The sequence below is a fragment of the Crotalus tigris genome, unplaced genomic scaffold, assembly GCF_016545835.1.
Source record: "Crotalus tigris isolate CLP2741 ecotype Arizona unplaced genomic scaffold, ASM1654583v1 scf7180000018163.671504, whole genome shotgun sequence".
Classification (NCBI taxonomy): Eukaryota; Metazoa; Chordata; class Lepidosauria; order Squamata; family Viperidae; genus Crotalus; species Crotalus tigris.
This window is the reverse complement of record NW_024096857.1, coordinates 82,958-355,731: the sequence shown is the minus strand read 5'-3', so window position 1 is coordinate 355,731 and position 272,774 is coordinate 82,958. Positions and strand designations below refer to the sequence as shown.

Sequence of the window (272,774 nt, the reverse complement as noted above, 5' to 3'; positions counted from 1 at the left end):
TAGCTAAATTTAAGTTTAATCACCCTTCATTGAAAGGCACAATGACAATTAATCAATTTTTTTAATAAAAGATGCATTAAAAAACATTTTTATATAACAAAACAGATTGAAAACCTAGAACTTCATTATAATTTGTAATCTTATTATAACATAGGTTCAGGTTGTTTACAGGTAAGATTGTATGGAAAAATTCCCATTGCCTAGAGATGTGACTGTGCTTGATGACCATTGGACAGACTCTTAAACATCACTAGGGCCTTAAGAGGCTCAATGGCTGTGTTTTTTCCAGTAATACTCCTGTGACTTAAAGGAACTGAAGTCAATGCTCCAATCAGGAAGGAGCCTTCTCCCCGGTTTTTCTGTTTTCTGGCTGACAGCTGCAAATTTATTAGCCCCAGCCTGATCTTGAGGCTCCATGAAGATCAACTGCCCAGCCGGTATAGGTAGTCCTCAAATTACAACCATTCGTTTAATAAGCATTTGAAGTTACAATAGTACTGAAAAAATACTTTATAACCAGCTCTCACCCTTATGTATTTATAACAGTTGCAACATCGTAGGGTCATATGACTGCCGTTTGAAATCTTTCCAGTCAGCTTTCAATAAGCAATCAGTGGGAGAACTGCACGACTCACTTAACAACTGCAGTGATTTGCTTAAGAACCATGTCAAAAAAAGAGGAAAATTTGGTATGACTCATGTAACAAACGCCTTGCATAGCAATGAACGTTCTAATCTGAATTGAGGGCATTAGTCAAGGGCTAACTATGTAGGGCAGGAACAAATCCCAGATACTGAGATACTGCAGCAGCACTGTAGTCTTTCCAGTAGCATCTGGTCTTTTCAATCTCATGAAAACAAAATATAACCATTGCCCCAACCCATCTCCAAATACAGCTAACATTTTATAACTATCTGGCAATGGTTGAATACATCAAATTGTAAATATTGTTGGAATTTAGAAGGCTATGTAAGTCATTTAGAATAGAATAGAGCTGGAAGAGACCTTAGAGGTCTTCTAGTCCAGCCCCCTGTTCAAGCAGGAGAACCTATACCGTCTCAGACAGGTGAATGTCTAGTCTCTTCTTAGAAATCTCCAGTGATGGAGCGCCCACGATTTCAAGGGGTAAGCTGTTCCATTAGTTAATTGCTTCGCTATCAGGAAGTTTCTCCTTAATTCCAGGTTGTTTCTCTCTTTGGTCAGTTTCCAACCATTGTTTCTCACTTTCCCTCTGGTGCTTTGGTGAACAACCTGGCCCCCTCTGCCTTGTGGCAGCCCCTCAGATACTGGAACACTGCTATCATGTCTCCCCTATTTCTATTTGTAATATCACTTTATATCTCAGTGCTGCTGACTGCCTGTTCAAAGTTAACAAGACTGAGAAAGAAAAAAGATTTGACGTGATCCCTTTTTAAAATAACCATAAAAGGTATAAACCAAAAGAGGACTTTTTTGTTTTGTTTTAACCTCCTGTCTTTGTGCAGCCATTGTAAAAGGACACAAAGCTGACAGGTTTTTATAAATAGAAGTGTGGAATATCTGCAGTCCTAAGAGAAAAGGGCATAGCCGCGTTTACTTATGTTGTTGCCTGTGTCTGTGGCTTTCTTAAATAATAAACCAAATTTTGCTGCTGTACTTTTCCACAAGAGCTGCTTGTCCCTCAGAATCTGAAGTGGCAGGTTTCTAAGAAATAAATACTTCCTCTGGTTTGCAATTCAATCTGGCTAATGCAGTCAGCAGGTTCTTATAATTTTTTAATTTGGGCATATCATCTTCACCCTATTTATGCCAAACCCATTTATTCTCAAGTAAAAGCAGCACATGAGAAAAACTGCATTTCTAGACATGGAGCAAAAGTGTTTATGCATCATAAATACCACAGATTCTGTTTTGCATCTGCCTGGTTGCCATCTTTAAATCAAGTCTTTTGGAAATTATTGCAAAAATGATCAGGAAAGCCCAAGGCCTCCAGTAAACATCTAATATCCTGGTCCTGGAGTATCCTCAGGAGGATGGCATTTTTTAAAAAAGGTCAAAATGGCTGCCACAAGCATAAAATTGAAGTTCTGTCCCTTTGTGTATATTTATAAACACAATACACATTTTAAAAAGGAAGGGTTTCAATCACACAACCATAAACAGGAGTTTTGGGACTCCACTACCCATTTCCTTCAAGTACTGATGAGATTCCATAGTTGGGTAATTAAATATCTGCAAGAAAGCAACCAAGCTCAGAGATTATCAAGGACTTAGTTTTGGGATTCTTGTTAAGGTCTTGGTCCTGTTCTTAGAGTTGCAGAAAGAACTTGCAGATCTTCTAGTCCAGTGGTTCTTAACCTTTTTGAACGAATCGCCCCCTTGAGCCAATGAGGAAGTTGTCATCGCCCCCTCCCCCAACATAACCTCTCAATCACAACATAGGAAATAATTCTTCAATTTATGCAAACACTTTTTTTGTTTTCTTTAAAATTGTCATCAGGACATATGATGCAAATAATTTATTTCCAGTCTTTTTCCCATATCTCAACTGTGTGAAAAACTTCGTGATACATGCATTTCATTATTATCTTATTTATTTAAGACACTTAAATGTAATGACCATTGAAAACAAAATTCAATTGCAAGAAAGTGAAATGCCCGAAAAGAAAAACATTAACATTTAATGATTGAATTACAAGTGAAATTTATGATGCAAAAAGAAATATAAAAAGGAACAAACCACAATGCAGGAACTAAGAATTTCAAGACAAAAACTCTGAAACTAAATTAAGATTCGAGGAAAGTATATATAGTCACGCACACTGTAAAAAGGATTAAAAAGACACAAAGAAAATATATCGAACTGGAATGCACGCTAAAAAAGTACAATACAAAGAGACACACAAAACAGCATGCGATGTTTCGAAAGAAGCACTCCCCCCCATCACTGCCCATTCTGGCCAATGCCGCGCCACTGTATGGGTAGAGCATGATTAGAGCAGGGGTAGGCAACCCAAAACACTCAAAGAGCCACTTGGACCCATTTCCCACCGAAAACAAAACACTGGGAGCCGCAAAACCCTTTTGACATCTAAAATGAAGATAACACTGCATATATCCTTTTTTATCTTTAATATATATATATATATTTAAAATGAAGATAACACTGCATATATCCTTTTTTACCTTTATTATATATATATCTCTCTTCGGTGTTATCTTCATTTTAGATGTCAAAAGGGTCTCTCTCTCTCTCTTCCTCCCTCCCTCCCTCTTTCTGCCCTTGGTCTGCCAATCCTCTTCCCCCACTCTGTGTGTGTGTGAGAGGGGGGGGAGAGAGGCACCTGCTTTTCCTCTTTCCTCTCTCTTTCTCTCTTTTTCCTCTCTTTCCTCTCCCTCCCTCCCCCTTCTTTCTCCAGGTGAGGAGAGAGAGGGGGAGAGAGAGGCACTTACGCTTCCTCTCTCTTTCTCTTTCCCCTCTCCCTCTCTCTGTCTTTCCTCTCCCTGCCTCCCCCCTTCTTTCTCCAGGTGAGGGGGGAAGATAGAGGCACTTGCACTTCCTCTCTTTCCTCTCTTTTTCTCTTTCCCCCCTCTCTCTTTCCTCTCCCTCCCTCCCCCTTCTTTCTCCAGGTGAGGAGAGAGAGGGGGGAGAGAGAGGCACTTGTGCTTCCTCTTTTTCTCTTTCCCCTCTCCCTCTCTCTTTCTCTATTTCCCTCCCCTTCTTTCTCCAGATGAAGAAAGAGAGAGAGAAAATGAAAGGCAGAGGGCACCAAAGGGGCGGGGGGCAGGAGGCAGCAGAAGACCCCATCGCCGCTGGAGGCACCCAGCTCCACTGCCCGCCGGGCCTGCAGGGATGCCCCAGCTCACGGTCACGTTGGCAGGCCGTCCCACATGCCGCTGGCGTCCCTAAGCTCAAGTCGGGGCCACAGGACATCTGTGGAATGCCCTGCCTGTCGGCTGCATCGCTAAGCCTCTCACGCCGCCAGCGTCCCCGGCCTTAACTTGCAGGGCATCTGCAGAACACCACCATCAGCTGCTGGAGGAGCTGGGGCCGCTCCACAACGCTCCCGGCCATCTGCGACCCACCAGTGTTGCTCAGGGAGCGATGCCCCCACTGGCCGCCACCCCAGCCAGGACTGCCACCCAGGGGTCAACAGGAGGAAGAATGGGAGGAGGAGGAGGGCAAGGAAGTCGGCGCCGGATCTCAGGAGGAGGCACTCCTGCGGGTCTGGTTGGAAAATGCCTCCCTCTCCCTTTCACTCCCCCCCCATCTTCTACTCACCTCTCAAAGCAGCCAGGATTCCGGCACGCCTTCCCGGCCAGCTGGACCAACAGTCCCACGGCTGGGGATTGCAGGGGCAGCTATCCCTCAGGGCCACGGCTTGCAGGAAGGCTGGCCCGCTAGGCTGAGACTCTGGTGGGCTGCTCCCAGCGGGGATCCCGGAGCTCCCCTGTGCGGTTCCTTGGCCACGTGCACCTGGGATGGGGCCAGCCAGGGAAATGGACTTCCTGGCTGTGCTTGTCCCAGGAGGCGGGGTGCCCGGGCGCAGGGCCAACCAGGAGCCCTGTGAGGGGGAAAATCCGCATCAGAGAGAGAGAAACAGAGAGAAGCACAAGTGCCCCTCTTTATCTGTCTCTCTCCAAATGGCGGAGGAGGCTCAGAGCCGCAGGGGCAGGCTCAAAAATGTCCCCAAAACTTCTTGCTCCATCGCCCCCATATTACCCCCTTTTCGTTCCTTCGCCCTCATGTTGCCCCTTTTCATTCCATCGCCCCCCTGAAAAACAAAATCACCCCCTGGGGGGCGATATCGCCCAGGTTAAGAACCACTGTTCTAGTCAGTGTGTCCTTCTCCCTCCCCCAAATCAAGCCTTATATTTAGTTAAATACTAGGGAATCAATTCCCATTAGAGATGTAAAATTTCTGGAAATTTTGAAGCCATGAGTAAAAACGTTTTTTCCCATTTTTTCAGGAAAAAATAAAAATTTTGGAAAAATTGAAAAAAAAGTTCAGTTTTACAAACTACATGAAATGCAGTGTACATAAAAGTATTATGCTTGCAATAAAGCAGGTAACCACCCCTCTTTCCCTCAAAAGCAACAATCTATCTTAGAGAACGGAGTGAAGGGTGTTAATCTGAAAAGATTGAGATGGAAAGATTCGCACTCCTTCTGCCTTCTAGTTGTGATTCTATTCCAACCTAACCCATGGATTTCCTACTTCCTTTAAAAACAATTGTAATTTCAAAAAAATTTTATTAGATAAAAGTCTAATGCTGTTGTAGCATGTAAACAGATGCTCAGCTTTATTTTCCAGTCAAGGGTTCCCCTTTACCATGAACGACATGAGGGGGAAAAAAGAGCTGAATCCAGAATATAAAACTACTTAATCCATTTACTGCCTACATATTTAATCTTTTTTTTCCCTGTCAATGTTGAAAATTGCAAATTGATAGGAACCAAAGTTATGCACTTCTGAAACAGAAAAATCTGGAATTCATAAAATTGAAAACTAAATGCATTCCGTTGCACTGTTTGAATTCACATAGAATTGACTACTCTAATATTTCAGGTTGCAAAAGAAGCCATAGGTGAAAGATTTCATTTGTTATTTATTTGATATACGGTTCAGAATGCAAGGTTGTAAATTCAAGGCTTACATTAGCCTTCACAACTTGGCGCCCTCAAGGTGGGTTGGATTTCAATTTCCTGGTTTCTTAGCCAATACATTTGGAAGGAATCCCAGAATCAGGAAGCCTGGTTTAGGTGTAAGATCAGGGTTTTATTTGACCAAACAAATAATCAGCCCATTTTGTTCAAATATTTCTGTATATCCTTTCTACCTCTCTGGCATTTAGCACAGACATCATGCCAATTATTGTACTATGACAATATAAATATTTGTATTTGAATTATTATAGTAACTATCTTTTAAAAATCATGACTATAATTATCTTTGTGAATGTATACATTAGAAATACAGAAAAAAAGCCATTCTATACAAATTATAGTCATGATTTACATAAACGGTATACACATTTATCTTTGTGACTGCATATACTACAATTAGTCCCAGTTTTGTTTGAAGCATCAAGCTAGAAACAGGAGACCCTGAGTTATCCCACCATGGGCACAAAACCAGCTGGGCGACCTTGGGCCAGTCATTCTCTCTCAGCCCTAGGAAGGAAGCAGTGGCAAACCACTTTTGAAAAACCTTTCCATAAAACTACAGGGACTTGTCCAGGTAGTTTCCCAAAATCGGATGTAATTGAATGGAAGAAAAAACTACAAATGATATCTCCAAGATTTTTAGTAAATGTCATGTAAATGAATTGTTTTCTTTTTTATAAGATGTACAGATTTATGAAATATGGGTAAACAAATATACATAGAGCGGCCTTTTGTATGTTCATTTGAGTCTTGTTATGCACTTTAAGCTATAAAGTATTTGATAAAATATGTAGCAGCAGTCATTATGAATTGTTCTGTGCAATGTTAGAAAGTGCTTGTAAACCTGCTGCGCTGAACATAAAATAACAAACACATTCCAGTTCACATTTTAAAAAATGCATTCAGGCAATTCAGCAAGGGCCAATGAACATGGTATAGTAGTGGGGCTTCCAGAGATATGGCAAACACAGGACAACTCTGCAAAAGCAGATCTCACAACAGGAATTGTTCAGTAGACTGGTTCTTTGAAACCTCTCCAGATAGGGAGAGGATGGAAGATCGTGTGCTCCAGATGGCTGCTTCTCACAAGCAGACAGCAGGATATAGATAATTTTCTATCTATGGGTTTGAAGTGGTAGATCATGAAATTAACTATCTTACCTGCAACTGCAGTAGAAACTTACAAACCTCATTTTCTAATCACTTTTGGAAATTACTCATTTACTTCTATTGAAAACTTTTAGATAAACAAGTCTGAAAATGTAGGTTGAGTCTGCCTTCAATTCTGAATGAAAGAAATTTTTAATCAAAAGTTTAAGAAATTAAAGAATCTGAAATAAGCAAAATGCTTACATTGATTCTGTATGATCACAGTAATCTTGGTTGTTTCAGAGATGTTTTTGATATAAGGCAGTGTTACTCTCTTTGTAGCTTGCTTTGGTTGTACTCTAGTGGGTTGAGTGGCCAGGCACTTTTTGATAAAAGTGCATTTGTAGTGATCTGAATAATGTACAGCTCTTGTGGGAAGTTGGATTGTTACTTTACTAAAGGAGCATTTTGTTAGTGTGGTTGTTTTTCAGTTAGACTTGCATTTCTAATTTGCCGATGTTTCCTCTGCTGATAAGGATATTCAGGTAGGATAGTATATTGTTTTCTTCTTCCTTTGTGAATTTTATTCTTTGATGATGATGTTTCTTTTTTATTAGAATGAAGGAGTCATCACATACTAGATTTATATTTTCAATTGATAATGTAGGAGTGCTATAGTTTTAGATATTGCATTATGGTCTCCACAATGAGTCTTGAGAGGGCAATCCTATGGATATTCCTCTAATTTATTATTATATTTGTCTATCAAACAGAAAATAGGTAGTGAGGCAGAGGTTGATGAGATCCACAATTCTGGGTGTTTCGATCTTAGTGTATTTGGCTAGTTGCGTGGCTTGTAAGTTACTGCTGCTATGGCTTTTTTTGTTTTTGTTTTTTGCTAGTTCCATATCTATAGAAGTAAAGAGTACACTGATATCAAATGAAATTATAATCTCATCTTCATTCTTTGCACTTTGTCTTTCTGGAGGCACTGTAGTTGATAGAATATTAATTCTCCTCTGTGAGCTGTCCCAAGTTTTTTGTAAATTCTTTCATTGTATTATATTTTGAGTAACAATACAATCGGACAAATAATACATTGGTCTTGTGAATTTTGGGGCATCCATAGAAGCGTGAGAGAATGGTCTTTTCATTCGCCTCTATTCTTTTGTGATTTGCTCTTTCTTAATTTGATTGTTGATCAGATTGTCTAGTTTTTGTATTGGGTTAGTGCAGGGGAAGGCAACCTCGGCTCTTTTATGACTCATGGACTTCAACTCCCAGAATTCCTGAGTCAGCTATGCTGACTCAGGAATTCTGGGAGTTGAAGTCCATGAATCATAAAAGAGCCGAGCCTACCCCTGGGTTAGTGGGATGTTTCTTTGTCCTCCAATAAATCTTTGGGTTTTTGTATGTATTCTGTCTATGTTAACTGTTGTTCAGCCTTTATTGGAAGGATGGTAATGGTTTGGTCCTTCTTTAGATTTTTGAGGCTACTGTCTTCTACTTGCACATGTTCTGATTCTGTGTTCATCTGATCTGTGGTATGATTATTTGCCTTCTGATTTCTTAGGTTTCAGGCAAGATGTTCTGTAATTTTAAATGCTGCTTCTAAAGCTGTAAAAATTATGACTGATTAGTGCCATCTGTATTACAGCCTTTTGGGGGCATATTGTGGTTTGCAGTGGATAGTGAGATGCTGGACACATTGACTATCTGTTTGGATTGATGTTATCTCTCTGCTTCTGGAGTTTAGCTTGAGTAATTTGTTTGGAATTTTGTTTTCCTTTTTTAGCTTGTCTTAGAAATGTAATCTTGATTGTGGTTGTCAGAATTTTTGTGTTTATTGAGGCTATGGTTGGTTCCAGTTGCTCCTTGACACTATTTATAGTGTATCAGATGGCATCACCATGAAACACAAACCAATTAATTACTGTAATTTAAGAGGAAAAAACAGGAGTAATCCACAACATAGTATAAGGAGTATAACATATAACAGACAGGCAGAAGAATACAGAGTGCATCCATGGACACCAACAGCAGTCAGAAGACACAATGAAAACTCCTTAATCTCACAACACTTGGACAGACTCAACTCTAAAACTGGGAAACTGAGACCATCCTAGTTCAAGCCGGATCCAAAGATTGGCTTGAAGATTGGCATTGACAAGTCAGCCATCAATGGACACATAGAGATAAACCACATTTTAAAAAGAGTATGAAAAAGTTAAGAAGGAAGCAAAAAGACCAGGACACATCCTCTCCAATAGCCTGCATCCAGATAAGCAAGAATTAGCATCAAACAGAAAATAATACCCTAATCAAGATACTACTAAGGAGAAAACCATACCCAACACAGGCAGGGCAAACTACTGTATACAAATAAGGAACAAACTCCTCACATACTGGTCCTGGGAAAGGTCTGCAAGCGAAAAACCAAGCTCAGAGGGCACCAAGGATTCCACAGTGCAATCCTGAGCTAGGAGATTATCTTCTATTGGATTGCATCTTGAAAATACAGAAATGAAGAAATTGTATTTTCTACTGTTTCCTTTGTGGCATGTTTATTGTGTTCTTTCAGTTTTTTCAATAACTGTAATGATTAAATATTGATTTAATCTGAATTCTTGGTCTAAAGTCAGAGGTGGTTATAGTTTTCCCAGGATTGCCTTGGTATAGAGGTGTCTCTTGTTTCTGCTGTTTCTAGCTCAGCAAATAAACTGGAAACATACCAGCAAGTGTTTTCTGTTGTGATTTTCCTGAACTTCTTGTGTTATTTTGGAATGAGTGATATATTGCTCTCCTACTGGAAGATGTGCTTTCTGACCAATGAACACTTGCCATTAGCAATGGTGATTATCTAGATGCAACCTTAGGTTTGTAGGAATGGGAAAGAAAAAGAGGGAAGGAGAGATAGGGAGGACAAAAAGAAACCCGGACGGAGGGAAGGCCCAAACAAGAATGATTTATCCCAAAATGCCATCTATGGCATGTAGACAAAGGCTGGATAGGTCCAAGAGTGGATGTGACACACATGTTGTCCCTATAATAGACTAGAGAACACAACTCATTAGGAACAAAGAGATGCTGGTCATCCAGGAATTATGCTAATGAGATGTGACTGAGTAAGTGCAAGAAGATAATCGTCAAAGTTAAATAGTTGTCAATGTTAGTCCATCAAGAAATCTCAAACCAAATGAGACGTTAGCAAAGATAATCTGTGGGCCTTTAATAGTATAATTAGGGTGCAAGCAAAATGTATGAGATAAGTATCAACCATCTATTTGGTAAATGCAGCAAAAGAAACTTCTGGCACATTATTTTACCAAGAGTATAACTTTACCGATAATCCCACATAGGCATATTAGTAGAATAGCCAATTCTAAAGTTTTTGCACGAAAACCAGCAGAGGTAATAATTTCCCTTTTCCCCTGGATTTCCCCACTGACTGTTCACTGTCCATCAATCAGATTCATTTTGTTTTGGGAAGGATCTGAGCCTTGGCTTTCCCAGCGTTTGACCTTGGGGTGTTGGGATTGTCCCAGGCTACAGTTGGCTGACTTGCATCCCTCAATTCCCTCCCAAGCCTCCTTGATTCCAATACTCTCCCTACCCCTCCCTGTTTCTGTTGTCTGGTTGCGAGCAGGGGTGCATAGCAAGTCAGGCATGACAATCAATCCTTGCTGCATCCATGGAACAGCAAATGTCCAGTTAAGACTTGAGATAGGAATGTATTCCAGATTAGGTCTTGGAAGAGGAGTAGGATAAACTAGTGGCTGGAAATCCAACTCTTATCTGTTCAGATGTGATGGCAATGTGGAAGACTATTGTATGTCATTGAGTTTAGTGATATACTTTTGATTTCTCTATTATATTAAGAAAAAGACCAAAAGTTTAGAGTTCATTCTGAGCTAACCTGCTTTTTTTCAATTTGCTGAATATCTTCATACAACTGCAGAAGTTTTATTTGTGAAAGCCACGGCCTGATACATGGCAATACAGACATGTGGGTATACAGACATATTCACAACAGATTTATCGTGTCAGATTTATTTACTCTGCACAAGCAAAGTAAATTTACCACCAAGCAAAGAAATCATCCAAACAAAGGTACTATTGGAAGTAATTTTGCCAAGGCAAAAGAAAATGCCTGTTGCCATCAGCAAATCAGGCTTTTATTGTCATGCCCATCAGAAACCTGTTGTACTTATAAGATATTGGGGGGGGGGAACCACCAGAATGGATCTTGCCTTGCATAGATAGCCTAAACCACACTGCTGTATCAAGAACAGCCAACCCATAATACTGCTGAACTCTGTGGCCACCCCTTACCAGAACTACTTCTCACTTTTGACCCTTTCTGTGTTCAACAATAAATCTGAAAATATTAACTTTCAGTAAAATATCAAGACTGAACATTAATCTTTTTACTTTTCTTTTACTTGAATCATCATAACGTATTAAAAATTAAAAATACTTTTACTTTTGATTGTTATACATATCCATGTATTTTAATTAGTTCAATTTTGCTAAATTAATTGACACCAATTCTGTAATAATTTATTGACTCCTTTAGAAATATTCAGTAAAATTGATGTATCAATAAATATTCCAAACAATATGCTCAGCCCAATGCAGCAACATATCTTGAAAGACCTAAAGCAAAATCAGGACATTATTATTTTGCTGGCAAATAAAGGCCACTCAACGGTGATGATGAACCATACAGATTATGAAATAATCTCAGCACACAGGACATTAAAGACATCAGAGATGAGAACAATGGTCTCACAATTGAAGAGAAAGACAAGAGACACAAAATAGGAGTCCCCCTCAAACCTACTGTAGTGTTATGAGATACTCCTACCTACAACATGGCTAAATGGCTGGCACAATGCTTAAGCTTCCTGACCCGCCCCCCAAACAGCATGGTCACATCATCCACATAATTTCTGACAAAATTACAAGGCTTAAATATGGTTCCTGACTAGATCAGAGTCTCCTATGTCCCTATTTATATCCATCCCTCCTCACTTAGCATACCAAGTAATAGATAAAAAACTAGAAGAGTATAACACAGATCAGAACAACCTAACCAGAATCATGAAGCTACTCCAGTATTGCCAATATACCTACTTCACATTCAAAATGGAAATGTATGAGCAAATAAATGGGACACCCATGGGATTTCCAGTATCGGGCGTCATTGCAGAAACTCCTGCATGAATTAGAACATTGTGCATTTCAAAACTACACACCTAAATTTTGGTGCCCCTATATGGATGACATGTTTGCCATCAAGAAAAGAAATGCACTTAAAGACACTCACACCTTACTGAACTTCCTCTTCCCAGACATACAATTCACAGTGGAGGAAGAAATGGCTAGTCAATTACTATTTTCAGATGTGCTTGTAAATAGCCAGGAAGATGGAAGTCTAGAAACCACAGTTTATCACAAGGCCACCAACTCCACACATTCTTAGTTTCAACAGTATCTGTCCATTGTCACACAAAAAGAGTTGCAACAGAACACTATATGGCAGGGTGAGAACCCACTGGAGAACCCAGCAAGCTAAACAACTGGAGAGGAGGTTTCTACATGAACAATTCAGGCAGAATGGGTACCCACAAGCATTTATTACAAGATGCCTGCATAATACACAAAGAAGAGAAAGGAAGGAAAGAAGGTAGAAGACCAACTATATGGCACACCCTGCCATGCATCAAAAACATTTCGGAAGCAATAGAATGCAGCTTCTGAGATTTGCAAGTGGGCATCGCACACCACCCAGAGGCTATCATACGAGGACAAATCATGCATTGCAAAGATCGCTTGGAGGTAGCAGATACTTCTAATGTAATCTATTGGATCCCCTTCATGGATTGCCCCTGTCACTATGTAGTACAGACCGAGAGGAAACTAACCACCAGACTGCAAGAACAAGTGAGTGGTCAGACTAGGAGACACCAACTCATTGGTAGCCTCACATTGCAATGAACAAAGACACACATTAAATTTTGCAGCTAAGATCATTGGCCATGCAGATACAAAGATAGCCAGGGAAATGATTGAAGCCTGAGAAACAAGCTCTTTGTCAGTCAACAGGAGTGCTGATTTGCCCTCAGCTTATCAGGTATTTAGATACTGAGGACTTGGCAGCACAAGGAAACAACAGCCAATCGTCGGCCATCAACACACCATCAACCAATAGGAAGGCACCAGATAAATAGGCTGCATAGAACAGCCCAAAGCACACATTCCAGTGGAGAGAAGTTCCCTGAGGGTGGGGGCTCCTGCATGAGTCCAAAAGCTTGGAAGACTAAACCTCTGATCCCAATGACTGACCTAGATTGGATTCAAGCTATAGCTCCATTATATTCTTTAATGGGTTTGATTAGTGGGGGCCTTCCTTGGTTCAGAGAGCTTGAGCTATTGCATTATGAGGGCTTTGTCCTCACATTATTCCTAGAATGACTGCAGCAGGAGGGAAGACAGTGGGTAATCCCTCCCACCAGATCAGTCTGGCAGGGGTGGGGTGGAATGGAAAACTAAATGGCACTGAAAGTAGTGCTCAGAGCCCCCAGAACCTGCAGGGATCTGTGTGCGCCCTTCGCAGTCAACCTGCCCAACATTGCAACAGGTTTATGCATGCATGCATCGGTGGGTGCTTAGGCACATTTGAAGTGTGGCATTGAAGTTTTGAATGCTGGGTGGGACCTCTCCCAAATTTCTTCCCCACTTCCCTTCTAGAGCAAATTGCCTTTGCATAATCAAGCCTTGGAAGATTGTGGGAAGGGCGTGCTTAGAAGCAATGTGCAGCCTCTCCTTGTAACGAGAATTGCAGGCAATGCTGTTTGTAAGGGATCAATGAGACTTTCTCACAACAGCAATATTGATGATGAGGTTTCCAAAACCTTCCTCCCTCACCAAGTGGAACCTGAGTTGCCTCCCAGACTGGGATGTCTCAGGATGCCCAGTTTTCTTCCCACTCTACCACAGAGGAAGAGAAAGCCAGCAAAGCTTGTGGGGCAATGCAGACCACCTCCCGAGGCTGTTGTAGGGTGAGGGTGAGAGAGAGAAGCTGATGGTCAAGGCCCTGGCCAATCCCCACTTCCACCCGCCCGATTTCTCAATCCAGAGCATGGATAGAAAAGAGGCAGCCTCTGCTTGCCTCAGGCCTCAGTTCTCTTAACATTCAGGCCATCTTGCAGCAGTGGCACCAGAAGCAGGTGGAGGCATGGAGAGGCACACAATCTAGCCTGCCAAAAAACAGATGGTGAGACAGAGTGGGCAGGCTCTTAACTAGAGCTTATTTTGAGGATAGGGCTTATATTAGGCCCATTCCCAAAAAATCAGGCTAGGGCTTATTTTCTCTTATTTTCAGAGAAACACAGATAGGGGGCTAACAGATCTGGAGCCTTTAAAAGGCAGGTGACTTTAAGTGTTTAACTTAAGGAGACATTTTTAGCAGAAACATAATACTCTCTTTTGGAAAGTTTCCTAGCTGCCCCCCCCCCTTCTTAATCAGCCAAGAGCATTCTAAATTGCGCAAGGGCACCATATATCCATACTGATCTGAGATTGCTCAATATGACTTAAAGGGACTTCCAGTTTTGCCTGGTAGCGCATGGTCGTGGGATTGTGAAAGGTCCACTTCCTGCAGCTCTTTTCGCCCTGCCAGGGAACACTAAATGGGTCTAAAGCCTCTCCGAAGAGGCGGCGAAGAAAGAGAGGCACCCCAGAGATTCGGGAACAATGGCGGTTATCCCGTTCGATCAAGAAATTCCCTCTAACCCGACAGGAGAAGGGCTGGCTCCATCTTGGTAACCAGCCCAAGCTACTTGCAGCAGAAGTCCACAAGTACTCATCAGAACATCAGTGAACAGCGTGCTGAAACTGGGTGAGAAATTTGATTTTCTCTCTCCTACTCTATATCCTGAACTTTTGGAAAAGATACCCCAAGAAGTGAAAAAAGCCTCCAAAAATGAAAAGGAGGTAGGGTGCTTTGCCCCATCCTCCCACAGAAGAAGCGGCAAATTAAACTATTAAGGGGGACAAAAACATACTGTTCCACTGTGGTGGAAGAGAATATATAACTTTAGCTGTTTTCTTATAATTATTGGCAGGACACCCAGAATGAGATAACCTATTTCTTTGATCTTTAAAAAGAGCTAAACAAAAAATGTGGGTCAGCCATAATAAACAAAGATTATAATTGAAAAAACATAACTGACCTTTCTAGATGATAAACACCGATTAACTGTGACTTTAAAGCTGTTTGCAGAGACAGATTTTTTTTTAATTCTAGCTATCATGGAATCTCAAGATCTTGCAAAAAAAACTTGTCAAGAAAAAATAAATACTTTCCAGGAGGAAATGCTTGCTATGTTGCAACTAATCCAAACAACAATGGCTCTAAACCAGGGCTTTTCAACCAATGGTACGGATACCAACTGTGGTACATTGGCACCTGGCAAGTGGTACGCGACCATCCTAGAAAAGTGGTAGTGGGGGAGGGGAATGAGCTGAACCGGTGGCAGCACCACACAAGCCTGAGCGAGAGATGGCTGGAGTTGCAGGGCTGTCAGAGCTCAACGAAAGCACCAGAATCAGTGCCGCTTTCCAGCTAATCGGTGCTTCTTTGGGGCTGTCAGGGCTCAGTGGAAGTGCCAGGATCAGCGCCAGGGTCCAGCTGGAGCTTGGCGCTGATCCTGGTGCTTCTGCTGAAGCCTGAAGAAGTACCAAACCAATCAGCTGGAAAGCAGCACTGATCCTGGCACTTCTGCTGAGCCCAGAAGAAGCGCTGATCAGCTGGAATGTTGCAACATCTCCAGGATCTTGTGATTTACATTCAGATGCTTGGCAACTGATTCATATTTATGACAGTCACAGTGTCCCCAAATCATGTGAAGAGACCAAAACCAGCTGCAACTACCCAGCAGATGGGGGAAATAAAAACCAACCCCCCCATCCCACCCCCACTGCCAATTCTCAACAGAAATGCTCACAACAATGAAAACCTCGGACAAGAGGAAGAGCACCGCCAGGTGGGCAGGCAGGTGTCTCGCTCGGTTGTGGCTTGGGGGGCACTTTTTCAGTGCCATTGTAACTTCAAACAGTCACTAAGCAAACTATTGTAAGTTGAGGACTACCTGTACTTTATCACTTTTTTCCTTTTTTTTTTTTTGGTCATCAGGTTTTTGACACCTTGCTAGGCGACTGGTGGTACTCAGATGTTGCCATATCCTAAAAGTGGTACAATGGATGAAAAGGTTGAAAAGCCCTGCTCTAAACCACAATAAAATTAAAAACAACTTTGATGACATAAATGGACATATCTTTATGTTAACCTCACAACATAAGAATTTTCAGAAAATGATTGTGATTTAACGCAGATGGAGGAAAACACACAAGAGGTGACTGAAGCACCGGAACTGGAAGAGATAGTCCGCACCCCAGAATCACAAAACAAAGTCGAAGCTAAGAAGAAAAGCCTGACAAAATGGATTACAGATATACCAAAAAATCTATGACTTAAGAGACAAAAAAAGATAAAAGAAATCAACATCTTACCTGATTTGTCTCTCCCATCCCTAACAACAGCCACAAGAAAATGGCAACACTTTTAAACTAAGTGGAATAGTTGGATGAGAAAAGCTGTTTGGCAAAAGAAAAAGACTAAAATCAGATTCAAGGGATTAGAAGATTGGACCTATTAGAAGCAATTTTTAAAGATTATGTATTTGTTTGAATATGGTTAAAATATAACATGGATTATTTAATTAGTAAATATCGAATGGAAATAGAGTTTAAAAAATGAAAAAATTGGGGATATAAATGAATGAGATATGTTTTTCTTTCTCTTTTCTTTTTCTTCTTTCTTATTCTGAGTAGTATTGTATTTTTTATGATATAAAAATGTAATTGTTGGGAGGATTATTGTGAGAGAAACAGCTTAGATATTTAACTGTAAATCAACTTCGAGAAAATCTTAACAGATAAAAATGATTTCAATTTTGTGGGGAAAATGTCTAAATGAGAATGTTAAAAACAGAACATATAATGCATCCAAGAGGACTGACTAGAAAAGAAGTGCTATATTGATGTTATTACTAATTGGATAAATATTAGAAAAATGTTTATATTTAACCTCTTTGTTACTAAAATACTAAGAACTGTATTAATCTTGTTCTGTATCCTGAACTAAGAAGCTTTGTAATTCAAGACCAGACAGGGACAACTCAACGAAGATGGTTATAAAACAAATATTTATTCCAGGAATACTTGGCAGAACTCACGATTCTGTAGTTTCATCTGGATGCTGTACATTTGTCCATTTTCACAGGTAAAATCAGTAATTCCTCCATATTCACTTTAGCCTAGTTACAGATGATGTCCATACATGCAGCATGGTTGGTTTTGCACAAAGACAATTAAACATGAGCTGGCACGTAGCCAGGATATGCTATGATGAACTTAGTAGCCCCTTCCACTGACTTGTTAACATAGGATTCACTGAACACCTAAAACTACATTACCCATAAGCCATCTCTTAAGGAGATAGCGCTTAACCCTTTAAATGCCAAACATTTTAACATACAGTTCTCATCTAAATGGCCGGTCCAGAACACTCCCCACTTGGAAATATAATTTCCACTACTAACTAACTGAAATAAGCAAAAAAACATAGCATTAAAGCATGCAATTCTCATTGCCAACTGACTATTAACTATAGGCAAAACATGGTATCAAAACATGCATAACTATAAGGTAAATATAAAACATGCACAACTATAACAGAGATAAACAAGGTGTTACATCAAACAATGCAATCATGAGGTAAACACAAATACATAGTTTGAGGTTCAATCTTCCAGTTTGGTCTTCTTCAGCAACGGGACCAAATCGGTGATCAATCTGGTACAAGAGTCTTTGAGTCATGATCTGATTCACGTGGCTTTACAATCTCAACTTGGCAAACTAGTCCCTCAGAACTGGGTGGGGCCCGGTGCACGAGTCCCATGGGCCAATAGTTCTGGTATGCGTCCTTGTTTCTCAGCAAGACAAGATCTTCTTCCTGTAGGAAAAACTGGAACAAAAGGAACTTCTGGATCAGAAAAACTGGAACCCAAAAATTTTCAGGAACAAAGGATCCACAAGATACTCAGGAATAGAGGAGATGGAACCACAGGAAACTCAGGAACAGCAGGAGCTGGAACCACAGGAAATCAGGAATAGAAGGAGCTAGAACCACCGAAGGAGCATTGATGATGGCTGCTACCTTTGTCATGAGGGTACCGAGGATCTCATGTGTGGGCGTGGGTGTCTTTCTCAACATAGAGTCTATGATTTTGTGGGGTATGCCAATCATGCACTCCCACACTTCGCTCATGTGAGATGCCTGGGAAGGGTAATTTTTTGCCTTCAGACATTTGTCAATCACTGGGTCATGACAAATACCTTCAATAGTCTGTAGGTTCTTGCAAAGAAATAGTTCTTGGGATGCTAAGACAAGTGATCAAGTGATCAATACTATGTCCAATCTCAGTGTCTCTACTTAGAGGAGGGGTTGAAGCTGACTGGTTCTAGGAATTGGCTAGAAGGTGGTTTCTCTGTCTCTTTGCCCATTGAGAACAAGCAGATGGTCTGGACGGTTGTTTTCTCGTCCTGTCTGAGAAATTTACTGGGTGCCTGAGGTTGAACATTGGCATGTTGATCTGGAGCTAGAAGCATATAGCATTTTGGTGTCTGTGGCATCAGGCTGTCTGAACAAGCCAAGAACTCAGGATCTTTTAGCCAGATCAATTCTGTCAACTGTGTGGCAAGGGTGGGCCACTTAGCTTGGACCACAAGATTATTATCTGTTGGCACATGTTGCCATTGTTTGGGGCTTAAAGATGTTTCAATCTTTTCTGTTCTATTGTCTATATAGACATAGAAGCATCTGCTTTGGTTACAGATGTAACTTGACATCATCTTGCTGTCTGCATAGAACAGTGGTTCTCAACCTGTGGGTCGGGACCCCATTTGGGGTCGAAGGACCATTTCACAGGGGTCGCCAAACAATGCAGTCCAACATTTTTTCCCCTTTTCCTTAGCTGTGCTACTCCCTTTTATTCTATTGGCTTTAAAAAAGTTGAGAACCACTGGCGTAGAAGGTGGTGGACTGTAGCTCAAGGCCTATCATTTTGGTTGTCAGGTTGGTGAGTTTTGCGGCCAATATGGTACCATAGAGTTCTAATCTTGGTACGGTGTGGCCTTGTTGTATTGTTAGTTTCGCCTTTCCCATGACAAAACTGACACTGCAGCTCTCCCCGCTGTAGACTCTGATGTATCATATGGCTGCATTCACCTTCTTGACACATCTGAGAAAGCGTACAATTCTTTCTTTTGTACAGTGACGGGTGAGCTGGAGACATACGTGCACTGCACTTGCCTGCTTTGGAGACAACTTAGGAGTGTACTCCATGATTCCCAGTCTTGTTTCTGTTCTGGCAGACATGGCCTGTCCCAGTGTGTGGTGCTCTAGGAGAACTTGCATAGTAATTCTTACTGGCCTGGAACACTGTTGCTTCCAAAATGGGTTTGGTTGTCACAAGCGTGAAGTGTTCTTGGCGTGCTTTTAGGTGAGGTGCTCCTCCATTACTGAGAATGGAGGTTGTTGAGCTAGTCACCTGGGTTGACGTTTGCAGTTGGTCAACATAGACCGTTCCTGAAATGATCCATTCAGGTTCCATATTAAAGGCAGTTGAGGAGCTTGTTGGGCCTCTGACCAATCTGTGGTAGGCAAAGGTGACAGGGGCGTTTTCTCTCAATGGAGCCAAGCTTTCAACTTCAGGAGTTAGGAACCGTAAGGCAATTGGGGGGAGCTTGTTGACACAGAACTTTCCTGGGATGACCAATCCAGGATTTATGAACTGTGAGCTCCCATCTAGTGGCTGGATGTGGAATCCAGTGGCTTTCCTCCCCACTGTGCTCTGTGACACAGACCACATTTCTTTGCTTGGAGGTTCGCTGGGGAATGATGGGTCGGTACACACTAATGTGCAGTTGATCTTGGCAGATGCTTCTGGGTGCTCTTTGGAGCCATGTTGGGGCTCCTTGGTTGAAGGACGAGTAGAAGCTGCTTGTTGTGGCTGTCCAGAGTCTGGATGCAGGGCTTCCGGGTGCTTGTCACTCTTGTTTGGATGACACTTCTCCTTAGCTTCGCCAGCGTTGGCTGTGTCTTCCGGAGATTCACAGCATTTAAAGCCTACCTTGTACTCTCAAAGTCCAACTTTCTTCCCCAGGGTGTTCGAGGTTCTGATGGTGCTATGCAGGGTTTGCTGTCAGGCTGGGTTGGTACATCTGATCGTTGAGATTCTTCTTCTTACCTACCTGGTGTTGGGGGGCTTGTGGATAACCGCAGTGTTCTTGCCTGTTCCCGTCGAAATGTGCTCTGGTTGTCAACGTAGGCCTGCACGTGGTTATGCTGATTCTCAATCTCCATTTGTTTCAAATTGCGTGAGAAAGTGCTGCTTTAGAGTGTTTTCTGAAGGGCTCTCGCTCTTGCTATTTTAATTTGCTACTTCTTGTTGGCTTTGTATGAGCTCAAGCTCATCTTGAGTAGCCTTTAGTTTTGCCTCCTTTTGAGCTGCTTCAGCCTCCCATTGCGCTGCTTCCGCCTTTCGTTTGGCCTCCATTTCAGCTGCTTCAGCCTCTATCACCGCCAATTCTTTCTTTTTCCACTGTTCCGCTTCTAACATGTGAAAGACTGCATTGGCAGCTTCAGCTCTGATGGTTGCTTGAATGACAGAGCTCTCTGCTTTCAAAGTTCAGGATGCTTGGCTATGACGAGAAGACGCTTTTGAATGGTGGGAGGTGCCTGTAACATGAGATTGTTGTGACATGCTGGAATACGCCTGGGATCATGGTGAGATATGGCGAAAGGGTGAAGCTTTTCCAGAGGCATGAGAGGGGGCAACATGTGATCGCTGGGATGGTGCATGCGAATGGCAGGAAACTTCGGGCTTGGCCCTCTCGACTGGTCTGTCTTTCGTGTAAGGCTCGATCTCCAGGAGGTGATCTATACTTTCCGAAAGCCTTTTACGTTCCTTGTTTAGTAGCTTAAGGCTTTGCATCATGTTATTGTGTGTTGGATCTCCTAGTTGCGACTAGATCCTTTTGAGATGGCATTCGTGATGTATCCATTGCCAGAGAGCCTCTTCCCTATCATCTTCCAATGAACATGCACTTTTGATGGAGAGCTCCTCCTTAGGCACTTGGTAGAGTTTGTGTAATTTCTGCCAGTGCCTTTCATGGTATTCATAACTCGACTCCCATCTTTCCAGATGTGAGCGCATGGCTTCTGTAGGCTTTCTTTCTTGCCTCAGGTCATAGGACACCTGGCATGTCTTTGGCCTCACTAAGGCTTGAGCATCAGTCTCTGTGTACAGGTCAAGGTTAGCTGGTTGCAGCATTTCTCCTTGGCTGGCTGGTTGGGTTATCTCATCTAGGCTGGTTGGTTAAACCCCTTCCTCTAAATCAAGGAGACACTCCACCATGGCTAGGACAGGTTCAGTAAACTTTCTAGCTATTTTGAAGTGAATTCAAATGAACTTCGCTCGTTGACCACTAGGGGTCGCTATCTGGGTAGCCATTTCAGGGAAATTCCTTCATTGGCCATCAGGGTACACTGTTCACGTGAGTGCTTAAGCAAAGTTCACTCTTTGACCACTAGGGGTCACTCTATCTGGATGGGCACTTCAGGGAAATTCCCTCTTTGGCCACCAGGGTACGCTGTTTGCGAGAGTGAATGCTTCAGCAAAGTTCACTCTTTGTCCACTAGGGGCTCTCTTTGTGCGTGTTTAAAAGATTGTGTGGACTTCCTTCTTTAATCACTAGGGGGTGTTTGGAGAAAGGCCAGCTAAATTCTGTCTTCTTAGAACCATGTTGCATGTTGGTGGCCACCTGAAGATTACTGAGCTCCCACTAGCTCCCATAAATTTCCACCTGATCGTTACATTGCAAGCTGTTGACCATCTGGAGAATACTGAGCTCCGACTAGCTCCCGTAAATATCCACCTGGTCGTTATGGCTTTTCTCCTTAATTTGCCCTCAGCAAAGACAACATTAGAGGTGACTGCTTGCATGAGTAATTACTTTGGATGTAATTCACTCTGTGCCCACTAGGGGGTGCTGGTTACTTTGGATGAATTCAGGGAACTTTGCTCTTTGACCATCAGAGACACACTCTGCATAGTTAGAAATTTCAGTGAAGTTTGTTCTTTCACTTCCAAGGGATGCTATTAACTTGGGTTGCTGCAAGCCTGCTATTTGCAGATCAGCTACCAAGGTGGGGGTGCTGTTCTTCCAGCAGGGCTGGTGCTTTGCAAATGTGGATTGGTTGTTTGCAGGTTGCCACTAGAGGGGGTTACTGCATTGCCTATGCTTGAGAGGGGTTTGTCCTGAAACACAATCCTTTAATTCCAAGGGAGGGGGAGGGGAGTCAGTTTGTTCCACCAGATGCTCGGTTACTATGGCAATAGATTAGTTCACCTTTGCTTGGCACTTGGGGCCAGCCGGGACAAATGCTTGTTTTCAAGCAATGCTGAGCTTGCAAGCAGGGGGGGGGCTTGGGCTCATTTGCTCTAAAGATCTTTTAAAACAAATCAATGCAGGTTTCAAATGAGAGATTTCGTAGCCATTCAAAGTTTCTCTCCTTTCAGTTAACCTTGCAAACAAACAACTTCTCTTTCTCTTGCTTTCAAACAAACGATGGTATGAAACACAGATGTTTGCAACAATTCTCTCATCAATGCTAGTTTTGCACAAAGACAATTAAACACGAGCTGGCACATAGCCAGGATATCCTGTGATGAACTTAGTAGCCCCTCCAAGTGACTTGTTAACATAGGATTCACTGAACAGCTAAAACTACATTACCCATAAGCCATCTCTTAAGGAGATAGCACTTAATCCTTTAAATGCCAAACATTCTAACATACAGTTATCATCTAACTGGCCGGTCCAGAACAAACCTAATGTTGCAAAAGAGAAAAATATGGGAAGAAGAGAAAATCAAGGAAAGCTGTTATGTAGAGTACGATAAGATAGAAATTGACTATCATTGATTGTTGTGAAATCTGAACCCAGACAACATGCTGTTTACTAAGCACCAGGTTGTTAGATTTAAGAATATCAATAAAATATATATATTAAAAAATATGATTGACTTAAACTGAGACAGATAAATGAGGTGCTTCTGAAGTTACAGTACAATGTCCCTTGGAAGTTATGGACAAATACAAATAAAAGATTAGGCATTCCAGACCATAGATATATGAGGGTATGGAGTTTAAACTACCCTGTTATCAGGTGGAAATTATACAGCTCCTCTACCCAGACCCAGAAAAGCCTCAACTGAGCATCACAATAGGAGAATGGCATATTTGATTCTGCAGAAAACCATCTCCCCTTGTGGTACACAAGGTAAAGGAAAGGGAGGAAAACAGTTTGGAGCTTCTTTACTTTTTTGTAGGATTAGGAAGTAATAACCTATCATTCAAATTTGATTGTATGTATCTATGGGTTAACCCATGATGCTTAAGAAGCTCATTCCTGCTCTTAATGCTGCTATTTTCTGCAAAAAAGTGAACAAGTACAAGAAGGCTTTTTTCTTTATGATTTTTTTTCCTTGCTGAAGAAAAGGGTGTAATGATTCCTATTTCCTCTTACAAAATCCAATACCAAATCCACAATAAAAATTGGTTTACTGACCAGCATATTAGATTAATATTAGATTTATATCAGGACATGCATAAATTTTACAAGTATTGAGAAATGGCTGTGTTGTGGAATTCACCAAGGAAACTGGATCCTTTTCCATATTGACTAAAGTATGTTTGATTGGTAACTTGATTAGGTGATCTGATATTGCTTAATATTGCCTAATTCTTCTATTTTACCTAGATTTTATTAAAATGGATGGATGAAAACAACTTAATGGCCAGGGTTGCCCAATTGGTATTTTGAAAGAGACAGATCCATCTGAAGTTCACATCCTTGAAGACATAAATTGTAATATTCAGTGACTTAATAGATCAGGGGGTTTCCTTGCTGGCAAAAGCCAATTTCTAAATAGGCTGCTAACCACCTAAGAGCTTTACCAAGCTTCTTTTTTTCCTTAGCTGTCCAAAAACAGTTCCTGAAATGACCAATGTGTTCTTGCTAGGCAGCTGTTAAATCTGCCATTGTCTTACAAAGATCTAACAAAAGTGGGACTTTGCAATCACCTTTAGAGCAGATGGTGTTAGAGTTCTAGAGCAGAACATGGAAATTTGTGTTGTACTCCCAATTTAAGCACAAAATCTAGATGGGGAACTTTGGCCCAGTCCCTCTCCCTCAGTCCCAGGAAAGAGATGGCTTGGCGAACCTAGCAAGCCCTTTCTGAAAAGCTATCAGGAGTCAAGATTGACTCCAAGGCATTAAACAAACAAGATAAGGAATGTATTATAATAGAAAGAAACCTCTAACTCAGGGGTGTCAAACTGCTGGCCCGCAGGCCAGTTTCATCATACCGGAGCCACACCCTCCCCATTGCCGGCAATGACGAAAAACCTCCAATACGTCGCGCAACATCATGTGACGTCGTGAGTTTGACATGCCTGCTCTAACTACATAGATCCAGGAGTGCGGGAAAGGCTCAACAATTCAGAAAGAGAAAAAAGGTGAGAAATCAACCACCTCCCCAAAATCTGCCCAGTCAAGATACTGAAATGAGCGAGATGAATCCTGAGGGGAAATATCTCTCTACCTCCAAGATTTCCCCAACTCTTCCTGTGATTGGGTGACTACCAGTGGCCTGATTACAAACTTTGCTCTGATTGAGCATCAAGCCTGTCACTCATAGAAATCCAGACTCCTCTTCCCACCTCACAGAAATGATCCTAAAAATGTCAAGTCATAAATTCACTCAAAATGGCTCCTTATTAAAATACATTAAGTTGCTTATTTAGCTCTGATCACTATATTTAAGTAAAGCTTGTGCAGTCCTTCTTATGGAGGGAAGTAAAGCAAATTGAAGGAAGAAGATAGTTTCAAATACTTTTAACTCCCCCCTTGCTATGATGATTTGCATAAAAGAGCTTTTCTTTATCTGTCTCACATAATTGACTAAAAGAGAGGAAGAAGGAAGGCGTAAATATATCTGAGAAGTTTTATATACAAATATATTTTATTCTTTATGCTGTTTCCATCTTCTTTTAAAATATTACCAGAATCCACAATGGTCTGAGAATCAGTTTCTCCGCTAGATAATTGACAATAAACAGAAACTAAGTTAATCAACTAAAATTAGCAACCTTCCTCAAACTCTCAAATCAATTTTGAGCAACAAAGATGATTAGAAATCTGGAGGCTAAAACATATAAGGACCGATTGTGGAATTGGGTATGTCTAGTTTAATGAAGAGAAGGACCAGGGGGGACATGATAGCAGTGTTCCAATATCTCAGGGGCTGCCACAAAGAAGAGAGAGTCAAGCACCTGAAGGCAGGACAAGAAGCAATCTAGAACTAAGGAGAAACTTCCTGATAGTTAGAACATTTAACTAGTGGAACAAGTTAATTGCCTCCAGAAGCAGTGAATGCTCCAACGCTGGAGGTTTTTAAGAAGAGATTGGACAGCCATTTGTCTGAAATGGTATAGGGCAGTGATGGCGAACCTATGGCACGTGTGCCAGAGGCGGCACTCAGAGCTCTCTCTGTGGGCACGCGTGCTGTGCCCTGGAGATGGCAAAGGACTGGCCCCGCCACCCTGGCCCTGCCCACCCAGTCTGCCATGACACCAATGGCCACACCCACCCAACACGCGGTGATAAATAAGTGGGTTTGGGGTTGCAGTTTGGGCACCGGGTCTCTAAAAGGTTCGCCATCACTGATATAGGATTTCCTGCCTGAGCAGGGGGTTGGAGTAGATGATCTCCAAAGTCCCTTCCAACATTATTATTATTATTATTATTATTATTATTATTATTATTATTACTCAGACCTAATCCACTACCCAAATTACTCTCTCTCTGCTTTTTCTCATCCTTGCTTTTGATGCTTTAGAGCATTGTTTTTTGAAATTCCAGATGCTTTTGATAGATGCTTCAAGCTATTCCTGAGTATCTAGATAAGGTAATTCCAAGGTTATTTATAGATATTTCAATCCATTTTTGGCATCTTGTTTAGATGCTTTAGGACTTTCCTCCAGGTTTTAACAAGGTTTGTAAAACCAGTTTTCTAGAAGTGAAGTGGGTGCTTCAGAAGAAGAGAGACTTTCTAGAGATCATTGAAGCCATTATAATATATTCTTCACAGGTCTTTCAAAACACTGCTTTCAGAGGTCTTCTATTGATTTTTTTTAAGCCATCCATTACTCTAGAGTTCTGTAGACCCTGAGTGCCTTTAATAGATGGTTCAAACATTCCTGAGTACCTAAATAGGGTGCTTCAGATCCTTCCTCTACAATGTTATTTATAGGTATTTCATACTATTTTTTGTTTAGATGCTTCATGATCATCTTCTTCTAAGTTGCTCAAGGATTTTCGAAGCCATTTTTCCAGGACTGATCTTGGTGCTTCAGAAAATAAGGTTTTCTAGTGATCATTGAAGCCATTGTGATGTATTCTCCACAGGTCCTTCAGAACATTGCTAGTTCAGATTCGCTATTGATTTTTCAAGCTGTAGGGGTCAGCAGCTATCCAAAGAACTTGAGGTTCCAAGGGGGCAAATCAGGAGACTCACGCGGAGGTTTCCAAGTCATACAGAACTTTATTTGGCCAATTGAAGTTGCTAGGTGGAACACTGTCTGAAACACTGGCAACTGTGTTCAGAAGTGCCACATAGTGGTCAGTTAGGCAATTCTATTTATATACAGATAACAACCAATCACATGGTGGCACTTGTTGGCACACAGAATGTTAACCAATCATCTTTCATTACTTTCCTGCTCTTTCCCCTGTCTCTGGGTCTGTGTACATGATCTTCCTACCTTCACAAAATGGCATCCCTAACACAAGCACAGTGTACAGAAGCAAAATGGAAGTCGTTATGCTAATAACAAGAATAACCTTTTATATAATTCCCTTTCTTAGGCTACCTCGAGATTGCCTCAGATTTCTATAGAACTTGAATGCTGTTAATTAGATGCTTGAAGCCATTCCTGCACATTTAGATGTGATGTTTCTGGCCTTTCCTCTTGGAGATGATTTATGGTTACATCCAGCCACTCACTCACATCCTCCCTAGATGCTTCAGGACATTCCTTCTGAAGATTTATCAGAGATGCTTTAAGCTATTCGTCAGGGTGTGTTTTGATGTTTAGAAGAATCCTCCTTCAGGCTTTTCAGAGATTTTTGGAGATATTGCCTAGATTCTTTGGATTTTTGATTTTGAGATTGCCTGCAGAAGCTTTACACCATTTCTTCTTCAGTTTATTTTCTAGCATTAGAAGTACCATCTTTTCAAGATTTTCTTTCTTATCTTCTGGTTTTTTAATATCTGCACTTGTTTGTCAAACACTCTCCTTCTATTCCCTACCTGTCAGAACTAAAGAAGCTTCTTAGATGAGAAGCAAAATGTTTTCAAAGGAAAAAAAATCAAGAAAATTCAGTTGCCTTTTGAAAAACATCTTTGGGATGATTACAACTGTACAAGACATAATTCATTAACCTCTTTCTCTCTTTTATATTTTAGTGTTTGTGGGATATTAATTTCAATATTTGGTCAGTTATTGAAAAGTATTTTATATAACATTTAACTAACAATAAGTGACATTGTCCTAAAACATCCGTTGTAATTTATGTATTGACAAGATGATATTTGTACTTAGTAATACTGATAGGTTTGTGTGCAGAAGCAAGAATAGTAACAGTATGATAGAAACTAAGATTAATTTTATTATTTTGGAATTTTTTTACAGAATTATGAATACTTATTTATTTTTAAAATTTATTGTCCATGGTAATTCATGGCAGCTTACAGTTACATCTTAGTTAAAACAAAAATGTTAAAATCAAACCTTAAGACCAAAGACACATGGGGAGAGTGGGGGTAGAGGTGGGATCTGTTATTACTCAATCAACCACCTCCATTGCGCTGATCTCGCACTGGGGTCCCAAGCTGACTGGCACAGAATGTCTCTAGGCTTTTATGAAAAAATATGGGGGTTGGGGTTGGGGTCCCCTCACATTGGGGACCAAGTTGTTCCAGAGGGCAGGGAAGGCTTTCCTCCTGGATCTCACAAGCCAAGACACTCGGGCTGACTGGACCCACAGCCAGGGCTGTTTTTGTCATAGAATGCCCAGAAGGGAGTTCCGGCACCTTTTTGGGATGGAACCTTGTAGGGTAGGCAAGGCGGGTTGTATGACGTATCTGAGTTCCGGCACCTTTTTTTTTTTTTTTAGAAAAAAAAAGCACTGCCCGCAGTGGCCTCCTCTAATGGCCAATCCCAGTGGGATGAGATGATCCTTCAAGTGACCTGGACCCATGCCACTAAGGGCTATTCATTATACAGTAATATTTAATATAGCTGTTCAGATGTGGCCTCTAGAAGTGATGAATTTTCCGGCTCCAGCTTATGAGAAGTAATGTTTACTCTACTCCTATAATCAATGTTGGGATGATGATTAATGCGCAGTAAAATGAGAAATAATAAACAGAAATTTGTCTATTAGGTAACTGCTTATTATGCTATGAATATCAAGTTTCACTTTTATTTATTTGCTTATATTTATATCCTGATTTTTCTGTGATGCAGTCAAAACTTGGGACAAACACTCAGACCTCAAATTATTTAAACCCTTTTTAAAAATGATATGAGAATTAAGATTATTGTAAGAATAGTCTTATAAACCCAATAATAGAGGCTAAGTTAGCAGAAGGAAACCAATAATGATATAAGTTCTTTTCAATTTTTATTTATTGTATACAATTGCCTTCATTTACTATGTATGACCAGAAGAGGGAGTTAGGGGGAATTTAATATGAAATTCTGGAAGAGAAAGTCAGGGTTACTTTCTAAAAATATCTCACCTATTCAGCTTTTCCTCAAAATATTCACAGAGTTCCTGTTTCTTTCTAAGTTGGCAGCTAATGATTTTAATAAGTTTCTTTTTTTTTTTTACATCAGAGCTCTTCCATGTCCACCAACAGATCAGAATTTATTACTGTCATTCTGTAAAATATCAAGATGAGAATGAAAAGAGCCCAATTTTACCTGAATCATTAAAACTTCTTAAATTAAAAAAATATTTAAAAATACTTTGATTGTGATGGTTAAATGTATCCATGAGTTTTAATTAATTGCTTTGCTATTTTTTATTTTAACAGCCAGCAATCTCTCCTAATAGAAATCAATGCTTTAATGATTTATTGGGTACGTTAGAAATGCTCAGTAAACGTGACAAATCAATAAATTTTCCCAAACTGTAGCTATTTTGCCACTATACTTAAAGTTTTTGATTAATTACTTCAGCATTCATCATTATATTTATAAGAGTTTGATTATTTAAATACATTAATGATTTTTACTTCAGTATTTAGCATAGATTTTCTTAATCTATTCATAGATGCAGGGAGTCTTTAGATCTTAACACTCTTTTAACTTACATTCCAAAAAAGATGCAAAATAATCCAAAATGATTTCCAAAAACTAAGAAAAATTATGGATGTAGAGTATAGGAAAAATCATGGCAGTTGCAAAGAACAACTTATATGATCTCACAAGAATAATTACTTTCCAGACTTGCACAGAGGTGCTACAGATGTGCTCCTGCAATTTCTGAAACAATTTTTTAGAATCACATGCAAAGCACTACACAGTCCTGCTAAAAAGAGCTTTGGATTATATGAAAGTAGACAGTGTTTCAACTGTAATGAAACTGCAATTATTTATACGTGCAAAGTCTGAATGGAATACAAGTAGTCCTCAACATACGACTATAATGGAGCCCTGAATTACAGTTGCAAATGGTTGCAGTCGACTATAATGGAGCCCTGAATTACAGTTGCAAATGGTTGCAGATACCTATGTGATTGGAAGTAATTTTCCATCCTTTTTTTGCAAGTTGTCATTAAGCAAATTCATTCATTTAAATAGATGGGAGTTGTTGTTTTTTTACCAAAAAACATGATGTACCATGACTGTAGAATGCTACAATGACCTGCTTGATATGTGGTCACATCATCACAGGGGTAAGCAGCATGACTGTTTACAATGGCCTGGAGTGCTTTATGATTGGTTGTTTAAGTGGGGACTAGGGAAAGGTAAATTGCTTTAAGAATATTAGTGTGGGCATATTAATCATCCTTGCTACCATCCCTGACCTTTGCTGAGTTGAATAAAAAGACTGATGGAGAGGTCCACAGTCTACTTGAGTTTCATCAAATCCAAGCACAATTCTTCTTCACACTTCACATCCCAACCTAGCTTGGTGGAGGAGGGATGGGTTAAGGCTATTTAACCTAAACATGTCATTTAAAAGATTTTATAGATCCTTTTGATCTTAAGAAATTGGGGTTTGTTTGTGCAATTTGAACCTTAGAGTCTATAAGATTCAGAGATTTTCTTTGCAAGACTGAACAGAAGAAATTATGTCAGATCACACCATCAATGAGTACAATTAGCACGTTTAATGGATTGATAAGGTATATGCTCGCGTCTGTTTCTTTAGTTCAATGGCCTTAAAAGTGATGAGCTAGCAGTATCTCCATTTTATCTTGATGAGAACATTTATATTGTATTGCTCAAAATTTTTGGATTCCCCCATTATACCACAAAACCCATTAAGAAAATGATGGAAGCCAGTCTTTGATGAAAATAGTGGTCCAAAATAAAAATAGATTTAACTTTATTAATTGCTAGGATTAGTTACAAGAAATCTGGCCCAAAGTTTGTTCTGTCAATTTTAAGTAGCCCTGATGTTCATTTTTTTTTAAAAAAAAATAACTGAACTAGAGCTATAGAAAACTGTATTAATTTAAATATGAGTAGAATTGGCTTTTTGTAGATCTATCCATGCCCCACTTTGGACAATCTCCAGATTGTTTAGAACTGTCTAGAACAGACATGTCAAACTCACAACATCACGGGACATCGCGCTTTTTTCCCCATTGCCAGCAATAGGGTGGGTGCAGTTTCCTCTTGACATGTCCGGCCTGTGGGCCGGCAGTTTGACATTCCTGGTCTAGAAGGATATTGTAGAATTACTTTCCTGCCATCCACTAACTAACCTATGAATGATCCTAAATACTGTCTTAACTGTTGCTTAACCTTGCAAACTGTCCAGTAATCCTGACAAACCCCAAGAAATTACAACTAATTTAAAGTCCAAGCATTATCCAACAATGAAATCCTTGAGCTTTTTCCAAGTGAGAATCCACAGAGCTCCTCAACCTAAACATCAGAAAGTTATATTAGGAAGCTAGATTTTTGGCAATGGTTTGTTCTCCAAGCTTGTTTCAATATAGTTTCTAAATGTTTGGTTACCAAACATCCTCAGCAGGATTTTCTTGTCCTGTTCTCCTTAGCTTAAACGTGTCTTGCTTGCCAGTGTGGACAGTTGGTAAATTCTAAGGAGCTATATTTAAATTCTGAGCAGCTGATTGGTTCTCTTGTTGATTGGTATTAATCAACAACAGAACCAATCAGCTGCTCAGAATTTAAATATAGCTCCAAACAAACAATCGCATGACTTACTGACCACACTGACACACAAGACATTTATAAGCTAAGGAGAACAGGACAAGAAAATCTTGCTTATGTTACCTAATTGGGTAATGAAACATTCAGAAACTATGTTGAAACAAGCTTGGAGAACAAACCACTTCCAAAATCTAAAACCGGAGCTACAAGTATTTTCTATTACTTCAAAGCTAGATTTTTCTTTATGGCTTGCAATTGTTTCCTTAAGAAAAGACACCTTGGCAGTGATGTAACAGCTAATTATAGAAGAGATGCATCTCATGATGTATAAAAAACATTCGCACATCTTCAAAGCTTGTTTAATTGGTAGAATGTCTATTCTAGTTTTAAGCTAGAACAGTCTGGAAGAAGGCAATGGCAAAGCATGGGTTTGTCATAGGTTGACCTTGATTTGAGGTCTTTATTTCCTAAATCTGTGAGCACATTTCCATTATTTCAGTTCAGTGGTGTCTCTGTTGCACTAGAGAGAATTAGAAAAGTTAAGATATAGCTGTCCTATTCAATTAATCACTTGAACTCCTTAAGGTTGGGACATCCTTGCAAAATGCTAAGCTTCTCTCACCCTATGCCTTTTTTGAGGGCTAAGTCATTCCTACTGCTTATTCCTCTTCTCTTGTTCTGCTTGGGATCTCATTCCATTTACTGTGATATTAAAACTGAGACTCCTGTGTCAGAGACAATACAACATTAACATATGTAGGCTGAACTCTTCCTAATACTACCTCACTGTGCTACCGTTCCTTCAAACAAATCCAGGTGTTGTTTTTGTATCTTTTAAGTGTGCAGTTTGCTTTTTGTATGTAGGATCACTACCCAAAAGAATAATAATAATCCCTTACAATGTAATTTGAATTGCTAAGAGATCAACTATCTTGAGATCAGCAAGAGAACTTCTCAAAACCTTTAGAAAAAAGATTTCCTGAGGTCATCAAAATAAATTTCAAGATCCTTCCAAGATCATTAAGAGAAGAACTGTCTGAGATCAGTTCTAATAACTAGACTTTATTCTATTTCTAAATAGACTAATAACAACTTTAAATCTAATGGCTGTTCTGGCAGGAAATTATGAGAGTTGTAGGTCAGGCATTCCTAGAGACAAATCATTTGCAAAGTTGTACCTTAGCAGTGAAGTGCTAACAAACCATAATGGAAGAAAAGTTAGAGCTATATTCCAACATTTGGAAATTATGCTGATGAAAATGGTGATGACTCAGGAATCCAGTAACTGGAAAAAATTCTTGTTGATGTATTTGCATTTTTATATATTTTTAATTATTGTTGTTACATGGCCGGGAGCAGCCAGAAAAGTGGTCTCTAAAATGTGAACAGATTGATATGATTTGATAAAAATTCCCCACTGAAGAGAGAATTGTAACAATGTCATAGCATCACATGAAGTTTATTCCATCAGAGAAGGGAATGTTTCTTCAATTCATTCATCTGTGAGCAAGTACAAAAAAGCTATGAGTAAGATGAAAGTAACATGAATACAGTATGTTAGCCTGAGATGCAATTTATAGTTACAATGTGCCTTCAGTCAAGGAAAAAAGAAAACAAAAGTTCTTTGTGGTATTAAATTCCTGAGAGAGAACACCATTGGTCCTCAGAAAATAAACATAGCGGCACCTCCTAAGAACACAAGAATTTTAGAAAAAATATAAAGAGCTTTTCATGGGATGCTAACGTTAAGTTGTGTCAGAATACTTTATGGTGAAATCTTGTACAAAAAAAGGTAGATATTGTACATTCTTTCATCTTTCGAGGCAACCAGGGATTTTTAAAAATAATTTGCAGAGATTTGGACTATGCCTGATAACCGATTTTCTAATTTGAACTGGGATAATACTAGCCCTCAAATTAAAATTTACTTTCTGTCTGAGTGGATCTTATTTACTTTGCTCCCAAACATTTTGCATTGAAAAATAAAAACAAAATGCCTAATAATATATCTTGTAAAATATTTCTGTAATGTATAACCTGAATTTCTTATCACAGGAAAGATTATTTTTTTTAAAGAATTTATAATCAAGATCTGAATGAGGGTGCAGTTCCTCACCAAGAGCTGTGGTGGTGCAGTGGTTAGAGTACAGTATTGCAGGCTATTTCTGTTGACTCCTGGCTGCCAGCAGTTTGGTAGTTCAATTCTCACCGGCTCATCTTCCTGAAGTTGGTAAAATGAGGACCCAGATTGTTGGGGGCAATATGATGACTCTGTAAACTCTTAGAGAGGGCTTTGAAGCGGTATATATGTCTAAGTGCTATTGCTATCTCTTAAGAAGGTCTTGGTTTTCTCTCTCCTCAAGAAGCCCTTGTTGGACCCTACGATTTCTGTCCACTATCCAACCTCCCCTTTGGGGGGAAGGTGGTTGAAAACCAGCCAATCTACAACATCAAAGAACTTTCTTTTTGCAACTTTCTTTCCAGTTAGATCATTTCAGGAAATAAATCCAACTTTATTCTAACAGAAGTTCATTGCTGCAACCTCTAAATTGGATAGAGCATTGAGCCTATGGGACTGTCAGAGTTAAGTCCATAATACTGTTGGTGAAAGAAATTCTCCCTTTGGATAAGATTCATATCTGTCTACCCTAAAAATAACAGGATTTGCAAATCATTTACAAGTAGTTCTCACTACTAACAGTACTTGGCACTGGGAACCATTGAAAAGCAGCAAGGTCATAAAGCTCAATGTCATATGTCCATGCTGATTTATGATGGCATTTCTGGTAGTTCCCATTGCTGTGATTAGGCAAATCTTATATGGTTGCATGGATCATGTGATTGCCAGTGCTTTTTTTCTAAAAAATAAGGTGCCGGAACTCACACATGTCATACAACCCACCTTGCCTACCTTACAATGTTCCATCCAAAAAAGGTGTCGGAACTCCGTTCTGGGTGTTCTGTGAGAAAAAAAGCCCTGATGGTTGCTATTGTAACACTGTAACATGGTAATCATGTGACCATGGGATCTAATTGCCAAGTTCCAGAATCACAATCATGCGACCATAGGAGATGATGTAACAACAACTAGGACCTATCATGTCCCCCTTATTCAGCACCTTCATAACTTCAAACAGTTGCTGAAAGAGTGGTCATTAAATGAGGATTACCCGTATTAGTTTCAGAAAAGATAACACAACCTAAAAATAATATATAAATAGAATAGTTGCAGAAGATATGCCCTTCCCAGATATAAAAAATAGTCCAATCAGTATTAATGGAAGTAATCTGTTTTTTTCCACTTCAAATTGGCTTACATAAAGAAATCTTGATGAAAAGATAACATTATGAAAACTTGGCTTTCACTCCATAATACGCCCTTCAAAAAAATTCATTAAACATTCAACAGGATCTGAAAACAACATAAAGGCCTTCACTGCCAATTTCACACCTCCTTTCATGGCGTAATCTTTATCCAAAGTCAATTTTTCATCTTTGTGGGAAAACAAAACAGGAAAATCCCAGAATTTCTGAAGGTGAACCATTCCTCCTTTAATAATTTCTTCACCTTTGGAATTGGATCACTGTAAAACCCCAAAGGTGAGAGAATTACTCGTTTGTGTGGAGAAAGGACAGAATAAAACACATAGCTGAAAGGTCGTTCTGTAGCTGACATTTATTAAAAACTGCGATATATTTTTTATGTTTCCTGTGTTGTTATTTTTATTTTTAAAATATTATTGAGTTGCTGGACCATTGAAACTAAAAAGAAGCCCTGGCAGTCAATAATGATAACAATAATGTTCAACTTCAAGCATTTAAAACATAACAGGAATTCTAACAATAATGATTGTTATTACTGACCACTACCAAAATGCCATCGCCAGAGAGCAAATCTTACTCCCAGCACTGATGATGTTACCTAGTTGGGTAATGAAACATATGCAGGGAAACAACCAAAGCTCAGAAAACATCAAGGACCCATAATTCAATTCTGAACTACAAATACAGATAGTCCTTAACTTACAACCATTCATTTAGTGACCATTTGATGTTACAACAGCATTAAAAAAAGAGACTTATGACTGTTTTTCACACTTATGACTATTGCAGCATCCCCATGTCACATGATCAGAATTCAGATGTTTGGCAACTGACTCATGTTTATCATGGTTGCAGTGTCCCGGGGTCATGTGTCACCTTTTGCAACCATCTGACAAGCAAAGTCAATGGAGAAGCCATACTCACTTAACTGTCTAACTAAACAACTGAAGTGATTCACTTAAGAACTGTGACAAGATAGGTCATAAAATGGGGCAAAACTCACTTAATAACTATCATCTTAGCAACAGAAATATTGGGTTCATTTGTGGTTGTAAGACAAGGACTACCTGTATTCTGTTCAGTATATAAATAATAAATAAATCAGTATTTATTATTGATTTTATGCCCTGGTTTCCTGTTACGGTGTTCAGGCTGACTTCTGCAGCACTGGGACTCATAAACCAAGTTTATGAACCACAATAGCTGATTCTTATATATGAAACAAAAACAAAACAAACTAGTTGCAATATAATGTAATATGTAAAGTAGTTATTCCTTACCAGTGTTGTTTTAGTAAAACTACTGAGGTTGGGTGACCTCAAAGGTACAGACATGGCAACCACTTTGCTTCTTTCTAATGATTGTTTAGTGCTTTGCAGATATAATGGTAGATAGATAGATAGATAGATAGATAGATAGATAGATAGATAGATAGATAGATAGATCGATAGACAGACAGACAGACAGACAGATAAATAATATATGGATAATGATAGATCAATAGATACAGTAGGTAAGTGGATAGAGAGATAAATAAATAGAAAGATAATGTAATTCTCTCCCTCTTTTTGCCTAGCTATTTTTCCCATTCTTGAGTTAGCTGGAAGTTTGCTGATCTTTAATAAAAAAATATCAGCATATAGTAATTGACTACTTTAGTGAAAGTGTACAAACTAATGTGGGAAATTATCCACATTTTCCAACATTTCCAGTGGTAACCATATTTCTTACCATTCATTCTCCTTAAGATTAAATGAAAATGTAAAGTACCCATTGAAAACTGATCACAAAAATCTCTGACGTTAGGCTGGCTGAACCAGTGTCTGATTCACTTCTGCTTAATTCAGAAGAATCAACGACTCTTTGAGAGCTCCCTTGGGTTTAATAATCTGGTTTACACATAAAGCTGAACCAAAGTTGACTAAATATTCTACATTGATTGTATTTGTTCTAAGAATTAAAATGTAGCTCTTTGTAAATCATCTTGATAAATCATGAACTAACAAGCCATATTATGGCTTAATTAAAGGTGTAATATGTTAGAAACTACTTAAATTAGCCCACAGTTTTGTGTTGATATTCTAGGATCTTGGTGGTCTTGGTGGGATTTTAATACAATAGTCTTAAAATAAAAGGGCACGTGAATATGTAGAATAGTGTTTCTCAATCTTTCTAAATCACATTTTTAAGTTGTGTGAACTTCAACTCCCAGAATTCTCCAGCAGCTTCTGGGAATTGAAGTCCACACAATTTATAATTGCCAAAGTTGAGAAATACTGCCATAAAATATTCATACTCATATAAATGCAAAAATATTAATATGGCATTTCTGTTTTTAAAAGAAAATAATCTCCCTTGAGCGGATTTCCTGGGCACCTTCACACTGTATTCTAGAGACGATTGGAAAATTATTTTTATTTGCAATTTGCAATGTAGCCTAAAGTGCTTGGATGTCCTGAGTTTGTTCCATTCAAGAACTAACTGGATCTGACCTAGTGTGGTTTTTCAAGGTCAATTAGATCTGCCACCTAGCTGAACATTTCTAATAAATGCAAAACAGAACCATGTTACATAAGCAATTAACTTTTTTTTTTTTTTTTTGCTCTTCTGGCCTTTTTTTAGATTGAGTAGAGCATAGTTCTGAATTATGGATGTATTCAGTGACAGGGCACTGACTTTTCTCCATAAAATGAATAATCTTGCAAAAATCTTTGTTCTACTTCTTCTGCCCCATTCAGTCTGTTTCTGAAGCCAGACAGTCAGATATAGGCATGACTCCTACATACCAGATATCTTTTCAATGTATGAAACAAGTCACACAAAACCCCCTTTTAATCTTTTCCAACCCAACATGTTAGAAATAAATTATGTAAAGTGAATCAGTTCTCTTCCTATATGTCTATCCATCAATGCAGTAATTATCTTAAAATGGAACAAAACAGGACCAAATTTGGTATGAAGAGAGAAGAGAGAAGGAGTCAAAAAAGAATTCCATAAGCTGTGATCTCTCAATTTTTTAAATTTGTATTGTTTGAGGACCAATCTATGTAATACTAACCTAGTTTGTGCAATGCAGTAAACTAAAACCATGTTGTTTATCTTGGCATTTCAGTTATCAGTCCACCCATTGAGCTTCATAACCCATTGTTTACCGATGAATGTACTATACAAACCCCTATCAATTATTGTTAATTTTAACAAAGCACAGTTAAAAAATGGGACTTAATGTTACTTATGAATCCAGTATCCAGATTTTGATAGCTGAGATCACTTATTGTTTGTCATGGGAAGAAGGCTTTTCAACTAACAGGTCTGAAAGAAGAAGAAAAAGAATTAAAATGACTCCTGACAGCCAGACCTCCTAAGCTACTATCAAATTCACCAGCATAATTCATTACACAGTTTTAAGTAATTTCTTTCTGAAAAGGATATTACTTGAAAATCCAATGTGTTCTTATTATTCTAAAGAATTTATGGTAGCTGAACTAATGTCTATCAGCTTAGATTCTTCCAAACAGAAAGCATCATTTTAGGGGAATCTAGCCAATGTTTTACTCTCCATTTTTGAGGGACCAAGGAGGGAGCACAGGTCCGTTTTTCAGTGCCGTTGTAACTTTGAGTGGTCACTAAATTAATGGTAAATTGAGGAGTACCTGTAATAGGGTTGGAGGTCTTGTAGTCCAATCTCCTGCTCAGGCAGGAGACTACCATTCTTGACAAATCATTGTCCAACCTCTTTTTGAAAACCTCCAGTGAAGAAAAACTCACAATTTCTGGAAGTAAGCCATTCCATTGATTGTTATCACTGTCAGGAAATTTCTCCTTAATTTTAGGTTGGCTGGCTCTTTAATAACCTTCCCTCCATTGCTTCTTGTCTTGCCTTCAGGTGCTTTAAAGAATAGGTTGATTCCCTCTTCTCTGTGACAGCCCCTCAAGTATTAGAAGATTGATATCATGTCATTTCTAGTCCTACTCTTTATTAGAATCTACATACCTAGTTCCCATTCATCATACCATTTAGTCTCCACTCTTCTAATCATCTTTGCTGCTCTTCTCTTTCTAGAATCTCAGCATCTTTTTTGTATTGTGGTGACTGGAACTGTATGCAGTATTCCAAATGTGGCCTCACTAGTGCAGTACGGATAGTACTCGATTTATGACCCAAAATTTATGTGGCTAAGCAACATAGTTCTTAAGCATGTTTTGCCCCGTTTTATGACCTTTCTTGCCACAGTTGTTAAATGAATCCCTGCAGTTGTTAAGTTAGTAACATAGTTGTTAAGTGAATATAGCTTCTCTTTTAATTTTGCTTGTCAGAAAGTCGCAAAAGGTGATCGATCACTTGACCCCAGGACACTGAATCCATCATGAATATGAGTCAGTTGTCAAGCATCTGTATTTTGATCATATGACCATGGGGATGCTGCAAGAGTGAGAAACGGTCATAAGTCACTTTTTTCATTACTATTGTATGAACTGTTGTATGTTGAGGACTACCTGTACTATCACTTCACAAGATCTTGGTACTATCTCTTTATTGATACAGTCTAGGATTGCATTGGCTTTTTGAACAGTACACTGCTGTTTCATACTTCAGTGGTTGCCTACTAGGATACCTAGATTCCTCTCATAGTCACTACTCTTGGGCCAAGTATCACTTATTCTATACCTGTACATTTGGTTTTTCCTTTCTTTACTTTTCTCACCACTGATAGCACCCAATGTTCAAATCTGTCAGAGTCCTCCTGGATCTTGAATCTTCCTTCTAAAATGTTGGCTATTCTCCCTAGCTTGTTGTCATCTGCAACTTTGATGAATTCCTCTTCTATCATTTATGAAAATGTTGAAGAATATTAGGCCTAAGGCAGAACCTTGGGGTACCCCAATGCACGCTTCCTTCCAGGTAGATGTAGTTCCACTACACACTGAATGCAGTTGATCAGCCAGTTGAAAATCTATCTGGAGGTGGTACTGTCTATCCCACATTTTTGTATCTTTCCAAGGAGTAGCTTGTGGTTTACTTTGTCAAATGCTTTACTGAAATCTACATAAACCATGTCCACAGCATTTCCCTGATCACTAATTTATTCACTTTGTCAAAGAAGAGGATAGGTTTGTCTGGCATGATTTGTTTTTAATAAATCCATGCTGGCTTCTAGTAACAGCTTTGGTATTTCTAGGTGTTCACAAATCTTCTACTTGATTATCTTTTTTCCAGGATTTTCCCAGATATTCATTTAGACCAGTGGTTCTCCACCTGTGGGTCGCGACCCCATTTGGGGTCGAATGACCATTTCACGGGGGTCGCCAAACAACACAGTCCGCCATTTTTTCCCCTTTTCCTTAGCTGTGCTACTCCCTTTTATTCTATTGGCTTTTGAAAGCCAATAGAATAGACTCTCTTGAATAGAGTCTAATTCTATTGGCTTTCAAAAGCCAATAGGAATTGTCCAGGCTGTCTCTGCCCTGCTGAGCCCGCCAAAAGTCCCATTCTGCAAACGGTGCTGCAAGTTGTCTGAAGAGAAAGCGAGCTGTCTGGAAGTTTCCACCCCTCCCTGCTGAGCAACTACTAAAAATGTAAGTAAAAGAGGGCCAGGGATGGGAGGTGGGAGGCCGGCGGGCGCAGGGAGGGTTGCTGGCACGCGTAGGGCCCAGCGGGTGCCTTACCTCCCTTGGGCTTGGCCAGTTGGTGGCCCAGCCGGTGGTCGCCCTGCGCCATCGCTGCCCCTTGCCAGCTATGCCTCGGCCAGCGCAGGGGGCGGCACCATGCATGTGTGGTGCTCCCGGGCAGGGAAATTCCTCGACTTATGACCGGTTGGGTAGTCCTCGACTTATGACAGGTTGGGTAATCCTCAACTTACGACAAGTTGGGGTCGCAGCATTAAAAAGGTTGAGAACCACTGATTTAGATTGATTGGTCTATAGTTTCCCTAATTCATTTTTCCCCTTTTAGAAGATTGGAACCACATCAGCTCTTTTCCAATGTTCTGATAGTTCCCCGGTACACCAGTCTCTTTGAAAGATTATGTTCATTCATTTTGAGATGCTATCTGCTAACTCCTTCAGAATGCTGGAATGTAATCCATCTGATCCTCAAAAAAAAAAAAATTGGAAAAATCACATATAAAGAGAAAAGTTTTGACTATTTTGATACCTATCCATCTCATTGATTTGAATTGTAAGTAAAAAAAAAAAGTATACCTATTTGAAGCAGGCAACTAAGTGAAGTCAGTCCTGAAAGAGGCAAGATGGATTAATAGTGAATGAGAGGGGGAAAAAGGGAGGAAAAATCCCCAAACTGGAGAAGAAAATTGAAAATCTGAGTTTTGTCTATTATAGAGGCACTTGGCTTTCTTATCCGTTCTGTTGCATTGTTTTTATCTTCTCCAAATGTAGTGGGCCAAGTATTTTAGTGTATGTAAAAAGAATGGAGCAAGCCCATATAAGGCACGTATTATGGCATATAAAACAAGTACATAAACTTTAAACAATATGGCAAAGCCAAGGAGAGAAAAGCCATTTTTTAATAAATCCTGAAATTTACCCCATCATGTCTACAGCCTGAATGCCATTCAGAACACATGGAAAACCTTTACTTCAAAATTAAAAAAAAACTCACTGTCAAATTTTGTTTCTGGAGCAGTGCCCATTGTGTCATCCATTTCCAAAAGCTTCTTTTAAAAAAAGGCTCATCTCAAGAGCCAGGACACAATTTCCCTCTCTCTTACAGCCTCCTTTGGCAATCTCCTTTTTCAATCTGGTTCTTTTGCAGAAATGAAAAACTAGTTCCCAGGATTGATAGGGTGCCTTTCCAGTAATTTCCAATAACTTGACAATCTCCCTCTAGTTCTTTTTTTCACTGAATAGAATTCTTGCTTCATCAAATTCTGCTTCTTGTATAACCATGTAATTAGAACTTCTTAAGAAAGCCAATGTAATCATGGCCAATCAAATCATGATTTGAAGGGAAAATGGACAGAAGATTTGCCATCTGTGGTTGCATAACACCAATCAAATTTACATTTATCTTTTTTTTTCACCCACACCAGTGACACTGAGCTATTTGTAGCCTGGTCAGCTCAGAACAAATTCCTTGGTTAATTTTACCTATTTTTCTTGAACTTCAAAATATAATAGTATGTACTGCCTGCAAGGGTTTCTGCAGAGGGAAAGGGTGTTAAAGAATTCAAAATATGATGACAACCATTCAGTCAAAGCCTCATCCTTTTTTAATGTAAGACCATAAGCTGTGCCCTGGTGAATCAGACCCTTAACTCATCTAGTCCAGCAGGCTGTTCTTCCAATGGCCAACTAATTGCACAAAGCCCACCAGTTCAGAGGCAGCCCGGCTATCAGGGCTAACAGCCACTAATTCCCATGACTTCTATAAAATAGGACAGTGATGGTGAACTTTTAGAGACCGAGTGCCCAAAAACTGGCCCCGCCCCTGCTCCACCTCCTGCTCCGCCCCCCCATCCCATCCCGCCTGCCCGCAGGGCCACTCACCGACTCCAGGGCCCACTGCAGATCACCCAGGCAGCCCAGCGCTATGGTGGTCACGCCCTCTGCCTGCCCCTGCAGCATCAGCTGTGCACAATGGGATGTGAAGGCAGAGTCTTGTCTACGCTGCCTGGCTGCCATGTCCTTGGCTGCGCTGCTCCATGTGGGCCACATTCAGGGGTGACTCTCCTTCAGGGGGGCTGCTGCAGAGGAGGGGATCGTGGGGGAGGCGAGGCTGAGGCAACGGCACATGTGCCACAGAGAGGGCTCTGTGCCATAGGTTCGCCACCACTGAAATAGGACCAACCCTTTTGAAGCCAGTAAACTGATAGCCAGCATGGTGTCTCATGGTAGTGAATTCCAAAGTTGAATGATGCATCGTGTAAGAATACATTTCCTCTTTCTGTCCTGTTTTTTGACTGGCCCCAAAGCTCTTCATATCTTTCCATAAAGGACCTTTCCCTTTTCTGCCACTCACCTTTATGTCCTGCTGTTGGTAAATCTGTTGCAACTCCACCATGTATTCTTTTAATTTGCCAAATAAAATGTGGAAAATACATTTTCTCCTGAGATGAAAGGCCTTACAATATTTGTTTTGGCACAAAACAACATAAAAGATGAATTTATTGTTTGGCCCAAAGATTGTAGGGATTAAGCTTGTGTTCCTGAAATAGGAGCCTGCTGAAGCACAAGTCACAGAGATCTGGCTAGTTTCCATTTGGAGAAGTCTTTTTGCAATTTTCTTGTCTTCCATTTTCTTGACTTAAGGAAAAGCAGTGAGATCCACATAGGAACAGATAAATCAATGACTTAAAAGTCTTTACTCATCCAGAAGAATTTCTGTTGCTCTAATTTCTAGCTCTTGAACAAAATGTCCTACACAGGAGCCTACGGCCTTCCCTATATTTGCTGAACCACACTCTTAGCAGCCTGGCAAGTATGATTAATGGTTAGGAATGCTCGAATCATAGGTCAGCAACAAGGGGGGAATTACAGGGTCCTACATGGGCCTAGTGCTCAGGTGGCCTCTTGAAGTGCTTTCACAGAAGTTGGCAGGCCACTCTTCTGAAATGGTTTAGCAGATCCTGTACAGAAAGGATGGTTGCACTAGATTACCCCAGAGATTTCTTCCAATTTATAATTTGGGGCAGCTAGTTCCTAAGAACTGGACTTCAAGAAGGTAGCAGATGGAAAGTGGGGAATTATATACAGAGCTGGAATAGTGGACTGGACTCAAGTAGAACTAAAAGCAATGGATAGGAAGACCAGAAAAATAATGAAAATGAATCATGCCCTTCATCCTCACAGCAACATTGACAGGCTCTATCTACCAAGGCAAATAAGTGGGCATGGAATGCTGCACTTATCTAAGAATGTATCTAAGAATGTCTGGCTTAGTACAGTGCAACACTTGCTTTGCAGCTGTTTTTCGCAGTGCCCTCTTCAAACTTGGAAACTGTCCTATCTGTAAACAAATCACTAGTCTGCAAGGACAGATTATCTATCTAGCGTCTGTAATCTGTGCTCTTCAGGCAGAAATTAGGTGTCCAGTTCAGCCCTTCTACTCTATTGAGCCTCCGCGCTATCAGCCCCCTCTACCACAAAGATCCTGCAGGAGAAGGGCAGTGTGGAAACTGTGGGATCTGGCAGGGTGAGAGCTGTGAACCATAAAGCTTTTAAACACAAAGCTTTCGCTGTGTCCCTGCACAACAGATACAACGCCCTTGCTGACCTTAATAGGGAAATTAAGGAGACAGGTAAAGGTATTTGTGATGATAACTCAAATAAGCAGGGGATCGTGGACCGAGATGAAGAACTTGTTTCCGACAGGGAGAAGTGCGAATCAGGTATTATACACCAGTCATGCAAGAACAGAAAGGCATCCAAAAAGAGACGCCACCTTCTGGTTGGTGATTCAGTTATAAGGGTTGTAAATTTAGGAAAGGACACAGAGGTTTCAAAAAAGGTCAGATGTCTCCCAGGTGCTACTGCCAGTAGGGATAAGAAGTGTATTTCTAAAATAATTAAGAATACCAGCAAGGACTGTGATGTGGAGATGGTTTGCATCCATCAAAGAAAGGGACTGAATTATTCGGCTATAAATTCACAGATTTTCTGGAGGAATATTTAAATTAAACAACAGGGACAGTGAATTAATCAATACAGAGCATTCCTGTCCCTGGCAATCTAAAAACAATAGGGCTATCAGTGCATGTAACACAGATATGTGTGTGGACAAAAATACCAACCATGCTGTCAAGCAAAAATCAAGCTTTTAATAACGAGTGCCACACAAAGTGCACTAACCAATAGGTGGTAAGACAATAGGGGAACTCAGGCACCACTCAGGTTATGTAGAAAGTAAACAAAGGGTCGTTCATAAAGGACTCAAATGTCTATACACTAATGCATAGAGTATGAACAGCAAACAAGGTGAACTAGAAATTCAGGTCAATGAGGGCAGATATGATATTGTTGCCATTACAGAAACATGGTGGGATGAAACCCACAAATGGAACACACAGCTAGAGGGATTTAAATTATTTAAAAGAAACAGATCAAATAAAAGAGGAGGTGGAGTTGCTCTCTATATAAGAAATAACTACATCTTCACAGAAATAGAGCATAATAATGACGAAAACTGCCTTGAATGGATTTGGGTCAATATAAAAGGGAGAAAAAATGACATTGCCATAGGTGCATACTATAGGCACCCAACCAAACAGAGGAAATAGATGAACTTTTTGCTAGTCAGCTAAGGTATGTAGGAAGCACATCACCATAGTAATGGGGGACTTTAATTACCCTGACATCAACTGGGAGACAAACTCTGCACCAAGTGGAAGATCAGACAGATTCCTGACAAACCTAGCAGACAACTTTGTCTCCCAAAAAGTAGAAAAGGGAACTAGGGGATTAGCCATTTTGGATCTAATTCTCACTAACAGAGATGAAATGATAGAAGGTGTTGAAACCACAGGAACCTTGGGAGGTAGTGATCATGCAATATTGGAATTCAACATTATGGAAGCACAAGCAATAGAACACAGTCAAATTAGAGTCTTGGACTTCAAGAGAGCTAATTTCAATAAACTTAGAGAGGGCTTGGGAAGGATTCCATGGATGAGAATCCTCCAGGGGAAAACAACGCAAGAAGCTTGGGAAATTTTGAAAAGCAAGATAATAGAAAGCCAGTCTAGCACAATACCAACAAAGAGGAAAAACAACAGCTCTCAAAAGAAACCAGCATGGCTGCATAAAGAATTCTCTGACAAATTGAAAGATTAAAAAGGACAAATATAGAAAGTGGAAAGAGGGGCACATAACTAAATCAGAATATCAACAAATAGCCCGAGCCTGCAAAGATGAAGTGAGGAAAGCCAAGACTCAAAATGAACTAAGGCTTGCGACCAAAGTCAAAAATAACAAAATAAGCTTCTTTCAACATGTAAAAAACAAGAAAAAAGCGAAGGAAACGATTGGTCCATTAGTGGGTGAAAGTAATAAGAAGGTGACTAGCAGTAGGGAGAAAGCAGAACTATTTAACCCGTTTTTTGCATCTGTCTTTACACAAAGGGAAACAACAGACCAACCTATCAAAAATAGTGCCATAAAAAACAATATAAAAACACAAGTTAAGATAGGCAAGAAAATGATAAGTGAGCACCTGTCCAGCCTAGACAAGTTCAGATCACTAGGACCAGATGGACTACACCCCAAGGTTCTCAAGGTACTGGCAGATGTGATCTCAGAACCACTATTTTTCAAAGATCTTGGAGCACTGGGGAACTACCAGAGGACTGGAAAAGAGCTGATGTAGGTCCCATCTTCAAAAAAGGGGAAAAAAAATGGATCCAGAAAATTACAGACCTATCAGCCTGACCTCAATACCTGGGAAGATTCTGGAAAAGATAATCAAACAACGAATCAGCGAACACCTAGAGGCAAACAAAGTCATTACTAAAAGCCAACATGGGTTTGTCAAAAACAGATCATGTCAGACATATCTTATGACAAGTGACAAAATTAATGGATCAGAGGAATGCTGTGGATATAATTTACTTGGATTTCAGTAAGGCATTTGATAAAGTAGATCAAAACCTATTACTCGATAAGATAGAAAAATGTGGGTTAGACAGCTTCGTAGCTGGCTGACTGACCGTACTGAAGAGTGTGGCCCTCAATGGAACTGCATTTACATGGAGGGAAGTATGCGGTGGGGTACCCTAAGGCTCTGTTCTGGGCCCAGTACTCTTCAACATCTTCATCAATGATTTGGACGAGGGGATAGATGGGGAACTCATCAAATTTGCAGATGACACCAAGCTGCAGCAATAGCCAACACTCCAGAAGATAGGCTTAAGATACAGAAGGATCTTGACAGGCTTCAGCACTGGGCACTATCTAACAACATGAAATTCAATGGTGAAAAAAGTAAGGTTCTACATTTAGGCAAGAAAAACCAGATGTACAGGTATAGTTTAAGAGGTACCTTGCTCAATAGTAGTAACTGTGACAAGGATCTCGGAGTCCTAGTGAACAATCACTTAAATTTGAGCCAGCAGTGTGCTACAGCTGTCAAAAAAGCCAACACAGTGCTAGTCTGCTTTAACAGAGGGATAGAATCAAGATAATGTGAAATGTTAATACCACTTTATTATGCCTTCGTAAGATCACACTTGGAATTCTGGATCCAGTTTTGGTCACTACGATGTAAAAAAAATGTTGAAATTCTAGAAGGAGCATAGAGAAGAGCAACAAAAATGATCAGGGGACTGGAGGCTAAAACATATAAGGAACGGCTGCTGGAACTGGTATGTCTAGTTTAATGAAGAGAAGGACTGGGGTGTCATGGCAGCAGTTTTCTAATATCTCAAGGATTGTCACAAAAAAAGGGAGTCAAGCTATTCTCCAAAGCATCTGAGGATAGGACAAGAAGCAGCAGATGGAAACTAATCGAGGAGAGAAGCAACCTAGAACTAAGAAGAAAAAAATTGTTCCTGAAGAATTAATCAGTGGAACAATTTGCCTCCAGAAATAGTGAATGCTTCAACAGTGGAAGTTTTTAAGAAGAAATTGAACAACCATTTGTCTGGAATGGTATAGAGTTTCCTCTCTGAGCAGGGGGTTGGACTCGATGACCTCCAAGGTCCCTTCCAACTTTATTATTATTATTATAATACATCAGATGGTTGAAGAACAACAAAAGACCTTTGAAAGAATATCTGAAGGCCAATGAAGATGCACTGAAGTTAGTATACCAGGAAGGCTTCCTGACTACTGGAGAGAACCAAACTGGCCTACAAGAAAGACCAATTAAACGACAGAATGGAGGCATGGGAAGATAAAGCACTACATTGCCAGTACATTAAAAAAATAGCAGGGAAAGCACATAATTATAAGACCTTGCAATGGCTTTGAGAGCATGAAATTGAAGAAAGAGACCAAGGGATTAATTCTGGTTGTACAAGACCAAGCTTTAAGAACAAATGCATACAAAGACAGAATTGAGAAGACAGCAACAAACAGTAGGTGCCGCCTATGCAAAGAAGCTGAAGAAACTGGACCATCTGGAAAGCTGCTGCAAGATCGTGCAGACTGACTACAAGCAAAGGCATGACAAAGTAGCAACAATGGTACACTGGAAAATCTGCAAGAAATATCAATTGCCTGCAAGAAAGAACTAGTGGGATCATAAAATAGAGAAAGTCTTAGAAAATAAAGAAGCTAAATTGCTCTGGGACTTTGGAATTCAAAACAGATAGGCACCTACTATATAACACCCTGGACTTAACAATTGTCAATAAGAAAGACAAAAAAGTTTGGATAATGGATGTGGCAATGCCCGGAGACAGCAGAATAGAAGAGAAAGAACTGGAAATGATAACAAAGACTTACACATCGAAATAGAGTGATTGTGGCAAAACCAAGCAAAGGCAGTATCAATAGTAATAGGGATCTTGGGTGCAATCCCAAAACAACTAGAGCACCACCTGAATTGACATTCACCGCATTGACAAATTTGCCATCAGTCAATTGCAAAAGGCGGCCTTACCAGAACAGCTTCCATCCTGCAACAATATCTGTAACAGCAACAGATCCCACACTATATTATCATGACACCAAAAGCATATTTAAAAAATGGAGCCCAGTAGTACCTTGGAAGAAAAAGGCTGTAGACCAGATCTGATTTTAACATCCTTGCAAAAATATTACATCAAAGCCCTTATCTGTAAATTCCTCTTATTTTAAATAGCATGGCATGGTTTATATTGTAACCTGAACACTCTGAAAAGTGGTTTTGAACTTTTTACCTTTTTTCAAAGATACCTCAGCAAGTATTTTTGTTTTTTATGTAAAAGGTTGAAAACTGCATGTGTGCAACATTTAAATGTAACAATGAGCTATTTTTGGTCTTGTAAATGCCAAGATTTACTAAGAAGGATTTGGGGGCCCCTTGTGGACAAGCGTATTTTGGATTATGTCACATCTGGACCTATGCAAAGTAAGTTGAATTTGCCTAATTCTGCAAAAGCTAGCAAAGGATCTTCTAATTTCACACGGAAAACAAACCAGTCATTTTCAATTAGAAAATTAAAAACCAAATATTTAAAGCTCACGGGACTATATGTTCAGTTTTATTCCAAAAATAAGTATAAAGATTTATAGTGCATAGCATATTTGAAGCAAATATATTTCTCTTTTAAATATTTATTCTGAGTTTCATAAAAATGTTCCTCTAGCTCAAGTCCAAATACTGTGTTGATACATCTTAAAACATATAAATACTATTTACAAATAGGAATTTAAAAAATATTTCAGCCATGCAATCTTCTGCTAAATCCCACATATTAACAAATTCATCTAAAACCATCACGCCATATTTGTGCATTCGGATACAGGCCTCTGCATTTTATAAGGCCTGCTGCAAAAGCAGGTTTAATTTTTCTGCCTCTTCTGGCTGAGGCAGGGCCCATATCTTCTTGACGTATTTAATGTCTATGGTTCCAGATTCTTTGGCAAGCGCGATGCCCAGAACGCCACTTGGTTTCTCAGGTTCACCCAGTACAGCCATTGTTATAATCCTGAAGACAAAGCAAATTAATAACTTTTTATTTAATAAGGAGAGGAAAAGAGAGCAAAGAGCTTCCCTGGGATCAACTGGCATTTGCTTTCTTCCTTGCTTTGCAGAATGGATTAAAATTCCTTCTCACTCGATAGGACCATGACACTGCTCGGCTTAGACTAACTCCATGTGGATCCTCCTCCTCCTCTTGATTCTCATCTTGTATGGCATTTAAGAAGAGGGTGGGCAACTGTCTTTCATAGTGGAATTGATTTTTCTATTGAGGAGGATTGAACTAAATTAGTGATTTTCAACTTTGGCAACTTTAATATGTGCGGAGTCCAACTCCCAGAATTCCTCAGCCTGCTTGCTGGGGAATTCTTAAAGTCGCCAAGGTTGACAAACACTGGACTACAAGATCCCACACTTCCATATTCTATCGCCATATCTGAGGAGACAATTCCTTGACAGAGGAGAACAAACCCTTTCCACTTGTCTGACTGGGGCCAAATTTAGATGGGGAGAATGACTGAGGTCATAATTGAGACCATTGTCTAGGGCTACCAGATTTACACCTGAGTCTCCCAAATGTTATGTCTGTCTTATTTTCATTCTCAGCTCCTTGTTTAAGAACGTTTGAAGACTAACCAGAATCAAGTGAAAAACAATTAGAAATCAAAATGGTACATTGTCATGATATTCACTTCAACTCGTTGGTGAGAATAATCTGAACCATGGTCTCTCAATCTTGGCAACTTTAAGGTGAATAGACTTCAACACACCCCTTAAGTTGCTAAGACAGAGAAACACTGTCTAAGCCACATAATCAAGCAAGAAGAGAAAACTGTGAAAAATTTCCTTTCTTGCTCCAATTGGGAGAATTACCTACACAAAGATATATGATCCTGGATTAAGGAAACAGGATTTTCTCTCGGACAAATGCTCCAATATGAATAAAAAATAGGGCACAAGTGATGGTTCTACTTGCTTGCCTCTTGCTTTCCGAAGCCTGAAAAATAATTGCCTGGCTTTTGCTTAAGCTCAAGTGGATTTCTATGGGATCAGGACCTTAAAATATCAGGACCCCAAACAGCAGCAACTAAACCAGGAGAGAAAAATCAGCAACATGGCAAATGGGGCATCATGATATAAGCTCACTGCTTAAGATAGGAGTGTCAAACTCGCAACGTCACGTGATGTGTTGCAACATATTGCAACTTTTTTTCCATTGCCGGCAATGGGGTAGGAGCGGTTTCGGCATGATGCATCCGGCCCACAGGCCTGCAGTTTGATACCCCTGCCTTAAGACATCAATGCAAGTTCAAAAGGAGGAAGGTTTGCTTTGTGAACCTCTGCCCACCCTGTTGGTCCCAAGCAATCATATTCCTGTTCCTACAAATGCAAATTCAGTTTTACTTCTCATCTTCTCATGATTGGAGCATAGGGAGAGAGAAAAGCAAGGCCTGCATTCAAACCTCATTCTTTACCATTTTAAGTTCTTCATCCATATAACTGAATACCTGAATGGAGGCTGGTATTTATGAAGATTACAGTCCAACAAGCCTGCTTGTTTTCATTTCTACCCAATTTGTACAATTGCAAACCAAAGAGCATCCTGTAAACTTACTTATCAGACCAGACTGGCTGTTTGGCTACAGGTGACAAATCATTTTCCAAAAGATCCCAAATATAAACTACAGATGTGGCATCCAAAACAAAAAACACAGCTGGCCTGGTCAGAGCCCACTGGAGGGTGATTACTGCTTGCCCTGCTGTGCTGTTGTTCCACTGCATAAGTGGAAGCTCTGAAGCCATTTGGTGCAGTCTAATGCTCCCATCTGAACAGCCCACCTGAAAACATAAAAACACACAAAACATATTTTTTTAAAAAATAAAACACCACACCATATTTTCTGATTAATGTATTCTTTTAAGACCAGGTTTCCCAACTTGTTAACTGATGACTTCTGGTGGTCCAAAGGTATAGAGTCAAAAGTATGGACATCAAATTAAAAAAAAAAATGCATGACATAAATGGCTGATCTCTAAAGAAATCACAAAATTATGCAGGATTTTAGCTTTCTTCATCTGAGAAGAACCTCTTCCTGTGAATTTTAGTGATTACTACTGGATTATTATTGGAACTGGATTATTGCTATTATTATTTGAGATCCTAAGGAGGAATGCTGAGTAAGCCTTGATGGCCACAGACACCATTTGACTTGATGGCCACAGACACCCTGGCCTTCAAAAAGTGTCAGCAACAAAGCCGTGGCACAGAGAAATAAAATAAGACACAAACTCTTTTGCTTTGCTGGTTCCTTATGTGATGCATATTGCAAGAATGCCACCACCTCTCAACACAAGGGCCTGGGGTATGAAGAAGAGTGCAGAACGAATGCACTTTGATCAGCCATTTAATGTCCAAGATGTGAAGTTGCTCCTACGGAAGAAGCTTCCAAGTGAACATCATCAGGGCTCCTTCTATTTAAGAAGAGCAACAAACTCAAGCCTTTCCATTGATGACAACTGCCTGTTAATCCCTATCCCACATACTTTAACTCCTGATTTATGAATCTCACAACTTTGACTCTGTAACTGGACCGGCTGATGAATCTTCTATAAAGTTTTGACCCTCAAACTTTGCCTGACCACTCCAGTTTTGGACTGGAATTCTTTTAAAGCAAACTTATAAAACGTGGCCAAGGAGGACATTTGTCTCTCTACTACATGTGCATATGTTCGCACTTGCTCGTTTACTTACTTGTAATTTATTTATTTAAGTGTGCCATTATCTCTCTGTGTGCTTGTGTATGTTTGACCTGAGACATGACAGCTATTTTCACTTGACGATTTTGATGAGTTGTTCAGGCTGCATGGTACAGATTTCCTGCAGAAGCCTTATGGAAGTAGAGCAGTGTTTCTCAAAATGGCAACTTTATAAAATTTGTGGACTTCAAGTCCCAGAATTTCCCAGTCAATGGGGGGAATTAGGAACTCCAAGAAGAGATTAATATCTGAGCCTAACTGTTAATGTTGCTCTATCTGACATGAATAAAATTTGCAAAACCTAGTCCAGAACTGTAATGGCTACTGCTCTACAGATAAATTATCCATAGTATGTTTAATTTTAAATCTAACTTTCAGACCTTCACTGACACGACACAACCTGAATGATTCCAATCAAGAATGTAGAAGAGCATCCATACCAAAAAGATTGGCTTTCCAAAAGGTGAAAAATCAATTGCATTAACTTGAGTTGCTCTTGGTCCCCCTTGCTGGGGTTTGAACCACTTGGGAGGGACTTTCAGCTCGTGCCTTGTGCCATGGCTCACCAAACCCTGTGGAAGTTTTGAAAAGGGGGGAAAAAAAGAGGCAATATTACATTTGGTGAAATAGTGCAAAGAATCTGGGCTTTGTCCAGATTCTGACAATGCAGCCATTTGTAATAGCAACCCCAGGCTCACAATACCACTCTTAAAAATCTACTAGGAAAAGTTGGCAAGAATGAAATTAGATTAAGAATATTACTCACAGCATCTGTTCCAACAACAAAATGATTAGGATTTGAAGGCAGAAATTTAATATTCAGTGTCTGGGGCACCCCCAAAAATGTGTAATCTTTTGGAGAAATGCTGAATATAAAAGAAACATGTATATTAACAAGTAAAATTGCAACAAATATTGAAGTACAGAGTGAATCTCTTAGATTTATTAAGCAGCCAATCTAAGCCTGGATATTCCATTCAATTCCCCATCTTGTTTCCCTATTTTTCTAGTGATTTTAGATATAATAATCTTATTCAAAATGAGGTTTATTTTTTAGACAGAGTGGTGAGTGGACATTCTTCTCTCAAAGCATATTTATTATTCCTTCAACAATATAAAACTTGATCAGAAGTTATTCAGGTAGAGATTCCAGTTTGGACAAGCATTCATATGTACATATTTGTTAGATGTATATCCCACCATCTTTGGGGAGGCCCCCCTTTCTCCTATTTCTTCCCACAATAACCTTATGAGGTAGGTTGGGTTCAGAAAGGTTGGTTCTCACGTCACTCACGGAGATTCTGTTGCTGATAGTAAATCTGAACTTTCTCCAGTGCCATCCAACTACTACAAATCTAGTGTTTCTTAAGATGTGTAGACTTCAATTCCCAGAATTCCTTTTTTTTGGCTGGAGAATTCTGGGAGTTGAAGTGGCCAAGGTTGAGAAACACTGACTCAATCAATCACATGGCTTGGCTTGCACTGATGACCAAGCAAACTTTTTGTCAAGATAGGATTTGGAAGATAGGGCTGTGCATCTGAAGCACCATTATTCAAGCTTTCTTCCATACTGATGTGATCTGCTACTAAGGAACTACTATTCCCCCCATTGGAAATCTGCCAGAATTGATATATGTGCTTTCAAAAAACAACCCATTAAGAAGATATGTTCTACATATTTTACCTGCAATTCAGCTGAACAGTAGAGCTATGAACCAATTTAATTTTCCCCCCAGGAATTAATCCTGAAAGTAATAAAATGCATTGTGGTAATTATAATAGCAACAATTTATTAGTACTGATAGAATTAAACAGCAGGGCAATTTTAAATCCAAGTATAACTTGTCAATTTATGTTTACAAGTTTTGTTCACAAATTTAACTAGGCAGAAAAATAAATATATAAATATATTCAATATGGCATACATGTCTCCTGTTAATTGGCCAATACGGCTCCAATCTTTAATGACTGCCAGCAATGCTCTTCCAGCAGTGAAATTTGCTCTCAGCTTGTGAATAGCTAGTTTCTAAATGAGACTCTCTTGATGTTTTTCATAGCTTTTGTCTCTCTGTTGAAAGGTCCCTTTGCTTGCACTGTGCCTCAAGTCAAATAAATCTTTAGTAGGTCATAGTCCAGTAGATAAAACACAAGTCAGAATTAATTAAATAAAAAACAAAAGTATAACTGTTCTAAAATATCTAAAAAGGATTAGGGTTAATACTACAGCATACTATTCAACTATAGCATAGTACTTGACAAGAAATAAGACAGATGCAATAAAAGCATCCTGAGATAAAACATATCTGAATGACCAAAGTATTTAGTAAAAAGTGGTAATAATGTGGTTTTCTAGTTCACATGGCTAAGCCACCAAAACATGATGAACAAGATTTTTGTTCTTCAATTGGCTTGTTAACAAGCCTGATTTCAAGCTGGCAGAGCAACTGATTCAGCCTAACTGAGGACTATAACCTACCTTAGACTAGATTAGTCTGGCCCCAAACTAAAGACCTGATTTTGAGACCTAAACATGGAAAGACCCATCACTTGGGTGCAGTTACAATTAATGCTTGTTAAATATAACCTGTGTGTCTTTGCGCCTAGTCCAGCACTTTAATCATGACACCCAACTGCAGAGTTTCTGAAATTGTGAAGTGTACCTCCCTTGGGAAAGTGCAGAAAGAGTCCAGGGGAGGTGTGAGGAACCTTTCAGTTGTACACTGTTACAGTAAATCCATGTTTCCCAAAGTTTCACTGTATTGTTTTCATTGTTCATTTGAGTTCATTTTGGCGCTTGGATTCTTAGAAGAGATGGGTATGTTAAGATTATACTAAAGGGAGGTATAATGGCAAAACGTGTAGGAACCCTTGCCCAGCTGGCTCTTTCTAATTAAATTTACTTACCCAAATCATTTTGTGAGCCAGACAAATCTCCTTTCTGAAGTTCAACAACCACCTAGAAAATGTCAAAAATTAACGTCAAAGAAGAGAAAGTGACACAAATGTCCGGTAGATATAGATAGTCCTCAAGTTACAATCGTAACTGAGCCTGCCCATCATGGTCATAATTCACAATGGCTGTAAAACCATCATGTGATGACCTGATTTTACAGCCTTTTTTGCAGCAGCCATTAACGTCACAGTTGTTAAGTGAATGTTGTGGTTGATAAGTGAACCAGTGGTTCATTTTGGGTGCAGTTTTGCAGAAAAGTGGAAGTGAATGCTGTTTTTTTTTTTTGTGCAAAGCCATTAGAAAACATGGTCATGTGACCACAGGATGCTGCAACCTATCATAAATGTGGCCTGGTAGCTGAGCATTTTGAATATGTCACATGATTGGGAGGGTGGCAAAAGTCAGAACTTCAAATCCTGGTTGTTTAAGTGCCCCCCCCCAAAAGAATAGTTTGTCGGAACTTTGAACGGTCACTAAATAACCACTTCTAGTAAAGTTAGAAGTATGCCAATAAAACAGATGTTGAGAAATATACATGCACTCTTGGCTGTAATGATATAATGGAAAAAGCTCAACTTTTCTTGGGAATAAATCTGTTCAAATAGCAGAGGCATGATGCTAGCAATGACAAGAAAGCAAGGCAGGCATGAAGATGCATTATGAAGTTTTTGCTTGAAAATTAAGATTTACAAATTAAGATTCAGAAACAGAGTAATTAAGAATTATATTCATGACCTTTAAGAACATGCTTTCAATTGCAATGGATGCCTTAACTGGTTGAAAAACAAAACAACATATCCCAGGTGAAAACCAAACCTTTAAGCATAATCTGGAAAGCTGTCCTTAAAAAGAGCAAGGGATCAGGTTGCAGGAAAATAGAACTTGCCCTGCAACAAAACCCTGCCTGAGTATTATGATGCCTTAACTGAAGATTGAGCATGCAACAGATCCTATTAGAGTGTTGGCTGGTTGAGACCAGAAAAATTTGTCTTTCCTGCTGCCTTTTCTGCAATAGCCCCTGCTCTGTGGAAAATTCTTCTTTTGGAGATTAGAACTGCCCCAACCCTGTTGGTCTTTTGTAAGTCTTTAAAAGCCTGGCTGTGTTAAGGGCCCTATTTCCTGGCTTTACTGTTAAATGTCTCAGCTGCTGCCTATATTTATTTGGATGATGATGATGATGATAATAATAATAATAATAATAATAATAATAATAATAATAATAATAGGAGGAGGAGGAGGAGGAGGAAGAAGAAGAAGAAGAAGAAGAAGAAGAAGAAGAAGAAGAAGAAGAAGAAGAAGAAGAAGAAGAAGAAGAAGAAGAAGAAGAAGAAGAAGAAGAAGAAGAAGAGAAGAAGAAGAAGAAGAAGAAGAAGAAGAAGAAGAAGAAGAAGAAGAAGAAGAAGAAGAAGAAGAAGAAGAAGAAGAAGAAGAAGAAGAAGTTGGAAGGGACCTTGGAGGTCATCAAGTCCAACCCCCTGCTCAGGCAGGTAATCCTATACCATTTTGGACAAATGGCTGTCCAGTCTCTTCTTTAAAACTTCCAGTGTTGGAGTATTCACAGCTTCTGGAGGCTGGTTGTTCTAACTGTCAGGAAGTTTCTCCTTAGTTCTAGATTGCTTCTCTCTTTGGTTAGTTTTTATCCGTTGCCCCTTGTCCTGCCTTCAGGTGCCTTGGAGAATAGCTTGACTCTCTCTTCTTTGTGGCAGCCCCTGAGATATTGGAACACTGCTATCATGTCCCCCGTCGTCCTTCTCTTAGTTAAACTAGACATACCCAATTCCAGCAACCGTTCCTTATATGTTTTAGCCTCCAGTCCCCTAATCATCTTTCTTGCTCTTCTCTGTACTCTTTCTAGAGTCTCAGCATCTTTTTTACATTGTGGTGATCATACTTTTTATTGTTTTTAAATGCTTTATTGTTTTAATTGTTTTTATATCTTTGGAATTGTAAACTTTTCAGAAACTGATTGAGATGGGAGGCTATAGAAATTGAATAAACAAATAAATAAACTAAAAATATATCTCAATTTACCCATAGATTAAGAATCCCATTTTCATCCATTGAAGCAATCTGAAACGAAAGTCCAAGCATTTCTGTTGGGGAAAAACAGTACATAAGTAAATATATTTACAGGAATTCACAGATAAACTTTTAAATCTTTCCACCTACATCTAACTTCTGAAAGTTAGGGGCATTTCTGTGCAGCACTATTGGTACTCCCCAATTTCTCTAAAATTTTGAAGTCAGAGATGCTCTTGCCTAGCATATTTTCTTTCAGGGGTCTTCAAACTTGGCCCTTTTATGACTTGTGGACTTCAACTCCCAGAATTCCTCAGCCAGGCACGCTGACTGAGGAATTCTGGGAGTTGAAGTCCACAAGTCATAAAAGGGCCAAGTTTGGAAGACTCCTGCTCTTGTTGATCCAAAACCACTAGGAAGAGGCAAGGAATACTAGCATGAACCATTCTGCAGAAAAAGGTCAACCACATGCTGCTATCCCCTACCAGTATTGCCAAGAAAAGCTTCCAGCATTTGGCCATTTCCCTCTAAATCTGAACCACTGGAGCAAGGAGAAAGCTACCTGGTCATAGAAACAGCATTTCTCCTTCCTATAAATTCCAAATGAAAGTAGCTGCAATGCTCTGATTTGAATTCAGCAGTCAGGTCCTTTTTCCTAACAGCTGCAGCAGGATTGCAGTCAGAAGATTCTTTATGGAAGAATGAATAATGAAGAGAAGGAGCTTTTACAGAGATTGTTACACTGTTGAGCAACTGACTGGAAGGATTAAGACTGTATTGGCTGATAAAGGCTGCTTATATAAGAGGAAAATTAAGCCTTCCACTGGGAATTTGCAACTGACTAGGAGAATTAAGATCCAGTGGCTGATAAGGTCTCTGCAAAATGTATCAGAGGGCAGGAAGTCCTGCATCAGTTCCAGTAAATAAATCGCTTCAATGCTCCACTAAATTACAACGCTGTATTGTATCTAAGTGGGTCATTTGGGATTTATGGGGTTTATGGGATGGTGCACTAAACCAAAGTACAATGCTGATCATCTATTAGATGGTTAAATTTATATGACACCTTCCCTAATCGAGTATCCTCAAGCCAAAGCAACTGAACATATCATAAGACATCTCTCCATAAAACATCAGAATCACATGTAAGTTAACGAACTGCAGCAACAGTTTGCCCTTTCTCCAAGAGTTCAAGGCCTTTCTCCAACAGAGTAACTGAATTTGGATTGGAATTCCAGATTGGGATTTTTGTATGATTCAGAATGGAGCAACTAATCTTTTGAAAGAATATTAGCAGATTTGTATTCAGTACTTTACATACCTTCCTGAACAGAGAGGTAGGAGAACCCACAGTTCTGCTCTTTGAAGACAGAGGTGGAAACAGGTTCAATGGTCAATACAGTACAAGTGTGATTTATTGTGGCAAACACTCCATCTGTGTTTAAGGAAGAAGCAAAGGTACAATACAGTAGTTATTAATTAAGACCACTTCCTTCAATTCCAAGCTCAGTGATTTTCAATATTATACCAAACTGTGGTATCCTTGTGTTATTCTGGCAGGGCAGGATTAGTGTGTGTGTGTGTGTGTGTCAATTAATCAGGGTATTGCATTCAGCCCTTTTGGAGGGATGTGCTCAAAAGACAATTTTGAAGGATTCTTGTTCTAACCAACAAAAGATCTTCCCCCCAGATCTTACTGTTTCTAACAGAAATCCAATTTCTGTTAGAAACAGAAAGATCTGGGGGGGGGGGGAAACTGGCCAGTCTGGATCCTCTTAAAGAATCAACTGCAAAAATGAAGAGTTCACCTGGAGTTGATTGTCCCAATGGTGCTGTAGCTGGCATGAACCATCAGGTAGGTGTTTTAGTCTGTTTCAGCTGATTTACCACTGTATTCCTTTAAAAAAGTTGACAGCCACTGGCTGTGTACGTATCAGTACTTTCTCCCATTCACTTGAATGAGACTCTTAGGTAAATAGTGCAAGTAGTTCTCAACTTACAATCATTCGTTTAGTGACTGTTCAAAGTTACAACAGCACTAAAAATGACTTATGACCTGTCCTCACACTTACAACCATTGCAGCAACCCCAAGGTAATAATCCAAATTTGGGATCTTTGCAACTGGCATGTATTTATGATGGCTGCAGTGTCTCAGATTACACAATCACTTATTTGTCACCGTCCCAGCTTGACAAGAAATGTCAATGGGGGAATCCGGATTTGCTTAACACCCACATGATTCATTTAACAACTGCAGTGAGTTACTTAACAACTACGGCAAAAAGGTAACATAACTGGATGCAACTCACTTAACCAATGAAATTCTTAACACTTAACAACAGACATTCTGGTTCCAACTATGGTCATAAGTTGAGGACTGCTTATAACAGGATTGCTACCTTAATGAACTTAGTTTTCCTCCTCTGGCTCATCCTTTGGCTTAGCTTTTTATTATTTATAATGCATTTCTTTTATAATGGAAGAAAGAATTAAGAAACAGAGGTGGAAAACTCGTTCTACAAACCGACACTGCCCACTCAAGGCTGAGATAGGTGGGATTATTCAAGGCACACTAACTAACCAGTAGAAAATGTAGGAGATCTAAATGTCCAGTCAGTTTCATTAACTTTCACACACTGGTGCATCCTTGAGTCCTCTCTGAGATCCCACACTAGGATTGAACCATCAACTGTTCCAGCAAACACCAAAGTAGCTTTACAAGGACTAAAGCAGCAACATGTCACCTACAGGGCAGAAGAACATATCTCAGAACAGAATAATAATGCCCCATTTTTCTCTCTCCAGGTTTAAACCCAACCCTTTTGTAACCATTTATTCTTAACCCATAATCTAATATGTTTATGTTCCAAAAAAATGTGTGTGCTTTATCCAATATTTGATTCACGATTGATTTGATTCCCTGTGGGTTCCATTTTCAGCAGCATGACATCTAACAAGATTTCTCAATGGCTACCTTTCTTCTTGTTTGCAAAGTCTCTTGCCCCATCTGACTTATTCATAACACATTTGGTGGCCAAAGTATTTGAGTTTCTGCTCCAATTTTATGGGTAAGCAATCTTCTTCCCCCAAGGTCAACATTTTAGGCGTGTCTAGAACAAACTCCCCAAATCTCCATACCTGTGATTCACAAAGCAATAATTTCTGAGGACTAGAAGGCTGCCAAACATTCCACACACTAATGATGTATTTGCTATCCAGTGATAAGTCATTTGATGTTTCGGGAAGTTCATGAACTGAAAGCAAAGCCTGTCTCTGAGCCTGTGAGATATGCAGACAGGATATCCTCCGACCTAAAGGGAAGAGTGAGATGAAGATGTATTATTTGCATTGTTGGGAGGGAAAAAAAAAAAAAGCTTAAGTCCAAATGCAGGAAATAGACGAGATGAGAATTTGGCTAACTCAATCCTTTTCTTTTCAGTATAGATCAGTGGTACTCAACCTTTTTAATGCCGCGACCCCCAACCAGTCGTAAGTCGAGGACTACTCAACCGGTCGTAAGTCGAGGACTACTCAACTGGTGCAGCACCGTTTGCAGAATGGGACTTTTGGCGGGCTCAGCAGGGCAGAGACAGCCTGGACAATTCCTATTGGCTTTTGAAAGCCAATAGAATTAGACTCTATTCAAGAGAGTCTATTCTATTGGCTTTCAAAAGCCAATAGAATAAAAGGGAGTAGCACAGCTAAAGAAAAGGGGGAAAAAATGGCAGACTGCGTTGTTTGGCGACCCCCGTGAAATGGTTGTTTGACCCCAAATGGGGTCCCGACCCACAGGTTGAGAACCACTGGTATAGATTATTAATGTTTGAAGAATGAAAAAAAATCCTTTTAAAACATTCATCCTCCTCCAAAGCTGATCCTCTAAAGATATTTTGGAACCTTATGTGCAAAAACTTCCTACAAATATGTACGAGGAAGAAAAAAAGAAGAAGAATGCCTGAAAACCGAACATCAGAATGTGGTGAAGGCCCCAAGATGTAAACTATGAGACTGTGAGTTCTAGTCTCGCCTTAGCCATGAAAACCAACTGGGTAGCTGTGAGCCAATCACCAGGAGACTTTGAGTTCTACTCCAACCTTAGCCATGAAGGCTACTTGGTTGATCCTCTCTCAGTCCAACCCCAAAACATCAAAATAACATTTATTTTCACACAGCTAAATTCTGGTGGAAACCAAAATGAATTACTGTACAAAGGAGCTGAAAAAGAAGATAAAGAAGATAAGAGCTGAAATGAGAAATATTATTTTACTTATTTATTTGCTTCTTTATTTTTACTATTAGATTGAAAACCTGCTTGTGGGCTTCCCAGAGTCATCTGGTTGGCTGTGAAAAACTACATGTTGGACTATCTAAGGTCATATATTCTTACATCACATGATGGAAATAAAAATATTCTTACCATTCAGGAAGGGAAGATTTGTATTTAACTGGAAGCACTTATCGCTAATAGATAGGCTGGATGGTCGTGATCTTAGATTTCGCCTGGGCTGGGTTGCTACTTGATCTTCCTCAAGTAAAACTTCAATCACCTTCCAAAAATATTAAACAGTTGGGAACGTTCTATCAGTGTTGACTACACAACTTCCAAGCTAATTATGGCATGTAATTGATACAGCCACCCAGTTTCCCAGATGCTTTTAAGGATTGCAAGAAAACAGAATCTGTGGCATATCCAAAGTGGTTTCTTTTAGCCTCCATCCTTGCCTAACAACAGAAAACTATCCTACACAATAGAACCCAAAGGAGAAAAATAAACATAAGAAAATTGTTTCAAATTATCATTGGGTCACTGTATATGTGATAATATGTTAAATCAGTGGTTCTCAACCTGTGGGTCGGGACCCCATTTGGGGTCGAACGACCATTTCATGGGGGTCGTCAAACAACACAGTCCGCCATTTTTTCCGCCATTTTTCCCCTTTTCCTTAGCTGTGCTACTCCCTTTTATTCTATTGGCTTTTGAAAGCCAATGGAATAGACTCTCTTGAATAGAGTCTAATTCTATTGGCTTTCAAAAGCCAATAGGAATTGTCCAGACTGTCTCTGCCCTGCTGAGCCCACCTAAAGTCCCATTCTGCAAATGGTGCTGCACCAGTTGAGTAGTCCTTGACTTACGACCGGTTGAGTAATCCTCGACTTACGACTGGTTGGGGGTCGCGGCATTAAAAAGGTTGAGAACCACTGTGTTAAATCAAGCTAAGTTCAATATTACCATTTTTTAAAATTACCAAAGCCAGGAGATCTGGTGTAGTAGTTAAGCTGCTGGTTTAGAAATCAGGATACTGTGAGTTCTAGCCCCACCTTAGGCATGAAAGCCAGTTGGATAACTTTAGGCCAATCACTAGGAGACTCTGAATTCTAATCCTGTCTTAGGCATAAAAGCCAACTGGGTGACTTTGGGTCAACCGCTGGAAGACTAAAAGTACTAGTTGGTTGAATGTCTCTGAGTCAATCACCAGGAGATTGTGAGTTCTAGTCTTGCCTGAGGCATGAAAGCCAGCTGGGTGACTTTGATCCAGCCACTTTCTCTTTCGGCCCAACCCACCCATACGATTGTTGTTGTGGGGCAAATAGGAGGAAGGAGTATTAGATATGTCCACAGTCTTAAGTTACTTTTAAAAGTAATAAAGATAGGTTAAAAAAAATCTAATAAATAAATAAAATTACCATCATTATATATGTACTATTATTAGCTAATATTATTGATGACTCATAATAATTTGAGTAACAGATCATATACATATAAATTATACCTGACAAGCAGATCGTAGGAAGTTTGCTAGTCTCTGGGAATCAATTTTTGGTGTAATGGCAGTTACATCATGGCTGCTTTTGGGACCTAAAATGAGACATGAGGTCGTAAGAAGGAAATAAAGAACCATTTTGCCCATGCTGCAGAAAACAGTGACATATAAAATTTCCAATCCTTGAAGATTCTCTAAGAGTTTCAACAGAGTTCTCATCTGCCTGCCTGCTTACTCATGTCTTAAACTAACCAATATTAAGAGAAAGAACTGGCTAGCTTAAGACTCTTTTTTTTTAAAAAAAATAAAAATAATAATGGGCCCATTCTCTGGTATGAGCTTCCACCAGAGATTCATCATGCCCACTAGCTGCAATGTTAAACAAACCTCTTGTTTTCATATGTTTCTCAGTTTGGGGGTTATGTTCCAGCTCTGTTTTAAACATATTTTTTTCTCCTCTTTAACTGCCCTGGAAAGGTTTTGCTACAAATGTGGGCCACAAATAATGTTGGCTAAAATAAATCAAGGAAAAAAAAAGAGATTTAAACATCATTATTTTTTAATCACCTCCAGATACAAGGGCGGTTTCTCCAGGATGCTGTGTCCATTTTTCTTGAGTTTCTATTTCATCTGTCTGAATATCTCTGTCCAGGTTATCTTCATTCCATTGCACATAAGCCTAAAACAGAAAATGAAATTATCAGCCAAAAATAATCTCTCATATCTGATTATCTGTATTTATTACCATATTCCAGGATATTTTACTTAACAGACAAACATTTGGTTACCATACTGTGTTATTATACACAGATAAGTTGGCAAGGCTGGAATGAATGGCTATTTATTATTTCTGAATTCTATTTTTATACTGCCTTTTTGTATATACTCAAAGCAGAACTCATTTTCCCTAGGAAAGCTAAATAGAAGTTGCTGACTAATAAGGGCTATCATATGAGAATTATTTTGTAACATCTAAAGAAATATTTACATGAATGTTTTTTGTACTTTATTATATTAGAGCATAGCAGAAAGTGGCAAAATGGATGATATTTCACTTTTACACACACACACACACACACACACACACACACACAAGCATTGAAATCTTGCAGATTTCTTTTTGTCAGACACTCTCTATACAATAGAAAATGGGTGTTTACACTGCATCATGGCTGCACCACTCTGACTTTTCTTTTTTATAATATTTTATTAATTTTCCAATTTTACATTTAAGTATTTAAAAAGCAATGTGATGGCTGGGTTAATCAATAGTTCGATAACAAAATCTTTAGTACAAATCTCAAGTTACAACATCAAATATTTCCTCTCTTTTTCCCTTAACGTTTACTGTCTCGTATTTAAGCTAATAAAGTTCTTATTATATCAACTCAGTAGAAAAATCATTGTTACATTTATCAATAAATTTTAGCTTATACGTATCTTAATTATTTTTTACATTTAATCTTCATAAACAATCCATATCCTGTTATTAATTTTTTCCCAATTTTTAGTTTCCCATCAATATTCCAATTTAACCTTTCATATTTATAGTTTTCAGGCTTTAGGTAACCAAAATTTCCCTTATCTCAATTCATAACAGAATCTAATATCCAAAATACACATTTTATCTATTTGAATATAATCTTGTTCTTTTTTGTAAACGTTATCTATTTCCCACCATATTATATCATCTACTTAATAATACCATATCCCCTATAATAAATCAAAACCATTATATATATATTACCTGGGTTAATCAATAAATCAAACATATTCATAATTTTTTTCTTTTAGGTCTAATTTTTAAATATTAAACAAATAAAATCCTTCCTCCGCCAGTTTGGAGGGATGCCCCGCAATCAAGTGGGGGTCCCCTCCTTGCTCGTTGCCCCTACAGGGTGACTTTCAACCTTTCCAGGGTCCCCCAGCAGAGCAAAACTGAACGCGGAAGACGGAGCTCGCCTTCCAGCATCTGGGCAGCCGCGATGGCACACTGGAAGTCACCACTTTGACTTTTCTGACCCCACCGTGTTTACTAGTTGTCAGACTTATCTCCAGCTGTGAACTACAACTCTTGAATTGTACTATTTTTCTCTTATTTTGTCATCTTACAACTTTCACTGTCTGTTCCCTTAATTCAGCTTAAAAATCTGTTGATACAAGCATCTTTTAATAAAATAAAATGGAATAAATGTGAATAATTGGGGTAATATTTATTTATTTCATACCTGTTTGGTGTTTATTTTCCCAAAGTTTCGAATGTACATATCATATTCATTTACTGGAGGCAAATCCAACAAACAGAAGCTGACTGAAAAATCCAGGTCAATGAGACGAAGAAGTTCAAAGCTACGTTTCCTTGAAAAATATGTCACAAGACAGCAAAATGTCTATTAAACAGAAATAAACTTTCATTGGTTAGAAATATTCTCTCTCTGAAAGTAAGAAGCATACAACATCAAGGCATCGATTCCCAAAATATTTTATGCTGGTTATTACAATACACTATACAAATGAAAATGTTGAGTTGATTAAATGCCTTTTTAGATATAAAATGTTCTCTTTCTAAGTGCTTTCTGTGTTTTTCAGAGTGATACTCAGTACTCAGTACTCTCATAATTATGCCATTTCACACACTGCACATAGAGCAATTTGGGCTTGCATATCTGCCTAGAAGATATTTGCAAAGTTTGTTACATTCATGCTTAACATTTCAAGGTATGTGTGTGTTTATATGCAGATGTATGTATAAGCAATCTTTTTTAAATATGATATATAAAGTGGTTCTATAGTACTTTTGCAATAAAAAGTCATAGCTAATATTCCTGAATATTAAAAACCACAATGGACTAATAATAGATACATGTTGTAGAAGGGAAACTGTTTATATGGGCAACAAAAGATAGTCAAAAAAGCTAAAATTAGAAAAGAAAAAACTAAAGTATTTTTCACTTCTAAAATTGGTTTTGAAATGACAGAATAAAAGAATAATAGAGTTGGAAGGGACCTTGGAGGTCTTCTAGTCCAATCCCCCACTCAGGTAGGAAACCCTACACCACAGATATCTGCCACAATTGCAAGCCTATACCACAGCCCAATATAGCCCTAGAAATGATTGTGAAATGAAAATGTACAAGAATCGCTAGATACAATTAAGAAAAATACAGCTTTGTCTCTTAATGGGGATAACCAAAGCAAATAAGGGAAGGAAACAGCAACATAAATTCACTGAACTAGGAAACAATACAATTTTCTCTATAAACACTGTGGCTTGGAAAAAATATTATATCATTAAGTTCCAGACCCATGAACGCATTCCTTTATTTTGACCCATTTAGATATGCTACATGCAATCAATTTGGATACAGTATACATGACAAAATACTTTATTGAACTTTGTTCTATATACAGCAATTGTAATGTTACAAAAACAAATTAAAATGTCACACACAACCCAACTTCCAATAGTGTTTTTATATTAATGCCACCTACTTCTGTTGATTGGCAATTTTTCTGATACTTTGCCGTTGTTGGGCCATTTGGAAATCAATGAATTTTCCAGATGTGGGACACTGAGCCAGTGACACTTGCCTTTCTGTAACATAACAACATATATGAATATACTATGTACTGTTGTGTATTACACTACTTTACTATTGCACATTATCTCCAGTAAATTCCCTATGCCTTTTCTTGGGAGGGAAACTGATATGCCACATAAACTCACAAATAAGATGCCAAAATGTAGCTAAAAATTGGATTTGGCTTCTCTGCAGAGGCTTCTCCAAGACTATATAAAGCAGTGGTTCTCAACCTGTGGGTTGGCACCCCATTTGGGGTTGAACGACCATTTCACGGGGGTCGCCAAACAAAGCAATCTGCCATTTTTCCCCCCTTTTCCTTAGCTGTGCTACTCCTTTTTATTCTACTGGCTTTTGAAAGCCAATAGAATAGACCAGGGGTAGGCAACCCAAAACACTCAAAGAGCCACTTGGACCCGTTTCCCACCAAAAACAAAACACCGGGAGCCGCAAAATCCTTTTGATATCTAAAATGAAGATAACACTGCATATATCCTTTTTTACCTTTATTATAGGTGTGTGTGTTTGTGTGTGTGTGTTTGTGTGTGTGTATGTGTGTGTGTGTGTATGTATGTATGTATACACACACACACACACACATATATACACACATACACATACAGGTAAAAAAAGGATATATGCAGTGTTATCTTCATTTTAGATGTCAAAAGGGTCTCTCTCTCTCTCTCTCTCTCTCTCTCTCTCTCTCTCTCTCTCTCTCTCTCTCTCTCTCTGTCTCTCTCTCTCCCTCTCTATCTGCCCTTGGTCTGCCTGCCACTCCTCTTCCCCCCTCTTTTCTTCTCTCTCTCTCTCTTTCTCTCTCTCTCTCTCCCTCCCTCTCTCTCTCTCTTTCTCTCTCTCTCTCCTATCTGCTGCTCACCTGGCAAGCTTCAAGCTGTTGTCCAACAAGCTCAGGGTAAGCAACCGCGTCTCTTTTATGACTCATGGACTTCAATTCCCAGAATTCCTGAGTCAGCCTAGCTGGGCTAGCTAGCTCTCTCCTGCCCTTCCTGCTTCCTGCAGAGGCGCAGCAAAGGGAGGAGCTCCGTCTAGAAAGCTTTTCAGCTCCTCGGAGAACACTGTGAGTGCAATCTTTTACACACACACACACACACACAGAGAGAGAGAGAGAGAGAGAGAGAGAGAGAGAGAGAGAGAGGGAGGGAGGGAAGGAAGCAGGGAAGCGCAATTGCCTCTCTCTGTCTCTGTCTCTCTCTGCAAAGGCAGAGGAGACTGGGAGCCACCGGGGAAGACTCAAAGAGCCGCATGCGGCTCTGGAGCCTCAGGCTGCCGACCTGTAGAATAGACTCTCTTGAATAGAGTCTAATTCTATTGGCTTTCAAAAGCCAATAGGAATTGTCCAGGCTGTCTCTGCCCTGCTGAGCCCGCCAAAAGTCCCATTCTGCAAACGGTGCTGCACCAGTTGAGTAGTCCTCGACTTACGACCGGTTGGAGGTCGCGGCATTAAAAAGGTTGAGAACCACTGATATAAAGTAATAATTTTTAAAAATTCACATACAGGCTTATATACATCTACAGATAGTAAATCAAAATAAATAAATCATTAAATTAGGTTGAATAAATCTAGCATGGGATTGCTAAATTTATTATATGAAAAAAACCCAATGATATTTTGTTCAATTAGGATCAATTCATATCTATAAAGCAGGGATTGTTACAGCCCAACTGGTCTGAATAGCCACAATTTGGTAAATGTGGCATCTTTCCACCCATATTCTTTTAGCCTAATCTGATCCATGTTATGCTATTTTCCCTGTGCTGGACATTACTGAATATAAAATATGTAATGCTATGTCTCTAGTGCAATGTTTCTCAACCTTGGCAATTTGAAGCTGTGCATACTTCACCTCTCAGAAATCCCCAGCCAACAGGGCTGGCTATGGAATTTTTGGAACTGAAGTCCATGTTTTCAAATTGCCAGGACTGAGAAACACTGCTCTAATTTAAATAAAGGTAAGACCCAATGATGCTATGAAAGACAAAGGAAAAAAAAAACCAGATAATGCCTGAGAGATTTATCAAGAGAACACAATGGGAAGAGCCAGGATATAGAACAGCCTAAGTAAAGAACCATGGCAGCATTTTTATCTGCTTATTCTTATCAGTGAGCTAATTTAGGAAACTATTTGGGTATTAAATATAATAAGAGAAACCAGAATTCATAAGTAATCAAGGCTTTGATACATATTCCCCACATCAGAGGTCCCCAACCTTTTGGGCACCAGAGACCAGTTCCGTGGAGAAAAGTTTTTCCGTGGACCAGAGGGTGCGTGGTTTTGTGTGCTGCCTGCATCTTGCGCATGGGGCTTTGCTTGTTTGTGCAGACCGGTTGCTGGCATGCTGTGGCCCGGTACTGGTCCACGGACCGGCAGTTGGGGACCTCTGCCCTACATCTTAATTTCTTTAATAGGTCCAGAATCCTTCCTCTAAAAGCTTTCTTGCTAAGAATGTACAAGAGTCCTGATATTCGCATGAGCCTGTACTACAGAAAGTGAGATATATGGTAATAGGGCTTATGTGTCTTGGAAACCAATATAGAATATGTCTCATCAAAATGAAATAGCTAACTAACTAATATTGAGATTGGTGTTGAGATCTGTTTATTGTTCATCTCATTTACAAGGAAAGGACATAGCATTATTATCAGCCTTCCCAAAATTGGAATCAACTGTTGCAAATCCAAAATATTCTGAATTCATTCCGTATGAAAAAGTGATCCCAGAACCAATGAAACACATTAGAAGATGCCAGATTAAATCTTGGATGTGTGGTAAGCATGCATCCTACCACGGTCTTGAATGCTACCCACAAAACACCAAGCTCTTGCTGAATTTTAATTTTCAATGGGATGGCCAAAGATATTTAAAGTACTTGGGAAATGATGACATTAACTTTATTCAGTCAATGGAAAAGGGATTTTAAGCTTTTGTTGTGTCCTTGGCTCTCTTTTGGTCTACCCCACAAATACCAGCATGGTTCTTGGAAACTGAGAACTTCCGTTTTAAACAGTGTGGTCTTTAGTTCCTCTTTGTTGAGAATGTTTCATTGCTGTCCAATCTTCAGTAAAACAGCAGCAATAAATACATAGAAGTAAAGAAATAGTAAACTGTTACCTAATCACATACCTGTTTTGGAGTATTTTTCATGATCTTTCAGAAGATGTTCATTCTTTCTTGAGTTGGGAAGGAAGGCCTTAATCTTTTCGTTTTCCGCATTAATTGCTTTCTGAATTTCTTCTACTTCTGAGCTCTTCGTTATAGTAACTTTCTGTAATTCCGCTTCTATTTCTTCTTTTTCATTTTTTGCATTCTGGCTACTTTCATCGTCTTCATCATCAAAATCATCAAAATCATCTTCATAGTCCTTCAGAAAGATAATGATGATCACTTTTTTAAAGAGTACAAACAAGTTACCAATTTTAATAGAGTTTTTCTATTAAAAAAATAATCCACAATATACAATTGAGCCCAAAATTTATGTTATTAAATGAGAAATTTATTAAGTGCATTTTGCCCCATTTTATGACTTTTCTCGACACATTTATTAAATGAGTCACTGCAGTTCTTAAATTAGTAACATGGTTATTGAATCTGGCTTCTCCATTGACTTTGCTTGTCAAAAACTCAGAAAAAGGATCACGTGACTCCGGGACACTGCAACTGCCATAAATGTGGGTCAGTTGTCAAACATTGAAATGTAAATCATGTGACTTCAGGGATGCTGCAACGGTCATAAATGTGAACCATGTGTCATGGTTCCGACAGAGACAAATAAAGCAGAACTCTGAGGCTTGGAAATTCCTCAAAGAACATGTTTATTAGTTACAAAGTATTGGCACAATCAAAAGTGAAACCAAGCCTGAAATTCCCACTAAAAAAATCCCAGTTACAAAGTATAATGTCCCACCCACAAAACTATGCCATCACTACGTTTCCCAACACGTTCATTTGGCTGGCTTTCTTATACAACGTCCAGTCCCTAATCCTGGGAGTAGATGACTTTGGTTCCCATGGGACAGAAGATTATTTTGATTAGTGAAGCACCTGGGCAAGCCCCCCTTCCCTCCGTTCTATGTGGCAATCTAGAATGAAGAGAAAGATGGCTGCAGCCAGGCTAGGCTCATTGAAGTGTTGACACTATGGACGTAAGTCACTTTTTTCAGTCAAGGACTACCTGTATGTTTTCAACAGTAGCAGTCCTATTGTTTTCTTTATGTTGATTAGTATATTAATGTTAAAAGTTTTTGAGGATCGCTATATAATCACATGCAATCTTAACATAAATAACTCTAATAGAAATCAACAGGTATTTCCTGCAATTTTGGAGTTTCTGTAGAAATCTTGCAAAATTTAGGGAGCAAAAAAATGTCAAAATCTTGTGAGATTTCAAGCAATGATAAACTCATGTTTGGATAAGGTGCTGTTTTAAAGACATTGATGCCCAAACCAGGGAATTTTTACAATATTATGTGAACCATCATTTCTTTTGGATTTAAGTTAGGGCCAGTAGTCCATAGTGCCATGCCTTCCAAGTTTTCTCTTTGTCTCACAATGGGATTTAAAAGGATGGCTATTCATTATTCATCACCAATAACAATTATGAAACTCTTCTAAAAGTATTTCTGCGGTATACTTTCAAATATGCTGGATTTTAACAAAGAATCCCATTTTGAACAGCAAAATATTTTTAAGTACAGAGCATTCTCAGAAAATTTCACTATCAACAAGTAATCTAATATGGAAATCTGTATAAAGAATTATATAGGCTGGCTTTGTCCTGAAGGCAGAGTTAGAATTCACAGTCACCTAGTTTCTAGAATGCTGCCTCAGGCATTCATAAATTACTGAAGCCAGAAATGTTGTCATCTGGAATGGAAATTATCCTTCTCTTATAACATTTGGGTGATCTGTTTTTAACCTCTTCAAATGCTGATGTTCACACTCACCTCAAAATCATCTTCATAATTTACAGAATCATTATAATCTTCACACGAGGTTTCCTTTTTCAGTTCCTTAAAGTAATAAGAATAAAAAAGAGCAGAATTAACTCCTGAAGTAGCAGGGGAACAGAAAAATATGAATAGAATTTATTTCATAAGAATTTTTTGGAACATTTGCATTAAAAAAAAAAGCAATAGAATGGCATGCAACACTTACATTTTCTCCACCTTCTTCATTTCCTTGCCTTTTGAGACGTGATGCTGAGGAATCATCAGTCTTGTGGTGCTAATGTATCAATATATAAAACAACTGATAAGAGAAAAGCATTGAAATATGACAGTGAACTTGAATAATGTTAGATCTTTGTACTTATATTTTTATCTCTAATATATTCTAATATTCAATATTTAAACATTCCTATCTGAAAGTCGTTTACTTGAAATTAAGGAAACTAGATTCAGTAAAATTATTTTGTTCTCAGGGTATTTATATCCCAATTTATTTGGCAACAAAATCAGAAGGAATACAGTAAATTTAATTTTATTATTTATCTACAGCAAAATTTTGGCTCTCCAATTATAAGCCTTAAAATTTCAGAACACTATTTTTTAAAAATTAAATTAATCAAAGCCCGAAGACAAAATCACACATCAGCAAAAGAAATAAACAGAATTCAACTTCCATTAGAACTTAAATGAAATTATTTGGATTTTTAAAATGTGTAACTTTTGCTGTGCTTTCTTTTGATTTGTAATTATATTCTCTTTTCCTAATTCTTTTTCTTCTGTTTCTTCTTTGTACTGTAGCATTATCTCTTCCAATAATATTCCTTCATTTCAAATGCCAAATAAAACTTTCTTACCTCTCGTTTTCCAACCTCCCTTTCATTTTTGCCATGTTTCTTCATTTTGTCTTTTGTATTCCTAAAGAAAAAAGAGAATTATATTGAATTAACCATCAAGCAAGTATGGTTCTTATAGAAAATATATGTGCTTTATATATTTAAAAAGAAAAATAGGATTGGAAAATAGATAAAGGATTTATCAATTGTTATAATACAAAACCTGTTATTTATGACTCTTTCATATCGTGAGAAACACCATTGTCAGAATAACATCAAACTAATTTTCAGCACAAATATGTGGTTCACATTTCAGTACTAATAAGAGACCATTCTTTTTCATGTTCAAACATTTCAAAGAGAATTATACAACTTTATTATTTAGCAGCATAAATAAAGGAAAATTAAGATCTATACTTTTTGACAGTTTCCAGTAGGTATGACAGCTCAATCTTTACAATCACTTTAAAAAATTAACAAGCTTAAGTATTTTTATTTCATTTTTAGTTAATATCTTTTCAACAAGGTTTATTTTTTAAGATTAAAAATATGCTCAGTGTTTGTGACCAGAAGCCATTCATAATTTTACTGCAAGATTTATATCAGGCAGATTATCTCACAATTAAAAACATTATTCAAAATATCCTTACAGTCTAGTCTGCAAAAAAAAAAGGGAAATGGATAAAAGAGCAGCACTATGTAATTGTGAGTAAAATTTCATTTCTTTTAAACAGAGAATCTGGTGAAGCAAATATTTTATAACTTCAAATTCTAAAAAAAGACAACTATGATATAATAATCAAAATATTTAAATAAAAGATGCTGTTGTCTGGAAGCAAATATACAGTATTTATATTATGTATGTATTTATATACAATATTTATATATTATGTATGTACATATATACTGTATATAAATATATAGTGTTTATATTATTATGATGCGGACCAACTCTGTGAGATACGGAGTAATACAATCAACGGGCTGATGATGCGCTCAAGACGCCGGGCGCAGAGACAGGAGGCTATATGAGCTGCCTTCCCGATCTCCTTTTATTCTAACTCTGATGATGCCGGCAGTTTTTGGCCAGACAAAAGCTTAATGACTCTTCTTAACCACAGGCTTGTTTATATTAAACAGTCTGGTTTATTATATCCTGGTGTTTGTTTTTTCTTTTATTTGGTTAACATAATGCCCAAGATTCACATTTTTAGTATTTTAAAAGACAATTATGTATGTATGTATGTATTTTTTGTTTGTTTATTTATGTATTTTATTTTATCTTTGGTATTTTTATAAATAAGGCAGCAAAAATACTTAAAACTGCTTCCTCCTATCACCTAGCTGGCTTTCATGTCCAAGATGGGACTAGAACTCACTGTCTCCTGTTTTCTAGGCAAAACCTTAACTGTTAGATCAAACTGGCTTTGTATCAATTTATACAAAATTTATTCGAAATATATAAGCTCTTTCCAAAGCAAGGATTTTAGCTACAGTGGTTAAGGTGATGGCTGAAAAACCATAAGCTCTAGTCCTACTTTAGGCATGAAAGCCAGCTGGGTGATTTTGGGCTAGTCACCCTCTCTTAGTCCATCCCATATCATGTTGTTTATGGGCAAAATGGAAGGCAGGAGTATTAGATGTGCTTGCTGCCTTCAATTTATATTTTAAAAGGTGGAATGATAACAATAGTAATTTATGACGATAATTTGAATCTTATTAAATTGCAATATCTTCCTATCTCAAGTAAAAAATACCAAACCCAGTCTAAACATCTGGGCAACTGTGCAAACAATCATAATCATTTTTTAAAAATCTCTCACTTTCTGGATTACCAACCAAAATAAGACAGAACCCACTAAAATGCTCGTATTGTATTGAAAGGCCTGCCTTTGAATATTCTTGGGGAGACTATGAAAAGCAAAGGAAATTGGGAAATTCAAGTTGCACAATTCTAAGGGGATTTAATGGGAAGTAGGTTTTGCTGTTCAGAGGGGTTTACTTCATAGGAATGGCAGACCATTTTCAGCCAGAGCACCCTTGATATTTAAACAGCATACATGCCTTTCATGTGAATGGCGTAAGTCCTCTTCATCCCTTTTCCTTTCATTCCTGTGTTCTCTGTGCTGAAAATAAGCAAACAGTACAAAATGGCATTATAGAATTCCGTATCATGGGGTATTTCTTCCCTTATTATTTTTATACTCTGATGTTATTTTTAAAACTCCATTCAGTAAAAACTAGCAAGTAATAATCAGTAAACCTTGTGGTCTCTCTTCTTTTTTTCACCTTCCTCTTCCTCTCTCTTTTTTCTGTTGTCCTTGTGATATCTGTCCTCATGGTGGTGGGAACGCTCTTTATGTCTCCTAGATGTATGATCTTCTTCCCCCTCCGTGGAAGACATGGAATTTCTTGATTTCAAAGCCTTCTCTTTTTCTTCCACTGCAGAGGATTTGTGCTCTTTCCTCTCCCTGTGTCGCCTTTTCTTTTCCTTATCTGACTCTTCACCCTTGGGTGATTTGTGTCTCTGCTCATGTGCTTCATCTCTGTTCGCTGAAACCTCCCCTGAACTAGTTTCTTTCTGAAGAGGGGGGGGGGGGAAAGGAAATTACAAAATGTTCAAAAGCATTTTAACAGAAAGGATTGAAATACATTTTTATTTATTTATTAAACTTATATATTGCCCATCTCACCTAGGGGTAACTCTAAGCGACTTACAGCCAATAAAAGCAAAAGGATAAAACATTAAAACAATAAATGTTAACACTAAATTAACCAAAATTAACAAAAATAGCAAGAAAGAGAGCAAGATGTAGAGGAGGATGAGGTGGAGTCTTATCTCAATCCATTAACTACCTCCAGTAGGACATGCCCTCATTGCCCCCATTTATCATAATAAAATATAAGCCCCATTTATTTCAATGTTTTTTCTTTTGGTTCAATTCTTGGGCACTACCTGGACAAATCCCTCCAATTTTTTGTTCTTTTGGAGTGATTTGCCCTTATCTCCTTCCTAGGGCCGAGACAGAGTGATTGGCCTAAAGTCACAGCTAGCTTTCTGCGTAAAGCAGGACTGAAACCCTCCCAGTTTCTAACCTAACCCTTAACCACTTCACCAAATTGGCTCTATTTATTTCAATAGAACTACTCAAATTATGAATCAGTCTATTAAGTCTACCATGCTAGCACTAGGAAAATAGAATTGTAACAAAACATCCAATGAGAGAAAATTGATTTTCCATAATTTCTTAGAGCTAGGACCAATTCCTTCAAATGCCTCACTTTGCTTTTTAGTTGTTCTGAAAATTTTCTTTCATTTCCAGTGATATGTTATGCCAAGCCAAATGGATGTTAAGTCTACACTAAAGAAAATCAAAAATATGTTGTGTCCAATGTGATTTCTGGGACTGTGTCTATAAACATTGTTTCAGTTTTATCTTATGGTACAGTACATTGCTTATTGTTTTTATTTGTCTTACCTTTCTCTCTGAATGTCGCTTTCTTTCTCTTTCTTCACCTTTTAGTTTTGAATGATCTAAAAATAACACCTCCAAAATTTAGAAGATTGCCTTGAACCTTACACACTCTACTGTATTTGATAGACAAAATGTACATTATAACTTCCCAAGAAGTACCTGAAGTTTGTTCAAAAAAGAGATACCAAAAAATATCTAACTTTTTGGCAACTTTCTCTATTTTAGGACTGGCAACATGAAGTCCTTCAAATGCATTTTTACACACCTCCTCCCCCCTCATATTAATCCCAAGCAGCATAGTCAATTGTAAGAGATGCTGGATTTTGTAGTGTAAACATCTGGAAAGCATCAGGTTACTAACTCTTCATCTTTTTAGTCTACTACTGAAAAACAACTTTTGATGACAGGAAAATAGATAACTGACTGAAAGGGGCCCCAATTCATTTTCATTTACAAAACAGGAAGAGTCAGATCATTGTAAAATAAGCACATAAGCAAACCAACTCACCAGCGTAATCCCTGCTTCTCCTCCGCCTCCTCTCATGCTCTTTATCCCTTTCCCTATAAGTCTCTACACTATTTCGTGGTAATGTTTGGTTGGGTTCATCTTTCTTAGGTTTCCTGTCCCTCTCTTTACCACTGTGCCTTTCACCACTTCTTCCAGAGGTATATTTTTCTTCTTTGGCATCTTTTTCATGATTTACTTTAATTTCTCTCGCTTGTTCTCTAGGTTGATCTTTCTCTCTTCTTTCCTCTCTGTGCCTTTCACTTGATTTAAATCTTGTTCTTTCTCCTACTTTTTCTTTTAATTTAACTCTGTCCTTCTCTGAATCCTTCTGTGAAGCCACTTTGTGGCCGTCATGATCATCATCATCGTTTCTGCCTCTGTCTCGTGGTTTTCTCTGATGATGCCTTTTGTCTTCAGACTGACTATTGGATTGAGTTGCCTGAAAAAGGCAAATATTTTTATGCAACAGTTTTAGTCAATGAAGTTGTATATTTTCTCTATTCTGAAAGACATCTGCAAACAAGAAAACTCTATAATCATTGTATTAAAAATGGCAATCATTATCTATATGGCAATTGTGATAGGAAATAGCATAGATATCCTATAATTTTCCTCTTCTTACACAAGTTCTTAAGTAGATATAACAAAGACTGATTTATTGGGCACTATTTTTTCAGATGCTGTAGATCAGGGGTGTCAAACTGCTGGCCTGGGCACGTCACGCGGAAGCCGTGCCCACCCCATTGCCGGCAATGGCAAAACAGTCCCCTTACGTCGTGCAACATCACGTGACCTCACGAGTTTGACATGTCTGCTGTAGACAATTAGGAATATATAATACTAGTAAAGATAGTCCTTGATGTACAACTAAAATGCAACCCAGAATTTCAGTTGTAATTTATTGTGATCATGAAGCTATTGCAGTCATAAGTTGAGGCACTATGTGACCAAACTTGATTTTACCACCATTTTTACAAGTTATAAAGTGAGTCACAGCAATAGTTAAGCGAGGCACATGGTCATTATGCGAACCCATTCTCCTGATGGGTATTTTTTTCCAGAAATTTGCAAAAAAATGTTGGATATCGTGTCCATGTAACCAGAGAATGCTGCAACCATTGTAAATGTAGCCAGTTGCCAAGCACCTGAAATAGGATCATGTGACTAAGGGGGTATACCAGTCATAATTTTGAGGATGGATTATAAGTAGTTTCTAGTTAAGTCCATCATAACTTTGAACAGTTAAATGACTGGTCCTATGTGGAGAAGCTCCTGTACCTTCGAGTGAAGATCAATACGGTAAAAGGTTTGGTTTGGCATAACTATAGAAATGCACAAAGATAATGAAAAACACTTTTATTTTTTCAGGGCCAAGAAACACACTTGGTTTTCTCTGGCCTGAAAGTGAAAAAAGAAGTAGATCAAGTCAGGATAATGAAATTAAGCCTCATTTTAATTTATTTAGATTTAAAAGCAATTAAAATTTAAATATATTTAATAAGTTTTCTTGTCCATAATATATTTAATACTCTTCCTTTTTATTATGTTAAAATATATCATTTAAAACAACTTTTAGATATTTCCTGGGATCTGGGGAGCAGAGTCAGGTTCTGCACATCAACTGTAAAATAATGACAAGGAATAATGATGATGACATTTTCCGAAATACTGTAACCTCTCAATAAGCAATTTAATACAATATTAATATTTATGTTTCCAGCATACATGTGAGAAAGTAATGACTGATATACTTACAGACAGAATTTTGAGATATAATATACTAAGTTATGGATTGCTCTTAAGAACTAAGCTCTGAGAAGACTAGGATTTTGTATTCATCCTTCCTTTCACTTCTCACACAGCAATTAGTATAATGATTAATAGTTGAAAAGTTCACAGCTCTTTGGAATCACACAAACTGGGTGGGACATAACTCATATATACATTCACTCAAATGTACACTAGCTGAGTTCACATAAATCACTAAAGCATATATTTACTTAACAAACCATGGTCAAGCAAATCATGATTTGGTATATATGTTGACCTCAGGATTGCTCAAAGTGAGGACAGGCCTTCTCTCTCATTCCTAGCACTCTTGTTATATTCTAAATATATTTATTCTCAAATAAATAATATTGAATATCATTTTCAATTCAGATTTTTTCAGAAAGTCAAAATAAACTGTTTTTAAAATTTTTAGCTATTAACATCATACTCATATTGTTAATTTATTACTCTTTTAGTTTTGCTGCCCTCAAAGTAGTCTTGACTCCTGAAGATATAAGGAAGCATTAAATAGCAAATATACGCTAATAATATATTAATTTCAAATAGATTTACATGCTCACGATCTTTCAAAAGAAATTTGTAATCTGACACAAAAATCTGATATTCAGAGAAACAAGGAAGTAAATCCTCTTATGACATCCAAGCTCTTGGGCATGCCTCAATTTTTTAATTTCTATCAAGTACTTAATAAAAAGTTAAGGTAGAATTATTGTTCACCTTAAGATGCTTTTTGAGTTCATCTGATTTCCAAGTGTCATCTTTAGTTCTTTTCTAAAAAGGAAAAAAAAAGAAAAGAAAATATGTACCTCACTTGGAGAGTAGATTAACAGTACCCGAAACTATAACAACAGTTCAATTTCCTTTTAATTTTTGCTATCAGCACCCAAGTGACAGAAACCTGGAAAAGCCAAGGAATTCACTTAGGCTGAAGAGAATAAGACCTCAATACAATTGTTATAGAACCATTTTATTAAATAGTTTATAGCATGGGTACAACATTTTCTATTCATTCTCCAAAAGATGCTTCAGAACATGCAATTTTTGAATTTTGAAGGACTGGGAAGTTAGAAACAAAGTTCACTCTCAGAAAAATTTGATGGAAGGCCCCATGGCAAAAAAGACTCTCTTCAGGGGCTAACCGCCAGCACTCCTTGGCTGATGGTATTGCATGGGTAGAAACAGGAAACCACTACTGTATACTATTAAGAAGAAGTATCTTAGAATGCTTTAGAAGAGTCTAGCTGGAATCAAAAATTGGCATCTTATCATTATCATATTATCACCTATCTAGGAAAGCCGTCTCAGTGAAATCTACTTTTGAATCTATGATACTGAACTGCACTTAACACTAAATTATGAACTTTTGAACAGATCACAATTGATTGGGTATGGTGGACATACTATAAATCAGTGTTTACAGTATATATAAATCACTTGGCAGCTATAAGCTGTGTGGACTTAAAACTTCCAGAATTCCCAAATCAGCACATGCTGGGGAATTATGGAAGTCTACACATCTTAGTTGCCAAGTTTGAGAACACTACTGTAAACAAATACTGTAGGTTTGCTTACATGATGAAAAAGGAAGGTAGACTTTCTTAAGCAAAACACAGCCTTCTAGACTTCCTAAATTCATTTATCATATTAAGCCCAAACTACAGGTAGTCCTCAATTTATGACTACAATTAAGCTCAAAATTTTCTTATCACAGTTGTTAATTGAATCACAGCAATTATTAAGTTGGTAACATAGTAGTTAAGTGAATCTGGTTTCTACATTGACTTTGCTTGTCAGGTCATAAATGTGATCACATGACCCCAGGACAATGCAATTGTCATAAATACAAAACAATTGCCAAACTTCTGAATTTTGATCACAACCGTGGGTAATGCTCCAATTGTCCTAAGTGTGAAAAATGGTCATAAATCACTTTTTTCAGTGCCATTGTAAATTTGAGCGGTCATTAAATAAATGGTGTAAGCCAACTACCTGTAAATTTGGCAGTGATGTGAACAAATTACATGCAGCCATATCCCATTCATACTTGCTCAGAAATAAATTCTGCTACATCTATCTGGCTTAATTCCAGATATGTCTATGCATCTTGACAGAAATCTAGTCCACGCATTATGCTAAGCCACGGTATGCTTAACTATATTTTATCAAAGAAACCAAGAGAGGCTGAATTCACCGGCTATAGATTAGGCTTGACGGTTCAGCAGGGGTCTTAGGACAGATTCAGACGGTACTCCCACCTGGTAACAAGTGAATCACGGTGGGAGCGATGCGTGGACCCAGCTAGTATTACGTGCAAGAGATGCGCCGCGGGACAGCAATGTCGATTTTGGTTTAGCCTTGCTCAGCCTGCGGACAAAAGTCGGCCAGCTTCCTCTCTCCAGGCCAGGCACCGCAAATGGAGCCCTTCCCGAGCAAGCTGCAAAGAACAGGCCCTCCCTCTCCTCCGCCGCCTCCTTTACCGTCTTTGCATAAGAATTGCCGCTCACCTTATCGCCTTCCATCGCAGCCCTTCACGGTCGCAGGTCGCAGCATAGCCGATGCCTACGAGGCTTCGGACTCGGAAAACTGCAGGCCGCCGCTGCGTTAGGAAACCTAGACAACTCTGTTGCTGTTTCGCCTGGCAACAAGTAGGTCAAAGCAAGATCATAGCCGATAGGTCGAGTCGAAACCGGGAGCCAATGGAATGAGCAAGAGGGGGACAAACGAGGTCGTCGACCGCAAAGGATTCGGGGAAATGAAGTAGTGACTCTTTCTAGGATGGTTTTTGGAACTTGAAGAGAAAAGGTGGAGAAATAAATTGCTAAAAATCCGAAAAGGAATGCTCAGATAGTTATTCGGTGGGGAGGGGGGGAAATGGATCCTTCTGGTGCTTATAGCAATAAGGCTTTTTTCATATATATTTTTGGACAAAATAACCATATCAAATACACAATTTGAACATAGTGTTATTCTTAATTGTAGGACTCTTATCACTGTCCGTTAATGTCTACAAAAAGAGCTTCTTTCAAAGTCTCTTGGGTGTAATTTCCCAGCTTCCGAAGTTTGGCTCCAACTCCAAATTTAGTATATTACTGTTATAAACACTGAAATCAATTCAATTGGAACTTGCTTAAGTGCTAACCCGTTGATTTAATGGATCTTGCATCATTAAAATCTAGTCCAGAGAACAAATAATTATCTTGAAAAGAACCCCAAAAGTCCAAAAATAACAAACCACTTTTTAACCTACTGTATGGTACAGAAGCAACCTTATTATCAGTTCACGTTTGAATAATTTTGTGTATAATAATTCCATAACTTTAACTAGGACAACTAATACAGGTTTTATTTTATTTATTGATGTATCAATAAACGGTGGAAACAGTGCACCTTACTCACAAAGTGACTTCATAAAACAAATCAGTTCAGAATTCTCACTTAAGATGGAAATTATTAGACTGAAATTTTGGACACATTACATGGTCCCAAATCTATATTGATGGAAAAGATGGAAGGAAAGACAATACCAGCAGCAAGGAAGATGGATGGACAGTGGTCTTGGGTATGCTAAGAATGTGGAAGAAGAGAACTATGAGAACACAAAGAGTCAAAAGCAACTTGAAGGCACATAATCAGTCCATCATTGTGAGCCCCAGATTTTACATTTCATAAAACAAGGGGTTGGGGAGGGGCTGCAGTCTGATACATTCCTTACATCTGATTCCCTGCCAGTTTTTTTTGCTGAAAATATTCTATTTACATTTTGTGCACAAAAACATTGTTAATCACAATCGCAAGGATAAAAGATGGAGACATCCTGTAGCAAGTACTTATGAGATAGTGGATTCAAATACAGCTGTCTGAACTGATACAGGAGGATTAAAAATTCCATTATAATGGGAACAATGGATTGTCATATTGCAAAGGAAAGAAATATTTGGTTTTACAAGTCATGATATTTAACTTTTTTTAAAAAGTCGTGTGGTGAATGCTAAAATTAGTAGCCATTGTGGCGCAGTGGTTTGAATGCTGTCTTGCAGGCAGACTCTACTCACTGCCAGGAGTTTGATCCTGACTGGCTGAAGGTTAATTCAGGCTTCCATCCTTCTGAGGTCAGTAAAATGAGGACACAGATTGTTGGGCACAATATGTTGACACAATATGTTTACAAACTGCTTAGAGAAGGCTGTAAAGCACCATGGAGCAGTATATAAGTCTAAGTGCTATGCCAGTGATGGCGAACCTTTTAGAGACCGAGTGCCCAAAATGCAATCTAAAACCCACTTATTTACTGCAAAGTGCTAGGGCCGCATCAGCATTGTGGTGCTCTCAGGGACAGCGGGGGGTGTGTGGCCACTGGGTGGGCATAGCTGTGGTGGTCACAGCTGTGGTGGTCACGTCAGATTGGGTGGGCATGGCTGGTGTGGGTGGGCTAGGACCAGGTTGGCGGGGACCAGTCCCTCGCCATCTCTGGGGCATCCCCAGGGGGCCAATGCTGCTTGCTCGATCACTTCCTGCCCCGTCACTTTCAAATGCCACATGGTCGTTATTCTGGTGAACTCTGCTGGGGCAACGGTGTGCGTGCCCACAGAGAGGGCTCTGAGTGCCACCTCTGGCACACGTGCCATAAGTTCGCCACCACTGTGCTATGCTATTGCTAGTGATGAAAAAAATATTGATTCAATAATCTGAGTTTTAATTTCTTCACTTGGAGCAAATTAAATGCCTAGGTTAGTTCTAAAAACATAATCCCATTTTCACTATTTTTATTTACTTGCAGTTATTACTTTGTTTTACAATGCATTTGTATAGATTTTGTTTTCTGAGAATCCTGCCAACAGTTAAATAAAACTTGACAGTGTGTTCAATAAAGCAATTGCTAACTAAGAGCATTTTTATTTTGCTTTATGAATACATGTGCTTTTTTATCTGTTTTTAAATTAATGTTAACACAGCTACTAAGAGATTATTTAAATCTAGATAGTAGTATTGAAAACAGTGTAATACACTATAAACTTCATACATCCATTATGTGACTTTCTTGCCATATAAATTACAAATTAATTAGTTTGTAAATTTATTTCCCTGCATCAAATTAATTATTTAGTATTATAAACCTCCAGGGAAGAGAATTGTTCTAAGTAAAGTCCAAGGATTAACATGAATAAAAATAAGTTGAAAAATGTAATTTGTATGCAGATCAACAATGGAATAAAGGATACATTAATTAATTAGATAACCATTTATCTGGGGATTCATTAAGCCTTTATAAATATTTTGAGTCCAATTTTCCTCAGCTGGTCCCCTCCAAATATGTGGAAAATATTTGCTTGCTGGCAGATCTGGGAATAGAAGTCTTAAGATATCAGGGTGGGTGGGTGTTCAAATAATGTGTGAATTTGCTTTCTTTTAAGTCACAGTTTATTTATCATAGTTTGTGATATAAATCAGAATAGCTGGAAAAGAACAAATTTAATAGTGTAAATTAAATTGATTGGCTTTGTACCCCAAACTAATTAAAAAAAACCACTGCTTACAGCCAATAATGATTGGCTCATGCAACCCTTCAAGAATAAAATATTCCTCAAATTGAATTGACTTTCTTGTAATCATATTTCTTGGAAATAACATTGAACTGATTTGCCAAAGCCTTATTTCCCATGCAACCAGTTATTGCTTATCTTTCTGAGATTAAGCAAAAATTGATAATTCTGCCACTTGTTGCAGGTTCACACTGTGTTGTGAAGCACATACCAATTAGTTATATTTTAGCCTATCATATTGTGTGGATTTTTTTACTGCATCCCCTGAAAGCAGAAAATCAGCTTAATTAATAAATTTATTGTGCAATTATAGCTAGGAAATCCCCATATTGGACAGAAATATTAGCAAGCCAAGAGGTTATGACAGGGAATAATAAGAACCACCAGGAGACGCACTTACTAGTTGCATTCATAAAAGCTCAATGATTTGGGGCCAGTTGTTCCTTCTCAAGTTAATCCTTTAAACGTTCATTTTTCACTTTTAATTTGTAAATTTTAACAATGTTCTGTTTTTAAGTGTGCATTTAATTATGTTTTATATTGTTTTATTTTGTTTATAAACTACCCATAGTCACTTATGTGAGATGGGCGGTGCAAAACTTTTGAGAGATAGATAAATATAATGAAGATAGGTATAATAAACAATCTCCTTTATAAGGCAGTTGTTCTGAGAGAAAAATAGATCTTGCATTACTTTTAGACATTCCAATTAAAATGATAATCCCCAAACGAATTACATTATATTTTAAACAAATATGTGGTGGATGAGAATCTACTTTTTTTAAACTTCACAATGGATGCCTATGCTCCCGCAATGGTGGATAAAATATAGGCAAGGGCTGGGCCAATGAGTTTCAAACCTGGAAAATTTAAGGTGTGTGGACTTCAACTCCCAGAATTCACCAGTCAAACCTACACCTCTTAAAAGTTGCCAAGTTTGAAAAACACTGGGCTGACCCAAGAGAATGGCCGTGTTGAGCAACAATCTAATCCCAATGCAAATAAACTTACATAACGCACAGGCTGCTTAGGGAAAGGCGGGAGGAAACTGTCCCAGGGAGGAATGCCTACCGTCCCGATCGTCCTAGAGATAAATTCTACGTGTCAGTTCCCCCCCTCTATCCTTGGTAGCCCCAGCCTCCCCTCTCCCTCATGAATGGTTCGCTCCGAGCCCGTCAACTCCGCCTCCCTCAGAACCCGGAAGCTCGTACCCGAAGGAGGGGCGAGATTCGGCCGTGGTTGTCCCTCAGCAACTGCGAGGCGGGAGCTGGGAGGAAAGGAGGGAGATGCGTGGAGACGCCTCCGCCAGCCCTGTCCGCGCCCTCCCTCGCTTCTCGTCCTTCGCCTGCGCTTCAGCGGCAGCCGCTCCACGGGAAGAGGCCGTAGCCGCGCGGAGAGTATGAGTGGCGCAGGGGCTCAGCCGCCCCCGGCCCCTGGGGCCAGCCCGGGAGGGTCCGGGGGCGATTCGGAGCTGCCTCCGTCTCCACCGTCGATGCTCAGCGTCGATTTGCCGGGGCTGTTGTCGCAATTCGCGCGGAGTTTCGCGCTGGTCTTTCCCATCTACCTGCTGGGCTATCTGGGGTTGAGCTTCAGCTGGGTTCTGGCCGCCTTGTTATGCTTCTTCTGGGTGCAGCGGCACCGGGGCGGAAAGAACTCCCGCCTGGGCCGGGCTCTCGCCTTCCTGCAAGACGAGGAGCGGGCGGTGCGACTCACCGTCTCCACGGGAGACCTTCCCGCCTGGGTGAGTGAAGGGGGGCTGCTGCTCCAGCGGCTGGCTTTCTCCGGTTCCCTGCGGCTTGTCTGTGGGGAGTGACCGGCTTCCCCGAGAGAAAGTGGATCCGGGTTTGAGCGATCCTGGAGGGCTACCCCGGCGTCTGCTCCCCCTAGCCACTTCGGGGATGGTTGGGGTCAGTCTTTCGGCAACGGTTGGGCCGGGCCATAGAAAAGCCAGCCCAGTTTGAGCCTCAAACCCAGAAAGTTGGGTTGATTGGCTAAAACGTGGTTCGGCTGACCCAGCAGAACAGCCCCGGTGCAGATACAGCCACGCTTTTCCTTCGGCTGGCTTCAACAGGCTGGTGGGGTTGCTGGGTAGTCATGCAAAGAGGGTGAAAGTTGCAGTCTTTCCCCACCTGTTGAATTCCTACATGTGTTGGAACTTATTTCCTGGGGGTTGAAAATTATGGCAGTCAAAGTTCAAGTGTCTGGAGGGTTTGCAATTAGGAAAAGCTGGTTGGAGTTAAGCTGATCCACCGCCCTGCTTTTATGGAAATGAATCTGTCTCTCTGAAAAAGTCTTTGCTGTCACCAACTGTTTCAAACCCCTGTGGATAGAAACCAGATTGGGTTGGGTGGTTTGGAGTTTTCTGGAGAAATAGCTAGGTGCTGTCTGGAGTTTCATTATTTTATGAGGTGTAAGGGGAAATGGATTTATGTATTCTTTTTCTCTTATGTCTATTAAAACAATCATTTAGATGATTGAAATAGTGCAGGGACCTGACCCACTATGATATATTTGATTGCATTTAGAAATGAGAGTCCCACCATGTGCTGTTACTCATGCTTTTTTTTTGGCAGTATCTATTTCCTTCCTGATAAATAATATTTCCTCTGGTTATCTTATTGTTTACAGATCAAATACAAAATGTTATTTCTTTTGAGTCCCTTAAGAGCACCAAGGCGCCCTTGAACTATTGCCTGATATGTCTCATAGGATGTGAAATTTGTCTTGGGGTCTTGAGATTTGTTTACACCCTATATAGTATACATTTGTAAGCCATCAAGAATCAGTTGGCTGAGATGGGCTACATAAATTGAATAAATAAATGCATGAATAATGTGTAAACGTTGCCCTGTTAGCCAACCATGCCAAAGAGATGTTGACTCTGAAGTTGTGGAGAAAGGAAATGGAAGTTATTTTTAAATGCACCACATTCTTCGGATGGCATCTGTTTGATCTCAGCTACCTGGCTGTTTATCTGCATATTAGCACGAGAGCGTAAGTTTTTGAATAACTGTTTTTATTCCAGATGAGAGGACTCTTCCTTTCTTCCTTCTTTTAGTATCTGCATGAAATGTGAGTAATTAGTGGGTGTGTCTTCCCTAACAGTCACTAGGAATTTTATTGTGTAAGAAAAAGTTCAAGAACTGCTTTTGTTTTTTTTAATATTAAAAGATTATAAAAGATTAATACAACTTCAGTATGACAAATGGGTTTGTTCATGCTATCTCTCATTAAAGGGTTGGGAATTGTTTAAGCAGTGTTTCTCAACCTTGACAATTTTAAGGCATGCGGACTTCAACTCACAGAATTCCATCTGCTGGCTGTGGAATTCTGGGAGTTGAAGTCCACATGCCTTAAAATTGTCAAGGTTGAGAAACACTGGTTTACAGTTAGGGGCAGCATGTTTTTTTTTAAAAAAAAAATGTTCAGTCATAGTGAACTAATGAAAGTCTCTAAGTGAAGCCCAATGAGACAAAATTCTAATGTTAAGAGCAGCTACTTTCTCTTTGAAACACATCTTGTCAAAAAAAGATATGAAGAAGATAGATTCAAAATGTGATAAGCAGCAGCAGATTATCTCTGTAAAGAAGGAGTGTCTGGCTGGCTTTGGATAGATATTCATGTTTTATATTTTACATGTGTATAAAGAGAGGGAAATAAAAATATTTGGTTAGCAGTTCTGGTTGAGAACAATAGTGATCATAGCCCCTCCATAAGAGGTCCTTGTGTCACTTCAAAATTGGTTCCAGAGCTCTGATTGGATGAGGTTGTTTTAAGAGCTGAGTCATTTTTTTGCTTTCATTGTGTTGATTGATTTGGAAGTAGAACAAAGCTAGTCTTTTTTCTTTTTCAATATTAGAATTTTATGAGTGGTACATATTCTCCTTGAATTGAGGTCTGGTCTCTATACCTATACCTCACAAAAAGCTTTCTAAGAAAAATCAAACATAAACCATAGATTTTATTTATTATTTATTTATTAGACTTATATACCACCCTTACTCCAGAGACTATCTAGATGGCTTACAGGCAATTAAAATTAAAACATTAAAGCAATAAGGATCATAAATTTAAAATTCATTTAAAATAAAACTAGACAGGATGGCGAGGGAGGGAGCAAAGGGCAGATAGGAAGGAGGCAAGGTGTTACTTACAGGTAGTTCTCGATTTATGACCACAGTTGAGCCCAACATTTCTTTTGGTAAATGAGACATTTGTTAAGTGAATTTAATCCCATTTGACAACCTTTCTTGCCACAGTTAAGTGTATCTGGCTTTCCCACTGATTTTGCTTGTTAGAAGGTTGCCTAAGGTGATCACATGACCTGCAACCATCATAAATACAAACTAGTTGCAAGCATCCGAATTTTGACCACATGACCATGACGATGCTGCAGTGGTTGTAAGTGTAGAAAAATAGTCATAAATCACTTTGTTCAGTGTCATTGTAAGTTTTAATGGATACTAAATGAACTGAATGAATAAGTCGAGGACTACCTGTATTTCATTAACCATTTCCAAAGTGCCATATCCCCATTGGGGCCCTAGGCTAGTTGGCACAGCTATGTTTTCAGGGCCTTTTGGAAGATCAAAAGGGTGGGTGCAGATCTCATCTCTGAGGACATGATATTTCAGAGGGTGGGGCCCACAGAAGACAAGGCTCTTCTTCTGGACCCCACCAGCTGAAATGCCTTGGCTGACGGGGTCCATAGCATGCCTCTTCTGCTGGTGAAGGTGGAAGAGTCTAATCCCATTGGGATGAGCTGGCTTCTCAGATAACCTGGATCCATGCCATGGAGGGCTTTAAAGGTGATAGCCAACACCTTGAATTGGGTCCAAAAGCAAACTGGCAGCTAGGGCAGCTTGTGGAACAGTGGTGTAATATGGGCCACCGTAGGACCTGAAGAATTGTCTGTGCAGCTGCATTCTGCACCAGCTGAAGTTTCTGGATACTCTTCAAGATTAACCCCATGTAGAGCACATTGCATTAGTCCCAGCCTGAAATGATCAGGGTTTGAATAACAGCACAGGGATTTCCAATCCAGGAAAGGGCACAACAAGTTGTACAAAGGCTCTCCTAGGCACAGCTGCCACCTGCTCATTGAGCAGGCGTTGCAAGTGCATGAGATCCCCCAGATTCCTCCTAGGATGGAAATGTAAACTTGAGTATCACCAGCATACTGACAGCACTTCATCCCATGGGGCTTCATGTAGGTGTTCAGAAGGAGTAGGAGAGTGTTGTGCCCTGCTGCACACAACAAAGGGGCATTTGTCGACTGGACCTCTCACTCTCTATTAGTATTGATTGGTACTGGTGTTGGAGAAGAGAGCCAAAACAGTGCAAGACGGTTGCCCAACCCCAAACCTTGCAGTTGACTCAAAAGGATACTATGGTCAATGGTATCAAAGCTACTGAAAGGTCAAGGAGAGTAAGGATGGATGCACTACTCTCATCTCACTTCCACTAGAGATTGTCTGCAAGTGTGACCAATGCTGTTTCTGTCCCATAACTGGGCGTGAAATCTGGTTAAAAAGGGAAAGATGGGAGACTATATAGAACCTGTCCAGACAGAAGGGGTAAACAGATTTTTTTTAAGGAGGGGGAAAAAAATCCTGAAAATGTCTCCTCCTGCAGTGAAGAATTGATCACTGCCTGAACTCACCTGATTGTCACTGTCCTGGAGGCTTTCACCAACCAGGAAGAACAAGGATATAATTGACAGGTGGTTGCACTGATAGTACTGAAGACTCTTCCCTTCATCAGGTCCAATAGGACCAAACTGTTCCCAGTAACCGGGTAGGAGTTTTCTCCAGGCATCTCACATGGACCTGCACTACCCATGGGTTCCAACTGGGAACAAATCTGAGCTACTCTGTAAGGTGTTCCACAGCTACATGGTTCTGAAGAGAAACTGAGTGATCCTGAACAGGGCCATCAGGTGACCTTCTGTAAGCAATCAAAGTGGAGAAATAATGGTGTTTCACTGCTCTTATTGCCACAAGGTAGGCCTTAATAGTAGCTCTAAGCCAGGAGTGTCAAACTCGATTTCATTGAGGGCCGCATCAGCATTGTGGTTGCCCTTGGGTGTGGTTGGGTGTGGCCTACTGGGTGGGCATGAATGGAGTGGGTGTGGCCTACTGCATGGGCATGGCCAGCTCTACATCATTCGCGTCAAGGGTGCCTGTGGGGGCCTGGGCAGGAGTGGGACAGGTCTGAAGGTCTCTGGCAGAAAGGGGGGGGGACCAGGGCAGAGTCCATCAAGCCGGATATGTGAAGTAGGTGAGGACCACTTGCTGGCCACTTCCAGGCGATGGTGCATTTCTTCATTCCTCACAAAGGGTGATACCTCCCTAGCATGCACCCAGGGGGTGGGGCCGACACAGCATTTCCAGATGGTCTTGTGGAGCTAAGACTGAATGCCTTTCAGCATAGATGGCCACCACAAAATTGTAAATTGGCTCCTGGCCAGCCTGGGCCAGGGCCAAGGCAGCAGGGGCCGTTCCCTCACTGTTTCCAGGATGGCTTTGCAGGCCACATGAAACTACTTCATGGGCCGCATCCGGCCCCCGGGCCTTGTGTTTCACATGTCTGCTCTAAGCCATGTCCAATCAGTTTCATCCCTCGTTTTCCTCCAGTGATGTTCTAAGCAGTGTCTCTCAGTCCTTTTGAGAACCCGCAGCTTCTCTGAAAACCAGAGGGATTATTGGGAGCAATGAGTCATGAAAAGCTGCACAGCTTGATCCTGCCCAAAGCCTCAGTTGCCTTATGGTTCCAGGATGTGACCATGATTATGTGGCAAAGCCCCTGGGAAATCCCCCAATTCCCTCTGGAACCCATTCAGTTCTGTGTCCCAAAGGTGCTATCCAAAAGGTAACTGAACCTTCTCAGGTTTTTTTTTCTTGAAAAAGTTTAGTTTCTCATCCAAGAAGAAAGTCCAGTTGCCTTTTGAAAAACACTTTTGGGAGGATCATGAGCTGGATGAATGTCTGTAGACATTCAGATTCATCACTCGCCAGGAGCAGACTGCTCAAATGGGCCTTTAGAAAGTATAATTTTAATGACCTAAGAAAAATAGTAAGGAAGCTGTTACGGCTTCAAAACATTAAAGTGTTGTACCTGGCTGGACTTTCTTAAAAAGGAAATTAAGGATACTGAATCTCAAACTATCAGTGAGGAAGAAAATGAAGAGACATTAAAAACATCAGTGTAGTTCAGGGATAGGCAACCTTGGCTCTTTTATGACTCGTGGACTTCAACTCCCAGAATTCCTGAGCCAGCCATGCTGGCTCAGGAATTCTGGGAGTTGAAGTCCACGAGTCATAAAAGAGCCAAGGTTGCCTACCCCTGGTGTAGTTAAATAGGCAGCTTATGAAGGAGCTGAGGTTGAAGAAGATTCTTATATGAAATGGAAGGTAAGGCAAACATCCAAGAAAGCTCAGAAATGAGGTTAGGAAGGCAAAGGCAGAAAATAGTCTGAGGCTCATAAGGAAGATTTCTTCAAATAAGTCAATAGTAAGAGGAAGACAGAAGAAAGAGCTCAGTTCAAATGAGAGGAGAAATCTACAGTCCAAGGAAAGAAATCTTTTTTTTAATATATTTTATTGGTTTTTTTTAAATTTTAACAAAGAGTACTTTAGACAAACCATGGTGTTTGGGTAAACAAACAATTCAAAGTAAAAAACATACATAAACAGCTCAACTTAATACATTCACTAACATCTCTCTATTTCTCACAAATAACATAACAGATTTAATATATTCCATTTCTAGCTTAAATTTCTGTTACTACTCCACCTATTTTAAAGCTTTATCAATTTAAAATTACCATAATCAAATATTGTTTTACATCAACAAATTATCACTTCAAATATCTCTACCATGTATATTAAAGTTTTTAATCTCTCTCAGCCCTCTTCTTATCACCAATCTCATTCATTTCTTCTTCCAGTGATAACTAACTTAATTCAATGTTAAACCTTAGTTCCTTTCAATTCGTTACTCAAACTTAAGATATCCAATTAGTATCATACCTTATCAGATCATATTATTATAGGCAAAAATCACCTAATCAATTTAAGCACTTCAAAATTACATTCTCATGACTGAACATTTTTTTCAACTCCAGAACATACATACATACATACATACATACATACATGATTACCGTATATTCCGACGTATAAGATAACTTTTGAGAGCGTCGAAACAGCCTCCGAACTCGGGGGTCGTCTTATACGCCGAGTCGTCTTATATGCTGGAAATAAGGTAGTTTCTGGCGTATAAGACGACTTTCTAGGCATGCGACTCGGCGTCGATCGTCTTGCGACCTGGCGTCGAACTAGGGGGGGTCGTCTTATATGCCGGGTCGCCCTATACGCCGGAATATATGGTATATATTTTTTATCCTTAATACAATCCATAGAGCCAAGATTTTCAAGAAAAGAAATCTTGACCAAACCAAAAAGGCAAAGGAAGTCAGCAGCTATTTTGGTTCTGCATCCAAAAGATATTTATTTATTTATTTATTCACTTAATTGAGTGAATTATTAATTAACAATAAATACCATTAAAAGAACGAGAGGAGAGGAACATTTAGTACAAGGGGAGAGTACGTGGGTCTTTCCTAATCCATGGTGATTTGAGTAGCATATTTTAAATCAATATTCGGAGGGAGGGTTCACATCAGTAAAGATGTGGTAAAGAAGCCATTTTGAATGTCTTCAAATTCCCAGGTCTTGTGCCTCCTAAAACAGTGAAGTTGCTGGTGGAAGAAATCCTGCCAATGTTTGCAAGTCAGAGGACTTGTGAAGAGTAAATGTGGTCCCCTTCTTCAAAAAAAGAGGATTCAGTAATTATTAACCAGTCAGCCTAGCCTAACATTAATATCTAGCAAGATATTAACAGTTGAGCAGATAATAAGCATATCATTTGTAAACTTGTAAAAATAGTGCTTGTCATCATGGCTTTGTCAAAAACAGGTCATATAAGAAAAAAATAATTTCCTTTGATAAGATAATTATAGTAGTAGAGTAGGACAATGCAATATATATAATCTATTTAATTTCAGTTAAGATTTCAAATATTTTATCAACAAGCTGTTAAAATATAATTTGGATAATATTATAGTAAAGTGGATCCATGATTGACTGACTAACTGCACTGTAGAATCAGGATTAATTGCTCTACCTCAAGTTGGAGAGTGGTAACCAATGGCATCTCAAGGAAATATGTCTTGGAGCCACAAATCAACATGTTTACTAATAATCCAGATATGGGGATTGATGAGCTGCTTATCAGATTCACAGATGAGCTACAATTGGAGGAATCTGACCATCATCATTCTAGGGTGATAGAATAAGGTTGCAATCTAATCTGGAGAGATTAGGAAACTGGACTGAGAGGGAAAAATGTCTTTTAACAGAGAGAAAAGTTAGGTATTACATTTAGAGTCAATGCATACAGAATAAGTAATTCATGGCTTGGAAGCATTATCTGCAGAAGAATTCCAGTATCTGAAGATAAACTGAGTAAATGTAATCTAGTCCCCTAGTGTGTTAATTAAAAAAAAATTAACAGCATACATGAGAACAGGTTTAACTACTATCTTCGAAACTAATGCCAGGAGAGCTCAAATACTCAAAGGTGTAAATATGCAAATATAGTTTGTGCACTCTTTATACAGTTAGTATGAAATTTTAAGATGTATGATATTGTCAGACAATACCTTGAGGAACTGTTAAATGAGAATGTTGAATTATATAATTGTCACCTGTTTGCAGCCTATGATGGTATTCCTGCTTTATGCACGGCAGAAGAAAACAGTACTTTGACAAAATTGCTAGAAAACAACAAATTAAAAATAACTTGGAATGTACCACCTAGTTCTATTTTTATGTCAAATTCAATGTACTTTTCTTAAATGGTTATATAATTTATACATAAAAAAGCACCATTATCATACTTTTTATTCAGCAAAGCCACCAGAGCAGTTTGTATATAACAAGACAACCTTCTAACCATTGGGTCTTCCTTTGTCAATATTTACTTACCTTAAGAGATAAACAGAATGACCATTGGTGGACAAAAACAGTGGGGTGACCTTCAATTTCCTATCAGCTTTCCATTGACTTTGCTGATGGGAAACTGACAGGGAACATTGGAAATTATGATCACATACCCAGTTGTAGCAGTACTACACTGGCCACAAGTTTGGGATTAGACATTGTCTGAAGGTCCTTGAAATTTCACTAATGGGTCTTAGGTTTGGGACACATTTTTTGAATTAGCACATTTGTAGTAGCTTGATTTAAACAATGGTTGCTTTGGAATCCATTGTTTTGGCTAACTGAGGATTACAGACAGACAACACTGAGAGTTTTAGTAGCATTTAGATTAATTGGAAAAAAGAGTTGAATCCTGTCCTTGGCTTATTAACCCCAAAAAGAGAAAGGATGTGAAGGAAAGAAGAAAAAATGAGCAGTCATATTGAAGTTTAAATAATGTATATATCCACACTTGAATATATTAGGAGAAATGCAGAACGGGGAGGGTAATGTTTCAGCAGGGCTGGTGCAATGTATTTTTCAAATTATCTGTCTGTACTATTCTTCCTCTATCCACTTCCAAAAGCGCTGCTAAGCTGCCTCATTTTGGCTAGGGATGACAGAGAAGGTGTTTGCTGGAGGGGTAAGTGAAAAAAACTGGGAGTGCATCAAGGATGTTATTCTCCAAAGCGGGTTCAATTCAGCTTCTCAGCCAAATTGGACAAGTAATATAAAGAAGCAGTGCCTATATTAAACATCAGTGATCCAGAAAGATACAGGTAATCCTTGACTTACAATCATTCATTTAATGATGGTTACGACAGCCTCATAAAAAGTTATATATGACCTGTCCTCAAAGTTACAACCTTCGCACCATGCCACGTCAAGTGATTGCAATTTGGGTGCTTGTTAACTGACTTGCATTTACAACAGTTACAGTGCTTGCAATCATGATATGTGATCTTTCCAGCCAGCTTTCAACATGCCAATTCAACTGGGCAAGCAAGGTTCACTTAATGACTACATGGTTCTCCTAAGAGCCACATGATTCACTTAACCGGGGTAAAAATGGTTGGAAAATCTATTCCAATCATGTCATGACTCTGACTACATTGTTTAGTGACCAAAATTCCAGTCCCATTTGTGGATGTAAGTCAAGGACTATCTGTATTGGAGATGGATTATCACTTTAGTGATAGTGGCAAAGGCATCATTTCATACTACACAGAAGACATAGAGGATTATGGCATAGCTAGATTAAATACTTTAGAATATCTAGTTACTGATGTTGCCATGAAACTGCAGAGAAAGAATTACAGCATGAATATAAAATATAATGAACATGAACATGGGAAAGGTCAATAAAAGATGAAAAGATTCAGTTACATATTGAAATCTTAGACTTCAGCAAATTAATACAAAATTGGACATATCAGGAGATCATAATGTTTACAGGATATAAGAAACAAAGAAGGAATGTCAAAGTTGGAAATAGTAAGAGGGAAATATAATTGGACCGAAGGATCTAAAAACGGTATATTGATAGTTTTGAACTTTGGTGTTGGAAAAGACTTCCGAGAACACCATGGATAGCCAAGAAAGGAAGGAAATGGGTCATAGAACAACCAGTGCAGAGTTCTCCCTGAAAGTAGAAATGATATGCAAAGAGCTAATTGTGCTGAGTAGTCTATATAATTCAGCAAAAATTGGAAGGAAAGAGGACAACCAGCAATATGATCGTGGCAAAGGAAAATCTGAAGACCAGGCTGGGAATAGATAATTGTGAAGAAGTTCTGTCCATGCATTCTTAAGAGTTTACAGTAATTCGATAGCACATAATTTATCTCTGTTCCCTGGTTTACAGCAGGTATCAGCACCTACTAACTAAATGATGGTTAGCTCTTAGACAGAAAACTATCAAATTTCAGGCTAGTAAGTTATAACTGAACACTGAGAGGTCTTCCTCAGTCTTCATTCTCCAGATGAACATTCCACATTACTTCAGCCTGTCTGCATGAGGCATGTCCCAAATTTGTTTGTTTCATATGTTGCAAATTTATTTGTGCTTGTTTCATACATTGTCCATCTCCCCAATAAGGCAACTTTGGGTGATTTACAGAATATAAAATGGTAAATAGAAAAACAATTCAAATTTTAAAAGTATGCACATGAAACATTTAAAACTATGCAAAAAAACCAAGGAGATGGATGGAATGCAAACATACATTGAATCTTGAAAGAGTAAGTAACCATATTGAAGATTGCTTCACTTTTAAGAGTGATTGTACTGTGACAGTAATGGAGACATTGATGGCAGAATGCTAGTCAACTTAGCAAATTTTTAATTTCTTTGTATTTCTCTTGACTTTTTTATGATGTGCATTTCATAGTTACACTTTAACTACGTAAAATTAGAAGTGGCCCTGATCAATAGTAAAAATGTAAAGGTTTTCCTTCCAGTCATGTCTGACATTTCTTAGCTGAGGGAACCAGTGTTTCCGAGGAGTTTCCATGGTCATGTGACCAACATGCCTGTACTGTTACCTTCCCATCAGAGTGAAACCTATTAATCTACTTACATTTTCATGCTTTTGAACTACTAAGCGAGCAGGAGCTGGGACAAGTAATGGGAGGTCACCCCGTTGTGCGGTGTTCGGGTATCAAAGATGTCTTTAACGTCTTTAACCGCTGAGCCATTACATCCCTCCCCCCAGATCAATAACAGGACTTATTTTGGAGTGTTCAAACCTCCACTTTAATCCTTGCCATTTCTAGATAAAATAAAATTGGATTGAAAAGATCATGGTCTACAGGTAGTCTTTGACTTAAGATCATAATGGAGCCTGCCCATTTTAGTTGTGGTCATAAAGCAGGTCATCTATAGAACTAGCCTGGTTTTCTGACCATTTTTGTGTCAGTCATTAAGCAAATTCATTGTTTGATACGGGGCATTTTTTAAAAAATGGTCTAAATGTGTGCCATCAGAACTTCGAAATGGGTCATGTGTACCTTTTGGGGGTCCTTCATAACTTTAAACAGTCTTCAAGTGACCAGTCATAAATCAAGGACTACCTGTATATCAGGCTTGCACAACTCATCAAGGAGAAAGGGCCACATAGATAAATTAAAAGAACTTGTGAGCTGAAAAGAAATACTTGGAATGCCAATCAGCTGTTCTGTGCTGTTAGAGCAGTGCAAATACAGGAGCTGGATGAAGCTTGGATGTGCTTAGTAAGCATGTCTTTCGGGCAGCTGTAAAGTTACTATTTTTTAAAAAATGGTGGGCTACAAAAGACTGCTTGATGGGTGGGATATTATATTCTTGGAATCTGCTCTATATTTTTAGAATCTACTAGCAATCATGTGAAGGCAAAAAGTGATTTGACATTAGGAAGCTTTGTACATTTAAAATGAATGTCGCAATCTCATTTCAGGGTGGCACTAATCAAAAATCTATGGTCATAAATAATGATGAGTGACATTAGCAATGGTTTTTAAAAATTTAGTCTCCGCAGAAATAGTTCATAAAAATCTTGCTAATGTGTGGCATTCACTTTAAGCAATCTTTGCTGCTAGAACTCATTCTAAACAACATTGCCATTTTCCTTGCTTACATTTATTTTCCTTTTATGTTGTACAAAGGGCATGAATTAAGTTGTCTTCAAAAAAAAATGGTCACCCTGTAGTCCCATTTGTGAGTAAATGAAAGATTAACCAGCGTTTTATGCTTGGATAACGAGAAATGTTTGCCTTTTCATTACACTAGAAAATATATCTGTAGTAGGCTACATTTCAGATAATTAAAACTATGTTTCAGCTGCTTGATATATCCAGACTCTTGTTTGCATAGACATGCTGCAATGTTATACTGTATGAAATAAGCAGGCTTTCTCAAATCTGATCTAAAAAATAAGATCTTACATCTGCAAAAGAGGCATTGGTGTATGAATTGATAACATTTTTATTTAATTTTGGTCTTCATACTTGCTTTCAGAAAATATCGGTTGCTTTTTCCATTTATTTAAATACTTGTTTTAGTTGCTGAAATGTTTTGTTATATTAATACTCTTCCTTAATCTCTTTAACATTCAGGCTAGGATTCAAAATTACGGTAATTATTACTTAATGACTAAGGCTTTTTGAAAGCTAAACTGTTCATATGCTTGGAAATAAAATAGGTACTGAATTTCTCTCTAAACTATATGTCTTTGCATTTGTTTGGCTTCTAAAAATGGTTTAAGTACATACTGGTCAAGGTGATGGCTCATTTGCAATACAGTGGAATATACTTTTTAGCAAGTTCAGGCAACGAAAAGGGTTATAATGGTGATAATTTTTATAAGGATGCAATATATTTACTTCTTTTTCTAGTGAACATAATAAGGGTTTTTTTTCCTAATTCCCCCTTAACTCATAATCATATAAAGGAAGCATTATTTAATTCCATTACGGTGTCCTCCAGAGCAACCTGTTAATCATTTTAGCTTGTATTGGACATGTATTACAAATTGAGAATCTGTAGTTTATTTGGAGAAAAAATTGCACAATAAAGAACACAAATTTAATTTTTAGTTTAAATTTTGTGCTGTGATTCTTTTTAAAAGAAAGCTCAAGGAAGCTAACTAAATATCTTAGTATGCAATTCAAGAAAAAATTGATCAAACATAATTGCAAGAATGTATTGATAAAAATAGATGTTTAAAATACTAGCCTTTTCTGGGAGGGGGGGGAGGCGAAGTTACTTGCAGGACTACTTCTCCCTGAAGGCACCTACCTGTTTTAGGGTGGTCATGCTTTAGGTCTCCTCCCTTAAATATTACCACTGGATGGGACCTTGGAGGTACACCTTAGCAGTGGCTGCCCCAACCCTTTGGAACAGCCTCCTACCTCTTATCGCTTATCCTTTTAGACCAGGGCTTTTCAACCGGTAGTACGCGTACCACTTGTGGTATATTAATGAGTGGCAGATGGTACGCAGCCCTGCTAGCCAAGTGTAGTGGGGGAGGGAAAGAGCCAGCACAGGCAAGGACTTACTATGAGAGTCCTCCGGAGCTGCAGAGTGGCTGAGGCTGAGCCTCACTCCAGGCTCACTTCTGGCTCACTCTCCCCCATGAGAAAGGAGGAGGGGGTAGAGACAGGAGAGGCTATAAAAGGAAGCAGTTTGGGTGGGAGAGGGGGAAAAAAAGAAGCAGCCTCGGGAGGAAGGAGGAGGGTGGGGGGGAGAGGAGAGGAGATCAAGGAGTCCAAGCAGGCCGGCCATGAGTCCAAGCAGGCCGGCCATGAGCCAATCTACAGCTTTTGTGGCAACCACCTGTGCTGGCAGCAACAAATAGACAAGAAATACAGCAGGGGAGGGGTTGTCCTCCTGGAGGAATGAAGAAAGGTAGCATCAGCTGGAGATAAGACATGGAGGGAGATGGAGAATGGAAGGATTCTTATGTGCTTTTGTGACTTTGAAGTTCTGCGATTTATGCAATGAGGGCTTTGTGTTCTTAAGGAGTGTTTGGCAATTTCTATTTGGCTGATGGCTGATGTTGATGGCTCCTGTTAGCTTCTGTTGTTCTGCTATTATTAGCTGTAAGTTTTGCTGCAAGGGATTTTGAAGTATTTTTCTCCTGGATGGATTTTGCCTGTAGCATTCTTTTACTTATGAATGGAGCCATTTGGGGAGGCTGCCATTTTTTTTCTTCCTTAAGTGCCTGCTGCGCTCCTTAACTTTCCTTTCTAGCCAGTAGCTAATTCTTAAAGGGGAATGTGCCTTTTTAAGCTAGTTCCCTCAGCAGCTTCACTTTTCTGTCTCTGGAGGCTTTTCCTTGTTTGATGAATATATGGAAGAGGGAAAATATTGGGGGGGGCTTCAAATTCCTCCTTCAGAAGGAGGTGGGCATGAGAAAGAGGGAGCCAGGGAAAGAGGGAAGGAGGGAGGGAGGGAGGGAGGGAAGAAAGAAAGTTCCCCCTTAGCACTTGGCCACTAGCAGCCCTGCCATTGATTTTGCTTGTCAAAAGGTTGCAAAAAGGGATCATATGACCCTGGAACACTGTAATCATCATAAATGTGAATCAGTTGCCAAGCATACAAATATAAATCACATGACCCTAGGCATACTGCAGTGGTCATAAGTGTGAAAAATGGTCATAAGTCATTTCAGTGCAATTGCGACTTCGAACAGGGTTTTTGGGGTTTTTTTTTTTGGTCATCAAGTTTTTGACACCTTGCTAGGTGGTACTCGAATATTGCCATAGCCTAAAAGTGGTACAGTCAGTGAAAAGGTTGAAAAGCCCTGTTTTAGACATAACAACAACAACAACAATAAAAAGAAAAAGACGTAATTGGAAGGGATCTTGGAGGTCATCTAGTCCAACCCCCTGCTCAGGCAGGTAACCCTATACCATTTCAGACAAATGGCTGTCCAATCTCTTCTTTAAAACTTCCAGTGTTGGAGCATTCACCGCTTCTGGAGACAGGTTGTTCCGTTGATTAATTGTTCTCACTGCCAGGAAATTTCTGCTTAGTTCTAGGTTGCTTCTCTCCTTGATTAGTTTCCATCCGTTGCTTCTTGTCCTACCTTCAGGTGCCTTGGAGAATAGCTTGACTCCCTCTTTGTGGCAGCCCCTGAGATATTGGAACACTGCTAACATGTCCCCCCTCGTCCTTCTCTTCATTAAACTAGACATACCCAATTCCAGCAACTGTTCCTTATATGCTTTAGCCTCCAGTCCCCTAATCATCTTTGTTGCTCTTCTCTGCACTCTTTCTAGAGTCTCAACATCTTTTTTATATCGTGGTGACCAAAACTGGATGCAGACTTCCAGGGGGTTGTGAAGACCTGGCTCTTTGCTCAAGCATTGGGCTAGGATGGGGGTTGAGTGAGCTAGAAGAAAGATCTAGTATGGGGTAGCATGGGGTAGAGATTGGAGAGGTAAGATGCTTCTTGTTTATAATTAAGTTTTTTTATGGAATCATCATATGAGATAGGCAGCCAGAGGGAAGCAAATGAATAAATAAGCCATGGAGATCTGCATATCTGTACAACTCAGTTGTAAAACCTTTGAATATGTTAGCCCCTACTAATATTGGAATACTGCTATCATGTCCCCCCTTGTCCTTCTCTTCGTTAAACTAGACATACCCAATTCTCGCAACCGTTCCTTATATGTTTTAGCCTCCAGTCCCCTAATCATCTTTGTTGCTCTTCTCTGTACTCTTTCTAGAGTCTCAACATCTTTTTTACATCGTGGTGACCAAAACTGGATGCAGTATTCCAAGTGTGGCCTTACCAAGGCATTGAAGAGTGGTATTAATACTTCACGTGATCTTGATTCTATCCCTCTGTTAATGCAGCCTAGCACTGTGTTGGCCTTTTTGGCAGCTGCAGCACACTGCTGGCTCATATTTAAGTGATTGTCTACTAGGACTCCGAGGTCCCTCTCACAGTTACTACTATTGAGCATGGTGCCACCTATGCTGTACTTGTGCATTTGGTTTTTCTTGCCTAAATGTAGAACCTTGCTTTTTTCACCATTGAATTTCATTTTGTTAGTTAGTGCCCAGTGTTCAAGTCTGTCCAGATCCTTCTGTATCTGAAGCCTGTCTTCTGGAGTGTTGGCTATTCCTGCCAGCTTGGTGTCGTCTGCAAATTTGATGAGTTCCCCATCTATCCCTTCATCCAAATCGTTGATGAAGATGTTGAAGAGTACTGGGCCCAGAACAGAGCCCTGTGGCACCCCACTACACACTTCCCTCCATATAGATGCAGTTCCATTGAGGACCACTCGCTGAGTACGGCCGGTCAGCCAGCTACGGATCCATCTGGTGGTGGTTCTGTCTAACCCACATTTTTCTATCTTGTCAAGTAGTAGGTTGTGATCTACTTTATCAAATGCCTTACTGAAGTCCAAGTAAATTATGTCCACAGCATTCCTCTGATCCACTAATTTTGTCACTTGGTCAAAGAATGCAATAAGATTTGTCTGGCATGATCTATTTTTGACAAACCCATGTTGGCTTTTAGTAATGACTTTGTTTGCCTCTAGGTGTTCGTTGATTCGTTGTTTGATTATCTTTTCCAGGATCTTCCCAGGTATTGAGGTCAGGCTGATAGGTCTGTAATTTCCTGGATCCATTTTTTTTCCTTTTTTGAGGATGGGAACTACATCAGCTCTTTTCCAGTCCTCTGGTAGTTCCCCTGTGTTCCAGGATCTTTGAAAAATATAGTTCAGTGGCTCCGATATCACATCTGCCAGTACCTTGAGAACTCTGGGGTGTAGTCCGTCTGGTCCTGGCGATTTGGTGTTGGTGAAAATGTTGGTGAAAATGTATTAACCAGGAAGATGAAGCATAGAAATGATGCTATTAGAAAACTTTCTTTAAAAAAACACTTCAAAACAAACCTTTTTTTAAAAAAAACACACTTTTAAGTAACTTCAACTATGGTATTTAAGGGAACTGTTTTTGTTGGCTTCTGAGTAGAGGCTTTCTTAAATGTGTTAAATCCTAAAACAGTGAAAATGCATGTTTGGTCTTTACTATACTAACCGCAAACGCAAAGTCAGTTTGACATTTGCAGTTTTTACAATTACTTGTCACAATTATTATGTGAAGATAGAATAAATGACTATACATTAAAGAACATGTCTATTATCACCTGAGGCTTTCCATATACCTTTCAATTGTTTCATAGCTGCTTATAATCATACAGTATAGATCTTATTCTTTTTGGCAATGAGATGTCAAAACATGAGTTTATTTGAATTCAAAAAAGAAGTTTTAATTTTCTCGATTTGGAGTGATTAGATCTGAATGTAAGTTGTAGGGAGACATTGCTTATATCTGCCAGGTGAATCAGATTTGACTGACCCTTGTAATTGAATTCTGTCTAAATAAAATATTGTATAATAATACTTAGAAGCATCCAATATATATTATTGATAGTTCTCATGTACTTAAGCACATTAAAAATAGCCCTTTTAGCCGGGGTGTTGCAAGCTTGAAACAAACAAAACAATCTATATGCAAGCTGTTTTAAAAATCTCTTAACGGTGAGTCAGTCATTGTTTTTTTCCTCCCTGCAGTGAACCAGCAGCACCAATAAAAATGCCATTACTGAGTGTCAGTTAACTCATAAAAGTTCATCTCCAGAATGCTGGTAAACTATTAGCTTAAGTTTATGGATCTGAACTGGTTAGTTCAGCTTTAAAGGCTGGTTTAGATATAGCTTAAGGGCGTTTTTGGTGTACAGTAGTTTTTACCTAAGGGTAAATGGTTCAGCTATTGTGATGGGAATATGTATCAGGAAGAAAGGGTTGAGCAATGCCTGCCCAATTACAGATAGTTCTCGACTTACACACATTCGTTTAGTGACCGTTCAAAATTACAACGGCACTGAAAAAAATGACTTATGACCGTTTTTCACACTTACGAGCATTGCAGCATCCCCATAGTCACATGATCAAATTTTGGATGCTTGGCAACTGGTTCATATTTATGAAGGTTTCAGTGTCCTTGGGTCATGTGATCAATCTTCAAAGCTTCAAAGCAAAATCAATGGGGAAGCTAGATTCACTTAACAGCTGTGTTTCTAACAATTGTAATGATTCACTTAACACTTGTGGGGAGAAAGGTTGTAAATTGGGGCAAACTGTCTCACTTAGCAACAGAAATGTTGGGCTCAGTTGTGGTTGTAAGTCAAGGATTACGTATGTTTACAGTTCTTTAACTAAGGTTTGGAATAATTTTAGCCAAGCATTTTTAATCAAACCTTAATATATTTACATAATGATTCCATTCATAACATCCTGCAAAGAAAAGTCCCCATCAGTTCTGTCTTAATTCTGATAACTATATAGATGTACGCATACTGTTTTCTTGGCAACAATATAGAAGTGGGTTGCTAATTCCTATTCTGTCTGAGATTTATAAACAAAGACTTTCTCACTCATCCAGATGCCTTTATTTATGGTTAGCAAATTGTAATTTTTTGTAACAAGACTATCGAAACATTGTGATTAGCATATTATATGCCAGTGATAGCGAACCTTTTAGAGACCGAGTGCTCAAACTGCAACCCAAAACCCACTTATGTATCGTCGCGTGCTGGGTGGGCATAGCTCATTGGGTGAGTATGTCCAATTGGGTGGGCATGGCTGCAGTTGTATTGGCAGACTGGGTGGGACTAAAAAGTTCAATCAATCAATTCCAACTTTGTGAGATTTTTTTTCCTGTGAGAAGTTGAAATTGATTGATTGAACCTTTTTTTTTTTTTTTTTTTTTCACATGGTGGCAAGACTAAAGCGAAAGGTTTTATAAGACCCAGCTGAAAGCCCTAGTAACTGGCGCCGCATGATGCCCAACAGAAGAGCTCTGCGTGTCCATCCCCCTGTGGCATGCGTGCCATAGTTCCGCGCACCGACGTTATATGCTTTATATTGTTTGAAGAGTAATACTTAGAAGATCACTAGTCAAACTTCATATGGTTGAATTTTTTTGGAAGGTCAACTAGTCCTCAATTTAACCATCATTTAGTGACCATTTGAAGTTACACCGCGCTGAAAAAATGATTGTAACTGTTCTTCCCAGTTTCAACTGTTGCAGCATCGCCTGGTCACATGTTCAAAATTCATGGCTTTACAACTGCATATAATTTACGTTGGTTGCATCATCTTGAAGTCATATGATCACCATTTTTTTTTTATTGAAAAGTTTTTAATATTTTTTTACAAAAGCAAAAAAGACAAAAAAAAACAACCCTAACCCACCACCCCAACCTCCTCCTCATCCCCTGACCTTCCCAGGAAAAGCTGAATCTGGCTTAATTAAATTTTAAGATCTTAAAAAATTGAAAAGTAAAATCATAATATATCTAAAATACCTTACATACACAACTTATAGAGTAATTAACAATAAAATATATGTAAGAAAAAAGCAGAAGTATTAAAAAGAAAAAAGTACTTGAAAAAAAAGAGATAATAAAAAAAAGAAAGAGAAAGAAAAGAGATTATAAAAAAAAAACAAGTACAATCTATAAAATTAAAGTTTATATCAAGTTAATTAAAGCTGAATGATATTTTTTATATCCAATTTATATTGTATACATTTATCCTTTTTCCCAGACCGCAAGAATTTCTCTTGCGATGCTCCTTTTAAGAGCGAAGTCTTTGCCATTTTCCGCCAATAAGAACTTTTAAAACCACTCTAGCACTCTGCAAGGTAGGCAAAGTTCCTTCTTCCAATATTGCCCTACTAGCCATCCTAGCTGCCATAATCAATTAACATAATATAACTTCCTTAGCATAATCAGTAACAATACTACAAAAACAATTGTGGGTAAACTTTTACCCTCTTTCTAAAATTCTTTGAATATTCCCAGATCTTAATCACAAAAGACTTTTATATTTTTACACGACCACCAAATATTATAATAAGTAGCATCCAAACACCACAATCTCCAACATTTAGGCTGTAAGTCAGGATACATACGAGACATTTTTGTGGATCCAAGGTGCCATCTATAAACATTTTGTAAAAATTCTCCTTAAGTCTGGCTTGTGTAAATTGTAACATTCCTCACCCAGATGGTTTCCAGGTATCTAGTAGAAGACTGGTTCACCAAAATTTCGTGCCCATTAATCATACTTCTTTAATTAGTTCTGGTTCTGAGTCCATTCTACGAGCACCCGCATAATTCTCTTAATATGAGTTCGGCCTTTGATCTTTTACTTTTTTAGAAAGAAATTTTCATCTTCTCTGAGCAGAACCACATTACGATCTATCTTTCCATCTATCAGCTATTTGTCTATACTGAAACCATGAATATATCGTATTTTTATGTGCTAAATCCCTTTTTCCAAAGATTTTAACTGCAATTTTTACCATTCCCACCTGAGTAATTGCGCATAGAACACTATCCATATTAACTCCTCTTCTTAATCCCCTCGATCGCATGCGCAGGTATAGCCCACTAAGTCATATGATCACCATTTGAGACCTTCCCAGCTGGCCTTTGACAAGGAAAGCAATTCGGTGAAAAATGCATTTGTGCTTACCAACTGTAATATTCACTTTAACGCTGTGCCAAAAGAGGGTCATAAAATTGGATATGACTCACTTAGCAACGAAATTCCTGGTCCCAATTGTGTTATTATAGAGGATTACCAGTAATTAAAAATTATAGAAATGTAAAAAAGAGGCAAAATATGAAACAATCTGGTCTTCCTATATAAACCAGTTTATATTGATGAAAATATAACCTTTTCATAATCCAGTCAATACTTCGTAAAGGTTTTCAACTCTGAATTGGGTTTACTGATGTTTTTAAAATAGGATGGGTAGGAAGTATGAAGACTATCCAAACTGGTTTTGCTCGCTCAATTTGCTTGTGCAAAGGTGCAGTGACGCTTTGGTTTGGCATAGCAAAGTTTGTGAGTCTGTGCAATTATATAGATTAGAAACATTATTAAACTAGCATCTTTATTCTTAGCCAGCCCTATACCTATGGAGTTTATTAGTTTTATTCCTGGGGGGGTGGGAAAGGTTATCTAGTTTGTTTTAGCTTATGTTTGAGAGCACTGGTTTAGCAGCTGACTTTATCTACTATATATATAGATAAATTCTAAAATCAGATACTACTTATTTATTTCAGAATTTTCATGGCCACTGCTAGATGAGAAAATATAATTAATGGTTATTACTAAATTTGAGCCATTTCATATTTCAGATTCCTCTGATTTGGTTTTCCTGTCATTGTGGATTTTCTTTTCAAAACTTTTGTCTTAATTTGTAACTTTTGTTTTTAATTTGCACCAAGGTCCACTTTCCAGATACTGAAGAGCAGATGGGTAAATAAGGTAAACTGACATTCTTACTGTTTAGGACGTTTCGGTAAAATTAGTAATGTTTCTTTGTTGCAAAATAGGATTTATCTACTTGGGTGGGCTTTTATTGTACTATTTTGGTTCTTTTAAGAGGCTACAAAGAATGCTGTTTTGGTTGGCTTGAAAGTTAAGTACTCAGTTGTACTAAACGCAAAAAAGTCATCTTTCTGAATTGTATTGTAATATAATGGTTGCTAGCTCTTTATATGTTAGTGGGATTTTAAAAAAGGATGTTTGATTATTGGCATCAAATTGCTGCTGCCGATCTTAGTAAATACACCAATTATTTGTTTTGAAAGAATAATTCGACTGAAAAAAATATTAAATCAATAATGCGGTATTTTGATTAGGGCAATTCAAGATATAGCAAAATAATATGGTTGCTTGCAAATCTGGGGACACTTGGAAATCACATACTGTTTTGTAATAGAAAATGATATGGAATAGAGCATAACATATCCTGTGTACATGATTCACTTTCTATTGGACTGCTTATTGTCCCTTCTTTTTTCGGCTGATTTGGATGTACTGTAAATCATTATTCGAGTTAAGAATTCTCCTCTAGCTAAATTGTTAAGGGGTTCTGTTATGGTCTAACTGTACAAAAAGCACATTTTTTTAATGAATGGGGCTAATGGCATGATCATGGAATTAACATTGAAAACTTAGGTCTCTTTTCTTTTTTTGGCGACAGTGAAACATTGTTGCCTTTCATTTGCCAGTTTATTGAGAACGCTTCCGTGAAACAATAGAGCCTGCAGTAAAAGGAGCAAACAGCCACTTGAGTACTTTCAATTTCACAAAATTGATATAGGGCACCGGGTATGCTTTTTTCTGGAAGCTAGACTGAACCACCATATAATTATCACTGAAGTCATGGCTTTGCTTTTATTTGTCCCCAAAGCACTGAAAGCAATAATTTCTACCCTAAAAAATGAAATTCCCTGGGAAAAGTTGTATTTTTCTAATATGTTTACCATTGAGAGAAGAATATTTTTTAATTCCAAAATCTTGTTTGGATTTTTGAGATTACAATTCATGTTAGTGAATGCTACTATTAGCAGGATTACCTGTATCTGTAGTCCTCAACTTACAACATACATTCGTTATTGACTGTTATAAGTCACTGAAAAAAGTGATTATGACCAAATTTTTTTGTTTTCGAACTTACAACATTGCCGCCATCCCCATGGTCACATGATTAAAATTAGGACACTTGGCACTGGCATTTATTTATGACGTTGCAGTGTCGTGGATCATGTTATTAACACCTTTGCACTTCGACAAACAAAAGTCAATGGTGGAAGCCAAATTCACTTAACAAACTGTATTACTACCTTAATAGCTGCAGGGTTCACTTAACAACTGTGGCAAGAAAGGTTTAAAAAGGGCAGAACTCACTTAATAAATTGTCTCACTTTAGCAATATAATCTGGCTCAACTGTGGTCATAAGTGAGGACTTACTGTGATTTATAATCTCAGTATCACATTACACAAACCGGGCATGTAACCCGGCAGAACACACACATGCACTCATGCCTAAGAGAGCTAGTTATTGGTCTTAACTTGCCTTATGTCTACATTTACGTATCTATCTTTGTTTGGTTTTGAGTTTCAGTAAATTTTGCATACTATTTGGGCCTTGGTTGTGTGGTGGAGTAGGTTTTGATATATTTCCTATCTAGCAGATACAATATTGTATCTTGTTTGTTTGCTATGGTTATAAAAAGAGTATTTATGTGCAAATGTAAACTACTCATATTACTAGATTATTCAGGTTTTTGAACATCAACGTGTCTGACGGTCTAAATATATATACTGAATAAATGTTGCTCCATTCTCTTTGGAAAATCTTGCTCAGAGGACAGGCACATAATCACTAAAGCTCTGCTGAAGAGCAATTTTGTTTGCGTCAACTCTGCTCTGTTGATTTAAGATCTATCAATGGGTGCCTGGCTCTGCATATCTGCTGTCCTTTGTGTATATGGGTGTGTGTATTTATTAATAAGTGATTAAAACGTGCCTTTTTATTAGAATTCTGGTTAAAGGGAAACATGTTGCCAGGATGAGATTGATTTTTGCATTTTCACACTAGATCAAAAAAATTCAGAGCTGGGCATTATTTCCATTGGTGCTTTCTCATCAACCAGCATGAATGTTGGCGCGTAGCATTTTCTAATTCAAGTCAGTATTATGGTAAAAAGTCAGTTAGATTGCAAGATTTGAAACTAAAGTAGATATGCAAGCTTCCAACTAAAATTTGCTTTCCCTGGTTTCTGTGATCTATTGATAGTTATAGTGCTTTGGTCCATGGACTGCTTTTTAATACATTATTCTTATCAGTTCAGCATAGTTATCTTTCAATCTGACATTATCAGCTCTGTAAGCATCTAGATCGTGTTTAACATAAATAACCCATTTTAAATAAAGTGGAGAGTTACATTTAACATCATTCTTGCGACCTATGATCTCTTAATTGGAATTTTTTATTTCAGCCCATAGGATCAATGTGTGAAAGTGTATACGGAATGTGGATAAAAGGCAGATCTTTTGATCTACAAATCAGTAATCTTGTCCTAGTAAGCATTTACCGTGTCTTAATTCCTTTAAGATTTTGTTCTTCATTGCAAAATTGCAATACTTGTTTCTTGTACAAAAGACAATATCTTTTAGCTCATTTAAAAATTAAAGAAGCCCACTATAAATGTTTAATGCAGGGGTTCTCAACCTTGCACTTTAAGACTTGTGACATTCAACTCCCAGAATTCCATCCAGCTTTAGCTGAGAATTCTGGGAGTTGAAGTCCTACAAGTCTTAAAGTTGCCAGGTTAGAACCCTGTGTTAATGGACCATTAGTAAACACTAAGCAAGAGCATTGTTCAACAGAAATTAAGCTAGAAATAACACACCACTGTTTTATATAGTATGACGGCAACTAAAACTTCGAAGTCTTTCTTTAAACAGGATATACTCTTAAACGTTTGTATGCCAGTTAATGCGGGAGTCAATTTCTCTGTCTCCTACTTTTTTTCATTAATAGCACTAGTGAAGCTATAAACAAAAAATTTTTACTACTTGTGTGATTTAGTTTATGCTCATTTCTCCTGTCATTGTATAAATCATCAGGAAAAAAACAGGCTTGTTTCCAAATACCCTAAATTCCCCAATGTCTAGCGAAAAGAAAAGATATGTTTGGAAACCTAGCCATTTTTCCTTTCTATTAATGACCGAAAAAATTTAATACTTCCCTTTAAACTTTCTACAAGTCTAGGCAATTTTTACCAGTTAGTAATGAAAATAACATTTAAAGTGATGATTTATAACAGTCTAAGTTCCATTAAAATGTCTATGAGATTCTCAGTCATCCAGGTCATGTTTATCCCAAAAGTGCTTTTTTTCCTAAAGGCAGCTGGACTCTCGTTGTTGAATCCATTAATAAAATCCCACATTTAAAAAGAAGTTTTAAACTGTTGTCATAGCAGCCTCAACAAAAATTACACCTTTTTTTTTTTTTTTTTTTTAAATTTGGTGGCCCTTGTCTTTCCTTTTTTCCTGCAATAAAAGTAAAAATGTTGTTTGTTTATATTTCAACATTTCTGGACCACCCATCCCCTCAAAGTCGGACTCGTGACTTTAAATACAGACATCAAATATAAAATAGGATATACAAATTAAGATGTTAACATTTTAGAATTTAAATTTTAAAATTTTTAAAATTATGAAAGTTTTCAAGGAGGCAAGAACATTTTCAAGGAGGAGCAAATTTAAACCCCGGTGTAAAATAGTTGACAAAGCCAGGGAGGAGGGCTTCAATGTCACATCCCACCTCACAACTTTGTGTTTCCTTTGGCTACTTAATCAGCCACAGAGCCATGTTTTTACGTCTTTTCGGAGTCCAGAAGTGGGTGGGGGCTCAATTTCTGGGGTAGATATCCATCCGGGGGGTGGGGGTATGACAAAAAAGTCTATCTTCCAAGTTATTGGGGTGTTTAAGTTAGCTTTTGAAATTGTTCAAATTGTAAATCACATGTTACTTACTTTGAAGGAGAAAGCTGTGTTAGTCTGTTGATTCAAAATTATTTGCAAGTAGCTCCTTTTATTAACTTTTATTAGCAGGTAAAGCTTTCATGAATTCTTTCAACAGTTACAAACAGTGACTAGACTGATACAGGATAAAGGATATGAGTTGGAAGGAGGTAAGATAGGTTATTTTGCCGCAGCATTGTATGTAGCCAAGATTTATAAGCATATATCAATTACTTTCTAGTGTGTTAAAGACCTTCTGTTTGTTGGCATCTTCTAAATGCCTAAGATTTTAAGTTTGGTTGTCTAAGTTCTGATTCATTTTTCTCACAACAAGTTACTCTGGGGCAACCTTTAACAAAACAAACAATAAATATTCTAACCACTATCATGAACAAATATTAAAACACATTAAACATTACCATCTGATATGAGTTCAATAATTTTCTCACTCAGTTTTGATTTAAATGCATTCTTTCTAAATAGAATTACCTTTAGGGTCTGTGGGCGATTGAAATAGTCTAATATTTTTCCCTTGTTTGAGTCCTGATGTTTTAAGTCCATTTACTTAGTGGCGCCAAGGTTCGTCCCATTTTTCGCTGTATGGAATCCAGGTAGGAATCATTGTAGTGAAGCTGGTATAATTATCACATTGTAGAAAATTTGTGTAAACGGGCCCCTAAATTTTGTGTAGATTTGTTGGAGCATGTATGGGCGTTGGAGCAAAAATAGACTCTAGGTTTCTTGCAAGTGTGGAGATTTGTATTATTTGCTATTACACTTCTAGGATGCCTAAGAAATATGTTACTAAAACGACTGTGTCATCTAAAGATTGATGCATGGTCTGAATGAAAGAATAAAATCTAATTTTTCACTACTTAGTAATTCCCCATTCATTCTTTTTTTGGGGCCAAGTGCTATATCATCCCCCCCTCCTTCGTTCTGAATGAGCAAATACTCTTGATGCTACTCATGATGAGAGCTTAAGGGTTTAATGGATGATGTAATTGTTTGTATCTGTTCATTAATATTAAAATTAAAGCTCTTTGGCTCTCCCTTTTGCAAGATATGGAAACAATCACTTTTTAAATTGTGAGATATTAATGAATAAAATGCAAGCAGTGGGCTCTGTATATAAAAAGTCTGAGTCAGATCTTGGATCTGCACATTGATTTTGCTGTAAAATAGTTACGAGGAGCCATTATGCCGCGTGGATAAAGTGTTCTGCTTCAGTCCTGTGTCCAAAATGGTAGATCATATTTCATGTAAACTGTGTTGCAAAGACTTAAGCCAATCCATATGGACTTGAAGGTCTTATTAATTGTTTGGGTACAACCAACTAATCTTTTCCCTTTTTCTCTTGTTCAATTTGTTGATGTCAGTCTAAACTAGCACAGTAATTAAATTAAAAAGGGGGGGGAGCAGAAATTTTTTTTTAAAATATTTATTTATTTATTTACTTACTTACTTACTTACTTACTTACTTGTATTCCTATTTCTTAACAGGCCCCTCTTCCTTGAAAGGGTCTTCTGTGTGATGTACAATATAATCAATATATAAAATTTAACATTCATATTAATACACTTTAAAACATTAAAACAAATTAACATTTTGCCTATGATGGTTGTTGTATAACATAGACGAAGATAGTTAAAGGTACATTTTAGCCAGCTGCAGTGGGTTACCTCTCGCTATAATTTTAGAGAAAAATGCATTCTTAAACTTTTGGGTGTCCGTGAAATTGGTTTTATAGCAAGGTATTTAATGGATTGTATATATAGTACAACAATACAGTGTTTTCTTTATATTTCTCAGTTTTGTGGGAAATGTTGAAATTGGATTTGGAGATCAATAGATATTCTGTAGAGCTGGAGTGAAAAGATACAGGTAAATTTCTTTTTCTTCTATCCATTACCTTTTACCAATTCTTGTCCCATAAATGCACCTCTATCCTCATCTAACATTGAAATGATATAGTTTATTCGTTTAACATTATTCAAGTTCATATTTATAGAAAAACATTCTGCATAATTATATAATAGTTTAAAGTAATCTTTAATTTCATGTTATGTTGTGTACTCGTTTCCCAAAATAAGACCTACCCGGAAAATAAGCCTTAGCTTATTTTTGAGGGTGGCCTAATAGAAGCCCTACCCTCAAATAGCCATTTTTGGGGTGAGACAACCCCCTAAAAATCAGGTGGCAGGTGTACTACCACCCCATGCACCATTTACCCTTGCAGTACAGGCCTCTCCTCTACGGCCCCACTTCTTGTGGCGGTGGTCTTCTTCAGCTCCAGGCTGTAGTTGAGGACCGAGCTATGGATTCAGAGGCTGGCAGAGTCCTTCCAGAAAGGCCTGATTGCAAATGTGGTGGACTGTCGGTACCAGGGTGATATAAAAGACAAGCCCCGAAACTAAGACGTGGTGCTTCTTTTGGAGGCAAAAAAGAAAAGACCTGTTCTTATTTTCAGAGAAACACAGGTATCTATACATGCAGGTACCCTTGAGTCAACCTTTTACTCCTGGTGACTGCATGGACTGGGTTCTGATGTTTTCTTGGAAAGATTTCAGAAGTAATTTGCCATTACCTGCTTGCTAGCATTGAGAATGACTGATCCGAGGTCACCCGGCTGGTTTTGTATGTGAGGCGGAATGGAACTCATGGTCTCTGGATTGATTGCCTGATGTCTTTAACTGCTACACCGAACTGCCTTAGTGCTTTGATCATGGCTGTTTTCTTTTTTTTTTTCTTTTAGATTCATGGCACAATGAGAGTTATATTGGAACCTCTGCTTGGCGATATGCCCTTAATTGGAGCGCTATCTTTATTTTTCCTTAGAAAACCAGTAAGTGGAAAATTTCTATATTTCTTTTTTCCCTCGTAACTGTTTTAGCATAATATGAGAATAGAATAGAAAAGAATTCTTTATTGACCTGAGTTCTTTATTGTATGTGTGATCGGACACACAAGGAATTTGTTCCAGTGCATAAGCTCATAGTGTACATATAAACAGCAAGTATTAGATCGTGGGCCATAATTATAGTTACAGTCACTAATCATAAGTTACAAACAACAATTGATAATCATAAGAAACCAATAGGAGAAGATAGTAGGAAAGATGAGATGAGAAAAGATGAAAGATGAGACACTGCTGTGTGGGAATTAAGTGTTCAGCAGAGTGATGGCCAGAAGGAAAAAGCTTTCTTTATGTCTGGTTATTTTGGCATGCCATGCTTTATAGCAGCGTCCTGAGGGGAGAGTTAAAATAGATTATGTCCAGGATGTTAAAGATCTGTAGATATTTTCTTAGCCCTCTTTCTGGTTCGTGCAGTATACAGATCCTCAATAGAAAGCAGGCTGGTTGTGATTGTTTTTTCTGCAGTCCTAACTATATGTTGAAGTCTGTATCTGTCTTGTTTGGCTGCTGTGCCAAACCAGACAGTTACAGTGGCACACATGACATATTCAGTAATTCCTCTGTAGAACTGTATCATCAGATCCTTGGGCAATCTGAACTTTGAGTTGACTCAGGAAGAACATTCTGTGTTGTGGCTTTTTAATGATAGTTCTAATGTTAGGCATCCATTTCAAGTCCTGGGAGATTATAGAACCCGGAAACTTAAAAGTTATCTACTGTTGATACTGTGTTGTCTAATATTGTAAGAGGTATTAGAATAGGAGAGCTTCTTCTAAAACAGTGGTTCTCAACCTTTTTAATGCCGCGACCCCCAACCGGTCGTAAGTCAAGGACTACTCAACCGGTCGTAAGTCGAGGACTACTCAACTGGTGCAGCACCGTTTGCAGAATGGGACTTTTGGCGGGCTCAGCAGGGCAGAGACAGCCTGGACAATTCCTATTGGCTTTTGAAAGCCAATAGAATTAGACTCTATTCAAGAGAGTCTATTCTATTGGCTTTCAAAAGCCAATAGAATAAAAGGGAGTAGCACATCTAAGGAAAAGGGGGAAAAAATGGCGGACTGCGTTGTTTGGCGACCCCCGTGAAATGGTCGTTTGACCCCAAATGGGGCCCCGACCCACAGGTTGAGAACCACTGTTCTAAAATCTATTATCATCTCTACAGTTTTAAGAGTGTTCAGCTCCAGATTGTTCCACTTGCACAACAGGGCTAGTTGATCTTCTATAAGCAGATTCATCATTGTCTCAAATGAGACTAATGACTGTTGGATCATCTACAAACTTCAGTACTTCAACAGAGGAATTCTTCAAGATGCAGTCATTGGTGTATAGAGAGAAGAGTAATGGAGAGAACACACAGCCCGGGGGGGGGGGGGTCGTGTGCTGATTGAAAGGGTACTTGATGTAATTTTTCTCTAGCTTCACCTGCTGCTTCCTATTTATTAGAAAGCTTATGATCCGTCTACAGCAGTGGTTCTCAACCTGTGGGTCGGGACCTCATTTGTGGTCGAAAGACTATTTCACGGGGGTCGCCAAACAACGCAGTCCGCCATTTTTTCCCCCTTTTCCTTAGCTGTGCTACTCCCTTTTATTCTATTGGCTTTCAAAAGCCAATAGGAATTGTCAGGCTGTCTCTGCCCTGCTGAGCCCGCCAAAAGTCCCATTCTGCAAACGGTGCTGCACCAGTTGAGTAGTCCTCGACTTATGACTGGTTGAGTAGTCCTCGACTTACGACCGGTTGGGGTCGTGGCATTAAAAAGGTTGAGAACCACTGGTCTACAGTATGGTCAGGCACAGCTAGCTGAATCAGTTTAGAGAGGAGGATTTCAGAAATGATGGTGTTAAATGCTGAGCTTGAAATCTACAAAAAGGATCTTACTTAGATCTTTGGGGATTCAAGAAGTAGCGCATTGCCATATTGACAGCATCATCTGCCAATCTGTTTGCACGGTAGGCAAATTGCAAGGGGGTCTAGCAGCAGATCCGTGATAGCTTTCAGGTGGGCAGCATTGATCTTTCGAAGGTTTTCATAACTATGGATGTCAGAGCCAGTCAGTAGTCATTGAGCTCCCTGATGGAGGGTTTCTTGGGCACCGGAATGATAGTAGAGCATTTGAAGCAAGAAGGGATATAACACGTTTGCAGTGTTTTATTAAAGATGCGGGTGAAGATGGGAGCCAACTGATCAGCACAGACTTTCAAGCAAGAGGGAGTTACCCTGTCTGGCCCTGGTGCTTCTCCACTTTTTTATTTGTGAAATAGACCTCGCACAACTTTTTCTGTGATCAACAGAAGTGGGTGGTCCAGAGGGATGGGGTGTAGGAGATTTAGCTTTTGTTGATATATCTGAGATAGAGTAGCAATAGTTGACGGTAGTAGACAATAGTTCCTCTCAAACCTACAGAAAAACACATTCACATCAACTGCTAGTTTCTGACTCTCTCTCACAAGGGAGGAAGATCTGCTGTAGCCAGTGATAATATTGTAAGATTTCGAAGAACTGTTGATAATGGACAAGTGCTTGGTTCCTCTTACAATCAACAACTGTGGTATTGTACCCAGAGCTAGAGATCTGGCTTATATGTCTTTCAATAAGAGTGCAGTACTGCAGGCCACTTTAGCTGACTGTGTTCAGCAGGTCAGCGGTTCAAATCTCACCGGCTCAAGGTTGACTCAGCCTTCCATCCTTCCGGGGTAGGTAAAATGAGGACCCAGATTGTTGGGGGCAATGTAAATATATATATACATTGCTTACTGGTGTACACCGCTTAGAGAGTGCTTGCACTTAAAGTTGGTATATAAGTCTCATAAATAATAAAATAAATAATAATAATTTCTGGTGTCTGCTTATTAGAGCACTGAAAAGTTGGAGTCTATGTTTAAGGAAATATAAAGTCTTAAAATATAGATTAAAACGTTTACTCAGTAACAATAAACCAGAATTCGGTTAAAATATCTTTTAGACAACTGTCATTCTGAGCAAGCTTTATAAGTGTCAAGGCAGCTATAATGTCTGCAGCCAGAATACTTAAGAACAGCCCCCATATTAATATTGTAGTTTTCCAGGATCACAGTCCTAAGGTTTTCCAGTGTACTACCATTAAAATGAAGCTAATGTTTATAATCTGCAACAAAGTAATACAATAATCTATAATATTTAATAGAATAGAATTCTTACATGTCCTTCCTCTGGAGTTACAAGCAGATGTTTTATTACAGCCGTTTTCTATCACTTGGATCTTTAGTGGCTACAGCAAGAGAGAAAAATCACTATTTTGTCCAGAGGGAGAAATGTTGGGTTAGTTGGCATCCAGTAATGTTTCTTCTCATATTTTCCAGGCCAAAGTAACATTTGGCAATAATTCAGTGCACTCTTTAGTCAGTGTCTGTTGCTGGCTGTGATGACTATATATGGTAGCAATGCCTGAATTAATAGTTCTGAACATACTTGTTTAATGAATTTGCTTATGTCTTCTGTGGTTTATGAGCCAAAGTTTTTGTCAGGCATCTTTAGCCTTGTATTTCTTATAAAAATCAATCATTATGGTAAAGTAACAAAAGATGATATGAATGTTAATACTTATTCAAATATCTTTAGCAAACATGAAGTGATTTAAAAAACAATCATCACATTTTTGTTGTAACTTTTCTTCCACTAAAGATTTCAAGGAAACTGCACATATCTGTGTTTTATTTAAGCTAGTAGACTTTGACAATTCTATATTTAGTTCATATTGGTAAATAAGCTTGATTTTTGCAAACTGCAAATTCTCTTTCAAGCTTGGGCTAATTTGAGGGTATATTGAACAAGTCTTTATTGTAAAAACAGTTTAAACTTTGCAAGTTATTGGTAAAGCTTGTAGATGCCAGTGGACCCATTGTTATTTCCATTGGGACCTAATATACACCTTTCCTCCATCTGTTTGCATTCAACAAGACCTTTTAATTAAAATAAAAAGGCAAGTTGGCATGTCATAAAAGAGAGTGTCAGCTATCAACATATCTTTGTTGTCAATGCTGCCTCTGCGTCTCATATTCTTAGTACATAAAATGCTGAGTTGTTATACTATGTGCCTGTGTGTGTTTATGTGTGTTTATGTTTATGTCTGTTTATTGCAAGTATACCCACCTTGTTCAGAAAAAACCCCAAAGATAAACAGGAAGTAGAGAATATTCCTTAGGAATGGTTGAAACCATTCATTCCTTATAACTTTCTGCAGCTATTTTGCAATATTGTTCACAATATCTTCTCAAAATGCTAAATGGGCCTACTAATTGAAAAAGGATAAAGTCCTGATTTAGGCCCAAATCTACATCTACATCTGGCATTCAGATTACTATGGAATTGCATATATCTGTCTGTTTTAATTCATATAAATATTCTCTGGACATCAATTAGCTGGTTAGATTAAAATCCAATCTATGGTACGTAACTTTTTTTTACTTGATCTATGAGATATTGTATTTTCTGCATTAAATGTATGATCCAGATATTGGTTCTGCAGTTAGAAGACTGTTTATGAAATAGTCTACCTTTCCTAATTAATTAATAAATACATGCTTGGGGTAGTCTATTGTTCCCATATGAATTTAAATTCTTCAGTTGGAGAAAGTCCATGAATTACAATTTATATCACTGAAAAGAGTTCCGATGTCTGGGAAAAAGGGAACATTTTTTCCTCTCTCCACGACACTGTTAATGCTAGGCTGCATTAACAGAGGGATAGAATCAAGATCACGTGAAGTATTAATGCCACTCTACAATGCCTTGGTAAGGCCACACTTGGAATACTGCATCCAGTTTTGGTCACCATGATGTAAAAAAGATTTTGAGACTCTAGAAAGAGTACAGAGAAGAGCAACAAAGATGATTAGGGGACTGGAGGCTAAAACATATAAGGAACGGTTGCGAGAATTGGGTATGTCTAGTTTAACGAAGAGAAGGACAAGGGGGGACATGATAGCAGTATTCCAATATCTCAGGGGCTGCCATAAAGAAGAGGGAATTAAGCTATTTTCCAAGCACCTGAAGGCAGGACAAGAAGCAACGGGTGGAAACTCATCAAGGAGAGAAGCAACCTAGAACTAAGGAGAAACTTCCTGACAGTGAGAACAATTAATCAGTGGAACAACCTGCCTCCAGAAGCAGTAAATGCTCCAACACTGGAAGTTTTTAAGAAGAGACTGGACAGCCATTTGTCCGAAATGGTGTAGAGTTTCCTGCCTGAGCAGAGGGTTGGACTAGATGACCTCCAAGGTCCCTTCCAACTTTACTATTATTATTATTACTCTAATGGGGCATATTGCACATCTACAGTCTGGAAGTCAATGAAAAAGTTAAGCTTCTCAAAAGGAAAACTCTGGACGAGTCAACACATGTTAACAGGCTAACATAGAAATGCATTAAAGTAATCAAGAGACACATTGAGCACATGTTGGGCACTTGGCAACTGGCTTGCATTTACATCTGTTTGCAGTGTCCTACAGTCACATGACCACAATTTATGATGTTTTACTGCAAAAATGGACGATGAACTGTGGTGGCACAATGGTTAGAATTCAGTACTGCAGGCTACTTCTGCTGACTGCCAGCTGCCTACAGTTCAACAGTTCAATTTTCACTGGCTCAAGGTTGACTCATCCTTCCATCCTTTCGAAGTCATTAAAATGAGGACCCAGATTGTTGGGGGCAATATGCTGAGTGTAAACCAGTTAGAGAGAGCTATAAAGCGGTATATAAATCTAAGTGCTATTGCTATAAGAAAAAAAGTTTGCCATATAGCCAGAGTTGCTTAACAACCACCTCAAAAGAGATCATAAAAATATGTACTGTCACATGGTGACTTGCATTATAACTATGACAACTTACAACTATTATGATCAGGCTCCTCATTATGGTTGTAACTTGAGTACTGCCTGTCTATGACAGGGGTCCCCAATCCCAATCCGTGGACCAGTACTGAGCCGCGGCATGCCAGCAACCGGTCTGCACAAACAAAGGAAAGCCCCATCCACATGATGCAGGCAGCACACAAAACCACGCCCCCTCCGGTCCATAGAAAAACCTCTCTCCACGACACCGGTCCCTGGTGCCCAAAAGGTTGGGGACCTCTGGTCTTTATCATAGATTTGTATATAAAACTGACCATTATGCACGTATGGAAAGCAGTATTAGTCATTTTGCTGTAAATTCTGAAGCATGATTTTCTGCATTAATGCTGTATCGCCAGGTGAATAAATTTTTTGTTCGAAAGCAGGGGTGTCAAACTGCCGGCCTGTGGGCCGAACGCGTCACGAGGAAACTGCGCCCACCCCAATGCCGGCAATGGGGAAAAAGCTCCGATACATTGTTTGATGTTGTGTGACATCGCGAGTTTGACATGTCTGTTCTAAAGCAATCTTCTCCAACCTGGAGAAGGGATTGCATGGGATGCAGTTTCCATAATTCTTAGCATGGCCCAATCTAGTACTGCTTTGGTGACTTATAACTGGTTTTCCAAGATCACATAATCAAAACCTGGGCACATGTCTTTATGAGAGTTACATTGTCCTGGGGTCATGTGTTTCCCATTTGTAGCCTTCCCCGCTGACTTCCAACAAGCAAAGTCAGTGGGGAAAGTCAGATTTGCTTAATATGATTCACTTAACAACTGCAGTGATTGGCTTAGCAATTGTGGGAAAAAGTTTGTAAAATGGGGCAAAACCTATGGAAATGTTGGTAAGCAAGAACTACCTTCTATGGAACAAATATTGAATATATTGAATTTTTTTAAAAAAAAAAATCCTTCCTAAAAGAAATTTTATTTCATTGCTTTTAAATTATCATATGCTGGATAGTCATAAATTGAGATCATGTGATTCAGTCTTGTTCTGGTAAAAACACAAACGTTACTTTAAAGTTTTCCAATCTTTGACAAATCTCCAAATATGTGAATGTTAAGTTTAATAATTCCTGCAATTCGATTATTTAAGGAATGAATAATTGTTTCATTACTTTGGTACTATAATGTTTACACACTTGTTTTCATTTCTCTGGTTTTTACTCTTGTAAGCTGTCCAGATTAGTCCCTTGGCAAGACGGGCAGTAGATAAATTTAACAAATAAATAATTAAATACATTCTGGAGCTTGAATTTCAGGCTTCTTGAAGCTGCAAAGCTGGAGAGCACTTCTTTAAAAGGTCGCTGCATCAATTGCTCTTGTCTAAGAATATTGTTTCTAACCTACATAAAAAGTTAAAAAGTTTTCTCAGTTTTAGAATTTTAGCTGAAATTCTTCTGACCATTAGTATATCCTGTGTCTTAAGCTGTGGTTTCTCTGAGCAATATTTTAATATTATTTTTTATATATTTCCAGCTTTTGGAAATTAACTGGACAGGATTGACCAATCTTCTGGATATTCCAGGACTCAAGTAAGCTGAAACTGAATGAATTTATTTCTGTTGTACAACTTAATATGCATATGTGTTCGTCAGATTTTGCAGAAGGTTACAGGCATGTCTTCCATCTATGCTCTATTGTGAAAAAGAACCCATGCTACATTCTGGTAGTCATCAGCTTATGATGATTCGTTCAGCAACTATTCAAAGTTACCATGGTGCTGAACAGATGGTGGTTATGACCAGTCTTGTGATCTGGGCACTGGACAACTGACTTGCACTTACAATGTTAATATGTTATTGTTTGCAACCTTGTCTGCCAGTTTCCAGAAAGTCGGGTAGGGGAAGTTGCTATGTCTCCCTTACGCTTTTGCCACAATCTGCTATTACAGCTTCTGACGGCTATATAATACTGTCCTGTGATATCACTGGAAGGGTAGAAGTTGAGTTTGAGTTGGGAATAGGGTTAATATTAACACTTGGCATATGATGGTCAAACAAAGTATAGTATCTGATTTTAACTTGGAACAAAAATGAAAGCCTGCAGTTTATAAAATGGTTAAATAGTGCAATATACAGGTGGTTCTCAGCTTGCAGCCAAAATAGAGCCCAACATTTCACATGAGTTTTACCCCATTTTACGACTTTCCTCGCCATAGTTGTTAAGTGAACCATGGCAATTGTTACTTTAGTAATATGGTTGTTAAGTGATTCTGGTTTCCCCATTGGCTTTGCTTATTAGAAGGTTGCAAAGGGGGTTCACATGACACCAGGACATTGCAAATGTTATAAATATGAGTCAGTTGTCAAGTGTCTGAATTTTGATCACATGACTGTGGGGATGCTGCAGCGGTCATAAGTGTGAAAAATGGTCTAAGTCACTTTTTTTAGTGCTGTTGTAACTTCGAACAATTACTCAACAAATTGTTGTAAGTTGAGGACTACCTGTATAAGATTGTGAATGGAATTCTTAATTCACTCAGTCATTTTACAAGCTAAAGTCTAATGGATAGGTTGGATTTTAGTTTTAGTTGAAAATAGTTTTAGTTTTAGTTTTGGCTGAAATATGTTTTAGTTGAAAAATGTTTATTGGGGAAAGGTTTATATAATTATCAGTAACAAAATTAGGTTTCTATACTGTTCATTTTTCTGGGTGAATCAACATCTTCTGTCATCTTTAATACTGTAACATGAAGAAGAAAACATTTTTTTATGCATGAAAAGCTATTTTCATTCTAGCTGTCAAGTCCTAGTTGGGTCTTGCTTTCAAAGAAAAACAGTAAGTCATTCCAGCTTTCATTGTTGTCAAACGATTTTCAGACCTGAAGTGGAAAATATTTGAGTTTAAGCGGTGAAGCCATTCTATACAATTGATGTGTATATTTCCACATACCTTAACAAAATCAGCTGCTTTTAGTGTTTGCCGTATGTTGCAGATATTTAATTAGGTTTAAATATTTCAGTTTCATCTTCTGCTTTTATCTGATCATTGATAGTACACTAGTGAAAATTTAAAAAAAACAACAGAAGTTAAGCTTCCTAAATAAAAGTATAGCAACAATTTCATTGCTAATTCTGATGGTATATTTTTAGGATTGTATTTTTTATTGTTTTTGTAGTCATCTGCATATATAAGGTCAGTGACAAATTCCATACTTATTTGTGAAAATGTTTCTCATGATGACATATACAGGTAGTCCTCAATTTACAATTGCCCGTTTAGTGACCGTTTTAAGTCACAATGGCATTGAAAAAATGACATGACCAGTCCTCACATTTATGACTCATAGTATCCCAAGAGTCACATGAACAAAATTCAGGGACTTGGCTACCGGTATATATTTATGATGGTTACAGCATCCAGAGGTCATGTGATCATCATTTGCAACCTTCCCTGCCAGACTTTCCAACAACAAAAGTCAATTAGGAAGCTAGAATTGCTTAAGGACCATGTGCTTCATTTAACAGCTGCAGTGGTTCATTTAACCATGTCCAAAAAGGACATAAAATTGGTGTGACTTATTTTAACAAACAGTCTTGCTTAGCAATGGAAATTCTGGTCCCAATTGTAGTTGTAAGTTGAGGACCACTTATACAGAATGGTAGTGAGATAGGACACGTCCTTGACATGCCCTTATGCAGACTAGGAAATCTTCTGACAGTCGACTTTTGATGTGAACTGCACAGTTGAGGCATCACAAGTGTGCCACGGGAACCATCTGATTTAATTCTCTCAGCAGCAAGTGCTTTCCACAGTGCACTTGTTGTTAGTTGCGAAGTCGTGTCCGACCCATGGACAACTTTCCTCTAGGCCTTCCTGTCCTCTACCATCTTCTGGAGTCCATTTAAGCTCACGTCTACTGCTTCAGTGACTCCATCTGCCACCTCATTCTCTGTCATCCTCTTCTTCTATTGCCCTCAATCTTTCCCAGCATTAGGCTCTTCTCCAGTGAATCCTTCCTTCTCATTAGGTGGCCAAAGTACTTGAGTTTCAATTTCAGGATCTGGCCTTCTAAAGAGCAGTCAGGGTTGATCTCCTCTAGGACTGTCCGGTTTGATCACCTTGCAGTCCAGGGGACTCGCAGGAGTCTTCTCCAGCATCATAGTTCAAAGGCCTCAATTCTTTGATGCTCTAAAAGAACCTACCACCACTGATTGTTCACCAGCAGTTATAGACTTCAATGGAGTGCAAATTAGGAAAGGTTTGGGCCTCATACTACAGGGTGGGAAAGTGCCTTAACTGCTGAAGTGAAGCACCAAAACTGGATTGCCCCAGCAGCTTTTGTTTAATCATCAGATGCCTAACATTACTATATCGACTAAAATGTGACTGTTTTGTCCACTGATACCACTATTGCTACTATAGGGAGCTGAATCATGGACCCTTACATAGCCAGAAATCTAAAATGTGGAAACCTTCCAAATGTACTCTCTGTAGAATCCTTGGCATCACACTGATAGACTCAGTAAGAAATGAAACCATCAATCAGCAAAGCTGCAATCAGCCAACCATAGCTGATGAAATCCAAAAATGATGGCTGACATTATTTGATGCACCCTTAATAGAGATATAAATATCTCTATTGTTTTTGAAGACAATTGTCTTCATAATTACATACTAGCTCTTTTCATTCCCCCCCCCCCACACACACACTAAAAAGTGTCTGCTGTGACTTCTTGCTTGGCTCCTGGCCTCTTTTGAATTATCAGTGAGATGTAGCGTCCAAAGCACCTGTTGATCATTTAGCAATTTTTGACTAAATACAGAATTGCACTGCTTCTGGTAGCTGGTTCAATCGGATGAGAAGTGGCATGTGTTTTGTGGCAGCTAGAAGTGGCATGTGTCTTCTGTTTAGAAAATACATTTGCTTGGGGTGGAGGGGATGGTGGTTGGAACTTGCATCTTTCCATCTGTACAATGGAGAAGCTATGGTCATGGGACACTAGTGTTGTATATTTGACACTTAGCCCTCTTGTGCTTTATGAAGATCATGTCATTAACAGCCCTTGCAGCTACACGGTTGGTAGCTTAGTTCCCTAATGTAAAGATTTTCCTGCTGTAGGGGAATATAAATTTATTTATTTATATATTAAATTTAATTCACCCATGAGGAGCTATTCTTCCTCATCCTTCCAGAATTTTTTTATTTCAAAGGAAAATATCAAAATTGACCTTTTTTTTTGGTGAGATTATGACAGAGCAGTCAGGTGGGTGTATACAACCACAGTGAAGTTTAATTAGTCTTTATTGTTGACAGCTGCTTTGATGTGAGTACCATTTAAAATTTGTCGGTATACATTAATTTAGGAGCTGTTTGAAAGTAACCAAGGCTAGACTGTAGGCATGTTTTACAATTAAACAAACTAGCTGCATTTCATATAAACCACTTAAATCCCATGATACTTGCTGCTCTTTGAGCTGTACTGATACCAGTCAGAGTATTTTTTTTCTTAAATTGGGATTTTGCTGTAAACATCTATCTTGCAAATCTAGGGGAGCTCCAAGAACAGAGCTGGATTCATATAAATGAGAGTCCAGTATTAGCTGTTTTCTTTCATCTGTTCCCATCCCTGTTGTTAATAATCTCTCTTTTTTATTATACCTGATGTACATCTACACATAGACAACCCTGCTCTCTGCATTCCACTTCTTTTCAGTCAGCGTATTAAGATGTACAGATACTGGACGGTTTGTGCTTTCCCCAGCCTATTTTATTGTTTTCCTTCTTGGCTTGATACAGGACAACAGAAGATTGTGGATAGTATTTATGGGCAGGGACAGAGATGACTCAGTGTTCATGTTTCATAGCAATTCTATAAAAAGATACCCTAATTAGAATTAATGGATTGACTTCATTATTTCCTAATTCTTCATCTGGAGTAACTTCATTAATTCTTATTTCTCTCCCCCATGCTCTCTCTCCAAAAAAGGTGATGGGGAAAAATATGTATATTAGCTTTGTAATATTTGTTTTTAAGCACAATATTTAGTAATATTTTAATGTCTGTTTCAATCTTTTAATTATTTTTCACTTGTTTTTAGAATTTGTAAACTGTCCAGAATTACCTTGTAGGGGAGATGGGCAATATAGAAATTTAATAAACAAATAAATTTTGTTTAGGCTAGGGTTATGGCAGCCCAGATTAATTTTTGAATTAATTTAACTTTGTAACATTTGCCGTAATTAACTTCATAATATTTGTTATAAACAAGATGAAAGTCCTAAGGGAGCAGGTTGATGTGATTTACGGGTAGGCAGACAATAAAGCAGACAAATTGACAGCATATTTTATTTGCTGTTTTGCTTCAGCTTGGCCTTTAGAAACAAAATAATATGAATATTAAACTAACAGTGCCTCATCGATTTGCACTGTAGAAAACAGAAATGCAGAATAAGGAACCTTTTGAGCTAATCAGTAGGCCATCATAGTCATATTATGATGAAAGATAATGCAGGAAGGAAGAGTAAGGTTTATACAGACATAATAAGGCCATTTGTTTTATTCTAAACTGCTGTTTCCATCTTGTGGTGATCAAAGGTATTGATGAGATTCATACATGCTTCGTGATTACTTCCATTTTTGGATCATTTGAAAAGCAAATCTTCAGCACCAGCACCATTACTTAAAGGAAATAGGGCTGTGCAAAAATTTATTTCTCTCCTAAAAATATTCTGCAAGAAAGGAAGATAGGTTGGAATGTTTCTCATCCATATGATTCAATTTAGTAGGCTGGTTGTTGCTGTTATTTTCCTTCTTAAATAATAGAGACAATCCATAGCCTCTTTTATGCCACACTGAATACCATATAAACTAAATCACAGAAGTCTGTAAAAGATAATAGTGGTCATGGAAGACAAAGTGTTTTCATAGGTGGGCTAGTTGTAAATTTTGTAAATTATATAGCTGGTTTGTGAAGTGGAAGATAAAAATGTATTGAAGAATGAATATATTGATGGTTTGACATCCCAGACAACCCCCCCCAAACAGCCCCCCCCAGGCAGAAATCAGATTAAGCAGAAGACTAAACTGAAATAGAGAATTTCAACTTGGATATTTATTTTCCTGCCCTGCTGTGCATTAGAATTGCAGCTTGCATGTAATTATTTTGATAATGGCAGCATGAGTAATTAATGCTAACCTTAAAATATCTTCATTGATTTTTTTTCCATTTAGCGGATTATCTGACACTATAATACTAGATATAATATCTAATTATCTAGTGCTTCCAAATCGAATCACTGTTCCTTTTGTCAGTGAAGTGCAGATTGCTCAGCTGCGATTCCCCATACCAAAGGTAAGGTTTTTTTAACATAATATTGTGACATAACAAAATGTTTGTTTATCAAAGTGTTTTGCAGAACAGCCTCTGACAATAATGGTTATAAAAAGGCTAAACTTTAGATACTAAAAAAATAAAACATTTCTAGCAGCTAGATAACAATTCTTTGAATGTGGCTTTTAAAGCTATTGTTGGACCATTTTAAAACAGCAGAAATTCTTTTTTCTTTCTGTACCATTGGGATTTGTCTGGAAACTATGAGTTGCAACCAGTTGGGTGGATTTGTCTAGTTTGTTTAAGAAATGCTAATCCCAGTAGTTCCCCTCCATCCAGATATTTCCATGGCAGCATGAAAGGAACTCTGGAGAAGTGACTCATTTCTGAACGCCTGTAACATGCAAAGTGTTTGAGTTTTCATGCATCAAGAAATTACTGGTTTGTTTTTTTTGCCAAACTCATTTCCTATTATTAAAATTATGGCATACATGAAAATAATACAAAATTAATGCCAACTTATCTCTGACTTTTTTTTCTCCTTTATCCTAGTCTTAGCAATGTCCACAAAGCAAAGGCGGGCACAGGGGCATCAAAAAAGTAAAAATGGAGATTGCAATGTTGTGATTGTAACCACATTCCTTTAGTGCATATGTTGATGTCACACATGAGTACAGAAGAGTGGGGGAGAGCTTCAGTTCCACTGCTGCATCCCGATGCTTTTCACACGCACACAAACGCACACACACACACACACGATCCTGCTACTGTTGCTTACTGTACATCTTTATTAAAAGTGCAAAGATATAATGAGGAGGAACTCTGCCTTTATTTATTTTAATTACTCACTACCTGCATAATTTCAACAATTCATAACTACTATGTCTAGTCTTCAAAATAATTTTAAAAAATCAATTTAGTTCTGCTGTGTCTAGTCTCCATAATAAAGAATTTAAAGAATCAATTTAGTTTCCAATCTATCTTTAGAGATAGATTGGAAGATATTAGGACATATTCCATTCAGTTATGCTGATGATACCTTACTGTTTAATGTTGTATGATGGACAACTTTTCTTGCCTCTTCTCAGGGTGTTTTAAGAATACATTTTCTTGAAGCTCAGGATCTTGAGGGAAAAGATACTTACTTAAAGGGACTCGTTAAGGGAAAGTCTGACCCTTATGGAATCATTCAATTGGGAAATCAAATTTTCCAAAGCAAAGTTATCAAAGAAAATCTTAATCCAAAGTGGAATGAAGTTTATGAGGTATGAAACTACTGCCCAGTATTAGTTTTGAAAAATGTGTTTAAGTCTTTTAGCACCTCCAAGACTGATAACATATAATTCTATTATAAATACGTTGATCTTCAATGGCTTTTTTAACTGTTGAAGAAAAATTGATATTGCAGTTCAGATAAAACACCAAGTCATGTTTAGTACAAAAATGATCCTTGTGGTTTATATATATTCTTTCTCACCATGTCTCTGATTTACTTATCTGTGATTTACTAGCAAGTTGCAGTTTTATATTGGATCTATACCATAAAAACTGTGAAAATGCTAGTAAATGGATGGTTTGGAGTGAATATTGTAGTAAGCAATATTAGACTGAGAAAAGAGAAACTCAGATTAAAGGTCCTGCTTAGTCATGGACTTCATTGGATGATTTTGGGCTAAGTTAGAATAACTAACTCAATCTACCTTTACAAATGTTGTAAGATAAAAGTGATAAAAACACATGTGTGCTGCCCTAAGCTCACAGAGGAAAGAGGCTTCCTAAATTTTTAATCACATCAGAGACAACATATATTTGACAGTAATCTGTTAATGTTTTTGTCTAATTTAAAAACGCTGAAATCTAAGTCAAACAATAAATTGGCTATCTTGTTTGTTATATTTCCAGGCCTTAGTTTATGAACATCCAGGGCAAGACTTGGAGATTGAACTCTTTGATGAAGATCCAGACAAGGATGACTTTCTAGGAAGGTAAGTGTCAAACTATTGTAATAGATAAGAATGCATGTCTTTTTTTAAATTTGAAATTCTGTCTTGGGATCCCACTATCCAGATCAATCCATAAATGAAAGGAGTAAAGGTAAGCTCTAAGAGTCAGAAAGAAGCTAGCAGCAAATATATTTCCAATATATTCTATTATTACCTGGGTGTATGCAAAATTCTGTGCCTTCGAAAAGTTGTTAATACTTTTGGTATAAATTTTTTAAAAAGTTACCATATGAAAAGAAAGCAAAGCAATATTGATTGTAGTAGAAGTAGCAATTCACAGCTATAATTACTGCACACAATTTCTTTTTCATCTTGAATGTAAGTATGTTTGGCCTTTACTATATAAGGAATGGACAACCATAAAATGGTTTATCCTTATTTCTCTTCTCCCTCCCTCCCGACATCTTGTTCTTCTGCTTCAAAGACCTAAACTTTTCTGCAGCAGATCCTACCATCTTATTCACAATTCTTAAAACAAGATAACCTTTGTTTCATACCTCAATCACATATCCTTTTTTTTTTTGGTTCAGAATTGCCTTTTCAGTTTTTTCTAGCATATTCACTATTTTGCTGGTACAAAATTCCAGCTTCAGGTTCTGTAGTTCAGATAATGGTCTTCTAATGCATTGCATTGTGTTTTTTTAGCCTGACAATAGACCTAATTGAAGTTGAAAAGGAACGTCACATAGATGAGGTAAATCTCTATTCAGCCTGGGGAGGACAGTGACAAGGAAGGTTCATACAATAAATCTGCAGTGCTTAATCAAATATTGGATCTGTTTTGCAATTTTCAGCAAAGGCTTCAGATTTCCTTGAATAGATTTCCTTAGTTTGATTATAGCATTTTGTGTTAACAAGTAGAATTGAAGACATCAGCCATAGGAGTGAAATATAAGCAATCCTCGACTTACACCCATAAGGAGCCTGCCCATCATGATCATGAGACATGACAATTATAACGGGTCAATCATGTGACCACCTTGATTTTATTATCTTTTTTGAAGTGGTTGTTAAATGAATCCATAGATATTGAACAAATGCTGTGGTTCTTAAGCAAACAGTAGTTTGCTATGGACATGATTTTGCCAAAAACCAGAAATAAGTGCAAGTTTTTGGAAAAACAATCATAAAATGTGATCATATGATTGAAGAATGCTGCAGATGGCTATAAAAGTTCTTGTTAAATGTGTTTTGAGTTATCCTAAGCTAAATATTCAAATGCTTAATTCTGAAAAGTCATTGCATATATCTTATTGTGAAACAACTTTACTATAGTTTTCTGGGTGAAATGTCTATTTGCCTATTTGATAAAATGCTTTTATTCTGTCAGCTACAATGCCTTTTCATACGAAATGTCTTTAGTTGACTTAACCCAGGAATTTGTATGTCATGTTGATAAATTTTTCAGCAAATGGCTTTGGTTCTTACTACAGTTTATGGACTTTTCTTACAGTGGTTTACTTTGGACGAAGTCTCCAAAGGAAAATTGCACTTGAAACTCGAATGGCTCACATTGAAGCCTACTGTTGAAAGTCTTGACCAGGTATATTTATATACTCTTTTTTCTGCATTTGAAAAGACTGTCATTAAAAATATATCTTTATGTGTGTGGTCGTCCACATTCATTTAGACATGCTCTATTTCTAGAAGAATTTAGGCACAAAAATCCAAAATTCTCCTAGCAAGAGAGAAAGGGCTTCATGATGTTGCTTTTCAACCTTTGGGAAAGAAATGGCAGACTTAAGACTGCTTGGCAGAAAACAGAGCCAATGACTGTGGCAAACGAAGAGCCAGCAAGTAGACTAGCTCTTTAATAATTCCTCTCTGGACAAGGAGAGGACTTGAGGTTGCCTATAGATGCTCTAGTCAGCTGCTCCTCGTGAGCAGACTGCAAGATAGTGGCCTTTGGTCTATTTGGAGCCCTGGGAAATGAAAGAACAACCATCTTGCTCAAATCATATTTGACAGCTTTGAAAGAATAGTAAATTTGCATATTTTTCTAATCAGTTTTGGAAATAGTATGTTAACTGCATTTCAGCTATTAGAAATTTTCGGATCAACAGGTTTTATAGCACCAGATGAGTTTAAGAACTAAAAAAAATTTAATAAACAGCAAGAGAGTGATTAAAACTTTGATTTTAGAAAATTACAAATGAACTAAGGATCTAGATAAGATTTTATTTTTACTTTTGAAGAATTTTGTGAGAAAAGACAGAAAAAATGAAATCAAATTTGTATGATATGTATTTGAAGAAACTAAAGATTAAAATTATAAAAAGTAAAAGAAAATAATATGAAGTTGATTTGTTTGATTAAGACTAAAATAGTTGTTATTTCTAGTAGCCCTTAGTGGAGTTTTGCTACCAACACTAGTAAAATAATAGTGTTTTATAGATTTGTTTCTAGATTAAAAAATGGGATATGGGAAGTAGATGTCATTTGTTGTATTTTAGGAGAAGGTGGTATGTTACTAAAATTGCATATACTTGTAATGAAGATGGGAATTACTTCTTTATATTTCTTATATTATTGTCTTATATTATTTTTCTTTTCTATTCTTTTCCTTTTTTTCTCTTTTATATCCTCTATTCTTTCTTTTTATTCTTCTATTAGTTTTTACTTTGGTAATTGTTTTTATAATAAAATTATTATATATAAAAAAGGAAATATTGCTTTTCATATCATTTGTCATATGCCGAACAGTTAATACAGAAAAAAATTATGTAGAATTTTAGAAATAGCATTAACAGCAAGAATAATGCAGTGAAAACATTCCCGTGTTGCAGAATTTCTTTTCAGATAAGGAATTTTTATTCAAACCTAGTTTGGTTATGTTTGGAAAAAGCTAAAGCATTTTATTTTAGGATAACTGTTGGCTCTCTTGTTCTTTGATATATAAGATATAGTAATACAGTTTTAAATTATTATGTGTGATTGCAGTTTATTTTCTCATTTGCACTTTTTAAGTTGCTTTCTTTTTAGTTAAAGATGAAGCACAAAACTAAAGTTTTTAATACTTTTATGGTTTTAGGTGCTAAAAAGCATAAGAGCTGATAAAGATCAAGCCAATGATGGGCTTTCTTCAGCATTGCTTATTCTTTATTTGGATTCAGCAAGAAATCTGCCAGTAAGTTTTGGATGATAATGAAGCTTCTCTTGAGTGATTCTTAATTTTCTTTGGTCACACATTGCTTACTACTGTGCCACTTTGCCTCACTAATCACTTTATGTTTTAATTACTTTTCCTCATGCATTCCATAACATTGGTAATTTTCTATGATAAATATACCTTGCGGCTGAATTTATTTTGCAGAATCAGTAATCTAATCACATTTATAGATCAATGCCATTTTAATTTACAATAAATTAAAAGCATTTATTAATAGGTAATCTTATAAAACAATTTTGTGGACACTTGTGAAAGGAAAAATAGATAGTTGGTCAATTCCATCTTCAAATGAAGGAAGACGCTTTTAATCTAAAACTATGATGCTATAGGATATATCTGTGCATACTTGCATTCAAATGGTGCTTTTCCTTCTATGAATGGAATCTCATTTAAGGTAAAAAAATAAAATAAATCCAAACAATATAGTAGGGTGATCTGAGCAAGGACATTTTGTGCTTTTGTTGTAGGAAATCAGTAGAGATAACCTAAAACCAGCTTCTGATGTGAATTGTTAGTGAAAGTGACTCTTTTTTTCTATTCTAGGCTATTTTTCAAATATATAAATGTTTGAGCAGGGTTGGTGTGAATAGTTTCCCACATATGCTTGCAAGCTTATAATTAAAAGATCTGTTTACTGTCCCCAAATAGCAGTTCCCAGAATAGCTGTGGAAACACCTTTCACTTTGTAAAAACAAAATTTGCCCACACACATTGCTCTGATTGTACAGATTTTTCAGAGAGAACCCAAATATGTATAATTGGAGTGCTTCATGGAAAATTCCATAGATTTAAACTGTAAACCATGGTATGTCTTTTAACACCTTTAATATTTGTAGTAAAGCATACATTTGTTTTCTTCATCTAGCCTTTAGGAAGGAAACTCCTAATGAAGTTTACTAATGTGATTTGAAGATAAAATATTGGACAAGTATCAATGGTCATTATGAAGTTTTCTGATTTATGATTTTGCCATTTCAAAAACAGAATTCCTCCTGAACATTAGATAAAGTTGGTAATAATGATAATGGTGCATATATGGGAAGTTGATTGGCAACATTTTTAAAAACATGTTCTGGTACAACTTTTCTATTCTTTTCTTTGATTAAAAAAAATATAATAGTGAATAATCATATACAGGTAGTCCACGACTTACAATGATTCGTTTAGTAACTGTTCAAAGTTACATTGGCACTGAAGAACCGTTGCAGCATTGTGTGGTAATGTGATCAAGATTTGGATAACTAGCATTTATTTATGATAGTTGCAGGATCCAGGAGTCATGTGATCACTTTTTGAGATCTTCTGACAAATAAAGACAAAGAGGAAGCCAGATTCACTGAACTGCTGTATTACTAACTTAACAACTGCAGTGAGTGAGACAAAACTCTCTTAACAACTATCTTGCTTAGTAATGGAAATTGTGGGCTCAGTTGTGGTAATAAGACGAGGACTAACTGTACAGAATTTAGACAAATCTTTCCAAATTAGATAAGTTACTAAAAAAAATATAAAAAGTATTTGAAGTAATACTCCTAAAATGGGATTCCTCTTCCATTTTTTATTTATTGAAGGATCTTATTCAAGACTGGAATAAATTAAACCCAGTCTTCTAAGAATTATATCCTTGTCTTAGATCTCTTGTGGCCTCTAAGCCAAAAAAAAAGATTGTCAGAGTCATGAATCAATGCTAAACAATGAAGTGGCAACTCTTGATTGCCTGGGATTAATCTCCCAGTTATGAAAGTCCTTTGGAAGGATGTGTTGCAATCATTACTATGCCAATAGTATATCTTTGTCAAGACTGTGATCTGGGGGCACCAGAGCATTTCTGCAGTACATGAGGCGAAATCTTGGATTTGTTATTGTGTTTGTGTTATATTTCATTTTATGTCCTGGAACTCTTGAATAGAATACTTTTTATTTTATTTTATTTTTAAAAAAAATTAGAAACAATGTGTAATAATGGGTCTCATTGCATCATAATCATCTGATAGTATAATATTAACATTTCCTTAAAAGAAATAAAGCTTTTTCCCTTTGTGCAGAACGGTTACCAATTAAGGTTAGAGCACAGCTTCTATATATTCAGAAAATCTTGTGGGTTTTTTTTTTTCATTTACAATGGTAGCAACCTTATTAATGTCTGGTATAAAATGTGGTGCATGAGTACACTAAAAAGCTGTTATTGAAAGGTGTGATTTTGTTGTAGAAGTGGTATCTATAGCTAAAATGCACCCAATTGCAGGAGAAAAAAAATTGTCTGGAAATGTTGATAAAGCTAGATCAATAATGGAAAAAAGCGCTATTGGCTTATTCTTTCATCATATAATTTTCAGTACTTCAGTTTTCCGTATCTGTGCTAATGGTAAAGCTAATTGAGCCCTCAGGCTACTAGAATCCCATGACTTTCTGCTTTCTCCTTCCGTTTGCATTTTCCTAAAGAGTATCTACGAAGGAAAATTTGGGTGTGGATACTTAAAAGAGAGGAGAGCATCGGGACTAGTCTTTTGTGAAAATACTACCTCAGTCTATAGAGAACTATTTGTGAGTTCTTCAGGTTTACATGTTCGTTTTACAAAATAACCCTTTTTTTAACTTTGGTGTTTATATACCCACTTTGCCCTAATGTTGGAATGGAGGAGCATGCAGTACTTTGTTTTTTTTAAGTGCATGATTTTAGAAGTTTGTATTGTTTTGGCTACATTTTCAGTGGTTAATTTAGCTTGTCAGCTAAATTTGCTAATTTTTTCAGAGACTAGCATGCTCAATTATCTACTTGAAGAAATGAAATGGTCATGAACTGTAAAAATCAACATATTTTGTAATTGTTTTGGAAAGTAAGTGCAAGTATTGAGTGCGGCATATGTAAAGTCCCAGAAGGTCTTTAATTTGGTTCAAGCTGCATAATGAAAATTGGAATGATATGTATTACAGAAAAAATATACCTTGTGCAGCCTTTTGTCATTAAAATATGGATCCATAACATAACCGTTTCCATCCAAGCACCCTGAAATAGATTTTGCTGAAAGATATTGCCTAGTGCAAAGACAGCTAGTAAACTCCACAGTCAAGTAGAAATTTGAAAGAGTTACAAAAATAAAATAAAATAAATTGGGGGGGGGGAATTCACATTGCAAAATCATTTCAAGCTTGCAAACCACTGATGTTCCTATTTTGTGGCATCTCATTATTGGGTTTACTTTGAGAATCTTGATTGCCTTAAGTTTCTGAAATCAAACTAATAACAGGCCTGGTTATGTGTTTGGATCCAAGTTGGAAAGATTGCAATGTAATACCAAAACAACTTGTCAGAATTAAATTCTCTATAATTTTGCTATCAGTCCTTAAACTCTGATTTCAGTGCATTGTTAAAACTGCCAGCTCTATTAAGGCAATTGAAACGATGTGTTACAGAAGTGAAAGTTGATCAAAAAAAGAAGCTCTTTAACAGCAACTTGACCCAAATTAAACTTCACCTTGTTTTTTTTTTCTTTGTGGAACTGGAACTGTTCCTTCTCTTTTTATAGCTTAAAGATTCCTTAATAAGCATTATGGAATTTGCATGGCAGTGGCATGTAAGCTGCAAACATCTCTGTCATCTGTTATTTTTACTTAGATACTGTTGGCTCCTCTTCATCAAAAGCAGTTATGGTATTCATCCTAAACTGAGGAGAATTTTGTGAGGCAAAATTTCATGGCAGTCTTGAATGCATCTGTTATGTGTGTGAATCTCTCCAAAGAAAGTACTGTAGCAAGAACCATTAGGCGATGAAAATTAAATGCTAAGAAACTACATGGGAAAAAAGTAAGAGGAGACTTTTTCCAGTCCAGGCAAATATACATTCAGCATAAAACTACTACCAGGCCAAAGCTTTTAGAAGCATAGAGAAGGGGCACTTTTTCTAAAAGTACATCATGCTGCATCGTTATTACACTTAAGTAGACAGCCAAACAGAGGTTATAAAGAGCATAGACAAGACAAATTTAGAGAAGAATATAGGAAGTCCTCGAGTTATGACCGTAATGAAACCTGCCTACCATGGTTGTAACTTGTGACAGTCATAAAATGGATCATTCATGTGACTGACCCAATTTTACATATATAATTTTTTTGTGAAGGTTGTTAAATAAACACTATAGTTATTAAGCAAATCAATTAATTATGGGTGCAGTTTTGCAAAAAAAAAAATCGGCGTAAAAATGCAACCAAATGACTGCAGGACATTGCAAACAGCAATAAATGCAACTCTATTGTTGAGTGTCATGAAACTGTAGAAGGGCTAATCAATGGAACTTTGAATCTGGATCATAAGTCCTCTTCACCATCAGTAGCTCCGTCAAAATTTTGGTTGCTAAGGAAGTGATTATAAGTTGAGAACCATATACAATATACAGTATTATACTACACACATATACATATATGTTCAATGATGCAATCTTCGATCTCCGGGAAGAGTATACTCCAGTTATTTATTGTTAAAACAACATTTAAAACAATAAAAACAGTTATATACAAGGTTAAAACAACTTAGCTTTCACTGGTCCTCTTCCAGCGTCCTCAGAGTGGGGCTTAAGGACACTGGACCAGCGAAAGCTAAGTTGTTTTAACCTTGTGTATATATACACACACACACACACACACACACACACACACACACACACAGAGACAGACATATTCACACAGTAGAGTACCTGTATACAGTACCTTTTTAAAAATAAGTATTCATAAATTTATGATACTATCTTTTTTTCCTGCCCATCTGACCTTATATTTTTTTAGATTTGTTTAATTAGAGAAAAAGGAAACTGGCGTACCCCAAAGCAAAAGTCCAGTCTTTAGTTCATCTTTATAGCAATAATGTTCTCAACAGCCTACACAAGATTTCTTGAGGTAAATATTTGGATAGGAACTTTATTTGGAAGTATGCTTCCTGCCAAGAAGACAAGCAGAAATTTTGATTTAGATTTCTAATCTAAATTTTAAAAAGATAGAGAGAACTTAGGTGATTAAACGGAGTGAAACAATCTAGAAGTAAATTCATCCTTAGTTAAAAAGCTTAGTGGTCAACAACTCTTCAGTTCATCAGACATAAACTTTCTGTCAATTTTTGGTATAATTTTTCAGCCTCATGATGTATAATATTGAGACATATGTACAAGTTTTTATTTAAAAAATTCTCATTGAAAACAAGACTCACTGCAGACAAACTTTAAACAGTTATTCCGGAGGACAGAGAATTCCACCTCCTTTTCCTGTTTTCAGTTAGCTAGAATGCTTTGCCTAGCAATTTAGTTTCCATTCCATTTTTTAAAGTGGGATTTAACTGTATGTTCTATCTCAGAAATTTTGGGACAAAATGAAACCTTAGAGTCCCTCTCCTTCTCTCTCTCTCTTTTTAAGAATTCCTAATTTCTGAAATCAGTTTGGTAGTGCTGTAGTTTTAATTCACTATAGTTTGCCTGCTTTACAGTTTTTCTGAAATAAAATTAGAAATTGTTAATGAAAATTATCAGCTGGTTAGATCTAGTCTACTTTTTGTATCCATATCATCAAATCAAATGCGTTGGAGGATTGTAAAAAAAAAAAAAAAAGGTACAGCAAATAAGAGAATCTTAGCCTGACTGGAAAAAGTCAGTGAAATATTCTAATTTAAAATGGAATAAGAAAAAAAGGGTGTATCAAGTTAGTTTTTAGAAATAACAAAATGTTCAAGCATTTTTCTCTTTCTTCTGAGAACGTTTGTTTGGTCTGCCATTGTTGTCCTGTCCTTAATTAACCAATTGGAACTACTTTGTTGCATGTCATATTAACCCTCCGTATGTTCATTTTCTTCTGGTTTAAAAGCATAATCCATTAGATTATAATCCAGAAGCCTTGAAGAAGTCTGCTGTTCAGAAAGTCTTAAAGGTAAAAGTGACACAATTTTCCATTTAAAATCACACAATTAAATGAAGATTCTGGGCTGCCAGTTCAGTCTAATGGTGAAGGTAGTACCAAGCTCAAAACAAGAGTCTGTGAGTTGGGCATGAAAGCCATCTGGGTGACTTTGGGCCAATCACCACGAGACTTCAATTCTAGTCCTGTTTTAGGCATGAAAGCTGATTGCGTGACTATGGACCAATCACTCACTCTCAGCTCAACTCATCTCACAGTGTTGTTATTATGGGGAAAATAGGAGAAGGAAAAAGGATTAGATACATTTGTCACTTTGAGTTATGTACAAAAATTATAAAGGCAGTCTTAACAAAATTAGAAAATATCCTTAAGTATTTTGAATTCTAGGAGACATGGGCTTAGTGTCACAAAGTTAGTTCAGGACAAAATAACATTAATTTGTCTGTGAGCAGAAGGCAGATCCCATCAGTGGTTGCATTACATAAATTATAGAAACCATCTTTAATTTTAATAAGGAGTTATTTTTTTACAAAGTTGGCATTAGAGAGCCATCTATATTATTACTATTAAACAAATTAATTCTTCTAAAATAGTACTAAATGTCCAATACATTTTCAAAAGCATGCTTTTATTAAACCTGTTGATGCTTTTTTTTAATCCAGAGAATGTCTAAGTTCCTTGATCCCTTTTTAATACATTTGCTGAACTTGGAATGTAAGTGCATATTGGCAATGAAAATCTTCATAACAAAACTAAAATAAGGGCCACTAAGTCATCATGAAACACAAACCCTTTGTAGGCTTATTAATTCCATCTCTCTTGTTTCAGGATCACCACTGTAGATACAAACATGGAATTAATAAGACGAATTGCCAGTACAAAACTAAATTTAGTCCTGCCACTAATGTGGAAAGTAGGAGCAGTACTTTTTTGAAGATGCTGACAGCACAGAATAATTAGTTTATAAATTGTGCAGATGCACAACTTAGTATTGCTGATTGAACTGAAAGGCTAGCTGTAAGCAGATATATAGACAGTATATATCTGTTTCTCCTTACCTTAATTGGTAGCATATATAAAAAATGAATGTGGTTCCCTGTTTCCTGAGGCAATAAGTAAGACTTAAATCTTACTTCGGTTACTGTTAGAAACAAATTCTGCTTATATTAAAGAGGTAGTGCATTATATTCTGAGAGACATTTTGCCTATCCATCAGTTTTGCCATTCAGCAATGAATAAATTGTCTGAGTTTTAGTTAAGCATTTGGAAAACCAGAAACTGATAAAGTTAAGAAAAAAATAAGAAGAAATAAGTATCTAAACAACTCATTATCTGAACAGACCAAACATTCAATAAACAATACATTTTACCAAAGGCATGATTGAGACACTCCTGCATACATATTTAAAAATATGTAATATAAGAGAGGATGATATTGGTGAAGATCCCAATGGCTCATATTTTGCTCTTGATGATAATTTTCAATAAATGTAACTAATTTGGGAGAAAATCTGAATGAATTTTCTGTCGATTTAAAGATCTTCTCGGTGAGAAATAATTACAAGCAGATTGACAGGAAATTAAACTAAATATGTGTTACCCTTTAAAAATTCAAAATAACATGTGTTGAGATGAGAATACCCATATCTTTAACCTGCAATGTTTGTCTTAACATTGTTTTAATTCTCTTAATCATGTTGCTTTTTTGGAGTTCCACTTTAAATCAATTATTAATAATTTAGTTAATGTATTAACAGCATTGATAGATGCTTCAGATTAACTTCTGTAACTCCTTAACAAAAAATGTTTATCTGAGAAATTAGTAGGGAGCCTATTAACAGACATTCATAATCTTGAGTTCTATAACATTACTTTTGTAGTTCTAGTAAGAAAACTAGGTAAACCTATAATAGAAACCATAGCATAACATCTCTTTTGTTACCCTCCAAATGTTTTATGATTCTGACATTCCGTTCAATCATTCCATGTATGTAAGATTAGCTTTCTAAGCTTGCTTGCTGACCGCAACATTCATTCATTTTTTCTAATGTTGCTTTATTAATTTGGGAGGGGGGATGAAATGCTTATTTAAGGATGAAAGGTGGAGCACCTTAAACCAATTCATTCAAAAACACAATACTTGTAAAGAGGTTGGAAGCTTCAGTGATTTCTATGTACAAATCTTTCAAGGTAAGTTATGTGATTCCTATATCATATATGTTTGTGACACAGAATGTGGGTAGAGAGAAGATAAGAGTAATAGAATTGTTGTTTTCTGCATTTTCAGTCAGGGAAGAAAATGAACAGTAACCCAAATCCTCTTGTCTTAATGACAGTTGGACATAATGCACAAGAAAGCAAAGTAAGTGTTAACCCCTTTTCTCCTTTTCTGTAAAGCAATACAGTTCACACCATCCTATTTTTTTTCCGGGTTTTGTATATACAGGATCACATCAATCCATTTGTAAGAGTAACATTTTCTTTCAAAACTAATGGAACCCCCCCCCCATTCTCACCCCCAAGCAATTTGCAGGCACTTGGATCTGAATTAGAATTGGAGTGGGTAGCATGGTTTTTCTCAAAGGGACATTCGGATAAGAAGTACTGTATTGTAAGCTGCTTTAAGAGAACAATATCCTTCACATCTCTCTCTCTCTCTCACACACACACACACACTCACACACACACACTCACACACACACACACCCCTACAAATCATATTTCTGATCTGGATTGGGAGTACTGGTGAAATAAAAGGTTAAAAATACTCTGTTGCCCATTCCAGAAATCTAATCTGGATGAAATTTCCTGATATCTGTAATTTGCATTGAGGGACAAAGCCCATTGGAGAGTGTGAGGTACAGACTTCCAATGCAGATCACTTTGATGTTTGTATATATTTATATGCGTGTCTATGTTGAATACCTACCTCTGTGATTTCCACTGTTGTCCAGTGACCTTAGTATATTACCCAAGGACATGCAGTCCTTGGAGCAAAGGGAGAAGAATGTCTCTGTGTCTGTGTAAGTAAGCTTTGGTTTTTTTGCCATATATTTTAATAAAGAATCCTGCCTTTGAATAGATCCGCTATAAGACCAATGAACCTGTTTGGGAAGAGCATTTCACTTTTTTTGTTCATAATCCTCGACGACAAGAACTAGAAGTTGAGGTAGGTCTAGCTATTTGCTTGATCTGAGATATCTGTTGAGGGTGGAATGCCAGAATGGCTACAGCAGGGGTTTTCAAACTTAGCCCTTTTATGACTTGTGGACTTCAACTCCCAGAATTCCTCAGCCAGGCACGCTGAGTTTGAAGACCACTAGGCTACAGTATTGGAAGTATTGCAGCAAGAAATGTTTTACTCTCGAAATTTGTAAATGTTTTGCTGAATAGATAAGGGATCTATTCTTGGAAATAGTTGTGGTTCTGCCTATATGGAATCATTTGCTTAACAAATTTGAAGTATGTGATTATAAATTTTTTAAATTCTTTTGGTAATATATATATGTAATATAGTGTAAAATTTATTTTATACTAAACAGCATAAATGTCATATCAAATTTGGTTTTCTCTAGTGCTGGATTTGAGTGCAATACACTGAAATTCAGATTATAGGAAACAAAGATGTCCTGCTTAATTATTGATACATGCGTTGTTATTAAATTATTTCTAATACTGTATTCTTTTTCTTTATTAGAAAAAGCCAATGTGCCTAATACCTTTTTGCATGGGTTCATTCTAAGCTGATTAAGTTTATTAATGGGTCAAGGATCAGGTTAACTGAATAAAATTAACAATCAAAAAATTATTAACTTTTTTAAATACAGGTTTTCATTTAAATGTAATAATTCTTTTTCCTTCTTCTATAGGTCAAGGATGAACAACACCAGTGCTCCTTGGGAAATTTTAAGCTTCCTCTTAACCAACTCCTTGCAAGTGAAGATCTAACTATGCATCAGAGATTTCATCTTAACAATTCTGGTCCAAACAGCACTGTATACATGAAGATTGCACTCAGGGTATACTAGTTTCCTAAAATATATTTAAAATTAAGCATTGAGAATTGCGGTAATGGTAGTAATATGCAAATTATATTTGAAAAAAGAAAGTTGGCAAAAGGTTTTAAAAGGTGTGATTGCTTGGGAATAAGAAGTTGTAAACTTACTTACTTAATTGACACGTTGAAAGTTCTTGAGACCAAAACTGCAGACCATGGTGAAAGTGTCAATATATCCCATAGAGTAATATTGTCTGCATTTTAATGATGGAGCATAATGTTTTGCATGCAAGAGTTCAGTCAGCACCATGTTTCAGTTTTGCTGCCCAAAAGCAAAAGCAATTAAGATTTCTGCCTAAAGCTTTGGAGAGTTGTCTCCCATCACGTTAAGAAGAAATGCCCAGCGATCTAATTTTAATGTGAAACAATTCCTTTTCTTATATCTGCTTAATCTATAGGAAAGTTCACAGTTAGAATGAGTAAAAACAACTATAATGCTCCTTATGTCAAAATATGGCTCCCTTTAAAATGGCAAAATTAAGAGTTTAAAACGACACACAGTGCATCATGGTTGCATATCTTTACAACAGATAATAAATAAGGATATTTTCTGATGAATTAATAGTAATAGCAGTAGCAATAGCATTTAGGCTTATATACTGCTCCATGGCACTTTATAGCACTCTTTGGGTGATTTACAATGTAAGCATTATTTGTATATTGCCCCCGACAATCTGGGTACTCATTTTGCTGACCTCGGAAGGATGGAAGGCTGAGTCCTGTCAGGATGAAACTCCTGGCTGTGGGTAGAGTTTGCCTGCAATATTACAGTTTAATCTCTTACCACCAGGACTCTTTTCATATATAACATATCCACCAGGAAAGGGCAACCTGGTTGTCTCCCAAGTTATTTTGGATTACTCTTCTATAAATACTAGCCAGTATACACAAGAATGGGATAGGGATAGGGATAAGAACAGAACAGAATAGAATGACAGAGTTGGAAGGGACCTTGGAGATCATCGAGTCCAACCCCCTGCTCAGAGAGGAAACTCTATACCATTTCAGACAAATGGTTGTTCAATTTCTTCTTAAAAACTTCCACTGTTGAAGCATTCACTATTTCTGGAGGCAAATTGTTCCACTGATTAATTCTTCAGGAACAATTTTTTTCTTCTTAGTTCTAGGTTGCTTCTCTCCTCGATTAGTTTCCATCTGCTGCTTCTTGTCCTATCCTCAGATGCTTTGGAGAATAGCTTGACTCCCTTTTTTTGTGATAATCCCTGAGATATTAGAAAACTACTGTCATGACACCCCAGTCCTTCTCTTCATTAAACTAGAGATACCAGTTCCAGCAACCGTTCCTTATATGTTTTAGCCTCCAGTCCCCTGATCATTTTTGTTGCTCTTCTCTATGCTCTTTCTAGAATTTCAACATCTTTTTTACATCGTAGTAACCAAAACTGGATCCAGAATTCCAAGTGTGATCTTATGAAGGTATAATAAAGTGGTATTAACATTTCACATTATCTTGATTCTATCCCTCTGTTAAAGCAGACTAGCACTGTGTTGGCTTTTTTGACAGCTGTAGCACACTGCTGGCTCAAATTTAAGTGATTGTTCACTAGGACTTCGAGATCCTTGTCACAGTTACTACTATTGAGCAATGTACCTCTTAAACTATACCTGTACATCTGGTTTTTCTTGCCTAAATGTAGAACCTTACTTTTTTCACCATTGAATTTCATGTTGTTAGATACTGCCCAGTGTTGAAGCCTGTCAAGATCCTTCTGTATCTTAAGCCTATCTTCTGGAGTGTTGGCTATTGCTGCAGCTTGGTGTCATCTGCAAATTTGATGAGTTCCCCATCTATCCCTTCATCCAAATCATTGATGAAGATGTTGAAGAGTACTGGGCCCAGAACAGAGCCTTAGGGTACCCCACCGCATACTTCCCTCCATGTAAATGCAGTTCCATTGAGGACTACATGTTGAGTGCAGTTGGTCAGTCTGTTACGAATCCATCTGGTAGTGATGCTGTCTAACCCACCTTTTTCTATCTTATCAAGTAGTAGGTTGTAGTCTACTTTATCAAAGGCCTTACTGAAGTCCAAATAAATTATGTTCACAGCATTCCTCTGGTCCACTAATTTTGTCAAAGAATAGAATAAGATTTGCCTGTCAAACCCATATTGGCTCTTGGTTATGACTTTGTTTGCCTCTAGATGCTCACTGATTTGTTGCTTGATTATCTTTTCCAGAATCTCCCCAGAGATTGAGGTCAGGCTGATATGTCTGTAGTTTCCTGGATCTATTTTTTCCCCTTTTTTGAAGATGGGAACTACATCAGCTCTTTTCCAGTCCTCCGGTAGTTCCACAGTGCTCCAAGATCTTTAAAAGATATAGTTCAGTGGATCAGGGATTCTAGGGAATTGTATCTCAAACATCTGGAAATGCCAATTTGCTACACACTATATGTGTATTATGTGTGTATGATAACAAATAAGACCACCCATCATGCTGTTCCCATGACATTACGCTCTTGCAACAAGCAGACTCAGTTAACTTCATTTTAGATACCACAGGATTTCTACATGCTCTCTCTGACATTTTTTTAAGCTAAAAAGCCTTTATTAATATTACAGAGTGTCAGCACGGCATGGTGGATGCTAAGATCTGAATTTCCCATCCTTTGCACATAACATTCCAGGCATTTCCCCTCCCCTATTTTGGGGTCATGATTCACATCTTCCAATTAACTTGGAGGGCAAAGATTCACTTCCTTTCTTTTTCCTGGGCTTTCCTTATATTCTCCTCCCCTTTCCCTGTCACCTGATTTAACTCTAAAAATACCAGACAGTTCTGCATATATTGTCAAAGCAAGAATGTTCAATATTAGCAGCGTTGACACTCTCTCTCTTTAGTAAGAAAGTTCAGTACTTTATTTTGCATCTTTTTTCATTTCTGTATAGGTCTTCAATAAAAGGTTAGGGATAGGGATAGGATTAGGGGTAGGGTTAGCCTTAACGCTTTTCATGACTCTCTTACTATGCTGCATAATGCCAAGGTATTATATACAATGCCAAGGGAAAATATACAGCACATTAAAATAACAGACATTTCATACTTTGGCTAAAAATGTCATGCATTCTACAGATTTACTAGGTATTCTATGCAACGCCAGCTTTTTACACATTGCTGGTAGCATCTATAACAGTGGTTCTCAACCTTTCTAACGCCGCGACCCTATAATACAGTTCTCCATGTTGTGGTGACCCCCAACCACTTATACATCACCGGGTGCCATGGGCGTAGCCAAAGAAAAGGGGAAAAAAATGGCGGACAGCCTTGTTTGGCGACCCCCGTGAAATGGTCGTTCGACCCCAAATGGGGTCCCGACCCACAGGTTGAGAACCACTGATCTATAATGTATGAAGCACCTATAAACCAATCAAAACATATTTTTTCAGGGACTAAATCCAGGGGAGATTGTAAAAGATTCTGAAAAAAGCTTGGTAGCAAAAATCATAACTCTTATTAAGTTGTCAGTGCTTAACAAATGGAAGAGGCTGGATTGGTGTGTATTTTAAATTCTCCACAGCTACAAAATGGAAAATTCCACCAAGTGAGATGTGTAGCTTTTCCATTGAAACTTTCCTTCTGTAAACTGTAGCAAGAGTACAGACAGTCTTTGATTTAGGATCATAATGGAGCCTGCCCATTGCAGTCATAACTCCTGAAAGTTTAAAAGCAGCTGATCATGTGATCAGCCAGATTTTATTAGCTTTTTATGGTAGGTGTTAAGCAAACCCATTGTTTGCTATGGGATGTTGATGAAAGCCAGAAAAAAACTTTTCAGCAAAAATATAAATTGTGGTCACATGACTGTGCTGCAAATGACTGTAAATGCAGGCCGATTGCCAATTGTCCAAAATGTGGACATGTGATCGGGGGAGTAGCCATTGGAACTTCAGAATTGGGACTCACCTTTTAGGGTCCGTCATAATTTGAATAGACAATAAGCACTTGTAATAAGTTGAGGACTACCTATAAACTATTTCTTATCAATTAAGCTTAATTCAGGTGGACTTTTGTTTTCTCCATCATGATGGTGATGAACAGCAAACATTCTAGTTATGCAGAACTCTCTGATAAATCACATACTATATGAGATTTTCCAGGGATGTTTCTATAGAGCAATTGGAAAGAGAGGAAAAATAGCCTCAAAGATAACTCCTCTAGGTCTGCTTTGGTTCTCTTGTAATCTGTTCATGTACCTCTGCTTCCTCCCCAATGCTGGGTTCTGCAACCTTTGAAGCTCCATTCAACAGTGTAGGCAACTTTTTTTCTGAACTGTAAGAAGGAATGAAAGTGGTCTTCTTGTTTATTTTGTGGCTATTAGATCCTTTCTCTTGAAAACCAAGAGAGATCTCCAGATTACCAATATTCGGCCAAAGTGAAGAGGCCTTCTGTTTCCAAAGATGGGAGGAAGGGTACTTTCAAGCCTCAGGTTCCCCCCTCTCCAGCAGCTGACGTGAGCAAAGCCCCAAGTTCTACAGTCACAGATACCAATAAAAGGGCTGACGGGACAGAAACAGACCTACCGTCTAATCCTAACCCACAGTGGCCAACAGATCTCAGCAGAAGTTCCTCCAGTCTTCTGGCTTCCAATTTAAGTGGTTCTCCCAGCCACCTTTCAGTCAAAGAACCTACTCCAAGTATCGCTTCAGACATCTCTCTCCCCATCGCCACTCAGGAGCTGCGACAACGTCTGAGGCAACTTGAAAAGTACAGTCCCAAGTTCTTTTTTTATATTGTGTCTATTCATAAATTCTTACCTTGGCATTTTACTTTCAGTTCTCTTCCTAATGATTCTAAGCATAATATTTGCATTTTGTTTACAACATCTGTACATTGAATTGACATTTTCACGAGGTCTCCACCTTGACTCAGATATTTATTTGCAAGTTTAGAAAGCACCAGTCCCCACAATTTATATATTGCCAGTATTTCTCCCCCACATTTTCTGCACAATAAGCAGCTCTTGTTTTGTATTGTTACTTCCAAAACATGTCTTCGCAAATCAACAATTACTTAATATTCAGTAATGCTATATTTTAATTGTGTCTGGAAAATCAGAATGAATTGTAAATTGTGCATACAGAATCTCATTAGGATTATGTGTACAGGTGGGTTAGAACAGTATTTTAGGATCCTTATTGAAATATTTATTTCATATTTCTGTCATTGGGATATAATGTATTCCCAAAATCACAAAAGGAAGAATTATTGTTTTATCATTGTGGAAACTCAGCATTGACAGTTTGCATTATCCTGATTTTTGTAGTGGAACAACGTTGGGACAGTCTCCATTGGGCCAGATTCAGCTAACCATTCGTCACAGTTCACAGAGAAACAAACTTATGGTGGTGGTGCACACATGCAGGTGATCGTATTACATATTTCTTGCATTTATCAATTTATCTACAAGATAGCTATGCTGGAGAACTGGGAAGGCTCTGCTTTCTTTGCTCCCATCTTGTCAAAAATGCTGAACTTTATTCCTCCAGTTAAATCTCCTAGTTTAACTGTGACTTTGGCTAACCAGGATTCTCTTGGATGAGGGCTTGTATCCAGGCAGATGGAAAAAAATAGTTCAGCGAATCCTGAAGAAGGGGGTCCTGACTGAACATTGCCAACATCTGCAGATGTGCTGTTTTATTAACTATTTCTGATCTGAATATTTTGTATCCCTTCATTTTAGAAATCTAATCGCCTTTTCAGAAGAAGGGTCTGATCCCTATGTTCGAATGTATTTACTGCCTGACAAGAGGAGATCAGGGAGAAGAAAAACAAGTGTTTCAAAGAAGAATTTAAATCCAGTGTTTGATCAGGCGTATGTTGCAGTCTGTCTCCTGTTTTTATAGCATAAAGTTGGAAAATTGTTAAAATTACTTTCTTTGTACTGAAATGGGACTTATATTGATTTTTGAGAAGTCATCTAGAAAGTGGTTAATAGTTCACTGTCACTAGACATGCAATGCAGGAAGGTAAAAATAAATGCATCATGTAGCTAATTAGCATCCCCTGGTTTATTTTGTTATCCTCTCTATAAATAAGAGGATAAAAAATGAGTCTTTCAGTACGATCAAAATATTCTTTGTAGAAGATAAGTTGTCAAAAAAGCCTATCAGTTGAGTGCTAATTGATATAAATATTTTAATTTAACAAAATAGAATTTGGAGTTGTGCCCTGGGGAAAATATAGTTATTAAAATGAGCATAGAAACAATGGAATACAAATAATTTTGCAGAGGGAAATGTTCCTTATGTAATAGATATGAGTTGAGTAATTGTAACCTCAAAAATCTTGCTGATTTTCAGGGTCCTTTAGCCAAATACTCTGAAGTTACAGATCTCCTGATTTCAAACTACTTTGATTATATTCTGTCTGAAACATTTTTCCCTCCTCAGTTTTGATTTCAGCGTTTCGTTGTCGGATCTACAAAGAAGAACTTTAGATGTTGCAGTGAAGAACAGTGGAGGATTCTTGTCTAAAGATAAAGGTCTGCTTGGCAAGGTGAGTATCGCAGATGTAAAAAAAAGCATGTGGCAAATAAATGTGAATTGAAGTATTGTAGAACATCAGTTATTTCCTCTTTTGGGGGCAAAGTTTATTTATTTATTTAATTTATATGCTACATGTCTCACTATCCAGGTGATTCCGGGCAGCTTAGAAGACAGTAAATGGAAGTGCATACAAACATTAAAATTAACAGGAATTAGATAAAACTGGGAACCAAGTACATGAACAGCATGGAGACTGGATCTTCTTTTGTAATCTACTAGTCACCTCTAGCACAGAATACCCCCCTTTAGGACCCCATGCCAATTGGCAGAGCCATGTTTTGAGGTGTTTCCAGAAATCCAAGAGGATAAGGATGGATTATGGGCATAAACTAATCCGATAGATCTGATTCTGAAACAGAATTACTTATTTTTCCTTTATCCATTCAGTAGCAAGATCCTATTGAGCTGATCTGTAAAGATTTGAGTTGGAAAAAAATCTCAGACGTTACTTTTACCTTGTTTGACATATTTCTTCTTAGGATTTAAGATCCATGCATGTGGAGGAGAAGCTGTGAAAAATATTCATAAAATAGAGCTAGTTGTTGAAGAGAACTTTTAGTGGGATCACAATTCAGATTTCACTTTTGTGAGCAATGACTTTATGCATACATGAGGTTAGGAGTCAAAGCCAGAAGCTAGGATGTCTTTCCACATATAGAATCTAGTGTCATAATTTAATTTCTTGTTCTCACAGGTATTGATACCACTGGCTTCAGAAGAACTTTCCAAAAATTGTACTCAGTGGTAAGTACAGCCATAGGATGCCTTTTCAATTTTACCTCATTGAGAATTTGGATAAGAGTTCATTGTTTCTTTTTTCTTCTGTTCGCTTTATAGGTATGACTTGACAGAAGATGGGACAAGGTCTAATGTTTCACCTTAGGCAGCTTTGGATTCCAGAAGCTCTTGTTAACATATTTTTGCAAATCTTTATGTATTTTATCAGCATTGTTATTACAATATTACTTTTTATAACACTTAGTTACTTGGCCCATCACCTCAACCGTTTTATAATATTTTGAGATTTTGCCGTAGGCTTAAGTCAGCTTACTTATAAACCATTTTTTCTCATTTGTTACAACAATATTAATGTGCAATAGGTTTGTAGAATAAACATTTGTTTCAGTAGGTCCTGTTATGGCATTTCTGTCCTTAAGAAAAGTGGGCTATCTTTCACTTTTTCTATCTTATTTGTGTCTCATCAAGATATCTGCCATGTAAATATATACCATTTTTTAAAATGCATTTTCCTCAGAGGTGTGAATGCAGAAGAAAATGTCAAAGAAAACTATTTTGTTTGAAAAACGTATGATATAAAAACCGTAAGACAATTTTGAAAATAGCCTAGCTAGCAAAATGGACTTAATCTTACTAATATTATGGATTTAAGAGTTTTTTATTTTTTAAAAATGAAAGCTATTGATGTAATGATGTATGATTAAAGATTTGCAAAAAGGGAAAATACAAAATATTAACCTTTAATATTTATATTGAAAAATGTATTCTTTGAATTTCAGATAATGCATATAATTCACAAATGCAGATATTATATATTTACCCTGGATGTGAAATGAAGATTTATATAGTACAGTACCATGTCTTTTCCATTCACCACTTCTTATTAAAATGTTATTTGCTCTATCCGCAATGTAGGGAAATGCCTATGCAACAGTATGCTCAAGATATATAATGAATTAGAATTTGGCAGCCATCCTGCTACAACATTGTCATGTCACATTGATTGCTACAGATAGGAAACTGTTTATAACTGAGTCTAAAAGCATGTTTACAATTGTATGTGGAATACCAGCAAATAATGAGCTCAAGTTGCAGAGATTTCTGAATTTCTGCTTGATTCTTTCATAGTTGTTTCAGTACTATCAGTATTGGTGCCTTGAGCAGTTAATTGTTTTTTTTTATCAATGCATGTATTAGCCACATAGCATTCACTGCAGTGCATTCTTTTTGAAAGTACCAGTTCCAAAGTTGATTCATTCACACATTACTAATAAGGAATATGACAGTGTAGAATGAGAGGTCAGAGTGTGCAAAAGCAGCATTGAAGCTGATCCACAGTGCTTCTGTATAACAATAATGCAGGAAAAAAGACCACCTGTGAGTCATTTAAAATCCAATGTATCTTCTAATCAGTATAGTTTTTTCCCCATTTGATATTTGCAGGCCCAGGAAATACAAGAATAGTTTGCAAAAATGGGCTTAGTTATTTGAGTGTGAACAATCTATTCATTGTTGCTGTCAGAATAGAATCAAGGGGGCATTAATTATAGTTAATCAGGCGCAGTGTTGGCCCAGTGGTTAGAATGCAGTACTGCAGGCTACTTCTGCTGACTGGTGGTTGCCAGCAGTTCAATTCTCACCGGCTCAAGATTGACTCAGGCTTCCATCCTTCCAAGGCTGGTAAAATGAGGATTGTTGGGGACAATATGCTGACTCTGTAAACCATTTAGAGAGGGCTGTAAAACACTGTGAAGAGGTATATAAGTCAAAGTACTATTGCTATTTATTCAAATATTTTTCACAGCTTCCTCAGATGGTTTTTACAAAAATGATGCATTTTTGTATTTTAACCCAAGAAATGGCAATAGTTCCATGGAAGTTGGTAGCTACACACCATCTTGAATATTTATGCAATGCTTTTCTAAAAATAATATAGTATAAAATAATAATATTTTATCAGAATTTAGAGAGTCTTAGAAAGTCTTCTGTCCAAATGATTTCCATGGGTGAATAAACTTTAGGGGTATTAGCTTTATAATTGAATTTACAAAATCTTAACTCTGGCTTAGACAATTTTGAAGAAATTCTCCAAGAGGAGCAGTCTTCACTGAAGCTTATAGAGATCTTCCTATTGTGCCCTATAAATAACTAGACTACTAAGATACCAAAGTGCCTGTATCATATGTAGCAAATTGTCTATATCATGTTTTGAATATCGGTTGTCTATATTTTAGTGTGATGTACCTGCACATGGGCATGTATGTTTCTCCTGTGTTTTATTATGAATGTCCCTCATGAGGTAGACTTTATAACATCATTCTGACATTGACTTCATACAGAATAGCATGTAACTCTTATCACAACATAGCTTAGGTTAGCGGTTATCACTTCCTTTTAAATGACAAAAATACATTTACTACATGACAACTTTCAGGGAAATCTAAGAAGGGAGAATATGCAAGAGGATTCAGCCATCAACTATAGTTATGAGGAAAAAAATGATATATATAAATAATCACATAATTTGACGTTTTCCTGAAGAAAACTAAGAGATCATCTAATCCTTGCATTCTCTTGTGGATTAAAGTGACATCAGTAAGTAAGAGTACTGTATGGTGGCATTGCTTAAGTAGTAATTTCCAGTTGTATTTGAATTCTAATGAGGGATAGTGTGAAAAGAAGAGGCTCATAATATCAACAAATGTATGCAGAATGATCTAGCACTTCGGGCTTTTGCAATCAAAATCTAAAATTGGCAAAAGGAATAAAAAAATGAGGAAAAACAAAGGCCCCATTAGTAAGTTGAAATAAGCCTTTAGTTTGATGTTAAGCTACATAAAGTAATTTTTTCATCCCTATCATCTTCTCCGTTCTTTCTAATAAGGCCACATTTCTTGCATTTTGCATAAAGTGCAAAAAATTGAATTGATGCTATGTGAAATGTATTGAAAATAGCTCTGCAGTAAAGAGATGTTGAAAATTTGGACCAAAATCTGAATGATTAGTAAAACATTTTTTCTGCCTTTGGGACATAGAAACTGAGTGCATGAATATTCTGTTCACAGTTTAATGGTTCACTGAAGAACGATAAGGATTGATGAGATTCCAATTAGCAAATCTATGACTGAGTAACCATCAGACTAGATTTCTGTGTTTTTTATTCTGTGCCTTAAAAAGAAAGCTTAAATATTTCATGTAATGAAAGCGAAGCTTTGTTCTCTGTATTTATCCATCTTTATGTGCTATTGAAACTGTTTGGTGCAGGGGTTTTTTTTGCTGCATTTTGTATTTAGAACTGTTGTAATCTGACCATCAATGAAGCTGTTATTTGACTTAGGGATTTAACATTCTTTCCTGTTTTGAACTCTCTATCATGATGCAGCAACTGAGGAAAAGAAAAGAAGAGAAGAGAAGAGAAAAAAGAAGAGTAGTTTGACTACAGATTGCATTTTTTTTTTGCTGATCTAATTTTGCTATTGCATGTATTTATTCAGTAAATGAGTCATACGGAACTCACTGCCTCTTTTCATTCATTCAAAGAACATCTGCTAAGTTTACTTGGCATAATTAGCCGCTTTTAGTGCCCTCAATTCACCTCCCAAAGCATTGTATTAGATACAGATACACTGAAATAAGGAAAAACAGATACAAAATGACTACACTTTCTTAAGAATCACAGCTTTTTTTGTTGCAATTTGCAATTCATCCTGTGGAATGATGGAAATTACCCAACATTTGAGGGTTTTCTTAAGACTTTGATGAAAGTGTACAAAAAAGAAAAACTGCTTGGCAAGTGTTGCCATGAATATGAATTAAATCTTACTTCTTGTTCTCCTTAGTTGGTGCCACCTTTCGTTTCTTCCAACATTAATTTTAAAATGGGTGGTCTATTTTAAAAATGTTTGCAGCATTATATGTCCTTAATACCTGTAGATTCCTCTTTGAAAAAACACTGTCCATTGTGAAATTTGTGACATCTGACTGAATGTGAATGTTGTTTACTTTTAGCCAATCAGAATCTCAGCATCTCAACAATTCTTTTATCACCTCGACAATTACAGTAATAATATAGACTACACTTCTGAAAACATAAGGGGACAAGAGGGATGAATGAATGAATGAATGTACTGCTTTATAAATCCTTAGTATGGCCACACTTGGAATGCCAGATCCAGTTTTGGTTACCACATCACAAAAATATGTTGAGACTGGAAAAAGTGCCAAGAAGAGCAAGTAAGATGATTAAAGGCCTGGAGATTAAAATGTATGAACAGTTGCAGGAATTGGGTCTGGCCAATCTAGAGAAAAGAAGGACTAGGGGTGACATGATAGCAGTGTTCCAGTATTTGAGGGGCTGCCACAAAGAAAAGGAATTAACTTATTTTCCAAAGCACCAGAAGGCAAGACAAGAAACAACGGATGGAAACTAATAATAAAAAGAGACAATCTGGAATTAAGGACAAACTTCCTAACGGAACAATTAACCAGTGGAACAGCTTTCCTTTCAGAAGTTGTGGGTGCTTCATCACTGGAGGTTTTTAATTAAAGACTGGACAGCCAGTTGTCTGAAATGGTATATGCTTGAACAAGGGGATTGGGCTGGAAGACCTCCAAGGTTCCTTCCAGCTCTATTCAGATTAATTTAAATACAATGAAAAAATTCTGAGTAAACATACAAAGGATCACACTTTTAATTAAAAAACTATATTCACTACAGAATGAAATACTTACGTGGAGTCATTGCCACTTAAAATCTGGATCATTTCACAGTCTTTACAATAAATGAATGTCACATTAATATTTCATTACCTTTGTCCTGAACTTCCCTTGTCTTTTATTTCTACAAAACCCCAAAGTATTTTAACATTGTTCAGCTTTCTATATGTTGCAGTTATATACTTTGCTGTATACAACTTGAATCTAGGAAATTTGGAATCTGTCTAGTGTTGGGGCTGCAGCTGAACATTTAAATGTAAAATCAAAAGTTAAAGGATGCAAAAACTATTTAACTCTCAAGTCATTTGGGGAGTTCAAGCCATTTTTCAAAATAATGTGCTGAAAAGCAACAACTTTAAAATATAGACAATTCATCAGGCTGCAGCAGAGGGAGCTGAATGTTTAACAATCTGTACACAATCAGTACACAGAGCCAACATCAGTAATTCAAAACAAAGCAACTAGGAGAGTTATTGCTGCTATATTTTGATCACTTGCCGTTTCTTAGTTATCTCCAAGGGTGTCCCATGTAAAATGCCTCACAGTAGTCTAATGTAGCAGTCATCAGTGTTTTATTTGCTTTATTTTATTTTTGTGCAAGGCATCCTGGTCAAGGTAGAATGGTCACTGGCATATGATCCAAAAATGCCCACTGCTCACTTCAGCAATGGAGACTTTAAGAGGATCTTCCAAGTCACGAACCAAGACTTTTCAGAGGAATATAACCTGTCAAGAATGAGGGATTTATATTATTGACCAATATTTATTAACCTACATTAATTTCATCCTGGATTTTGTCCAGTCCAGATCTTTACAGACTTCATCACATCCAGGGCATCTCCATCTCAGGCTGAGGTGGCAATCCACTGTTACCTGCTTCTGGATAACTTATAAGATAAGATAACCTTTATTTTCATTTTTTATTATGAGCACACTGGCCCAAAATGAAATTCTGTTGCCTGCTTTCAAAAGAAAGTATATACCTACACATACACATACATAAAACACACACATACACACACACACACACACACAAATATTAATCACTGTCCATTTTGAATACATAGTGGAAAGAGGAAACTTGAGAGTCCACAAGGTTGATGCTATATGGAACAAAACTGTATGTTCTGCTTGGGATACCACGAAGCCTCTTCCCAGAAGATAACAAAGGCTTCTCATCTCAAGCCAATGGATTAGATCAGGGATCCCCAACCCCTGGTCTGTGGACCGGCACCGGTCTGCAGCATGCCAACAAGCGGGCTGCACAAACAAGCAAAGCTCCATCCTCAGGATGCAGGCATTATTCAAAACCACATTCCTTCTGGTCAGCGGAAAAACCTTTCTTCATGGCACTGGTCCCTAGTGCCCAAAAGGTTGGGGACCTCTGGATTAGATAACATAGGGGGAGAACCAAACAATGAAGCTGTAAGGACCCCATATTTGCATTGCCATGATCATCACATGGAGTCCCCCACTCTGAATTCTGAATCATGGCAGAACAGATTCTAGAACATCTTCCTTCTGCATCTTCTGTTGCTAATTTACCAACACCATCTCAACAACCTTTTTTAACAAGGTAATGTTGGAGATTAGCTGCATATGATCAAACAATTTCTTCAGAGAAAGGGATACCCTTCCTCCTTTAAAGCAGGTAGAACCACACGCTCCCAGTGAAATGTTGGTAGTTCTTGAAGGCACCTTTAACTTTGTATTGCAAGTCTTTGGGCAATAGCCCTTCTTGGTCTACAAATATGGATACTATTATATCATTAAGAGATGAAAACTGCCATCCACTCTCTAATGGTGAAATGGTTTCTTGGCTGTGGATGTGCATATTTTATAAAACTCAAACTGTAATTAAGAAAGTGACATCACTGTAACAAGGTCAGTAATCATCTGAGGAAACATCTTCCTAAGCAGACCAAATAACCAGCTTTTGCCTTTGTTTGTTTCCAATACTGTAGCGCAATGGCTCAATATGTGGTCCATAGATCTCCAGGGGCTGCAATGTCGTCATAGAGAGTCTGTGAATGCTTAAAGAAATATTATGATTTAAATCTTGAATTAAGTCTTGGGGGTCCGTGGTCATGATCTATGACCACAAAAGGTATTTAAAGGGGGTCTGTGGTGAAGAAAAAATTGAGAACCACTGCTGTAGCACATCTAATGAGACTCCATCTGCATTTTGGAAGACCATAAAGGGAAATTACACCCTGATGCTTTTTTAGAAAACCATACTCAACGAGTAGTCCTCAATGGCACTACATCTATATGGAGGGAAGTAAGCAGTGGGGTGCCATAAGGCTCTGTCTCAGGCCCAGTACTTTTCAATATCTTCATCAATGACTTAGATGAGAGAATAGAAGGGGAACTCATCAAATTTGCAGATGACACTAAGCTGACAGGAATAGCCAACACCCCAGAAGACAAACTCTGGATCCAAAAAGATCTTGACAGACTGGAACAATGAGCCCAATTCAACAAAATGAAATTTAATGTGGAGAAAAGCAAAGTTTTACACTTGGGCAGGAAAAACCAAAAGAACAAATACAGATTAGGTGAAACATGGCTCAAAAACAGTAACTGTGAGAGGGACCTTGGATCCTAGTGGATGATCACTTGAATATAAGCCAGCAGTGTGCAGCAGCAACCAAAAAGCTAATACAATCCTTGGCTGTATAAACAGAAGCATAAAATCAAAATCCTGTGAAGTATTAATACTGCTTTATAAAGCCTTAGTAAGACCACATCTGGAATACTGCATCAGTTTTGGTCACATTACAAAAAAGCAACTAAGATGATTAAAGGCCTGGAGACTAAAACATAAAGAATGGGTGCAGGATTTGGGTTTGGCTAGTCTAGAGAAAAGAAAGACGGGGGGGGGGGGGGGGGAGGAATATGACATGATATGATAGCAGTATTTCAGTACTTGAGAGGCTGCCACAAAGAGGAGGGGGTCAACTTATTCTCCAAAGAACCAAAGGGCAGGGCAAGAAACACTGTGGATGCTTCATTATTGGAGGTTTTTAAGACGAGACTGGACAGTTACTTGGCTGAAATGTTATGGGATCTCCTGCTTGAGCAAGGGGCTAGACTAGAAGACCACCAAGCTCTATTTTGATTCTAAATGAGAAGGGGTCAATCTATTTTCCAAAGCACCTGGAGGCAGGGTAGGAAGTAATAGATGGAAACTAATCAAACAGAGGAGCAACCTACAACTAAGGAGAAGTTTCCTGACAGTTAGAAGAATTAATCAGTGGAATGATTTGCCTCCAGAAGTTGTGGGTGCTCCAACCCTGGAAGTTTTAAGAAGAGATTGGACAACCATTTGTCTGAAATGGTATAGGGCTTCCTGCCTGAGCAGGGGGTTGGACTAGAAAACCTCCAAGAACCCTTCCAACTCTGTTATTCTGATATTCTGTAGATCTATCATTCATCTATTATCATCATCATGCCCTGTGCTAAGCACATTGGGCTACAAATATACTCCACAATTTTTGGTCCGCAGCTACCGACTTTGCCTCCTTCCATTTAAGGTTGATGTTTTTCAACTCTTCCTGTTTGATGCCATGTTTTCTTTGGCCTTCCTCTTTTACTTAGACTCTCTACTGGTATCCTATTGATTGTGGTTTTCACTGGACATTGCTCACTAATACAGGGCACATGTCCAGCAAAGCGCATTCTTTGTTCTGTCAGTATCTCAGGGAGCGTTTGGGAATTACTTCTTTGTGGAATTTCCTCATTTGTGACATAGTCCCGATATGAGATATGAAAAATCCTTCTGAAACAATGTTGTTGGAAGATTTTGACCTTATGAGTAATTCTTGTTACAGATTTCCTGGTCTCATTGGCATAGACAGCAATCGGTATGATAATGGCATTAAATAATCTGATCTTGGTTGCTGTGCTTATAGCAGATGTGGTCCATATTGAGTGTATCTGTTGGAAGACAGCAGTTGCTTTACCTATTTGGTATTTCACATCTGCTTCTGTTCTACCATCTGTGTATCCTTGATGCTGCCAAAGTAGTTAAATTGTCTCACATATTTTAAGGCCTGTCCTTCTAATGTTATCAGAATGTTGTCTTGAACATTGCATCGGCTTGGTCTTGTCTTCACCAATTTTTAAGCCCACTTTACCTACATCAAGTGCCAGTATCATATCTTTCAGTTGTGTCTTAGTGTTTGCAAGTAAAAGCTATCTCATCAGCAAAATCTAGATCAGTCAATTTGCCTTGTTTATTCCACGGAATGCCAAAAAAGTTTACCTTTTTCATGGTATATATCCATGATAATCAGAAATAAAAATGGAGATAGGACACAACACTACCTTACACAGGTATTAATCGCAAAGAAGTCAGTGCTGCCATTTTCAGTTTTTACACAGCACATAATGTTGTTGTAAAGAGGTTAACATATCTCTTAGAGATACCGTATGTTTGTATTATGTTTCATAGTGATTCTCTATTGACAGAGTCAAATGCTTTTAAAATCAATAAAGTTAATTATCCCCTGCTTTTGGTATTCCTTGCTCTGTTCAATAATATAGTGAGAAGTTCTGTTCACTGCATGATCAACCTTGTCTGAATCTAGCTTATTCTTCATGCATATATTGTTAAATCTTGTTTTGGAATCATTTGAGTAGGATAGTACATAGCACCTTTCCAGGAACTGAGAGAAGTGTGATACCTCTCCAATTGTTATAGTCACTTAGGTTGTCCTTTTTCCCCATCATCTGGAACATGTTTATTTTGCTAGCAGTCATTTAGTAGTTTAGTAGTCTTACAAATGGCTGCCTTGCCCCTATGTTTTAGGAGTTCAGCTGATTTTTCATTTAATTCAGATTTTATTGTTCTTTAGTGCTCGTATTGCTTTCTTCAGTTCTCTTTGGGTGATTGGTCTTATATCTATAGCCAGATCAATGGATGGTGGGCTGCTAAAATTATGCATTACAGTCAGATGTGGCTGATTCAATATCTCCTTGAAATGTTCACCCCAAATGCATCCTGTTCTTCCTGTATGTATGTCTGTATGTCTGTATATATTTATATGTATATGTATATATTCATATACATGAGGACTTTTAAAAATATCCCAATGCATAGGAAGCTGACTCCGCATCTCTGTAAAAGACATGTTTTAATCTTTAGAAATATTTTTAATACAAAAGAAAAAAATATTCCTAACGGATGGACAATATATGGTAAATGTTAGATTTTGCTTCATATCGGATTGCACCATGCATAATGCCAGACACTGCATTTGGAAATGGAGAATTTCTTCTGTCACTTAAGTAATTCAAATATAGCACTAGATGGCACTGTAGGGTGTAGTGACTTACAATTCTCCCCATGTACTTGGAGAAGTAGAAAAGTTTTAGCTGATAATGATTTTCTGATGTCTCTAATTTGGGCTATGGATGTGATATCTATTGTCAGCACTGAATCTGCAAAAATAGAATTTTGCCCTCAAAAGATAGCACAAATGTAAAACAGCCATACTTTCCAGCTTAAATTACTACAAACAAATAAATAAAGAAGAGAGAGGAAATCTTGACATTTTTTCCCCATAAATTAGATGCTATTATTTTCAGCTATGCATCAGCCAATTTTAGGTCAATAGCCCTGACACATAATCCTGCAGGGCTGTCCATCCTATATTCGAGGCTGATGAATCATGTTTTGAACTAATTTTATTGCAATTTAAAAAAAAGAAAATAGAGATGAATCATGCAGTGTTCCCAGAAGGGAAAATTATACTTTTCAAAAGCTATGTAGAGCACAATGACATTGGGTAAGTTTAATTATTGTGACAATAAAAAAAAGAAATATAAAGTAGAAGTAGAGAAAAAGAATTAGCACAGTACATACTGAAAAGAAAACAAAACAAAATAAGAACATTTCCACAATGGAAATAAAAACTTAGTCATGAGGTAAACAAATCTATTTCCCTAACCAGCTTTCTTTTTTTTTTTATTGAAAATTTTTATTTTTTAAAACATACAATCATTTATAAAAATACAATAAAATTTTAAAATAGAGAACCCCCCCTTACCCTCCCTCCCACCCCACCCCCCCTCCCTTCACTTCTCAGAGCAGAATACAGGGTTAAGAAAAAAAAAGAAAAAGAAAATTATAATAATTAAAAAAAAAGAAAAAAAAAGAGAAAGAAAAAAAAATATCATAATTAACCTTTAACTCCATAACTTATAAAACAATTCTCTATAATATTTGATATTCATTCATAAAATAAATAAAACTTTTTAATTCCATATTTTTTCTGAATATAATCTATCCACCTTCCCCATACAGTAATATATCTTTCTTGTGTATGATCCTTTAAATAAGCAGAAATTTTTGCCATTTCTGCACCTAACCAGCTTTCTTGTTACAAGTAGTACTTGACTTAAAACCATAGTTGGAACTAGAATTTGTGTTATTATGCAAAGTAATTGTTAAGCGACTTGTGTCCAATTTTATGATTTCTTTGCCACAGCTATTAAGCAAATAATTTCAGTTAACTAAATTATGTGATCATTAAGTGAATCCAGCTTCTCTCATTTGCTTTTTGGAAACCAGCTGGGAAAAATTCAAAGGGTAGATCACATGCAACTGTCATAAATACATCCTGGTTGCTAAGTGCCTGAATTTTGACCATGTGACCATGAGAATGCTGTGACAGCCGTGTGAGGACTTTTTACAGTGTAATTGTAACAATTTAGATTGCTAAATGAATGATTAAGTTGAGGACTATCTGTACTGAAGTGCACAGATAGGGCATAAAATCAAACAGCCTTCCTTGCATGTTAAATATTTGGGAAATGGTATGGATGGTATAATCAAATGACTTCAGCTGTTATGTAGTGTCACAATGACAATATTTTACTTGCATTCCTGTTGCAAGAAATTGTAAATGATATATAAAATCACAGTTTCTCCCCCACGCTTGTCCTGAGATATTTTGACTTCATTGTTAATTAGGAAGAGGACTCAATTAAGGAAAAGAAAATGACGGATTGACGAAAGAATGGGCTGCAAGCAAAATGTATCTTTCTTCGCAATCTTTGTGAGAATGGAATCTACAAGATTACTTCCCCTAGATTTGATAGGAACCTGATAGGAAGGGTAAGATTCATCTAAAAGCCACTTGTAATTCCAACCAACTTGCAAACGGATTAAAATGGAAGCCTGCAAAATTGTTGATGTGCAAGGATATATTATAAAAACTGAGGCTTGGTTAATAGGTTCATGAAGTATTGTCTCATGCTGTTTCTGCAAACACCATTCAAAGAAATCATTCTGGCCATTATCTCTTCAGAACTGATTGTTATGCTCACTCTGCTAAGATTCCAGTGGGAAGGTTTAAGTAAAGAGCATGGTGGTGCCACTCAACAATCACAAGGCTAACAACTGCTTCTTGGGTCTCAGGAGAGATGTCTTAGTGGGAGAGCTTTAATTTATGGGTGTGTGCATGTGTGTAGTTTAATACAAAAAATAACTTTTGCAGTTCTTTAAATATTATATCATTTTGGATATTATATTTTGTGGTCTTTGTGCTTGGGCATTTTACAATGCTTTGCCTGAATGGATAGGGTTAGGGCTCACACACCTCGCTAAGCCAAAAACGTATAACATTGCGGTTTAGTTTATGCCATCATCAATTTTTTACTTGTTTCGCTAGACTAATATTTTCCTAATCCAATAAAAATTGGTAAGGAATGAAGTAGAGAGACTTAGGACTTCTTTCTGCAAGAGTATCTGTGGAGTGTCAAAAAAAAAAAAAAATCAAGATGGTGCTTTGCCGCCTGGCAGATGCCTCTGTTGTCTGTCTGTTTGATAGAAAAAACAGAAAAGGATTGATTTGTTCCATCCAGGAGGGGGCTTAGAATGGAATGGTCAGCAACATTCCAAGTTTCTGTCCAACAGCCCTCCCATTGGAATAGACCGGGGGAATGAGTAGTCCTTATTTAGTGACCACAATTTAGACTAGCATTTTGGTCATTAAGCGAAGTGGTCATTGAATGAAACTGATTGTACTTATGCTCTCACTTTCCTTTGCAGACTTGCAAAATTCATATATCTGAGCATTGGTTGCAAAGGTATTTTTTCATCATTGCCATAACTGCAAATAGTCATTATCTGAGGCAGTCACTAAATAAGGATGGCCTGTATTTTTCTACTCAGCCCCCAGCTGTATCTGGCTCATTTTCAAGCTGAGCCTTTTTTTTCATCAGATTTGCTCCTATTCTGTTATTTATACAGAATTATCCTGCTGATGAAACAGATGGACAGACGCAAGAACAGATTGAGCCCACACCTTTACAGAATTCATTTCCAACTACCCACTGATTTACAAAGAATAGGTTATTTGAGCAAGACCTCATCCTGCAAATCTTATCCAAATTCAGATTGTTTTGGAAGTTTCTATATGGGAAGATGCTAAAAGAGCTGCCCAGTTCTCATACTTTTAACTTCTGTTGATAAGACTTTGTCATATTGCCTGCCACAGTATTCCTTGAAATCTTACCTGTATAAAATAAGCAAAAAGTGGAATCTGGCCTGAGCCACAAAGCAATTTACCAATCACTGGCGTTATCTTTATTGAACAGAATCCCCACGGGCTGTGTACAAAACAACAACAACAACAACAACAACAACCAAAACTGCAGCCTGAGGAACATAACTGAATATAACTGCGGAATTCTGGGAGTTGAAGTCCACCCGTCTTAAAGTTACCCAAGTTGAGCAAAGAGATGATAAATTGCACTTCGACCCAAGTTAATAGTGCATATTATTGTTATACATTTCTAGCTTGCATTCCAGTTATGCATGGGGATCATAGGAGTTGTAGTCTATCCCATCTGGAGGGCCCCGACTGACGGAAGGCAGGCTTAAGCAACAAAACGTCATCTGTAAGCGGGGGGGGGAGTGCGCCCGCGCAGCAAGCCTCTTCTTCTTCTTCTTCTTCTCCTCCTCCTCCTCCTCCCTTGGAGGGCAGTCGCGAGTCAAGTTGCGTGCGCATGCTCAGTGAGAGTCATTTAACGGTGTCAGCCGCGGGAGAATTTGAATCTGGCAGTGGAAGCGCCAAATCGAATCGGTGGCAGTAAATTCGGGAGAGGTGGAAAAGTGAGCCTGGCAGCCGATGTCCGTGGAAAATATCGTACGTTTGAACTGACGCCGGATACATTCGAGAGTCCGAAGGAAAAGGCGTGCAAGTTACTAGGCCGCAAGAACCTGCAGCAACGCGTACCGGAAAAGCTTGTGAGTGTGCTTGTGTTTAATTCTCCGGCAGTTCTGATGGTTTCGAATCTCGGGCACTGACATCCAGGACGAAGCGGGGGAGAGGGAGAAGAAGGACTGTATGGCTGTTTCTCTGAGAAAGGCTATCCTAAAGTGAATTTCGTGGTGCCTGTGTGATTCCAACACGAGTCTATGTGTGCATGTGTATTTGTGTTTCTGACCTAGGTAGGCGATAATTTACTTGCGTATGTGCAGATTTAGGTGTAAGCCCTTGTCTGGCTCTATGGAGTATAGTACAATAAAAAGTTGGACATCTGTATTCTAATTATTATCCATGAAAAGGAATACTTGCCTTGGTTTTCTGACAATTGGGATGGAGATTGCTAATTTTTCAATATACAAAATTGGAATAAAAATATAATACTTGATAGGCAGACAAAAATGCCACATCATTTTAAACTTCTGGCTAAATGCAAATAACCACAATAATAAAATTTATGACGATCAGAACTGCCTGGATAATTTATGGAATGAATCTATAATTGATATATTTGCTACAAGAGAAAGCTTTTGGGGTAATTCTCCCAGACATTGACAATTTTTTTTTCAAACTTTCAACAGATTCTGGATTTTAAAGTTTTATGGTTGGATTATGAATTTATTTCTACCATGTTGTTTTTATTTTGCTTTGCTGAGATATAACTTTTATGTTCATTTCCAGATTATGAAGTAGAGGATTGGTATAGAAATACCATAAATGAGAAGTGAAGTTTAATTCCTTCTCATAGAAGGAATTTAGAAAATAAGTTTTTCTTATAAAAAATAAGCAGGAGTGGAATGTATACTTTTTATATTTTTTCTGAAAAGTAAAAACAATACAGTGCAGTATTATTATTTTAGCTTGTGTTTTTTATTTGATCTTTAACTTTTACTTTTAAACAATTTGTTAATTGTTTTATTCTAGACTGTTCTTTGCCAAAATATAGTTTGACCTACCAGCTACCCACAAAGTCAGCAGGGAAAATTGGTTAGGAAGATTGCAAGCTATAATTAGAGCCACTTTCTGAAATGAACTGGTTCTGAGCTCATTTTTAATCTACCATGATTAAAAACATACACATATTTTTGGAAACACAATACAGTAAGTAATCCTTGGGTGTAGTATTGAGCAAACTGAAAGCTTCTTTCCTCTTTCCTAAACAAATCTTTCAGTCTACCTATGATTTCTCATTTATGTCTTTAAACATTTGTATAATGATAGCAGTTGCCTGAACTATGAATCTCAACTTTTGTTATTTTTTCTCCATAGAGTTTGTCTATGGACTGACTGGTGACACTGTCTCAAATCTCATCAGGAAGAGCTTTCTGTCAAATAGTGACCAACTGTACCAGCTATACCTCTCCATGGCAGATGATTATGTCTATATAGAACCCCAGATTCTACTATCCTCAAAACTTGCAAAACTTTGAAGTGCAGTTCCAAGAAGCTGCTTCATTCTTTGCTCAGCATATGGTAATTGCTAGACACGCTGTTGTTGTTTTTTTTTTTGAAAACCAGTGACTGTTTTGGGTGGATAGATAGATAACCTTTATCGTCATTTTTTTCCTGTGGGCATAATGGCACACATTAAAAATGAAGTTTAGTTGCTTCCTCTCAAAGTGTACACATATATAACACATTTAAAACATACTATATATGACATATGTATAATATGTACAACATAGGGAGCCAATACTATGAGTTTATTTTTATCTTAAACTTTTGGTACAGCTGTTCTTAACCTTGACTTCTTCCTGATATATGAATCTTAACTTCCAACATTGATGGTGAAGGTGATGACAATGATATCTGATTGGCTAATGAAAGATCTTCAAGAAAACAACCAAGTTCAGAGACAACCAAGGACTCCATTCATCACATTTATAGACTGCCCATTTCAAAATGCAACTCTGGGACGCATACAATAAAAACTATACAAAGAAATATAAAAAGTTAAATTAAAAAAATCAGTATTACGAATAAAAAGGAAGGAGAGGGCAAGAGTAACAGATTGTTTAGCAACTCACCAATTCCTGGGGATGCCCAGGCCTAATGATATAACCAGATTTTGGGAAAATTATGGAACATTCCCAGGAATTTTTAGGAATTTTGGAAATTAAAATCCATTTGTCCGAAGGCTGACCAGCTGGTGATTTACTAAATTTAATACTGCAAATTAATTCATTTTGAGGTGTATTTTCACAACTCAAGAACTGAAATCTTGATCTGGTAATAAATATAGTGTCCTATGAAATTAGAAATCTGTCTGAATTGCAATTCATTTAATTGTGTTATTGTTTGTTACAATATTTTCCCCCCTAGATGTCTATGAACTTCAAGTAGTGTACCATGATGAGACGTGAGACTTTCCTAAACGCTATATGTAAGGGTTCCATTGAAGAATTTTTGCATTTTATTCAGCTTCACGTAAGTAAATATGGCTAAACGTTTTATGTTGAGAATTAGAGGAGAAGAAAAAGTCAGCCTCCTTTAAATAATAATAATAATAATATAAATGCAAGAAGATTTCATAGACTGACTACAAGCAACGGCATGACAAAGTAGCAACAATGGTGCATTGGAAGATCTGCAAAAAATATCATTTGCCTGTAAACAAAAACTGGTGGGATCATAAAATAGAGAAAGTCATAGAAAATGATAAAATTAAACTGCTATGGGACTTCAGAATTCAAACAGACAAGCACCTGCAACATAACACCCCAGACTTAACAATTGTCGATAAGAAAGACAAAAAAGTCTGGATAGTGGACGTGGCAGTGCCTGGAGACAGCAGAATAGACGAGAAAGAACTGGAGAAGATAACCAAATACAAAGACCTACAAATAGAAATAGAAAGATTGTGGCAAAAGCAAGCAAGGGTAGTACCAATAGTCATAGGTGCCTTGGGTGCAATCCCAAAACAACTGGAGCACCACTTGAACACCATTGGCATTGACAAATTCGCCATTAGTCAATTGCAAAAGGCGGCCTTACTAGGAACTGCTTCCATCCTGCGACGATACCTGTAATACCATCCAACATCCACATCTGCCTATCCCAGGTCCTGGGTAAAGACTCGATAGGTAGACAAAATGCCAAATCCAGTCTGAACATCTGGCTGACTGCGATGATCCATAATAACAACAATAACAACAATAATAATAATAAAGTTGGAAGGGATGTTGGAGATCTTCTAGTCCAGGGGTAGGCAACCCAAAATACTCAAAGAGCCACTTGGACCCGTTTCCCACTGAAAACAAAACACAGGGAGCCGCAAAACCCTTTGGATATCTAAAATGAAGATAAGACTGCATATATCCATATATATATGGATACATGCAGTCTTATCTTCATTTTAGATGTCAAAAGGATCTCTCTCTCTCTCTCTCTCCCTCTCCCCCTCCCTCTTTCTGCCCTTGGTCTGCTAGTCTTCTTCCCCCTGTGTGTGTGTGTGAGAGAGAGAGGGGGGGCACTTGCGCTTCCCCCCCCTTTCTCTCTTTCCTCTCCCTCTTTCTTCTCTCCCTTTCTTTCCTCTCCCTCCCTTTCTCTTTCCTCTTTCTTCTCCTTTTCTCTTTCCTCTTTCTCCCTTTTTCTATTTACTCTCTCCCCCTTTCCTCTCCCTCTCCCTTTCTTTCCTTCCTCTCTTTCTCCCTTTCTTTCCTTTCTCCCTTTCTCTCCTCTTTCCTTTCTTTCCTCTCTCTCCCTTTTTTCCTTTCTCCCTCTTTCCCCCTTTCTATTTCTTTCCCCCCTCTCTCTCCCTCCCCTTCTTTCATCTCCCTTTCTTTTCTTTCTCCCTCTTTCCTTTCCTTTCCCTTTCTTTTCTTCCTCTTTCCTCTCTTTCTATTTCTTTCCTCTCCTCCTCTCTCTTTCTTTCATCTCCCTTTCTCTTTCTCCCTTTCTTTCCTCTTTCCTCTCTCCCCTCCCTTTCTTTCCTCTCCCTTTTTTCTCTTTCTTCTTTTCCTTTCTCCCTTTCTTTCCTGTCTCCCTTTCTATTTCTTTCCTCTCCCTCACCTTCTTTCATCTCCCTTTCTCTTTTCTCTTTCTCCCTTCCTTTCCTCTCTTTCCTCTCTCTCCCCCTCCCCCTCTTTCTCTTTCCTTTCCCTTTTCTTCCTTCCTTTCTTTCCTTTCTCCCTCTTTCTATTTCTTTCCTCTCTCCCCCTCTCCCTTTCTTTCATCTCCCTTTCTCTTTTCTTTCTTTCCTCTTTCCTTTCTTTCCTCTCTCCCCCTCCCTCTTTCTCTTTCCCCTCCCTTTCCTCTACCTCCCTTTCTCTTTCCTCTTTCTTCTCCCTTTCTCTTTCCTCTCTTTCTCCCTTTTTCCTCTTTCCTCTCCCCCTTTCCTCTCCCTCTCTTTCTTTCCTCTTTCTCCCTTTCTATCCTTTCTTCCTTTCTCTCCTCTTCCCTTTTTCTTTCCTTTCCTCTTTCTCCCTTTCTCTTTCCTCTTTCCTTTCCTTTCTCCCTTTCCTCCCTTTCTCCCTCTTTCTATTTCTTTCCCCTCTCTCCCCCCTCCCTTTCTTTCATCTCCATTTCTTTCTTCCTCTTTCTCTTTCTTTCCTTTCTCCCTTTTCTCTTTCTCTTTCCTCTCTCCCCCTCACTTCCTCTTTTCTCTCTCCCCCTCTCCCTTTCTTTCATCTCCCTTTCTCTTTCTCCCTCTTTCTCTTTCTTTCCTTTCTCTCCCCTCTCCCTCTCTCTTTCCTCTCCCTTTCTCTTTCTTCCTCTTTCCTCTTTCTTTCCTTTCTCTTTCCTCTCTCTCTCTCTCCCTCTCTTTTTCTCTTCACCTCCCCCCCTTTACTAACAGAACCAGTTCACCTACCAAAACCTTTAACTTCCTCCTTTAGAGATGGGCAATGTGGATTCACCACATTCTGACCAAGAGAAATGCCAGCACCTCTCATCAATTCTGCTGCAGGGACAGCAAACGCTGTATGTTAGCAATATCTGGAGAGCTACAGTTCATCCGCACCCTCCTGAAAGGCTGTTCCATCCGTTGCAATCTCACGCTTTGAAAGGCCCCTCCCCCTCCTCCGCTTCAAGCCGACTGCACCCAGCAGGGAGCCTCAGTAGCCGGCGCGGAAGGGATCAGGGGAGGAAAAGAGACAGACCGTCTCCTCGCAGCTCACTTCCAATCCCAAAGTGGTGAATCCTGCTTGGGATTTGGGACTGAGAGGGGGGAAATCCTGGCTCCTAAGCTGCAGGCACTTCCAACCATAGAGCTTGCTCGGCTCTGTTCCCAGCCAGCGCCACGCGTGCGCAAAACAACAGCAACAAAATACTGCGATCGAGACTTACCCGCCTGCCTGGCTCCCGGACCTCGGTAGCAAGCCATTTGAAGCAAGCAGCCTCGTTCGCAGAGAGGAGAGGAGAGAGTGAGGGCGGATGAGCTGAGTTTTTGGCAGGGATAACAAGGGTTCGGGAGAAGCTAGCACGAAAGTTCCGTGTCTTTTGACTTAGCTCGCCTTGTCCCCCATTGGTTCTTTGCCCAAACAAGTCACCCTCTCTCTTTCTCTCTTTCCTCTGCCCCCCCCTCTCCAGATGAGGAGAGAGAGAGAGAGAAAGAAAGGCAGACGGCGCCAAAGGGGCAGGGAGGGGACGGAGGCAGGAGGCGGTAAAAGTCGCTGAAAGGTGCCCGGGACCCCACGGACCAGCCCGGGGAGATGCATGGTGAGCTCGGCTGCCTAGGGAACGGCCTGGGGACGGCCCAGGAAGTGATGCCCCCCTGCTGCAGACTGCCTGGCCCAGGGAGACATATGGCCGGGTGAGTGGCCCAGGGATGGCACAGGAAGCAATGTCCCCCTGCCACCCAGCCCGGCCTGGCGAGACGCAGCCGCCGCCCCAGCCAGGACTGCCACCTGGCCCGGGCAGACACGTGGCCGGCTCGACGGCCGAGGAAGTGATGTTCCTGCCGCCCCAGCCGGGACTGAAGCCTGGGGGGGCCAGCAGGAGGAAGGAGGGGGAGGGGGGAGGAGGAGGCTCCGGAGCCGCAGGAGATGGCTCAAAGAGCCGCATGCGGCTCCGGAGCCGCGGGTTGCCGACCCGTGTTCTAGTCCAACCCCCTGCTCAGGCAGGAAACCCTATACCATTTCAGACAAATGGCTGTCCAGTCTCTTCTTAAAAACTTCCAGTGTTGGAGCATTCACAGCTTCTGGAGACAGGTTGTTTGCATTGGTTAATTGTTCTCACTGTCAGGAAGTTTCTCCTTAGTTCTAGGTTGCTTCTCTCCTTGATTAGTTTCCATCCGTTGCTTCTTGTCCTGCCTTCAGGCGCCTTGGAAAATAGCTTGACACCCTCTTCTTTGTGGTAGCCCCCAAGATATTGAAACATGCCCCCCCCTGTCTTTCTCTTCATTAAACTAGACATACCTACATAAACTAGACATACCTACATAAAGAACAAGTGGAGTTTTGATGACACTATTGTACAACATCTTGATTTTTTTGAACATATCCAACTGGCACCTCAGATGGCATTCCTTTAGCCTTTTCTGTCCATATCTTTCATCATTTTCCCTTCTCCCTTCAAAACTACATGTTAGACTAGACCAGAGGTAGGCAACCTCGGCTCTTTTATGACTTGTGGACTTCAACTCCCAGAATTCCTGAGCCAGCCTCAGGAATTCTGGGAGTTGAAGTCTACGAGTCATAAAAGAGCCAACCTACCCCTGGACTAGAGTAAGAACTGAAAAGTCTTTCCCAATGCTCTGTTTTGCTGAACTTCTTTGGAGTTTTTTTTTCAGACTTAATCGGTATTAAGATAAGAACAACCCCTCTTCTTTTGTGTGGATTTGTAATTCATTGTTCTTGAATCTTATTTCTATTTAATTTAGGCTTTTTTTCATCTTACACTTAAATCTGACGACCAAAGAAACTATCCTATAAAAACATACTTGAAAAATAAATGATTTGGCAAATAGATAATTTATTGGTAATAAAATAGCAGAAATTTGGGGGAATCATTTCTTTTTTTCTGTGTGTTTTATTGATGTTCATTATAACAAAATAAAATGAAAGTATTAAGAAAAAAAGGATCATTTCTTGATGTAAATGTACATTTAGATTTAAGATGCTGGTGGGCTTATGTTCAATAGAAAAAAATAACCAAACAAATTGGCCAAAATGATATTAGAATTTTAGAAAAGAAAGCTGGAATGCTTTTTGGCATAAGTGATGATTTCCTGAAATGAGATTCTTTTAGATCAGTGGTTCTCAACCTTTTTGATGCCGCGACCCCCAACCGGTAGTAAGTCAAGCACTACTCAACCGGTCGTAAGTTGAGGACTACTCAACCGGTCGTAAGTCGAGGACTTTCCCTGCCTGGGAGCGCCACGCATGCGTGGTGCCTCTCCCTGCGCCGGCCGAGGCGTAGCTGGCAAGGGGCAGCGACGGCGCAGGGCAACCACCGGCTGGGCCACCAACCGGCCCAGCCCAAGGGAGATAAGGCACCCGCCGGGCCCCATGCGCGCCAGCAACCCTCCCTGCGCCCGCCAGCCTCCCACCCCTGGCCCTCTTTTACTTACATTTTTAATAGTTGCTCAGCAGGGAGGGGTGGAAACTTCCAGACAGCTCGCCTTCGCTGCAGACAATTTGCAGCACCGTTTGCAGAATGGGACTTTTGGCAGGCTCAGCAGGGCAGAGACAGCCTGGACAATTCCTATTGGCTTTTGAAAGCCAATAGAATTAGACTCTATTCAAGAGAGTCTATTCTATTGGCTTTCAAAAGCCAATAGAATAAAAGGGAGTAGCACAGCTAAGGAAAAGGAGAAAAAAATGGCGGACTGTGTTGTTTGGCGACCCCCGTGAAATGGTCGTTCGACCCCAAATGGGGTCGCGACCCACAGGTTGAGAATTGCTGTTTTAGATATTGTACTTTTGTTATCCAAAAAGGAACATTTCCATTCAGTCTTCTTTTTATTAGCATTTTATTTGATCATTGATCATATTCATTCTGACAGTATTGCTATACAAAGTAACAAGCAGATAGTTATATTTCTTTTGGTCTTTTGTAGTATTGCTTTGTTTAAGACCCAGACTTTTCATTGTCCAACTTTCCATCTTATACAGATGGTCCTCAGAATAACAGAGTTGGAAGAGACCTTGGAGGTCTTCTAGTCCAACCCCCTACTCAGGCAGGAAACCCTATACCATTTCAGACAAATGTGTGTCCAATCTCTTCTTAAAAATGTCCAGTGTTGGAGCATTCACAACTTCTGGAGGCAGGTTGTTCCACTGATTAATTGTTCTAATTATCAGGAAATTTCTCCTTAGTTCTAGGTTGCTTCTCTCTTTGGTTAATTTCCATCCATGGCTTCTTTTCCTGCCTTCAGACGCTTTGGAGAATAGCTTGACACCCTCTTCTTTCTGACAACCCCAGAGATATTGGAACACTGCTATCATATTACCCCTAGTCCTTCTCTTCATTAAACTAGACACACCCAATTCCTGCATTCCTCTTTGAATGTTCTAGCCTCCAGTCCCTTAATCATCTTTGTTGCTCTTCTCTGCGCTCTTTCTAGAATCCCAATATCTTTTTTATATTGTGGCGACCAAAACTCGATGCAGTATTCAAAGTGTGGTCTTACCAAAACATTATAAAGTAATATTAATACTTCACGTGATCTTGATTCTATCCCTTTGTTAATTCAGCCTAGGGCTTTGTTGACTTTTTGGGCAGCTGCAGTACAGTGCTGGCTCATATTTAAGTGATTGTCTCTCTCACAGTTACTACTATTGAGTCAGGTACCACCTACTCCATACCTTTGCGTTTGGTTTTTCTTGCCTAAATGTAGGACCTTACTTTTGTCACCATTGAATTTCATTTTGTTAGATAGGCTCAATGTTCAAGTCTGTCAAGATCCTTCTGTATTTTGAGCCTGTCTTCTGAAGTGTTGACTATTTCTGCCAGCTTGGTACTATCTGCAAATCTGATGAATTCCCCATCTATCCTCTGATCTAAATCATTGATGAAAATATTGAAGGGTACTAGGTCTCTGCATATTTCTCTCCATGTAGATGCAACTCCATTAAGGAATATACGCTGAGTGTGGTTGGTCAGCCAGTTACGAATCCATCTGGTGGCAATGCTATCTAACAATCCTTACAGATGGCACCTTGATCCACAAAAAATGTCTCGTATGTATCCTGACTTACAGCCTAAATGTTGGAGATGTGGATGTTTGGATGCTACCTACTATCATATCTGGTGGTCGTGTAAAAATATAAAAGCCTTTTGGATTAAGATATGGTGGAATATTCAAAGAATTTTTAGAAAGAGGGTAAAATTTACCCCACAATTGTTTTTGTTAGGTATCATTATTGATTGTGATACTAAGGAGATTACATTGATGTTAAATTTAATTACAGCCGCAAGGTTGTTAGTAGGGCAATGTTGGAAGAAGGAATCTTTGCCTACTTTGCAAGAGTGGTTTCTTAAAGTTTCTCATTTGGCAGAAATGGCAAAGATTTCGGCTTTCTTGAAGGATCAATCACAAGAGAAGTATGTTGCGGTATGGAAAAAATGGATAGATTTTATACAACATAAGTTGGATATAAAAATATTATTTAGTTTTTTAATAATTTATATTTAAAATGGAATATTTTGTTTTTTTTCTTCTTTTTGTTCTTCTTTTTTCCTTTTTTTATTCTTTTTCTTTCTAAACATTTATTTTCTGTATTCATGTTTTTTTTATATATATACTATTGTTAATTATTTTATAATTTTTCTAATTAATGTATTTAGATTTCTAACTAATGTTAGATTCATTTATGGTTTATATCTTTTTTAAAGATTTTTTGATGAAATTTTAATTAAGCCTATATTCAGCTCTGGGAAGGTCGGAGGGAATGGGAGGGTTGGGGAGGTTGGGGGGAAGATTGTTTTGTTTTTGTAAAATCTCAAAATTTAATAAAAATTATCTTTGAAAAAAAAACTTACAACAGCAGTGAAAAAAATATCTTATAAGTGGTCCTTGCATTTATAACCACTGCATCATCCCCTTTGTTTTCTAATCAAAATTTGGATGGTTGGGAACTGAGAGGTATTTATTATCATTGCAGTATCCCTTGGATCATGTGATCAGCATTTGCAATCTTCCCAGCCAGCTTCCAACAAGCAAATTAGGGGGAGCTGGACTCACTTAACTGCAGTGATTCGCTTAACAACCATGCCAAGGTTATAAAATTAGGTAACCACCTTGCCTAACAATGGAAATTCTGTTTCCAATTATGGTTGTAAGTCAAGGTCTGTCAGTAAGAGAGATCATCCTAGTGGACATGTGTAATTTGGACACATAATTTTAAATCTTCAAAATTAGGATATTTTTTTTTAAAAAAAGAATTGAATTTCTTTTTTTAATGGGTATTTGGTGGCTTTTTAAAGTCCAAACTTGATTTTACAATATAATGAGGTGTACTGTGAAATAATCTATTAAGTGATGAGCTATTCTTGACTTATACTTTTAGAAGGATGCGTCAGATTCCTTTGATCTACATGAACTGGTTCAAGAGCTACCAAGAAAGCAAAAGGAAACATTGTGGAATAGACTAAAGGACTTGTTAGCAAAGGTTTTGCTAGATAACCCCATAGAAGAATGGCAAAGAGTGAAGGATGACTGTATGGAAACTGAAAAAAATGCAGCACAGGTAATTTGCACTGAATAAACTAGTTGCTATACATTTGGGTGCACATGTCCTTTTACAAGCAGCATACGTAAGAGAGGCCCACTTTGGTATAGTGCAGGGGTCCCCAACCTTAGCAACTTTAAGTCTTAAAATTGCCAAAGTTGGGGACCTCTGGTGTAGTGCTAAAGGTGCTAGCCTAGAAACCAGCAGACTGTGAGTTCTAGTCCTACTTTAGGCGTGAAACTTGATTGGGTGACTTTAGACCAGTGTCTCTTGGTCCAACCCTCCTCACAGGGTTATTATTGTTAGGAAAATAGGAGGCTTATGTGTTTTCACATTATAAAGCAATTAAGGTGGGATTAAAAAAAATCTAAAATCTAAAATAAATACTGGACTGTGCTCTGGGTTGTAGATATTGTCCAAGCTATTTTTTTAAATAAAATTGTACTGACATACTTCGGATTGGAATAGTGATTCTAGTTAATTATTGTCCATTTAAATTAGGCATTTCCTTGATTTTCTTCCTACAGGGATTTAATTTATATTTATATTCATTTATTTAAATTTATTATAGCTACCCAAGTCCAGTGGGCTTTGAAGCAGTATACAACCTCATACCCTCACCCATAAAAACGGGAAACAAAACCACAAATATAATCCAGATTTTTATTGAGTATATTTTATTGAATATTTATTGACTATAGAGGACACACCTGAGTATTTTTTAATACAAATGAATTTATATCCAAATAACACCAAGCCAAGAATTCTTTCAAAATTTTATTTGCTAGATATTTTGCAGTTTCAGCAAAAATGTATTTATTGGATCTTTTGCGTTGCTTCTTTTTTTTAAAAAAATATACTTTTGTATATATTTTTTTGAAGTCTATAGCTCTCTTTTTAATTGTTATCTCTGAATTTTCAGATGCAAATTGCAGCTGTTATTCAAGGTGTAGCAACTATAGTTATTGCATCCATTCCTACATTAGATGAAAATATTGACATCAAAGCTCTTTTAGAATGTGTGGTGATATTAAATGGTATGTATTGTATTTAATATAACTGTATGCCTCAGGCAGTAGTCCTAGACCAGGCATATCAAACTGCTAGCCCGCAGGGCGGATGCGTCACGCCGAAACTACGCCCACCCCATTGCCGGCAATGGGGAAAAAGTCCAGATATATCGTGTGATATCATGTGACATCACGAGTTTGACATGCCTAACCTAGATTGATGCTTGTGGTTTTTTCCCATGGAATGGCATATTTTCTTAAACTACTTTTAATTTATTGAGGTTGTGCTTCAGTGGTGCAATTTAGAATGATTGTATATTCTTCATAAATGCTTAGCTTTTGTTGTTTTGAAGATTCTCATACAGTAATAACAAGTAGTAATCTAAAATGTTGACATAAATACTGACTCTGCTGATGTGTTTATCATTTGAATCTTTGAGTAGGGATCCGATTTCCAAGCTTAATGTTCCTTTGATTGAATGAGTTTCAGATTGGAAAACCTTATGGTTAATTTTTTAGAATCAAGGAGATTTGATTGGACACCAATCTATCCAGAACTGCATTAATCTTGCATGATGTACCATGCTATTTCTTGAGGAACATGTAAATATAGGTATATTAATTCTAACAATAAAAGAACTTTTTAAAAGTTTTTTTTTATTGGCATAGTGATGTCACTGGCATAGTAATGTCACAGATATTAATGACTATCTAAATATACCTCAATTCTGCTTTATCATGCTAAATGCAGTCCTGATTGATCAAAAAGCTAAATTAATTCTACAATTTGTTTTTACACTCACCCACTCCACACACACCCACACCCACACACACACACACACACACTCACACTCTGTTTCTTTTACTGACATACAGCTACAGTTGGACCTGGAATTATGACCATTAATTGTTAGTTTGATAAGTCATGACATCCACGTGAGTGGAAGTAATTTTCCGGTCTTTTTTGTGGCACTTGTTAAACAAACACTGGTTGTTAAGTAAACCCATTCATTTGAATTGATGGATTTTTTTTGTGTAAAACATGCTGTAAACTGGCAAAAATCATTGTAAATTGCAGTCATGTGAGGGTAAAAAGTAATGATTGATTCTAAAGCTGACCCACCTGATGTATAGTCGTGTGTCTGCAGGTGGGTGAGGGAGGGGTAGCATGATCATTTACAGAGGCCAGGGCTGCTTTACTGGCTGTAAAATACCCATTCCATTGCTGTCATAACTTCAAATAGTTGTAAACCAAGGACTACCTGTATTGAGATTTATCATGAACTGATCTTTGACTTTCATAAAGATACTTACTGTAACATCTAAGAGCCACATGAACATTTTAGAGGTATTTGAAGATTACATTCTTTTTGTTACTCCCAAACCCATTGCATTTTCATTAAATAACTATGTTTACAGGCATTCTTTCTGCATTACCTGATTCTGAAAAATCTCTGTCGGGAGCCGTTCAATGCCTTAATGAATGCTGGTGGAAGAAGGGATTAGAAGGAAAAGAACAATTTGGGAAAACTGCTTTCTTGATGCTTCTGAAGAAGAGTCTGGGGAAGAAAACTTTTGTGGTAAGCAATATGTATTCAATGGAATTATCTGTATATGTTTGAGATAGACCTGTGCCACTTTTGTATTTTAACGTACACCACAAATCATTTAATTTTCTTTCCTCTGGATAAACCTGAGAGAAGTCAGATGCTTTTAGAGACATTGGCAGGAATGGATGAGCAGGTAAACTCTCTGAGTAGGTTGAATTATATGCCAGGGTAGTGTAGCAAAGCATCCAGGCTCCAACATTTATGATCCCAGCAAGTAGGTGCTCAGTGTCAACTCATGGGAACCATCCAGGGCAGGGGTGTCAAACTCAATTTCATTGAGGGCCACATCAGCATTGCGGTTGCCCTCGGGGGGCCAGATGGGTGTGGTCAGGGTGGGTGCGGCCTACTGGATGTGTGTGAATGGAGTGGATGTGGCCTACTAGGTGGGCATGGCCAGCTCTACATCATTCATGTCAAGGGTGCCTGAGGGGGCCTGGGCAGGAGTGGGACAGATCTGAGGGTCTCTGGCAGAAGGGGGTGGGACCGGGGCAAGTGCCAAGGCATGGTCCATTCCTTACAAAGGGTGACACCTCCCCAGCATGCACCCAGGGGGCGGGGCTGACATGGCAAGGGCTGGTTCCTGTCTGTTTCTAGATGGCCTTGTGGAGCTAAGACTGAATGTATTTCAGCATAGATGGCCACCACAAAATTGTACATTGGCTCCCGGGCGGCCTGGGTCAGGCCCAAGGCAGCGGGGGCCATTTCCTCACTGTTTCCAGGATGGCTTCGCGGGCCACATCACTTCGCAGGCCGCATCTGGCCCCGGGCCTTGTGTTTGACATGTCTGATCCAGGGGGTCAAGCCCCAAACAGATGATGCTCCAAGCTTATGCATGTATATCGAGCGTATTGCTGGTGATCACAACACTTGGCATTCCTCCTCCTTGTACTTTCTGCAGATTTATGTTTCTTGCCTCATCAGTGTCATAAAATAATCTTAACTCATCTCCTTTAGGAGGCAGATATAACCCGCCTATATCACCTTCACTCTGCTCTGCTGTGTTTTGATTATGACTCAGAAGAGAGTAATGAAATTAAAGATTTGTTACTTCAGTGCTATATGAGCCCAGGCTATATTAAAAAAGAAGAGGTATGAATCTGTATATCTTTTAAACGTGTGTGGACTTCTTACAATATGTACACCATAATGGTGAACTCATTGGCTAAAATTGGCTGATATTTTATGCTGTGTGGTGTTATTTATTTTTTAAATTATTGGCTGCATTTTTATTGTTTTTATTTTGCTATAATTGTTGGCTGCCAAGAGTCATGTAATTAAAATGGATGGCCTTATAAATTTATTAAATAAATAGTAAGTAAATAAGTAACTGTACTCCAGATATATTTGGAAAACAAACTTTAAAGAAGGGGTGAGATTTATTATAAAATAAATATGTTAAATATGTCATCATGAATAATGCAAGATAGGGTTCCCTGCCTTTTTGGAAAAAAAAAAAAAGCTAACTTTTTGGGTGCTCACATTTTGTTTGCTTAATATTCTTTAGAAATTTATTTAATTATGCACTTTGATGTGAGCATATTTAAAAGCTTTCTAGAGCATAGTTGTACAATCTAATCCTACAGATACTCCTTGACTTATAACCATATTATGGTGTAAGTTGTGCTAATTGTTAAACTGGTTATCATATGACTATGCCCTATTTCACAATCTTTTTTTGGCAGCTGTTAAGCAAATGAAGCAGTTTTTAAGTGAACACTAAACATAAAATCATGATCATGTGATACTGTAAACGTCCATAATTGTGGTCTGGTTCCAAAGCACCCCAAAAGCAAACATATGTCCACAGATTTCCCTAGCCATAGGAACTTCAAACCCTGTTCTTAAGTAGCCTGGGAGAAATCCATCGTAAATTCAAATGATTGTCAAATGACTGGCTGTAAATTGAGGGTACTTGTAGTAATATTCAAGGAAGAGTGAAGTCTGGATACTCAATAGGCCATATACTCCATTCTTCAATATATAAGATTCTAGCCTTAAGTAAACAAAAGCAGTATGAGTATAGTCCTCAATCTATAACTATAATTGAGCCCAAAATTTATGTTGCTAAGGAAGGCAATTGTTAAGAGTTGTGCCTTATTTTATGATTTTTTTTTGGACATAGTTGTTAAACGAATTACTACAGTTGTTAAGTGAATCTGGCCTCCCCTATTGACTTTACTTGTTGGAAGTCAGCTTGGAATGTTAAAAATAGCTATCACATTGCCCCAGTACAGTGTAATTGTACATGCCAGTTGCCAAACACCCAAATTTTGATCACATGACTGTGGGACTGCTGCAATGGTCATAAGTAAAAAATGTCATAAGTCATTTTTTTTAGTGTTGTAACTTTGGTCACTTAAGCAAATGTAAGTCAAAGACTACCTATAGTAAGTTTAAAAGAGTTCGTATCTACTTAAGTGATATTGTCTGGTTATTTTTCCAGGGGAGAAGATTCTTGAGTTTTCTTTTTACATGGAATGTAAATTTCATTAAGTTGATACACGGGACTATTAAAAATCAATTCCTGTGTTTTCCTAGGTAAGTTTCTCTTCCACCAAGAAGGTGAGTTGGGGTTTCCTGAATTCTGGTTGTCAGCCATGGGCAAGTCCTGCAATCCTGCCTTTGCTTACCAATCTGAAACACTAATAACTCACAGAGAAATGCTTAGTGTTCCATTTGCTTAGAAGAGTGGTTCTCAACCTGTGGGTCGGGACCCCATTTGGGGTCGAACGACCATTTCATGGGGGTCACCAAACAACGCAGTCCGCCATTTTTCCCCCCCTTTTCCTTAGTTGTGCTACTCCCTTTTATTCTATTGGCTTTTGAATTGTCCAGGCTGTCTCTGCCCTGTTGAGCCCGCCAAAAGTCCCATTCTGCAAACGGTGCTGCACCAGTTGAGTAGTCCTCAACTTACGACCGGTTGAGTAGTCCTCAACTTACGACTGGTTGGGGGTCGCGGCATTAAAAAGGTTGAGAACCACTGGCTTAGAAATTCGCCTTACCCATTTGGGTACTTAAAATGGCAAATATATAAAGATGACAAATATTTTTTTACAAGTAGCTATTTCTTTAGGATCCTTGCAAAATATTTTTAGGGTTTATCTCAACTGTGACTAGTAGGAAGAAGAGCTAAAATTTTAGAAGCATGTGTTCACAAACACTAGAAAATAAATATATTATTGAAAGATACAGAGTGAGACGTTGAACAGACTTTAATAGAGTACTTATTACAGATAGCAATTTTAGGTTTAGAGGCCATAGGGAATGTAACAAAAAACTGAGACTTAAAGCCAAACCGTTTTATATTCTACCAGATCTGAAAAGTACTGAACTAAAAATTTAAGTTAAACAAAATTGCAAGAGGCCGGGATGCCTTCTGAATCTAAATAAATGTCTTTAAATTCACTATACTGTGTCTTTTATTTTACTGATCCAGGTCCCTGATGAAACATGTTGCTGAGATTTACTTCAGAGCCTGGAAGAAGAGTTCAGGGGAAATACTAGAGGTATAATGTTCCAGAATAATTATAATCATTACAAATTGGATTTAAAGAAAATAAAGAAAAGATTAACATGTTTTTCAGATGAGTGGGCATTTTCAGTGTTCATATTAGTACAGGAAGTCCTTAATTTACAACCATTCATTTAGCAACCATTTGAAGTTATAACAGCACTGAAAAAAGTGGTTTAGGACCAGTCCTTTATCACCCCTGCAGTATCCTTATGGATATGTGATCAAAATTCAGCAAGTGTTTGTGATAGTTGCAGTGCCAGGGTATGTGATCACCATTTGCAGTCTTCCCAGGGGTTTCCGACAAGCAGTGTCAGTACATGGATTCACTTAACGGCCATGTGATTTACCTAACAACTGCAGTGATTCACTTAACAACCATAGCAAAAAAGATTGTAAAATTGAGCATGAATCACTTAAAAACCACCTTGACTAGCAACAGAACTTCTTTTCCCAGTTGTGGTTTGTGGTTGAGGATTACATTACCTAAACAGCTGGATTCATCTGATATACTAAGCTTGAATTTGAGCGGATGTTGGTATGAGTGCAATCTATTTAGAACACTGATTTCTGTTTTAGTTTGATATGTTGAACCCAGCCAATTATGGCTCAGTAAATCATGGTTAAAACAAACTTGGCTTAGCATTACATGAAGTGAAACTGATCTGTTGACTGACCTGTTTTATGACTATTATGACTTAGGACCGTAATGGGGAAGCTCCATTATGGTTGTAACTCAAGGATTACCTGTAGTTAAATTGATCGAAAAAAGGCATCCTGGCAGACCTCTTGACTCAGTCTTAATGAGTTTTGTAAGTGGCATTGTGGATGCAAATTAAAAGTCAGTATGATTATTTCTTTAAGATGCTTTTTCAACTTTTGAATATTAAGCAAATATTCTTATTTCAGGTAATTGAATATAGCTGCATTCAGGATTTCATACATCACGCAGTTCATCTTCCCCGGAAGTCCCCACTACATGCTAAAGTGCGAGAGGTGAGGTGTTCGTTATTTCAAGCCATTCTTTCAGACTACCTTTTGGGATTCCTTCCCAACACCAGTTTTGAAAAGGTCTTTAATTTAGAACAGTCTCATGTAGCACAGGGTGTCAAACTCAATTTCATTGAAGGCTGCATCAGCATTGCGATTGCCCTGGGGGTGTGTGGCAGGGTGGGTGCGGCCTATTGGGTGGGCGTGGATGGAGTGGGTGTGGCCCACTGGGTGGGCGTGGCCAGCTCTACATCGTTCGCATCAATAGTGCCTGTGGGGGCCTGGGCAGGAGTGGGACAGATCTGAAGGTCTCTGGCAGAAGGGGGTGGGACCAGGACAAGTGCCAAGGCATGGTCCACTGGAGGAGCCTCACTGTTCCTCTCAGGCCATGGGGGGGGGCTGCCTGGAGCCTTAGGCAGCAGAGGTCAAACACCCAGCCTGGCCCTCAAGCACCCACAGCACCAAGCCCAGCCCCACGTCCCCAAGGGGGCGCCCAACTGAACTTACCTCCTCAAGGCTGCTGCTGCTGCTGCTGTGCTTGCTCTCCTTATCCAGGTTGCTCATGATGGGTATGAGGGCCCATGGGAGGAGATCCAGCTTTGTATCCAAAGCTTCCTTAGCAATAGGATGGGAGATCCCCAGGATAGGCCAGGAGGAGGGGGCAAGTGGATGGTGAAGGGGCAGCAGGGCAGAACTAAGGCAGGGCTTCTCTCTCCTTCTTTCCTTCTTTCCTTCCTTAGTACAGAGTGGTGAGAAAATATTTGAGATGAGGGAGGGAGAAAAACAGACAAGAAATGCAGCTGGGGAGGTATCACCCTTTGTGAGGAATGAAGAAATCCACCATTGCCTGGAAGTGGCCAGCACATGGCCCTCACCTACTTCACATATCTGGCTTGGTGGGCTCTGGGAGAAGGGATGCCATGAGCAGCATGAGAGTCAACGTTACCTGCGCAGTGCCGCTCAGCCTCCAGCCTGCCCAGTCTCGGCAGGCAGCAGGGCGCTCTCCTCACAGTGCTGAGAGGTTGAGCCGGGCGGTGTGAAGCTCACCAGCTTCGCACCTTGCTGCCTGCTGAAACTGGGCAGGCTGGGGGCTAGGCAGCATTGCACTTCTCATCAGATTCACGCCACCCGGCTCAGCTATTGGCGCTGTGAGGAGAGCGCCCCGTTGCCTGCTGAAACCCCTCTCCCGGACCCCATCAAACTGGATATGTGAAGTAGGCCAGGGACATTTGCTGGCCACTTCCAGGCGATGGTGCATTTCTTCATTCATCACAAAGGGTGACATCTCCCCAGCATGCTCCCAAGGGGCGGGTCCGACATGGCAGGGGCTAGTTCCTTGCTGTTTCCAGATGGCCTTGTGGAGCTAAGACTGAATGTGTTTCAGCATAGATGGCCACCACAAAATTGTACATTGGCTCCTGGCTGGCCAAGGCAGAGAGGGCCGTTCCTTCACTATTTCCAGAATGGCTTCGCGGGCCACATGAAACCACTTCACGGGCTGCATCCGGCCCCCGGGCCTTGTGTTTGACATGTCTGACGTAGAATGTTGAAAGGCTGCTTGGCTACCAGGACTTAGTTGTTTGAGATTTTCTTATGATTGACACAGCTGTATTTCATTTATGTGTATTACTGAGAGAGAAAGAATATATATATATATATATATATATATATATATATATATATATATATATATATATATATATATATATATATATATATGTAGGTCTTTGGTTGTTCGGTTTTCTCCCGCGTAAAATTGGAAGTGTCTTGGCGACGTTTCGACGAAGTCCCATTCGTCATCTTCAGGCTGGTGTTTTCAGCTTCTTGCTTTGAGCAGCAAAGCAGCTTTGCTGCTCAAAGCAAGAAGCTAAAAACACCAGCCTGAAGATGACGAATGTGACTTCGTCGAAACGTTGCCAAGACACTTCCAATTTTACGTGGGAGAAAACCCGAACAACCAAAGACCTACATACAAATACCCGCGAAAACCTCAGAAAACACATATATATATATGTATATATGTATGTATGTATGTATGTATGTATGTATATATATGTGTATATATATATGTATGTGTGTGTGTGTGTGTGTGTGTGTGTGTGTGTATATATATATATATATATATATATATATATATATATACCATGTACAAGTTAGAGATCTATTCTGCTGCAGAACATTGCTAATTTCATATATAGGTATCAAGTGGCTCATATTTTGCAAAGAGCTGAATAAAATCGGCTGGAGCTAATCTCTTAAATCATTTTAATTTACTTTTGTTTATTAGCTGCTGAGCTATTTCCACAAACAAAATAAATGTCGCCAAGGAGTTGAAGAAGTTCTTTATAGACTTTATCAACCTATTCTTTGGAGAGCTTTGAAGGTAATTTATTTCTATCAAATTGTCTTACTTTCCTCCTGATAATTTTCAAAAGCTAGACTAAATTTAATTCAAAATTCTGCTGTTGTACTTGTATTCTATCAGACCAGGAATTCTGAGATTCGTTCAAATGCAGCATTACTTTTTGGTGATGCGTTCCCTATTCTGGATCCTAATTTTAATAAACAAGATATGGAAAAAGAAATCCAGAGGCAGTTTGATGAACTTTTTGTAAGTACTTTTTAAATTCTTTCTATGAACTTTTTATTGGATCAGTTTTATTTAATTTTTGTGCATCTAAAGTCTGGGTAGTTTATTAAAGTCTGGATAATCCTCCCCTCCCCCTCCCTTCCCCCTTGTCAATTATATTTTCTTATTCTATGCTTCAAAGAAAAAGTAGGGTGTCGTAAATGAATAATGCTATATTTTGGCCTGGAGACTACACCCCAAACTTAACAGCCGAATATTGAATACTATTTCATTTTTCTTCACTATGTAGTTATAACTTCTTGATTCCAAATTTAAATTTCCAATAAGCATCTTAGTAACAAATAAATTACAGATTATGAGATATTTTGAAAGCACAGTTAGTTACAATATAACAGAATAACAGATTTGGAAGGGACCTTGGAGGTTTTCTAGTCCAACCCCCTGCTTAGGCAGAAAACATATTTAATATTATGGAAGCTCATCTATTCTATAGATATAGTAGGCTTACAAAAGTTTAGTACAGTATGTCTAAAAATGCTGTACAACATCCAGAACGATAAGCAATTTCCTCTTCTCGTTTCCATGTAGCCTCCAGCAAATTCTTAGATGTTTCAGGGGGTATCCCAGAATTCTCTGGATCAGATTTGTAGAGCTGCCGAAAGGGAAGGTTAATTTTTTTCCCATCTGCTTATTGTTTCTTCTACTAATGGAAAGATACCAGAAGATGAAACCAATTCAAGTTAATCTTGAGATTGTTTCCAGCATTTTGTTGACATGGAGCCAAATAACTTAAATGCAAAATAGAGTGAATATCAGAGTATAGTTGCTGTTTACTTACATTGTATTCACAGGCTCTCTTAGAAGATCCTCAACCCTTAGTCCGCTCAACAGGAGTACTTGGAGTTAGTAAAATTACATGTAAATATTGGGAGATGATTCCAGCAACAGTAATTGCTGGACTTCTGAAAACTTTGATTGAAGATCTTGCTTTTGATGCAAGTTCAGCTGATGTCCGATGTGCTGTTTTTAAAGTAAGTGAATAAATAAAGTATCTTTTGTTTAGCTATTATCATCTCTCCTTGAAGAAAATTACTTTATGCGAGATAGTTGCAAATTTTCACTTGCTTAATGCGCTTAGGCTTTTGAGGATGAAGGTTCATTTTTTGAGCTTGAGGGTTGGTTTCCAAATGTTTTGTTACCAGGCCAGGTAACATCTTCACCCCGTGTTCAGCCTAGCTTGGTAACGAAACATTCAGAAACCAACTTTCACCCTCATCCTACACCTACAGATATTCGCCACTATTGCAAACTTAGGCTTTTAATTGCATGCACAGCTAGTCCTCAGTCTATGACCACAGTTGGGACCATCATTTCCATCGCTAAGGAAGGCAGTTGTTAAGTAAGTTGCATTCGATTTTATGACCTTTTTGCCATGATTATTAAGCGATTCACTGCAGATAAGTAATTCATGCAGTCATTAAGCGATTTGAGCTTCCCCCATTGACTTTGCTTGTTGGAAGCCAGCTGGGAAGGCCACAAATGGCAGCCACATAACCCAGGACATTGCAACTGCCACAAATACATGCTAGTTGCCAAGTGCCTCAATTATGATCACATAACCTTGGGGATCCTGCAATGGTCATAAGGGTGAGGACCAGTTGTAAGTCACTTTTTCTAGTACCATTGCAATTTTGAACAGTCATTAGATGAATGATTGTAAGATGAGGACTGTAGTAGCTTCTGGTTAGCATCAAACAAGGTTGTTCCAAACATTGTGGGCTGTGTCTTGCACAACCCCAAATTCTGGTTATGGATGTTGGTTTGCTGTAAAAGATGCAAAATGCTATATTATCTAAGTGCAGACTATCACAGCAAGTTGATCTTTGGGGTCCTTGTTGCTCTCTGAGCTTGCTTGTTTTTTTTCATACATTTCATTACTCAACTGATGATCTTTGTTTAGGAAAGTTATCGTCAAAGCTGATGCTCTTGAATGATGAGTATATTTAAGCTTCCACTGGCTAAGATGAATCTATAGTACTCATCTTCCTATGTTGAGTATTGTAGTATTGTTTCCCTTTTAGGAAAAAGAAAAATCTTCAAAGTAGGGCCAAGGGAAGCACACATCGTAAGTCATGAGCATGCTGCAAAGTGTTGGTGATCTGTTTAAAACAGTGGTTCTCAACCTTTTTAATGCCGCGACCCCCAACCGGTCGTAAGTCGAGGACTACTCAACTGGTGGAGCACCGTTTGCAGAATGGGACTTTTGGTGGGCTCAGCAGGGCAGAGACAGCCTGGACAATTCCTATTGGCTTTTGAAAGCCAATAGAATTAGACTGTATTCAAGAGAGTCTATTATATTGGCTTTCAAAAGCCAATAGAATAAAAGGGAGTAGCACAGCTAAGGAAAAGGGGGGAAAAATGGCGGACTGCGTTGTTTGGCGACCCCCGTGAAATGGTCGTTCGACCTCAAATAGGGTCCCGACCCACAGGTTGAGAACCACTGGTTTAAAAGGTGCTATATTTCATTAGAATTTTACTATCTCAGCAATATTGTTTCAAGAACTCTAGATCAATGGACACCTTAACCTGAAACAAAACATCAGCTGGATGGAGAACTTTCTAAAATCATTAGTTCTAGGTTCCCTCAACCATATATCTGATCCCTTTGTTCTGCTTTAGCAGCCCATTCTCTGAAGGAATATTAATAGAGAATTTGCATCATCAGCTCACATGCTACTTTGCATTTAAATGACATGTTTAATAAAAATGGATTGTCTTGCTCTTTTTCATTTCCTAGCTTCTGTCCCCTTAGCTTCAGGTATTTTGCAGGTAGAATAGATTCAAAGCAAGTAGCCCTGTTTTCTTGTGATAACCTTTTATTAATATTTTTCTGTTTCTCTTCCAGTGCTTGCCTATAATTCTGGACAATATACTAAGCCACCCATTACTGGAACAGTTTCTGCCAACCCTGAAATACAATCTCCATGACAATTCAGAGAAAGTTAGGGTGGCTTTCGTTGATATGTTGCTGAAAATTAAGGCTATGAAGGCTGCAAAGGTGGGATAAATTAGTTTGCCAGGCAGCAGACAGGAGGCATAAAACTAGGCAATTTATTCTGAAGTGTGTGCATTCATCAATATTTTAAAAGGAAAAGAGTCCAAAGAATTCATTAACATTTCACCCCAAACAATTTGCCATTGTTATGTTTTAAATTAATAAGAAAGAACTTAAAATATTCTTTCTTCCCTGCAGTTTTGCTAGCAGTTATCTTTATAATAGGTCCAGTAGTAAACTAACAGCTAAAAGGTAGCATTTGATTATATTCTTATGATTTATTTTTTTAAATCATGCGGTTTTTCTGTGCAAGGGATTCAATTAATTTTTTTTTTCAGCTGCAAAGTAGCATCCCGCTGAAGGGATCACATTAGTTTGAGATGTCATTGAATAACCTGAGGGGGTAGAAAATAAGTGAGGGTTGTATTGTCGATTTATTCTCTGCATCAACAAACTAGATCAGTGAAGATCAGATCTGTAAAATATCTGTTTAATAGAACTCCCTATGGTCGAGACCTCATTCCTGGAGGTGTGCAATTATTCTAATACAGCTATACAGTGCTTAATTCTGAACAATGGATCAGTTTTGGAATCAGAAGGCAAAGTCTGAAGTATTCCTTGCTTAAATATAGGCTCCCTTGGTGTGGGTGATATCAAAGGAACTCTGGCTGTGAAGGAACAAATTATTAGTTATTATTTTAATCCATGTTGGAAAACAAAGCATTTTCATATTTAATAAAGGTAGACCCAATTACAGGTAGTATTTCACTTACAACTGTTCATTTAGTTAAAATGGCAGTGAGAAAAGTATCTTACAGCTGGTCCTCACATGACCATCACAGCATGTCCGTGGTCAAATGGTCAAAATTTGGACGCTTGGCATGCATTTACAACAATTGCAGTGTTCCGGGGTCATGTGATTGCCATTTGTGACTTTTGTAGACAGTCTAATAAGCATTGTTAATGGAAGAAGCTGGATTTATTCAACAGCGACATGATTTACTTAACAGCTGCTGTAATTTGCTTAACAACTGTGGCCAAAAAGATAGTAAAATCAAACGCAACTCACTTAAAAGTCATCTCATAGCAATCAAAGTTCTGGTTCCAATTGTAATTGTAAGCCGAGAACTATCTGCATATAGTATCAGCCCTATGTTGGACATTGATACACCGCTATAATGTTCTGTCTGCAAGTGGTTAATCTAAAATCAATGAGTACAATGCAGATAAAGGCAGATACACTGTCTTCATTCCTGAGTAGCAAAAGACAAATTGATGTTGCAAAATGTAGGCTGCTTTTCAAGGGAGAGGTTCGTAAAAAATTGTAAACAGAAGAAACAACTTATGAACTTGTGTAAGAATATAGTATTTCATATAATTATTCAGGAAGAAATTTATCTGAAGGTAAATCCACTATCAAATCTAATCACAATAACTTTGTTTCTCCCCCATTCCCATCCTGTCCAATCAGTTTTGGAAGATTTGTCCTGTAGAGCACCTCTTAACTCGTCTTGAGATTGATTCACGGCCTGTGTCCCGGCGGCTAGTAAACCTTCTGATCAGCTCTTTCTTGCCCATCAATCAACCAGAAGTGTGGTGTGAACGCTGTGTGACACTCATCCAAATGAATGCATCTGCAGCTAGAACATTTTATCAATACGTTCACGAGTATACTAGTCCCACCAATATAGGTAATTCTGTAGAAAGCAACCTTTAAGATGTTGACCAATATGGAACAATTGATGTGTTACAGGTAGTTCTTGACTTGGCAGCTGATCACTTAGTGACCTAAGGACTAATTATGACCTAATGTCACCCCTCCTGTAGTCACATGACCACACTTCAGGCGCTTGGCAATATGTCCATATTTATGGCCTTTTCCAGCATCCTGCAGTCAGTCATGTAACCACATTTTACGATGGTTTTGCTGCAGAATTGCGCCATAGAGAATAGGCTTGCTCAACAACTATAGTGTTCACTTAATGATCATGGTATTCGCAGTTACAATCATAAAGGTTTGCTTAACAACATTGTAAAATCATTAGTCAGGTGACAGACCCCTTTTATGAATCATGATTTATGACTGTAATGGGCATGCTCTGCTTATATGTCCAGGACTATTTATATTTCCCCCGCATTCATAAAGAAGCCCTCTATTGCTTTTTTATAAATGACCAGGGACAGTAATTGTTTCTGAAGAATTCTGGGCTAAACTTAAAGAAGAATAACTTGGTTGTAATGCATGCATAAAAGGTACTAATTACTGGGCAGGCTTATTTTTAAATGAAAATGTCTGCAAAATGTCTTTTTCCTCAACATTTTCTCAGTCATTGAGTATTAACTACAATCCCATTTTAAATAATTTATTTTGATGTGGTTTTAAATTATATAGATGTGAACATGCTCAAAACCATTTACAAATCTATTGAAATCCTTAACGAGAAAAGTGGTTAATGAAATATTAATCTGAACAGCTGCATGCTTTTATTAAATTGCTTTTATTTATTTTGCTGAAGTGTACATATACTATACTCCTACTTTTTTAATGAAGCAATATTTGAACCAGTAGTTTTACTGTCCACATTGACACTTCTCCTTTTTTATAATTGAGATACTTTGTTCTTTTATTCTAGCTAAACTGATGCTTACCATTCGGAATTGTTTGAATGGCTGTATCCAACAGCAATTAAAGGAATCTGAGAGTGGAGATGAGCACAATGAGAAAGAAAACATGAGTGTAAGAACAGTATTTTATTGAAAATGGCTTGGATTTGTGATATTCTAGCATATTTTGCTGCTTTATCTGATGAAAATATTTCTCAGCATTACAGTCTTCCATCTCAAAGAAGTTGTTCCATAAAGTGTGTAAAGGGTTTGTTTAAGTTTCAGTCTTGAGTGAGTAGCAACTTATGAGTTGTGACATAGTGCAAAAACCTAGCAGGAATGTCTGGGCCATTACATTATTTTTGAGGAGTGTTAGTTAATAATTTTAAAATTTTATAAATAAAAATGCCCAATCAACAACTGCCTTTGGTAATCGTGATAGCAAGCTGATCTAGGTTGTGCTTTTGATGTCATCCACCTATTCATTTACCTTCTAAAATATATATCAAGATGATATTGGTGTCAGCAAAAAGGTGATGGTGTGAATATCTTGTTTGATGATGGCTTGTGACATTACCAAAAGATATATCATATATCACCACAAGATATATAATTCATGCAAGTTATATAATTCATTGCTGGCTTGTTAGCGATGGCAATGAACATTACTTCAGGCACGATTCTGTTAATGTAACCTTAAAATAAAGTTATTGGTGGTGCTTCTGGGTCTGTTTCTTGTCTGGACTACCTCACAAGCCTGACATGAATCTTGCAAGTCTCAAAATATACAGGTAGTTTTTGACTTACAATCATTCTTTTAGCAACCATTCAGAGTTACAGCAGCACTAATAAAAGTGATGGGTCCTCACACTTAATGATTGTAGCAACATCCCCACAGTTGCGTAATCAAAATTTAGACACTTGGCAACTGGCATGCAGTTATGATGGTTGCAGTATCCCACGGTCATGTGATCTCCATTTGCAACCTTCCTAGCTAGCTTCCAACAAGCAAAGTCAATGAGGGAAGCCAGATTGGCTTAAGTTCTGTAGGATTACATAACAGCTACAGTGATTCGTTTAAAACCGTGGCAAAATAGATTAAATTGGGTGTAACTCATTGAACAATTCTTAGCTATGGAACTTCCGGCCCAAATTGTGGTCATAAGTTGAACACTACCTGTATCTCTTCCCCTCTCACTTTACAGACCAAGAAATTAGGGAGAGTCTCTTCTAAGATGCTTGCTACACCCCCCTGTCCTTCTTCAGATTTTATACTGCTTATCACACCATTGCCTCGTCTATAGCTCTTCCTCCTGTTTCCCAAGGTTATTCTCACACACCATTACAAGTTGTGACTTTTTTTTACTCCCCCTGTGGACACCCCTAGGAGCACTGATTCTGTCTTAAGTAATTCTTAACACACATATTAGTTATGATTCCATTTTTCAAGTAATCTTTAATTTGAGACATATTATTTAAGAATAACAGTTTTCTCTAATTATAATCTATTTTACATTTCAGGTAACAGATAACGTACTTTCAGTTGATGACATACCTTCCATGGCTGGCTTGCTTGAAGTTATTGTAATTCTCTGGAGGAGTATTCAGAAACCACTTGATTGCAATGAAGAAGCAAAAAATCATATTATTCAAAAATTTGCTTCTGTGCTACCAGAATATTTAAAAATATTTAAGGTAAATGTCAGATAAAATTGACATAATTTGTTCCCTGCATGAGTATTATCCAACCGTGGTTGACAGTTGAGAACAAATCATCAAATAACATTATTGTACTAGTTTCAGATCCCACAATATTTGTTACCATGAGCTGGAGCAATCCATACATTGTCATTAAACACATGAATTTAACTTAGCAGCGCATTGCCAATATAATGGCTTGCATTGCAAAGGCTTAATGTCATCCACAAAAGGGATTAAACTATAAGAATTGTAGATTTTCTAGCACAGCGGTTCTCAACCTATGGGTCGCGACCCCATTTGGGGTCGAACGACCATTTTACGGGGGTCGCCAAACAACGCGATCCGCCATTTTCCCCTCAGGGGGCACCGCCGCGCATGTGCGCGGCGCATCCGTGTGACGGGGGTTGCCGTCACACAAAGGTTGAGAACCACTGTTCTAGCACAACCTTAATCTCTGACTAGGTCCAAATTAGGGATTAGGGTGGGGAGAAGCAAAGTTTTGAGTCTGGGAAAAAGACGGGAAGTTCTTAATCAGTGGACAGGAATTAGGAAAATAATTCAATGTTCTATGAAATCACTTTTCTTATCATACTGTACCTCACTATAGATGCATCTTATTTGATATGGTAATTGCAATCTTCATCTACATTTGATCAATTTTATTCTAATTTAAGAATAAGTAATGTTTCAGCCTAGAGCTTTTATTATTAATGGAGCTAAAACCAGTAGGCTCTTTTTTTTATACAGAACTACAGTTTTATGAAAATGCCTTCAGGAGCAATTATCCAGCTGTGAACATTTTCATCCAAACTGAATGTAACTTCCAATAGGGTTGTTAGTTTATGTTTGTGACACAGTCTAGACAGCCCAAATTAGTGGGTAAGTGCTTCTGTATAAGAAGATGCTTTAATAAGTGTCAGGCTCACACTTGGTGATTTACCTTCTGAAAGCTTGTTATGCTTTAAATTCAGGGATACCATTTCACATATTCTCAATTCTTTTGCTTAACAAAGATTTCTAGTGGGTTTTTTTTTTTTTTTGTCTGTGTGCTTCTCACAGGATGATCGTTGTGTGTCTCCAATAATTATTCTGGCATCTTTCATCCCACCTACTGATATTCCCACGTTCAGGTACGTCTTATTATTTTGTAAAGCTGAAAATGTAGATCGAAAGCTTTTCTTTGAAAAGAGTGCTCTATGGCTTTTCAACCAGTGGTACGGGTACCACCTGTGATACATTGGCACATGGCAGGTGGTACGCGACCATCCTAGAAAAGTGGTAGCGGGGAAGGGGAATGAGCTGAACTGGTAGCAGCACCGCACAAGCCTGAGTGAGAGATGGCTGGAGCTGCAGGGCTGTCAGGGCTCAGTGGAAACACCAGGATCAGTCCTGCTTTCTAGCTGATCGGCGCTTCTTTGGGGCTGTCAGGGCTCAGTGGAAGTACCAGGATCAGCACCAGGCTGCAGCTGGAGCTCGGTGCTGATCCTGGCACTTCGCCAATCAGCTGGAATGTTGCAGCATCTCCAGGGTCTTGTGATTTACATTCAGATCCTTGGCAATTGATTCATATTTATGATGGTCGAAGTGTCCCAGGGTCATGTGAAGTGACCAAAACCTGCTGCAACCACCCAGCAGATGGGTGGAATAAAAACCAAACACCCCCCACCCCACCTCTGCTGCCAATCCCCAATAGAAATATTCACAACAATGAAAACCTTGAACAGGAGGAAGAGCACCGCTGGGTGGGCAGGCAGGTGTCTTGCTTAGCTGCGGCTTGGGGGACACTTTTTTCAGTGCCATTGTAACTTCAAACAGTCATTAAGCGAACTGTTGTAAGTTGAGGACTACCTGTACTTTATCATTTTTTTCCTTTTTGGGGGGGAGGGGGTCATCAAGTTTTTGACACCTTGCTAGGCGACTGGTGGTACTCGGATGTTGCCATATCCTAAAAGTGGTACAATGGGTGAAAAGGTTGAAAAGCCTTGCTCTATAGGTTGGATTAGTGAAAACAGAAGTTCTATAGCTGAAAGAGTGAAAGATTTTTTTTTTTTTAGATATATTTTTCTCTTTGATTTAATCTAACGCATCACCTTTTCTATACTTGTCGCTAGTTGTGGTGTGATTTCAAAGCTGAAGAACATGGAAAATGGTGTGACTGAGAAGAAATATTCTACCCTACTCGACTGTCTCTGTCGCTGGGGCAAATTAGGACATATCCTTACATTAATCTGTGATTGGATAACAGCTGAGCCAAGGAAGAGAAAGGTTTGCTGTATAGATTTGTTCAGCTTCTGAAGTTGATTGGTTTTATTGTTCTCTATTTCATGCCTACCAATAAAAGGACATTATTCCCTGTTCTTAGACTAATAAGACTCAACGGCAAGTACAAATTCAAGAAATGGATGAGCCCAAACCGGAATTGGCCCTTGATTATTTAGAGTATTTATTGACTCATTATATGAACCGAAACTGCCTTTTGTCCCTCTCCAGAGAGAAACTGAACCAGCTTCTGAAAGTTCTTGAATGTGGAAAGGTCAGCTCCACCATTATTATATAATCGGATCTAATGAATACTTCTAATAATGCTTTCTTTAGGTGCAATTGATTTCTTCCTGCATGTCCTTTATAGGTAGTCCTCGGCTTATGACCAGAATTGAGCCCAGAATTTCCGTTGCTAAACAAGGTGGTTGTTAAGTGAGTCTTAACAATCTTTTTTTGCCATGGCTGTTAAGTGAATCGCTGCAGTCGTTAAGTAAATCACGCAGTCACTAAGTGGATCTGGCCGTCTCCACTGACTTTGTCAGAAGCTGCCTAGGCTGCAAGTGGTAAAAGCATGGCTGAGGGATGCTGCCACTGTTGTAAATACCTGCTGATTGCCAGGCACCCCAAATTTGACCACACGACTGTTGGGACCTATGATGGTTGTAAGTGTGAGGACCATTCACAAGTCACTTTTTTCAGTGCCTTTATAACTTTATGCCTTTATAACTGTCCCTAAACAAATGATTGTAAGTTGAGGATGATCTGTATTCATCCCATAAATGTTTAATAAAGTTTTAAGCAATTTCTTCCAACAAATGTAGCAAACAGTCAGTTGACTCAGGGGAACTGTTCTTCATAAAAAGAGCTGTCTCCCTGTGCCTAGTATGTATGCCAGTATGAGGCAGTTCTGATTTAGATAACATTACCTGGCCCTGTAGAGCAGAGATCCCAAAGGATATCTCTTACCTATGCGCACTTGTGTGCTGCTGGCTCCAGCATAGTGCCTGTCTTTATGCAGGGACTGGAATGTGCTGCCATGAGAATAATTTCAAAATAAGATCCACGTTTCTTCATTGCTATTTTAAAATGAACTTCTCTTAGAACTCCACAGTGCATTAATATTGGCTTGTTTACTGAACATTGAACTGATTGGATATTGGATTGGATATTTATATCCAAGTCTGGTGTAAATTTGTTTTCTGCTAGGATGACAATAAAGTTGCTGTGGGTAGACATGCCAAACGGATGATACTGAGAGATACAGAAAAACTCTGCATGGGCAGAACGCTTCCCCTCTTGGATGGGGCTCAGGCATTATCTTCATTCCCCTCTTTTTAAAAATGTGGAGGCACAAGGATTTGGGAAAGGAACGGAAACCTCCATTTCAAAAGTGCATTGGCCATTTGCATCAATGCCACTGAACTGGCTACGTCCTACAAAATCATTTGTTGGAAGAAAATAGTCTGTGCAGCTAATGCCCAGTTTATTTAAATGTGCAGCCACCCTGCTGCTTATAAAAACAGTCAAGCTCTACTGCAATTTGGAAACTAGAGAATATAAAGCATAATACTGAGGTTGCTGCAGTTAAAATCAAAATAGATAGTTAGATAACCTTTATTGTCATTTTTTACTGTTTACTGTTTTTACTGTGGGCACAAAATCAAAAATTAAAATCAACTCCCATCCCTATATACTTTTCAGAATTGAAATATTGGATATTTCTGTTTCAAAAGACAATATAAAACATTTTGAATTAAATGAAACATTTACAAATTTGAACGAAACAGGAAGGATACCAATATTTCAAACCACATATCTATTGTGTGATTTTTAAAAAAAAAATGAGTTTAACTATTTAACTACATATAAATTAATTTAATATTAAACATTAATATTTCTTCTTTGCAGGATGCCCTAGATACTTATATTCAAGGGTGTAGCCCGGCATATTATGGCTTCTATGAAGCAGCAGCAGTGAGAGCCTTCAGCCTCTACTGCAGATTAAATATACATCTTTTACATAAGGTATTGTAAGTCAAAAACCTGCTTTCCATTTGAGTAGAATGAATCTTGAATCCTGTAATTCCATTATAGCTGGATATGTTTCTTTCTTTTAACAGTTTGTCTCTGAAGAACAGGATTATCTGTCAGCTTTGGAGAGAACGGGGGCCTGGATAGAAAACAGCATTCTGCCTCATTTTTTGTTAGAGGAAGAAGAGGGTTATTTGAAGCCATCCAGTGAAATTTGTCAAATGGTGATTCAGGTATTCTGTTTGTGTGTGTATTCGTTCCCTGTTTAGCATGCTCCTTATATATCAGGGGTGTCAAACTCAATTTCATTGAAGGCCGCATCAGCATTGTGGTTGCCCTCGGAGGGCCGGGTGGGTGTGGCCAGGGTGTGTGTGGCCTACTGGGTGGGCGTGGATGGAGTGTGTGTGGCCTACTGGGTGGGCGTGGCCAGCTCTACATCGTTTGCATCAAGGGTGCCTGTGGGGGCCTGGGCAGGAGTGGGACAGATCTGAAGGTCTCTGGCAGAAGGGGGTGGGACCGGGGCAAGCGCCAAGGCATCGTCCATTTCTTCATTCCTCACAAAGGGTGACACTTCCCCAGCATGACCCAGGGGGCAGGGCCGATGCGGCAGGCTCTAGTTCCTCACTGTTTCCAGATGGCCTTGTGGAGCTAAGACTGAATGTGTTTCAGCATAGATGGCTACCACAAAATTGTACATTGGCTCCCGGCCAGCCAGGGCCAAGGCAGCAGGGGCCGTTTCCTCACTGTTTCCAGGATGGCTTCGCGGGCCACATGAAACCACTTTGCGGGCCGCATCCGGCCCCCAGGACTTGTGTTTGACATGTCTGTTATATATGGTGATATATTATTTATTAAATTTTCATCCTGCCTTTATTACTTTATAAGTAACCCAAGGCATGAACTTGTTGGTGAGTAATCTATCTGACTCAGTTTAGACATCACCCTCATCATAAACTGCATTGAGTTTAGAATTACCCGAAACATAGTTTGTTTTCCCAGTTTAGAGGCAACCTAGAATTTAGATCAGAAACAGTGTTTTATTTTATTCATTATATTTATATTACAGATTTCTTCCAGGAATTCAACCCTGTTCACTTCTCCCTCCTTTCATTTCATTCTTTAACAATCATGCGAAATCAATCAGGCAGGACAATTGTGACTGGCACATATATTGAATGTGATAACATTGTGTTCTCTGTATGTGGCCACATGAGATGCATGCCTGTGGACAGCTGGTTTCAAACCTCCTGCAGCTTACAAAATCATTTGTCAGGATTGATTTTAGATACCTTGATAATGTTCCCTCCCGGTTTGCTTTTTTTCAAACTAATGATTTCTAAGCTTTCGTTCTTTCTTTGTATAGATCGTTTTGGTTGCTCTGGCTTGACATTCCAGCTCTTTTAAATCCTTTTCTCAAACACGACAACTAGAACTCTTCACATTGCTCTCGGGATTGATGTACCACAAAATTTGTATAAAGAAATTACATTGTTGATGTATTTATTTTCAGTCCCTTCAGATTTCCTGGCATTTGCTTTTTTCACAACTCCTATACAGATAGTCCTCCGCTTAACAACCAGTCATTTAGCAACTAGTCAAAGTTACTACAGGGCCAAAAAAGTCGATGTTCAACCCACATCTGAAATTTCAATAGTTGGGGGGGGCATGGTCACATGACTGCACTTTGGGCACTCATCAATATGAACGCCGTGTCCCACAGTCATGTGACTGCATTTTATGGCTGTTACTTCCAGTTTTTGATGAAACCGCACCTACAGTGAACCACTGGTTTAACAATGGTAGCATTTATTTATTTATTTTATGAGACTTATATACCGCTTTAAGTGCAAGCACTCTCTAAGCGGTGTACACCAGTAAGCAATGTATATATATATTTACATTGCCCCCAACAATCTGGGTCCTCATTTTACCTACTTCGGAAGGATGGAAGGCTGAGTCAACCTTGAGCCGGTGAGATTTGAACCGCTGACCTGTTGAACACAGTCAGCTAAAGCGGCCTGCAGTACTGCACTCTAACTGCTGCGCCACCTCGTTTGCTCAACGACCACAAAGTTCACTTTTACAACCGTCGCATTCATCTAATGACTGCTGCAAAAAGACGTCATAATATAGGTTCAGTCATGCGATTGACCCATTTTACCACCATATTGACTTTTGACTAATGGGCATACTCCATTATGCTTGTAACTCGAGAACTGTTTCTGTACTCAGTTGACATCTTCACTATGATTGTTCAGACCCCATTTGTATAAATGGGTAATTAGAGTCTTTTCTCCCATGTACATATTTTTATGTTTAATTCAATTGAACCGTATTTGCCGCTTGGTTGACTCTTCATCCATTTAAAAGAGAATCTTATGGAGGTTTTCTGACTCCTTTTTGTTTTTCACCACTTCGAATAGTGTGGTGTCATTTGCAGGCTATGATGGAGTTGCAGTGTTCTTGAACTTAAAAATCAAGATCTTTTAGGACTGTTTAGAATCAAGTTAAGAATTTTTTCTCTCAGATCCTTATTTACCTTCACTGAGAAAAATTCCTATTTTGTTCCTATTCTTTGTTTTTTGCATTTTAACCAGGTAGCAATCCATAAAATGAGAGATCCTCCTATCCCATGGTCTCTAGGTTAGCCCAAAAGCTTTTGATGAGAAACTTTATAAGAAGTACTTGAAAACCCACTTAAGCAATATCTATATGGTCACCTTCATCCATACACTTACAGACATACCAAAAAACCCGCACTAAATTTTTTCCTCTGCAAAATTCATACTGTTTTTCCTTCGCCAGGGCTGGTATGACATTAAGAAACTCGGGGAATTCTAAAAATAAATTGGATGAAAGCATTCAAACTACTTTTAGTATTTTCTACTTTATTGAGAACTAGTAACTTTTGTTTCTTAATAAATCATCTGAAAAATGACCTAATCTTAGCTGTTCCATTTTAGGAGTATACAAAAAGTAGTAAGTTTTTTTTTTTTTGGTTTATAAATGTAAATCATATCTGTTTTTTGTTTTTTGTGTGAAGACGTACCTAGCGGTGTGCAAAGATCTTATTGCTGTTGGACTTGGTGATTTTAAATTTCAAGCTAGTCTTATGAACTTGGCATCTAGGCTCATATGCAGAGGTATGATTTTTTTATATATATATATTGCATTTTTTTCTTCTCTATTCGATTGTATGAAATTTGTACTATCTAACAGATCTTGTCCTACCCTAAAATCGTTAGGAATGGTATAAGATCAATGACAGACATTACAATATATAAATATAGTAACAGATAACAGAATTCTCAAAACTATGTCCTATGGTATAGATATATCAGCCTTTACTGCACACTGCTGGTGTGCTTTCCCATGTGTTTTTCTGAATACTTCATTTTCAAGACAATATTTGGACCACTAAAAGGCAAGCTTATTAAATAAGTCAAACATATGGCATACAGCATATGATATGTATGCAAAAGAATGTGATGAAATGTAACTGAAGTGTTGCGGTTTTCTTAAGAGATTCGGGATTCTATCCGTCAGTTTATAAGGAGTATACTTTTAACTGTCTTTTTATTGAAACAGTACAAATTTAACAACTTCCAGGAATTAATAAGTTTATTGCCCTCCCCCTAGTGGACCCTCGAGGTACAGTATATGAGCTTCAATTTCAGAATTTGAAACAGTCAAGATGCTGTTGCTGAGAATTCTGGGAGTTGAAAACAGCTGAAAAGTGGCCATATTGGGGAAGACTGAACAATATATTTGGAATGGAATAACTATGTTTACTATCTTCTACACATCTTATTTTTTTCATAGAATGTAAGGGTTGGAAGGATCTTTGGAAAACATTTAGTGAACTCCTCACAATCGCCAGGCATTCACTACTGTGGCATCCATGACAAGTGTCAATATTTTAACACATCCAGCAGAGGGGAAGTTACTGCTTCCCTAAGGCAAGCTACTCCACTTTTGAGCAGCTCATGGGAATTATTTCCTGACACCCAGGCAAAACTTATTTCCTTGTAATTTTAACCCATTGTTTCTTCTTCCGTTCTGAACAGTTCTGTGGCACCTGAAGAAAAGCTATGATGCCTCCTCACAATCTTCAAACTAAACCTGCTCCATATGTCCAACTATTCCTCATAATGTTTTTCTTCCTGGCCACTCATCTTGTTTCCTCTCCCAGACATCCCTCCAGTGTATCCAAGTTTTTCCAAAAACAAATTTAATAAATAAAATAAATAAGTAAAAATAGGGTTTACAGAGATAAATGGAAGGAGCAATTTGATCAGTGTTGAATAGGCAGATTCAATGTTCTTTTTTAATCCAGATGCTACACTTTTGAAGATACAGCCTTTGCATATTGTTTTTGCTGCAGCATCACACTGTTTTGTTTTGTTTTGTTAGGAAAAGGCTCTGTTTTCATTCCAATGTTATTTTCTATCCTGAGAGAGATTGTTGAAGCTTCCTTAGCCTGTGACAACACCGATTGCGTAACAGAACTTCTAAATAATGTTCAGAAAATGTTCCAGGAAATTCTAGAATCTATGGCACTTAGGCTCAGAAGACAAAAAGAAGAAGGGATTCAGGTAGCAGTTGCATTTAAATCTGGCCATGATTCCCCCCCCCCCCAGTTTGAATTTTTTCATTTCAGCTATTGTGCTTAGTTTTAGTAATCATCCAGTTTTGGTCCTTGTTTATAAAAGAAAGAATTCTGCAGCCATAATTGGGAGAAATGATCCTCCAGCATAGTTCCAGACTTTTAAGTTGTGCTTTGAATATTTCCACTATATTTCAAACTTCCTCTTCCTTTTAAAATATCAAGATGCAATTACTTTCTAACTAACTCATATTAGCAAAGGTGTTCAGTTTTCTAATGAAAAAGTTGACAATTGGGTGACATTTTGTGACAGAACTAAAAATAGCTCAGAACTTGGTAGTGTTGTTTTAAGTGGGAGCTTTGACAACTCCACATGACGATCTTTATTCAGTCCCACATTTCTGAGATACACTTATCCTTTCTTTATTTTTTATTTTTTTCTTTGAAAATCACTTTGTAAAAAGGCCAGTAATAGGCAAAGCAGGAATGTAAATGCAAAAAAAAACCAAAACCCTTTAAGTTTCAGAGATGATAGGATAACTTTTCATAGATAGATGGTAATATTGGTTAGAAAAATAAAATTATTGCTTCCTAAAGGGACAGCACAGCACAAGATGCCCTAATAGAACTTGCAATTGCTTTATTAGATGTTATGCTACATTGTTTCTTAGTTTGTTTTCAAGAACTTGCCTTCTGGGTCAATATTAATTAAAGGTGGACCAGCTTAAAAACTAGACTTTGTATTATTTTATCTAAAATGTGTCATCTTTTATTGTTTCTGTTAGCTGTCTTTCATATTTCCAATTCATTGTAAGGCTATCAAGTTTTTTTCTCAGCCTCAGGGGTTTTGTTTTGTTTCAGATTATAAAGATTCATGACTGTTTCTTCTTGAGCCTTTTAATACCTCTTTATATTGGAAAATAATTCTATAAAATGATTGCCCCTGGACTCTGATATTGATTTCAGCCTCCTTTAAATAGCCCTGGGAGAATTGGAATGTTTGGTTGTTTCTTCTGAAGTTTGTGCTGTAGTGACATAAGAGAAAGAAGATACAGATAGTCCTCAATTAATGACCAATTGTTTATCGGCTGTACAGAGTTATAACGGTCTTGGAAAGAGTGCTTTATGACCCATAAAACATCTCCAGCCATCTTAAATATTGCACTCTCCCTAGCCCACTTCAGCAATTACACAATTGCATTTCAGGCACTTGGCAACCCGCTCATATTTACAATTGATTGCAGTATTCTGCAGTCATGTTATTGTGATTTGCAGGGTTTTGCCAATTTCCAGGAAAATAGCCTATTTGGGAGAATAGATGTGGACTTATGATCACCATTAAGACAGTAATAAAATTGAGTACAGTCATGTGGATGTCTTGACTTACAACTGTCACGGCATATATCGAAATTCCAGTCCCTTCAGAAAATAGAAGTATTTTAGTGTTCTTTAATGCTGAAAGAATCTGAAAAGAGTGCAGCTTTTAAACTAAACGTTTTTCTGGAAGCTTCGTATGCTTTAATTTGTGTAGTTATGCATTTTTGTCTCAGCTTCTTTAAAATACATATATTGTAGGTATTTGTGTAGGCTTGTTGGCTATAAAGCTGATTTTTGGTTGTTGTTTTTTCCCTAGTTAATTCATTCTGCTCAAGGGCCTCTTGGAGAATTTGTACACGTAGCCCAGTCCTGTATGTTGATTTTTCCAATGGTTTATCAAGGAGTTTTTTCTTCTCTTTTGGCCGCAGTAGTGGTTGAGATAAACTGCAACTTGAAAAAAAAGGTAATATGTTTCGCTTTACTGTTATGGCAGATATGCTGTGCATATAAGAATGGTTTTAAGCCATTTCTTGAGTTTCTTGACCTTTGTAGCTGGAAGATGTAATGGACTTCAGCTCTCAGAATGCTGGCTGAAGAATTCCAGGAATTGATATCCACATAATTTCAGGCTTGCAGTGAGAAACATTGATCTAAGCAAATATTCAAGGATCTATCAGATGTGATAGAGATCAGACCTCTTGAGGTTCACCAGTACAAATATGTCATGTGCCATCTTTGAGCCATAATTAAAAGTAACCAGGGAAAGACAGCATCACAGTGACATAATTTGCATATTGTGCTATAACGTACAGTGGTACCTTAGTATTCAGCTACTTCATAACTTGTCAAATTTGGCATTCAGTGCATTTTGACGCGAAAATGTTGTTCTCCTACCCGTCATTTGCTTGGTACTCAACACAGTGCGATAGGAAGAGGGGGATGGCCACGGAGAAAGGACAGGAAGTTGGCCATGTCTGGAAGGTCACTGCAAAAGGAAGTGGAGAATGGCTGCAGACGACGGACAAAAAGTCCATCATGCTGGGAAGGTCACTGACATAGGAAAAGGTAAAGACACAAAGTCCTTCCTGGTCAAAACCAAGGTTCATGTTTTGTTTGGTACTCGTCGGGCTTCCCGGAACCAATTAATGATAAGTTCTGAGGTACCACTGTACTTTGGCTCTTAACCTTTCATATGAATCCACACATAGGGGTTTATAAGGTACGTATTATGGCTTACTATAATGTGTGAATTTAGCAAGAATTTAATTATATTATCTGACTGGATATGATATCCAGACAAGCAACAACTCACTTGTTATGGTGGCTGGAGAATTCTGGAAGTTGAAGTCCACACATCTTAAAATCATTATGGTGAGAAATAGTATTCCTCACTCACACAAAATAGCAGGCAATGTCAAAGATCTTTCAGGATCTTTCCAGCATGGAATATCTAAGGAGAGAATGTCCATAAGTGGCTGGAAATAGAAAGCATTTCCACCTTGTCTCTTTAGCTCAATGCTGGTATACCTTTTGGATTTGTCATGTTAAAAATTCAGAAAAGGCCTATGCTGACTCTACCGACATTTCACACACCCCCTGGACAAAAAAGGCCTCTTGACTTCCTATCTGGACTCTCATCCCCTAGACCAGGGATCTCTACCCCCCCCCCGGTCCACGGACCAGTACTGGGCCGCGGCATGCCAGCAACGAGGCTGCACAAACAAGCAAAGCTGTAACTGAGATGCAGGCAGCACACAAAACCACACCCCCTCTGGTCCGTGGAAAAACCTCTCTTCATGGAACTGGTCCCTGGTGCCCAAAAGATTGAGTCCTCTGCCCTAGATTCTCCTCTCCCACCCTCTCCTCTTTCAACCCTCCAAAACCTACACTATAGGGGGCTTCTGGAGCCTCAGAAAATCATGTCAGAATGCTCGTGCGATTTTCAGATGCCTTGGAGCAGAAGTCCCTAACTGGTATTGACCCATGGCTAGTTAGGGAACAGGCCGCGCAAGCAGTGGGCAAGTGAGCGAAGCTTCATCTGGGCCTATGTAGGATTTAGGTTGTGTGCGAAATCGTCCCTTCCTGGTCTGTGGAAGACAATTTTTCTTCTGAAACCAGTTCCCGGAAGCAGGAAGGTTGGGGAATCACTTAGAGGCTGTGTGAGATTGTGGTCCTCTCATGTGGCTTCTAGAGAGTCTGGAGGTCTCTTAATCCTTGGGAAGTTGCATACAAAGGTCCTGCTCTCTCAGGCCTCAGAAAATTGTGTGAGAATGCTTGTGCGATTTTGGGATGCCTCGGAGGCTGTGCAGGGCTTTTTAGCATGCCTTTCTGACAGTTTGGAGGCCTGGTGTGCCACCAAAAATGGCCTAGTGCTCCATCCGTGACACATGTGTTGTAAGTTGGTTATCTGCTCCAGCTAATGCTGCATTTGCAAAGGGAGTGCAGTTTTGAAACACTTTTCTAAAACACCATCTGCCTTCATATCTCTTTCTACACCTGTAGAAATAAGGGCTCTCAAATTCTTAGATAGTCCTTGTTATTGAATGTACATCTGCTGTGAAAATAAATCTTCAGTGAATATTTTGAGAATGCTTCTGATGGTATGAAGGGGCTGAGCAGAAAATGACTGGCTCTAAGCCTCCCCCCCCACTCCCCCAAAATCTCAGGACAACAGGTTCTGAGCTGTCAGTCAAGCTTTTAGCCTTTAAATGGGGGTGATGTTATGTGCCTTCCAGAAAGCACAACTGCTGTTTTGTTGCTGTTATTTCTTTGCCTATGGCAGGCGTAGGCAACCTTGGCTCTTTTATGACTGGTGGACTTCAACTCCCAGAATTCCTGAGCCAGCATGGCTCAGCTTAGAAACCTCTCCCTTTCCCCTCAGCATGGTTGGCTCAGGAATTCTGGGAGTTGAAGTCCACGAATCATAAAAGAGCCAAGGTTGCCTACCCCTGGCCAATGTGGTTATTTGCCTGTCTTCCTCCTCCTCCTCCTCTTTCAAGATCTTAGCTATTTCAATAGCCATAAAAGACTGAGGAAAGTAATATCAAGTGCCAATTGTTCTTCTCCTATTTATTGATTTCTCATTTGCTAAAAGCACTTTTTCATATTTCTTTTGTTCTAGATATCAAATACAGAACAGCTAATAACACCTAAGACATTCTTGGATCTCCCACCACTTTCCAGCGTTTTAATGGCGGTTATGAATAAATCAGCAAATGTGGTTAGGTAAGCTCTCTTTTAGGTGGGGATGCTTAATCCAATTTGTCTGTTTTCCCACAGTATTGTTTCTGTCCTAAGGACAGATTTTGTCTTCTTCATCTGATACCCTGTTGATGACCTCTTGTGCTACCTTCTTGGGTGATTACTCAATTCTAGCATTAGGAAAAAAAGATTTGACAAAGCAAAGGAAAAATTAGAGCAGTTAATACTCAGTGGGTGTGCTATTGACCAACTTGTATGCAGTTCTCGGTTTTGAGTTGGATTTTTATTTTTTGAACTATTGAATATATTCTACAGATACTTCTGGAATCTCATAATTGCAGTCTACTTGCAGGTAGCCCTTTCTTAAAATAAGAGCTGCAATTTAGTAGTGTTGGTAGTAGTTTATATTAAAGATTCATTAGCTACTAAAACAAGAGATTTTAAACATTCAAGCATTTTTTATTACATTGAACATGAAAATTGGAAGCAAAGGGACCCTTGAAATAATACAGAGCAATGTTTCAGGATAATTGATTCTATAGTTGTACAAAGACCTCCATTTGCTATACTCTGGAATATAAGCTGTTGATAACATTATCAAGTTTTTAGATTATCTGTGATACTATTCCAGCCAATTAGGTCATGCTTCAAAGCTGAGCACTCTGGGTAGGGCAGTTTAAGTACAACAGCGAGTGTCTGTCATTTCTCTCTCTCTTGCTCCCTCACTTTTTCTTTTTCTCTCTAATATAGTTTTTTTTAATTGAAAGGATGTTGTAAACTTACTTTTGATGCTTCTAAAGCATCAGTGCAGTTAATAAACCTGGAATGCTATTCCCTCCATCTGAATATAGCCTTTAGTCTTTGGAGACATGCTCATTTTGTGATTCTCAATTCCAGAACCCCATATTTTTCAAAAGCAGAAATTAAATTCTAGAAATAAAATGCCTTCTATTTTGTCCCATCCCCTCTTTCATATATTTTAGAAGAAGAAGAAGCAGTAGAGATCATAAAAAGGAAAATATTATGGCTTGTAGGCTAAAGGTGGAAGCAATGTCTTTTGAGGAAGAACTGTGCTTCAGAAGGTTGCTGAATGCAGTAATAGGAGAGCAAATAATAATAATAATAGAAGTAAATGTCTAAAGTCTTTAACAGTCTTATGAAGACTTCATAAAAGGTTCTAAAATCTAAAAATTCTGCAAGGTCCTGAATTCATATTTTGACAGTTAATCTTTTTGTCTTTATTTTCTGTATGGTTCATGTTTCTGTATATTTCATGCATATTTTATTCAGGTCTTTCCTAAATGAATTATTGGAATACATTGAGTCTGAAGAATCTGAAGGAATTATTAGCCTTACCACTAGTGTGTATATTGTTGCTTTAATTAAAGGTGAGTAATAGCCCATCTCTGTAATCCAGTGAAGTTGTATGAACTTAATTCCAGTTTCTAGATTTCTAAAGTATTTTTGGTGGTTCAGGGTGAAGGAATTCGGAAGTGATTTCTTCTTGCTTCACTTCAGGGAGAACCATGAAATTTCACTAGGCCAGTGATGGCAAACCTTTTACAGACTAAGTGCCCAAACCACAACCCAAAACCCACTTATTTATCGCAAAGTGCCAGGGCCGCATCAGCATTGTGGTGCCCTCAGGGGGGGCATAGGGGCATGGCTCACTGGGTAGGCATGGCTGCGGTTGTCACGGCAGACTGGATGGGCGTGCTGGGGTGGGCATGGGGGGATGCCTGTAGGGGCCGGGCAGGGTCGGGAGAGATTCAGGGGGGTCTCTGGCAGGTGGGGCGGTGGGTAGGAGGCCCAGTATAGATGGGGGGAGGCACACAATCCTAGCTGGGACTGGGGGGCCATGGCGCTAATGGGGATCTGGCTTTCCCTTCTCAGGGTGGCCTTTGGTTTGCTGGGCGTGGGCGTGCTCTATCACCTCTACTCAAGCTTGCTAGCTGGCCACTTCACTTCCTTTGTGCTGGGTGGTGCTGCTGCTCCGGGTGGCAGTGGCGGCCTAATGGACCTGCGCAAGCTGCTGACAGTAGTGGCACGTGTGCCCACAGAGAGGGTTTTGAGTGCCAACTCTGGCACGCGTGCCACAGGTTCACCACCACTGCACTAGGCTCTGAATAGGATCGGTAGCATTCATTTTAAATGATATCCCTTTGGGTGAAATAACGAGATTTGCTACATATTCCAAATTATTTGGCAAAATGAACACCTAAGTGGACTGGGACATGCTGCAGAAAGATTAGGCACATAGTCTTTAAGAAAAGTATACAAAATATTTGTATAAGCATTGATAGACAATGAAATGAACCTTCACTCTTCTGAAACACATATAGATAATCCTCGATTTATTACTGTAATTGAAAATGCAATTTCAGTTTTAAGTTCTGATGGTTGTAAAATGGGTCATCATATGACCATGCACATGCAGCAGTCATTGAGCATGGTGGTTGTAAAGTGAACTCATTGTTCATTATGGGGCGATTTTTGCTGGAAACTTAAAGTAATAAGAGGAAGAAGAAGTATTATGTATGTTTGCTGTCTTGGTTAATTATACTGTGAAGTAAAAAAGACGGGGTAAAAATCTAAATTAATGCTGGTTTCCAGTAAAAATATAAATTTCAGTCACATAACTGTGGGTTGCTGCAAATGGGCATAAAGCAGATTGGTTGCAACCTGTTGTAAGTTGAAGACTACCAGTAATAGATTTAGAACATATTGCTATTTGAGAAGAAGAGAAATCTTGAATTTTTAATCTGCAATAGAGAACAAACATATTTTTCTTTTCCAATAAGACTCAAAAATCTTCAACATCATCATGCATTTTTCACAGGTAAACAAAAACCTTCCTATATGAATGCCATTGCAGCTATTCTTCAGAAAAAAATAATGATGCACAGCGAAATGACCAAAGAAGGCACGGAAAGGTAATTTCAAGGGATTATGTTTCTTTAATGCTCTATTTTATATACTTATTTGTACTGGGTTGGGGATAATGCATGGTTTCTGTACTGTTAAAATGAGGCAGTAGTGTTCATAGCTTAGTATCATTGGTTTTATGTGCAATAACAACAACCGTATTTTTTGAATTCACTTATCTTATTTGAAAAATAAGGGATGAATTTTTAAAAAAAATTTAAAAAAAATAATTTTTTTTTAAAATTCATTTGCTGATTCTAAATTGGCAGACTGATACTGAGTTTTCATCTAGAAACTGAGCAGTATATATGATTAAATGCATGTGAAGCATATAATTCCTTTTAATAAACTATGTTTCTGTTCATGGAAAAAAATTCACCTCCTTTTGCTGCATTAGAGAAGAAAAAAGAAATGTTTTCTTTTCATTATGTTAAAACCCAGTTCAGCGTGGTAGCTCAGTACAGTCAATGACTTGTTAATACAAATAACAAGCTAGCTGTCCCACATCTGAGCTTTTTCTACATTTGTGAACTCCTAGGAATCTCAGCAATGGCCATGTTGGATGGAGAATTCTGGCAGTTCTGTTTCCACAAGTTGGGAAGACCAGATTAATCTGCCATGTTCTTCCACTTTGATTTAATTGGAAACGTGAACTCACACACTGATTTGCAGTTTAAAACTGACTGAGTGACTGAGCCAATCAGGAATATTTTTAAGAATCCTTGCTTAGCATTTGTGAGCTCAGCCATTATTTCAATGTTGTAAGAAGTTTGAAATCCCTTGGCGACTTTGGATCCACCAAGGTCAACCAATATCTGTTTAGAGCAGGCTTATCAAACTGCCAGCCCACAGGCCAGATGCACTATATTGAAATCGCGCCCACCCCATTGCCGGCAATGGGGGAAAAAGTCACGATACATTATGCGATGTCATGTGACACGAGTTTGACATGCCTGATTTAGGGGCTGTTTTATGTTGATCATTGCATACAGACAGTGACATTTATCTGGAGATGCAGTGTGAAATAGGTTTCATGGACAGAGCTTCTGCTTATGGCATGCACACAACAACTCCCATCTCTTCACAATAGTTTTTTCACCTGCTCTTACAAATGGATGAAATCCATAATTAGGAACAGGAGATATAAGCCTTATACTTATTGCTAATAATGGCACAATAAAGTAATTACTTCTTGGCGATAATTCTGTGTCAGTAGTTATTATAGCTAATGAGGAATAAGTGTACTTACTGTCATTCATACCTTATAAAGTTTTTTCACTATTCTTATTTTTCAGACTGCTCTGTGAAGCTGCCTTGGACATTGTGAATAAAATGCTATGAAGACAATGGGATAGAAGATATATTTAAAACTTTCCAAAGAGAACCATATAATGTATAGTTTTTTTGTCTCAAGTAAAAAAGAATATTCTTTTGACTGGTTTTTCTTTGAAATATTTTTTGTCGTAGATTAAAAAAAATCAGTGTGGTTCAAAATTTTTAATCAATACAATTGATTTTATTAAAGGTGCACAGATTTTAAAAATGCTAGTATTTTATATTGTAAGTGCTTGTGTTATTCCTTGTACATATATTTTAAAGAAGATATGACTAAACTTTTGGGTTGCCTGGATCACATTAAATGAATTGTCTTAGCCCACATATAAAGTATAAAATATAGTGAATGTATATAAATATTGCTAAAATTACCTAATAATGTTACAAGTTTAAGTAGGAGATAACCAGGCTGAGCCCAAGGGAGGGGTCAAATGTATCATAAGTCTCCAGTCCTTTCGTGCCCACAGGAGATCTAAGTCCAGTCCTCCTTGACTTCCATAAACTCTTATCTAATTTGCTTTGAATGTTAGTAGTTCAGATTTTTGTAGAGGGTACTAGCATGCAAAAAACCTGCATTCATTTGAACCACTCTGGCTCCTGATTCTTATGCTTGACTCTTTATTATCTTGTGGGGCCTCATTACTAGCTGTTCAAAGGTGCATGTGGCCCACAGGTTGGACATTCCTGCTTTAAAGAAATCTGTGCTTTGAATAGTCGGAACTTTTCTCAATCTTATTTTTGAAGAATAGCACAAACTCATAAAGCATCTATTTTCAATTACTAATGCTTAGCTAAAGGGTTGTATATAAAAAATATTGAGTAATTGTGGTTGCTGTTATGATCAGTGGTAATAGACATTTTCATTTCAATAACTGATACTAATAATGAATAAATTAAACTTTGGAGCTATGCAATGTTTTGGATTCATTTTCAAAATAGTGCTTCAAGTTATGTGGAAAGGGGAAAATAGGATTTTTCTACAATTCTTTAAAGAAGCACAGTTAGAACAATTAACCAGTGAAACAACCTGCCTCCAGAAGCTGTGAATGATCCAATACTGGAAGTTTTTAAGAAGAGACTGGACAGCTATTTGTCTGAAATGGTATAGGGCAGTGGTTCTCAACCTTTTTAATGCCGTGACCCCCCCCCCAACCGATCATAAGTCGAGGACTACTCAACCAGTCGTAAGTCGAGGACTACTCAACTGGTGCAGCACCGTTTGCAGAATGGGACTTTTGGCGGGCTCAGCAGGGCAGAGACAGCCTGGACAATTCCTATTGGCTTTTGAAAGCCAATAGAATTAGACTCTATTCAAGAGAGTCTATTCTATTGGCTTTCAAAAGCCAATAGAATAAAAGGGAGTAGCACAGCTAAGGAAAGGGGGGAAAAATGGCGGACTGCATTGTTTGGCGACCCCGATGAAATGGTCGTTTGATCCCGAATGGGGTCTCGACCCACAGGTTGAGAACCATTGGTATAGGGTTTCCTGCCTGAGCAGGGGGTTGGACTAGAAGACCTCCAAGGTCCCTTCCATCTCTATTCTTTCTGTTGTTATTCTTACACATATATCCAGACGGTTTTTTATAAATACCAGAGCAAACCCCACTAATTCTGTTTCATTCATATTCTCATTTATCTTGACAGCTGGAGCCAGGACCATTATGTACCTGAAATCTCTGCTATGATCCTGCTCTTCGCTTTCTTCACCTCCCCTCCATTGAAGTTTTGTAAGCTTTATTTGAAATTAGTTTAGGAAGGCTTCTAGGCTTAACAGCTCTCACAAAGATAAATTGTTCTAGAATCTAATCCTGATCTGAAATGGTAGTAAGCTTTTCCCACAGTTATCATTTTGTGCCCATCCTTTGAGCTATCAACTTGATCCTTTGATTTTCTATTAATGATAATTGAAGAGTTTGGGAGCCTGGGTAATGTGACCGACTCAATTTTTTGACTTTTTTTTGTGGCAGTCATTAAGCAAATCATCATGGACATTAAGTGAATCCGTGATTGTTGAGTGAAAAACTTGGTCATTAAGTGAACCAATTATTCACAATGATGTGGTTTTGCCATGAACTGGAAGTAACAGCAGTTTTTGGCAAAACTAATACATGATCCTATGATCACAGGACGCTTCCAACAGTTGTAAATGTGGTTGTGCTACTGAGTACTTGAAGTAGAGTCATGTGACCATGCACTGGGGTGGGGCTGACCATTGAAACTTTGGATTTGAACCATATTTCTCCAGTTTTGCATCTGTCTTAACTTCAGTCAGTCATAAGTTGAGAACTACCTGTATTTTGCAAGATTAAACTTGTCCAATTTGCCTGTTCTATGGTGTTCTTCTTTAACTTCCTCAGTTTCTATGGTTTAAAAAGCAATGACTCAGCTTGACCAATTTGGAGTACAGCTGGAATGATTATTTCCCTTGATTTGTAAACAATACTTCTAAGTATGTGCAATTCTCGTCATCTTCACCCTTTTTTTATGACATAAAGAGTATTTCAAAAATCCATGGAGACAACTAGAACTCTAAATCAAAACATCCAGAATTGTTCTTTCTATTGTTTGTAATATGCCTATCTCTTCCTTTTTCTTTTTGTGGCCTTGAATGACAATGGAGACCACTCTGCTTTGAAATGTGTCTATTGTTCATGCTATCAAGAAGAAGCATTGTCTGCAGATTGATAGGACCATTCCCTTTCTCAGCACAACTGCGTGGAAGAATCTTAGCCTTTTTTTTGTTAGTCTAGTTATAGACAGTGTTTGAAGGCTTAGGCTACAAAAAAAATGCCACTATTCGGTGCTTTAAAAAACATCCTTATACAGGTAGTCCTCAATTTATGACCATAGCCAGGATTGGAACATCTGCTGCTAAGCTATATGGGAGGCATATGACTACGCTGATTTTATGTACTTTTTTGCAGTGGCCATTAAATGAATCACAGCAGTTAAGTGAATCTGGCTTGCCCCTTTGACTTTACTGTCAAGAGAAGGTTACAAATGGCAATTAGGTAACCTCAGGATACTGCAACCATAATAAATGTAAGCTGATTAAGATCATATGTGTGCAGGGATTTTGTGATGGCTGTAAATGTGAGGACTGGTCATAAGTCACTTTTTTCAGTGCCATCATAACTTCAGATGGTAGTCAGTTGAAAACTACCTGTAATTGCAAATAGAACAATACAGATGCAGAGGGGAAAAGCTAGATCAAAAATAACCAAACAAGCAAAGATAAATTTTGGAGCCAACTCTGAGAGAGTTGATATGACCTTTCTGCCATCACTGTATCCACTTGAGGTCCAGAAGAGCCACTTAATGTAACTGGAATTTTGTCCCTATCTGATTTAGAATTCTTACTCATTGCAACATTGCATGGGTAAAATCATTTGCACCAACTCTAATTCAGCGGCTGTACTTTTTCAATATAGGTATAGCCCTTGGTTCATCCAATTGCTTCTCTTTGGATGCATTTCATTAGGGAAATTGAAGGAGTTGAAGATGTACAGATCTTCTGTACATATATATTGCTTTTACTGACTATTAGTATTTAGCTAACAAAAAATTATGCAAGTTATCTTGTCTGAGAAGAAAAATCAGTCCAGGCACTTCCAGGCTGGCCATGAAGTTATTTCTTCAGTCCTATAACCAAAATCGTATGTTTTGAGGGGTTCTCAAAATATTCTCACCGATACTCCTTTTTAGGATAAAGCTTTAGAACTACTTCTCACTGGGAAAATTGTGGTACCTGTTAAGAAGGCTGGGACTTTGACTGCATGGTTGTGGTCGTTCTCGTACTGATATCCCCATTAACTCTTCAGTAACTCCAATACAGGTAGCAATAGCACTTAGACTTATATATCGCTTTACAGCCCTCTATAAGCAGTTTACATATTAACCCCAACAATCCGGGTCCTCATTTTACTGATCTCAGAAGGATGGAAGGCTGAATCAACTTTGAGCTGGTCAGAATTGAACTGGTGGCAGTGAACAGTGAGTTAGCCTGCAATGCTGCATTCTAACCACTGCGCCACCCTGGTTCAGGTAGCCATGCCTATTTTATAATAAGGGTAAGAATGAGTAACATCTTTTATGGAAACACAACCCAAAATTAATAAATTCATAACAATTTGGTAGACCTATTGTACCTGTATAGCAACTCCTAGAAGGCTGGAATAGCATGAAGAAATGCACATTCAACGAATGACTTGGCAAATAAAAATCATAAATAGACTTAAGACCACAACTTGGACTAGAATTTCCATTGCTAACCATAGTGGTTGTTAAATGAGTTGTGCCTGATCTTACAACCATTTATGCCACAGTTGTTAGGTGAATCATACGTTCGTGAAATGAATCCAGCTTCTCCCATTGACTTTGCTTATCGGAAGTCTGCTGGGGAAGGTTGTAGATCAGTGGTTCTCAACCTGTGGGTCGGGACTCCATTTGGGGTCGAATGACCATTTCACGGGGGTCGCCAAACAACGCAGTCCGCCATTTTTTCCCCCTTTTTCTTAGCTGTGCTACTCCCTTTTATTCTATTGGCTTTTGAAAGCCAATAGAATGGACTCTCTTGAATAGAGTCTAATTCTATTGGCTTTCAAAAGTCAGTAGGAATTGTCCAGGCTGTCTCTGCCTTGCTGAGCCCGCCAAAAGTCCCATTCTGCAAACGGTGCTGCACCAGTTGAGTAGTCCTCGACTTACGACTGGTTGGGGTCGCGGCATTAAAAAGGTTGAGAACCATGTTGTAGATGGTGATCAGATGTTCCTGGGATGCTGAAAACATAGGTGCCAGTGGCCAAGTGCCCAAATTTTGATCATGTGACTGTCGGTATTGTCTTTTTAAATTGTTAACATTAACAATATTTGGGAGACATAATGCTACACCAGAATATCTCATCCTCAACAATTTAAGATGTGCAGACTTCAATTCCCAAGATTCCTCAGCAAGTATGAGGTTTAGAAACATTCTGCTAGACCAGGGGTCCACAATCCCGGGTCTATGGACCAGTGCCGGGCTGCGGCATGCCAGCAACCGGTCCGCACAAAGCCCCATCCGCGAGATGCAGGCAGCACACAAAACCACGCCCCCTCTGGTCTGCGGAAAAATCTCCATGGAATCGTTTCCTGTTGCTCAAAAGGTTGGGGACCTCTGCTAGATTGCCAATAGGCATCATATTCAGGCAGATGTACTTTTTCTGATTTCTAAATCAGAGAGGAGTCAGATTGGGAAACATTTCCATGGTTTTAAATTTGGTTTCTCCAGGGAGAGAGTAAACTTGCAAATTATTTTCTTAAAAAAATCTTTCATTCCTAATAGTAATTTCTGAAGGGTTTTAGTTAAGGTTGGCTGTGCTGAAAATGTCCTAGAGTAAACATTAAACAGATGCTCAGGTCTGTGGTTAACTCTCACTTATAATTAGCATTTTCATTTAATACAACTCTTAATTCTTCTCTAGATTTTCTCTTAGGTAATTACTACTACACTTTCAGAAACAGGAGACACTCCTTTTTGAAGCTCTCTTGTTACTCCTTTTTCATGACTTTGTGGAAACATCATTTAGCTATAGGCTTGAGGACAAAATATATTGCAAACTAGTGGTAGTTATTAAAAATCAATATTTTTAATACTTCACTGAACTCAATCAAGAAAAATTTCTCAATTTTCCTTCCCTCGGTAAGCTATTTGGCAAGAAAGACAATGGAATGTGCTTACTGACTTAAGGTGCAAAGAGAGTTATTTCTGATGTGGTTTTAATGAGCTATTCAGAATATTAGAATCTCTTCAAACACTGCAGAAATCTCAACCCACTCCTACCATTATGAAAGCAATTTTGCAACATTTTCCCATCTGGATGATAAATTCATTCATCTTAATTGGTAACAAAACTGTAGAACAATGCAAGACTAGATTTTAAATGTATCTTAGCTCCTCCTGTGATTCATTACAGTGGTAAGTCTTAAGAAGTTTCCAACTCTCAAATATATATCTAGTATATTATTATATTCCCATGGTTGAATCACCATTTTCAAATCATCTTAACTAGATTAGCAAATATAGATTACTTCAGTTATGCAAATTAGTGTGGCTTCTGCTATCAACACTTGTAAAAAAAGTCAAGAATTTTTGACAATAGCAGAAAAATATGAAATATCTCAGGGATATGTTTAGTTCTTTGGGTTATAATGAAAAGGGAGCACAAACTATATAAATCCATGAATAAAATTAAGGGGATGGGTTTAATTTAAATTGATCCTAATTATCATATCATATATATACAGTATATGCTGATATGTTGATAGAGGTCTTATATGCATGTGCGCATGCATGCGTACATATGCAGACACAAACATACAAACACATATACCTACACTTGGTATACCTTGGTATAAGAAGTCATAATTCCAGAATCCAATGAATGAATGAATGCTCAGTTTACCCTATGCCCAACCTCTGGTTTCTACTGAGATCTCCCATTCAAGAATCAATGGGTCTAAGTAGCTTATCTGATTGGTTATGGGGTTGTAGGTCTGTAAGAATGATGGTTTAATAGAAGAGAAAACATTAGCTTAGTGTTGAACAATGGAATCCTCGGTTCTTTCACCGCTTCTGGAGGCAGGTTGTTCCACTGGTTGATTGTTCTAACTGTCAGGAAGTTTCTCCTTAGTTCTAGGTTGCTTCTCTCCTTGATGAGTTTCCATCCGTTGCTTCTTGTCCTCCCATCAGGTGCTTTGGAGAATAGCTTGACTCCCTCTTCTTTGTGGCAGCCCCTGAGATATTGGAGCACTGCTATCGTGTCCCCCCCTCATTAAACTAGACATACCCAATTCTACCAGCTGTTCCTTAAATGTTTTAGTCTCCATTTCACTAATCATCTTTGTTGCTCTCTCTGTATTGTTTCTAGAGTATTAACATCTTTCTGAGGTTATTTGTTTGCACACATTTCATTACCCAAATAGGTAACATCATGAGTGCTAAAAGGGGTGGGATTTGCTTTCTGTTTATATACAGTAGCTTGGCCTGTCGGTGTTTTGCTCCCCATTCCCATGCACAAATACTCACTGCAGATGTTGGGTTGGCTTACTTTGTTTATTTGCTGCAGTCACTGCAATGAACATTTCATTCTTATTCAAGAATGCTTTAATATATTGCCATTTTTCTCCCTTTGTTTGAATGAATGGCTGACCTCTGCAGCCTCTTTTATTTGGTATTAACTTTCAGAGAGAATTCTTGCACTTTCTGCAGTGAAATTGAGCCAGTACAGAAATGACACAAACCAATAGCAATATTGATTTTTCTAGGGTTTTTTTTTAAAGGCAGTTACAAGAAAAAGAAACCCTCTCAGTAATGATCTCAGATCTGGTGGTCTCCACTGTAAAATATTTTGATTTAAAAAGGCTTGTGAAGTTTAATGCTAGTTGACATTCCAGCCACCCTCAAATCTCCTGGGTTTGGCACAAGAGTTTCCCTGTTGTTTATGAGTTTGTATAAATCCAGGTGGCTGTATAATGCTGAACTAAATGTGCTTTCTTTTCTAACTCCCTCATGCCAGATGTCCTCAAGCAACAGTTCAAGTATTTGAGAGAACCTGGAAAAAGATATGAGTTACTTCTTTTATTCCTATGCAAGTACTGAGATTTTTTTATGGCATCTACCATCTGGAAAATACCGAAGTAGTATTTTGAATAAACAAAGTTACTTTATCATAATAGGAATATTTTATTTACTTAAATAAAAATAAATAACAAAAAACTCTTGATGGCCTGCACAAAGAAAACAGAAATTAAAACATTTGCAGTACAAGGGCAAAGATCAATAATGCAATTTAAAAAAATACAATAAAAAGAGAAATGAATAAGGCATAGATATTATATGAGCCTATCAGTTCCATTATATCCCATCAACCAATATGGCCACTTAATTGCTAAACAGCTAATAAACAGGAGGACCTATCAATTCATCTTCATCTTGTCACTTGGCATTGTGAAGCTTGACAATGGTCAAGCCACAATTCCCAGGATTGCTAGCTGCCTTTTCAAATGGTATAGGGGTGTACCAAATCCTCATGCTATAGCAGTGCTTTTCAATGTCAGCAAGTATAAAAAATGTGGACTTCAGCTCCCAGACTTTCCAAAGTTGAATCCACATCTCTAAATGTTGCTGTCATGGTTTCGACAGAAAAAACTCTTCAAAGAACTTTGAGGCATTGTTTACCTTAAAGAATCTTTATTTGAGAAGTATAACATCAGCACTAACACGGTTGAAGCCAAAAACTGGATTTCCCTCCCCTGAGCACATAGTATCAAAGCACAATTCCCTCCTCCAATTAACAGTCATAAATCACATTCTTCAATTAGTTTGAAATGCAGGCTCTCCCTCCAGTTCTCCAGCCCACCAATTCTTATCATCTCTTATTTCATTAACCTTGGTTCTCACACCAAGTCCAGTATTATTATGTCTATCTAAACTCTCATGCACATTCCTCCCCCCTGCAGCATCATCTAAAAGTAAAATATAAGAAGAAAATGGTTGCATCTCTGTTGTCAAAGCAAAAACATTCGATGTTAGCAGCGTTGACAGTTGAGAAACCCTGTATTAAAGAGTTCTGATCCCAAAAGACTAGCTAGGATACACAACATTTACAATTTCTTTAGTTAGTATTTCCTGCTTCATCTTCTGGTGGTGAAAGAGAGTTAGTGCATTTACATTTTTTGGGCAACAAATTGTGGATGGGATGGGATTGGAATGATGGGGTGGGAGAGGAGAGATCTCCTGCTTGGTTTTATTTCACGAAAAGGGAAAAGACAGAGTTCATTAACTCCATAGGAGGAACTCTTCATTATGGAAGGAGAAGTTTTACGCGATTCCTGCTAGACATGTCCTCTGGTGAGGAAGATAGGGAAGAAGTAGAATCAGGGCATTGAGGGATTAACAGATGTGGTATAGGTGATTCCAGTAGTTGGTGGAGCCAGTGACCCTACTGTCACTGAAACCATCTTGACTAGCCCTCTGGGATGCCTTGCCTGTATCCACTGACAGGCCCTGAGGTTCAACCATCACATCCTAGGCAGAGTTTAACTGTGGAGAGCAGAACTTTGTAGATCTCAGAAAGTTGCCAAGGATCAACTCTACAGAACAGTTACAATTGAGCAGACTATTGTACCTACATATTGGGTAGAGGCCCAGGGTAGCAGCGATTTAGCCAGCATCCTATTGGCAAGAGTTTTTTTTTTAACTTTTTCTTGTTAGTACAGGGGTGACTGCAGGGTATGGTTTAAAAAAAAAAAGTCAAGGTGGTGGTTACAGTGGGTTCTTTTACAGGTAGCCCTCTCTTAGTGACCACAATTGGTAGCGCAACTCTGTTGTGAACTGCTGAGGTCACTAAGTGGAAAATCATATGACTGCTGCTTGAAATTTTATTGCTGTATTCTCTATTGTTTTGTCAGAAGCTAGTTGTGAAGCATTCAAATGGTGATTGCTTGACTGCAGGACACTGCAATGGTCATAAATATAAGGACTGATTGCAAAGCTGTTTCTCTCTCCCACTATCTTCAAAAGATCATTAAATAAGGCACTTAGTAAATGAGGACTACTTGTTCATAAATAAGGGACAAAGTTAGAAGAGAATATTTGTATCTGACAGTTGAACTGTGGGGTCTTTGAGCTTGGCTGTTTTCTTGCAGATATTTACTATACTGTGGTAAATGGTAACTGATAATAATAATTAATATCCTGTCTTCTCACTGTTTACTCTGTGCTGCTGGAATCACTTTTTTCCACTTCATGTTCTTTCAGTCTGGCCTCCCCCTGTCCCCCCCAGCCATATGGCTTGCTTAGCCCATGAGAATTAAGCAATTTACCTTTCCATAAACCCATTTTTCATTATGTCATTTATATGTTGCCTATCTTTGCAATTTTTTTTATTTCTATTATCTGTTTTCAGCTTATCTTATTAAAATTACATACTTTTCAACAATAGCTTTTATCTAAATCTTTTTTAAAAAGAAAACAGCTTTTAAAAATGCTTACTATTATTTTGCCAAACTTATATCAAGGAAACTCACATAAAAATAACGATTGTTAATAAATGGATGTTAAATCCGGATAGTTTACATTCTATATGCAATGTATTGTTTGCTGCATGCAGTTATTACCCATACATTTTAAATTCAGTGACTTTGATGCTAGATTTTGTATTTGCAGATGAATGATTGCATGCAATTTACCCAAAGGACAGCACAATATCCTTCTGTTAAAACTAGGACATTGGCTACTGATTTGTTTCCAGGCTGGATTTACACATTAAACCAAATTATGTTTTAACCCTAATTATGCAACAAACTACAATTCTTACAAGTTTACAATGTGCTAAGCCAAAACGGTAACAAATCATTATAAGATTTTTGTTGTTGTTAATTGCAAAGTCATGTTGCGACCCCATGGACAACATTCCTCCAGGCCTTCCTGTCCTCTACCATCTTCTGGAGTCCATTTAAGCTCATGCCTACTGCTTCAGTGACTCCATCCAGCCATCTCATTCTCTGTCTCCCCTTCTTCTACTGCCCTCAATCTTTCCCAGCATTAAGCCCTTCTCCAGTGAGTCCTTCTTTCTCATTAGGTGGCCAAAGTATTTGAGTTTCAACTTCAGGATCTGGCCTTCTAAAGAACAGTCGGGTTTGATCTCTTCTAAGACTGACCAGTTTGAACGCCTTGCAGTCCAGGGGACTCGCAGGAGTCTTCTCCAGCACCATAGTTCAGAGGCCTCAATTCTTTGTCGCTCAGCCTTTCTTATGGTCCAACTTTCACATTCATACATTGCAACTGGAAAAACCATGGCCTTGACTATATGCACTTTTGTTGGCAGGGTGATGTCTCTGCTTTTTAGTATGCATAAGATTTATAGAAACACATAAATTCAAGCATCAAATGTTCGCAATTGCCTGTCTTCTGGCCTACTTAGTAACTCTTCCAAACCCTGGGAAGTTCTATTTTGAGAAAGTCACAGCTTGATAGCTTTGATGATCTCAAAGTACATCTAGAAATAATTCTTCTTATTCAAGATTTTGAAAAGATATTTGATGCATTAGTTAGCTACCTATCCTATCCCTTATATAAGAGTTCACGGTGGTATACGCAGTACCCTCTCCTCCCATTTTTCCCTACAACAGTAACTGAATGGAATAGGATAAACTTCTCTAGATAACTTCAAGGCCACTTCAATGAAATTTACCATTTACTTCATTCATAAAATAGAATAAAATACAAATTACCATAAAGGAAAAGAACAAAGAGGTAAAAGATCAAAGTTAAAAAGTTATAACCTCCCCCCATAAAATGTATACAATAGTGAGCCCCATTTTTTTTTCGTTATAAGGATGATTATACTGATAGAGGAGAATATTTGTAGTTTAGGGTTGAACTGTGGGTCCCTGGTGCTCTCTGAGCTTGGTTGTTTCCTTTCATTACTTAACTAGGTAACATCATTAGTGCTAGAAATACAAACCCCATTTTCTTTTAGCACTGAAGACGTTACCTAGTTACCTCTCTGTTTAAGTAAATAATATCAACACCTAGAAAAACTTTAAAATATTAATAATTAATATTTAGGAAACAATATTCATTTTAGAATAGAGTTGGAAGGGACCTCAGAGGTCTTCTAGTCTAGCCTCCTGCTCAAGCAGGAAAACTTATACCATCTCAGACAAGTGACTGTCTAGTCTCTTTTTAAAAATCTCCTTCTTGCCTCCTTGCTTCCTCCTTCTGGAGGAAAGCTGTTCCACTGGTTAATTGTCCTCACTGTCAGGAAGTTTCTCCTTAATTTCAGGTTGCTTCTCTCTTTGATAAGTTTCCGAACATTATTTCTCGTCCTTCCCTCTGGTGCGTTGGTGAATAATGTGACCCCCCTCTTCTTTGTGGCAGCCCCTCAAATACTGGAATACTACTATCATGTCTCTGCTTGTTGGCAGTCTATAAAGGCACATTAATTTTTGTTTCTTTAGATTGGTTGATTTATATCCTACCTTTATTGGTGTTATATAATGCAAGGATGAGGGTGAAAAAGAGAAGAAGGAGATGAAGGAGGAGGGGAAGAGGAGAAGGAGGGAGAAACAGGGCAGAATGCATGTTTGGGTCCTATTTTGAAACCTTTACTGAGACATGAATGCAAGGATATCTACAAGGATGATGTTAAGAAAGTCAAGATGATGCTTTGATAGCATGGTCATGTAGTTGTGGCTGCCATCTTGCCTTTTAGATCTCACTGCTACATTGGAAGATTGCAATGTGATGAGAAAAGGTTCTGGATGGATTCATATGACTTCAGGTTTTTATAGATGATTTACAGAGCTTCTATAATTCAAAAACTGCAAAAAAGGCTGGATTCATGTTGGCCAATTGTTTGATCCGAAAACCTTCAGGCAGGATTGTAATAATTTTAATTATTTATTAGATTTTTATCCTACCTTTATTACTTTATAAGTAACTACACCTCTTCTAACTTAAGTCTCTGACTGAGAAATGCAGGCCTGTTGGAGAAAATGCCGGAGAAGTGGGCCAGTGAGGAGAGGCCTAGCTGTGAGGTAAGTGGGTGCGGGATGCATGGAGCAGATCCACACACCCACCCCCGCCCTACCTTGATTTTTAAAGTGTGTGCCTTGCCCCAAAACTAGGGCTTATTTTGGGGGTAGGGCTTATATTAGGCCCATCCCCCAAAATCAAGCTAGGGCTTATTTTCATGGTAAGCCTTACTTTGGGGGAAACAGAGGAAATGGGGGATGGGGCTTCAATTGTGTTGCCAGAATTGCCTTTGCTTTTGTAAGAGGTGGTGGTGGTGGTGGAGGAGGGGGAGGAGGAGGAGGAGGAGAGGAGGAAGAGGAGAGGAGGAGGAGGAAGAGGAGGAGGAGGAGGAAGAGGAGGATTTTTATCTGAAAAATCAGAAGTCTGGTAGCATCTTTTCCAATAAACACATTTTATTAAGAGGTTTTTCTAAGCTGCAGTTTATTTCATCAGTTGTACAGAATGGTTGTCTGATGTAGGATTTAAACTGGAATGGGGAGGGTGCTTATGCAAATACAGGTTGCATGTGAGACATATTATTAGGTCATGTGTTAGCAAAATTTTATTTTTGAATTTTTTGTATTCCTTCCTTGATATTTTAAACAACCACAGATGGACCCAGGAGATAATGTCTACAGTAATTGATTTTCATAAACAGTCAATATGGTAGTGAACTCTTGCAGTCTGTTTCCTATCAAGTACTCATAATCTGATTATATAAAAGGCTGGGAAGCATCCTTGAGGCTTCTGGTTCACTTGTCAGCTTTTAAATCGGAGGTATTTCTGGCCACTAGGTGACAGCACTTGACTGAACTGGTAGTGGCTGGGTGGGAGAACACCAGGTAATCCAAGGGTCACAGATTAGATTGGGAGGTACTGTAAAGCGATGGAGGATATTTTGCATAGACGTATTTTGCATGGACATGAAAGTAAATTTCATTCAAAACATACTTGACTCCTGAGTAACTGAATTTTAAGATTGTTCACTTTATCTTTAATTAGATTTGCATTACCAATACCGCTTGGAGTTTTACACATAACTAGTAGTCAGGAATTTAAATGGAATGTGATAAAAGCTTGCAGTTTCTTTGTCTCTCCACAATTTTCCTCTTCCTCACCCTCAAATCTGATCAATACACATCTATTGCCTAGTGGTCACAATTGAGAGTAAGAGTCAAAGTCTAGTCTGATTTTATGATATTTATACTTAATTTGTAAGTCATATGAGATGTAATTGATCAGAGATTCTTTAGTTTGATCCACTTTCCACCTTTATGCCACATTAAAAGTTTAATAATGACTTTTGATGACCCACGTTTTTTAAACAAACATTTCTATGGTGGAACCTGCTAAGATGAGAAGGTGGTGGCCACTATCGGAACACCTTAAAGGAGGACCAGACTTTTGCGTCCAATAACCTCTAGGAGAGGAGGCTGCAAAACATGATAGCGATGTACTCTTTGCAGAATCAAAGAAAGCATGACCCCTCCCCAAAACCAGGGGAGCCCCAACACACTGTCAGTTCCACAGCTTGACTTCTTCTGATCAGAGGTGCGGGCATCCTCGGAACGCACCTTCCTACTTCCAGATTGCACCTGCTTGCTTGCTTGCTGCGACCACTAGCAAGGAGGAAGGACTAAGGAGGTGCTGAGCCCGGTTCTCTGCGGAGTCTCACACAGCGGGGTGGAGACGCGCTTTTGATGTCTGGTTTTCCAAACGTGTGTGTTTTCCTGAAACAAAATGGTGCTTCTTCCCAAGTGAATGTACGGTAGTCCCGGCCAAGGCAGCAGGAAGGCACTCCATCTTTTGCTTACAGTTAGGGACATGCGGTACAATTTTGAGGTTGCAGAAGAGTGTGGAGACATCCAAGGCCTCGGTGGGATGAGGAGGGGAGGAACCAAGAAGCGAGAGCGGGGCCGTGGGCTCCTCAACCGAAGGCCGCGGGCCGCCCGGCCGGGGGGGCGGGGGCGAGGTATAAGGCTACTATGTCGGGGCATGGTTGAAAGTGCCGGACCCGGCGCTTCCGTTTTGGTCAGGGAACTTCTCTGCACCCGCGCCTCGAATTGGAGCAGTTAAGCTGGGGGATGAAGCGGGGGGCTAGGGCAGGGGATCTGCGCCCCTCTCCCTCTTCGGAAGGGAACGCTTCGGGCAGCCGCGGGGCGAAGGGAGCCGCCTCGCTCGCCGGCCGTTCGGGGCGAGGAAGTGGAGGAGGCGCCTGCAGGGGGAAGGAAAGAGGGAGGGGCCGAGGCGGGCGAGGGACGGCGCTGGTCGCTGTCCTGGGTCTTGGAGACGCCGGAGCCGGGTGGCGTTGCCAGCCTTGCCCAGCGGCGAGCCGAGGAGCGAGGAGCGGCGCGCGTGGACTGAGCTGTCCGCCGGGGTTCGGGGCCAGGACCAGGGAGCCGCGGGCGCTTGCCATGGGCCACGCATGACCATGAGGTCGCTCGGTTCCCGCTTGCCTGGCCGCCTGCTGCAGCAGCTGCTTCTGCTCCTCGTTGTCGCCCGGCACCGACCCCTCCTGCGCACCGGAGCCGGAGCCGCAGTCGCGGCCGAGGCCAAATTCGGTGAGTGGCGAGTTCCGGCCGCGGCGGGAGGGTGAGTGGGGGAGAAGGAGAGACGCGGCGCGCGCGGCCGAAAACCGGCCAGGAGGAGCCTCGCCCGCCGCAGCAGAAGCCGGAGAGGGCGGGGAAGGGACGCTGACAGGTGAGCTCAGGCGCCGGCGGGAAAGTAGCTGCGGAGGAGATGGGAAGGGGCGCCGCACCTTGGACATCCGAAGAGAGCCCGCGGCGGCAGCAGCTGCTGCTACTGCGGAGAGGAGAGGAAGGGAGCCCAGATAGCCCGGTCTTCGTTTGGGCGCCCAAGCTTTCCCTCAGGCCCCTGCCTTTTCTGCCGCCTACATCCTGGCCAGGAGATGTCCTTTCTCCCGCCCTCCTTTTGCTTTGAAGGCTATTCCTCCCTTTTATAATTAATGCCCCCTCCCCCAATTCCTCCTGAGGTCCACAATGCCCAATCTTCGTTTGCTTCTTATAATCAGAATCCTATTTTTTCCTCCCACTCACCTGCCCCTCTATTCACACTTGGATTTCTACCTACCTGCCTACCTGCTTGCAGCTCCTGGTGAAACCCAACCAGTTTCTGATGTTGCCCATCTCAGGTTCCCCCATCTGTGTTACTCTCCCCCACCAGTTCTCACACCTGCTAGATTAAAATAAGGGGTCTTAATCATGCACACACTTACAGTCTGGTTCCCTAAAGTCTACCAGGGTCATCATAAAGCATGTTCTGACTTGGCACTGCCATCTGTGCATCATCCATCATCCAAAAAAAGCCGGTGCCAGGTGCTTTAAGAGTAAGGGTCTCTTGGTGCCTTTGAAGACTGAGTCCCCCTTCATTGAATGAAACACTATAATTCACACAAACAGGTTCACTTAGGATAACAGTCTGCTATTTTAGTCACTAATTTTAAATGCCATACTGGTTTCAAGGGTGCATCTATATGTAAAGGCTTTACTGCACTTCCATCTGATAAAGTGCTAACATTTCAAATGTTACAAATAATTTGAGAATGCTAAAGATACCTGCTAACTCCAATCTCTTATAAATGTCCCTTACTAAATGATTATTAACTAAACTCTCCTCACACTGAGTGCTCCTTTCATTCATTTGCCATTGCCTGGTCAATTCAGAACTTTTTCTCCTCAATTAAGTCTGACATGATGTCTGTCTGGTATACTCAACTCAAGGACAAGTTTTAGAAACAGAGCCATGTTACACTGTGGAATCATTTGGGTCACCCACTATTCCCAGGGGAGAGTCAGCATGGTGATTATTCCATTTTTTTAACCAAACCAAATAATGTCACTTCTATAAATTATATATTATAATTATCCTTATAATGAGATGAAAACTTCATACTTGTATATATTCCATTCATGGATGTTTCTTTCTGTTCTTTTTACCTCATTCATGGTGTTCAGACTTTCCAGTCAAATAATTCTCGACATTCCTATTCATGAATTTGATGTGCTGTAATATAGTGTGGTTTTGGCTTCTACTGTGCATAAATAGTTGCAATATTTTTATATCATGGTTTATAACTTAACATTATGTGAGTGACTTATGAAATCAAATAGTTCACAGCTTGGTAGAGTTCTAAGAAGTTCTCCCTTCCGACTGAAATCTTATTTAACAATCCAACCACACGTTGAATCCTTTAATGATCACTATTTGTGCTACAGTAAGAAATGTTTCAAAATCAGTTTAATAAAGAGTAATCACTAAATAATCCCCCTAAATTAAGAAAATTTTGAATATAATTATATTGGAATATTCAGCAAACATATCTTCAGGCTTCAGATGGTACCTCACTCAATAGTAGTAACTGTGAGAGAGATCTTGGAGTCCTAGAGGACAATCACTTAAATATGAGCCAGCCGTGTGCTGCAGCTGCCAAAAAAGCCAACACAGTTCTGGGCTGCATTAACAGAGGGATAGAATCAAGATTACATGAAGTATTAATACCACTTTACAATGCCTTGGTAAGACCAAACTTGGAATACTGCATCCAGTTTTGGTCATCACGATGTAAAAAAGATGTTAAGACTCTAGAACAAGTGCAACAAAGATGATCAGGGGACTAGAGCCTAAAACATAAGGAACGGTTGCTGGAATAGATTATGTCTAATTTAATGAAGAGAAGGATGAGGGGTGACATGATAGCAGTGTTCCAATATCTCAGAGGTTGCCATAAAGAAGAGGGAATCAAGCTATTCTCCAAAGCACCTGAAGGCAGACAAGAAGCAATGGATGGAAACTAATCAAGGAAAGAAGCAATCTAGAAGTAAGAAGAAATTTCCTGACAGTTGGAAGAATTAATCAGTGGAACAACTTGCCTCCAGAAGTAGTGAATGCTCCAACAGAAGAAGTTTTTAAGAAGACATTGGACAACCATTTGTCTGAAATGGTATAGGATTTCCTGCCTGAGCCAGGGGTTGGACTAGAAAATCTCCAAGGTCCCTTCTAACTTTGTTATTCTATTATTCCCTTTTAAATAGTTCTTAATGCTGACTCTTAATCTTTTAAAAACTTGTCTCACTCATTCAACTCTTTGATTCTCATGGTAGCTGAGTTCCAGGAATTAGGAGTTTTCAAACTGTAATCGTAGATTTTAATTGCAGTCTTAACATTAATCTACCAAATCAGACTTATCTAATGTATAAAATAATATACTGTATCTTGAAGATTCTACAGGAAGATCTTGCTAAAAGAGCATCTTGGGATGTGTGTGTGTGTGTGTGTGTGTGTGTGTGTGTATGCACGAGAGAGAGAGAGAGAGAGAGAGAGAGAGAGAGAGAGAGAGAGAGAGAGAGAGAGAGAGAGAGAGAGAGAGAGAGAGGATGAGTGGGTGTGTTTGGGAATGAAGTGTCAACAAACTTAAGAGGACAAATAATTTGGTTAAATGCTTCCTATATTTGTAGGTTGTTCTTCTAAGACACTCAGCATATCCCATATGTTTCTACTTTATTGTCTTTAAAATAACCCTATGAAAGAACATATCTATCTATATGCATATGTGTTTGTATGCCCATGTGAAAGATAGAATATAGTTATTATATCCTTTAATTCAGGAGTAAAAGGCTTTGATCTATTTTCTCCCACAACAGCCTTGTAAGGTAGATAGGGCTGTGAGAGAGTTGATTTGCCTTGAAGCCTTCATTGGTTGAACGGAAACCTGAATCTGGTTCTTCCTATCATAGTTAAATCCATACACAGGTTTTCATGACCAGATTCACACATTCTTAACCATGGATCATTGTATAAGACACAATTGTTTGAGTTCATAGAACAAGCAGGGTCAGAAACTATGGTTTGTAAGTTCTAATGGTTGTATTCACATAACCCAATAAAATCAAACAATCCCCATTAAGCGCATAGTGCAATGTATGATGCTAGCCTATGACTGCCTACGAGAAGTAGATAACTGATTTTCATGAATAGATCTTGTCCTTTCCATTAAAATCACCTTAAAGGTACCTAAAAAAGACTGACAGAGTTCTATTAAATCCAAATGTCATATATCATATACCAAATACTTATTGTTGTAATCTGTTTACTCCAGATATTGAAAAAACACCATTCTTTTTTATTAAGAAATTGGAGAATCTGCAGTTTCATAACAACCCTTATAAGCTAAGCTCATTTTTTAATGAAACAACCAGTCAATTCAGCTTCTGTCTTTACAAGACTATCAGGAACAGATAAAAAGATGAGTATCTATACATTGTTGTTCAATGTTCTATTGTTGTTCAAAGCACACTAAAATAATTCATTTTAATATTTGTTTAATATTTGTAGGCTAAAAAGATAAGCTAATTGGAATTAAACTAGTAATATTCTGAAATTTCAGAACATTTCAAGCTACAGTTTAAAAGCATTAAGGGAGACATTTTACAAAAAGAATGGACAGATTTATTTATGGAAGTTCTGAATGGAATGGAATGGAATAGAATAGAATAGAATAGAATAGAATAGAATAGAATAGAATAGAATAGAATCTGGAAGGGACGTCTGTCAAAATCCATCTGGATCCTGAGCCTATGTAGGGCACGGATGTCAAACTCGCCATGTCACGTGATGTGTTGTGACATATTGTGACTTTTTTTGCACTGCTGGAGTTGGGGTGAGCGCAGCCTCTGCATAATGCAACCGGCCCGCAGGCTGGCAGTTTGACACCCCTGATCTAGGGTGTTGGCTATTCCTGCCAGTTTAGTATCATGTGCAAATCTGATGAGTTTCCCTTCTATTCCCTCATCTATGAAGATATAGAAGAGTACTAAGATGGAACCTTGTGGTACCCCACTGCTTACTTCCCTCCATGTAGACATAGAACCATTAAGGACTACTCGTTGAGTACGGTTTGTCATGAGCATGGTTTAATTTATGATTAACCCCAGATTATCTTTCTTAGATCATATGAAAGGGGGCATTTCCCCAGAAAAATACATAATCCATTTGGATATTTTTTGATGATATATTGTAATTGATTGAAATACCTTGAGGTATTTCTATTTATCTTACTCTGCTATTGAATATGAATTGAAAATAATGACTGGGATATACAAATATAATTTTTCCTGTTTAGTTTTATAAAAGTCTCTGCATCTAAACTGATTTGCAACTCATTTACCCGCAAATTAAAAAAAAAAAAACAATAACCTCAGTTTCAACAATAAAAATCAGTCTATTTTTTAATTAAATTGGAAAATTAAAATGCCAGAAAAAAAATAAAGACACGGGGCATTTGTCCTATTGTGTGGAAATAATATTTATACTTTTATTATTTAGTTTTACAAAATTATCTTTTGTAACAATTTTGTGTAATAAAATTTGATAATGAGAAAAATGCCATACTCTGAGAAATTTTTTTAGAGGGGAAGAATTATATTTAGCAATGGTGAAAGCAACAATATATCATTTAAAAGCAATCAGACTACTAGAAAAAAATAAAGAAAATTTTAGGAGCAAAAAACTAATGGACCAAAGACAAGAGGAACTGAAAGATTTAAGAAGACTAGATAGATCATAGTACTCAAATCACACAAGCCTCTCTAAAGAAAGTATTGGTAATGAGACTAGAAAACAGATTATAACCTGTCTAATCTCCAAAACTGGGAGATCCAAGAAACCTTTTGAGAACTTAGCATTTCAGCATGTGAAATTAGCATAATTAAAAAGGACACATACTGGATCAAAGAGGAAATTACACTTCAATACCTGAAGAAGTTACAGACAGATAAAATTTAAGGCAGGAAGAAGCACAACATTGATGTTATGATGATGATGGTAATAATGATCTTATCCAATTGTGTCCAATTCTTGGTGATTCTATGGGCCAGGCCTCTCCATATCTTCTGATCTTGCATTGCTTCTTTGAATTCTATGCTCTGTCTGGGGAAATCAAATAATAAAATATGCAGCTATGTAAGAAACTAAATTCTGGAGAGTTTTTGAACAGCAGGGATGGAAGAGTTTAGAAGTGATGTGATGGAAAGTGGGATAACATGTATGTTCAGGATGAAGAAGATGGATTTCCAGTTTGTAAGACTGATTTTGAAGTGGAATTCTGAGGTAAAAAATTTAAGATAATGACAAAAAAATTATTACATAGTTAAAATGTGTTTTAAAATATTTTTTGCAATAACTTTTTTTTAAATTCACAGTGTTAAAATACAAACTCCAAAAAACAGAAAAAAATATAAGAACAAAGCAAAACTAAACAAGAGATTAAAAAAAGAAAAAAATGTGTATAGGAAAAAAACAAAACAAAGCATAACAAACAAACAAACAAAACCACATATACATAGATTGTCCCACTAGTTAAATAGTGATAAATATATTTCAAGAATAATAGGTCCCCCCCCCTTGCGAAACAGGTCCACAATTTATGGTTTTCTACAACTCTATTTACCCAACCAATTTGACCTGACATCTATCTACTAAGTATACTCTCTCTATGTATATATATATATATATACATATACATATATACATACATACATACATACATATATATATATATATGCTTGTGTCTATGTGTGTGTGTAAAACATAGGTAACAGATAAAGCCAACAGCAAGATTAGATTTCAAAGCACTCTGTTAACAATCTATTATTATATGTCGTTTGCAGAAATTCCACAATGGCTTCTAATGTACCACAAACCACCACAATAATGATCTCTGGTCCATCCAGGATCAAATATTCTTGACTGATTCTTAATAATAAAACCTTTCCTTAAAAATGTATTTTTAACTGGGATCTTTCCCAACAAGTGGATCCCATTCCCCAAATCATAAGTCTCTGTTGTAGATATCTCCACATCATTGCTCAAAATTTTTTTCCAGTTGGATATAATAAGTTTGTGCTTTTAAATATGTTAAACAAGAATTGTTCTGAAACCTGAATCAAGATGCTTTTTAATCCAAGGTCATACAGATAACTCAATAAAGATAATTGTAAAACAGACATTTATTCAGGAATACTGCTGAACTCACATTTTTTGGTAGTTTCATCTGGATATTGCACCTCTGTTCATCCTTATAGGTAAAAAATTAATAATTCCTGCATATCAACTTCTAGTGTGGAATGGGACCATGTGTGTCCTGCGGTGGTCCCATGCTTATCTCAGACAAAGGCGTTCTAAACTGGCATGTAGCCAGGATATCCTGTAATGAACTTTAGTAATTCCTCCTGCTGACCTGTTAACATGGGATTTACTGAATAGCTAAAACTACATTACCCATAAGCCACTCTTAAGGAGACAGCACTTAACCCTATAAATGCCAAACATTCTAACGTACAGACCCATCTAACTGATTCGTCCAGAACACTCCCCACTTGGAAATATAAATTTCCACTACTAACTAACTGAAATAAGCAAAAAACGTAGCATTGAAGCATGCAATTCTCATTGCTAACTAACTAGTGACTAAAATAGGTAAAAACATGGTATTGAAACATGCATAACTATAGGGTAAATATAAGACATGCACAACTATAACAGAAATAAACAAGGTGGCACATCAAACAATGCAATAATGAGGAAACATAAATACATAATTTGAGGTTCAAACTTCCAGATCGATCTCCTTCAGCAACGGGACCAAATCGGTAATCAGTCTGGTGCAAGAGTCTTTGAGTCACGATCTGACTCACATGGCTTCATGATCTGGACTTCAACTTGGCCAACCAGTCCAACATAACTGGGTTGGGCCCAGTGCACAAGTCCCATGGGCCAATAGTTCTGGTATGCGTACTTGTCTCTCAGCAAGACAAGGTCTTAATAATAATAATAATAATAGTAAAGTTGGAAGGGACCTTGGAGGTCATCTAGTCCAACCCCCTGCTCGGGCAGGAAACCCTACACCATTTCGGACAAATGGCTGTCCAGTCTCTTCTTAAAAACTTCCAGTGTTGGAGCATTTACTGCTTCTGGAGGCAAGCTGTTCCACTGATTAATTGTTCTCACTGTCAGGAAGTTTCTCCTTAGTTCTAGGTTGCTTCTCTCCTTGATTAGTTTCCACCCGTTGCTTCTTGTCCTGCCTTCAGGTGCTTTGGAGAATAGCTTAATTCCCTCTTCTTTATGGCAGCCCCTGAGATATTGGAACACTGCTATCATGTCCCCCTTGTCCTTCTCTTCGTTAAACTAGACATACCCAATTCTAGCAACCGTTCCTTATATGTTTTAGCCTCCAGTCCCCTAATCATCTTTGTTGCTCTTCTCTGTACTCTTTCTAGAGTCTCAACATCTTTTTTACATCGTGGTGACCAAAACTGATGCAGTATTCCAAGTGTGGCCTTACCAAGGCATTGAAGAGTGGTATTAATACTTCACGTGATCTTGATTCTATCCCTCTGTTAATGCAGCCTAGCACTGTGTTGGCCTTTTTGGCAGCTGCAGCACACTGCTGGCTCATATTTAGGTGATTGTCTACTAGGACTCCGAGGTCCCTCTCACAGTTACTACTATTGAGCATGGTGCCACCTATGCTGTACTTGTGCATTTGGTTTTTCTTGCCTAAATGTAGAACCTTGCTTTTTTCACCATTGAATTTCATTTTGTTAGTTAGTGCCCAGTGTTCAAGTCTGTCCAGATCCTTCTGTATCTGAAGCCTGTCTTCTGGAGTGTTGGCTATTCCTGCCAGCTTGGTGTCATCTGCAAATTTGATGAGTTCCCCATCTATCCCTTCATCCAAATCGTTGATGAAGATGTTGAAGAGTACTGGGCCCAGAACAGAGCCCTGGGGCACCCCACTACACACTTCCCTCCATATAGATGCAGTTCCATTGAGGACCACTCGCTGAGTACGGCCGGTCAGCCAGCTACGGATCCATCTTCTTCCTGTAGGAGGAACTGGAACCAAATCTGGAACAGAAAAACTGGAATCCAAAATTTCCCAGGAACAAAGGAACCTGGATTCACAGGCTGCTCAGGAACAGAAGAAGCTGGAACCACAGGAAATTCAGGAATAGCAGGAGCTGGAGAATCAGGAACAGCAGGAGCTGGAAAATCAGGAACAGCAGGAGCTGGAAAATCAGGAACAACAGGAGCAGAAGACTCAGGACACTCAGGAACCGAAGGATCCGGAACCACTGGTGGAACATTGACAATGGCTGCTACTGTTGTCATGAGGGTAGTGAGGACCTCATGTGTGGGTGTGGGTGTCTTTGACAACATAGAGTCCATGATTTTGCGGGGTACGCTAATCATGCGCTCCCACGCTTCATCCATGTGAGATGCATGAGAAGGGTAATTTTTGGTCTTCAGACATTTGTCAATCACTGGATCATGACAAATACCTTCAATAGTCTGTAAGTCCTTGCAGGCTCCTACAAAGCTAATTCTTGGGATGCTAAGACAAGTGATCAGGACAATCAATATGATGCCCAATCTCAGGTGTTTCCACTTAGAAGAGGATTTGAAACTGATTGGTTGAAATTTACTGGATGCCTGAGGTTGAACGTTGGCATGTTGATCTGGAGCTGGAAGCATATAGCGTTGTGTTCTCTGTGGCATCAGGTTGTCTGGACAAGCCAAGAACTCAGGACCTTTTAGCCAGATCAGTTTTGTCAACTGTGTTGCAAGGGTGGGCCACTTAACTTGCTCCACAAGGTTCTTATCTTTTTTTTTAAATTCACAGTGTTAAAATACAAACTCCAAAAAACAGAAAAGAAAAAAGAAGAGAAGTCAGGATTTTAAACCATGCTCATAGGTACATTATTTATGTTTTAGTAATAAATGAATAGATTATTGCTTGAGAATATAACCAAAATTTAATTTATGCTTCTATTATTCCATTATGCTTTAAGTCTTTCGTAAGGACATAAAATTATCCTGCTAAGGCAAGATGACTGTGCTGCCAGGAAAAAAAGGTAATTTAATCTCAGATTTCAAGTAGCAATGTTCCATTTCCCAAAAAATTACGCTAGATTCCACTCTCAGGAAGGAATCTAATATAAGATGAGGGATTCACAGTGTAGGTCTCAACAATTTAGTTTGGATTGCCTCCTGTCACGTAACTCATTTTAGTATCTAATCTGCATGCTATATTGACATGTGGATAATGACTTAGTTCAGAATGTGTTTATTTCAGCAGGGATATGGTCATTGCATAAAATGCAGAGCTGAGCTTGGAAGTTTATGACAGGCATAATACTGATGGTGATGCTGTTTTGCTGTTGATTCCAGGTCTCTGAGGCTTGGAAAAATATGCCCAAATATTTGAAACCCTTAATTTGATAAGCATGAAAGATGAATTTTCCAAGAATGGCAGTGGCTGGAACCAGAAGAGTAGGCTCCATATAGATTTTGGCAGTGCTTTTTTTCTAAAAAAAAAAAAAAAAAAAGTGCCGGAACTCACACATGTCATACAACCCACCTTGCCTACCCTACAAGGTTCCATCCAAAAAAGGTGCTGGAACTCCGTTCTGTGCGTTCTATGAGAAAAAAAGCCCCGGATTTTGGCCATAATTAAATAACAGATCTCTTAAGGCAACTATTTTAGTTTTGCTGCTAATTGATGACTAGCTGTCCTTCACTGCAGAAATAAACAAGAGCATGAAGCTCTAACTCAAGCCCACTTGCATTAGGAAGAGGATTGCTGCATTGTCCTCTTATAAAAGAACAAAAATGGAGCTGCTGCTTAAAATAGGAGGATGGTGCTCTTCAGAGCGTGGGTCTGCAAAATAATATGAGAATTAATTCACTACTTGACTTTGCTTAGCTCTGGGTGAGCTTGGCCTGAGCTGAAAGAAAAGCTCTTTAGCAGTGGTGGGATTCAGCTGGTTCACACCACTTCGGCAGAACCGGTAGCTATTTTTTTATATATATTAAGATTTTATTGGGTTTTTTTTATAAACATATGTTAATTTTTCCAATCAACGAGTTGTCTGGAGTTTGCTATGCTAATACATGTTCAGTTCCTAATCCTTCATTCTTTCCTCTAGCCAACAATAAAATAAGTTCCAAATTTGATAATAGTCTGTATCTTCTTTATCTTTCAACCTCATAGTTAATCTATCCGTCTCTGCACATTCCAATATTTTCCTAATTATTTCTTCTTCGGATGGCAATCCTTCATTCTTCCAGTATTGTGCAAAAATTATTCTCGTGGCTGTGGTGATATGTAAGATTAAATATAATTTTTGCTTATTAGTCTTTTCAGGCATAATACCTAGTAAAAAAAGTTCAGGTTTAAAATCAACTTGTTCACCCAATATTTTTTCTAACCACATATGTATCTTTCTCCAATAGGCCTTAGCCTTACCACATGTCCACCAAATGTGGCCTGCAGCTAATTTTTTGTTGCCCAGGCCCAGAATGGACTTCCGGAAGTGGCATCCATACAGAGAACCAGTTGTTCACATATTTGAATCCCACCACTAGTCTTTAGCATTGTTATTTGGTAGGCAAACCCCAGATATTTATGCAGAGAACCTGTTGGGGAGATGATTCAATATAATGCAAAAAAGTTCTTATCCTTCCCATAAAGTCTTAAGCCTCTCTCTCCCTCTCTACAATATTTTTCCATCTACGTTGTGGGGATGTATAGATTTATTGACATCCTGGCACAAGACTGATTACTCTTATGCGCTGTTCGCAGTAGAAACAGTCACCCATGTTCTTCTGTGTTGTCCTACAGCAGGGCACATTGGCCTAATAACTTCTATCTGCTTCTGTGGTTCCACCAACTCTGACAATGAGAACATCACTCTCTTTTTAGGTCACTGAATATTTCTGGAAGAATTGACTAATTTGTTGGAGTGGTTTGCTCTTGTCTTCTTTTCAGGACCGAGGGAGAATGATTAATCCTAATTCACCCAACTGGCTTCATGTTTAAGGCAGGACTAGGAGGTACAGTCTCCCAGTTTCTAATCCAGTTCCTTTAACCACTAGATCAAACAGGTCTCCATATGTATGCTAGGTATGATATATTTAATATAACTGCATCTGGACAAAAGTACTGATATTTAATATGAAGAGCATCTTGCTTAGGAAAATATTTATAGAATTGGTACAGATTTTTTAAAAAAAGTTTTAAGACCTTGAAGCTTGCTTTGAAATTGCCCCTCTATTTTCTCTACTAGCAACCAAGAAATAGGATTTAGATGAGTTACATTTCCAAATACCCTCACTAATGGTTGACTATGAAAGTTACAGATCTTGGGGAATTAAAGCCCAATGCTTCGAAGGACAACAGTTGGGATAATTTTTAATTATAAAGTCACTTTGTATACTTAAGCACTACTTTGTCTTGAAATGTCAATATTCATAAGTAAGTTATATAAAGTTTTTGCAGAATTGTTAGATTGTAAGGGATTATATGTTTGTTTTTATTTAAAGAAAAAGTAATGATTGATTGGTGTTATATTATCTAATATAACTATTTTGCTTATGCAAAATTCAAGAATTAAAAAAGTTTGTTGCTTCTTGGCTTTTTAAAACTGTTTTCAAGTCCAATTAATTTTGTAATATTGCTACATAACTTCAAACCAGTATATTGTAAATAGGCATTCATTATTAATCATAATGATAAAAGAAATAACAAAAAAGTGTTTCATGATGTAAACTTCAGTCTTTCATGCTTGTGTCACAAGTAAAGTTACTAGATTTAAATTGTGATGTCATGACACACATTTCATAGGTTATTATTATTATTTCTCTTGTCCCCTCCCATGGGAATCTTTGATCCCCTTTTATTCTCACTCACTTTTGTTTCATATTAAAATTCATGTTAAAAAGATAGCAAAGTAAGAAAACTGTTTCTTTCTCAAAATTATACTTTATTTTCCTCTCCCATGACCCCTTCCTCTGCTCCAGTAAGCTAAGCTATGAATTTGGGAATTCTGGGAGTTAGTCCATGAGTCATAAAAGAGCCAAGGTTGCCTATCCCTGGGCTAGACAACCACTATTATGGATGTAAATGGAGATTCTCAGTCATCCAGGTCATAGTTATCCCAAAGATGCTTTTTCACGAGGCAACCGGACTTTCTTGTGTGTGTGTTTTTAAGACATTTTGCTTCTTATTCAAGAGCTAAAGAAGCTTCTTGGATGAGACGCAAAATGTCTTCAAAGAAAAAGCATCTTTGGGACTTTTATGGATGGTTTAATAGGTTTACAGATTATTGGATCAGGTGATCCTTATAGGTCATTCCAACTCTAGAATGCTATGGTTTCATGGCTATGACTCTCAACTATGCCCCTATAAACTCAAAAGTGATCGGTTGAACACTGGAAAAGACAGAATGTCTGCTTGTATATGGCCTTGAAATAAAGCTGGCAAGATATAGAACTGCAAGGCTGATCTGCATGAATATGAAGAATGTGTCCCAGCAGAGAAGCTGAATGCACCTTGCTTTGTGAGATACCAGCCTGTCCACAACCTCCTGTGTTTTCAGACATTTTAAGAAGCCATAAAATCCAAAAATATTAGTAACATACACCCATAGTTGTGAAAAAGATTATCCTATTTTCACCTTATAGAGAAAGGCTAAATGCACAGAGGAAACACCGAGAAAATTTTATTTATTTATTTATTTATTTATTTATTTATTTATGAGACTTATATACCGCTTTAAGTGCAAGCACTCTCTAAGCGGTGTACACCAGTAAGCAATGTATATATATATTTACATTGCCCCCAACAATCTGGGTCCTCATTTTACCTACCCCGGAAGGATGGAAGGCTGAGTCAACCTTGAGCCGGTGAGATTTGAACCGCTGACCTGCTGAACACAGTCAGTTAAAGTGGCCTGCAGATTTCAAAATGTATGAAAAAAGCAGCAAATACAGAAGTAATAAATTTCTGATTTAATACTTTATTTTTTTTTAATTAAACAATTATTCTGGCAATGTAAACAATGCTCACTATTATAACTATGTTATGTAAGCGGTTCAAAACCACTCAGACCATTTTATTGCCTAAGGAAGGACTAGAACTAATGATCTCCCAGGTTCTAGTCCAGCATTTTAACCACTGCATCAAAGTAGTTTTAATTATATCATTTATTTGTTTATTTTAAAAATGTATGGCTGTCCAACTTACACATGATGCCTCCAGGTGGGTGTGTACACAATCAGATTCATTGTATTCCAATTATCTTATATTTAGTTTTTCTATTTTCATTTTCCAACTTTCCCTGAACTTTTTGAAATAACCCTGAACCTGTGCAGATAAATAAAAATGGGCTCAATGCTGACAGAAACTTAAGAAAGTCACTGAGGCTTCATAAACTTTGCTAATAGCACTTTGTTGTTGTTGTTAATTGCGAAGTCGTGTCCGACCCATCACGACCCCATGGACAATGTTCCTCCAGGTCTTCCTGTCCTCTACCATCTTCTGGAGTCCATTTAAGTTCACACCTACTGCTTCAGTGACTCCATCCAGCCATCTCATTCTCTGTCGTCCCCTTCTTCTATTGCCCTCAATCTTTCCCAGCATTAGTCCCTTCTCCAGTGAGTCCTTCCTTCTCATTAGGTGGCCAAAGTATTTGAGTTTCAACTTCAGGATCTGGCCTTCTAAAGAGCAGTCGGGGTTGATCTCTTCTAGGACTGACCGGTTTGAACGCCTTGCAGTCCAAGGGACTCGCAGGAGTCTTCTCCAGCACCATAGTTCAAAGGCCTCAATTCTTGGCGCTCAGCCTTTCTTATGGTCCAACTTTCACAGCCATACATTGCAACTGGGAAAACCATGGCCTGGACTATATGCACTTTTGTTGGCAGGGTGATGTCTCTGCTTTTTAGTATGCTGTCTAGATTTGCCATAGCTTTCCTCCCCAGGAGCAAGCGTCTTTTAATTTCTTGGCTGCAGTCCCCATCTGAGGTGATCTTGGAGCCCAGAAAAATAAAATCTGTGCTAATAGCACTACTTTTACTGTATCCTAAATACCTGTCTTAAATCAGTTCATAAAGCTGTGCCTCATTGCTTTGAACTTTCCAGAGCTCACATCTAAGCTGTTTTGAGGTGTAGGGAAAAAGCCTCATAATTGGACATCGGGAGGAGGATTAAGAGAGATAGTGAACATAAAAAGGGTTTTCTTTCATCTGCATTTGACATCAGAGTTATCTGCTGCATCCTTAAAAATATAGAGATGTTGCAATAAAATAATGAGAGCATGTGATTATATTTTTTACTGAATCAGACAAGTAACCCTAACACATCAGACTAATCCTGGTCTTGCATTAATTTATTTTATGTCTCTTAACAAACTGAGAATCACAGGTTGAAGACAGTGTTATATTTGTATTGTAGAAATCTCTCATATGATTACTACAAAAATCTACTTTTTGTTTATCATATCCTTTAATTATATAGGTAGTCCTTGACTTACGGCCATTTGTTTATTGACCATTATAAAGGCATTGAAAAAATGATTTATTGTACTTACAACTGTTGAGGATCCTTAGAACATAGAATAACAGTGTTGGAAGGGACCTTGGAAGTCTTCTAGTCCAAACCATGTTTAAGCAGGAGATGCTATACCATTTCAGACTGGTGGCTTTCCAGTCTCTTGTTAAAAGCCTCCAATGATGGAGCACTCAAAACTTCTTCCTTCCCTCCTTTTTTAAAGTTTCCATCTATTGTTTCTTGCCTTGCCTTGTGCTGCTCTGAAAAATAGATTGACCCCTTCTTCTTTGTGGCAGCCCCTCAAATATTGAAACACTGCTATCATGTCTCCCTTAGTCCTTCTTTTCACTAGACTAGACATACCCAATTTCTGCAACCGTTCTTCATATGTTTTAGTCGCCAGTCACTAGTTGTCTTTCTCGCTCTTCTCTGCATTCTTGCCAGAATCTCAACATCTGTTTTATATTGGGATGTCCAAAACTAGATGCAATATTCCAAATGTGGTCTTACTAGGGCTTTATAAAGTGATACTAATACTTGATTCTATCCCTCTATTAATGCAGCCTACGATTACATTGGCTTTTTTGGCTGCTGACATGTGATCAAATTTCAGGTGCTTGGCAACCCATATATATTTATGATGTTACACTGTCCTGGGGTCATTGATCACCATATCTGACTTGCCAGCTGGTTTCTGACAAAATCAATGGGGGAAGAGCTCAGTTTGCTTAACGAAAATGTGATTCATTTAACATCTGCAGTGATTCACTTAAGAGCTGCTTTGCTTAGAAAAAGTAGAAATTTTGGTCTCAGTTGTGGTGGTAAATCAAGGATGATTCCTCTTTATGGTATCAGATTTGGCTTTCCCAAAGTCATTTGTATCTGTTTAGCATAAATCATATAAGCCTTATCTTCCATGCTTTTAAAAACATTTTTAACATTTCATTGCTAAATTTCTCCTCCTATTTATTCCTATTTTAAAGGTGATACAACATTTTTGTATGTAATTATGTTTGTAATGTTTATATAAACAACATTTCTCTGCTAGGATATGTTCTTTCACTCTTCTTTTACAAATAAACACCTATCAGTCCCACATATAGAGAATAAATTTAGCAGTAGATAATTAAAGTCAGTGGACTTTGCATGTATTGCCAATACATGAAAAAAATAGCTGGGAAAGCAGATAATAACTGCTTTTAGTTCTGCTTGAGTCCAGTCCACTATTCCAGCTGTGTACCTAATGACTGGGATTGCCCAGGTGTTGATTGCCTTTATGGTATTTCCTCCATTGAGTTTGGACTTTAAGATCTTCTTCACTCTCTTGATGTATTCACCTCTAATCTTTTTCTTGACTTCAGTGTGCTTGATATTGTCAGCTTGAAGGATACCCAAGTATTTGTAGTACTCTTCCTCATCCAGACTCTTAATGTTATTTTCGTGGGGCATCTTGATTCCTTCAGTTTTCACTATTTTTCCTTGTTTGATAGTAAGTGTGGCACATTTGTCCAAGCCAAACTCCATTACAATATCTTGGCTATATATACGGACAGTGTTGAGCAGCGATTCTATTTCAGATGATGTTTTTCCATACAGCTTCAGATCATCCATGTAAAGGAGGTGGGATAGTCTGGCAGATGTTTTTGATGTTTGATAGCCATGTCCTGAGTTATTCAGTATTGTTGACAGAGGAAACAGTGCAATAACAAATAGTAATGGTGATAATGAATCTCCTTGAAATATTCCTCTCTTGATATTAACCTCTCCCAGCCTCTCACCATTGATCTGCAACTGTGTCTTCCATTGTGCCATCGATCTTTGCACAAATTTTCTGATGTTTCTACTGACTCCTGTTATTTCTAGGCACTTGATTATCCAATCATGTGGCAGAGAGTCAAATGCCTTTTTGTAGTCAATCCATGCCACATTCAGGTTGGTCTTCCTTCTCTTGCAGTTTTCCAAGATCATTTTGTCTATTAGGAGTTGATCTTTTGTTCCTCTGCTATTGGGGCGGTTTCCTTTCTGCTCAGGTGGAAAGAGATTGTTTTCAACTAGATGCTGTTGTACTGCATCAGCTACCACACCAGTTAGTAATTTGAAAGTTGTTGGTAAACAGGTAATTGGCCTGTAGTTGCCTGGTGTTGCCCCTTTTGCTGGATTTTTTATTATTAGGTAGGTTTTCCCAGTTGTTAGCCACTTTTCAATTTCTCCTCCTTGTAGTATATTGTTGAACTGCTTGGCAATGAGTGGGTGTATAACAGTTAGATGTTTCAACCAAAACCCATGCAGTTCATCTTCACCTGGTGCTGACCAATTTTTGATTTTCTTTGCTCTTTTTTCTACCATTTTTGTTGTTCTTACTAGTTCTTTCATTTCAACTTCTGTTTTATTTGCATCCACCTCTTTTAACCAAGCCTCATCCTTGTTGTATTTCTTTGGGTTATCCCATATCTGCTTCCAGAACTGCACTGTTTCTTCCTTGTCAGGTACTGACTGATTCCTTGCAGTTTCTCCATTGATGGATTGGTAGAAACGTTTCTGATTGGATTGAAATTGGAGGTTCTGCCTATAGTTTGCAATTCGAGCTTCATATCTACTGATTTTCCTGGCTATAGCTGTTATTTGTTGCTTTATTATTTCCAGTGCTTCCTTGATCTTCCTTGTTTCTAAGTGGTATTTCTTGATTAGGTATTCTTTGGTCTTCTTGTTCTTCAGCTTCTTTTCTTTCATCTGTTCTAGCTTGCTTGCATGTGATCTTAACTTGCTGATCTTATTTTCTAGTCTAACCTTCCATTTTTGTGGTGCACTGTTTGTTTGTTTTTCTTCTTTGTTGATTTTGCATCCCAGGTATTCTGTTATAACTGCAGCTGTGCTGTACATTAGTTGGTTTGTTTCTTGCAGTGAATTGGTGCTTATATTGATATTGCAATATTTGCATCTTTTAATGCTTGTGCTAGCTGTTTCTTTGGAACAAGCTTCAATGCAGGTAGCCTTATTCTGTTGTTTTTGTGCTGCTCTAGATGCTCAGTTATTCTTTGTTTCAATTCTTTTATTTCTTTAGTTAGAGGGTTTTGTTCTTCCTGAAGTAGAGGTGCCTGGTTTCCAAATGAGAACAGTTGTATATCTCTGCTAGATTCCTTCACTGCCAACTCCCCCTGGTTTGCCTCTACATTCTGAATTACTTCTGGTAAGGCTTTGATTTCTTTGCCCTGGGTAAACTTTTGCAGTTCGTCCAATTCTGTTTCTGTGAATACTTTATTTCATGTTATAAATCAGCGTTGATCTGCTAGTCTCTGTTCCATTATTTCTGATTCTGGATGTTGTTCTTTCCAGAACTGGTGCATTCGTTTTAGATATCCTCTTCTTGTTGGACTTGATCTGTAGTAACAGATCATTATTTCTTTGTTTTCCATCACTGTGTATCTGCGACGGGTAAACACCTTTTCTTCCAGTAGTTCTGCAGCTGCTGGCCCTGGTTGCTCAGCCAACAGTCCTGAGTCCTGTAACCCATTTTTCACCAGATATCCAGGAACTCCAATATCTAGTGCGGACCTTGTTAACCCGGGCGACGTCCGAGCCGGTATGGCATTCTGAAATTTACGTCTCACCATATTTTTTATGGGAGAGACACTCTTTGTCTGACTCCTCTGATGAGACCTGTCCAGTATGGTTGAACCTCTGGCATAGCTCTCATCTTCCTCAGAGTACACAAGCTCCACAACCATGTCAAGGTAGTGTCTCACTGGGAGATTATTATTATTATTATTATTATTATTATTATTATTATTATTATTATTATGGATCATCGCAGAGTCAGCCAGATGTTCAGACTGGATTTGGCATTTTGTCTACCTATCGAGTCCTTACCAAGGACCTGGGATAGGTAGATGTGGATGTTTGATGGTATTACAGATATCATCGCAGGATGGACGTAGTTCCTACTAAGGCCGCCTTTTGCAATTGACTAATGGCAAATTTGTCAATGCCAATGGTGTTCAAGTGGTGCTCCAGTTGTTTTGGGATTGCACCCAAGGAGCCTATGACTATTGGTACTACCCTTGTTGCTTTTGCCACAGTCTTTCTATTTCTATTTGTAGGTCTTTGTATTTTGTTATCTTCTCCAGTTCTTTCTCGTCTATTCTGTTGTCTCCAGGCACTGCCACGTCCACTATCCAGACTTTTTTGTCTTTCTTATCGACAATTGTTAAGTCTGGGGTGTTATGTTGCAGGTGCTTGTCTGTTTGAATTCAGAAGTCCCAGAGCAGTTTAATTTTATCATTTTCTATGACTTTCTCTATTTTATGATCCCACCAGTTTTTGCTTACAGGCAAATGATATTTTTTGCAGATCTTCCAATGCACCATTGTTGCTACTTTGTCATGCCGCTGCTTGTAGTCAATCTGTGCAATCTTCTTGCAACAGCTTACCAAGTGGTCCACTGTTTCTTCAGCTTCTTTGCATAGGCGGCACTTACTGTCTGTTCCTGTCTTCTCAATTTTGACTTTATATGCATTTGTCCTTAAGGTTGGTCTTGTGCAACCAGAATTAGTCCCTTGGTCTCTTTCTTCAATTTTCCTGCTCTTAGCCATTGCCAGGTCTTGTTATTATCTGCTTTCCCAGCTATTTTTTTAATGTATTGGCCTTGTAGTGTTTTGTCTTCCCATGCCTCTATTCTGTTCTTCATTTGGTCTTTCTTGTAGCCCAGTTTGGTCTCTCCAGTAGTCAGTAAGCCTTCCTGATATATTAATTTCAGTGCATCTTCATCATTGTTCTTCAGATATTCTTCCAAAGCCATTTTTCTTCTTCAACGATCTGATGTACTTGTAGTATTCCACGCCCACTTATTTGCCTTGGTAGATAAAGTCTGTCAATGTCACTGCGTGGATGAAGGGCATGATTCTGAGTTTGGACTTTAAGATCTTCTTCACTCTCTTGATGTATTCACCCTTAATCTTTTTCTTGACTTCAGTGTGCTTGATGTTGTCAACTTGAAGGATACCCAAGTATTTGTAGTAATCTTTCTCATCCAGACTCTTAATGTTATTTTTGTGGGGCATCTTGATTCCTTCAGTTTTCACTACTTTTCCTTGTTTGATAGTAAGTGTGGCACATTTGTCCACGCCAAACTCCATAACAATATATTGGCTATATATACGGACAGTGTTGAGCAGCGATTCTATTTCAGATGATGTTTTTCCATACAGCTTCAGATCATCCATGTAAAGGAGATGGGATAGTCTGGTAGATGTTTTTGATGTTTGATAGCCATGTCCTGAGTTATTCAGTATTGTTGACAGAGGAAACAGTGCAATAACAAATAGTAATGGTGACAATGAATCTCCTTGAAATATTCCTCTCTTGATATTAACCTCTCCCAGCTTCTCACCATTGATCTGCAACTGTGTCTTCCATTGTGCCATCGATCTTTGCACAAATTTTCTGATGTTTCTACTGACTCCTGTTATTTCTTGGCACTTGATTATCCAGTCATGTGGCAGAGAGTCAAATGCCTTTTTGTAGTCAATCCATGCCACATTCAGGTTGGTCTTCCTTTTCTTGCAGTTTTCCAAGATCATCTTGTCTATTAGGAGTTGATCTTTTGTTCCTCTGCTATTGGGGCGGTTTCCTTTTTGTATTATTATTATTATTATAATTATTATCGATTATCGCACAGTCAGCCAGATGTTCAGGCTGGATTTGGCATTTTGTCTACCTATCGAGTCCTTACCCAGGACCTGGGATAGGCAGATGTGGATGTTTGATGGTATTACAGATATCGTCGCAGGATGGAAGCAGTTCCTAATAAGGCCGCCTTTTGCAATTGACTAATAGCGAATTTGTCAATGCCAATGGTGTTCAAGTGGTGCTCCAGTTGTTTTGGGATTGCACCCAAGGAGCCTATTACTATTGGTACTACCCTTGCTTGCTTTTGCCACAGTCTTTCTATTTCTATTTGTAGGTCTTTGTATTTTGTTATCTTCTCCAGTTCTTTCTCTTCTATTCTGCTATCTCCAGGCACTGCCACGTCCACTATCCAGACTTTTTTGTCTTTCTTATCGACAATTGTTAAGTCTGGGGTGTTATGTTGCAGGTGCTTGTCTGTTTGAATTCTGAAGTCCCAGAGCAGTTTAATTTTATCATTTTCTATGACTTTCTCTATTTTATGATCCCACCAGTTTTTGCTTACAGGCAAATGATATTTTTTGCAGATCTTCCAATGTACCATTGTTGCTACTTTGTCATGCCGCTGCTTGTAATCAGTTTGTGCAATCTTCTTGCAACAGCTTATCAAGTGGTCCACTGTTTCTTCAGCTTCTTTGCATAGGCGGCACTTACTGTCTGTTCCTGTCTTCTCAATTTTGACTTTATATGCATTTGTCCTTAAGGCTTGGTCTTGTGCAGCCAGAATTAGTCCCTCGGTCTCTTTCTTCAATTTTCCTGCTCTTAGCCATTGCCAGGTTTTATTATTATCTGCTTTCCCAGCTATTTTTTTTCATGTATTGGCCATGTAGTGCTTTGTCTTCCCATGCCTCTATTCTGTTCTTCATTTGGTCTTTCTTGTAGGCCAGTTTGGTCTCTCCAGTAGTTAGTAAGCCTTCCTGATATACTAATTTCAGTGCATCTTCATCATTGTTCTTCAGATATTCTTCCAAAGCCATTTTTTCTTCTTCAACCATCTGATGTACTTGTAGCATTCCACGCCCACCTATTTGCCTTGGTAGATAAAGTCTATCAATGTCACTGTGTGGATGAAGGGCATGATTCATTGTCATTATTTTTCTGGTCTGCCTATCCATTGCTTTTAGTTCTGCTTGAGTCCAGTCCACTATTCCAGCTGTGTACCTAATGACTGGATTGCCCAGGTGTTGATTGCCTTTATGGTATTTCCTCCATTGAGTTTGGACTTTAAGATCTTCTTCACTCTCTTGATGTATTCACCTCTAATCTTTTTCTTGACTTCAGTGTGCTTGATTTTGTCAGCTTGAAGGATACCCAAGTATTTGTAGTACTCTTCCTCATCCAGACTCTTAATGTTATTTTCGTGGGGCATCTTGATTCCTTCAGTTTTTCCTTGTTTCATAGTAAGTGTGGCACATTTGTCCAAGCCAAACTCCATTACAATATCTTGGCTATATATACGGACAGTGTTGAGCAGCGATTCTATTTCAGATGATGTTTTTCCATACAGCTTCAGATCATCCATATAAAGGAGGTGGGATAGTCTGGCAGATGTTTTTGATGTTTGATAGCCATGTCCTGAGTTATTCAGTATTGTTGACAGAGGAAACAGTGCAATAACAAATAGTAATAATAATAATAATTATTATTATTATTATTAACAAAAGCACTCACATGACATAGTCCTTGACTTGCAACCATTCAAAATTACAATGGCTTTGAAAAAAGACTTATGACTAGTTCTCACACCACCATAGTAACATCCCCCATTTACTTTCTGCACTGCAATTCCTTGAATGTACTTTAAAATGCAACTAATCACTTTCTCACTACAACATTCTGATAGATATACTAATTAATTTCCCTGGTTTTCTTGTACATGACGTGTTCATTTAGAGCTAGTGTAACAATAACAATAACAGAATTGGAATGGACCTTGGAGGTCATCTAGTCCAACCCCCTGCTCAGGCAGGAAACCCTATACCATTTTGGATAAATGGCTGTCCAGTTTCTTCTTAAAAACTTCCAGTGTTGGAGCATTTACTGCTTCTGGAGGCAGGTTGTTCCACTGGTTAATTGTTCTAACTGTCAGGAAGTTTCTCCTTAGTTCTAGGTTGCTTCTCTTCTTGATCAGTTTCCATCTGTTACTTCTTGTCCTGCCTTCAGGTGCTTTGGAGAATAGACTGACCCCCCCTCTTCTTTATGGCAACCCCTTTGTGGTGGAGGAGGAACTTTATTTGTCCCTATAGGTAGATATAACAACAACAACAACAATAATAGCAGCAATTATGCAGTGGTAAAGAATAAATGCTAGCTAATGCTTCCAGCGGAGGACAGAATTTCTAAAGACTGAAATGGTAATTAATTTTATGACTAATAATTAGGAATATCAATTTATTACTAATTGTTATCTTGTCCTAGTTTTATAGATGTTGCGGTATAAGAAATTTATTGTTAGAATGCATATAGATAATAATGTCAAACTTGGTTAATGAATAGGAGATTTGCTTTCTCCATGAAAACCGAATGTGTGTAAATTTATGTATTGTGTTGCTTGGCAAGAAGAAGACAAAAAAGTCCACAGACTCTCCACTGCATCAAGTGATGTATTGATTTAATTTTCTGATTAGAAGAAGGGAGAACTTTATTATCTTAGCATAATAAGAAGGGTGGCATTGTCTTATTTATTAAAAATGCATACAATGAATTTAAAGCATATTAATCTATCCATGCTGTGCTTTAAGTAAAAGGCTTTAAGACCACAGAGAAAATCATAATAATCTTTGGTTTTGTAAATAAGTGAAAAACTAACAGCTATAAATGGTTTAGTGAAAATACACATTCTTATACACATAAATTCTGGTTTATACTGCTTTAAAAGAAGGAGAGATAGTAAAATGTTTCTCATTAATTAAGGACACAGCTACCATCCTTATGAATAGATCCTAAATTTGATTGCAGTGTACAACCATTTCTCGTTGATTTAGGAGGCCACCTAGTGTTAATAATATTCACTCAGGATTTTTCCTCATCTTGCTCTTGCAAACATCTTCTTTATTCTTTACAACTGTAGTCACTTTGAATAAAACTTCATAGGTTTGAAAACACAAGATAGGAATAAGGTCACAGCATTTGCTAAATTAAAAAAAAATGGGACCACAGGGAAACAAAGATTTTTCTGTAAGCCTCTGATTTGTTTTAGGCACAAAAAGAAGTTTTATTCAGAATTAATACTCGGCAACAAAACGTATTTATTTATTTGTCAAGAATAAGAAAAAAGAAAAATAGTCTGGTGGAAAATCCTTTTTTTCTCTATGCTGCATTGTGCTCACAATGCAGAAGATGTTTAGAATGAAGCAAACCTTTATGGCCGTTATTTGTACTAAAAAGGAATATACAACAAAGGAGCATTTTCTTCTAGTGTTGGTGATTGCTATCTTTTATCTACATTGGAAGATTGAAAAATGTGCAGGTAATCTTGATTTACAACCAAAAATGAGTTAAGCGAGACAGTTATTTAGTTTTGTCCCATTTTATGACATTTCTTGCCACAGCTGTTAAGTGAATCACGACAGTTGTTTTTTATTTATTTATTTATTTTTATTAATAAAATTTATATGCCGCCCAATCCCTAAGTGCATTCATACAGCATGTCCCAATTATATCCCGCCCCCCCCCCCGGGACATCAACCCCAGGCCTGCCGGAACAGGAGAGTTTTAATGGCTTTCTTGAAGGCCGGCAAGGTGGGAGTAGTTCGAATCTTGGGGGGAAGTTGATTCCACCACGTCGGAGCCACCACAGAAAAGGCCCTTCCCCGAGGGCCCGCCAGCCGATACTGTCTGGCCGACGGGACCTGAAGGAGGCCCAATCTGTGGGACCTCACCGGTCTCTGGGAACTATGCGGCAGTATGTGGTCCTGTAAGTAACCTGGTCCTAAGCCATGAAGGGCTTTAAAGGTGATAACCAACACCTTGAGTGAATCTGGCTTTCCCCCCATTGACTTTGCTTGTTAGAAGGTCACAAAAGGGGATCACATGACTCCAGGACACTGCAAATGTCATAAATATGAGTGAGTTGCCAAGAGTTCAAATTTTGATCACATGACCATGGAGATGCTGCAACAATTGCAAATGTGAAAAATGTTCATAAATCACTTTTTTCAGTGCTGTTGTAACTTTGAAGGTCACTAAATGAACTGTAGTAAGTCAAGGACTACCTGTACTTGAACTGTTCACAGCCAAATCTCTATCTTCACATGATTAAGGGTGAAATTTTTACCTAGTCTTGGATATACCTTAAATAAGTAGAAGAGTAGGATTGGAAGAGACTATGGAAATCATCTAATTCAATGTTTTTGAAAGTTGGCAACTTTAAGGTGTGTGGACTTTAACTCCCAGTTTTTCCCAGATAGCATGCTGGAACTTGAAGTCCACATATTTTGAAGTTGCCAAGTTTCCAAAACACTAATCTAGTCAAATACAGTTCAGTGCAGAAAACCACTATTATAGCATCTCTGACAAGGGTCGCCCTCCACTTATATAAAGAATTTTATTCTACAAAAAGAGTCCTTCATAATTTTTTAAGGATCTTGAAATATAAACAGTCTTAATAGGTCAGAATTGTTATTGGAGAGCCAGATAGCATTCATGGAATCAACATCTGTAGTGCTAAGAGGCATAATAAAAACCATAAGCCTACTGCAAGAAATTACAGCAATTCCAGCAGCTGTGTTTATATTTGAAATGAATTTTCAAAAGAATTCTCAATTCAAACTGATATTGGGCAACGATTTGTAATTTCATTCCTGCTGCTCAATGTCATAGTGCTATATTGAAGAAAGTTGTTGACAGCTGGCAAGAAGCATGATAAAACCTATTACATAACTGACCTGTATTGTCAAAGAGATCACTGACAACTTGTATGGTGTTGCAAACATGCCCATTCATATGGACTGAACATTGATGCTAAGAAAACAAAGATTTTAACAATGTATGGTTCATAGTCTACTGTCTATCTCAGTACAGCCCAAATAGAGCAAATAACAATTTCAGTTATATCTTGGGTTGTTGCTGGAAAAACAGAAAACAGTTTCAAAAGCAGAAGTACACAGCAGACCATTGCTGTCTTTAGATGATTAAACTGGGACCTGTGGAAAACATGAAAGGTTTCAGTGAAAACTAAACTATAAACCTTTGTGTCATTATCTTCTAGTTTTGTTATATGGATTTGAAAGATGGACACTGTTAAAAGCAGACCTAAAGCTAATGTGACTGTCCACAACAATTTTTTTCAGATTGAGATCAATCTGCAATACAGGATAAAACACACAAAAATAAGGATTGAGATTGGCTGGATATATATGCAAAATTGCAGAACTATGCTTTCCTTACAGACTACTGTGGAGAAAGCAACTTACACAGCGGAAGGCACGACAAATAGAAAACCTGAGTAAAGCAAATTAAAGATGATCTGAAAAGCCTGTGGATCAGCCTGAATAATGAGAAAAAAATAACCATCAGCTAGAAAAAAAAAAATAGAAAATTCTCAGTAGAGATATCCATAGTTTAGTGCAGGGGTGTCAAACTCACGTCACATGATGTGTCATGACATATCACGACTTTTCCCCTTTGCCGGAGCTGGGGTGGGCACAGTTTCGGCATGATTTATCTAGCCCACGGGCCAGCAGATTGACACCCCTGCTTTAGTGGATCTCACAGCAATATATTGGTTTGGAGGACAGCCCTTCCTGGAGACTTGCTAAGGGAATAAAGAGGGTAGTTTGAGCCTAAAATGAAGAACAGTGATTTATCCATTTCTGATTCTATAAACAAATGCTAACTGAATTGGAACCTTAATTTGTCTTCTGAAATGTTTAGGGAATATGAATCAGACTCTGTAGCCTACATTTTTTTTCTCCTAGTACTTTTGTTACTATTGCCCAGTATCTATCCCTGAGTTGATTACTTTACTTTCATTAATTCTAGGATATACCAAGATTAGGTACAACATTCTCTGGATTGAGAAAGTGTGGTCAAAGCAACCATGGCAAGGTCCATATGGATTACCTCCAAAAGCTTAAATATTGAAAATAGTAATATATGGGGGAAAACTGGGAAAATATTTGGATCCCAATTTTTCCTTCCTCTTTGGATCTGAACATCTTGAGCAAATTTGGTTGGCTAACAAGGAACACACCTTGTCAATGTACCTGGCTGAATGTCTGTCTTCCACCTCATGAACAAATCCTATTGTTTGTAGTTTACTGGATATCCTTCCAGTTGTGTAGGAAATGTAGTTAGTCAGGTATGGATTAAGGAAAGGACTTTTTCACTCATGATATTAATACAGGGAACACATGGAAAGCATCTCACACAGCACTGACCTTTAGCATCTAGCCAAGTTTTGGGATTAGGATGGTTGCTGACCAAGTATGTTGCCCCTATGTGGGATGTTTTTAGTGTTTTATTGCTTTTATTGTTTTAAATGATTGTAATTAAAAATGTTTTGCTTTAAAATGTTGTAATATATTTTTTTCTTTCTGAATTGTAAGCCACCCAGAATAATTGACTGAGATGGCCAGCTAAAGAAATTGAATAAATAAATAAATATCCTGAAATTCTGTAGTTTCCAGTCCCAGCATCTGAAGATTGATTTACTGTATCCCAACTATCAGACTATTTCATTTTGTTTATATTTTACTTTATTTTTTATTATTTTATTATTTCACTATTTAAATTTATTTGCTGCCTATCTAACCATGGCTCTAGGTGACTTACAAAAAGGAAGAAATGAAAAGTGTGTAAACAGAACAGAAGTAAAATAATAGAATAAAATAAATAGTGAAGAAGGACAGAACGAGAACATATCAACTTGATAACCAAAAAAGATGGATGGGTGGAGAATAGAGAACAAGGGGGGAAGAGGTGGAGTCTGCCATCAATTCAATCTTACCATAGTAATGTAGCACAGGAGTATCTTCTATCACATTAGTGGTATATTTTTCTATACTTGTATATTTTCTGGAGAAAGCCGCAAGCTTTGCTTGGTATTACCATTTCGTTACAGGTAGTCCTTGACATATGACCACAACTGAGCAACATTTCTGTTCCTATGTGAGACACTTGTTAAATGGGTTTTGCCCCATTTTATGACCTTTTCGGCCACAATTGTTAAATGAATCACTGCAATTGTTAAATGAATTGATTTTGCTTATCAGAAACTCAAAAAAGGTGATCACACGACCCCGGTATACTGCGACCAACATAAATATGAGTCTCTTGCCAAATATCTGAATTTTGACCATGTGGCCATGGGGATGCTACAGCTTTTGTACGTATGAAAAATGGTCATGTCAGTTTTTTCAGTGCCATTGTAACTTTGGACGGCCACTAAATAAATTGTTGTAAGTTGGACTATCTGTATTTTGATAACGGAATATGCTGCTGACCTTGGGGGACAAGAGAAAGAGATGCTGCCTAGGGAACAATCAGACTGCAGAGGCAGCAACCCAGTAGCTTTATAGTCAGAGAAAGAAACCTAGGAAAGACCCACCGTAATGGATCAGGCAGTTAAAAGTGGTGATGGGAACTTTGTATTTTCAACTTGCAAGACTCTGTTAATGTAGCCTTAAAATAAACTGGTTAATCTAGTTTATTTTTTTTAAATCTGGTTTATCTGGGAGGGCTGACATTAATCTTGCAAACAGCTGCGGAAGTTGGTTTTGGCCAGTGTAAAAAAGAAGAAGAAATAGGGGAGACATGATAGCAGTATCCCAGCATCTGCGGGGCTACCACAAGGAAGAGGGGGGTTCAGGTTGTTCTATTCTATTCTATTCTATTCTATTCTATTCTATTCTATTCTATTCTATTCTATTCTATTCTATTCTATGCTATGCTATGCTATGCTATGCTATGCTATGCTATGCTATTCTATTCTATTCTATTCTATTCTATTCTATTCTATTCTATTCTATTCTATTCTATTCTATTCTATTCTATTCTATTCTATTCTTTTTAATTGCTTGATTCATTAGGACAGGTCCTTCCTAAATTCTCCCTCTGACCGGTGTCTGTTTCCTAGGCAGACCTCTTCTTATTTCCCAAATGTCAGACCTTACAATTTTTTTTTCTTCTTTACCCATTTTGCCAGTTAGAAATAGAATATAGATGAGTAGATCATCATTTTTAAGGTCTGCTTTAAGATAGTGAATTCTTCCTCTTTGTGATATATGAATGCAGAACATTATGGCTTCAGTTGGATACAGTTCTTTATATATATATTCCTGATCCTCCTTTCTTCTCCATATTTTTTCCATTTTCCCCTCATTACACAGTTACAATTTTTGGTACTGTTAATGTATACAGTACATCTTCATCATATTTTACTAATATCATACAAATAATAATATCAATTCATAAATCAATCGTGTTAATTCATTAATCAATATCCTGTTTTTTGTGCTCTTGTTAAGGTTTGATTTCCAATCAGTGTTTGAAATATATCAGTTATGATTTTCTCAATATTAATTACATTTATAGAGCTAAAAGTTTTATTCATATCAATCCTCCCTTTATCTTCATATTTCCCATATCAAAAGAAAAAAGAAAAAATGCTATCTTAGTTCTAAAGCATATCTTTCATTATAAAAGTCTAATTATATCTAAGGCTCATCCATTCTTTTAATCTTATTTAAATAAGTATTTAAACATATAATGCCCCCTCTAAAAGGTCAGATCTTCTGTTTTTTTTAAATCTGACTCTTGCTTTCTTTCTTTGCCAAGTAGCTTTCCAGGACAATTAGATCACCCAGGAATTTTCTTTGTATTTTCATAAAAATTGCTTGGCATGAGGAAAACAATTTAGGTAGGGTATTTGGGGGGGGGGGAATTCCATCCATTTATATTCTTTAAACAACTCCCAGTTCCTTTCTCCCTCCATTTCTCTTTTCATTCCCTGTCTCCCAAGTTGTGACATTTCCCTAACAGCTCTATGTTCCATTTTTTTAAATTTTGTAAAATCTTCTTTGCCATCAGATATATTTTGCAGACCCAAGGGGTAAAAGGTCTTTTGTATTTTCATTGTTATAGCTAAGTCTTGCAATATTTTGTTTGTATATAGTCTTCTTTTATCTTTTCCATCTCTAAATCCATTTCCTCTGTTTCAACTTCTAATTTCTGGATTATTTGTTCATACTTTGTAGTTGTTATCCGGGAACTTTCTAGTTGTAGATTTAATTTGGAGATTTGCTCATTTATATTGTCTAAATTGTTTTTAATCTCATTATGATTTCTTTTTAATGTCCTCTTTGCATTCAACAATTGTTTGGTGAATTAATTGTAGTATAGAATATATTTCTTTCTGAAAGATGTTTGTTTTTTCTTGAGGCATCATTCCTGGAGATTCTCTAGTATGACCAGTCTCAGTAAGAGAAGATCAAAGTTTCTTCTAGTTTTCTTGTCTTTATATATATATATAATCAGATAGATTTCAAAGTATAGGTTCAGTCCTGAAAGCAATTTTTAATAGTGATCCTTTATCTCAAGTATCCCAAAATTGTTAATCAGGCAAAGTTGTAATCCACAATGTTTACAGTGTTCAAAATGTTCAACCTCTCTGAAAACAGCTCAAAAGTCTCTCCCAGCCAGGTGTAGTCCAAAGTCAAATTTTTTGTTCTATCCCACTAGCTCTTGAAGTTAAAAGTCCAAGCTCAGTAGGTATTTATAATCCAGGAAGGTCAGGGTGATAAGTATGCCTAAATATTTTCCTTTATTGCTAGCTATTCTCCTGAGCTAGGAATCACCAATCACCAAGCAGCCAGGAAGCAAATTATAGTGCTATACACACTAGATGTCATTCAAAGTCCTTTTTCCATTCTTAAAACAAAGGATTGATTTCTTATATTTTGCCTCAATGTTTTTTTTCAGAGAAAATCTTAACAGCTATCTCAGGTCTCAAATTTATCAAAACTGTAGCTTTATGTTACATCTACTTCAGTATTGTATGTTTCTGTCCCCCATAAAATTAAAATGCTGCTTCTGTTTACATTTGGAGGTTTTTAGCTTCTTGAGAGCTTTTCCCAAGAAATTAAGTTGTAAAATAGTAAAGAAAGGATCAATATTCTCATCCAGTTTCAAACATGCTGTTTACAATATGTTAATTAGTGCTTTTTTCTTCTTCAGTTGTTGGCAGCTAATGGCCGGCCACATGAATGTAGCCAGTCTTTCCCCTGCCAGTTTGGAGGGCTTTCCTTAAATCGAACGGAAAGACTGCCATCTCTCCATGATCTACAAGGCACCTCTCCTCTTCATCACCTTTTCAGGGTGATTTTAGGCCCTTTTTAGGGCCCCGAGCAGGGTGAAATTGGGCATGGAAGACAGAGCCCTGCCTTCCTGCGTCCTGTTTTGCCACGATGCAAACCGGAAGTCCCTAGTTGGATACAGTTCTTTTTATGGTGTTCCTGATCGGGTGCCTTTCTGGTATCTCATACTTGCAGAATTCTTAAAGAGGATGGTTAAAGTTTACAATAAATAATTTACCTTTAGTAATCACTTTCTTGAATTTTGTGCAGTTCATCACATGCTTCATGCAATGCTGGAGGTTGGATAATCTCTTTTGTGCCTGTGAACCTTTGAACCTTTTGGGCAAATGGTGAGAGATTGATAAGGGGAAGGATCTTCCCACTTGTTCTGCTGTCTGGTTCTCACGGAGTGTATTGCTAAGGAAATAACTCTCTTTGTAGAAGAAACAAAGGCGCTTCCTGCTTAAATTAGAAAAAGTGTTTTCTTTTCTTCAGCTTTTCTCTCTCCAAGATGTAATTTTCTCAATTGTAGAACTGAGTTTTTCTGTCTTGATTCATTTCTTAGTACAGGTAGTCCTTGAATTACAACCGTTCTTTTAGTGACTGTTTGAATTTCCAACAGCATTGAAAATGATGATTTTTCACACTTATCACCATTGCAGCATCCCTGTGATTATGTGACTGATCAAAATTTGGACACTTGACAACTGGCATATACTTATGACGGTTGCAGTGTCCCAAGATCATGTGATCACTTTTGTGACCTTCTGCCAAGCAAAGTTAACGGAGAAGCCAGATTCACTTAACAACATTTTACTAACTTAACAATTGCAGTAATTCACTTAACAACGGTGGCAAGAAAGATTGTAAAACGGGGCAAAACTCACTTAAAAACACCTTGCTTAGCAACAGGCTCAATTATAGTCATAAATTGAGGACTACCTATACAGCTAGTGTTTGCTTCAAAGGCAGTTGTCTGCTAGTACTTCCAAGGCAACCATATTAATGAACATTTCTGTTTTTTGTTATGGAACATTTTCCTTTATAATTTATCTTTTTTCAGCTCTCCCTATAATCAGGACCTCTGTCTCTAATTTAGCTCCTGCTAAATTCAAATCTCCAACATATAGTATAGGATGTTACAACAAATCTGAGAGAAAAAGCATGCTGTACTTTTCATCAACCCAGCCTTCTCCCCAGTTTTGGAAGGTTATTTAGACAACATGTTAGCTTTGCAATTCCTTGTTTTCAAAGCCAGGTGTTTGATTAATTCCTCAAAAAGCTTTATATGAGATTTCTAAAAGCATTGGCAAGCTTTGAGTGGCGTTCTCTTGTAATTGTCTTGTTTCTGTTGTATTATAATTATCTTTTTTGTCCAGTCTTTGGTAATTAGGTAATTGTTTGGGGAACTCTGCATCAAAAAGGAGATTTTCCTATTATTCATAAAAGACATTATGAGAAAAATAAACCTGAATATTGTAAACTGGGACTTTTAACGTATTGGCAAGGCTTCAATAGCTCCTGAAAACAATTTTAAAAGGTTTTAGTTAGCTTTCTTAATGATGCCAGCAATCCATAAGTTGAAAGGATAAATATGCCAAAGCTGCCAACATATCAGTTTATTCTGTAATACAGGAATATATTATGTTTGTTTCCCCATCTTGATTTTTTTATTTGCATGTGTGAGTGTGGGTGTGAACGTACATGTATAAATATTAAGGTTTTACAGGGGTGGTTTGCAATGGGTTGGGTTTAAATCAGAGTTCCCTAACCTTTTGAGCACCAGGGACCAGTTCTGTGGAGAGACGTTTTTTCGTGGACTGGAAGATGTGTGGTTTTCGGTGCTGCCTCCATCTCGTAGTTGGGGTTTTTGCTTGTTTGTGTGGACTGGTTGCTGGCATGCTGTGGCCGAGTACTGGTCCATGAACCGGGGGTTGGGGACCCCTGGTTTAAAGGACAGAAAGTAACACGGTAGTGTTTCTTTAATAACATTTTGTAATTCAGCAAGCGGGTCTCTGGTATTAACAAACGAGGCTATAGTATTAACAAATGTGCTTTGATATATCCTCTTAGCAAACACTGTGGATAGCTTGTGAATTCTAATGAGCTTAAATAAGCTTCTTATTAGTACTCATTATTCGATATTTCACAGTTTTGCACATATGCATTGTATAAGCAAATCTGCTTTAATATAGAAATATACTTGCTATATTATGCTATATTCTTTTTCACTGATGTATCCTTTTGATGATTCTTATAATGTTTTGGAAAGAGGTCATTGTACAAATGACTCATACCAAAAAGAATTCATAAGTAGTAGAGACCATGTGCCATTTCTTTCATAAAAGGAGTAACTGAAAGCAAATGTTATTAGCGAGATAGACTTCCAAAACTTCAATTAACAAGTCTCTTGCTACCATACTATCAGCAGTCTACTGTTAAATTGAAAAATATTGAACTCATATTCTAATTTTCCCCAATGCATTCAGATTATATTTTACCTGTTTGTCAGTGGTGAATATTAGAACACAGTAGGCTAAAAAAAGTAATTATGTGGGTGGAAAGAATGAAAAGGCTTGAAATAAATATAAAGGTTTTTATTATCATAGAGAAGGAAGGAGTGGGTTAATGAATTGCTAGCTCCCTTAGATAGTGCTTAGTTTTTTATAATTTTTACACCAAAGTAACAATTTTCCTATTATTAATGAAAGACAATATCAGAAAATTAAATTGAATATTGTAGATAGGGATTTCTGGCAGCCTCTGAGTAATACTTTCAAAAGAATAGGTTTGTTCTATATACTCAGTGCTAAAAAAAAAAAGAAAAGAAAGAATCCTCAGAACAAAAAAGTGAGTAATTCTAGCAAAAGTAGAAAATCCTGAACAGTGAATTATTAAAAAATTCGAAAAGTGGGAACAGGTTATTAAAATATTAATAGTTCTATACCTGCCTAATGTTTTCAGCACTGCTGATTTTTTTCTTTATAAATATTACTTATGTACCGGTATTCCTCACTTATTGTTTGATTTAATGATTGTTCAAAGTTACAACAGTGTTAAGAAAAAAAACCTTTGAGACCAGTCCTCTCATTTATAACAGTTGCTGCATCCCATGATCATGTAATCCCCATATGTGTTCTTTGCAGCTGGCTTGAGATAAGCAGAGTTTATAGAGAAGGAAAAAGAAAAATCACAATCATGCAATGTCTCACTTAATGACTGTGGCACTTAGTGACAGAGTTGTTGGTACCAATTGTAGTCACTAGCAAGAGTTATTGTACAGCCAAAGTTCCTATTATGTTGCTTAGTTTTTGTTCAAGAATTCAGAATTTTCTGGATCCATATAACACCGAAAGTTATAAAGCAAAGTTTGAAAGGCTCACATCCTGGAGATTCATGCACAATATGCTAAACCAAAAATAAATATGAAGCCATTTATTATGTAAGGTGATACAATTCAGAATTTAAAATTAGTAAAGCCTTAAGTTCTGTTCATAGATATATTCCATGTCCATTCTGATTTTAGATTATGGGTGTCCTCTGTATCTGAACCCTTGGAGTACCCCAAGGCTCTGTTTTAGGCCCAGTGCTCTTCAACATCTTCATCAATGATTTGGATGAGAGGATAGATGGGGAAGCCATCAGATTTTCAGATGACACCAAGCTGGCAGGAATAGCCAACACTCCAGAAGACAGGCTTAAGATACAGAAGGATCTGGACAGACTTGAACATTGGGCCCTATCTAACAAAATGAAATTCAATGGAAAAAAATAAGGTTCTACATTTAGCCAAGAAAAACCAAATGCACAAGTACAGTATAGGTGGTCTTTTGCTCAACTGTGAGAGGGATCTTGGAGTCCTAGTGGACAATCACCTAAATATGAGCCAGCAATGTGCTGCAACTGCCAAAACAGCCAACACAGTTCTAGGCTGCATTAACAGAGGGATAGAATCAAGATCACGTGAAGTGTTAATACCACTTTATAATAACATGGTATACTGTATCTAGTTTTGGTTCCCACGATATAAAAAAGATGTTGAAACTCTAGAAACTAGAGTGCAGAGAAGAGCAACAAAGATGATTAGGTGACTGGAGGCTAAAACATATTAAGAACGGTTGCTGGAATTGTTCCAATATCTCAGGGGTTGCCACAAAGAAGAACGAGTCAAGCTATTTTCCAAAGCGCCTGAGGGCAGGACAAGAAGCAACGGTTGGAAACTAATCAAGGAGAGAAGCAACCTAGAACTAAGGAGAAACTTCCTGACAGTGAGAACAATTAACCAGTGGAACAACCTGCCTCCAGAAGTTGTGAATGCTCCAACACTGGAGGCTTTTAAGAAGAGACTGGACAACCATTTGTCTGAAATGGTATAGAGTCCCTTTCAACTCTGTTATTCTGTTATATTTTTCATAATTAAGTTTCTTTTGCATTTATTTTCCAATGAATAGTAAGCAAAAAACATTCTCATGGAGTTCTGGTTCATTTGTTTATTTCATTTTCAATTTGTTCAAAAGCACTCTCATCAAAAAATATTGTTTCAAAATAATTATTCTCTCTATTTAAATTTTCTTATATCTATTCCTTGTTAAGTTTTTTCTAAAAGTTTTTAAATCTTTAAAACCATGTATTTCCTTTTGTAACTCAGAAAGAATGTTGAGTCACCAAAGTGGAATTTTCTTATACTGCTGCTCAGTAAATCTTTCTTTAATTGTAAATTAGTAACTTTCAAAAGTGTTTAAGAAAGAGGCTCATGGGAACCTTGAGTCCATATGGCTGTGAATTTAACTGAAATCCCTCAGCTCCAGCTGTTCAATTCAAGGCTAGTGACGCAGCTTCTGCAGGCTATGAGGAGCACTCTCTGGAATTCAAGTGGGTGATTTTGTGATCTCTCCTTTATCCAGAAAGACTATGCTTGTCTGGCTGCCAATTACCATCACAATACTGTCCTTTCTCCTGCAAGTTCACCCCAAGTCCTAACCAGAAAATCAAGAAACCAATCACTTCTCAAAATGTCCACTTTTCTTCACTCAATAGTATAGCATAAAGAAAAATATGCTACTTTTAGGGGAGTGATCAGGAGTGTGTAAAATTTTGTCCAACTATCAAGGATACTCTGAGTTCGCTATAGAAGTAAATGCAATAGATTTTTTAGAGAATATCCCACACCTGTTTGTTTTTCTAATGGAGTATCCATTGGGGAACGGTCAAAAATGTCAAGATATCAATTGCTGCTACACAATTTATATCCTGCCCTTCTTATTTTTTTTTATCATTTCTGTGCATTTCCCTCATCTCAATAATTTCAGAGATTGAAATTGCAATAAACCATAATGTGTTTTATTTGCTTATGGCTTAGCAGGACTTTAAAGTAGGCCTACCATTATTATTTCTGAGTCATGGATCATAGCTTAGTATGATATTGTCTTATTCACTAAACTAATTAGATGTGTGAATTGGGCTTGTAAATTTCTGCCTGCTTATTACTTTAAGGCCATTTGGTCTCTCACTTAATGCCCTTCTGTGAAAGTTTTAATCTGCATAGAACACTTCAAAGGCATCTTAAGAGAACCTCTTCTTTGATGCATACATTGCAATGTGATGACATGCAAGCAATGTATGTTGTGCCAGCAGATTTAACACCTATGCAAAAGGCGGTGGGTGAAGCAAAGTGTGAATGTTGGGTGGGCGTTTTAAATGTGTATAAAATAGTAGGCTTGTTTTCTTAGGGAGTAGAACTTGTCATAAATCAAGGTGTTTCTGGAAGGCTAGGACTAGGACAGGTCTCCATTTGCTGACTTGGTCCTGAACTTTATTTACTGCAAATTTGTTTTGCAAATTTTCTCTCTTTTAGTTTATCTGCCCTTATTGCATGATATTTGCACGTATTCTGGCTCCAATGAACTGAACTCTCTTCAATGACTTTAATGGTCTGGTGCTGAGAATTTTAGGCTCAAAGATTTATAATTCTTCAGTGGTACCTTTGTGATGCTTTGTTTATTCATTACATTTATATGCTGTTCATCTCTCTACCCAGAGTGATTCTGTGTGGTTTACAATGGCATTAAAGGATAAATATAAAAACAAATAAAGGCAAAAATCCAAGAGCATGGATGGTATACGAGTGGTCTTTTGTCTCTTACTCAACCAACCACCTTCAGCATGGTTGGAGGGCCAGAAAGGGGGGGAGGCAGATCTCTCCTCTGGTGGCAAAATGTTCAGAAGGATGAGGGCTGTGGCAGAGAAGGCTCTTCTTCTTGACCCCACTAACAAAATTCCTTGACTGTCTTGAGAGAGATGGTCCAAGCCATGGGGGGCTTTAAAAGAGATAATTGACACTTTGCATTGGACCTGGAATCACACAGGCAGTCAACGCAGCTCTTGAAACAATGGTGCTACATGAATAAACTGAAGGGATACCAGAATTGTCCCTATACTATTGTAGTGTTTGAATGCTCTTCAAGGGTAGTCCCAAGAGCACATTTCAGTGGTTAAGTCGTAAAGCTAGAAAGCAGGAGACCATGAGTTCAAGTCTTGCCTTAGCCATGAAAGTCAGCTGGGAAACTTTGGCCAGTCATTCTCTCTCAGCCTGACTCACCTCACAGGCTTATTGTTGGGAGGGGGGAATAGGAGGAGGAAGACGTGATGGAGATGTTTGCTGCCTTGAGTTATTTGTAAAAATAATAAAGATGAGATATAAATAAAATAAAAAAATAAAAATGAGTGAGTGAGCACAGTGTTTTTGTAGGAGTTATGCTTGTGAAGTGATATATAAAGCCTTGGAATTAGGCAGAATCTAGTTACAGTGGGGCAAAAAAGTATTTAGTCAGCCACCAATTGTGCAAGTTCTCCCACTTAAAAAAGATGAGAGAGGCCTGTAATTGTCATCATAGGTAGACCTCAACTATGAGAGACAAAATGAGAAAACAAATCCAGACAATCACATTGTCTGATTTGGAAAGAATTTATTTGCAAATTATGGTGGAAAATAAGTATTTGGTCACCTACAAACAAGCAAGATTTCTGGCTCTCAGAGACCTGTAACTTCTTTTTAAAGAGGCTCCACTGTCCTCCACTCATTACCTGTATTAATGGCACCTGTTTGAACTTGTTATCAGTATAAAAGACACCTGTCCACAACCTCAAACAGTCACACTCCAAACTCCACTATGGTGAAGACCAAAGAGCTGTCGAAGGACACCAGAAACAAAATTGTAGACCTGCACCAGGCTGGGAAGACTGAATCTGCAATAGGCAAGATTGGTGTGAAGAAATCAACTGTGGGAGCAATAATTAGAAAATGGAAGACATACAAGACCACTGATAATCTCCCTCGATCTGGGGCTCCACACAAGATCTCACCCCGTGGGGTCAACATGATCACAAGAATGGTGAGCAGAAATCCCAGAACCACACAGGGGGACCTAGTGAATAACCTGCAGAGAGCTGGGACCAACGTAACAAAGGCAACCATCAGCAACACACTACGCCGCCAGGGGACTCAGATCCTGCAGTGCCAGACGTGTCCCCCTGCTTAAGCCAGTACATGTCCGGGCCCGTCTGAAGTTTGCTAGAGAGCATTTGGATGATCCAGAAGAGGATTGGGAGAATGTCCTATGGTCAGATGAAACCAAAGTAGAACTGTTTGGTAGAAACACAACTCGTCGTGTTTGGAGGAAAGAAAATGCTGAGTTGCATCCAAAGAACACCATACCTACTGTGAAGCATGGGGGTGGCAACATCATGCTTTGGGGCTGTTTCTCTCCAAAGGGACCAGAACAACTGATCCGTGTACAGGAAAGAACGAATGGGGCCATGTATCATGAGATTTTGAGTGCAAACCTCCTTCCATCAGCAAGGGCATTGAAGATAAAATGTGGCTGGGTCTTTCAGCATGACAATGATCCCAAACACACTGCCCGGGCAATGGAGTGACTTCGTAAGAAGCATTTCAAGGTCCTGGAGTGGTCTAGCCAGTCTCCAGATCTTAACCCCATAGAAAACCTTTGGAGGGAGTTGAAAGTCTGTGTTGCCCAGTGACAGCCCCAAAACATCATTGCTCTAGAGGAGATCTGCATGGAGGAATGGACCAACATACCAGCAACAGTGTGTGCCAACCTTGTGAAGACTTACAGAAAACGTTTGACCTCTGTCATTGCCAACAAAGGATATATAACAAAGTATTGAGATGAACTTTTGATATTGACCAAATACTTATTTTCCACCATAATTTGCAAATAAATTCTTTCCAAATCAGACAATGTGATTGCTTGGATTTGTTTTCTCATTTTGTCTCTCATAGTTGAGGTCTACCTATGATGACAATTACAGTCGTCTCTCATCTTGTTAAGTGGAAGAACTTGCACAATTGGTCGCTGACTAAATACTTTTTTGCCCCACTGTAAATTTTACACACATGAATGCACATACACACACACACATAGTTAAAATTCACCAGGTCAACACCTCCTTATTTATTTATTTTATTTATCTATACAGTACATCTATTTCTAAATCCATATAAACCCATCTCTCTCCTACTAGTGACTAATCTTCAAAGACATCCAAACTTTCCTACACATAGTTTGTAATTATTAGCACTTCCTGCCCACTAATTGATTTTCCTCAATGTCTTGTATAAATTGATATCTCCAACTTACAAGCTAGAAGCGTTTCCTTTCTGTTGGATAAACACACTAGATGAATGATGAATGATGGGAATATGCAACCATCTGAGCTTGGAATTTTAAAAGATTAAAAAGTCATGAAGAATAGAGAGAGGAGGTGATGAGGCAGGCAGTGATGATAATCAAGAAATTTCATGGAAATTTCTACCAATGTCTTGGATAATCCTTGAAACAGGAGGATAATTACTCGATCTGGTTAATGACTTCCTTCCCTTCCCATAAGGCTTCCTAATTTGTTGGAACAAAAGAACAGATGGGAGGAAGCATCAAATAAAATCTGAACTAGTACAATCATAGCTGAGAAGTCACCCTACTGCTTCTTCTTAAGGTGACATTAAGTGTTGGTGGCTAACCCTTGAGTCTACTTTAAAAACAAGGTTCACGGACTTCCGGTGGTTAAGGCGGTGGAGATGGCGGCTACTTTATAGCCGTCCTCCTGAGACGGTGTTAGATCCGCGGAGCACAGCGCTCATCAGCTGGCCCGCGGCTCGCAATCCTCTTCCCGGGCGAAGGGAAGGGGTAGAGATCACATGAATAGAGGTAGAACCTCTTAACCTTCCCTGGATTTTTATTTTAGGGGGGTAGAAAGAGTGCTCCCTCGGAGTTCATTGCCTTCTCCGCCTCTCAGCTGTCTTTGTTTCTTCGGAAACAAAGCGAAACGCCGCTACCATCTCCGTATTTAAAGTAACCGTGAGTAATTTTAAACCGGACAGAACTGTTTAAAGGACTTTATTTATAGTTTAGCTTTATTTTATTTTTTTTTACTTTACTTAGTTTATTTAGTATGTGCTGATTTTTTTTTATTTTTTGAGCTTTTTTTTTTTTCTCGCGGGCGGAAAAGTGAGAGTGAAAGTAAAATGGCGTTTTGAAAGTTTTTCCTTTGAAAGACGGACTGGCTGAATTATTGCTTAATACTGTTTTCTTTTTTAAGTTTTTTTTTTTATCTTCTGGGAGTTTTCTAAATTGATTCTATTTTATTCTATTTTATTTTATTTTTAATCTTTTGGATTTTTTATTTTTTACTGGTATTTTTATGAAGAAAGGAAGATAAATTAAAATGGCTTCAAAACGACAACCAGCCACTACAGCTCCTAAGGTAATCTCTTCTCCTGCTACTTCTACTGGGCAACAACAACTTAAAATAATACCCTCAGTGCAGCAACCTAAAACTACTCCACCTTCACCTCCCCCATCTGGTACATCAGCACAAGACATTAAAGAAATAATGGTAAATGCTGTGTCACAGTTTAGGGAGGAAATGAAGCAACTGTTGGAACAGAATAAATCTGAAAGTAAGGAAGAAATGAAGCAAGAGATGAAGGAACTTTTAGAACAGAATAATACTATTTTGAGGGATGATATACTTTTAGCTTTATCTGGAGTGGCCTCAGTGGTCGTGAAGCTGGACTCTAGAGTGGAGGAAATTGAAGAAACAGTAGAACTTTTGGATTATAAATTCCAAGATATGGAGAAAAAAGTGGAAGCTTCACAAGATGATATTCTTATGTTCCAGTATAGACAGATGGAATATGCTTTGAGAATAAGAGGCCTGAAAGAAGATAAAACCCAAGACTTGATGGAAATGGTGATTAATGACTTGGCTGTTATTTTGAACATAGATAAAGATGAGTTACGTGGGGAAGTGGAAAGAATTTATAGAGTTAATTCTTGGATTGCAAAACAGAAGAATCTGCCTAGAGATGTGGTGATATATTTTGCTAAGAAGTCTTTGCGAAACCAGATTCTGCAAATTTTCTACAACAAAAGATTCCAGATTGCTGCCCAAGATATTATTATATTAAAGGAAATTCCACCTAAAATTTTAAGAAGCAGAAAAGATTTTGCTTTTTTAGCAAATGAACTTAAAGCAAGACTGATGCCATTTAGATGGGAGATTCCGATGGGTATTGTCCTGAGCCATGCGGGGACACGTTACAGACTTAATACAGTTGCTAAAGCTAAGGATTTTTACAAAACGGTCCTGGGTGCAGGCTCACCTCTGCCCATGATGCACAAAGTCTTGAGTGATAAAGAGATGGAACAGAAACCTGAAGGTACAGGTGTGATGACTGCTGGACAGGTGGTATGGATGTCCCAAGCAGAGGTTAAAGAACAGAGAATGACCCGTGCAGCACATAAACGCAAAGAAAAAGAACAACAGAAAAAAGAAAAAGAAATTAAAGAATCTACTCAGCAAATTGTCTCAATGCCGGTGGGAGGAGCAAGACCCAAAAGCTCTGCAACATACTCTTCAGTAGCAGAATTTGAGGGGATCTTCTCCAGGCTCAAGGCCAAGGGAGATGGCAAAGCTCCTGACCTGGAATGTTAATGGATTAAATATTCCTCAAAAGAGAAAAAAAATCTACCATTATTTAAAGCAACACAACAATGATATTATCTGTTTGCAAGAAACTCATATTACATCTAAAGACCAAAAATACTTAAACAATCCTCGTTTGGGATCTCATTTTGTATCTCCCGCCCCTGGAAAAAAAGGGGGTGTGGTAATCTATGTTAAGAAGAATTTATCTGCTATCCTGTTAGAATCAGATCCTCATGGAAGATATGTTATGCTTGAACTTGGTTTATATGGCAAGAAAATTCTTATTGTGGGGCTGTATGCACCAAACCAGCAACAGGAGCAATTCTACAGGTTGCTACATCAGAAAATAACCTTGTTGGACTATAGATCTGTGATTTTAATGGGAGACTGGAATGGTGTCTTAGATATACAAAAGGACAAAAAAGGCTCTTCTACTTTTTTTAAACAGGCTAAGCTACCTAAAGCCTTCTTTGACATGAAAGAAGATTGGGAATTGAGAGACTATTGGCGTGAACGTAACCAAGAAGAAAGGGACTTTACCTTCTTCTCAGATAGACACCAATCTTTCTCAAGAATTGATTTTTTTTTGATCACAACAGATTTATACAACAGGGTGAAGAATGTAAAAATTTTTCCTAGGACATTGTCTGATCATAGTCCAGTTTGGATGGAACTGTTTGCTGAGAAAGAAGACAGGAGATCCTGGAGGGTGAATGAGAATTTATTTAAACAAGAAAAAAATGTCCACAAACTAAAGGAATGTTTAAAGGAATATTTTGCTTTAAATATGAATAAGGGAACATCAATGTCAATGGTGTGGGATGCAAGTAAAGCTTTTATGCGTGGTATTTTGATAAAAATGAATAACTTGCATAGACAGAAACAGATTCAGAAACGTAAAGATTTAGAAGAGGAGATTAAATTAAAAGAGAAACTCCTAATTTCAAATCCTTTAGATGAAAAGGTGAAAGGAGCTATAAAACTGTTAAAAACACAATTTAACATGTTGATGGCTGATCAAGCTGCAACCAATTTACTATTTATGAAACAAAATACATTTTGTAATGCTAATAAACCAGGGAGATGGTTGGCTTATCAGTTAAGAAAGAAACAGAAACAGAGGAATATAGATAAAATAAATTATAATGGTAAATTGGTTTATCAGAAAGAATTGATTAAGAAATCTTTTTTAGAATACTACCAAAAATTATACAAGAGTACTAATATTCAAACTACAGATATAAACAATTATTTAGATAAAGTTAATTTTCCTAAATTAACAGAAGATCAGGAAAAAGAGATTAATGGTTTAATTACTAAGGAAGAAATTGTTACAGCTATTAAACAATTGAAATTGGGCAAAGCGCCGGGTACGGATGGGTTGACATCTATTTATTATAAAACTCTAGTAGAAGAGATGACTCAACCGTTGTGTGAATTGTTTAATAACTTATTACAGGGGTTAGAGATCCCTCCATCTTGGCGTAATGCATTTATATCACTGATTCCAAAAGACAATCAAGATCTTACATTGCCTAAAAATTATAGGCCTATATCTCTTTTAAATGTGGATTATAAAATTTTTGCAAAAATTTTAGCTAATAGGTTTATGGGGATTTTGCAGCAGATTATACATAAGGATCAATCGGGTTTTATAACTGGAAGGTATATGAAAAATAATGTTAGACAAATCATTAATTTATTAGAGTATTTAGAAAAGAATAACCAAGTCTCTGCAGGCTTGATATTTTTGGATGCTGAAAAAGCCTTTGACCAAGTGAATTGGCAGTTTATGTTATGTTTAATTAAGGAGATGAATTTTGGACAAAATATATTACAAGTACTATCTAATATATATCAAAAACAGACTGCTCAACTTATTGTAAATGGGGGTTTGTCAGAGGCTTTTGTAATAGAAAAAGGTACAAGACAGGGATGCCCGTTATCCCCGTTATTGTTTGTTTTAACATTGGAAATATTGTTGATTAAAATTCGGGAGTCTCAAGAAATAAAAGGAATAGAAATTAATAAAAAAGAATATAAATTAAGAGCCTTTGCAGATGACTTGGTTGTTACTTTGTCTCAACCTACTTGTTCGGTGGTAAAATTATTACAATTGATCCAACAATATGGACGTGTTTCTGGTTTTAAAATTAATAATAATAAGACCAAAATATTAGCTAAAAATATGACTAATGGTGATAAACAGGTTCTAGTTAAGTTAACAGACTTTGAAATTGTTGATAAGGTAAAATATTTGGGGGTTACATTATCTGCTTCCAATGCAAAACTGTATAAAAATAATTATGAAAAGTTGTGGACGGAGATACAGAAGGATTTAAAAAATTGGAACAATTTACAGTTATCCCTTATGGGTAGAATTGCAGTTATTAAAATGAATGTCCTGCCAAAGTTTATTTTTCTGTTTCAAATGTTACCTATTTTAAAGAGTGATCGTAATTTAGATGAATGGCAAAAAGGTATTAATAAATTTGTTTGGGCAGGGAAAAAACCAAGGGTGAAACTTAAAATAATGCAAGATTTTCGTGAGAGAGGTGGACTCAAGGTACCAAATATGAAATTGTATTATGATGCTGTAGTACTAACATTGATCAGCGATTGGGTGAATTTAACAAATATAGAAATACTTCATTTGGAAGGTTGGGATTTACTTTTTGGATGGCATGCCTATTTAATATTTAATAAAAAAGTGGATTGGGTTTTTAAGTCTCATATTATAAGAATCTCTTTGCTTAGAGTGTGGAGGAAGTATTATAAATGTGATTTTAAAATACCATTATGGGCTATACCTCGGCATGCCATAGAAGGTATAAGGAAAGGGGTTAATATGGATACGGTTTCTTATGCACAGTTACTTAGATGGGATGGCCAAGACTGGCAGTTAAAATCTTTGGAAGAACTAACACATGAAAATCTAACTTATTCATGGTTCCAATATAGACAAATAGTGGACAGATGGAAGATGGATTGTAAAATGGGCTGGCTTAGAGAAGATGAAATTCTCCTAAAACAAGTAAGAGATCAAAGGCCAACCCATATTAAGAGAGTTTATGGGGTTTTAGTGGAATTGGATTCAGAATCTGAATTAGTTAAAGATTGTATGATTAAATGGGCACAGAATATTGGTGAATCGATTTCAATGGATACTTGGGAACTTATTTGGATAAGAAATGTTAAATTCACACAAGCGCAAAATTTAAGAGAGAATTTTTATAAGATGTTTTATAGATGGCACCTTGATCCAAAGAAAATGTCCATTATGTACTCTAATTTACAGCCGAAATGCTGGAGATGTGGACACTTGGATGCTACTTATTATCATATCTGGTGGACGTGTAAGCATATAAAAGCTTTTTGGATTAAGATATGGTGGAATATTCAGAGAATTTTTAGAAGGAGGGTAAAATTTACTCCGCAATTATTTTTATTAGGTATTGTTACTGATTGTGATGCTAGGGAGGTTATATTGATGCTAAATTTGATTACAGCCGCTAGGCTGTTAATAGGACAATATTGGAAGAAGGAATCCTTGCCTATTTTACAAGAGTGGTTTTATAAAGTTTCGTATTTGGCAGAAATGGCAAAGATTTCGGCTTTTTTAAAGGAGCAATCTCAAGAGAAATTTTTTGCGGTATGGGAAAAATGGATAAATTTTATACAACATAATTTGGATATGGAAAAATATTATTTAGCTTTTTTATAACTTGTAATGATTGTTTTTTTTTCTTTCTTTCTTTCTTCTTCTGTATTATTATTTATATACTTTTCTATATATGTTTTATTTTTCGCCTACCTCTTTCTTTTTTCTTTCTCTCTCTCTTTTCTCTTTCCCTTTTTTCTTCCTCTTTTTTTTTAATATATATTATTTACTTTAAAGTTTATGTTACGTATATTATTATTATATATATTATTATTATGATTTTTATTATTATTATTAATTATCTTATAAATTGTATACGTTATTTTTTAAAATTTGTTAAATAATCCTATATTCAGTTCTGGGAAGTCGGGGGGGAGGGTGGGGTGGTTTGGGAGGGGGGGGTGGATGTTTATTTGTAAAATTTTTGAAAAAAATTCAATTAAAAAAAAAACAAGGTTCACAAATTATCATAATGTAGATAATAGAGCTTATTTTGAAAAGTTGGTTTATAGTTTAGCATTATGTATGAAACAGAATTTTGAACTTCAACAGATCATGACTAAATAGCTAGTCATAGTGTCTACTGCAGCTGTTTTAACAATTTAATGTACTTATTAGATCACAGAAACTTTTGAAAAACAACTGTGACCTGTTTCTCAATAAAGTCATTTGGATCCTGTGTGCTCCATTTTGCTCATGTTTCTTGAATGTTTTTATCTACTCAGTGCTGCTAATATATGCAGAATTGTTTGGGAAGTGCAATTGACCATTATGTTGGCGCTTTGACTACTGTATGCTGGTCAAAACAAAACTAGTAAATGATTCTTGTGATCCTTTCTTTCATTAGCAGTGAAGGAGACAACCTTTTTAATAGTGTAAAATAATATTTTTTATCTCTACTGATAGGGTTACATTGCTCTTGGCTGTGTAGTTGATAATTGTAATTGCAGTCTGAATTTTGTAAACCATTCTGGATGTTTCTTTAAAGGGCAGGATAAAATATTTAAATACAGCTTGTTTGTACATAGAACTCTGTTTTATCCCTGTGGGAATAAAAAGGGGCTCATTCTAAACACAGACATTCCCAGTGTCTCTGAAATGCATGAATTCCTAATTCTCTAATTCTCAACAAGTTGTTGTTTGTTGTTGTGTTTGAATATTGCAAATTATGCTTTGCTCACAAAATCTAGGTCTGAAGAAGGAAAGGAGTTGGTATGACCTCCACACTGTTTAGAGTCCAGTGTTTCTCAATCTTGACAATTTTAAGGCATGTGGACTTCAACTCCCAGAATTCCACAGCCAGCAATGCTGGCTTGGAATTCTGGGAGTTGAAGTCCACATGCCTTAAAATTGTCAAGGTTGAGAAACACTGGTTTAGACCTTAAGAAAACAGAGCCCCTGTTCTGATTTAGCTGGGCTGATTGGGATTCCTCATATGTGCAGTTCCAGCATATCTCAAGGGTGTCTGATTTGGAAACATTTATGCACAACTTTCTAGTCTTTGAAAAAGTGCAGTTTCTAAACCAGTTTAAGAAAACCTACCTTTTTATCACAGCAAAAATGTGTATCAGAACGACTTCATGCAACCTTGACAGTATTAAACAGAGATTAAGCCGATTGGAATTATGCAAAGTAAGAATAATAATTTAGTTAACCTTTGGGGTAATCATGCAGTTCAGTTGCTTATGATGCATATTGTTTGGGGAAGGTGGGACAGTGTAAACTTGCTACGACCTCATTTCACAAATTACGCAATGTTCTTATTTGGCAGCAATTAACTTTGCTGTGGGTGCTCAGATTTTATTACAGAGACATCATTGGTCCTCTGGGGATGGCATAGAGACATTTTGTCTGGAATCATAAGTGCCAGAGATGCCTCTATGCACAATTTGAGACTATGGCATACTTCTACAATAGTTCAAAAGTAACATGGTTAAAGCCCACTCATGGACAAGATGACAGATACTTAAAACTAAGGCAATCCATTTAAAAAGGTTTGAGAATCAATATAAACACAATTATCTGGAGATAATAAACTTGAGTTTTGCACAAATATAACATTATTGTTTTGTATATTTCTGCATACATGGCATAATCTGCCATGAAATGAGTTTAAGGGTAACTGAAATTGAAGAATCAAATAAATCAAGTTTAGAGTATATGTTAAGTGGCATGTGTAAAGGTCTCTGCCATTTGCATCCAGAATTCATGCTAGAAGTCTGGTGATCATCTGTCATCTTAAAAAAAAAAATCCAATCTTGATCAGGAATTTTGAAAAAAAAATTGCTCACCCAGCCATTTTTTGCATCAGTTGAAGCTTCTGAAGCTTATTCCAATCGCATCAGCCCATCCAATCTGATCAAAAAGGAAAGGTATGTTATGGGCCCTGTCAATTAACAAATATTGATCGGTGGGGTCCAAGAAGAGGGCCTTTTCTTGCCCCCACTCTGGGGAATATCCTCTCCCCCCCAGAGATGAGGCAAGCCCCCATTCTCCTGCCCTTTTTGAAAATTTTGAAGACTTGACTCAGCTACCTTGCATGAGAGTGGCAGGGCAGCATGCAATTCTCATAGTGGTTGGTGCCTTACGGCCCTCCCATCACCTTTAAACTTTTAATTTACTTTAATTTTGTTCTTACAGTACCTCGTTACTTTTATTGATAAATTGCATCTTTACATGGTTTTTATGCTTTTATACTTTTAACTACAGTGCCCAGAGTCACTCTAAGAGTGAGATGGGCAGTATCTAAATTTGATAAATAAATAAACTAAACATATATAATGTATAACAATAAAAAATAGTTTGCTACTGGCTTCTTCAATTTCCAATCTAATGACACTAGTACTTCTTGGTAATTTATCCAAAGAGTCGCTGTATCAGTGAGTTGGGGGGGGGGGCGCATAGAGATTTAATAAGCAAACAAAGATAGTTTGTTGCTGACAACTAGTTGGGCAATTTTGGGGATGCTCTCTACAATGCCCTTAAAATCTGAGTTGCTGCAGTAGAACTGTGGCTTCAATATTCTGAAAAGTTTCCTTCATCTTGCTAAGCACTTGCACAGAAAATTTAAATAGCATCAGCAAAGGAACCCAGCAAAGATGCAAATTATCTCAAATTTCTCAATATTCTCTATCCCATTTCTAAACAAAGAGTTCCTAGTCAAAAATGTAATCACTGTCATAGCATCATTAAATAATAGTTTTAGTTTGAGCTTCAAGGCAGGCCATTCCAGTGGTTAATTGTTCTCACTGTCAGAAATTTTTTCCTTAGCTCTAGGTTGCATTTCTCTTTAACAAGCTTCCACCCATTACTTCTTGTCCTGCTCTCAGGTGCTTTGGGGACTAAGTCCATTCCCTTTTCTCTGTGTCAGCCCCTCAAGTACTGGAAGACAGCTATCATGTCATCCTTAATCCTTCTCTTTGATAGACTAGTTGTACCCTCAACCTTTCATCATATGATTTAGCCTCCAGATTCCTTATTATCTTCGTTGCTCTTCTCTGCATACTTTATAGGGTTTCAGCGTTTATTTTTTGCATTGTAATGACCAGAACTGGATGCAATATTCCCAGTGTTGTCTCACTAGAGCAGTTTAAAGTGGTACTATTAGTTTTTATTATCTTGATGCTGTCCCTCTGTTGATGTATCCCAGCAATGTGTTGGCTTTTTTGGCAGCCGTAGCAAACTGTTACATTAAGAAAACCAAGATCATGGCCCTCTTAATTCTTGGCAAATAGATGGGGAAGAAGAGGTAGTGACAGATTTTATCTTCCTGGGCTCCAGGATCACCGCAGATGGGGACTGCAGCCAAGAAATTAAAAGACGCTTGCTCCTGGGGAGGAAAGCTATGGCAAATCTAGACAGCATACTAAAA

General features: G+C 38.1%; 4 protein-coding genes and 1 non-coding gene across 10 annotated transcripts; 3 read left to right on the top strand and 2 right to left on the bottom strand.

Moving 5' to 3' along the window:
- Positions 1-31,352: 31,352 nt before the first annotated feature.
- LOC120310311 lies at positions 31,353-31,444 on the bottom strand. The gene has a single exon (XR_005557315.1). It is a non-coding gene; the product is annotated as a small nucleolar RNA snoR109 (small nucleolar RNA).
- A 17,404-nt stretch (positions 31,445-48,848) lies between these two features.
- Positions 48,849-84,846, bottom strand: DYNC2I1 (dynein 2 intermediate chain 1). 2 transcript variants are annotated; one of them, XM_039348591.1, is made up of 26 exons: positions 84,712-84,846; positions 80,465-80,748; positions 78,678-78,731; positions 76,170-76,608; positions 75,665-75,720; positions 74,449-74,766; positions 74,250-74,311; positions 72,207-72,267; positions 71,561-71,629; positions 71,350-71,415; positions 69,530-69,767; positions 66,295-66,397; positions 65,031-65,160; positions 63,370-63,481; positions 62,812-62,897; positions 61,458-61,587; positions 60,179-60,351; positions 59,622-59,784; positions 58,361-58,474; positions 57,052-57,113; positions 54,972-55,023; positions 53,752-53,812; positions 52,834-52,933; positions 52,508-52,639; positions 50,926-51,149; positions 48,849-49,317 (listed from the first exon to the last, which is right to left on the bottom strand). In XM_039348591.1, the coding sequence occupies exons 2-26, from the start codon at positions 80,477-80,479 to the stop codon at positions 49,146-49,148; spliced, it is 3,192 nt and encodes a 1,063-aa protein (XP_039204525.1). In that variant the 5' UTR covers positions 80,480-80,748; positions 84,712-84,846; the 3' UTR covers positions 48,849-49,145. The 2 variants fall into 2 exon arrangements, with proteins under 2 accessions (XP_039204525.1, XP_039204526.1); XM_039348592.1 differs by lacking the exon at positions 84,712-84,846 and adding an exon at positions 84,512-84,553.
- A 27-nt stretch (positions 84,847-84,873) lies between these two features.
- On the top strand, positions 84,874-106,385 carry LOC120310305 (extended synaptotagmin-2-like). The gene is made up of 2 exons (XM_039348587.1): positions 84,874-85,241; positions 106,347-106,385. The coding sequence occupies exons 1-2, from the start codon at positions 84,900-84,902 to the stop codon at positions 106,383-106,385; spliced, it is 381 nt and encodes a 126-aa protein (XP_039204521.1). The 5' UTR covers positions 84,874-84,899.
- Positions 106,386-113,177: 6,792 nt separating this feature from the next.
- Positions 113,178-152,455, top strand: ESYT2 (extended synaptotagmin 2). 3 transcript variants are annotated; one of them, XM_039348595.1, is made up of 18 exons: positions 113,178-113,286; positions 120,714-120,769; positions 126,413-126,533; positions 127,601-127,777; positions 128,415-128,497; positions 129,161-129,209; positions 129,969-130,058; positions 131,547-131,642; positions 137,530-137,592; positions 139,868-139,942; positions 140,663-140,749; positions 141,450-141,599; positions 145,979-146,364; positions 146,924-147,022; positions 147,341-147,472; positions 148,050-148,155; positions 148,900-148,949; positions 149,043-152,455. In XM_039348595.1, the coding sequence occupies exons 1-18, from the start codon at positions 113,209-113,211 to the stop codon at positions 149,086-149,088; spliced, it is 1,944 nt and encodes a 647-aa protein (XP_039204529.1). In that variant the 5' UTR covers positions 113,178-113,208; the 3' UTR covers positions 149,089-152,455. The 3 variants fall into 3 exon arrangements, with proteins under 3 accessions (XP_039204529.1, XP_039204527.1, XP_039204530.1); XM_039348593.1 differs by lacking the exon at positions 137,530-137,592 and adding an exon at positions 134,127-134,228; XM_039348596.1 differs by lacking the exon at positions 137,530-137,592.
- Positions 152,456-162,709: 10,254 nt separating this feature from the next.
- NCAPG2 (non-SMC condensin II complex subunit G2) lies at positions 162,710-208,396 on the top strand. 3 transcript variants are annotated; one of them, XM_039348589.1, is made up of 29 exons: positions 162,710-162,918; positions 164,207-164,410; positions 165,260-165,364; positions 173,389-173,568; positions 174,473-174,587; positions 175,980-176,140; positions 177,125-177,259; positions 178,614-178,708; positions 179,607-179,676; positions 180,591-180,677; positions 182,959-183,054; positions 183,157-183,282; positions 184,113-184,292; positions 186,167-186,319; positions 187,788-188,007; positions 188,950-189,053; positions 190,442-190,615; positions 191,681-191,751; positions 192,733-192,886; positions 192,984-193,154; positions 194,792-194,908; positions 195,004-195,138; positions 197,958-198,057; positions 199,328-199,509; positions 201,154-201,300; positions 203,959-204,062; positions 205,329-205,426; positions 206,878-206,971; positions 208,259-208,396. In XM_039348589.1, the coding sequence occupies exons 3-29, from the start codon at positions 165,287-165,289 to the stop codon at positions 208,302-208,304; spliced, it is 3,393 nt and encodes a 1,130-aa protein (XP_039204523.1). In that variant the 5' UTR covers positions 162,710-162,918; positions 164,207-164,410; positions 165,260-165,286; the 3' UTR covers positions 208,305-208,396. The 3 variants fall into 3 exon arrangements, with proteins under 3 accessions (XP_039204523.1, XP_039204522.1, XP_039204524.1); XM_039348588.1 differs by having other exon boundaries at positions 195,004-195,147; XM_039348590.1 differs by lacking the exons at positions 199,328-199,509; positions 205,329-205,426; positions 206,878-206,971; positions 208,259-208,396 and having other exon boundaries at positions 195,004-195,147; positions 203,959-204,064.
- The last annotated feature ends 64,378 nt before the right edge of the window (positions 208,397-272,774 follow it).

Coding starts and splice junctions, on each gene's coding strand:
- DYNC2I1 (XM_039348591.1), bottom strand. Junction 71,416..71,560: donor ATGAAGAAGGTGGAGAAAAT/GTAAGTGTTGCA, acceptor TATTACTTTAAG/GAACTGAAAAAGGAAACCTC. Junction 52,640..52,833: donor TTGTTGTTGGAACAGATGCT/GTGAGTAATATT, acceptor AAACTTCCACAG/GGTTTGGTGAGCCATGGCAC.
- LOC120310305 (XM_039348587.1), top strand. CDS start 84,900: ATGAGTGGCGCAGGGGCTCAGCCGCCCCCGGCCCCTGGGGCCAGCCCG. Junction 85,242..106,346: donor CGGGAGACCTTCCCGCCTGG/GTGAGTGAAGGG, acceptor ATTTGCACCAAG/GTCCACTTTCCAGATACTGA.
- ESYT2 (XM_039348593.1), top strand. CDS start 113,209: ATGAGAGTTATATTGGAACCTCTGCTTGGCGATATGCCCTTAATTGGA. Junction 127,778..128,414: donor AGTGGAATGAAGTTTATGAG/GTATGAAACTAC, acceptor TTATATTTCCAG/GCCTTAGTTTATGAACATCC. Junction 140,750..141,449: donor GACAAGAACTAGAAGTTGAG/GTAGGTCTAGCT, acceptor CTTCTTCTATAG/GTCAAGGATGAACAACACCA.
- NCAPG2 (XM_039348588.1), top strand. CDS start 165,287: ATGATGAGACGTGAGACTTTCCTAAACGCTATATGTAAGGGTTCCATT. Junction 184,293..186,166: donor TCCGATGTGCTGTTTTTAAA/GTAAGTGAATAA, acceptor TTTCTCTTCCAG/TGCTTGCCTATAATTCTGGA. Junction 189,054..190,441: donor ATGAGAAAGAAAACATGAGT/GTAAGAACAGTA, acceptor TTTACATTTCAG/GTAACAGATAACGTACTTTC.